The sequence below is a fragment of the Acomys russatus genome, chromosome 3 (genome assembly GCF_903995435.1).
Source record: "Acomys russatus chromosome 3, mAcoRus1.1, whole genome shotgun sequence".
NCBI lineage: Eukaryota > Metazoa > Chordata > Mammalia > Rodentia > Muridae > Acomys > Acomys russatus.
The window spans coordinates 725091-968883 of NC_067139.1; the positions used below are offsets into that span (position 1 = coordinate 725091).

Consider the following 243793-nt stretch of genomic DNA (forward strand, 5'->3'; position numbering starts at 1 on the left):
ATGTTCAAAGGTGAGTCTTTGGGGGAGTGATTGGGCCATGAGAGATCTGACCTCATCAATGGTCAGATTCATAATCTGGTGTACATATGTGTGTGTGTGCTTGGGAGAGAAGCAAAAGTAATATTGAGAGCTTGAGAACAGAGACTTGAAAAAAGCAAAGAGAAGGTCACCAGGTGTCTCCAGAGAGTTGTCATGATTGCCGCTGTGATCAGCATCATGGATGTGTACATGTGAACCATACATACATGAACTCACTAATCACTGCTCTGCTGTCATGCTGAGAACCAGCCTGCAAACACAGGCTGAGACAGGACTCCCTTAAACTAAACACACACATCAGCTCCCCGAGTGTCTTTGAAGTGGTCTTGAAATGGGTTCAGGATCTAGGCAAATGAGAGCTTTCTGAGGGTGGGCTGTGCTGTGTTTGCTATTTCAGACTAAACCAAAGCAATCCCTCAGGTGACTAACAAATTCCCCTCCGGTCTGTCTCCAATTCAGTGCTTAAGGTCAATGGGACATCTCATCTGTAAGGTAAGTTTGCTTCTTAATTTAATGGGTGGCTTTGGTTATGATAGCAATGAGTGAATTGTCTTTTAAATGAGATGCTATAGAGTGAGCAAGATGGCCGCCATGCTTGACAACCTGTGTTTGATCCCTAGGACCTATATTGTGAAACAGGAGCACTGACTCCCAAAAGTGGCCGTTTGACCTCCGCATGTGTGCCATCTCTCTCTCTCTCTCTCTCTCTCTCTCTCTCTCTCTCTCTCTCTCACACACACACACACACACACACACACACACACACACACGTGCGATTTCCACTTCCTATGCCATCAGATCCATGCCACTCCCAATCTGAGATGCTCCTGCAGAGGCAGTGGTTAATGAAGCCATGTTACTTTTCAGAGTTCAGAGAATAAGCAACTCAGCCAAGGATGGGACACTGACATCAAGCCCTGTCCCAATGCTCATGGACCATCGCAGAAGTGGGGGAACAAAAGAATACAAGAGCCAGAGGATGGGAAAGGATGCTGTGAGACGCTGTTCTCTGAACTTGACGTAGCTGTTGCACACTTGAGTTCTAAGGGGCAGTGTTTACATCCTGTGGTGAACGTAATACAATAGATGTGTACTAAACAGCCATTAGTGTGGGTCTGCACAAACCAAATATGACAAGGGAAATATAATGTTGAGGGAGAAGAGAAAGTTGTAGGATGTGTTTAAGGTGCATTTAAATAAATTCAAAATAAGAGTCTGGAAGGTGGCTCAGCAGGTGAAACCACTTACTGCCAAGCCTGAGTTGGAGCCCCAGGACCAGCACAGTGGAAGGAAAGACCCACCCATGTAAGTTGTTCTCTCCCTCCATGTGCACATCATGGCACACAAGTAAAAGTCAAAAAGAAAACCCACAATGGTAGTACATATTTTGAAGAACACCCACAGCTAAGGTATAAAAACACAAATCAGAGGATGCCAAATCTACTGTGGTGAACAATTCTGAGGAAGGGAGAGAAAGGACTAGAACCAAGATAAGGACCAAGGAAGCCCTCATCTGCATCACAGGATCTTGTTCTATTTGTCTTAACAATAAAATATTAAAGTCTGAGTTGGGCATGGTGATGCATGCCTTTAATCCCAGCACTCAGGAGGCAGAGGCAGGTGGATCTCTGTGAGTTTGAGGCCAGCCTGGTCTACAAAGTAGTCTAGGACAGCCAAGGCTACACAGAGAAACCCTGTCTCGAAAACAAAACAAAAAAAAAATTAAAGTCTTCTAGAATAAGCTTTCTATACCTGTGTAGGCCAAGCCTTGGGGTGCTTTTGAGTGACCTGAATCATAGTAGCTCCTCCAATATATGTTTTCCATACATTCACACCTCTTAAGGCCCCACTCCCCACCCCACAGCATGGCAGGCAGTGTGCTTGTCTTCTCTAGGAGACACGCCCATCTCAGTATCTCACTCAGCAGTTACTTCATAAAAGTTCACTGAAGCAAATCTAAGAAAAGAATATTTTAGCAAGATGTTTAACCACTTTGAATATTAAGACATTGTAAAGTCACAATATAATGACTTAGAAAAATATATTCTGTGGGATTGTGTGCGAAAGCTATGTGTTAGCAATTTGTGATGAGTTATTCACCAAAGTGGGTGGTATCCCAAATAATGAAGGGTGGTTTAGCATAATGGGTTCCCAGCTGTGCTTGGGTTAAAAGTACAAAGACAACCAAGGGTAATTAAGTTAATTCTGAGTCATGAATGCACAACCATATCAGGGTTGTACAATATGGCGAGGCTGGTATTGCAGTGAATGCCTATAACCTCAGCAGTCACACATTGGGCTTCTGATATAGTACCAGGCCAGCCAGGGCTACATAGAAAGGCTGTCTCAACACCAACAAAAAGGTTGTACAATAAAGTATAGGTTACCCGGTGTGGTGGTTTGAATAGGTTTCACCCCAATAGACGTGTGTTTGAATGCTTGACCCATGGGGAGTGGCACAATTAGGAGGTGTGGCCTTCTTGGAGTAGGTGAGGTCTTGTTGGAGGAATTATGTCACTGTGGGGGTGAGCTTTGAGGTTTCCTAGTGCTCAAGGTCCCCCTGGCTGCCTGAAGATCAAGATGTAGACCTCTCAGCTCCTTCTCCAGCACCATGTCTGCCAGTATGCTGCCATGATTCTTGCCATGATGATGATGGACTGAACCTCTGAACTGTAAGCCAGCCCCAATTAAATGTTTCCTTTGTAAGAGTTGTGTTGGTCATGGTGTCTCTTCATGACAATGAAACCCTAATTAAGATGCCTGATATCTTACGATGTCACAAATTCTGATCTCTCTCCCTAGCCATCACCACACCCGTCACTCCTTGGCATACTGATAATCCACTTCTCCCTGCTGTGGTTTAAGTCTGTAGTGTTTCCCGAGGCCCGGTCCCCAGATTGTAGCATTAGGAGGTAGGGCGTTCACTAGGGGAAGACTTTTGTCCCTGCTACCTGTGTCATACTATCTGCTTCCTATTCGCCACGATGTGAACAAGCCATGGCTCCACCATCCCGCCTTCCCACTGTGATGGACTTTACCTCCTTTAAGCCATTTCTGGCACATATTTGGTCACAACAGTGAGGAAAGCACCCACATTCATGGGTGTGCTGACCCATGCAAGAGTGAGTGACCTTCCCCTCTTCCCCCTCAACACTGTACCCCCTCCAAAGGGGCCTGGCCTCTACTTCAGGGGCTCATTCTCCTTGCATCATCTCAGAGCTTCCCTTAGAAAGTCAAGGGAGGGGTAGGGAAGACCCTACTATTCTCCACATCCTCCATAAGTGAGACCAATTTGTTCTGCTAGTTCACTGTATTGCTAGATATTCCGACTAAGGAGAGTGGACTTATTCCTAGGAAGCCTGATCAGCAGGATGTAGTTTAAAGTCTACGTCTCCTTTCCCCTCTAATCTTCTTTCTTGCCTACTTAGTGTTGGGGAGTTGGGTTGGATCTGGGTGGAGAAGGATCGAAGATAGAAGAACCCAAATAAAATAGCTTTAAAAAATATGACTATAGAGGCTGGGTTGCAAAGAAATGTTCAAGTTAAAATGGTGAGGTGGGAGATATCAGGCATGAGAAGAAGGAGCGCTTCCAGCTGGGAATGAGGTAGCCCAGCTGACCCCATAAGCAACAGATTGGAGTCATGGGCAAGGCCAGTGTGAGCTGGCCAGCTAACTGGCTGCCATGAGTCTTCTGTCCCAAGAGGAACATAGGCAAGGTGGTACTACCTTCATATACTCTTGTCTCAAATGCAGCTCATGCAGCAGAGTAACTTGTAAGTAAAGATGGCTCCTAAAAATGTTTAAGACTAGCAGCTTATGTCTCCTGATGAAGAAAGACCTAAGCCCAGGGTGGCCCTTAGATCATAAAAGTAAAGATGCTAATACCTTTTAATATTTCAAAGCTTAGGGCTTAGCTGGGCAGACTCTCAACTAGATCATCTAAGTTAACCCATCCACCTTGCCTCATCCAGCCACGTGGCCAGCTATCCGCCCAGGCCCACAATCATACCTGTCTCCTGGAGACAGGACCTTCCTCCCCCTCCTTCCCAGAATACCCCCTCTCTCCCAGGAAGTCCTGCCTTCCATTTTTCTCTCCCTCTACCCAGCTAATTAGCCAATCAGATTTTTATTGACAGCTGGTACATCCATGCAACACACACGATATTCCTCTACAATTTGCCTTTTTAGTCTAATAAAGGGCCCTTTTTATATATAATAAATTACATACAGTAAGAACAATTGTGAAACAACTAGGAAATCCATATATAAAAATTACATTCATAGTGTTTATCTTATTTGTATTTGGCAACCTATCCTAGCTTGGTGAGTCTAAAGTTCTGAACCTAAATCAATCTCTATCATATCTTGTATCTATCAACCTAAAAACATCTATCTAGACCTAAAAACATCTTAACTCCTAACCAGCTAAGCTTAATTGTACAACTATAACCATCAACCCCATCAGAGACTTCAGAAGGAATACAACTTTTACCCGAGTAAGCAGGAAGTGCAGGCAAGCAGCTTCCAAAATAAATAAAAATGACAGAAACCAATCTTTGCCTGAACACTCACCCAATTTCTCTCTATAATGCTGGAGCATCATCTTCAGCCTTCTAGCCCAGTATATCTGACAGACTTAATTATGAAGCAGGAAATATGAAGGACTTGCTTACCTTGTCTTGGCAGAAGTAGGCAGTCAACTTCCTTGCCTCTGGCCAAGTTTTGCCTGTTTTGGACAGCATTCTGCCTGTTGTTGAGTAGGGGAATTTCTTTTCCTAAGGGCTTTGCCATATTTGAAGCCATCTCCTAATGGAGAGTCCTCGATGCCCATCATCTTCTTTGAGGTAGGCTGGGGGTGCTGACAGGAGCTGACTTGTTTCATCAAAGAATCCTTAAAATAACAATTTAAAAAATCATTAACTACCATATTTTGTAGGTCTCTGAGATTTTTGAAGGCCATATACCTTATTTGCATAGTATTTAATCATGTCTGTCTGTCTGTCTGTCTGTAGTAAATCTGAACAGGCAAACGTTGCTTGCTTTAGCTATTTACTACCTATTTAACCTAGAATGCATATTTCTGTGATAAACTAGACTAGTATCCGACAAGACCATGAATCTGATTGGCTAACCATTAACTTGTATTTTTTTAAACTATCCTAAACAGTTTGTAATAGCATCTTTTAAAATTATTAGAAGTTGGGTACCTTGCACTTATAAATGAGTTGCATGGGTACTATACCTCATATGAGTTGAAACATACACATATGTGTATCAGAAGCAACCTTAAATTTGTACCAATATACCAAGATTTATACCAACGAAAACCTTAAATCTGTATAATATACAATAGTCCATAACAATATAAACAAAATAACCTTATTGGAAAATGACAATTAAAGCTCTAAGTTGAAAAGTAAATTCAATAATCTACTTTTTCTCTTATTATTCCTGTAAAATATCCCTATATTCCCCTTTCTTTCTTTTCAACTCTTTTCTCCTTATCTAAGAAGGAAATAACGATAAAGAGAGAAGTCCCTGAGTCTAAGAGTTTAAACCGAGTTTTTTCTCTGATTAAGAAGTTATTAAGACCATTAATAACTTGTAATCAACCACTTTATAATGACAAACATCCAACACCCAATAGAACAATCAAAGCCTACCTGTAGGCTCAATCTTCTTAACCAATATATATTTGGAACACAACAAAACCGTAAGGATGTCAGTTCTGAGAAGCAATTCCCTGACGTAATCAGCAGGATTTCTTCTCCTAGAACCTGGAGTAACCAGAACCCAGAACCTCAGCAGGAGCCGTAGCCCTGAAGCCTTCCCTCGAGCAGTTCTCTCTATGAGCTTCTCGAAGTGCAGCAATGAACAGCCAAAACTATCTCAAGTCTCCCAAAGCCCCGTCTCCAGTTCTGGGCTCATTTATACATCTCCTCCCAGAGTCTGTTCATGGGATCTTTTCAGCTGGCAACAATCAAGCTCCTGCATGTTCGATTAATCTCACCTGTTCTCTCACAAGACCATTCCGATCCCACACTTGAGATCCTAAAAACCAGGTTTATCTCCCTTTCACCTACCCAACCCAACCTATGGGAATGGGACATCATTCTTCTCAAGTTTGCTTCCTGCTGGTATGGGGTGTAGGATTCCTCTTGTGGGGGTGGTGGGAGGGGCAAGTAAAATTGGGAAAATGCTTAAGTAAGCTAGCAGTAACATTTGTTGTCCAGTCTCTAAATGCTGAGAAAATATAGGCTTAAACAAAGTCCTGTTTGGAACAGTCTGTGATTGTGGACCACCTGGGATCAGCAGCTTTCTTTGAAGCTGTCCTGGAAGCAAGCTTTGAGGGTGCAATTGAAGCAGTCTGAGGGGGGACAATGTAGGAAGTGGCAATATCTTGTGTCAGTATCTCAGCATCCTCTAGGATGAATTCTGTCAGGTCCAGTCCAACTTTACTGGTGGTGCCCGGTTCTTTTTTCTGAAAGCATATAATATCTCACAAGTGATATACAGTTCTAAAAATTGTAAATGCATGAGATGCACAGGTTACACAGATATCCTCTGCCTGTTTCAAGAAAGAGACACATTACCCCCAAGACGACTTGCAAACAAGGAGTGAAGTGTGAGGGAGCCAAATCTTGGCTACAAGCTGACAGCATAACTGTGAGAAAAGAAAGCATGATGCCCATAAGGCTGGTGACTCACAGACAACAGCCAGCAACTTGTCAAGGTCAGCAGCTAAGGGGGTGGGGGCACCACCCACCCTGACAGTGTGGGCAGCATGTGAATGTGGCACCATCAACATGCCCTGAGTATGGGTCCTCTGATTGTCCAACTAATCAAAGTACCCCAGTTTTTGTCCAGTTTCTTCTGAGTCTCATAAGGGCCCCTAGACTAGTGGTTCTCAACTTTTTTAATGTTGTGACCCTATAATACAGTTCCTCATGTTGTGATGATTGATCCCCAACCATAAGATTATTTTTGTTGCTACCTCATAACTGTAATTTTGCTACTGCTATGGGTTGTAATATAAATATCTGATATGCAGGATATCTGACATGTGACCCCTGTGAAAAAGTTGTTCAACCCCTCAAGGGGTCACGACCCACAGGCTGAGAACCCCTGCCCTAAACAAAGGTCAAGTGGCTATTTCCACTCTTGGGAATCCCTCCCACTCTCAGGAGTCTGTCTCACTTTCCCTTAATTTCTCACTTTTCCTGAATATCTCTTAACAGAGCTCACATTTACTTTATTCACACCCATGAGTGTCTGCATCTTTAATCTTCACTGGTATGAGATGACAAACTCAGAGCCACTGTCTCGATTGACATTTGGTGGCTGTTGGGTTTCTGGTCAAGCACAGCTGGGCTGAGAAAATTCCTGTCACTCTCAAAACTACATCACCAGTACCACTGGTTTTGTCTGAAAAGGCAGAAGGTACAGTGCTGTGCTGACTGCTGCTGCCCCGTGTGTCTGTGTCAGGCATACTGAATGTGAAACGACAGACACTTTATCAGCACGTTGTCCACCTGAATGAATGCTTCAGCTCACAGGTGCCAGCTCCTTGCATCTGTCAGGCTGACCTAGACTCGACCCAGCCCCTCACTGTGAGGTGCAGGGGTATCATCTGCTTTTCTGAGAGACTGTGTTGCTTCCGTCTTCTCCCCACTCTCTGTCCCCTCCCTTTGCCATCTGGCTTTGCATATACCTCACACAAAAATGAATAGTATTCTGCTAGAGAGATGGGTCTGTGGTAAAGAGCACTTGCTTCTCTTGTGGAGGACCTAGGTTTAGGTCACAGCACCCTTTGGCAGCTCTAAGCCAGTTCCAGGGGATCCAGAGGCCTCTTCTGGCCACTGTGGGAGCCAGGCACACATGCAGTGCCCTTACATGCATGAAGGCAAAATACTCATACACATAAAATAAGAATAAATAAACCTTTTAAAAGATAGAAAAACTCGCCGGGCGTGGTGGCGCATGCCTTTAATCCCAGCACTCGGGAGGCAGAGGCAGGCGGATCGCTGTGAGTTCGAGGCCAGCCTGGACTACAAAGTGAGTCCAGGACAGCCAGGGCTACACAGAGAAACCCTGTCTCAAAAAAAAAAAAAAAAAAAAAAAGATAGAAAAACTCTTAAAGGTCTAGGTAGAGGGAAATATGATCAAAATGCATTGTATTCACATGAACTTCTTATAAATTAAATATATATATGTATATATATATTATGATTTTTTGAAGCTGAGTCTAGTTATGTAGCCTTTGCTGGTCCTAAAACTGGCTATGTAGACCAGGCTGGCCCGAAACTCACAGAGATCTGCTTACCTCTGCCTACTGAGTGCTGGGGTTAAGGGCATTTACTACAACACTAGCAATATAATGCCTTTTATTTATTTATTTTTTAAACAAAGATCAGGTGTGCCACATGAGTATCTATTACTTTCACCTCCACAGATCGTTACAGACTTTGTTCTCCAGTGCCAGTTCATAAGAGGAAGGATCTGTATAACTCACTGGGCATAAGCCATGAGGGAAAACTGACAGCATGCAGTGTGTGTAGCCTGGCCCTGATAGGCCAGTGGAAACTCACCCTAATGTGCAGATAATGAACGCTGTGCATAACCAGCTACTTAGAATTGCCCTTTTATCTTCTAAGATCAAAATATCATCCTGTCCTCTGACTTGGCAAGCTCTGAGAGACATTAATATAATGTCATTTTGAGGACCTAATAACTCTGCTAGCATTGGAAATTAATTTGTTCTGCAACCCAGCGTGAGGCTTCTCTGCATACATTTTGATCTGAAGTCTTTGAAGTGATTTTAATGATGTATCCTGGGTAAATATAAAAATAATGTTGATGTTTAACCTAAACAAAGGACAAGGATATGGGAGAAACTTGATTTTCCCCTTTTTTCTTTGATCTCCTAAAAGCAAGATTCTCAACACGTGTCAGGGTGCAGAAGAGACAAGGAGGAACAAAAATAAAAAAAATCAAAGAGGAGGGGATTTATCTTGAAGTCACTCTGAGTATTCAATACAGAACCTGGTGACTTAGGGACTGTGTGACAGTGAAAAGGTGAGTGTTTTAGAAAGTCCCCAGATAAGCACAAATGGAAAAGTCTAGAACAGTGGTTCCCAATATTTCTAGGTAACTTATGTAGTGGCCCTTTAATACAGTTCCTCGTGTTATGGTGACTCCAAACCATAAAGTCATTTCCTTTGCTAATTCATAACTGTAATTTTGCTACTGTTATGAATTATAATATAAAAATCTGTGCTTTCAAATGGTTGTAGGCGACCCCTGTGAAAAGGTCATATGTCTCCCAAGGGATCATGACCCACAGGTAAAAAAAATGCTAGTCTGAAATCTTGCTTAGAAAAGGGTTTGTTTGTTTTTAGAATTGAACAGTGATATTTGAAGCCAATTAAGTTTGTTTTTGATTTTCATTTCTGTTGTTTTTGTTGTTGGTGTTTTGCAGTCAAGGATGACTTTGAACTTCTGATCTTCGTGCCTCGAAAGTGCCTGGGTTACAGGTATGGCCGCCATAGCATGTTCCAAATATTTGGTCTGTCCTGAAGAAAACTGATGGCTTCCCCCTTTGTTTACCTGAGTGCCTTTCGTACTAGAATAGTGTTCGGTCCTGCTGCAGGGCATCCAGATGATTTATTAAACAATCAAACAGAGCACAAGAACCAACTTTATTTTGTTCTCATCTGCAACTTTACTGGTGACAGGCATTCAGAGACATCTAATAAATATTTGTTGAAAGAATAAAAAAGATGAGAATGGTAGTACACACCTGTAATCTCACCATTCAGGAGTCTGAGATAGATAAAGCTATCCTGGACTACAAGGGGAGTTTCAGGCCAGCCTACAGCACATAGTGAGACTCTGTCTATAAACAAAGTTGGCAAATATTTATGACAGAGTCAACACCCCATTTTATGCCATTCCAGTGGCCTTTTCACCTCCCTTCAGCCTTTTTTCTTATATATCTCTATAATATTTCTGAAATCCACTGCAAACTCTGGTAAGTGAGATGTGTAAGGTCCATAGAACCTACCAGCTCATGAGCAAATGCAGCTATGATACTGACAGAAAGCAAAGAGAACGCTGGCTTGGTGAGGGCATTTGAGGGAACGTTGCAGAGCTGGTGGGCACTTCTCATTTTCTGTCAGATCCATTAGTGACTCTGCCTTTGCCAGTTCCAGCCTGGCAGTAGGCTACTTTGACCCCAGAATGCAGCTACTATGACCCTGTCATAATACAGCTGATCCCTACTGGGGAGGACAGAGACCAAGACCACTGTCACAGACATTTGCCATAGCAGAATGCTGTTGGATTTTCCAGGCTGCTGTTGGGGAGAAGAAGGAAGAACACGCCAGGGCCAGTGAATCAGAGAGATAGATCCTTATTAGGAAAAAGGAGGCAGGAGCCTGAATTCTGGCAGCATCAAACATAGCAAAGAATGTCCTTTGATTCCAAAACCATCCTCCTCAAGTCAGAGTATGTGACAGTCAGGAGCTGAGACGCAGGCCAAAGACATATCCAAGGCATTTTTAGCTTTGTTTTAAGGGAATTGGTAAAAAAAATAATCTTTTCTTAACTTTTTTTTAAAGACAGTTTTATTCTGTAGCTCAGCCTGGCCTTAAGCTCACAATAATTCTCCTGCCTCAGCCTCTTTTAAATTGGGATTATAGGCATGAGGCACCATGAACAGCTAGAATCAGTGTGTTCAGGGTTATAAGCAAAGGAACTTCTTTTTCCTCATCTCTGTGTCTCCAAAGGCTAAGATGGCACACACCAAGCTCTTCTCAGATGAGTCCATATGAAAGTGTGGAAGTAGAGGTACGAGAAGCCTTTGCCTTCTGTTTCTTTACCATTCAAAGCAGCTCTGAGAAGTGTTCCAGAATCTCACTGTACAGCTCTAATGAGGCAACACTCAAAGGAATATATGCAGATCTAGATCTTGAACTCCAAGGGACTCATGGAGCTACAAAGAGTGCTTTGATTCTATTCCTTTTTTTTTTTTCTTTTTCTTTTTTTATACAAAGGTTTCTGAATCTTAATTCTGCATTAATAATGTGTGCTCTTTTTCTTCCAATTCCCCATTTTTTTACACCTGCCTCCCCCCCCCCTCCCCCACGCCCAGTTTTAGACTATCAAGTAACTGGCATTCCAGAAGTGTGTTAGACTTAACTTCATGGCTTTTTTGCTTGTCTTTTGAGACAGAGTGTTTCTGTGTAGCCCTGGCTGTCCTGGAACTCACTCTATAGACCAGGCTAGACTTGAACTCAGAGATCTTCCTGCCTCAGACTCCCTAGTGCAGGGATTAAACACCATCACCACCACTGCTCATCTCCCTTCATGGCTCTTAATTTGTAAAAATTTTAATCTTTGGACATGTTAGAATCAATGTTTTTTTTTTTTTCTATGCCCGCTCTAGCTCTCAAATAATGAGATGGAGACCTACCACATTCATTAACAAGCTTCAGAGCACGAGAGCTGGGCAGACAGTGATCTGTTCTGTCTATACTATCCTGGCTGCTTCCCAGCCATGTGCCCCTGCTACTGGCCATCTAGACCCCAGCAGCTCCTGCTCCATCTTTGTCCTCACTGCCCATTGCCCCTCATGGCCTTGCAAGCTGGAGTTTTGTGGCCTGGTCTTGTTTTTGTTTTACTGAGGGACTAGGAACAACCATTAAAGTAGTCTGGTGGTGGGTGGATGGGCCTGGTCACTCTCTCCATGAGGGGCTTACAGTTATTGTTTTGGTTTTTCAAGGCAGAGTTTCACTGTGTAACAGCCCTGGCAGTTCTGGAACTTGCTTTGTAGACGAGGCTGGCCTGGAACTAAGAGATGCACCTGCTTCTGCCTCTAGAGTGCTAAGATTAAAGGCATTTGCCACCATGCCTGGCTTATCTTATTTATTACTATTAGTTTTAGTTTGTTGAGAGAGAGGCCTGGAACTCATAGATCCTCCCACCTCTGCTTCCCAAGTGCTAGGATTAAAGGTGTGCATAGCATGCCTGTCTAAAAATGTTTTTTTTTTTAAATAGTATAAATTATTAAGATAAAGTCTGGGGCTGTGGTTATAGCCAGGTGTGGTAGTACACACTAGGCCCTGAGTAGGACCCACAGCACTTAAAACAAAATAAACAAAAGCAAAAGAAGAAATGAAGACAGAATTGTATTTTTTAAAGATTTGTGTGTTTGTAGTGCCCATGCAGGCCAGAAGTCAAAAGCATCTGCTGGAGCTGGAATTACGAAGGACCATGGGCTGCCACATGGATACCCTCAACAGAACCTGAAGCAGCTTAACTGTTGAGTCATCTCTCCAGCCCCAGAACTGGATCTTTTTAAAGGCAAAATGCTTGTGTAAAAGTACAATATGCAACCAACTTCTTTTATGTTGTGAAAAATCATTTTCTCTTTGAGAATCAGTAGGCATGTTACTTTACGTAAAAGCCATACGACTTCAGTTTTCTCCTATTTTTGAACTTCCACTTGTAGCTGGCTGACTGGCCTTTTTCAACCTTGGTTGCCTTCTGATTTCTCCACACAGATAAACAAGAGGAAAAGAAAGGGAAGCTCTTTACTGCCACCTAATGTTGGGGGGAAAAACAGCCACTAGAGAGCAAAGTGAGAAACTTGCATGAAAGACTTAAGGTGTACAAGGACAAGATGACAAGAAATCCTGGATTGCAGAAAATCCCTGTTGTCCTGGCATTTGTCTTGCTTAGCATTTGGCCAGCTCCCTTTTTCCTCACAACAGTGATTTGGACAGTAATTTAAATGGCAGTTATTGGCTTCTTCCTGTGTATAAGTATGTGCACATGTGTATGCAGATGAAAGTGCACATGTGTATGTCATGCCGAAGCTAGGACTTGACTTCAGCGCCTTCCTCTATCAATCTCCACCGAGTTTTTTGAGAGATCTGCTGGAGCTGGAATTACAAAGGACTGTGGGCTGCCATGTGGATCAGAACCTGGAGCAGTTAGCACTTTTAACTGTTGAGTCATCTCTCCAGCCCCAGGATTGTATCTTTTTAAAGGCAAAATGCTTGTGTAAAAGTACAATATGCAACCAACCTCTTTTATGCTGTGAAAAATTACTTCACGGCAGTTCAGTGAGTCTCTCACTGAACCTAGAGTTTCCTGGTCCAGCTAGACCAGCTGGCTAATGAGCCATAGGGCTCTTCCAGTCTCTGCTTCCTCAGCCCTGGGGTTGCAGGTGCATGCTAACACATCCTGCTATGTGTGCTCTGCGGGTTGTGCTCAAACCCTCTAACTTGTGTGGCAAGCACTTTACTGACTGAGACATCTCCTCATGTCCCATACTGAAGGGACCCTCATACTGCAAGGTCTTCCCCTCTGGACCTTGGATTAGACAGAGACCACATCCAAACACCAATTTCTGAGCACAAAGCAATGCAGAGAGATCCTTTATTAAGGTGGCTAAATCTGAATCGGGCAGAAGCAGCAGCAAATAGCTCTGTGAGTGTTAATTTTAAGAGGAAAGTGGCGGGGAGGGGGGATGTGTGTTGGAATGAGCCAGGACATGCTGGTAAGTTCTGATTGGGTATTTTAATTAGAGTATCAAAATAATAAATTTTGATTGCTGGACCTTGATGTTTTGACAGCTGGACCTTGGTGATCAGTCTCAGGGGTGAGTCTGTAGACAAATAAAGGACTGACCTTGGTGGCTGGCTTTAGGAATGTAACCTAATGGTTTAGCAAGGGGGGAAAGAAGAGTTACAGGCAAAACCTATCAGTACCCAGTTAGCCGTGCTCAGGCCTGCTAGAGCCCTTCCCATTTAAATGCCCTTTACAGCATTTTAAAAAACAAGTGGAGTATGGCTCTCTCAGATAAGCACACAGAGACTAAGCTTCAGTGCTGCCCAGCTCTCATTCTTCCCTTTCTGAACTTCAGGACCAGGATTCTTTACAAACTAACTTCCACAGCTGTTCTGCTCCCTAACTCACCCCCTCCTCATCTTGAGGCACTGCCTCTTTTGTCCTAATTCTTCTGCTGTGCATCAGTGGACACCCTCTTTTCATCCTGCTCCATGTTTCACAGCCTTGTAGACAGTTGCTTATCCTCCAACCCCATCATGTTCTGGAATCTTCTCAATGCTTTTATCTTTCCTTCTTCCTCACACCTAAATCTTGACATCTCCATTTAGCTCTGCTCCAAAGATTACCACAGCCACTCATACATTTTAAAACGATAACCAATCACTGAGATATCTAAATCCATCCACTCAATAAATATTTATGAAACACCTAGAAAGTACTAGTTGTCACTTCAGGTACTGGGGTGTATCAGTGGACAAAAGATAGAGGGGAGATGTTTCTGCCCTACATAAAAAGTAATCATTAAACCATAATCAAAAGAAATGAGAGATATGAAAGGAAAATCATAGCATTGTGTAGCATAGCATAGAATAGGACTAATAGAGATCGAATGTGGTAGGAGGGCCTGAAAGGAAGAAGGGGAAGGCTAACTGAAAAGTTCATCTTTTAGCTGACTGCAATGGGTTAAAAGCCATCTGAATGAAAAGCCAAAGGAGCAAGAGTGTACTTGTGTGCTTATCACAAGCCAGAAGTGTTGAGAAACACCTGTAATCCCATTTTTCCAGGAAGATGGTGAGTTCAAGGCCAACCTGGGTTATATATGAATTTCAGGCTAGCTCAGGCAACATGGCAAGATCTTATTTAAAAAAAAAAAAAAAAGGAAAACTAAAAAATACACCCAGACAGGCAAAATCAGTGTGGATCTACAGCAGAGTGCATGAGGGCATATTAGCAAAGGTTGGAGCTGGAGGGTGCAGTGTTGTGTATCACAGCCTGCAGGCTACAGGAAGAGCATGAGCCTTCCTGCTAGAACTCTGCAGAGTTTGGCTAAGAACTGTCATCAGATTTGATGCCCTGGATCAGGTTTCCTGGCACACACTCTGATAGAGGAGGTTTATGGGAGACACTTTTGGGGCATATCCTAAGGATGTGGGGTGCTGCAGTAGGCTGTGGAAGAACTTGGACTAAGATTCTGTTGTCACTGAGGCCACGAGATGGCTGTTCAGCGTTGTCCCAAATCTTTCAACTCCTGTTCAACTAGTCACTGAGTGCAGATTGCCTCAGGTGAAGAGGCTGTGTCCCAGGCAAGGCAGCCACCCACTTCCAGTCACAAGCAATTCCCAGACATGGACTCCTTGGCATCAGGCAGGTAACAACACGCCACCCTGGATGGTAGGGTACACTTCAAGGTGTGTGGCAGCTAGTCTCCTGGGCATCAATGCTCCTGCATCTTGAAGCTGGCTGTCACCACTGCCACTTACCTGAACCTCCACTTCCACATTTACTACCACTGGGAGACTGTCATTATCACCACTCAGTTCTTGGCTCAGAAGCCTGAATGATCCTGCTGAAACAGGTTGGATCTTGTTCCTCTCCAAAAAGCCTATTTAGTAGTCTTCTCATTCATTTCAGAAAAGCTAACATCTGCAGTTTATATCCTGTCTTGCTAGATCATGCTACACTTGCCCTCCGCTGTTCTATTGTTCTATTCCCCACTTCTTGTATAGCTTCTTTGCTGGAAGGCCCCTTCTGTGGAGAACTGAAGAATTCCTACTTTCTTTCACTTCCAGGAGAGCCCTGACCCAGTGGCACAGTGAAACTACACAAGAATCTGGAAGCCTTGGTACCCGGCATCTGCTGGGTAAACGGTTGCCTTCTGCTAGTCAGCAAACAGGTGTTTGCTCAGAAGGATTCAACTGTTGGCTGAAAATGCAAAAGCAATTATTTAAGTCAGTGTTTCTCAAACTATGGGTCGCAAGCAACTGGGAGAGGACAGTGTCCTCTAGTGGAGTGTTTTGCCTGCATGTTTGAATGTGTCCAAGCCTGCCTGGTGCCCTCAGTGGTCAGAAGAGGGAGGGGATCAGATCCCCTAGAAGGCTGTTAAGGTGGTTGTGAGCTACCATGTGGGTACTGGAAACCAAACCTGGGTCTCCTGCCAGAGCAACAACAAGTGCTTTTACCCACTGAGCCATCTCTCTAGCCCACATCGTAGGTTTTTTTTTTTTTTTTAGGTTATTAAAACTTTGAATTATTTATATTCTTTTTATTTAATCAATTTATTCAGATTACAACTCAATTGTTATCCCATCCCTTGTATCCTCCCGTTCCTCCCTCCCTCCTACTCCCATCCTCCTTCCCCTCCCCTAGGTCCATGACTGAGGGAGCCCTCCTCCCCCACTATATGGTCACAACCTATCAAGGCTCATCTTGGTAGCCTGCCTATTCTTTCTTTGAGTGTCGCCAGGGCTCCCCACCAAGGGGAGATTGTCAAATATGGGGCACTAGAGTTCATGTGCTCTCCACATAACTGTGGAGAATGTCCTGTCCATTGGGTAGATCAGAGAAGAGGTTCGATGTTTACTACTTGTATTGTCCTTAGTGCAATAGTTTGAGCAGACACCCCTGGGTACTGATCCACCCGTTACGATGTTCTTCTTGTAGGTTTCTAAGATCCTCTGGATCCTTCTATTTCCCCATCTCCTATATTTCTCTTGCCTAGAGTCCCAGTAGGATGTCCTCACATCTATCCCAATATCCTGGTAAGTAAAGACTTTCATGGGACATGCCTTTTGGGCTAGTGCCCAATTATAAATGAGTATATATCATGTAAATCTTTCTGCTTCTGGGTTAACTCACTCAGTATGATCATTTCTAGTTCCATCCATTTGTCCACAAATTTCTAGATTTCCTTGTTGTTTTTTTTTTTTTTGTTTTTTTTTTTTTTTTTTTTATAGCTGAGTAGTATTCCATAGTGTAAATGTACCACAATTGCTTTATCCATTCTTCAACTGAGGGACATTTAGGCTGTTTCCAGGTTCTGGCTATATTATGAATAAGGCTGCTATGAACATGGTTGAGCATATGTCCTAGTTGTGTGATGGAGCATTTTCTGGGTGTATTCCAAGGCCTTAAGGTCAACAATTAACAAATGGGACCTCATGAGGCTGAGAAGCTTCTGTAAGGCAGGAGACACTGTCAACAGAACAAAGCGACAGCCTACATACTGGGAAAAGATCTTCACCAACCCTACATCTGACAAAGGTCTGGTATCCAAAATATATAAAGAACTCAGGAACTTAAACACCACCAAACCAAATAACCCAATTAAGAAATGGGGCTCAGAACTAAACAGAGAATGCTCAGCGTTGTTAGTCATCAGAGAAATGCAAATCAAAACAACTCTGAGATTCCATCTTACACCATCAGAATGGCCAAGATAAAAAAATTCAAGTGACATCACATGCTGGTGAGGATGTGGAGAGAGAGGAACACTCCTTTATTACTGGTGGGAATGCAAACTTGTACAACCACTTTGGAAATCTATCTGGCGCTTTCTCAGAAAACTGGGAATAGGGCTTCCTCAAGACCCATCATAGTTTTTAAACAGAGAAAAATCTACCAAGAAATTTTTAGAGGAGCTGGGGAAATGGCTCAGTAGTTAAGATTCTGTACTGCTCTTGCAGAGGACCTGAGTTCAGGTCCCAGCACCCACACTGGGTAACCTACCACCACCTATATTCCACCCCAGGGAATTAGATGTCCTGGTCTAGCCTTCAAGGGCACTTATACTTACGGATACACACTCTCACACAGACGTGCACAAAATTTAAAAATAAATCTTACAAGAAAGTTGTAGAAATTCTTCCTTATTGCATTATATACACCTATCTGGGAAATAAGTGATACCTGCCAAGCAGCCATATGCTTTATCTTTTAATTCTGTTTCCCTTAAAAAGGAAAAAAGTGAGCCGCTGGGTGGTGGCACACGCCTTTAATGCCAGCACTTGGTAGGCAGAGGCAGGCGGATCTCTGTGAGTTTGAGGCCAGCCTGGTCTACAAAGTGAGTTCCAGGACAGCTAGAGTTGTTACACAAAGAAACCCTGTCTCGAAAAACAAAACAAACAAAAACAACAAGAACAAGGAAAAAAAAAAACAAACAAAAAAAGGAAAACAGTGTTCTTTCCTGTCTTCAGAACTCTTATATGTAGGGGTCCTAAAGTTACCTCAGAGTGTTGAGACAGTAGTGTTCACTCAAGTTTTCAGAGCATGCTTGTGCTAGCCAGCATCTAAGATGATGCCCTATCTGGTAGCCACTCTGGTGAATACCTGAATACTCTGTATGCCAGTATTCAGAAGTGACAGAATTCACGTCGTCATTAAAGTGCCTGCCATCTAAGTAAGCACTGTAGAAAGCAGACTCTTCAACCACTCATCAAGCCTTCAGATGCCTGCACCCTTGTTGACAACATCCATGTAACGTTGAGAACTTGAACCAGAACTTAGCTCCCAAATTCCTGACCTGTAGTAAAGTCTGAGACTGAATGATTACTATTGCTTTGACTACTCTGGATTTGTAATGGATAAGAAATATATGAATTCCTCCCTTTTTTGTACAGTGTTGGGCATCAACCCAAGTCTGTCCACCAGTAGGCAAGTGCTCTACCACTAAGCTTCACCCCCAGCTCAAACCAATTTCTTTTAACAGAAACAAAAATTGACTATGTGAGTTAAATTATTAATATTAATAAAGTAGAATACAGCCTTTACATGATTGAACCAAATAATTTTAAATTTAAAAAACCGGAAACACTGCAAAAATAGCCAAAGAAAAAGTTATCTGAAGGGGCTAAAGAGCTAGCTCAATGGTTAAGAGCTCTTGCCTTTCTTGAGGACCCGATTTCAGTTCCCAGCATCCACATCAAGTGGCTCACAACTACCTGAAACTCCAGCTCCAAGGGATAGGCTAGACCTCACTGGCCTGGCCCCCCATCCCCCCGACGCCCGCCCCCCCCCCCGCGCGCGCGCGCACACACACACACACACACACACACACACACACACACACACACACACACACACGCAAATCAAACAAATCTAAAAAAAGAAAAGTTAATCTTAACATCCTGTGCTGTGGGGCTGAGGAAATGGTTCGGTTGCTGGAGTGCTTGCCTAGTGCGGATTAAGCCCCGGGGGTCCATCCCAAGGCACTGCTTAAAACCACATGTAGGGGCTGGAGAGATGGATCAGAGGTTAAGAGCACTGGCTGCTCTTCCAGAGGTCCTGAGTTCAATTCCCAGCAACCACATGGTGGCTCGCAACCATCTAATGAGATCTGATGCCTTCTTCGGGCATGCAGTCACACATGCAGGCAGAACATTGTATATGTAATAAATAAATCTAAAAAAAAAAAAAAAAAAAACCAACCGGGCATGGTGGCACACGCCTTTAATCCCAGTACTCCGGAGGCAGAGGCAGGCGGATCGCTGTGAGCTCGAGGCCAGCCTGGTCTACAAAGTGAGTCCAGGATGGCCAAGGCTACACAGAGAAACCCTGTCTCGGAAAAAAACAAAAAACAAAAAAACAACCAAACCACATGTAGGGGCTCAGGCTTATTTCTGAGGTGAAGACAGAAGTATCAAGAGTTCCAGATCATCCTCCACTCGTAATTTCAGCCAACTAAATAAGACACTGTGTGTAGAGGGGGTAGGTGTAGATGTGTGTGTCGGGGGTGGGGGTGACGTGGGGGATGTGTAGAAGGGGAGTGTGAAGGACGGCAATTGCGGGACACTAGACCATGGTGCTGAGCCTGAGAGGCGGCTCCAACGAAGCTCGCTCTTTTCCTAACGCTGGCTGAAGGTGGATCTTTTGAAAAAACCAGCCCTCCCACTCATTTGGCCACCTCAACTTGTGAGAACTTTTCAAAGTCATCCGGTAGCCACGGTTCTCGTTCCTGTCATCCTAGTGAGGAGGGCGGGCGCCCAGGACCAGGCAGCAACCTCTGGGTTCTGGGTTCTCCTCCGCCCTCGCTTTCCACAGCGAGGCTCAGGGCTTGCCGTTCACCTCACCCGGAGTTGCTACTGGGGGGAAGCCGGGCACTCCCGCGACCTCACGCTAGAATCCCCACCACAACCTCGTTCAGCGCTGAGGCCCCATGCTGACTTGCCCTGGTTGAGCAATCGCTCTGGAGATCACGCGCCCTGCATCCCTGTCCACCACCAAACTCGGTAGTGCCCGGTAGGCTCTGTGTGCAAAGTACCTGCCTCAACCACTGGGGAGCACCAGCATGAGAACGTCCGCGCATGCTCCGTGCGCCTCTAAGGGACAGCGGCCTGAGGCTGCTCAGTGTGCACTTCGCCTCCGCCAGCGTCGCGTAACAGAGAGCGCACAGCACCACGGGAAATGTAGTTTCTAGGGCTTGGACTAGCAGGCATGCCTCCCTCCTGGGCTCAGCGTGGGACTACCGCTCCCGGCCTTCCGGCACACGCGGGAGCGTGCGAGGACGCGGACTGGAGGGCTGGGCGAGAGCCACGAAGGCGGGGCCAGGGGGAAGGCCGCGCGCGCGGGGGCGGGGCCTCGGCCGTGGAGCCGCTGCCGCTCGCGGTCCGGACCCGAGGCGTGAGCCGAGGGAACGACGCCAGACGCGGGCGCGGACGCTGCCGGTTGGCGCTCGGTGTCCTTAGGTCCCCCTCGCTATCGGCCGGGACGCGGGAGAGCGCGGCGCGCGGCGGGGGCGCGAGGTGGTGCGGGCGGGGGCGGCCAATGCGAAACTGGCTGGTGCTGCTGTGCCCGTGCGTGCTCGGGGCCGCGCTGCACCTCTGGCACCTCTGGCTGCGCTCCCCGCCGCGCCCCCGCGCCTCCGGGCCCGGCGCGGCAGGTGAGGTGAGGGGCGAGCGGCTGCGCGCTTGGGAGGCCGCGGGGATGGCTGGAAGGGCAACAGGGTGGGCGCGGACGTCCCGGGACGGACGGAACAAACGGGTCTTTTCATCGGCGGCGTCGGGCGGACTGGACTGTGCGTTTCTGCTCAGCGTGTGCTCAGTGGCCCACGTCGCGGTCTAGGGTCACAACCTGGGGGAGGGGGCGGCGAGGGGTCTTCTCGCCAAGGGGGTCGTGAGCGCGCCGGTGCTGACAGTGCTGGCTTTGCGTGTCAGAACTCACTTTGCAGTGAGGAGGGACTGAGTGTACTTCGTGTTCTCGGATCGTGAGGTGAGCCAGGGAAACACATCTAGACGTGAGCTAGGGCACAGCTGAGAGTGGAGTCGTCCTTGGCGGTGCTGCTTGGGTGACTTGCTAGTGAAGGAGCCTAGAAATACTGGATTCTTCTTTAACTTTTGTGTTCGTTTGTTCCCTGACTTCATCCCTCGTGGGAGTGAAAGCTTTGTTCTCATTCGCTGTACAGCCTACCGGTGCTTTTGCCCACCGTGGGTATGCAGTGTTGTCCTACCACCCTAAACACTACCTTAATGTCTCTTGTGTGTCTTTTTCAGGTTTTCTCTGAGAGCTTATGTAAGAGAAGTACATAGCTATTTTAAAGAAAGTGTAATGCTTGTTTTATTTATTTATTTTTTAAGTATATCTTACCACTTAATATCCAAACAGCTGTTTTCTTTTCGGAAAGTTTTAGAACAGGTCATCACAGTCATCTCAGGGCTAAGTCTTATACCATATTTAGCAATCCTCAAAACTCTCTGGCTGGGGTTACTTTCATAATGATATTTTTTACTATTAGACAAAGCACCAGGTTTTGGGAAGGCTATTTTTATGTGATGGGAAAGAATTAACCACTTAAACAGTGTAGTGAAAGTACACCATTGTATGTGTATTTAGCTTGCTAAACAGGTGGGGCTTTTACAAACTAAATGGGAAAAGGTTCATATATACAAAATGACCTGCCACCTAACATCTGTTGGGGTTGTGCTTTATTGCCACCTCCCCCAAAATAGATGAGTGAGTTGTTGGCCTCTACTTGCAGAGCCACTGTAGAATATATATGACCTCAACATTAGCAGTCTTTTGGGGTTCAACAGAATTAACCCTGTCGTTGAGCTTAGCTTGTCTTTTAAGTAAGCCTACAAGTAATTTTGGGGTTTGAAACAGATTTTTTTTTCCTGGTGCTTTAGGTTTATCCATTTAGGCTAGACTAGATTAAGGAAGCAAACTGTACGAAGGGTAAGGGTTATATAGGGTCTTACTAGTTGTAAACATTTTTGTGTTGATATGGGAGCTTGGTCAGCTAATCAGTAGGATGTTTTAACATAAAGCCAGACAGGTTCCTGTTCCACTCTCCTCTGTTCTTACTTCAAAACAGGCAGAAGTATTTTGATTGTTTAAAAAAAAAAAAAAAATTCCCACAGGTCTTTTTCCTATTTTGCTGTCAAAATATTTAAAACGTGGGCATTTTTACTTTCTGACCCCATACATTAAGTCCTAACACCCGAGATTTTACTAAGTAGCGTTCTTTTGAATTAACAGTTTAAGATTTTTCTTTGTTCTCTTTTCTGCTCCTCTGTCTGCAGTCCCATTAAGCTGAAGTAATTTTTTTTTCATTTATTTGCGTGCCTGTGAGCGTGTGTGCATGTGTGTGTTTGCAGTGTGTGTGTGTATGTGTTTTTGCATGCATGTGCAAGTGAGAGAGAGGGAGAGAGAGGGAAAGAGAGAGAATATGTGGTTGCGCATGCCACAGAGCTCTTGTAAAAGTCAAACTCTGAACACCAGACCTGGCAAGTCCTTTGTCCTGATGAACCATTTTATTGGCCCAATAATTTTTTGAAAAGGAAATTTAACTTCCCTAAATATTAGAAAAGCTCTCCTAGCTCACAACTGGTTCAGCAAAGAATAGAGAGTTGCCGGGCCATTTTCTCCAGGAGTTTGGAATTATCAAAATTAAAATAATAAAGTGCCTGCCTTCCAGGTGTTACTCATTTGAAAGAAGCTTAAGACTGTAAATGTAAAGAAAAGGAGCGTGCCTGGTGTGGTGGCTTGCCTAGGGATGGATCGCTGTGAGTTCGAGGCCAGCCTGGTCTGCAGAGTGAATCTAGGACAGCCAGGGCTATTACAGAGAGAAACCTTGTCTCCAAAAACAAAAACAAAAAGAAAAGAAAAGGAGCTTATCACTAAGTACATATTTGGAGAGCTCGGTGTAGGCCGGGATACCTGTGTCCAGCATGTTTGGAGACAAACTGGGGAAGCAGTTGAAAGACAAATTGAGCTTGATGTCCAGCTTTTGTCTAGGGCTGGTTCTTAGAAAATTATCCCTCTCTGCTGTATCTCAGGATTTCAGTTCCCACGTTTATAAACTATAAAGATTTGCTCAGCAAAACGCCTGAGTTACTGTAAACATTCCAGGAATTTTGGAGAGTATTGATAGTAGAGGTGGCTAAAGCCTGTGCCAGTATGGTTCGTGGAAGCTGGCAAGCGCACCCTGTGGTGGTGCAGTGGTGTTTCACCAACAGATCTGTAAGGGTCTCCTGTGTTTTCCTCATTTTCAGGATTTCTGCCTGATTGTGATGGTTGTCACCCAAGAGCATGCATTTGAGGGTTCTTGTTTGCTTCTTTGTTAGGCATATTTTGAACAATGCCTCAAGGTCAGCTTCCCTTAGACTTTAATGTCCGCCATGGCCATCGCAAAGCCCAGCAAGTTGTCAGGCTCTCGGGATAGATTACTTCTAAAATAAAGTTATGGCTCTTAGGGCACTTCCTTGAGGTGGTTGAGTTATTTCTGTCATTGTGGAGATCTTGTTCCCTGTGGGCCTGTGCCATTTAGCACAGCACACATAAACGCTCACTTTGAATGAGTGAGTCAAGAGAATAAAACTGAGAAGATACAAATTTTCCACCTGTATTATCTGTTTACATGCCACGAGGAACTTAGGATTTAAATATATTTCTTTCATAAAGGGCAGCAAGTTCTTTAGAGGAAAAGTTGAAATTATTTTTAAATGAAAGGAAAGAAACATAGTCTGTACTTCTGTATTATTTTCAATGTAATATATATTTTGAAAAATGTGTTTTGAAAATATTTTTGATGTATCATCCAGATTCTTTTCAGGCATGTGACTTTACAGGCACAAGCTGAACACTCTCAATCATTTTAATTTTAAAAAGGAAAACTATGGGGTTGGGAAGCTAGCTCAGTTGATAAAATACTTGTCTTATAATAAGCATGAGGGTTTTTTGTTTTGTTTTGTTTGTTTGTTTTGTTTTTTGAGACAAGGTTTCTCTGTAGCCTTGACTATCCTAGACTTGCTTTCTAGACCAGGCTGGCCTCGAACTCACAACGATCCTTCTGCCTCTGCCTCCCAAGTACTGGGATTAAAATTGTGCGCCTCCAGGTTCTAAATTAGATCTAGTATCAGATCTAGCCAGGTGTGGTAGTGCACAGTTGTAATCCCAGCCCTGAGGAAGTGGAGACAGTGGCCACCCAACCTAAATGGATCAGTGAGAGAGCCTGCTTCAAAAAATAAGGTGGACAGCACTTGAGGAATAAAATGTCAACAAAGTTTCTACCTTCCTAAAATGTTGCATATGTATTTGCAGTATGTCTTGTTTTTTGTTTTTTCTAGACAGGTTCCTCCTCTCTTCCCCTCCCCTCCCCTCCCCCCCTCCCCTCTCTCAAATTCATAGCCACCCACCTGCCTCTACCTCCCTAAGTGCTGAGATTATAGATGTGTGCCACCAGGTCTTGCCTTGTAAAAGACTTCCAGATTACAGTCCTACTAGCAATGAGGTAGAGTAGCTATTGTCTTAGGATCATTGTGAGCATTCTCTTGAAGTAATTGTCATTTGGTTATACCTTTGAAGAAGACATTTGACACTTCAAATGTAGAGGAAATGTAGTGTGTTGTTGCTCTAATTCAAACTTGATTTCTAGTGAAGTTGGGCTCCCCCCCCCATGTTGTTGCCTTTTTCCATGACTTGTCATTTAGTGTTTATATGTCTTAGTTGTCTGTTCCCCAACTTCATGTTTCTAAATCCTGGAATCAAGTTAAGTTTCCTATGCTTATAGTATATAACAGTGTGATGCATACATAAGTGAAACTTGTGAGGGGAGCTACAAGCTTGAGTGACTGCCAGGGTACTTAAAGCACCCTCCTCAAACTTGTATCATTTTATATGGGGAGTCTATTGGATGGATTTATATGGGCATGTGTTTTTCTTAATTTGAGTGCAGTGCATTTGCGAATAGAAGTCCTCTAGGAGGCCAAGATACACTCTGAATTCTTTGCAAGAAAGAGATACCCTGCAAAGTAAAGCAGTTGAAGAGAACTGGCTTAGATGGGAGCTGGGTAGGGGGGATTAGAAGCAGGGAAAACTGACATTGAACAGGGGTGTGGGATAAGATCAAAAAGTAGTTTACAGCTGTGATCTTCAGGGTTGTCACATGCTAGTGGTTATCTTTGTATATATTTAGTTGTTTAAAACAAAACCAAACACCTTGTTTGGCAGTAATGGACAATTCATGGAGGAACCAGCCTCAGTAAAAGCTTATAGTTGAGCCAGGTATGGTGGTGCACACCTTCCAGCCCAGGAGGCAGAGGCGCAGGGGCAGGGGCAGAGGCAGAGATCTCTGTGAGTTTGAGACTAGCCTGGTCTACAAAGTAATTCCAGGACAGCAGGGCTGTTATACAGAGAAACCCTGTCTTGAACCTCCCCCCCCCCGCAAAAAAAAAAAGCATATAGTTGAAACAGGGGGCTAGATTTAGTGCCCAGAAAGGAATGGACTTGAGAAATTGTTAATGAAGAATTTTGAGGCATTCGGAGGTTAAATCATGTGCTTGTGCTTCATTTCAAAATGGTATGCTTTGATTAGATACCAGGAATAAGGTACGATTGGCACTCAGGAATATTTGAACTATTCTGAATTTTTGTTTTGTTGTTGTTTCTCATATCAGATTAATGAAGTACAAGCTGAATGTGACTTTTGCCCTTTTGCAGATTTTGTTGTGGTTATTTTTGTTTGTTTGTTTTCCGAGACAGGAATGTAGGGGTGTGTGTGTGTGTGTGTGTGTGTGTGTGTGTGTGTGTGTGTGTGTGTGTGTAAGTTCTGGAACTTAACTGTGGGCTGGCCTCAAACTCATAGAGATCCTCCTGCCTCTGCCTCCCAAGCACTGAGGACTAAAGGTAAAACACAAATTCTCATAGTAAATATGTAAAGGATCCAGGACTCTAACTGTGGCCTAATTGGACTTCTTACTGCCTTCTCTTTGTTTTTATGCCATATTGCCTTTCACAGCTGATTCTTTTTTTAAATATTTATTTATATATTTTATATATACGAGTACTCTGTCTTCATGTACATCTACACACTAGAAGAGGACATCACACCCCATTGTAGATGGTTGTGATGAGACACATGTTGTTGCTGAGAATTGAACTCAGGACCTCTGGAAGAGCAGTCAGTGCTCTTAACTACTAAGCCATTTCTCCAGCCTTACCACAGTTTCTTACCACAAACTTCTTTGTTTTGAAAATCTTTGTTATGCTGGCATAGATACACACATACAAAAAAATACAAAAAGCCTGTATGCCAATATGTTAATTGTATATATTTCTAGATGCTGAGTTCATGGGTTTTCAAATTTTAAAACGAAATTTTATATTTTGTTTCTACTTACTGTATGTTTTATAAGCATAAGCATGTTTTCTTTGCAATAAACTTTTTTATGAAATATGCTGAGTTTGCTGTAGTTGAGATAACATGACTGACTTGCAATTTATGTTAATTTTTATAGATCGATCAGCCTTATTTCCTCAGTGGAAATTTAGTCACTATGATGTGGTAGTTGGTGTGTTATCGGCTCGAAATAACCACGAACTTCGAAATGTAATAAGAAACACCTGGCTGAAGCATTTGCTGCAACATCCTATGTTAAGTCAACGGTAGGTTTTCTGAATTACTACTCCCTTACCTGGTTCAAGAACTGAAAAAATACAAAACAAAAAAACCCCCTTAGTTTTAAAAGTCAGATACAGGGGCTGGATAGATGACTTGGTAGTTAACAGCATTAGGCTATCTTTTTTAGAGAACATAGATTCAATTCCCAGCACCCACATAGTGGCTCACAACTGTCTGTAACTAGCTCCATGGAATCTGATGTTCTTTCTGGCCTCTGTGGGCACTGTACACATGTGCACACACATACATGTAGACAAAACATTCACATATGTAAAATAAAAATAAATATATTTTAAAAAGACTGATTTAGAAACATGGCTCTTTTGTGGAAAATGGTCGTTTCCTTATGAATCTTAGAAGGAAGTTTTATCAAGATTTTAAGCCAAAAGACACTTGAAAGAGTATGCTCTTGGGTTAGCATTTTACAGCATTTTTAATAACCTCACTGTTCAGAATTTTGTAGTATTTTTAGTGGTATATTCCACAGTGTGCATGGCATGCCATATTCTTTCCTGACCACCCTCGGAGAGCTGGGCTTTAGACTGCCTTTCCTGTTGGGTGGTCCAGCTTCTGGTCAGGAATAGTGTCAGTGGTCAGTGTGGGAAATGAAAACAAGATAACACCATGAGTTTAGTCTGAGCGGTCGATGGCAGGTTCTTACTGGGCGTGCAGGGAAGATGACTGGAACTCAAGCTCTGGAGTGGTTCTGAGGCCTTCCCTTGCTGGGTAATAGGGTTTACTATGGCAGTCACGTCCCTTCTCATGGGGGCATCTCTTAAAGCTGCAGTGAGGAGCTGGGGAGAGAGGTATAGGGTGGAGCAACCTAAGGTGGGAAGACACTGGGACTGTAGCAGAGAACATCCTCTTGCAGTTGTATTAAACTGACACTTTCTTGAGTTGTTGTTGAGGTAAATTGCAGTTGGGATTTTCTTGTCACTGATAGTGAACATTTATAGATTTCCTATCTTCCCTGTGGCAGCTTTCGTTCCTCTTCCTGGTAGGTTCCCTTAGTACTTGGCTGCAATAGAAAATCCTATTACCCAGCAAGGGAAGGCCTCAGAACCACTCCAGAGCTTGAGTTCCAGTCGCCTTTCCCTCATGCCCAATAAGAACACGACCCCACTACTCAGACCGAGATCATGGTGTTACCTTTTCCTCGCTCTCACTTCCTGCACCAACCATTCATATCTTCTTGCTGCAGCTTTTAGGTCATACCCAGAATCAGACTTCCCACACGTTTACCACTGCCGTCCTTACCTACACTGCCCTTACCTGTCACTTGGGTTGTTGCAGAAGATCCTCTATGGATTGCTTGCGTTTTCTTAGGCCACATTCTGTTTTCCATATACCTGCCAGATCAGAACGATCCTAAGATTGGTCAAATTTTGTTAACTCACTATTCATACTTTTCCACTGATATGTGTGTGTGTGTGTGTGTGTGTGTGTGTGTGTGTGTGTGTGTCTGTCTGTCTGTTTGTCTGTCTGTCATTCTGTCTGTCTGTCAGTGCATGCACATGCATACATACATGCCTGCATCTGCCTGTACCCATTGTCTTTTCTGGTCTTAGAATAAAATCCTATCAGACATAGGTAGGAGTTTAATGTCATCCCTAGCTGTATAGTGTAATCAGTGTAGGCTACATGACACTTACCGCTTAAATAAATAAATAAAGTAAGTAAGTAAGAAAAAAAATCTCAAATTATTGTAGTCATTAACCTACTCTATTTCTTCTATATAAATCACTTTACTGTGTTTCCCTCACAACCCCAGGATTGATTTTTTTAATGCATACAAAATAATGGTGTTTTTCATTATTATAGCATTTTTTTATAAGTTTGTCATTATACTTTGCTTATATTTACCCTCTCCATCTCATCCTTCCAATGAGTCCCTCCCCCTAAAGAGTCCACCGTTCTGCGTATGCCTGCCCCCCCCCCCCCGCACAAACACATGCACACACACAAAATCTGGATTCTGCACGTGTGAAACATACAGTGTCTTCTTTCCCATACCCCCACCCCCTGTCTCTCCCAGAAGCACAAGCTTGAGCTTCAGAGCCTTTGCTCTTCCTTAGCACACTCTTTCACTCAATGTCTTCATGGTAGCATTCCTGTGATGTTACCCAGCAGACAGTCCCAGAATATACACACTCCACTTCTCTGTCACTGTCTGCCCTGTTGACTCTATTATTATAGATGGGTCAGCAGCTGGCGTGTGTGACACATTGACAGGGCACTCGTCATTCCCTACTAGGAGGTGGGCTCTTTGGTTTTCTTCTACCGAGAGATTCCCCGTATCTGTAACTTAGCCTGTCCAAGAGTGAGATTCTCAACAACTGTTGAATGACTACCTCAGAACAAAAAATACTGAGTATAATTTATACCAGTAACTCATTTGCCTTTATTGCAGTTACTTAAATGTGGTAAACTTGTGGTTTGTTTTCTGAAAATAATGGATTATCTTTTAAAACAGATTCAAGCCCAAAAATAACTTCCTATGACATGGTAGTTATATGAATTTAGTAAGGCTTAAGATAGCTAAAAAAGGATGAGTATATATAATTTAGTTAGCATATTCACTCATGTCTGTCTATACCTTTTTTACAAATGATAATTGTCTACACAAGATGTTCTCCCTAGCTGGCCAGTGATAAATAAAGGATGTTGCATTCTGTGGTTTTGGGGTTCTTTGGTATCTTGGTACCTCTATAACAGGCTGTAATTTGTCACTTTAATATACTAAAGTGTTCTAAGTAGGTACTGCACTGTGTATGTTAAAATGCAAAGGTAGAGTCTAGGGGCCTTGAAGTTTAGTAGGTGTGATAGTGTAGCATGTGCTACAGTGGAGTTAAGTGTGAACTAGCTGGGAGTGGGCTGGAGAGCTGGCGGAGCAGTTAAGAATGCTGCTGCTCTCCAGAGAAACCTGAGTTGTCTTCCATCTTGCAGCCACCTGGGATTCCAGCTCCAGGAAGTCAACTCCCTTTTCTCGCTTTTGCAGGCATACTCCAGGCAGTGCAGGCACATACACACACACACACACACACACACACACACACACACACACACACACGGAGGGAGGGAGGGAGGGAGGGAGGAGATGATAAAAATCAATCTTTTTAAAGAGCCTGGAGTGCTTGAGAAACATCAGCCATATGTAACCTGGGGTTGTTGGAGGTGAGTGTTAGAGCAGAGGGAGAGCCTAGGAAGAAGTAAAATAGAAGACTGTGAAAGTGGGGAGAGGAGGAAAGGCCTGTAGCTATGAGAGGTCAGCAATGAACTGCTTAGCTTGTGGCAAGCACTGTGTAGAAGATGACTTGTTCAGACAAGAACTGCTGAGGAGTGTGACTCCTTAGTGGTGACTCATGAGAAGGTATGTAGAACAGGAGGTATCTCAGTGACTGCTGGCTGTCTGACTTGGAGAGTTGTGAAACCCTTAGACAACCTGCTACGTACTGGATAAGAAGAGACAGCAGCCCAGCTGAGGATGTGTTTGAGCTCAGGCACCCACAGGCTATAATGCACTCTGTAAACGTTTATTGAATGGATCTCTCAAAAACGTGTGCTTGTGTGTACATGGGTTTATCATAATTTTATTGATATAAAGACTTGTAGCACGTAATTGATAGGTAATAACATGCATATACTCTGTAAAATTAGTAAATTCTATTTGGCCAGTTAATTCTCATGGAATGCTTCTGTTTTGCCAGGATATTAGATTTGTAATAAACTTACGGCTGGAATTAGCAAGGCATATAGCTCTGAAGTAAATATTTTAAGTTGAAAAATAAGACTTAAAGCTGGGAGATGGTTCAGCAAACACCTACTTGCTCTTGCAGAGAACCTGGGTTCAATTCACAGCACTCACATAGCAGTTCACAACTGTGTGTAACTCCAGCCCCAGGGGGCCCACTACCCTCTTCTGACCTCCATGGAAACTGCATGCATGTGCCACACAGACTTAGACTTACATGCAGGCAAAACAACCCTACACATAAAAATAATAAATAAAATGTTCAAACTGCTTTCCACTAAGACATGTCAGTGCTTTATTCTTAGTGAAGTCAGTGACTTATTTGTTGAATCATCTAATAGTTTTTGGACATTGAAAAAGTATTCAGATTTTTCTAGTACTATTCAGAAAGTACTGGCTGAAGATCTATTATACCTAGACTTAATCTGTATTAATAGCATTTTCTCATACTTCCAATCTAGACAAACAGTGATACAAAAAATCCAGTCCATATTTATATTGTTTATCAATTTCTGTGTTTAAATATTTTCACCAAAGCCAATTTTAAGCAACTACTGTGACATAATTGGGTACAGAATTGTAAAAAGATATATACCATGAATATTCCATCAAACAGATAAAAATATAAATAACCTTATTAAGAAACCCAGAAAGTGGAGAACTTGAGTGTTTTTTTTTTTTTAAATATATTTAGTTGTTTCTGTAATTTAATAAAGACTGTATTTGGCATTTACAAAATTACTGAAAATTTGACAGCTGGCTCTCAAAGCCAGCATTTTCAGAACTCAGCTCCTTGTGGGTAAGGTGACAATCCCAAAGAACTTAGGGATTGATGACTTAGAAGTCGAGTCTCCACTAGATGTGCTAGTTCAAGAATAGGGAATAAGAAGATTGAGTAGACCAAGAGGTGATGAAGGACAAAGCCCTGGGTAACAGGTCCCAAGGTAACAGTGATGCAAAGTTTGACAGCAGCAGGAACCTCCTCTTACAGAAACACTAGTCCAGCAAGAGAAAATGCAGTTTCTGAGAAGTTGATGTTACTGTGATCTGCTGTTAGCTAGCATGGCCAGGCCAAGCATTTACACTGCCTTTAGTGCTACAGAAGAGGGCTCGTATTAAGCCACTCAACAGTTAGCAGCCCTTGGCTTGCATGTTTCTAGTACTTTTTGTTCAGAAAAATGAAGTTAGAGATCAGCTCTCGTAAGTGTTAGTGTCTGAGGTCTGAAATGAGCATGAGGAAATGGGGGTGTGTGAGGTGAGGATCTGTAATCTGTAACTGACTTTAATGCCAACCCATCTCTCAGTGTGCTTGTGAAGTTCATAATAGGTGCCCGTGGCTGTGAAGTGCCTGTGGAAGACAGGGAAGACCCTTACTCCTGCCGACTGCTCAACATCACCAGTCCAGGTATGCTGTCCACCAAGTTGCCGTCTGTCAGTAGGCTGTCAAGCAAAAGGTGCTGAATTCTATGGGAGAGAGTCTGCTTTTAACCAGCTAAACATTTGTTATCTAAATTTTTGTTCCAGGCTTCTTGATAGACTTACTAGTCACTCAGGGAGTCCCTGGGATTCTTTACTGACACAGAATTTCAAGGCAGACGAGTGTTCTTCAGTGTGACTTTGTACATCTGAAGAATTAGATTACTCCTAGATGCTGAATTTTGAACTTTTGGAAAAGTGCTGATTTTACCAGTTAATTCATAAAAGCCATGATGCACATATTGTGAGGTGACTTCGGTGTTTGAATTACTAAGAACCAGGGGATGTAACACATGCCTAGAATCCCAGCACTGCGGAACCTGAATCAGCTTGGGCAATGTATCAAGAACATGCTAAAAATAGAAGAACAAAAACATATATGAAGTTAAAAGTCATGGACTATTGACTAAGTTTCTGTAAAATAAACAGGTTTGGTATATTAAAAAACATACTCCTTAGAATTAAATTTGTGGGACAGCAGAAGCTGATGCTAATGAGGTTTCTGTGTTGCCAAGGAGGCTGTCACCACTGTAATTAGCATTCCTGTTATGCTCAGCTGCAGTTGTAAAGGAGGTTTTCCAAATCTCTGTTCAGTGTGCTGGGCCTAAATTCTGGTATTTTAAACTTTGTCAGGTCTTCATAGTTGCATATATCTCCCTTTTAGAAGTTTGGTAATATGCAGGGTGTGGGCTGCAAATCTGGCTCTAAAGCCAGCTCTGCCACATTTAGTTCTGTGGCCTTTTGAATCTACGTTTCATCATCTCTAAGCAATGAATAAAAGGCGCATGCCCCTAATTGCAGTCTCTGGGAGACTGAGGCAGGGAGAGTGCCACAAGTTTGAGATCAACCTGGTGGTTCCATAATGAGTTCCAGGGCAGCCTGAGTTACAGTGTGAGATGCTGTTAAAAAGAAGGAAAAAAAAAAAAGCCCCTACCTCATGGAGAATAGTGCAAAAGCGGAGTGAGTGACAAAGCATGTAGCACCAGTCCTGGGACTTAAAGAGCCTGACTTTTATATAAATTGGATTCCAGCCCACTTTTTAAATTAAGTTGAGCATATGTTCTAGTCTGTTACAAAGCAGAGCATTACAGACTAACTTTTACATATAATTGTGTTCTTCTGAAATCCATTAACTTTTAGTAGAGAGCAAAACGTTCATAAACCTCATCAGATATTGTGTTGTTGCTAATGTCGTAGCTTACAGAAAGCTAGAGTTAAAAACTAAATTAAAGCAAACAAGCCAACACAAAAACCTGTCACAGCCCTGGAGGTGTGTTTGGCTTTCTGGGAGAGTGCAGCCCTGGTCTCATCCCAGCACTTGTCATCTGGAACTTACTATCTTAGATGCTGCGCTACTAATGGTGAGGAGTGGATGCTCCGTTAAGAGAAAACTCATCATTTGATACAGAAGCAGTTTTTCAAACTGCACTGTTTAATGTAGGTATGTTCTATTACCCCTGAGCATTGGGGTTATTTCAGTATCTAAGGGTCATGGTGAGCATTAATCATGCTGCTGCATAGTTAATAGCAGTTATCAAAGCAACAAGATTTCCTGCTGCGGGCAGCTTAAGCTTTAGGTACATTTTTTAAGGTAAGATATAGGAATGGCTTGACCCACCATTTTTAATAGACCCGTTTCTACTTTGGATGCCTTTTGTCTTCTGAATATATTAAAGCAAAAACTTGTGTCATCCAGTCAGGATGCTGGCAGTGCTTTCTAGCTCATGGCAGAAGTCTGTCCCTTTTTGTCCCCTCCTGCCCATGTGTATTAATAGGAAAGGGGCAGCATTTCCTGTTAATCTTCATTGTATTGAAAATCTACTATCTTATACTTAGATAGCTTCTAGGGACTGAAGTGGGGCGGAGGGGGGGGCGGCATGGAACCCAAAGTCCTATGTGTACAAGGTTGGGCCATATTCTAGAGTCTCTACTGTAAAGCAGGGCTGTCTTTCCTAGGTTATCAGTGAACTTGGCAAATTCTATCAAAACAGACTTCTGTGTGTAATTGTGTTCTTTTGAGGAAAGGGATCCAGTGGTTTTCTTTCTCTTTTTCAAGGCAGGTTTTTTCTGTATAGCTGCTGTCCTAGAACTAGCTCTGTAGACCATGATGGCCTTGAGTTCACAGAGATCCACATGACTTGTTTTCCAAGTGCTGGGATTAAAAGTATGTGTGCCTGCATCGCCCGGCGATCCAGTGGTTTTCAATGAGAGCTGCAGTGCTAGGAATCAAACCCAGGGCCTAGTGTGTGCTAAGTATGCATTGCTATATCACTGAACTAGACTCATAACCCTGATATGAATGTATAGACTGGCCACAGTCTATGTACTTTATAAATATATGTGTGTGTGGACATATTTGTTTAACTAGTTGGGTCATCAGCAGAGTTTGAAAACCACAGTTGTAAAATCTACAAAGATTATTACCTTTAAAGTAGGTTTTAGGGGCTGGAGAGATGCCTCACCAGTTAAGAGCACTGGCTGCTTTTCCAGAGGTCCTGAGTTCAATTCCCAGCAACCACATAGTGGCTCATAACTGTCTATAATGAAATCTGGTTCCCTCTTGTGATGTGCAGGCATACATGTAGACAGAACACTGTATATGTAATAAGTAAATAAATTTTTAAAGTAGGTTTTATTTTTTTGCCATATTATCTATATCATCTAATCTATCCTAGTTCGTTTATAGTAATTAAAAAAGTTATTTGAAAAATACTATTGGCTGAGGGTATAGCTCTGTGGTAGAGTACTTGCTTAACATGGATGAAGCCCAGGTTTAGTTCTCAACACTGAAGAAAAGGACAGCTCGGGGAACTGATGAACCAGTAAAAAGAGCATTGGCTTTTGAGTCATTAAACCGAGTTCTTATTCCTGGTCTGTCACTTTCTGTGACTTTAGGACGATTACTTAGTGTCCTTTGGGGCACAGTGTCTTTTTTTTTTTTTTTTTTTTAAGATTTATTTATTTATTATGTATACAGTGCATATTAGATCACATTATAGATGGTTGTGAACCACCAGGTGGTTGCTGGGAATTGAACTCAGGATCTCTGAAAGAGCAATCGGTACTCTTTTTTTTTTTTTTTTAAATTTTATTAATTTATTCATATTACATCTCGATTGTTAGCCCTTCCCCTGTTTCCTCCCATTCTTCCCTCCCTCCCACTTTCCCCCTTCTCCCCTCCCCTATGTCTGTGATTGAGGGAGACCTCCTCCCCCTATATATGCTCTTAGATATCAAGTCTCTTCTTGGTAACTTGCTATCCTTCCTCTGAGTGCTACCAGGTCTCCCCATCCAGGGGACATGGTCAGAAAAGGGGCACCAGAGTTTGTGTGAGAGTCAGATCTTACTCTCCACTCAATGGTGGAGAATATCCTGTTCGTCGGCTAGGTCTTGGTAGGGGTTTGAAGCTTACTGCCTATATTCTCCTTGGCTGGTGCCTTAGTTTGAGGAGGACCCCAGGATCCAGATCTGCCTGTCATAAAGTTCTTCTTGTAGGTTTCCAGGACCCTGTGGGTCCTACTATTTCCCCATTCTTCCATGCTACTCTTGCCTAAAGTCTCAATCGGATGTCCTCTCCTCTGACCCACTTTCTTGGTAAGTAAAGACAATCAGTACTCTTAACCGCTGAGCCATCTCTCCAGCGCAGGGCACAGTGTCTTAACTGGCAAGTGACATAATGGTTCTCCCATCCAGGGAAGTGGTAAAGTGGAGATGTGATGAGCAGTGATACAGTAGATGATCAAAATCAGTATTTATCTGCCATAAATACTTTACAATAAGTTTTTCAGTGTTATTTGAAGTGACTTCAGTTACTCCTGTACTACAGTGGTTTCCTTATAGACCTTAAACTTTTAAATTGCTTAATAAGAGGTAGCATTTTTGGAATTTGCAGAACAAGATCAAATTTCCTAATGATTTTTAGTATACTAAGTGCTGTCTTTTATTCTGTTTATCCAGTGTGTCCATGTACGTAGATGGCTTGTAGTTGACTTATATTTAGTATTCACCTATGGGATGTGTCTGTGTGCAGAAGTCTAAATTTTATTTATTTGACCATAGAAACTGTAATCTCATTGTTTGTTTAGTTTTGAATCAGGAAATTGAAGCCTTTAGCTTTCCTGAAGATGCCTCCTCATCCAGACTTTCTGAAGACCGAGTTGTCAGCGTGAGCTTCCGAGTTCTTTACCCAATCGTGATTACAAGTCTTGGAGTGTTCTATGATGCCAGTGACGTTGGCTTTCAGAGGAACATCACTGTCAAGTTGTACCAGACAGAGCAGGAGGTGTGTACTGATATGGACAGCATTTTTCTTCTTTAAAAGCAACTTTTCCTTGTGGCTCTGTGGTTGGGTGGCTTCCATCTTTTTTTCTGCATTGGTTGACGTAATAGTACATTGCATTGCAATGCTGGTTTGGGGATAGATTACTGTAGATACATGAGTTACATGTATGGAAGAAAAAGTTGTACTGTACTAGAAATTTCCCACCTAAATTTTTCATAGCTTCATTAACAAAGATGTCAGAAACATGAGCTGGAGAAAGGACAGTCTTTTCAAAACTGGTGCTGACAAAATTGTATAGCCACTTGCAGAGATATAGAATTAGATCCATGTCTTTTAGCTTGCATAGAAATCAATTTGAATTGGATCAGAAATCTTTTTTTTTAAAGATTTTATTTATTTTATGTGTATGAGTGCTCTATCTGCATGTATACCTGCACACCAGAGGAGGGCATTAGAGGGTATACATGGTTATGAACCATCATGTTGTTGCTGGGAATTAAACTCAGGACCTCTGGAAGAGCAGGCAGTGCTCTTAATCGCTGAGCCATCTCTCTAGCTCAGATCAGAAATCTTAATTTAAACTTATAAATTGCTCTAGGAAAACACTTTAGGACTTGGGTACTGGCAACAAATTTCTGAATAGAATCTTAGTAGCATAAGAATCTACTAGTATAAGAAATAATCTCAAGAATTGATAAATGGGACTATATAAAATTAAAAGGCTTCACAACAAAAGAAATTCATCAGCAGGGAGAGCATACTACAAAATGGGAGAAAAGTTTATTGCAAACTATACTTTAGGGTTAATATTTTCAATATATAAAGAACTTTAAAAATTAAACATTAAAGGATCTGCCAGTGATTTGAAAAGTCCTCAAAAGAAGGAATACAAATGGCCAATAATTTAAATGTTCAACATCTCTTGTCATCAGAGAAATAAAAATTCCATTTCACCCTAATTAGAATGATCAGTATAAAAAATAACAACAAAAAAAATGCTGGTATGAATATGATGGAAGAGCAGCCCATATCCACTGTTAATGCAGCCCTGTGGAAACCAGTATGACCATATGCCACGCCTGTACATGTACACAGAGCACTCAACAATCTACTGTAGGAATATTCTCATATCCATGTTATCACTGCTCATTTTACATAGCAAGGAACAGATAAGTAGATAATGAAAATGGATACATATATACACTAGAATTTTACTCAGTCATAAAGAAAAATGAAATTGCAGGAAAATGGATGGAACAGAACTAGAGAACACTATATTAAGTGAGGTCACCAAAGCTTGAGAGACAAATACCACCATGCCTAGCCTCTCACTGTTAAATATCTGTGTCAAGTTGGGAATAAATATGGCTGAAGGCCAGGACACTAGAAGGCGACTCAGGAAACTTGCTGGGGGTGGACAGAGACAATAGAAAAATGTTGGAGAAGAGTAGTGAGAGAGCAAATGCTGCTGAGGGAGTAGAGTCAAGGAGATAAAAAGGTAGATAATAAACTGAAATGAAAGATGAACCCATAAGTTTGTGAACTGACAGGCCTTTCCTGTTTTGGTAGTATTTTTTGTTGATGTAAGTTTTCTCTTTATGCCTGATTGCTCCAGATACTGTGAATGATCTGCTGTAGGGCCTCTCATTATACCCCTCAAAGAGTATTCCTTTCTTTTTTCTTGCTTCGCTGTAGCAAGCAGTTAAGTTGTCTGGAAGAGATTCTCAACTGTCCTTCAGTGGACAGCAGTTGAAATCCTACTTGGCTCTTTTTGCTCTTAGTTGGGCTGCCTGGATTCTGCTTTAATATGTATTCCAGGAGTCAGCTTCAGATTAGGGCAGCATTTATATGAAGAATTTATTTATTTATTTATTTATTTAGCTCAAAATATTTTTTTGGTTTGTTTTTTAATTTTATTAATTTATTCATATTACATCTCAATGGTTATCCCCTCCCTTGTATCCTCCCATTCCTTTCTCCCATTTTCCCCTTACTCCCCTCCCCTATGACTGTGACTGAGGGGGACCTCCTCCCCCTGTATATGTTCACAGGGTATCAAGTCTCTTCTTGGTTATATGAAGAATTTAAAGTTCACTCTTCCTCCCCCTCTCTTCTCTTTCCTTTTCCCTTCCTCCACCTCTGTGTGTCAGATTTTTTGTTGTCCCTTCAACAAAGCACTAAGGGGAAGACCACATTTCCCTTTTTCCACCATTTGATTCTCTTCCAGGTTTTGCCTGTGTTTGAATTCCAGTCTCTTTCAGATCTTTGTTGTTACTGGTTTGTTTTTATTTTTGAGATGGGACAGCCCAGGCTGAAACCCACCTGTCTTAGCCTCCTGAGGGCTGGACGCAGATGAGTGTCATCACATCTGGCTATGATCATTTGCATGTTTTTCCCAAGTTCACTGTTACCTATAGAATTGGTTTGCTATTACTAGAAGCCTCTTGGTTGGTTGGTTGGTTGGTTGGTTGAAGTTTTTGAAGTTTTTTGTTTGTTTGTTTTTGGTTTTTGGTTTTTGAGACAGGGTTTCTCTCTGTAACTTTCGCCATCCTGAAACTCACTCTGTAGACCAGATCCACCTGTCTCTGCCTTCCAAGGGCTGGGAGTAAAGGTGTCCACCCCACCCACCCACCACTCACCCCCAGTGGTTGGTTAAAGTTTTGTTAAGGTTAGACATGGTCAAACACAGGACTGCTTTTGAGTGTCATGTTGAAGAGGCTGAGGTAGGAGGATTTCTACAAGTTCAAGGCCAACCAGGGCTATATAGCTTAACCTTCTCTCCCTCCCTCCCTCCCTCTTTCCCCCCTCTCTTTCTATGCCCACTGAGTCCAATTAGTGCTGCTTATATAAACTTATATATATAGTGCTGCTCAGTCAACTACTGAGGAACCTGGGGAACCTACCAGTGGTCATACTCAAAAGAAAAGAGAGTCTCTCTCCCCTATAGCCATCAACTGCCAAGAACTCCACAGCTAAGGGCGGGACCTCAGCAGCTCCTCCCCTCTCTCACGCTAGAGTCTTGTGCTTGATCTTGTGCAGGTTTTATATTGGTAACAACTATTGTTGTAAGTTTTGTGTGCAACAGCCATGTCATGTTCAGAGGACAGCATTTCACAGCATTCTTCCTCATCCTCTGGCTCTTCTGTGGTGCCCTGGATTGTTTTCATCCAGGGATGATAGAATGCACCTCAAGTCCCTGCACTAGGGAAGCTGAGCTTGGAGATCACACATGTTTAAGGGCAAGCTGAGCTACATAATCAAATTTTTGTCTTAAAAATAACAAAATTGCTAGTGCTATTAGAATTGTTAATAAAATATTAAATGTATGTTTTGTAGTTTGTTCTATTTTTACTCCACCCAAAGACTGTCTGGTTTGTGGGCTAGAGGAACAGCTCAGCAGTTAAAAGCACTGGCTGTTCTTCCAGAGGTCCTGAGCTCAATTCCCAGCATGGTGGCTTACAGCCATCTATAACTAATAATGTGGCATCCAGTGCCCTCTTCTGGTGTGCAGATATACATACAGACAAACCACTGATATGCATAATGTACATAAATAAATCTTTTTAAAAAGAATATCTAGTTTGTTAATGTGTTAGTAGACATAAATTTAAGAAAAAGGGACCATATAACAGTCATGGGTTCAGTTAATACTGGATGTAGCAATTTATGTATTACTGTGGAACAAGTTAAATTATTTCATGGAAGGGCTGAAGTGTAGCTCAGTGGTAGAGTACTTAGACAGCATTTCCTAAAACAAACAGGAAAGCACAAAGAAAACAGTCATCCCCTGAGGGTCAGTTCTGTTTTCTCTTCTGAAAGTTCTTTTTGAAGAATTCCCATGCACATTTTGTTTTCCAGAGAGATATGTGAACTTTTAGTTTGTTCATGGGTGTGCATGGGGGCGTTCTTACAGTGTGTTGGTTCGATAGTGAAACCTCTCATTTCTTTTAATACATTTCACTCAAGGTAGGCTTTTAGAGGTTATATGAATTACATTTAGCACTTGAGATCTTAGTAGCAACTTGGAGTATCTTAGTAATTTCATTCAGGCCTGTTGGCTTAAGCCCGGAATCCCAGTTTCTTGGAATGCTGAGGCAGGAGGATCAGAAGTATTCTTAGCAGCTTAGCAAACCAGTGACTGAAAAGAGGGGGCTCTGTGGCTGGTGCTGGTAGTAGAGTGCTTACCTAGCATGCAAGGGCCCAGTAGGATTCCCTGCAGCTGTAAAACGACCAATAGGACAATTTAATGACCATTGGCAACAACACTAGAAAATCTGAAAGATGGGGCTGGAAAGGTGGCTTAGCAATTAAAAGCACTTGTTACATAAGATAGGTTTTTTTTTTTTCTTTAATTGAAAAACCTGAAAGTTGTTAAAACCACAATGAGCATGATTGGTGGCATTGTGGATTTGCTGGCAAAGCTGCACATTGCATGAGGGTTGGCCGCATATACAGTGTATAACAGGAAGTATTTGTCTGTTTTTCCATGCCTCCCTACCCACCCTGCAGGAGGCCCTTTTCATCGCTCGATTTAGTCCTCCAAGCTGTGGCATACAAGTGAACAAACTATGGTATAAGCCGGTGGAACAGTTCATCTTACCAGAGGTATGGCTGTAGTAAATGCCAGTGAGATGTTTGTAGGCATGTGTGCTTCGTTGTCCCACGTCAGCTCTACAGAAGTACCAACGAAGAGGGTAGTTACAACAAAGCCTGCAGTTATACCAACAGAATTTCATAGCCATGCTTTTTTTAAAAAAAAGTATTGCCTATTGCCATGATTAACTTGAGAACTCTGTCTTAGTGATTGTCTTCTTAAGGGACAGTAGATCTTTTGGGTAAGTTAAATGTTTTACTTGTCTAAAGAATTAAAAACAAACAAACCAGAAATGCAGCCAGGCACTGTGGTACATGCCTGTGATTTCAGCACTCAGGGAGGTAGAGGCAGGCGGATCTCTAGGAGTTTGAGGCCAACTTGGCCCACATAGTTCTAGGACAACCAGTGCTACATAGTAAGACCTTGTACCAAAAAAAAAAAAAAAAAAGTACAGATGTAGAATAATAGGCAATATTTTCAAGCTAAATAAAACTTTAATAACAGTGAACACTTATGGATGATGTCTGAAAACATGCATGTCACCTCTGAGATGCTCTAGGACAGTCTTAAATCTTACTTGCTGGAGGCCACTTTGGCTGTCAGGTGCCCAGGTGCATCCTGAGGATTTCCCCAGTATAGTCAGGGACTTTGATAGGCAGGAACGAGCATGCCTATCCATGATCCTCAGCCTGTTCATGAAGACCACTTCTGCATTTAGTGCTTTTTTTTTTTTTTTTTTTTTTTTTTTTTTTTTTTTTTGGTTTTTCGAGACAGGGTTTCTCTGTGTAGCCTTGGCCATCCTGGACTCACTTTGTAGACCAGGCTGGCTTCGAACTCACAGCTATCTGGCTGCCTCTGCCTCCCGAGTGCTGGGATTAAAGGCGTGCGCCACCACGCCCGGCCGCATTTAGTGCTTTGAAACCACAGTAGGGGTCAGTAATGGGCGGCTTTGTGGGTTATTGAAAGCTATCTTGAGTTTGTATGCAATCTCAAAGCTGAGTTAAGATGTGAAAGCTAGACCATTGACACTTCCGCACTGGCCACTAGTCTCATGGTATTCCTGTTAGGGCAACAGCAGAGCCTCAGGTTTTTGTGGTGTGATGTACCTTTGGCGTCACATACAAGTCAATTTGACACAAGCTAGAGTCATCAGAGAAGGAGCCTCAGTTGAGGAAATGGTTCTATAAGGTCAGACAGTAGGCAAATCTGTGGGGCATTTTCTTAATTAGTGATTGATGGGGGAGGGCTCAGCCCATTGTGGTTGCCACCCCTAGACTGCCTGATGGTCTTGGGTTCAGTAAGAAAGCAAGCTGGCGGCTGGAGAGATGGCTCAGAGGTTAAGAACACTGACTGCTGTTTTTCCAGAAGTGCTGAGTTCAATTCCTAGCAACCTCATGGTGGCTCACAACCATCTATAATGTGATCTGATGTCCTCTTCTGGCGTGCAGGTGTACCTGCAGGCAGAGCACTGTATACTTAATAATAAATAAATATTTAGAAAGAAAGAAAGAGAAAAAAGAAAAAAAGCTGAGCAAGCCTTGAGGAGCAAGCTAGTAAGCAGCATCCCTCCATGGCTCTGCATCAGCTCCTGCGTCCAGGCTCCTGCCCTGTTTTGAGTTCTTGTAGGTTTGATGATGAACAGTGCTGTGAAAGTGTAAACCATTTCCTCCCCAACTTGCTTTGGTCATGGTGTTTCATCATAGCAATAGTAACCCCAACTAAGGCAGTATGTTAATATTTATTTATTTATTTGAGTTTTTTTCGAGACAGCGTGTCTCTATGTAGCCTTGACTGTCCTGGAGTCCCTTTGTAAACCAGGCTGGCCTCGAACTCACAGCAATCCACCTACCTCTGCCTCCCGAGTGCTGGGATTAAAGGTGTGCTCTAGTCTGTTAATTCTGTATGAATAGAATCTTGTGGGGGAGGTATTTGCCTTCTCTGGCTGTGTCTCCCATGAGGCAGAGATGCTGCATTAGGTAGTCCAGAGGGCTTCTTGGGGATTAACTGTTGGTTTTACATGTGTAGACCACTTAGAATGTGCTGTCACATGGCAGACATTCTATAGATAACTGCACCATCGTTTGTATACACCTAGTTCCCCATGAGTTGTCCTCTTGCCTGACAGAAGACACTTAGCAATGTCTGAGATCTTGGCTTATTACGTAGGGCTGTAGGGGTCCAAAATGATAAGGGTTTGAGGTTGAGAAGCTTCTTGAGGGAGGAGTCTCTGTGGGTAGGGTCAGAGGAGCAAAGCAAGTTTTAACACTTTCATCTAATCACAGGTTTATAGTCAGCCCGCTACTTTTGGTCACCCTTATAGAAACATTTTTGGGCTGGAGAGGTTGCTCTTCCAGAGGTCCTGGGTTCAATTCCCAGCAACCACATGATGCCTCACAACCATCTATAATGAGATCTGATGCCCTCTTCTGGTGTGCAGGTGTGCATGTAGGCAAAATACTGTATACATAATAAATAAATAACTTATTTTTTAAAAAAAGAAACATTTTTTTGGTCCTTAAAGCACCATTGTTTTTGAGAAGCGCCGTGTCGCTGTGTGTCTGCGTTTTCTGTGTAGGACATGGGCGGCAGGGAAGTGTGTGGAGAGGACGTCATGGTGAAGTGTCAGCACTCGGGACGCTAGGCAGTCAGGTGTCAGCACTCGGGACGCTGGGCAGTCAGGTATCAGCACTCGGGACGCTGGGCAGTCAGGTGTCAGCACTCGGGACGCTGGGCAGTCAGGTGTCAGCACTCGGGACGCTGGGCAGTCAGGTGTCAGCACTCGGGACGCTGGGCAGTCAGGTGTCAGCACTCGGGACGCTGGGCAGTCAGGTGTCAGCACTCGGGACGCTGGGCAGTCAGGTGTCAGCACTCGGGACGCTGGGCAGTCAGGTGTCAGCACTCGGGACACTGGGCAGTCAGGTGTCAGCACTCGGGACGCTGGGCAGCCAGGTGTCAGCACTCTGGACACTAGGCAGTCAGGTGTCAGCACTCGGGACGCTGGGCAGTCAGGTGTCAGCACTCGGGACACTAGGCAGTCAGGTGTCAGCACTCGGGACGCTGGGCAGTCAGGTGTCAGCACTCGGGACGCTAGGCAGGCAGGTGGCGACTCGGGCTTCTTCGTAGGCCTGTAGTCTTCCAAACTACAAATTTAGTTAAGGAGTGGGATGCCAATAGCTGGAGTATCTTTGTTGATCTGTTTGTTGTTTCTGTCAAAGAATAATTTTTTAAAAAATATAACAGAAGCCCTGTCTACTCCAGCAGTGCTCTGGCTACATTACATTTTACAATTAAAAAACTTTTTACCAATTCTTAAGAAAGTACTCAACTTATTTTGATCATATTCGCCCCTCCCACAAACTCCTCCAGAATCAACCCTCATCTTCTTATCACCCATATTCAAGCCCCTTTTAAAAATTTTTTAAAAAATAAATTGTCGGGTCCAATTTGTGCAGTCCATATACTCCTGAGTAAGCTCCAGCGGTACTCAGCCTACCAGTGGCCTCAACCTTAAAGAAAACTTCATTTCTCCCTTCCACAAAAACCACTTCAGCTGTTTGGTGGTGGTGGTTGTCTCACTGTGTGGCACTGGCTACCCAGGAACCCACCATGTAGATGAAGGTAGGCTGGCTGCCATCTCATGGAGTTCTGCCTGCCTGGAAGGAACTTTAAATACTGGCATCCCTAAGGTCTTTCTTCTGTTTTAAGCTTTAAGGTAAATATACTAGGTATTTCATTACTTTAGAAAAATACTGAGAAAAGTAGACTTGTTTATTAGTGGGTATTTGGGAGAATGTGGGGTGGTTTTTATTTAATACATTTTCTAAAAGGCTATAATAGATGCATATTAGCTTTATAAAAAAATAATAAGCCTCTAGAAATTAGATTTCATACCGTATGCAGCACCTTGCTGAAATATGTCTGGCATTATGGATTTTTTTTTTTTTTTTTTGGAACCTAGTATTAAGGATTTTTTTTTCAAACCTAATGGAACCTAGTGGCCTTGGTGATGGTTTGCCTGTGTGTTACTAGAGAAGTGAGAATCCCCCTTGGTGTGATCCATCTGTGAGGAGGAGCAGGTGGTCACACTTGTAGAGTAGTTGTGTTCATACTGCGGCCTGCCCACTGAAGTGTAAGCCTTCCTGAGAGCCACAAGTTCAAGTGAAAACTACTATGTGTTTATCTTAAAAGTTATTCATCTAATTGTATACTTTTCTTAATAATGCAGTTGAAACCTAAAACTGCTTTCAGTACAAAACAGACTTGTCATTCAGCTGAGTCACTAGGCACATTACTGTTAGTTTGATGGACACTTACTTACGCTTATATTTTTATGAAAAGTGAGTCTGGAGTCATCTTTCTAGTCCATAAGAAGTTGTTACTGTTCATATGCTTTAGTTCCTGTTTTGTTATAGATAAGAAATTAGAAGTAATACATAAAAGAATTATGTGGAAGGGCTTATAATAACTTTTAATATTTTGTGAGATAACTTATAATTCATTTTCTGACCTATAGCTTTCCCCCCCCAACTGAGTCAGTAGGTTTATGATTTTCAAACAGAGTTGCCAGTTGTGTAGTTGTTTTGGACTGTAAGAATTTCCTAGTTTTATGAAACCTAAAACAGAAAATAGAAAGGTATGTGAGAGGAGGTGCGAGATGTAACTGTCCAGCTGTGACCTGGGTTGGGATGGGGAGCATGCTTGCTGCAGCCCATCTGTATGTGTATACCTCATATACAGCTTCAGAGGAAACCAAGACCTTCTGCTCCAGTGGGTTTACATGGTGATGAACCTTGATGAAAATTATATCATGGTCCAGTTATACACTAAATGGAGTTGGGTACCAGGAAGAGGTACTGGCAAAGAGCACACCAGATGCCAAATGTCACTGAATAGATGGGACAGAGAATGATATGTTTCCTTACTTTCCTGTTTCCTTACTTTCTCTGTTTGTAGGTTCAAGGTAAAGTTTTCACAGCTATCTCCTGTTTTGACTGTTGGCCACCTACCTGCTTTACTTTATTCAGCATACTTGAGCCATTTCATTCCTTACTGCTTAGATGTCCTGAGAACTCCAGATGTGCCAGCTAATCCTGGACATTCAAGTGCTGTGGTCTTCCAGCCTTTCTCATTGCTTGTGTTTTCAGTCTTGGGTCTAGGTTTTTCTTTTTCTTTCTTTCTGTTTTTTTGTTTTGTTTTGTTTTGTTTTTTAAGATTTATTATTTGTCAGTATTCTGCCCATATGTGTACCTGCACTCCAGAGGAGGGCACCAGATCTCATTATAGATTGTTGTGAGCCACCATGTGGTTGCTGAGAATTGAACTCAGGACCTTTGGAAAAACAGCCAGTGCTCTTGACCTCTGAGCCATCTCTTCAGCCCCTAGGATTTTCTTAAACCACCTAAACCAGAATCATGGGATTTGTCCTCGATCTTAGACCCGAGTCCTGTCCATTCTAATTCTAAGGTGTTCTCGCCTCTTCCATGTTTTACTGATGTTTGAGTTCTAGAAGAAAGTACAGCATACAAAGGGCAAAAGACCATTGCCAGAAGATGCGTTCATGACTAACCCAGGCCATCTAGTCTTAACAGGGTCCACTCAGGTTACAGGTCTGACCTAGCACATTGTAGTGATCAGATTCCCTGTGATGACACTATGGGCCATTGTCAGTATTCATCCTTTATGGTGTTGGCTCATAAGAGTGACTTGAATGACAATTTCCTCTGTCCTGGTATGTCAAGATCTCTAAAAACATGACTTGGAATAGTACTTGATTTGGGCATTGAACTTGATCATAGCAATAGAAAATGAGTATTTTGAGGTGATGTTTCATCCAGAAGGGATATGACCAGGCACTTTATACCTAAATACCCTTCATATTGTTGCATTGCCAAGATTCTTCTCTGTGCTCAGTTTTTGTATGGTAGCCAGCGGCAGATTGTTGGGAGGCTATCAAGGTCACTATTTAAGCTTCAACTTCACTCTTGAAAAGGACAGGGTTCATAGCACCATGGTGGACAGAGAAGCATCTGGCCTATCTTAGACCCCGCCTCTTCTTAACCTGGTGCCACAGCCGTGAAAGCTCCTGCTTCTGAAGCTGTTGTGTGCCTCCCACTTTCTGACACAAACTACTTCCAGACTGCTTTGGGGGTAATCAGAAATTCTTTCTGAGCATATCTACCCCAATTCTTGCTAAAATCCTTTTTTTTCTACTAGTGAGCCTGTGGCCAAATGTTAGTAGTATTTAAACATAGTGACTATTCTGTTTTCATTTCTGATATTCAACGTATAACCATGTTTGGTAAATATTAGACAGTCACATGTTAAAAATCTATCACATTTACTTGAACTCTTTATTTTTTCCTGTATTTTATAGAAGAGAATACAGTGAAGTTGGCATTCTCATTCTTTGCTAATAACCTTAATAAATTAATAAATAATAAATCAATAAAAATAACTATTCAAAAGCAGTTTGATAGTATGTGCTGAAATAAACAGATAAACACATCTTTCCCCATAAATGCCACCTCTGGGAATTTATTTTAAATAAAAGTATTGGGGGAAAGAGACATTTAACATTCCTAAGTTACATTAGCCATTTTGTTTCTCTCAAGTGTCTGTCAGCAGACAACAGCTGTAAGTCAGGCATCAGCTAAGTGGCATGTTACTCCCACAGTAGGAAGAGCAGCTGTGACTGTTGTAGCAATGTTAGTAAATTGATACCGCAGAACAGCAAGGTAGCAAGCATCTATGAACTCTGAGTGACTGCTAACAGTGAAATGTTCAAGTTGTGGCTTGAAACTATAACCGATGTGTTTTGGGGGAGGGGGAAATGACATTCTTTCCAAAGTTTTATGTAAGTGCTTTCTGTGAGCCTAAGTAATAAGAATAAACAAATTGATTCACTATCATTTTCCCCCAAAGAGCTTTGAAGGTACAATCGTGTGGGAAAGCCAAGATCTCCATGGCCTCGTGTCCAGAAACCTGCCCAGAGTGACAGTGAACGATGGAGGGGGTGTTCTCAGGGTCATCACAGTAAGCTGCCCTCTGTTTGTTTGGGTTGGTTAGAAACATTAACTATTTTATGTGCATAGAAAGTTCAGAGTTTACTTTTATCCCAGGCAGTTTCAAGCAGTGCTTTCTGAGTACAGTCAGTAGGAAGTGTTGCTGAGTTATTGGAGTGAAGACGAACAGCTTGAGCTGCATGTTCTGGTAGCTCCAATATTAATGAATAATATAGCTTTGCCTTAAGATTGTTACATTTTTAAGTATGATGTTTTATATCTCAAGTTTTTTAGTGAGCAATTTTTAGCAGCATTTGTTCATAGCTTAGTATAGTACTTTATACCTGTGTTCTCAGCACTCAGGAAGCTTAAGCAGCAACATTGCCCTGAACTTGAGTGCAGCTAGCTGCAGAGTAAGAAAGGAAGAGAAGAAACATTTCTTCATAGTTGGCTATCTTGCCTTGCTAGCAAAATGTTAGTTAAAATACTATCTACCTAACGGGTGCGTTGGCACACACCTATAATCCCAGCACTTGGGGCGGCAAAGGCAAGCGGATCTCTGTGAGTTTGAGGCTAGCCTGGTCTACAAAGTAAGTCCAGGACAGCCAAGGCTACACAGAGAAACCCTGTCTCGAAAAATAAAACACTGTCTACCACAATATTAAGCTGAGCACAGTGTCCTGTGCCTATGGCCCCAGCTCGCTGCTCAAGCTAAAGCTGGAAGATTAGTGTTCAGGGCCAGCCTGGGCAACACAGATAGCATCATGCTGTCTTGAGAGAGGCAGGGTGGTGGGGGGCGGTTGGCGAGCTAACTTGCTATTGTTTTATTTTGAAGCAACTCTGGAGTTTCTGAATCATATTTCTCATTCATATTTTCCTCAGGTAAATTTCTCAAGCATAGAGTAGTAACGATACAGATAGACCTATGAAGCAAGAGGCATGTTGTGGTGAAGTTGCAGACAGCTTTGCCATTCCCCTTGGTACTTAGTCTAGTGAATAGGAAGATACTTGGCATTTAAATGTAGAAGTTTAATCTCTTGAATGTTAGCCTGCTCACATGAAATAATTCTTGGTTTTAAAATGAGTGCCATGTGATTTATTATTTAATCAGAAAGCATTTCTTGCACAACCACTGTAAGGCAGGCACAATTAATCCATCACAGGTCCATAGTCCAGGGAGAAAGTAAGGCTGGAGAGATGGCTCAGAGGTTAAGAGCACTGCCTGTTCTTCCAAAAGGACCTGAGTTCAGTTCCCAGCAGCGACATGGTGGCTCACAGCCATGTGTAATGAGACCTGGTGCCCTCTTCTGGTGTGCAGGCACATAGATACGATATAGATAGATAGATAGATAGATAGATAGATAGATAGATAGATAGATAGACAGACAGACAGATAAGTTAGGAGCTGACAGGATGCCTCAGCAGGTGAAGGCTAGGCACACCCATGTATGTACACTCTACAAATAAATAAACGTAATTTTATAATGTTTAAAAGAAAATATATTAAGTAAATGGACCCACAAATTCATATGTAATTATACCCTTAGCCTTGTAAGTATTTTACTATTATTTGTCTAAGATAGAAGAATTTTATGGAATGGAACCATAATTTTTTATTATAAACTATTTCATTACAGGTGCCTTTAATATCATGCTACCTTCTATTTGTGAAACTTAAAAATATCTAGGATACACCCAAATTCCTTAATATTTGAATGTGTTACACTAAGGAAATAAGTTTCCTTCTGAGTTGAAAACTTAAGTTCAGCTGTAGAGACTAATGATCCGCTTTGGAGGAAAGATGGTGGGGGGGGGGGGGGGGGGGTCAGAGACACCTTGAACATTCAGCTACTCGGGGAAGAAGACTCTGAGCAGGAGCAATTCCACCAAGTCTTCTCCCTGCCAGTAAGTGATGATGTCAGGAAAACTTAAAGCTAGGCTGTGACCTTTGAGAAAAGTTAATAAACAAGAGTCCTAGTTAGGTTTATTTATTTTTTTTTAATATTTATTATGCATACAGTGCTGAAAAGGGCATCGGATCACATTATAGATGGTTGTGAGCCACCATGTGGGTGCTGGGAATTGAACTCATGACCTCTGGAAGAGCAATCAGTGCTCTTAACTGCTGAGCCATCTCTCCAGCCCCCCTAGTTAGGTTTAAATGTCATTTTGTACAGCCTAGAGTCATCTTAGAAAGGTGTGGCCTGAGGCCTATGGGCATGTCTATATCTTAACTGTTGATTGATGCACAGCCCAGTCCACTGTGGGTGGCACTATTCTCTGGACAGGTGGTTCTGGGCTGTATAAAAAAGCCACCTAAGAACAGTCTATGAGTGACCCATCCAGCAGTAGTCCTCCCTGATGTCTGCCGAGTTTCCTAGTTAGAGATAATGCTGCATGGAGTAGTTAGCAGGCCTGCCTCTAAGTGCATGCTTTAGTTCCTGCCATGACTTCCCACAGTGATGCATGTGACCTGGAAGTGTAACCCAATAATTAATTTCTTCAAGGAAGTTGCCTTTAGACAGTGTTTATCACAACAACAGAAATCAAACCAGAATATGAGTACTAGAGTATTGTTAAATTTTAAACAAGCCAAAACAAGTAGAACATACTGAAGTTTAAAAAGAAAGTATACAGTTCTGGAACTAAACTTGAAATCTACAACATTCCGCTACAAACTGTATTTTAAATTAAATGCATGTTATTCACAGTGACCTCAGAATACTCTTTAGTGGCCTCAAAATGGTGTTATGTAGAGAGAGTCCTTCTCCACTGAGATCTGCTTAAAAGAAAGAGTAGCCACACAGTATGCCGTCTCACAAAAGGAAATACTGTGAAAGCACTGATGACTACTTTTGACAGTTTCGGCTCTATTCTGGAAGGCAGCCATATTGGAGCACATCATAGAGAAGGCAGCAGTTCAGTGGGTGGGGTGACTTGTGAAGAGGTGACTGATGAAAGTGCCTCTAAGAGGCAAGACTGATGGCTGGTGTCAGTTCAACAGCGGTAGGAAGTCAGTTTGCATCTGATTTGTTGGGAACAGATGATGGTTTAAAGAACCTTTACTCTGCATGGCCCCTGAATTCTCAAGCGCACTAAGATTCGTGTGAATTTGTGGAGAGTGGGAAGGTGATAATTCTTTGTTTTTTAAAGCAATAGAGTTAGATACAAACCAAGTTGGTTTTTGTACTATTGTGGTTGTGGGTATAAGAACATTTATTCAGCTTTAAGTTGGAATTCTGAGCATTGGGTCAGAGCCATCCTGATACTTTAAATCCATGGCATAAGGGCTAGTAAGGTGGCTTAGTGGTTCAGAGCATTGTCTGCGTATATTCCTTATTTTTCTATTGCTGTGGTAAGACAAGACCAAGGCATCTTATAAAAGAAAGTGTTTAATTTGGGGCTCACAGTTCCCAGTGGTTAAAACCCATATTATGGAGCCTGGCAGCAGACAGTCAAGCTTGGTACTGAAACAGTAGTTGAGAGTTTACATCTTGATCCACAAGCTTGAGACAAAGAACTAACTGAGAATGGCTTTTTGAACCCTCAGAAGCCCATCCCACTAACACATCTCCTCCAACAAGGCCACACCTCCTAATCTTTCCCAAACAGTCCTACCACCTAGGGACCAAATATTCAAATATATGAGCCTATAGGGGAGAAGGGGGCATTCTTGCTCAAACCACCACAGTGCGCATCAGAGGACCTGTGTTGGGTACCCAGCACCCACATAGTGGCACCAGCCTTGGAGTATGATGCCCTTCTCTGACCTCCTATGGCACTGCACCGAATGTGGTGGTGAACATACATACATGTATACAAAATATCTGTGCACATAAAGTAAAAATAAAGGAATAAACAAAAATGAAAGGCATCAGTATCTGCTGTAGGGCAGGCACCTTGGGGCATCTGCTGGTTCAGCTCTGCATTTGTAATACATTCACTGTTAGCCATGAAATGCCTGAGCACTTTTGTTTTCATTCCTTTCAGGCTGGGGAAGGGGCACTGCCTCATGAATTCATGGAAGGTGTGGAGGGAGTTGCAGGTGGCTTTATCTATACTGTTCAGGGTAAGTTGGCTAGTGCAAAAGCCTCTGTGCCTGCCCTTGTTTTATAATTTGCTGTAAAAGGTCGTCTTGTCGTGTTAAAAGTTTCTTATTGAGCTAGGTACAATGTTGTATGCCTGAAATGCTGACACTTAAGAGACTGTAGAAAGATGATGACTTCAAAGCCATCCTGGGTGGCAACACCCTGTCTCCAAAACCAAGCCAAAAAAGATGACTTTTTATAAGCAATGCATTCTGCTATGCGAGTAAAGCATAGCCGGACTCTTTCTGTTGGTTCCAGTTTTGCTGTTTCCCCGGCATAACGAAACAGTGGTGCAGAGAACATTGTGGTGCCCACGTAAGATAGTATCTCTAATGTCACATCACAAGGAGGCTTTACTGACTAACCCTGCCCTACCTGAGGACCCTAGTGAACGAGCGCTCTGCTGGCTTCCTTGAGGAAGGGATTCTGGTAACATTTTCAGGTTCTGAGTCTCGAATGTGCCGTAGCATTTTTTTTCTTCAACAGTCAGCTTTTCCTTTTCAGAAGGTGACGCACTGTTACGAAGCCTTCATTCTCGGCCCCAGAGACTTGCAGATCACATACAGGATCTGCTAGTGGAAGATGCCTTACTGCAGGAGGAAAGCAGTGTCTACGATGACATTGTCTTCGTGGATGTCGTGGATACTTACCGGAATGTTCCTGCAAAGTTACTGAATTTCTATAGATGGTAGGTCGTGTAGCTAATGGGTAGCTGTAATTTGCTTTATTTTGTTTTAGAAACATCAAGCCACTGAGATTTCAAAATTCAAAAGACTTATCACCCGGATATGACCTATTGTAACCTGGGTACATACACACACACACACACACACACACACACACACACACACACACAAACACACATTTTTAAATTCATGTATGTGTCTCTTCGCTGTGTGAGTGTGGGTGTCTTCAGAGGCCAAAAGAAGGCATCAGAACCTCTGGAACTAGGCTGCCCTACATGAGTACCAGCAGCCAAATGGGTGGATCCTCTGCAGCACATAGTTCTAACTGCTGACCCAACTCTTCAGCACCTGGCTCCTTTTGAAGTCATCCTCTAACATGCTGTTGCTTTCTCATTTAGATGAACAGATCCATAGAGTGAATGTTAAGTGGTCAAAACAAACAAAACAAAAATTTCCTTTGGTTCATTCCTGTGTACCCTGGGTGTGAGCCTGGAAATGCTTTCTTTTTACTTTTACTACCACCTAACCACCCCAGTTCCCTAGTTATATTCATACCAAGTTACTAATCTGAATTCTGCTCAACTAAATACCCACCTTCCATTTCTGGTCTCTACTCCATCAACTTCCAAACTTGTTGCATTGGGATACATGCAGAGGTGCCTGAGTTTTGTCCCCACTGCATGGAGGCTGAGACAGAAGGTTCCTTTCTGCCTACAAGCTTAAGACCAGCTTTTACAACATAGCAAGGCTCTGAAAGACAACAAATAAAAACCCTGCTTGTCTGGTTTACAAACTTTTGTAGATGCTCAGTAAAATTAACTCTCCTAACTTTCTAGAGCCTCCAGTGGTTCTTAGGTTTGGGCTGTACTTTACATTTGTGACAGTATTTCATTAGAATTTTAACATACAGTTACTTGTGGCTGTACTGATGTGCTGAGAAACACCTTGCTCTCTCACATGGCTGAGGTACTGACTCCCTGGAGTTGTCTGTGCCTGGCTGGAATTTTACACTTTTTCCTTATCTTTTGAAACCTTGACTTATTTCTTGGAAACGCCTACCAGATCTCTTTCTTCACTTCTCTTCTCAGGTGGGAAGTTCAAAGTGCATTCTGGATATGTTTTCTTGTAGACTTGAGTTCTAGATGGTCCAGTTAGTTTGTTGAAGGAATCATTTCCTCACGGGGGCTAATTATTGTTATTTTGGAGTCATCTGTGGGTGGAACGTAGAAGCATCTGGAATATCAGGACTGCATCTAGACAGCAATAGATAAGGAGCCTGTCACAGCCAGGCTGCTGTGGCACACCTTAAATCCCAGCGCTTAGAGTGCCAAGTGTGGATGAGGCCACCATGAGGAGTTTCAGGAACTGGAAGTCAGAACTTAGGTTTGGGTAGTTGTGGGTACACTTGAATTTTTAACAGAGCTCCTTCCCAGGTGTGGGAACTTAGTGTAGAGACTACCTTCAGTATGCTTTCCCCGTCCTGTTCCTTACACATCCCCTGTTTTTTCTGCTTCCTTCCCTCATTTCCTCTGTTGCCAAACCCCAGCAGAACTGTTTTTACATTTGCTCCTCATAGCCCACACAACCATCTACCTTCTGGTTCTTAGCATGCTTTGAGTGGAGGGGGGGAAACCCTGGGGATGGGAAAGAGGACAAATGCTCTACTAGTGGGCGGGTACTAGCGCTACCTTCCACATTTTAATTCAGTGTTTAATTACTTGGCCTTATTTACACAACAGAATCACCAGTGACTTAAATATATGTCAAAAGCTTATTTCTGATTGGCAAATACTGTTACACTGTTAGAAATAACTGAAAAGGCTGAGTTTGGTGGTGCACATTTAGCTCCATCACTCCAGAGGCAGTGGTAGGTAGATTTATGAGGCCAGCTTGGTCTACACAGTAAGTACTGGCTGGTTCCCTGACACGTTTGTACTTACAGACACATGTGCAAGGACCAACAGTGAGGTACAGAATCTGGCTTTACCATTTGATTGGTGTCTAGAGAAATGAAGTAACACACATACACATACACACACATACACACACACTGCCTCCCAACCCCCCCCCCCCCCCCCCCCCCCCCCGGTTCTTCCAGAGGGTTGTTTATGATAATTTAAGTGCTGGAATTGTTTCCAAAGACAAATATGCTTGCATGTTGTAAGTCATGGTTTGTTTTGGTTTTTCGAGACAGGGTTTCTCTGTGTGGCCTGGGCTGACCTGGAGTCACTTTGTAGACCAGGCTGGCCTCAAACTCACAGCTGACTCTGCCTCCTGAGTGCTGGGATTAAAGGCATGTGCCACTATGCCTGGCCTGTAAGTCATGTTTTAATCCATAATGTATCCATTAAAAAAAAGTTTTGAGACTTTCTCACTCAGTATCTCTTGGCTGGCCTAGAACTCAAGAGCCTCTGCTTCCCACCACACCTGGCCCATTTCATAACACACCTTGTTCACAGTGTTCTAAGTGAGAACTTCAGGACTGATACCTGTCCATGATCCTGGGCTTTGTGATTAGGCTCACGTGGGCCAGGGTACAGGTGACAGGTAGGTCTGTCTGCTGTCTGTGGAGAGTGACTGGGAAGCACTTGTTAGAACGGATGTTCTACTTCAGTCAGACTTGTCATTCCTCTGTTATTCCAGTTGGTCAAGTGAGGACCAACTATAGTTGATAGCCACAGTGATAGCTTCTCTGTGTGCAGGATAAGACACCAAGGTGCACAGTGGCTCCTTCCAGGGCTGCACTGACTTGCATATCTCTTTTTCTGTCAACAGGACTGTGGAAACCACCAGCTTTGGTTTGCTGCTCAAGACAGATGATGACTGCTACATAGACTTAGAAGCTGTGTTTAATAGAATTGCTCAGAAGAATCTAGATGGGCCTAATTTTTGGTGGGGAAAGTAAGTGAAACATGGACAGCCATTGGCTTTCAATGTACTTGACTAAGTGTAATTAATTTAGAATTTCCACAAGAAAAATGTTAAGACATTTCTTACTGCTTATACTGTCCTGGACTAGTTAGTATGCTATCACTATAATTAGAGGGATATTTTTTTATTATTATTATTCTACTGAAAAATCTCAGGTTTATTAACTAGGAATCAAAAATGTGGTTTTAGAAGTGCATGATCTTTGGAAGCTGTTGTATGGTTTTGTTTTGGTTTTTGTTTTTTTGTTTTTGTTAGAATCATGTATGACACATCTCCATAGCCATTGTCTGTGGTCCTTAGGAACACTGCAGGATTGGTGATTTGGTGGGTTTGGTTTCATTTAAATATGTACAACACAGGGTGGGCTTCCTTAGCTTCCATTCAGGAGCTGAGAGCTTACCTAACTAATCTATGTAGACGACATAATTTCTAGGGTACATAATTTCTTTCCTTAGGCTGCAAGAATTTTTCCCTGCTCTGTAAGCTCATCCCTTGATAGTGATCAAAGAAATCTAGTAGAAGGATGTGGTTAGCTACTACAAAGAAGCCACCTGTGTAACATCTCAGTTTCAGGTTGAATTGGGCAGTGGACAGAACTGGAAAGTGGCAGGAGCTGGAATACCCCAGCCCAGCTTACCCTGCCTTTGCATGTGGGTCAGGGTACGTGATCTCCAAGGATATCGTTGACTGGCTGGCAGGCAACTCTGGAAGGTTAAAGACCTATCAGGTAACAAGATCACTCATCCAGTCCAGTGTCCTGAGATGTCACTGAAGCAGAGCCAGCTTACCATGGTTGTCCTTTCTTAGGGACACAGTCCTGCCACCTCTCAGACTTTAGCCACGATGACTATTCCTGTATTTTCGGCCTGCTTACACTGTTTTCAGTCTTCATTTGCAAGTGTATTCTCTGGAGGAATGTAAACACTTCTGTTCATAAGAAAGAAGCTACACACCTCTTTAATCCCACCACTTGGGAGGCAGAGGCAGGTGGATCACTGTGAGTTTGAGGCCAGCCTGGTCTACAAAGTGAGTCCAGGACAGCCAAGGATACACAGAAAAATCCTGTCTCGAGAAAGAAAGAAAGAAAGAAAGAAAGAAAGAAAGAAAGAAAGAAAGAAAGAAAGAAAGAAAAGCAAACAAACTAAAGAAGCCCCTTCTTTCTCCTGACCTGGATATAGTGTCCAGGACCAATATGCCCAGTTACTAGATCCATAGCACACTTTATTGTGTTGGTGTAAGGCCCGTGAGGAAAGAGCTTGTGTATTCGCTGTATGCTTCCTGTCTCCCATCTCTAGCTCACTCTTAGACATCTGGGTTGGCATAGTCTACATTTGGCCTTTAGTTACAAAAATATTAAGAGTTTGCTTTTGACCATGAGTAGGGTGAAGATGTCAGCATGGGCATTTGGATGGCAGCCATAGGACCTAAAAGACACCAGGTAAGGAGGTATATGGGGCTGCTGACGTCAGGGCTCTAGTAGGTATGCAAGTGAGCTTACATACTGAACACCCCACTCTGAGCACAGGAAATGAAAGCCTTCTGGCATCCCAGTTGTGCTCTTAAATCATAACACTCTACCTCATTATTCCTCAGAACGTGTGTCTGTGTGTAAACCAAAAGAAAATGCTATGAATCAAAATTCCTTACCTTACCCATAAAAAAGAATTAGGTGTTCAAGTTTGATCAGAAAGTCCTCATAGTTTTACAATTTATAATTTGTTGATTTGAGTTTCTGCCACATGACAGTGAGAAGACTTCTCAATTCTTCTGATGGAAAACCTTACCTAGTATTTTATTTTTAAGGAGCCAAGGTGGGTAAATGTGTGTACAAATAGCTAAATTGGAGGTAGGAACCTTGGAGCTGGGAAGACAAGCTTTTGCCTCATTTGTTGTATTGATTTCTGAATTCTTGCTCCTCCTACTCTGGCTATAGGTGTACAGAACAGTCCACAGTTACTCAGCAGGGACAGGAATACACACCCTGTCAGCTTAGCCTGAGTCCTGCTGCTGCAGCAGACTCTCAGCCTTCTTAACGAATCTGAGCATTGTGGCCTGTAGTTTCATAGGCTGTGGAGCTTGTTGGTGTATCAAGATCCTTTATTAACTATAAACAGTCACACATAGGATAGAGTCACTTTGTCCTGCCCTGTGGAGGCATTGCCATCTTTAAATATTTGATGTTGCCTTCTGGAGCTGAAGAGCCTCTTGGACAGAAAGCTTTGTTCCTTCCATGTACTCAAGGCATGGGGTTCGTGAGTCCCTCATTCTAGGTGTTTGTTAGAAACAGGGATCATGCCGTAAACTTCAAACCCCTACCCAGATCTAGCCAATGGACAGGACATTCTCCACAGTTGAGTGGAGAGTGGGGTATGACTTTCACACGAACTCTGGTGCCTCATATTTGACCCCGTCCCCTGGATGGGGAGACCTGGTGGCACTCAGAGGAAGGATAGCAGGCTACCAAGAAGAGACTTGATACCCTATGAGCATATACAGGGAGAGGAAGTCCCCCTCAGTCACAGTCATAGGGGAGAGTAGTAAGGGGAAAATGGGGAGGGAGGGAGGAATGGGAGAATACAGGGAGGGGATAATCATTGAGATGTAAATTGAATAAATTAATAAAATAAAATTTTAAAAAAAGAAATAAAAGAAAAACAGGGATCATCAGGTGCCCCCAAGGCACATGTCAGTTCTAGCAGCCCCTATGCCCATCAGAATTTGCATGGTTTTAAAAGATTTTGATTTTACCCAGGATTTGTGTTCTTGGAGTCAGTATGTTTCTTCATATAAACATTGTTATTCTGCCAAGGAGTATGGCACTCGGGTCAGGAATCTTGGACATGCCGGCTTTTCTTACAGCATAGTGACAGGAGGAATTCAGTTTCACTCTCATTGCATTTAAGTTAAATGAGATGATTTACAAAGACATGGTACAGTGCAGAGTACCACTTTCTCTAAAAGGGAATAAAGTATTCATTTATGATTCCTGTACTTGTTTTCATAGAATTGCTTGTGCTGACTCTAAGACTCTTAACGTATTTATCTTAGCTGATAATATAGTGACTGCATACATACGGGGTAGTGTGGCGTTTAATGTTCACACTGCAGCCTCAGGACTATGAAGCCATGGTGGATTCCCAAAATCAGGAGCCATCTCCCAGCCCAATTCTCAAGAGTTGTTCAGCTTTGGTAGGGTACATTTAGGTGTCCCATATATATTGTTTCCTGGTTCTGTCTAATATTTTGTTTCTCAACAGGACAGCCTGTGGCTGTGTGAGAAAACCTGTGAGACAGGAATGTTGTCTTCTCCTCAGTACTCACCAGAAGAACTGAGCAGACTGTGGGAACTGAAGGAACTGTGTGGGGATCCTTGTCAGTGTGAAGCAAAAGTGCAGTGATCCTCAAAGACCAGGGACTGTAAGTGAGGAGAGCCCATGGCTGGGAGTGTGCTGTAAGCAGTAGGGTATTACTAGAGTTTGCACAGATCTTAATGACTCAACTGATACTGTGGCTTAAGTTTTTATTTACAAAGTGGAAAATTATTTAAATCCAAATTATTTTATAAAAAATACTGCTAATTCCTGATCACTTACTAATTAGTAATTCATCATTATCATTTTTGTTAAACCTGGCAAAATTCAGAAAATTGTAATAACTCCATTTAAATCTCAACCAGGATTACAAAATAGCTCTGCATAACTTAATTAGGCCAGAAAGAATCTACAAAGATGCTGGCTATGTGATGCAAGGGGGGCCACATATACCAAAGTCTGGGTTGCTGGAAATACCAGTTTGTGGATCTTTGATATGGGCAACCTGGCCTTGAAAAGGAAATACTTGGGATCTTGCTTAAGATGTTTATTTACATATGCGCCACGATTTCTTTCAGCATTTAATGTAAATCCCGAATGTCTCAGCATGTACTGAGACATTTACTCTCACTAAACTGTTTCTGTGAGTGTGAGTAAAAGTAAACACCTCAGGGGTCAGTGTCACAGGGAAGTGGAGAAGGCACTGTGCCTTGCCTCATGTTTACCGCGTAAGACAGGCTCCGTTTAAGGCATAATGTAGGGGGAGTATATTGCACAGAGTAGAAGATATGTTTCCTTAGCTTAAAGGACATTTCTCAGAATAACCAACCAAATCACTATAGTAAGCTTTTTAAAATAGTATGTAGCCCACAGCAGATGTTATCTCTACTCAGATTTAGACTGTTTCTACTTCATATTTACATCTTCACATAAGGGTAAAGCTGTGAAAACAAAGTAGAAAAATCACTAGTAATCAAAGCCTTTATTAATATATAACCAAATGGTCTTTTTCCAACAAAACATACATCCTTTGTGAGGGCAAAGTTTTTGTTTCTGGTGTATATACATGCCAGCCACTAAACTCTTATGGTTGAACTGTTACCATCGTACCAGTAGACAATCTCCATTCTCCACAGAATAAAACTGTAATGACTGTAGGTCATTTTCTAGTTCAATTTCTCTGCCAGGCATCTAAAATTAGAACAAAGTGAGGAGGAATGAGTAAGACAGATTGATGGCACATGTTTGACATGCCACCATCCCGTGGCAGGTGACTTGAGAAGTCAAAAGGCTGCCTCCGTTTAGAATCTGAAGTGTGGCTCATGCTGCTGTGGGGAACTTAAGCTTAGCTTTGTGTTTCTGCTTAGCAACTTACCTTGGGACTTTCATAGGACAACAGAAGTTCTGACACAGGAACTTTGAGAAGACGTGACAGCAGTCCCTTTACCTTTTGAACTGTCATGGAATCTATCAAAGAAAAGAAAAGTCTATTTCTCTCATGAGGACTACATGTAGAGACAGCTCAAGTGAGGCAGCCATGATCTGTCTATATCAGTTTACCTAAGATACTAAGTGACTAAAGGTTTGAGTTGATTTGGGGGGGGGGCGCAAACTGGGAAATGGAGACAATGTTTGACCTAAGTGGTCAGTGAGGTGTCATACCATTTTAGTAGCATTTACTATTCTTCCTCAATCTGAGTAACCAGAAATAATCACCTCACTGAGGGGGAAAAAAAAAGGCCTTTGTGATAACTTCCTAAGGGGTTGCTGAAGATCCCTGGAGTGGGGCCTTGAGGACACCTCTCAGCCTTACTTTCCCTCGAGAAGAGAGCATAGACCTAAAGGGTTGATGAGGTCCCTCCCAGCATGCGTGTCCGGTCACCATTAGGATGTGTGCACACACATGACCACTAGGTATGGGAAGGCAACTCCGAAGGACAAATGCTCTGGTCCATTCAGAACACACTAGGAACTACTTTCCAAAGACAGGCTGTGGTACATAGTGGATATTTTGATTAAGAATTTTAGTTTCTCTGAAGCTTTAGCTGAAAGTACAGCAATAGTGTGGTATCCCACAAAGACCACAATGTAGTCAAATATTTTTCTATAAAAATTGTTTTTATAAATGCTGTGTTTTTATGCAACTTGTGATAATAAATCTCTATTTTAGAATAAAACTGGCCTTTTCCTGTTTGTGACCCACTTTGACAGCCATACTACCCTGAAGGTGCCTGATCAAGTTTACTGTGTCTAGAGAGGAGTGGGCGGGGTCCCAGGCTTAATACGGAAGGGAGAGGGAGAAGACAGGGTTACTGCCAGCATGGCTGTGCTGCCCTAGTGCAGACCTAATGTGACACTGCCATACTCCCAGCAATTCCTTTCCTCCATGGTCAGCATAAACCTTCCTTACATTGCTTGAGTATTTTTTCAGAGCAACAAGAAGTTAGTGCACACTGTGAATTCACTACACTGTTGGGCAAACAAGGAGATGTTTTGACTGGAGTCATTCAGATTCATGTTTCTGTTTCTTCACATGCTCCTAGCTTTAAATCTAGCCCATTAGCATTTAGCCGTGAATGAAGTTAATCTTGAGAATATACAGAACTGTGTCATGCTTAAAAATGGGCTGATTCTTCTCAGTGCAAGTCTAAGGTCAGTTAGGTTGACCCAAAAGCATTTATTTTCCTAATAGTAACTCAGTTCCAGTAGTACAAATATTTTTTTAAAGGATTCTAAATCTCCAAGTTGTTTAAAAGCACTGACTTCTCTCCTGATCAGGGAATAATCTCTAGAGAAGAAAAGGCCCAGAGTATCTATCTGTCTGTGAGCCTAAAGTTGGTTTGGTGACTGATTCCTATCAGGGGCACTCAAGTCCTCACGCCTGTGGTCCAGGTGTGGGCCACATGGCATTTTACCCCAGCACTTGGCAAGCAGAAGCAGGCAGGCATCAGAGTTCAAGATCAGAGTAACACAGTAAGACCCCATTGCCATCATAGGCAGTGCTCACAAATTTAACAAAAGTGTTTTCCAGATCAGCCGATGGCATCCTGGAGCCTGAAACTTTGTTATGTTTTAGATTAAGCACTAATGAAAACATCTTGAGTTCTGAGGTACTATATGAACTAAAAAGTTCACATTCCAGCTAGCTCTACCCACTCAGACAGCAGAGTCAGGTGTGTTCTTACCTGGCAATTGCTTTTCTAATGCTTGCTGTTCAAGTTTGTTTGAGCATTTTATCTTCAATGCTTTAAAGGAAAAAAGGGGGAAAGATTACTTACAATCACTATAGCATGGAATTACAGCATGCATGCACACAGAATTGTGACTGTGTCTCTGAATAGAGCACACAATCTGTTTGATGACTAGCACTAGTAAATAAAAATGTATAGGCAAAGAGATTGCCAGAGAATGCAGCAGTTTAACACAACTCGGCTCAGTCTTCATAAGTGATTTTCAATGATGTTAAAATTTTCTATTATTTCCATAAAGCTGGGCATGGTGGTGCACACCTGTAATTCCAGGCTGTAATCCTATCTTGAAAGGCTGTGGTAGGATTGCCACAAATTGAAAGCCAGACTAGACAACATATGCCAGCTATAAGACCTTCTTTCAAAAAAACCCAAAACCACCACCACCCACCCCACCCACTTTCACGGCCCCTGAACTAGGGGGGCTAAAGGAGGACGATAATGAGTCCATGGCTGCCTGGGTTCATATAACAAGCTCTTGTCTCAGACAGCTGACCCAGCCATTCTATCACGTTCTTTCCCTCCGTACGCCTTCCAGACAGTTTAGCTAAGGTTCTGCATATTACCACCCTGCTCCCTCCTACTCCTGAAAGGCTAGTCAGTGAGTCTGCAGCACGGGAGCTAACAGGATGCCTACACAGACTGAGTGAGCTGGAGATGATTACCACCTAAGACAGTGGCTCTCAACCTTAGGGTCATAACCCTCTTGGGGGTCAAAGGACCCTTTCACAGGAGTCACCTAAGACCAATGGAAGACACAGATACTTATATTACAGTCCACAACCGTACCAAAATTATACTTATGAAGTAGCAATGAAAATAATTTTATGGTTGGAGTCACCACAATATGCAGCATTTAAGAAGGTAGAGAACCGCTGCCCTGAGAGAAACGCACTTCATCCCTATCAAGCAAGCTGTCACCATTTGCTTCACACCCAAGACCCAGTACAAGGCAGCTGTGTGAAAGGATTCTTACTTAGTAGCTGATTTTTGAGCATGAATGGCTGTTGTGTTTTGAGTTCCTCATCTTCAGGTGCACCATATTCTGTTTTGTAAAAGAAGAAATAAGGGGATTAATAAGCCAGAGGCCACAATAAAGAAACAATGTTCGTGTGAACAGAACTTCTCCCAGGACCAAGTCAGCATCACAGATCAATTAGCCTGGGATTACCCTCTTCCTGCACAGCTGCTTGCTGGAAGGTCAGGAGAGAAAAACCGTTACTCCCAAGGAAGATCATCTGCTTTGTGGCTATAGGTTCCACACTTATTCTGACAGTAGCCTAACTACTGAACCTGTTCTTTCAAAACCTTCCAACTTGGTTTCAATTTTCAAAATGCCCTTTCCTTCAGGGTTCTGAGAGAAACTAGGTATGATCTGGACAGAAGTCACAGCACCCCATCAGGTTTAGCCAGACATTTAGTCAGGTGTTTAGTCCTGCTGCAGACCAGTTCCTGTACCTGCAGCACAAGCAGCAGCTTCCCTTATCTGTGGGGACACATCCTAGGACCTCAGTGACTATCTGAACCTGAATAGCATGAGACAGAGTGAGCCTATCTCTATGTCGTTAAGTAGCACATGCCTGTGATCATCAATTAGATACTATAAGGGGCTAACAACTACCCCAATGTGCTGTGACAGAAGTTATGTAAACTAGCTCTTTCAGAACATCTTTCTGTACTTTGAAGCTTCCATAAGTCCATTTCATCGTTCTCTTTTGGAATTTAAGAACCATGGCACTGGCTGGGTGGTAATGCTGCATGCCTTTAACTCCAGCACTCCGGAGACAGGGACAGGTGGAACTGATTTTGAGGCCAGCCTACAGAGCAAGTTCCAGGACATTCAGGGCTACAGAAAAACCCTGTCTCAACACACACACACACCCTCCAAAAAAAAAATGGCACTGTCATTTCCAAGTCAAACACTTGTCGTAGCACTGTGACAGCTTGGTGATCTATGTGCTGATTCACTGAATGACTCAGGGAAGGCAGCACATGCAGCATGGAATACTCAGAGAGGCAGTCTTGTGCTGAGTGAGGCAGACAGAACTGCATGCTTAGAAGGTATGCAATTAAAACAACGAATTTTTGATCTCTGGAATTCTCCATTTCATGTTTGGGCTGAGGTAGACTAAAGGTTGTGAAACTGCAGAAAGGGGGACTACTGTCCTTCCCTGCTCTACTTGTTTCTCTGCGCACACTTGGCAGGAAGAAGCTGAACTGTACGCACCTACAGGCCGCTTTCCCTTCCCCACCAGGAAATTGGTCCAGCTAATGGAATAATTTGAAAGCAATTCCCACAGGCAGTTTGTCTTCCTGCAGTGTTTCAGCTGAAGCATTTACACAGTGAGCTGCTTGCATTAGGAATATGTGAAAAGAAAAATGGCCTCAAAGTGAACCGTGGAATGATAAAGTGATGAAGTCAAAACAGTGGAAACTACATTGGGGCACAATGCCCAATCCTTTGCTTCAAAGCCTGGAGCCCTACTAGAGTGCTGAAGTAACCATTGTCAACACTGCATGCCACTAACAAAGGACAAGCCCTCAGGGACTTAGGAAGAGTGATACAGTTTATGTGTAAACTTGCCACCCTGGGAGCTTGAGATGCCACCAGGGCTTGCGATGACCTGGGTACTTCCAACCTTTGCAAGGGGCTAATCACCCCTAGAAACTGCAGGTCTCTGGGGAGCATATGTTAACACTGCAGTTTGCTGTTTTTAACTCTCCAGTGTGGCCCCAGCCCCTTCAAAAAGGGAACACATAGCCCCAAAGCAGAGAAGACAAAACGGAGGGCCTTCCCGCATTGCCGTGTCAGAGCCCTGTTCCAACTGGAGTCCTCACGGGATACCTGGACGTACTGCAGCAGAGAAGCTGGTATCTAGGATGGGCCAAGAGAAACTCGGCATTTGGTCTGTTTTTGTCTGGATCCAGATGACCACCAGCCTTTTTCCATTCATTCCCAAAGGCTTTTCGGTAATCAAGCTCAGCTCCACGCCTTTCCTCTGGAAGAATCTGTGTTGATGTGAAATAGAAACGTGTCTCTTAAAGCACCCTTTAGTGAAGTGCCCATGCACAGACAGATGGTCATTACACTTTACACCTTTCTTTTTTTCTCTTTTCTGTTCTAAGTTGACTGAACCCAGGGCCTTGCCCTCTTCACTGAGCTAAATTCACAACCCCAATCACACCTTCCTTACAGAGAACTCTGAAGTTTACTGACGAATTCCAAAATGGGTATGGTGGTTTCTACCAGTAATCCTAGCATGTAAAGAGAGCTGATGCAGAACTGCAAGGAATTCAAAGTCAGTCTGGGCTAGAGACTCTAGTTTCAAAAACAGAATTCTAAAAGAATTTTGATTTGATTTTTAAGTATTTTTGGTGGATTTATGTATTGCACCAACATGCCTCTAGTGTCTGAGGAAGCCAGAAGGGCATCAGACCCTTGGAACTGGTGTTGGAGATGCTGTGAATCACTGTGTGGGTCCTCTGCGACAATAAGTGCTCTAAACAACTGAGCCATCTCTCCAGGATTGCAACCCCATTTTGTAATTTTTACCATGTGCACCAGGTGCCTAGAGTCACCTCTCCTTATGTTAGTTAGAACACTGGCTGCTTCTAGGAAACTTCAGAGTGTGCCTAGGCCTCGAAGCCTCACTCTTGGGAGAACAGGGAGAGAAGACATAATCTGGGCTTATGCTTTTTTTCTTTGTTTTGTTTTGGTTTGGTTTGGTTTTGGTTTTTACAAGACAGGGTTTCTCTCTGTATACTTGACTGTCCTGGACTCTCTTTGTAGACCAGGCTGGCCTCAAGCTCACAGCAATCCGTCTGCTTGTGCTTCCTGAGTGCTGGGATTAAAGGCATGCGCTGCCACCGCCTGGTTTGGGCCTATGTTCTTTCTGCCTTCTTTCCAAGGACACAGGATAAAGTGCCTAACACTTGTCCACTGCTCCTTAAAATGACCATTGTTGTTCAGGCAGCAAAGTCAACATTGATTTAGCACTGACGTAAGTATAACCCTCTCCCCTCCAACTACAATGCACCTCGTTACTACTTTATAATATCCAAATATAATTTGCTTTACAGTTTTTATCATTTGTTTTCTATTTTTTGTCTTTTAAAAAAATTCTTTTAAATCTAGTGCCATGGCACAACTGTGGGCCTAGCTGGTGGCTGCAATGGAAAGATTACTGAGGCTGGTAGAGGTAACAGTGAGACTTAATCTCTGGAAAAAAAAAAAACAAGGCATTGTTGGGGTCCTGGTGCTCACCTGACACTTATTGAGGGTCTTCAGCTCACCGATCTTGGCAATGATGATCTCCCTTGCCTTGTTTCCTTCTGTCAACGGGTTTCTAGTGCAGGACAGAGCCTCTAGGCTCTGTAATTTATCCAGCTCATTGATAAATGACCACTGAAGCAACAAAGGAAGCAAGAATGGCAAGCGGCAAGTCACATTTCAGATTACTTGGCTTAGCTCTCATCTAAGGCACAAGATACACCAATTCCACCCAGAAGAGCTTTTGCTACACAGCATGCCATGTAAACTCAATGACATTCCACATCTGTGTAAATAAAAGAACTCTAGCCCTAACATGACTTACTTTTGAAGAGTTTTGCTCTGAGGAAGCATTTTGCTTTTAGTTTTATGTTTTTTGCTTTTTTGTCTTTTGTTGTTTTTCAAGACTGGGTTTCTCTGTGTAGTCCTGACTGTCCTATACTCACTCTGTAGACCAGGCTGGCCTTGAACTCAGAGATCCACCTGCCTCTTCCTCCCAAGTGCTGGGTTAAAGATGTGTGCCACCATGCTCAGCTTCAGTTAATATTTTTTTTTTTAACGATTTGTTTTTATTTTATATGTATGGATGGTTTTTCTGCCTGCATGTACATCTGTGCACATGTGTGTAGTGAGCAAGGAGGCCAGAAGAGGGTGTTGGATCTCCTGGAACTGGAATTACAAACAGTTGTGAATAGCCACCTGGGTGCAGATTACTTGAACCTGAGTCGGCTGCAGGAGCAGCCAGTGCTCTCAACCACCGACAGTCATCTCTCTAGGCCCCTAGTTTAACTTTCTTTTGACATAGGAACCTTCAGACTTCGGGTGTAAGTGGAGATAAGCACTACTTTGCCCTGTACACTGAGGCAGCTCTTACTTCTGATATCTGGTTGTCATTAACTACGAGGTACTGCAAGGACGGGAACATGGAGGTTTTGCACCCTAGAACAATAAAAATAAAACTGTATTGTAAGAGTGAAAGAAACAGTTAGCATAGAAGGGAGGGACATTATTAACCTTACTTACCAAGTCCAGCATCTGGAAAATGTATAGAAGAAAGTCCAGTGTCAGAAAGGAGCAGGTGTTCTAATCTGAAATTGAAATGTTAAATTGGATTACACAGGACACTACAGAGTCTTCTGGGGTATCTACTAGGCTAGACTAGCAAGTCTTTTCCTCCACCTTGGGTTTCCATCCTATTGTGAAACACAAGGTCCAGTAGGGAGGTTTACACAGTGATTTGTGCTCCCACATAGCCTTCTTCTGTAAGGTGCTAAGTGGGTCTCAGAGGAGAGGCATGGTGTCACCTCTCCAAAATTAGCAAGTGGAGATGTAGGATTCGCCACCAGGACCAAGTTCTGCAGCTACAGATTATCTGGTACCTACTACACACAGCACATGAGTGACAAGCACATTCTCCAGGAGAGCTCAAGATAAAATTCCCCAAGGGACTTGCCCAGCTTAGGAACTATATTTTGTATTCAAAAGGTGTACTGGGCCAGGCATGGTGGCGCACACCTCCCAGGAATCTCTTGAGTTAGAGGCCAGCCTGGTCTACAAAGAGTCCAGGATATCCAGGACTACAAGAGAAACCCTGTCTAGAAAAACCAAAACAAAAAAAGGTTCTTCCAAAGGTCCTGAGTTAAATTCCAAACAACCACATGGTGGCTCACAACCACCTATAATGAGATCTGGTGTCCTCTTCTGCCCTGCAGGTGTACTTGGAGGCAAAACACACTGTATACTTAGCTGGGCATGGTGGTGCACGCCTGTAATCCCAGCACTTGGGTGACAGAGGCAGGTGGATCGCTGTGAGTTCAAGGCTAGCCTGGTCCACAAATCGAGTCCAGGGCAGCCAAGATAACACAGAAAAACCCTGTCTTGAAAAACTAAAACAAAACAAACACTGTGTACATAATAAATAAATCTTTTTTTAAAGGTGTATTGACATATGACAATTCATTCACAAAAAAAAAAAAAAAAAGATACTGATTTTTAACAGGCAAATTTTAAAGATTACCTGGGCAAATATGCTATCAGGCACAGCTGGCTTTCATCAATTGATGGATTAGAGGAAAGGTCTAGTAACCTCATCTTCTGCAGGACATTAACTGGCCTGTATGGAAAGTAATAGTTTTTTCAATATAGACTAATCTCTTGTTTTCAAAGATAGGGGCTTAAAATACGTATGTTCCTGGTGTTACAAAGGGTTAGAGAAGAAGGCAAATGGATCTGGTCCCCCCAAAACCCAAGGGTTGCTGTGTTGAAATGATGGCAGTCAGGAACCTTATCCTGCCTTTGATAATGGACGGGAAAATGCCCATACTTGCCTCCACCAATGAAAACATTCTATATAATACAGTCTTTATAGTGTGAACCAACTCAATTAAAAATCTCCCATCCTTTCTTTCACATACTTATTTAATGATACTGTCTAAAAAAGGAGATGATGGGCCAGAAAGATGGCTCAGTAAAGGCACTTCCCAACAAGCCTGCTGGCATGAGTTCCATCCCCAAGACCCACGTGATGGAAGGAGAGAATGGATTCTCAAACTGTTCTGACTTCCACATGCATGCACACACCAAACCAACTACAGTCTAAATAAATTTAAAAGAGAAAGATGACCTAGAAATATGACTCAATATTTAAGCGCATTTGCTGCTCTTGCAAGTTCTGTTCCTAACACTCATGTCAGGCAGCTTACAACTCAACTGCCTGTAACTAGCTCCAGGAAATCTCATACCCACCCACTTTTGGCTTCATCAGGCACCTGATTACACTTAGACAGATATACAATAAATTTAAAAAAGGAAAATCCAACTTTTTGGTTGGTTGGTTTTTTTGTTTTTTGAGACAGGGCTTCAAAACTCATTTTGTAAAGTAGGCTGGCCTAGAACTCGAGATCCACTTGCCTTTGCCTCCTGAGTGCTGGGATGAAAGGCGTGCACCACTCTACCAGGCTAATATTTTTTAAAGGAAGATGAAGCAGCAATATATTTATTTAGGAGAACATGATTACACATACACTGTAGTACAATGGCCTTAAGCAGATATTACCAATTAAAGATCCTTCATTTACTAGACACAGCTACTCACAGCTGTTATCCCAGCATTCAGGAGGTGGAGGCAGATCAGAAGCTGCAGGTCATATTTGACACATAACTAGTTTGAGGCCAACTTGGGCTATAAGAGAGAGACTGTGTCTCAAAACAAGAAAATAGGGCTGGCAGGACAGCTCAGTGAATAAAAGTGTTTGTTGTACAAGCCTGGCAACCTGAATTCAATCTCTGGAGCCCACAGTGGAAAGAGAATCCCAAAGGTGTCTTTTAACCACACACCCATCAATCCACACCTCCCCCTCCCTCTCATAAAAATATTTACTTTAAAATTTTTGTAATATTAAAGAATAACTAGGGGGCTGGTGAGATGGTTCAGTGGTTAAAGAGCACTGGATGCTCTTCCATAGAATCAAAGTTTAATTCCCAAAACGTACATGGTGACTTAAACCTTCACTCCAGTGTTAGAGGTTCAGACACCCTTCTTGGCTTTCTTGAGCACTGTATGAATGTGGCATATACATTCATACACATAAACACTCATACACATAACATAAAAATGAATAATATCTCAAAATTTTTAAATAAGAATGAACCTAGGGCTTTGCACATGCTACACCAGTGCTCTATCACTAAGCTATACCCTGCAGCCCTTGGTTTTTTGAGACAGGGTCTTGCTTGGTTGCCCAGGATGGCTTCCTGCCTCAGCCTTCCAGGTAGCTGAAACTACTAGCATGTACTCTGGCTCTTACTACTAAAAATAAAGGAAACAAAAAATGTATCCAATATATCCTGTCCTCCACTGAGAATCAGAGAAACTAATACATGTGTGCAAAACTAATACATTCTAATATTTAGTTTGGGTGTATCTGAGAATCCAAGATATTTATACAAAACTAGTAAAATTCAAATACTTAATGCAGGCATCTTTGATAGGTTTCTTCTGGTTTGAATAACATTCCATTTGAAAGTCTAATCTGTAATACAGTGACTAAGGAATGAATACTGCTACAATTTATACCTGCAAATTCTCCCAGAAGTTAATGGACCTGAGACTTTATTCAGAATAACTGAATAGCAATAGATTCGCTGAAGCAAAGCCCATTACCTTTCTGAAATGGAAATATTGTTAGACTTGAGGTAAAGTTCCTCGAGGACTGGCCATGAAGGGGCACAACGCAGCACCTGGAAAGAAAACTGAACTCAGTGTCTGGCAGCTTCTGCTGGCCATGCTCAGCAACATCATCACAGGAAGTCCATGCCTTGTGGACAGGTCATCTGGGCTGACTCAGGCACCAAGTGGTGGTGCAGGAGGATGTAGGACCATATTGAAAGGCTATAGGCAGACATTTTTCTGGCACTATTGACCCAGCAGCCGAGTCGGCACCCAGCTTAGGAAATGCTGCCAAAGGAGCAAGGAATGCTGATGGGCACCCCAAATGCTTAGTGGCCTGAGCTGTGGACAGGATGTGGTACTCACCTTAGTCCTGCAGCCACTTGGACATGTTTAGAATATGCTGAAAACACAGATATCTTCTCATTGGTTCTTAAGTTTTTTCCCTTGAGCCACACTGCCATCCTCCCCGCCCCCTTAATTGCTAAGTGCTTTCCTGTCCTCAGGCTCACCCAGAAGAGGGCAGGAGATCAATCCTTCACAATTAGAGGCCCAGGAAAGACAGAAGCAGATATACCAGATGCCTCTGTGCTAAGGAAAGCTGTGGTTCCTCACAAGCCAGTCATACCAGGATGGTAGACAGTGGGGACAAGCTGCATAGAGGGAGAGGGTAAGCCTCTCTGCCACATGCTCTGCCCTAAGAACATCGTCAGGGAACCTGGGAGAGCTAGCATTATGGCTTTTTAAACTCCACAGATTTGACATGTCACTGTGAGCATCCGTGTCCAAGACTCCTGAGCAATACAACCAAACTAAGAGCCAGGGCCAGGCTGAGAAAGAACATGGATTATCAGATGTAAAATCTATTTCACCAAAGGATTAGTCTTCTCTGTAATGGAGTTTACATTCTAATGTTTGGATAAAACGGCAACTGAAATGAAACCAGTTAGGCTTCAATGCCCTTTTAAAGCAAAAATTATAATCACTTATTACTGTGTAATAAAGCAAAAATGATTACCTCAGCCCACGATATTCCCGTTTTGTTTAGGACTAAAGTCTTCAGAGTAGAAAATGTTCTGGTTGTAGCTGGTGAGTCAGAGGGAAACTGCAGTTTATTTTCACTGAGAAGAAAAAGGAGATGTGAAGTACTTACACAGAAGACCCAACGCACTGACATCAACAGTCGGATTTAACCCGAAGATTTGAGAGGGGTTCTCATGGAGGTCGGCAAAGCTTCAAGTTTCCTCATGCATGTGAAGTTGACTTGGGCTCCCATATTTCCAGAAGAGGAAACACTTGGGTCAAAATATACCCAATTGATGTCTGAGGTGCCTTCAAGCCTGTCTGCCTGTCCTACTGCATCTGCTTTAGCCTGGTAAGGCTTACCTGCATGTGCAAAGCACTTAGGAATACAAGGGCTCAGTAGTAGAGGGCCTGTGAAACACAAAAACCTGGGCTTGGAGGAGGGAGGGATGGAAGGACGGACAAATGGACCAGCCTAGGTGAGCCTTTGGAAAGTGAGGTTCTGACATTAAACAAATATTTGGGGAGATCTTCAGAAAATGTGACATGAGTAAACAACGTAGAGAAGTTAAAATCTTTATCAAAACCACAGTAAGCAGTGTCCCAATGAACTTCTTATTCCTAAAGAATTAAATGGATTCCAAATACACAAGCACGTGAATCCTAAGCCCTCTCCTCCTCCACTGAGATCACATGTACCACAGTCCTTTCATGGTCAGGCTTAAAAGCCAAGAAGACCCACGCCTCCACTTGGTCACGACACAGGCATGCTCCTTACTCATGCACCTCAAGGGCCCATTTGAAGACTGCCCTGAGGTAACCCTCAGCAGAGGTCAGTCGGCCAGAGCTTCCCAGGAAGCCAGTTGTTGGGGAAGGCTGTCAGAGTCCATACCTGAGATTGAGAGCTTCCAGGTCTTTGAGCTGCTCTGCAATAAGAACCACTTCATCCCAAGTTGACAACAAGTTTTTGGACAAATCTATAACTCGAATATCTAAAGGCACATTTTTAAGAAAAAGTAATTTCAAAACACTCACAAAAGACAAAGAATTAGTTCTACTTCTAGAATGGAGTTTTTTTTTCTGGGGGAAGATATCGGAGTTGAGACAGGGTTTCTCTGTGTAGCCTTTTTCTGTAGACCAGGCTGGGCTCGAACTCAGAGATCCATCTGCCTCTGCCTCCTAAATGCTGGGATTAAAGGCGTGCACCACCACCACTTGACTGGAATGGGGATATTTTTTTTAAATTTACCTTTATTTTATGTACATTGATGTTTTATATGTGAGAATGTCAGATATTGGAGTTACAGACAGTTGTGAGCTGCAAGGAAAGTATTGAGATTTAAACCCAGGTCCTCAAGAAGGGCAGTCAAAGCTCTTAACCACTGAGCCATCTCTCCAGTCCCTAGAGTGGAGATTTTTAACTTACTCTGCACCCACTAGTCTGAAATTTCTTTCATGAACACAAATGTTTTCATCTTTTAAATTATTAGACTGGCTATAGCTCAGTGGCAGAGTGCTTGTCTAAATGGCCAAAGCCCTGAGTCCCATCCCTAGCATTGCAAAACAAGACAGAGAGACACTATTATCCTGGTTCATTCAAAAGCTAAAATATTCATTTTCATGTGTCAAAGTGAGAGACAAGCATCTAACATATGAGATAAGCATAACCAAAGAAGAACCAAGTGTCATAATGAAACTCCTACTGGACTGTCTGACAAAAAGACAGACAGACAGCAACTGATATGAGCCAACACACACACACACACACACACACACACACACACACACACACACACACAGTGCACACTCATCCTTCTCTCTAGAGCACCAGTCCTAAACCCAACAGATCTTCTAGACAACACCATCCCAGAGAAGAATAAAAGAGTAGTGACAACACAGGCAAGAAAGGGGCTGAGAACTCAAGGTCTGCAATGTGGCTCATCTGTGGTTCAAGACCACAAATTTAGACCAAGGCTCTGGGATCATCACACATGGCTTAAGGATCAACAGCCATGCTCTTTTTTTTTTTTTTTCCGAGACAGGGTTTCTCTGTGTAGCCTTGGCCATCCTGGACTCACTTTGTAGACCAGGCTGGCCTCGAACTCACAGCGATCCGCCTGCCTCTGCCTCCCGAATGCTGGGATTAAAGGCGTGTGCCACCACCCCCGGCTAACAGCCATGCTCTTAAGGAGGTCACAGTGTAATATAGTCCCAGACCAGCTAATGGAAAGCCTCACATTCCCACTTGGTGTGTGTGGGTGTTACTATGGTTACGCTACAAAGAGTTACAATTCTCAGTAGGGAGACAGTTCATACCTAATACCTCCTGTAGGTCTGAAATTGCCTGTCAGAGTTGCAGCAGGCAGGAAGGAAGTGGTTTGGCCATACAGATAAAAGTAAAAGCAAAGCCTATGAGCAACTTGAACAGAAAACTAGGGAAACCGAGGAAATACAACCTGGAGGAGTCCTGTAGCATGCTGGGCACAGCAATGACCACAGTGGAGGTGCTGAGGTCAGAGTGGGAAGAGCCACCTCCAATACACCTGGATAGATGGACAGGTATTCTCAAAATGAGGTGCCTAGGGCGTGGTTCTCAGCCTTCCTAACACTGTGACTCTTTAATACCAGCTCATGTTGTGGTGACCACCAACCATAAAATTATTTTCAGTGCTACTTCAAAACTGTTATTAATGACAATGTAAATATTTTTGGAGATGAAGATTTGGCAAAGGCATCTCAGCCTAGAGGTTGAGAACCACTGCCTTGGAGGCTAGGCCACATCATGAAGGACCTCTAGGCTGCTTCAAAGTCTGCTAGTCAGCCAGAAATGAGAAGTGCTAGAGAGGCTAGAGCAGAGTAACAGGAAATGGCCTGGATCTCTAGAAAGTTACTGCTGCAAAGTTGAGCCAAGGACTATAGGGAGACAAAAGAGTTTTAGTTAGGGTTATTATTGCTACATGACCATGACCAAAAGTGACCTGGGGAGCAAAGGTTCATGAAAACAAGGATCTGTAGCTTACTGTTATGAAAGAAAAATGTTAAAGGTTCCAAAACAGGGATGATTCCATAAACAGTGATCACTGACAGTATGTTAGGAAGCCTGCACACAAGACACTCACAGTTGCTGCCAGGCATCTGACATACATTTGTATTATATTCTGAACCACAGTTCACTGAAGGAAGCTAAAGTGGGAACTGGGTAAGAACCTGGAGGCAGGAACTAATGCAGAGGCCATGGAAAGGTGCTGCTTATTGGCTTGTTCATGTTAGCTTTTTTTTTTTTTTAAGATTTATTTATTACGTATACAATGCTCTGCTTGTATGAATACCTGCAGGCTAGAAGAGGGCATCAAATCACAAAGTAGATGGTTGTGAGCCACCATGTGGTTGCTGGGAATTGAACTCAGGATCTCTGGAAGAGCAGTCAGTGCTCTTAACCTCTGAGCCATCTCTCCAGCCGCTTGTTTAGCCTTTCTTATATCACCCAGAACCACCAGCCCACGGGTGGCATCACTCGAAATGGACTGGGCCCTCCTCAATCAGTCACTAATTAAGAAAATGCCCTACAGGCCTTCCTATAGCCTGATCTTTTGGAGGCATTTTCTCAACTGAGGCTTCATCGTCTCAGATAACGCTAGCCTGTATCAGGTTAACATAAAATTGGCCAGCACATCCTCACAGATTTGGATCCCACTTTAGCATAAGAGCAGGTGGAATTCTCATGCCAAGTATCTCAAGCACAGTCAGCACAATTTGCTAGACAAAGGAAGTGAGGAAGACAGACACAGCTGGCCAGGGACATGGAACTGCTGTTTACTGGGTACAGAGATTATGGTACAAGCAGTCTGGAGGTGACTCAATGTGCCACATGTTTGAAATAAATATTAGACCTGACAAAAATAGGTGTTAAATGAGCAGGGAAAAACAGAAAGCAGTGTGGAAAAAGAGAAGCATTTTGGGGTCCAACTGCTGAAGACACACAACTCCTTACTGAGAGAAGGAATCTTTCACAAGAGTCAGAAAGAGCATCTACCCAAGGAAGAAAAGGCCTAAGGCTGAGAACAGCAGCTGCAGCTGCTGCTTTAGCTATTTTTGAGACAGGCTCTCATTAGCCCAGGCTGGCCTTAGGTTTCCATGAAGCTAAGAATCACCTTAACGTCATAGTTCTCCTGTTTCGATCTGGCACTATGATAACAAGTGTGCACCGCCACACCCAGCTGCTGATTCACCTTTTTCACAGATTAAAATCCAAGGCGCAGCGTAGGCAGCTGTCACCTGTACAGAGCAGCACAAGACAACCAACCTGTCACCTCCATCCTAAGTCCAATTTGATATATCCCACAAGTAGAAACATTAAACACAGATGAAATATAAGATGAGTAATCTCAGCAGTATGAAGAATGAGGTAATCGCAAGGCCACTGTGAGCTACATACTGAGTCCCACGCCTGGCTGGTGTATGTTTTTGAGATAGTGTCTCACACTGTAGCCCAGTTATTCTTCAAGTGTGAAGAAAGATGTCCAGTAAGGCAGAGAGAGCTGACTGGATATGGGCACATGCGGCAGGTTGGCAGGTTTGGATTTGTAGACTGTTTGCCCAACCTTTCTTCCCTGCCTTGTGCACCTTGTCAAGCTCCCCAGCTGGTTCCTCCTGAGATGCACCCCTTTACAGCCAGTGCCCTGGAGTGATAACACAGGTTCTCCATGTTTGTGGGGTTTTTGGTGTCTGTTTTGTTGTTGTTATTTTGTTTTGTTCTTTGGGACAGGTTTCTCTGTGTGTATCCCTGGCTGCCCTGGACTTTCTTTGTAGACCAGGCTGGCCTCAAACTCACAGAAATCTGCCTGCCTCCGCCTCCTGAGTGCTGGACTACAGGCATGCGCCACTGTGCCCAGCTGTGAGACCCTATCTCAAAAAAAAAAAAAAAAAAGTCCCCTACCCAGCAGCAGAAAACTATATTGAAGTGTAATAGAATGTTTTCACTCTCATGGGCCATGCCTGCAGGCAAAGGGGTCTGGGAGTGTACTTAACTGTACTTAACCTAAGGGAAGGCAGTACGTTCAGGAATAAGTTGGCAATGAAAAGGATACTGGGGCAGGCTTCGGCAATTCTTCCTTGTTCACCAGCACAACTCACAGCACACTTCCACAGGGAAATGTCTTGCAGTGCTCTCAGCTGGCTACATGAAAAAGAGTTCACATGTACATATAAGTCACATGGTAGCCACTGGCCCTTTAAACCCTTACACAAAATACCAAAAAATATACAAATGCTACAACCCACCACACGAAGTAAGGAGCAGTGCGTTACAAGAGAGAAGAGAGAAATGAATGACCTGAAATGCTAGAGGCAGCTGGAGTCATCGCCCCTCTCTACAGCACCTGCTTTCCCCACTCCCCAGCTGACTCTCTAGTCACAGCTGCTATGGACTTAATCCTGACTGTAAAGCTCTTGTCTCCAATTACTGTTCACTGTGTACCATAAAAGTGACATTCTGCTATACAGATTCTGCTGTGACTTTTCCCTCTAAAGGATATTGTGAGGCAGCTCAATTCAGCTCTATTGATACTTAGAGCTCTGGAACATTTGTCTTCATAGCTGATAGTGTTTACTGTGTGACGACTAGACCCAAGGAAATGACTTATTTTTTGGCTGACAGTTGGCAGGCCCCCAAAATGCTGAAGTGACACTGAGAGCCTCCTGCCCACTGAGACATGTCCTCATCACTGTACACACACAGCTCTGAGCTGTTTCTATGTATGCAGGATCTGTGTCCTCTGCCTGTCAGAAGAGGCAGTGTCCTGGAACTCAGAATTCAGACCTGGGCTACCTGGCTTCAAGGTCCAATTCCACCATCTCCTTTGTCCCTAGGCAAGTGAATTAAATCTTGGTGCCTCAGACTTCAGTGTTAAAATGCTGTTACATTCACTTTAATTGTAACAGTTTTATACACAATAGCAAAAGGTAGAAACAACGCAGAATGGATGAGCCAATGTGACATCACTGAGCAGCAGTGTTTGGCCTTTAGAGGGAAGAAGTTCTGACAACCCATAAATGGAGACCTTGAAGCTGTCACTCTAAGCAAAATGATCAGACACAGGGACGAATACTGCACAATCCCGCATGATGATCCTAGAACAGACAAAGCCACAGGTAGAAAGCACAATGGCTGCCAGGGGCTAGGAGGAGGAGGTAGGGGTTAGTGCTTGTAAGATGGAGTTCTAGTTTGGAATGATGGGAATGTTCTGGGGACTGCTTACACAATCTTTAGAGTTTATTTTATTAGTTCTAGTCTGCAATAATTTTTAAACATGACAAATGACTTTGAGTTAGTATTTATGAAATTTCAAAATACTGTTACTGTTTCTGGGCCAGGTGTGTGGGTACATTAATGCCAGAGTCAAGTGTTCAAGGTTAGACCATCTGGATGACTTAGTGGATAAAAGCACCTGGATCTGAGTTCAGTCCCTGATACCACTGCCTACAAAAGCAACAGGTGATGGCTCACATCTGTAATCCCAGCACTCTTACAATCAGGTGGAAGGCAGAAAAAAGAGAATCACCAAGCTCCAAGGCCAGTTAACATGGAACACCTGTCTCAACAATAAGGGGAAAAAAAGAACCAGCTCTAAAAAGTTGTCCTGGTCACACTCTGATATGGGAGTGTCTATATATGGGGACACACACATATCATACCAAATAATAGAAGTTAAAAGGAATTCAAGCCAGGTTTGTTGTTGCACACCTTTAATCCCAGCACTTACGAGGCTGATGCAGGTGGATCGCTGAGTTTGAGGCCAGCCTTGTCTATAGAGCCAGTTCTAGGACAGCCAATGAGTGCTACACAGAAAACACTATCTTGAAAACCCAAACCAACCAACCAAAAAAAAAAAAAAAAAAAAAAAAGAGTTCAAGGCTAGTCTGGGTTACATAAAAATCCTTTTTCTAATAAAAAAGATAATCATTAAAGTTGTTTTTTTTTTTTTTTACCAAGTTTCTATTTCCCTCTATAGGTTATAGTGTGTCATGCTGGGATACCTTGGCACCAAGCCTGGGGAGCCAGGTCTCTACACAGGCATCAATCCAAAGCCATCTCCAGAAGAGCCTGGACACATGGACTCTTAGTGGGTTCTGGGCCTCAAACTTAGATCACTAGGCTTACATGGCAAACACGCTCCTTTTTTTCTTATATTTGTTTTTATTTAAGTATATGCATGTTTTAGCTGCATGTATGTATATGTACTGCCTGCATGCCTAGTACCTATGGAGATCAGAAGAGGGCATCAGATCTCCTGGAACTGGACTTATATAGGCTATAAGACTGCTTGGGACTGAAACTGGGTCTTCTGCAAGAGAAGCAAGTGTTCTTAACCATTGAGTCATCACTCCAAAGTCCACCCCCACCCCCACCCCCAATTCCCTGCAATTCCTTTTTTTTAAATTACAGGATTTCATGTAGCCCAGGCTGGCCTGAAACTGGCTACATAACCAAGGATGATCATTGAATTCCTGATCTTCTCACCTCCACTTTCCAAGTTCTAGGGTTATCAGTATGAATGAACCACCACTCAGCAAAACTGAGGGTTTTTAATTCTCCAAATAATCAGTGCTGTATGAAGAAGATGAACCAATGTGGAAGCAAAGTTGCAAGCATCTCTGCACAGTGGAGAACGTTAATCCCAATCTGGTGACTCTGTTGGCCAGGCTGCCAACATCAGCAGCACTTACCTCTGCTTCTTTGTGATATGGTCAAAACCAACAGTTTGCACTTGTTTGCTTCCAAGTTTTAAGGAACATGATTTTCCTTCATCATCAGGTCCATCTTCTAGCACATAACGGTTCTTAAGGGCAGTAAGAAAGTCTACTCCAAAATTAACTTTGTTTGGACGAACAAAGGAACCTCCTGTTGGGTGCCTGGAAAAGGAGAGAAATTAACATACAAATATCATCTGCTACTGAGATGGTGACAGAGGCCTATCAATCCCAGATATTTGGGAGGCTGAGGCAGGTTTCAGACCTGACAAGGCTATAGAGCAAGTTCAAGGCTAGTGAAACAACCTTAAAGTATACAGAGGGCTGCTGTGACTACAGCTCAGCAGTAAGAATGCTTGTCTAGTGTTCACAAAGCTCTAGGTTCTATATCTAGTACTACAATAAAGAGAACAAGCCAGGCGTGGTGGCACATGCTTTTAATCCTAGCACTCGGGAGGCAGAGGCAGGTGGATGGATGTGAGTTCGAGGCCAGCCTGGTCTACAAAGTGAATCCAGAACAGCCAAGGCTACACAGAAAAACCCAGTCTTGAAAAACAAAAACAAAACAAAACAAAAAAAGGGAGAGAGAGAAAGAAAGGCTATCTACCAAGAAACTTCTAAAATACATTGTCTTGGTGACTTTTAATTAGTTCTATATACTAAAATAAATAAAATCACAATATAAACAACAAAAATCTAGGGTCTAAGCTTATACAAGCATGTGAAATTCCTATGGATGAAGAGACAAAAGATATGGACAGAAAATTCACATTAAAGGGAACAAAAGTACTAGATCCATGGGAAAATTATAATATATAAGTATTTTTATAATATATAATTGTAAAATATAATTTTCCCTACATTTGGAGATAGAGGCAGGTGGATCTCTGTGAATTTGAGGGAAGCCTGGACTACAGAATGAGTTCCAGGACAGCCATGGATACACAGAGAAACCTAGTCTTAAAAAACCAAAATAAAGTGGGCATGGTTGCACATGCCTTTAATCCCACCATTCAGGAGGCAGAGGCAGGGAATTGCTGTGAGTTCAAGGCCAGACTAGAGTCCAGGGCAGCCAAAGCTGTTGCACAGAGAAACTCTGCTTGGGGGAACAAAACAAAACAAAACGAGCCAAAATAAGTTGGGCGTGGTGGCACAGGGCTTTAATCCCAGCACTCAGGAGGCAGAGGCCAGCCTGGTCTACAAAAATGAGCTCAGGACAGCCAGGACTACAAGAGAAGCCTTGTCTCAAAAAACCAAAGCAAAAAACAAGCAAACCAGTAATAATAATAATAATAATAATAATAATAATAATAATAATAATAATAATAATAATAATAAAAAAAAGAAGAAGAAGAAGAAAAAGAAAAAGACTAAGCAGAAAATTCCTTTTTTATACATAAATGCTGAAAAGGTTTTGTTTTGTTTGTTTTTTGAGACGGGGTTTCTCTGTGTAGCCTTGGCGGTACTAGACTCACTTTGTAGACTAGGCTGGCCTCGAACTCACAAAGATTCCCCTGCCTCTGAAAAGATTTTTTTCTTTAATGCTGGAGGCAGGGGGATGGAGTAAAGATTTGAAGGAAAGGAAGGAAAGGAGGAGGGAGGAAGGGAGGGGAAGGTGGAAAAGAGGGGAGGGGAGGGAATAGAAGGGAAGGAGAGGAGAGGAGAGAGAGAAAGGACTAATCGTTGGGCTGGCCACATGGCTCAGTGTACCAGTAAAGTGCTTCTTATATAAGCCTGGTGACCTCAGTTCAATCCCAGGAACCCATATGAAGGCAGAAGAAAAGCCAGGTGTGGTGGTGCACTTCTGTAATCTCAGCACTCGAAAGGCAGAGGCAGGAGGATCTCTATGAGTTTGAGGCCATCCTGGTCTACAAAGAGAGTCCAGGACAGACAGGGCTTTTATAACAGAGAAATCCTATCTAAGAAAGCCAAAAATAAAAATAAAAAGTTAGAAGAGAACTGACACCATAAAGTTGTCTTCAACCGCCACACATACACAGAGGTATACATCTTGTAAATACACATTTAAAAAAAAAAAAGCCTGTAATCACTGCATACAGGGAGACAGGCAAGTTTATCTCTGTGAGTTCGAGGCCAGCCAGGTCTACAAAGGGAGTCCAGGACAGCCAAAGCTACACAGAGAAACCCTGTCTCGAAAAACCAAAAACCATAAATAAATAAATAAATAAATAAATAAATAAATAAATATTTTAAAGAATCAAATTAAAATACCAATGTTTATATGTAAAGTATCAGAACTAGAAATAAAATTTTTTCTCTTTTGGTTTTTTGTGACTGGGTTTCTTGACTGGCCTAGACTCAACTCTGTAGACCAGGCTGGCCTCGAACTCAGAGATCTATCTGTCTCTGCTTCTGCCTCCCTGAGTGCTGGGATTAAAGGTATGGACTACCAGGTCCAACTGAAAATCTTAGTTTTCAAACACTGTGATCTAAATTTGAAGAAACTGCAGGCTGGAGAGATGACTTAGCACTTAAGAGTATTGTCCTGGGTTCAATTCCCAGCACCTACATGGCAGCTCTCAGCTGTCTGTAGCTCCAGTAACTGGGAATCCAACACCCCTACACAGACATATACGCAGGCAAAACACCAATACACACAGAATACAAATAAATAAAGGCCATCTTGATCTACATACCAAGTTCTGGGCCAGCCAAAATTTAAGATGATGATAGAGAAGAAAACACTGAAAATCTCAAATAGGGGTCTGAGGAGACACTCAGTCGATGTGCTTGCTGGGTAAGTGAGGAAATGAGTTCAGCTCCCCAGCATCCACATAAAAGCTGGCCACCGATGACTCAATACTAGGAAGTGGAAACAGGAGACTCCCCGGGGCCTACATACCTTCTAGTCTAGCCAGTAAGTTTAGTGACTCTGCCTCAAAAAATAAGGTGGAGAGCAAAAGACAACACTCTTCTCTGGCCTCTAGTCAGGGGCATGTACCTGTACCCACCTGCCTCTACCACCTGAGTGCTGGGATTAAAGACATGCACCACCAAGCCAGGCTGAAGTACCTTTCAGAACTAACTATTCCATAGCCCACTGTTCACAATCCAGCAATGCTGCTTCCTCTCCCCCCTACTAGTCAATGACTAACCTTGCCAATGCGTAAGAAATGTTACCTGCATTTAAAATATATAGTGCCTTCATGGCTCCCATCATGCCTTCCTCTCTCAGGATTGTCCCACTCCACTCCTAACCAGATTCCTAGCAAAACAAAAAGAAAAAAACAAGTGACAAAAGATGACAGAGGGATGCTCTATTCTCCTGCAAGCAAATGCATTTGTAACAGAAGCTGCATCACACATCAGTGGAGGAGAATGTTTCAGGAATCTCCTGGCAATTTCACTTAAACAATGCAATAATACTATGTGTGGGCCAAAAGCCACAAAGACCTGCAGCAGCAGAAGACAAGAACGGCTAAGCTTTATTGGGTGTACTAAGTGCGGATGAGCTTTGAAGACATGGTACCACCTGAAGACACGTACCACAGAGGACCAAATGCGGCCCATGCCCACACACTTCATAAACTGGCTAATGTCACATCGTAATTCATAACTATAAGCTATACATGATTAAAATGGCAAACTCTACCCTAAATACCTGTAACTACAACAATAAAATGTCCAGAGAGGAAAAGTTGGAAATGAAATATAGATACTTTCAGTCCAAAAAACCCAAGAGAAAATCTTCAAAGAAAAAAATTGTCCCAGCTAGAAAGAGGCAGGAGGCTCAGATACCTGGGAAAAACTAAGACAGAATGGGCAGTAGAGCTGCCAGCTCTTTGCCAACAAAAGCCCTCCAGCAACTGATAAAGGATGAGAAAAGAATGTAAGTGTTCAAGTAGGTCTCAGAACTTAAAAACTATTCATTATCAAGCCGGGTGGTGGTAGTGGCACACTCCTTTAATCCCAGTACTTGGGAGGCAGAGGCAGGTGGATCACTGTGAGTTCGAGGCCAGCCTGGTCTACAAAGCAAGTCCAGGATAGCCAAGGCTACACACACACACACACACACACACACACACACTATTCATTATCAGAGCTTTCTAAGTCAGAACAGCAAATTTTTGCCCTAGAGGAACTATTAAGTAATTTTTAAAACCATCTCTAATTAATAGAGAAGGAAAAATAATTCAATGAAATGGTAACAGGGCATTTATAAGGCAAACTGTAGAAGTGACCTTTATTCATATTGTTTTAAGGTGTGTCTGTGTATATTTGATTTTTAATTGCTGAACTGACAGCTAAATGCTAACAGATTCTGGTACTGTCATTCCTACTGAGCAATCTCCTGTCTCAATATTGTGTAAAAATTACTCCCCAATTATCTCTAATTGGCTAATAAAGAAGCTAAGGATCCTATGACTGGGCACAGGAGACAGTAGGCAGGACTTCCATTCCCTGCCTTGGTGGGGAGGGAGGGAGAGAAGGAAAGTCACCATGCCATGAAGAGGAGATAACCATGGGGGAGTCACCACGGGGACATAGATAGAGCAGAGGCGGCAGGGAGAGACTAGAGGACAGGGCACATGGAAGTAGGTCAGGCTAGCATAGTCAAGTTAAGATGGATTGATATCTGCCCAGTTATGGTGCTTAAAGCATATTAAATAATGTAACAGATCTCTATCTCATTGTGTGGAACCTAGAACAGGCATACAAAAAACCCTTTAAAGACTGGAGAAATGGCTCAGAGGTTAAAGAGTACTGGCTGTTCTTCCAAAGGTCCTGAGTTCAATTCCTAGCAACCACATGGTGGTTCATAAACATCTATAATGAGGTATGGTGCCCTCTTCTGGCATGTAGGCTCACATGCAGGCAGAATATTGTATAAATAATAAATAAATAAATCTTTTGAGAGAGAGAGAGAGAGACAGACAGACAGACAGACAGACAGACAGACATTTACATTTAAATTACAACATTTGGCATTCAAGACTTGGCTAACGCCAACCACAGATGTGGAGCTGGTGGGAAAAGCTGAAAAGTCGCCCAAGGTAAGATACTTGAGAAGTCCTTAAAAAAGAATCTACAAGGCATCCAGGACAGTAAAGCTACACAGAAAGGCCCGGTCTCGAAAAACAAAAACAAACAAAAAAAAGTTAAGGCAGTAGTGGCATACGCCTTTAATCCCAATACTCAGGAGGCAGAGGCTGGTGGATGTCTTTGAGTTCGAGGCCAGCCTGGTCTACAGAGTGAGTGAGTTCCAGGACAGCCAAGGCTACACAGAGAAACCCTATCTCGAGGGGGGGGGAGGGTTAAGTAAAATGAAAAGGAACAAGAGAAATAAAAATGTAAAATGTAACGACAGAGGGCAGGTATTTGGTTACCATATAATTTTGTATGCTTATTAGCATACAAATAGTTTTACTTTTAGTAATGATTATAATTTTATATATCATTTTATTAGAAATAAGGATAAAGCAGACTTGGAAAAGAAAAGGGATTTTAAAAAATCATGTTAAGTTACAACACTAGAACAAAAATAAGACAACCCTTTGAATTCTAAAGAAATTTCAAATGAATCCAATCTAAAGCCTACAGGGCCACCCTGTGACATGAGTGCTAAATGGCAGTCTAAATATAAAAAATCCTAAAAATGATTTTCTCAGTTATGATAAGGGAACTTGAACTGAATAAACAATATTCATAAGGTTATCAAGAATTTGAATGTCAGCACATGGAAGCACAAGACTTAAAAGAGATTTAAGGAGGTAGTAACAACCTATGGCTTATATTCACCATATGTAAATATGATAATAACTGGACCATGCAAACTCATTTAATTCCAAAAGATTGGAGGGATTTGATGACAGCCATTTTAGAGCCTGGCCCTCAGCTACAATGGCTAACTAGTAGAAAGACGAGGCTTCAATTATGCAGCAATTACATACGACTAGAGGCATTGGTATTGTCAAAGATCAATCAATAGGTTAAAGTCCATATTCTGAATTAAGAGTTCAGATTACAGCCAGGCATGGTGGCACACGCTTTTAATCCCAGAAGAGGCAGAGGCAGAGGCAGGCTGTGAGTCTGAGGCCAGCCTGGTCTATAAAGCGAGTCCATGACAGCCAAGGCTACACAAGAAACCCTGTCTCAAAAACAACAAGAACAACAAAAGATTAAAGAGTTCAGATTACACTTGATGATGCCATCCTAGACCAATGTTGTATAATAGCCTTAATGCTTGGGACAAGGCTGAAGAACAGGGACAATCTAAATCATTTACAAAGATAACCCAGGGTTCAAATGAATCTTTCACCAACTTTTTACAAAGATTAACTACAGCTCTAAATATAGCAATATTAGATCTAAATGCTAGAGAAATTATAACTGAATCTTAAGCTTTTGAAAATGCCAATGTAAGCCAGTTATGGTGGTGTACATTTTTAATCCCAGCACTCAGGAGGCAGACGCAGGTGGATCTCTGTGAGTTCAAGGCTTAGTTAGCCTGGTCTACTAAGCAAGCCTAGGACAGCCAAGGCTACACAGAGAAACCCTGTCTCAAAACAAACAAACAAACAATAGAAGGCTTTTAGCTGAGCATGGTGGCATACACGTTGAATCCCAGCACTTGGGAGGCAACGGCAGGAGGATCACTGTGAGTTTGAGGCCAGCCTGGTCAACAAAGTGAGTACAGAACAGTCAAGGCTATATAGAGAAACCCTGTCTCAAGAAAAGAAAGAAAGAAAGAAAAGAAAAGAAGAGAAAAGAAACTCATTACTAGAAGAGAGAAGGAAAGAGACAAGACAAGTGGAAAGGAGGAGCAACACAACATAGGGGGCAGTGAGGTGGGGGGGGATATGATCAAAATATACTGTTCACATCTATGAAGACATCACAACGAGCCCATGTTATATGACTAGTACATATTAATAACAAAGATTAAAGAAGAAAAACTCAGGAAAATAATGTCTCAACAGTGGTACACTCATTTAATCCCCATACTCAGGAAGCAGAAACAGGCAGATCTCTGTGAGTGTGAGGCCAGCCTGGCCTATATAGCATGTTCCAGGGCAGCTACGTCTACAAAGTGAAGCCTTCTCTCGATGCTGCTGCTGCTGGTGTATCAGGAACATAGTAAACAAATGAAGAAAGGCAACAAAAGTTCTAAGTCTATCTAAGCCACACTACACTGATGCCCGAGGAACGGTGATGGCCTTCAGAAAGGAAGAGCAGTTTCTCCCAGTCCCTGCCTGTCTTTGAAGGCTTCTAAGAATGAAAAGACTCAAATGCTGAGGTCACCACCAAAGGGATCCAGTTTTATCCTGGACACATTCTTGCTACCTTGGAGATCAGTGGCTTCATCAAAGAAGCTACTAGCTATGGAGGTTGAGAAGAATAGTAAGATCACAGGGCTAGAAGACCCACTGCCTACGTGTGTCCATTCTGGTTAGTAACTAACACCTCCCTACCATGTTTCCCACATAAAGAGAGAACAGTCTTATTTAAGTCCATTACCAGAAATCCTTTCTTTTTTCTTTCTTTTTCTTTTTCTTTCTTTTCCTTTCCTTTTCTTTTTTTGAGACAAGATCTCACATTGCAGCCCAGGCTAGACCAGCACTCATTTGGTAGATGACATTGGCCTTAAAGCTTAGCAATTCTCTTGCTTTAGCCTTCTGAGAACTTGGTCTATCGCCATGAGTGACTGTATGAAATGATATTATCTCACAGATTTCTGAATTTGAGATTTAAAGAGTTAGAACTGGGTTAGTTCCTAACTTTCTCCACTATGTGTTTAGAAGTTAAATGTTTTCAATTCTGCTTAGCTTTTTGCCACTTAAACCTAGTTCTTTTCAGTATTTATAAATTTAATTGTACTTTTTTTCCTGCCCTGGTCTCCTTTGAGGTATAGGATAAGCTTTACGTTTTAGTTGAGGTTTAGGAGACTGTAATTATTAGATATGTACAATCTACCATCTCGATGTACAAGTCATTATTTACTATTCAAAATAGTTTATAACACACATACACACTTATTGTTTCTTTGCAAATCAACAAAAATGAGCAATAGACAAGGTTCTATTTGGACAGAATGCAATTACACTATCTACAGTTATATAACATAAGTATACACCCATGCATATATACACACAGACAAGAGAAACATTCAAATGTCTTTGGTATTTGGATAATACAAGAGACAGATTAATATGAAGACTGTTCGTTGGTTTACCTGAAAAACAATTGTTTCAGGTAATAATTCTTTGAGTCATACACTCAAAAAAGTTTTATGGGGAGCTAGAGAGATGGCTCAGAAGTTAAGGGCACTGACTGCTCTTCCAAAGGTCCTGAGTTCAATTCCCAGGACCATGGTGGCTCACAATTATCTATAAAGTGATCTGATGCCCTCTTCTGGGGGTGTAGATGTACATGCAGGCAGAGCACTATATACATAATTATAAATAAATAAATCAAAAAAAGTTTTACGTATAGCAACATATAATTAAATGTACTGTGTATAGATGAAAGTCAAAGGAGTATCAATAGGGTATTTGATTTTTGAGTTGAGAATTATGAAAATTCAAGACTGTTGGTTGCTGGAAGTTCTGAGGTATTTCAAAGCTGATTTAGTATTAGAAACACTACATAATCAAGTAGCATATAATTTAAAAAGCTGTACATATCACATACATATATATGACCCAAATGAAACTATGTGTCTGTAAGCTGGTTGGCACAGTCCTCAAAACTGATTTATTATTTTATGTATTTCTTTACTGGGGACAGGGTCTCCCTGTGCCACTCCAGCTGGCTTGGAACTTGTCACTTGGACAAGGCTAGCTTGGAACTCAGAAATCCACCTGCCTCTGCCTCAGAGTGCTGAAGTTAAAAGCATGTGCAACCACACCCAGTTCAAAATGGGTATGATAAAGCACCACTAAGATATTTATATAGAAGTGACTGAGAGGCTTACCTGCCACAGGAGGAACAGAACCACAAAAGTGCACTGTTGCATATTCTCCATTAACTTCAACTCTTTTACCAATGACATCTAATGGCAAAATGTCACTCATTATAAGACAGTAGGACTCCAAAATATGAGATCTAGGGAGGAAAACATGTAAAGTTGACAAGAACTTCATTAACCAAAATTGTAGCGTAGGCTGGCCTCCAGCTCTTACATTTACAGCAAATCCTCCTGCCTCAACTGCTCAAGAAATGGGATAACAGATAAGGAGCTACCACACTCGGCCCAAGTCACCCTCCCCCCACCAACCTTGGGGACTGAAGAAACACCTTATTATGTAAGGTGCTTGCTATGCACACATTGAGGACCTGAGTTTAGGTTCCCAGAAAAAGCCAAATGTGACAGTAAGCACCTATAACTCCAGAGTTGGGCAGCGGAGACTAGAGGATCCTTAGGGTTTGCTGGCTAACCAGTTTTGTCAACTGGGAAACTCCATGTTTACGGAACAAACCTGTCTTTTGTTTGTTTGTTTTTTGTTTTTTGAGACAGGGTTTCTCTATGTTATCTTGGCTGTCCTGGACTTGCTTTGTAGACCATGCTGGCCTCAAACTCATAGTGATCCGCCTGCCTCTGCCTCCCAAGTGCTGGGATTACAGGCATGTGGTACCACGCCCGACGGAACACACCTGTCTTAAAAGGCAACATGGAAAGTACTAGAGTAAGACACTGAGCAGACTCTGGCTTCCATGGCTGCACACATGATATTAAAGAGCACTGGGTTGGAGATCCAGCTGAGGTGGTATGTACTTGCCTAGCATTCACAAAGCTGAGTGGCTCATGCCTTTAATCCTACCAGTCAGAGGCCAACCTGGGATACATGAGACCCTATCTCAGGAAAAGAGTAACAACAAAAAATGAATAACTCAGAAATTTAGGTATGATATATTATGGTTAATAGCTCTTTTTCTTCTCCTTCCCTTCCTCCTTCAAGACAGGGTCATGTAACCCAGCACAGGCTGGCCTCAAACTCACTGTGTAGTTAGGGATGGATCTTGAACTCCTGGTTCTCCTGCTCCCAGCTCTCAAGTGCTAGGGTTACAGACATCTGCCACTATGCCTGGCTTATTCTGGAGGCAAGATCTCCTGTATAAGGTAGCCTTGAATGCCTAATCCTCCTGCCCCAGCTTCCAAAATGCTGGAATTACAAACATGTGCTACATTCTCAGCTTGGTTATGACTTCTTTCAAACTGTGATCTTTTGGAAATGAACACTGAAATATTTAGACTTTTAAAAAGCCATGTTTTAGATACACCAGCAGCAGTGCAGGCAATCCACAAGATAAAGAGGGGCAGTGACTAGAAGAGTGTGGATTTTAGTAAGTTAAACACTAGAATCCACATTTACGAGAATAATTACACAGAAATGGTGAAACAGAAAATTAAGATCCTTGTGATAGAGACCGGAAATCCAAATAACCCAACCAGTCACAAGAATCCATCCAGCAAAGCAAGATCTTTAGTGAATTAGCAGCAAAAACTGACTAGTCAGGGAGCTGACTGCATCCTTGAAAGTTCATCTTAGTATTGAAGCAGATGACAAAAATTTACTGTACTCAGGCTGCTACTGATCCATCAGGACCACAAAACAGACTTGGGACATGCACACACACGCACGCATCGCCAGCCAGAATGTCACAAAGTTTTTAAGCCCCAAATCCACAAACATCTGTGCCAAGTTACAGTGCATTTTCCCACCAATCAGTATTTAGGGATAGGGGACTTCCTTAGAACATTTCTTAGGTACACTTATCCTGTTCCCATTGATTAGGTTATTTAACTGTGACAGGGCAACTTGCTTAGCATTCATGTCTCTTTCTGCCAAGCAGGATGCCAGTTACCAGGGAGGTCTTTGGAACTTATTTGATTCCTATTCAAAATGGAGGTTTTATTCAAAATGGCTTCAGTTTGGTTCCTCTTACACTGGCTGGTTTGGCTTTTGTTTGCTGCCTTTTGCCTTGGTACTCTCAAGTATTGCAACTTTTAAGATAAGAGTCCCTGTACTAGCTGGGCGTGGTGGCGCATGCCTTTAATCCCAGCACTTGGGAGGCAGAGGCAGGCAGATCACTGTGAGTTCGAGGCCAGCCTGGTCTACAAAGTGAGTCCAGGACAGCCAAGGCTACATAGAGAAACCCTGTCTCAAAAAAACCAAAACAAGTCCCTGTACTAAGATGGCATCTTCAACAATGAGACACAAAAGAAGTCAGCATGGAGGCCAACACCTGGGGGAATAAAAGCAGCTTAGGCAGTTTGAGGAGAGTGAGCTGCTAGTAGGAACTAGGCGGGGCTACTTATGTTTTAGGAAACAGATAGAGAGACTGTCCTGAAGCAAAGTTCCAGTTCCTGAGTTAGGTGCCAGTAGAACTCCATTCCTAGAATTCCACACACTGGAGGGCAAAGAGTTGTCTTGCCAGAAACTCGCAGGGTCCTACCATCAGCCTGGGATTACTGAGCCAAAGGAAATATGCATTTAAAAATTTGTTAGCTAGTATCAAATGTCCTTTTATAATGGTTGTTCCAACATATAGTCCTATCAGGAGGCTATGAACCATTGTTTTTTTGTTTTGTTTTTGGTTTTTGAGACAGGGTTTCTCTGTGTAGCCTTGGCTGTCCTCAAACTCACAGAGATCCACCTACCTCTGTCTCCCGAGTGCTGGGATTATAGACATGCGCCATTTTACCGCCTGGCTGAGCATGAGCCCTTGTATCCTAACAACTTTGCTTACACAAAATATCTGCAAACTTTTATCAGTCTGTTTTTTTGGTTTTTTGTTTTTGTTTTTTTTTGTTGTTGTTTATGCTAAGAATCCAATCTAGGACCTGAGGCATACTAAGCAAGTGTTCTACTGCTTAGCAAGATCTGTAAAACATATATTTTACTTGTATCCAGTTATAATAAAAGATGAGCATCTCCTCGGATTTCGTTTTCTCTGAACTACCCACTTTCATTTTTACTTCCTTGTTTAAGCAAGATTTTTTGTTTTGTTTTGTGTGTGTGTTGTTTTTCTGGGTCTCTAGGGACAGCTCAGGTTGGCCTTGAATTCGTTTTATAGCTGAGGATGGCCTTGAACTTCTGACCTTTCTCCTATCACCTTCCCAATGCTGGGATGAGACATGTGCAGACAGGGCTTTGTGTATGTTAGGCAAACACTGAACTTACTGAGCTACATCCCTAAGTCCCCTTGTTTGCTTTTCAGATGAGATCTCACTATGTTGCTCAAGCTAGCCTTGAACCCACAACTCTCTTGCTTCCCTCTCCCATGTCACTGAAAACTCTATGTACCACCACTCTCAATTGCTTACTATTGTTCTTGATGATTAAGTGACCATAGTTCCTCAAAACAATTTGCAAAGAATTAAAAGCATGGAGTCAACACATATCTGTAAAAATACGTTTATAACTGGATTATTCACTAACAGCCAAAAGATGGGGGCAGGGGGGATGATCTAAGTGTTCATTAGAATAAGGAATATGGTAAATACACCAAAAAGTGTTACTCAATCTTAAAAAGACAGATACCAAGTGATCCTTCTATGCAGTATCTAGGCCTGTCAAATTCACAAAGACAGCTGGGTGTGGTAGTGAATGCCTCTAATCCTACAATTCAGAGTGGATCTCTGCTAGTTCGAGGTCAGCCTGGTCTACACTGCAAGTTCTAGGCCAGCAATGGCTACATAGTGAGAATTTCTTTCAAAAATTTTGCTTAATATTCTTCCTGGGCCAGGAGGTGGTGGTGCACACTTTTAGTCCTGGCATGTGGGAGGCAGAGGCAGGCAGATCTCTGTGAGTTCGAGGCCAGCCTGGTCTAGAGAGAAAGTTCCAGGACAGCCAAGGCTACACAGAGAAACCCTGTCTCAAAAACAAAACAAAATAAAACAAAAAAATCCCGTGCTGAGATGGCAAATTTTCTGCAATATATATTTTGCAATTTAAAACATAATTTCAGAGACGGGCGTGGTGACACACACCTTTAATCTCAGCACTACGGAGGCAGAGGCAGAGGCTGGTGGATCAATGTGAGTTTGAGGCTAGCCTGGTCTACAAAGCAAGTCTAGGATAAACAAGGCTACACAGAGAAACCCTGTCTCGAAAAACCAAAAACAAAAAAACACCCACATAATTTCAGCCAGGCAGTAGTGGTACATGCCTCTATCCCAGCACTTGAGAGGCAAAGGAAGGAAGATCTCTGTAGAGGCTAGTCTGGTCTACAAAGCTCGTTCCAAAACAGCCAGGACTATACGGAGAAACCATGTCTACAAAAATTGGGGGGGGGGGGGATGAGGGAGGGAACTTCAGGGCCAGTGAGATGCCTCAGCAAATAAAAGCTCTTAACACCAATCCTCAGTTCAATCTCCAAGACCCACACTATAGAGACATCCTACTTCTACAAGTTGTCCCCTGACGTTCACACATAATCCTCAGGATGCCCCTCACTCTTACATATACAGATATATGAAATATTTTAAATAAAAAAGAAGATGGGCTGGTGAATTAGCTCAGTTGGTAAGACTGCTAACATGTTTGAAGCCCTGTGGTTTGCTCCTTAGCACTACATAATCAAGTATGATGGCATATGTTTGTGATTGCAGAAGAATCAGGAATTCAAGGCCTATCTTAACAACATGAGTCTGAGGTTAGCCTGGGCTACAACAGACCATGTCTAAATAAATAAATAAAGTCAAGCTATGATGTTTTCATTTTCTCACAGTCCCTATTTACTCTGTAAATAATACTCACTTCATTTGTCTATCATGTTTTTCTTATTTTGGTTTTGGTTTTTGAGACAGGGTTTCTCTGTGTAACAGCTCTGTCCTGAAACTCGCTCTGTAGAACAGACTGGCCTCAAACTCAGAGATCCACCTGCCTCTGCTAGAATTAAAGGCATGTACCACCACCCCCTACAAATAAGAATACCAAATTCTTAAGGGTACAATCCTTTACTAGACACCACAGAATTCATGTTAGAGAGAAAAATATGATTTTTTTTCACGGCAGGGTTTCTCTGTGTAACAGCTCTGCTTGTCCTGGAACTCACTCTGTAGACCAGGCTGGCCTAGAATTCACAGAGATCTGCCTGCCTCTGCCTCCCAGAGTGCTGAGATCATAGACGTGCACCCTACGCCCTGCGCAGGCAGGTCTTTGAGTTGGGCTCAGGTCTCATATCAAGTTCTAGATAGACAGATAATAAGCATGGCAAATATTTCCTAGGCATTTCTGTCAGTGCCCAGCTTTCTATCATGTTTTTAATTGTACCTCCTCCATGTATTCTGAGCAAAATGCTAAGAAAGTGAAAACGTTACATGAGCCTTAATGTGCTAAATTTAAATATATATTCTATTTAAAAGCATAAGCTGACTTCAATAAATTTCACAGGAAACAGTTCTAACTAATAAGTTTATTGTTAAGACATTCCCATCTTATAAAAAAATAATTAAATGCTGAGATGATCCAGGAAGCTTGCTGAAAATCAGCAACTTAAAGGTTAAAAAATATTAACTAGGTGTGGTGGGGCACACCTTTAATCCCAGCACTAGGGAGGCAGAGGCAGACAGACTGATGTGAGTTTGAGGCCAGCCTGGTCTACAAATCGAGTCCAGGACAGCCAAGGCTACACAGAGAAACCCTGTCTTGAAAAACCAAACCAAACAAACAGAGAGAGAGAAAGGGGGGGGGGGGGGACGGACCCTATTTCAAAAAACAAAAAAACAGAAAAAGAAACCTGGTGGCTCTGTTAAAGATGGAAGAAAGTTGGCCAAGGAAGGTCGTATTCCCAAACACACGGGTAGAGGTAAGGAACTGGACCACATGACCATATGGAAGACCGTTCAGTCAAACAAACAGCAAATCCAAATATCTTAGAAGCTAGGATATGTCTGAGGTCAGATAATGGAGCAACCAGGTAGCAAGTGACAGAACAGGGATGACACAGGGCCAGGTCATTCAGGATTCTGCGCCACTTGAAAGACTCATCTGCAGAGTCAAACAGCAGTGCTTAGTAGTTTTTCGGTTTGTTTGTTCTTTTAAGGAAAGAGATTATCTTACTTTCTTAAAAAGATCCCTCTAGATTTTGTAATGCAAAATGACTAGAAGAAAACACTGTAACTAGTAGTTAGGGAGCAGTAATCCTATGAGATACACTACAGTTTTCAACAGGTGACTGTTGTAGGAAAGGGCTTGAAGATCTGGACATAGGTTGACCATCAGGGAATTAGCTGATAGGAATATAAGAACACTCTGAGTCAGAATGACTCCAAAGGCTTGGGTCTGAATGAATGTCTCAGTAGACAATTACTGTAAATAACAATAAACCTGCAAGTCACAAAGCAAAGTCCTGCCAGACCCACAAGACTATACTCTTATCTACTCTGGAGGCTGAGGTAGGAGAATCAAACATTAAAGGACATCAACATAAGACCCTACAAGGGCTGGGAGGGTAGCCCAGTGGCAGATCATGAACCTAGCTCCAGGAGCAAAAGGAAGAGGAGGAGGAGCAGGAGGAGGAGGAGGAGGAGGAGGAGGAGGAGGACCAGCAGCAGCAGCAGCTAGAAAACTCCCTTTAGGGGAGTAATGGAAAATGTATTAGTTCCAGCACCAAGTTGCTTTCTATGGCCTCCTTTACCAAAAGCAAGTCAAAAACTGTTCTGATGAGATGGTAACCAAATCTGGAGCCTTCGACATGGAAAGAAGCCAACTTCCAGAGAATTCTTTTGCATTAAGACCCAATGATGAACAAATAAAAAGTCCTCTTCATGGAACAATACTACAACACCACATTCCCTCTCAATGATGCAGTGAGAATGAATCTGATTTATAAGTGAGATAAATGAGGTAGGGATACCGATTCAGAAATCCTGCAGCATGTATTAAGGAGAAAACGGCCTGGCATGACTCACTACTGTGATCTGAAGGCCACTGTGAAAGAACCTTCTTCACTTCAGGGAAGATTTGTATCACTAATTTAACCTTCTAAATCTTTTTTATAGACACTATTAAAAATCGTATTTTATAAAACTGCCTGTATTGGAGTGTGGTGGCCCACATCTTGAATCCCAGTTCTCCAGAAGCAGAGGCAGGAGGTTCTCTGTGAATTCCAACTTGGTCTACACATTGAGCTTTAAGACAGGCAGGACTATGGCCAGGCATGGTGGCAAACATCTTTAATCCCAGCACTTGGGAGGCAGAGGCAGGCGGATCACTGTGAGTTTGAGGCCAGCCTGGTCTACAAAGCGAGTCCAGAATAGCCAAGGCTACACAGAGAAACTTTGTCTGGAAAAAACAAAACAACAACAACAAAGACAGCCAGGACTACATGAAGACCAAACCAAAACCAACAAAATTCCAGGTAGTAAGCTGTGTTTACAACATGAGCACATAGAAAAATTAAAGTAGGACTGCAGAGATGGCTCAGTGGTTAAGAGCACTGGCTGCTCTTCCAGAGGACCCAGTTTCAAAGCCCTGCACTCACATACAGCTCACAACTGTCTGTTTCCTTGGAGATAGCTAAATCACACAGTAATTTGGATCCAATTATAATTCACAGAACAATCTCCAAATAGTAGTAAGATCTTTTATTCTAGAGTTTTATTCTAAGGGTGTGGTGACTCATGCATGTAATCCCAGTAATCAAGAGGCAGAGACAGGTGGATCTCTGTGAGTTCAAGGACAACATGGTCTACAAAGTGAGTCCAGGACAGCCAGGGCTCTTACACAGAGAAACCCTGTCTCGAAAAGCCAGGAAAAAAAGGAAAGAAAGAAAGAAAAAAAGTCAATCATTCATTGCAGGGCAGGCTGGCTCGGACTTGTAATTCTTAAAATAGGGAGGCTAAAACCGAGCAAGAGGGCTGATGCTAGTATGAGGCCAGCCACGGATAGTTCCAAGATGGCCTTTGGTTACAGAATGAGACCCTCTCTCCCTCAAAAAATAAAATAAAAATAAAATAAAAAATAATAAAATTAAAATAAAATTGAAAAATCTGAATATTTCCTCCAGCCACTCATAATGACCACTGTCCACCAGAAGCGTCAAAAACGGAAGATGGGACTTTCCTCTACAGTGACAGCCAGTCAGGTCTTAGGGTCCTGGCAGCCTCACCTGAGACCCGCTTACAGACAACAGTGACAGAACAGGGCGCTTGGCGCAGGCGCACTAGCATTTCGCCAGGTCAGACCAAAACGCAGCCCCGCCAACCCGAAGTCTCGGAGCGGAAGGAACACTAAGGCACTTCAGCGTGGAACGGCAACCCCACTGGGCAGCTCGCCACCTCAGCTCCACCACCTTACGAAGCTCACCTGCCCTCAGCCCGTTTGTCTGCGCCGTGGGCCCCTCACTCACCCTCAGCGACGGAGCTTCCGGCTCTAAGCGAAAGCGGCTACAGACCGGAAGTACCACCTCCTTACAGGAAGTGATGGCGGGAAATCAGCTTGGCCCACCCAAACTCCCAACCTATCCTGACTAGATGCTGTTCAAGTGGACCCCAGAGCTGAACCGTGAATGACATCGGGACCAAGGAAACTTGTGTGCTGTAGTTGATCCAGGACAGCCAAAACGAGTGCTAAAAGTTCATAGCTGGGCGTGATGGCTCATGCCTATTACAATCAACACTCGAAAGGCTGAGGCAGGAGGACTGAGGCCAGTTCGGGGTTGGGGTGGGAGCAATCTTGGTTGCCTAACAAGATCCTGTCTTAAAAAAAAAAAAAAGTCTCATGTTTATGGGTAGTCTACCACCTTAGGGAGTTCATAGTTATGGAGAAAAGTATATTGTTGATTCCTCCAGAACTGGAAAGAAAAAGTTAACCAGCTAAAGCAGAATCAGAGTAAAGGTCACCTCTGTAAAGAAGTGTAGTTCCTGTGAATCACTTTGCTTTTTTGTTTGTTTGTTTGGTTGGTTTTAGATATTAAAAGCCAGTAATTATTTCATTGAAAACCAAATAAGCTGCTGTGTATATAAGCACATAATAGTGTGGCCTCTTCACAGGATAAAAACTCATTAAACCTGTGGCTGGAGCCTTTAATCCTAGCACTCGGGAGTCAGAGGCAGGCGGATCACTGTGAATTTGAGGCCAGCCTGGTCTACAAAGTGATTCCAGGACAGCCAAGGCTTCACAGAGTGACCCTGTCTCGAAAAACCAAAAACCAAACCAAAACAAAAACCTGTGGCTGGGAATAAATGTAGTGGAAGAGCTCTGACTTTGCTGGCTCCAAGTTGGTTTGATCATACATCACTACAAAAACAATAATAAAAGAAGGCTGTAACTCAGCCAAAGAGGAACTGTTTAACTCTGCTAGGACATGGTATTCATGACAAATTTTATTTTACTTTATTGCTCAGCAGTGAGAGATACCCAATAGTGAATCTGCTGTCATTGAGTCATGAAAGATAAAATAAGCTTCTGGAAACTTTCCTGTTTGAAATCTTATTAGTAATACTAGAACACCCATTCTTGCCTGGAGCATCTGAGCCACCAGGAATATTTGGGCAATTCTCCAATGGAAATATAGAATTTCAGCAGGCGGTGGTGCACACGTACAATCCCAGCACTTGGAAGGCAGAGCAGGTAGATGTCTGAGTCCAGGCCAGCCTGGTCTACAGAGTTAAGCTCCAGGACAGACAAGGCTACACAGAGAAACCCTATCTCAAAACAAAAACAAAAATAAAAACAAAACAACTGGTTTTTGGGGATAACATTCCACTAAAGTGGTGGTGCTGTTTGAGACGAAGTTTCATGTACCCTAGGCTGGCCTCAAAACTTGTCGTGGTCAAGATTAGCCTTCAACTCCTCATTCTCTGGCTTCTCTCTCCCAAGTGCTAAAAATCTCTGGCGTGCACCACACCAGTATCCCCACATTTGTTTTAACTTCATACTTTGCAAGTAATTATTCATACAGAACATCTTCTAGAAGAAAAAGGGTTATTCTAAATTAAATTCAGGGGACTTTTACCCAGAAACATTTGTTCAGTTTATCCAGAATGACATGTTACTATAGAAGAGATTATTTGAATTTTTATATAGTCTCTCTCTCTCTCTCTCTCTCTCTCTCTCTCTCTCTCTCTCTCTCTCTCACACACACACACACACACACACACACACACACACACACACACACACACTTCATACATAGAACACTTTCAAAATAAGTTAATAAGTTGGTGGGAACACAGAGTAACAGATTATAGCAAAATGGGTCAGTCACTTCAGGTTTCAGATGTTAAGTCAAACTGGCATTAAAATCATGACAATTTCTCTGCCTTTCAACAGCTGTGAACCACCACACCCAGCCAAAATTAGATTTTTAGTTACCCTTTACAAAAATCTTTTTTTTTTTTTTTTTTTTGGTATTTCAAGACAGGGTTTCTCTGTGTAGCTTGGCTGTCTTGGATTCCCTCTGTAGACCAGGCTGGCCTCCAACTCACATTGATATGCCTGCCTCTGCCTCCTGAGTGCTAGGATTAAAGGTGTATGCCACCATACCCGGTTTACAAAAATCTCTTAAAGCCAGGCCTGGTGGTAGCACATGCCTTTAATCCCAGCATTCAGGATGCAGAGACAGGTGGGTCTCTGTGACTTGGAGGCTGGCCTGGTCTACAAAGAGAGTTCCAGGAGTTACAAAGAGAGAATAGCTTGTCTCTAATTTTTGTCAACCTTCTGTTCTCATTTTTTTCTGTCATTGCCTCTTCCCTCTTCTGTGATTATTTTCCCCATTCCTCCTTTCTTCCTCCTTTCTTCTTTTAGACAGCCCAGGCTGCACAAACTAAATATATCACTGAGGGCAACCTTGAATTCCTTGTTCTAGTGCCTCCACCTTCCAGGTGCTGGAGAGCCTAGGTGTGTGCCACCATGCCATATTATGCAGTTCTGGGAATCAAACCCAAGCTAGGCAGGCATCCTGCCAACTGGGCTGTATTCTAGTGAAACTGTTTTTAACTTTTTTTTTTTTTAAAGAAAAAGAAAACATCCGGGCATGGTGGCGCAGGCCTGTAATCCAGAACTCAGGAGGCAGAGGAGGTAGATCTCTGAGTTTGAGGTCAGCCTGGTCAACAAAGAGAGTCCAGGACATCTGGGGGTTGTTACACAGAGAAACTCTGTCTTGAGAAACAAACAAAACAAAAAATAAACAAAACAACAACAACAACAAACAAAAAACCACATTGCTCTCAAATGTTTGAGTTCACAGCAAAAAATCTAAACTGCCAGGAGAGGAGATGAGCTACATCCAGCTTTCTTTTTTATTTTTTCCTTCTTGCACGTCCTTAAATCCATATTGTATTATTAGCAGGACGAGGTGGTGTATGCCTCTAATCCCAGCACTCAGAGGCAGAGGAGGTGGATCTCTATCTACAAAGTAAGTATAGGACAGCCAAGGATACACAGAGAAACCCAATCTCAAAACAAAACAAAACAAAACACAAAAGAAAAAAACCAATGCACTCTAAGGTTTTACCTAATAATAACTAAAATGTTGAGTCAGAGATAGTAAATGGCTATCAAAATGAACAAACAAACAAACAAAAAAAGAAAAGAAAAAACCAATGTACTCTAAGGTTTTACCTAACAGTAACTAAAATGCTCAGTCAGAGATAGTAAATGGCTATCAAAATGAAAATAAAGCCAGAATTCGAGCAGGTTTGTAATCCTGGTATCATAGAAGAGTGATGCTGGAAGATAGAAAGTTCAAGGGCAGCCCAGACAACTTAATAAAACATGTCTCAAAATAAAATGTAGCTGGGCGGGGCTGGAGAGCTGGCTCAATGGTTAAGAGCAATGACTGCTCTTCCAGAGGTCATGAGTTCAATTCCCAGCAAACACATGGTGGCTCATAAACATCGATAATGTGATCTGATGCCCTTCTCTTGTCTGGAGGTGTACATGCAGGCAGAGCACTGTATACATAATAAATAAATTTTTAAAAATGTAGCTGAGTGAGGCGGCACACACCTATAATCCCAGCACTTGAGGAGACAGGGGCAGGTAGATCCCTGTGAGTTTGAGGCCAGCCTGGTCTATAAAGCAATTCTAGCACAGCCAAGGCTACACAGAGAAATCCTGTCTCTTGTCCTCTTAACTCAGCGTAATGCCCTTCACCAAGTAATTAATCTTTAACAACATTTATCCCTTTGTCATATTTTTTTTTCTTTTCTTTTTCTTTTTGGTTTTTCGAGACAGGGTTTCTCTGTGTAGCCTTGGCTGTCCTGGACTCACTTTGTAGACCAGGCTGACCATGAACTCACAGTGATCCACCTGCCTCTGCCTCCTGAGTGCTGGGATTAAAGGCCCCCCTTGTCATATTTTGTCGTTCTATTCTAGTGGCTAAATTTTTCCACCACATTAACTACTGTAACTGTTGAGAAGCTTCTAACACAGCTGACACTAATCCCTTCCAATATTGGGGAATAAGTTTATGCTCCATAGGCCAGTTATTTAACATTTGTTTAACATATGCTAAATGCATCCATATTGTATGATAGCCTCTCTGAAAAGCTTTAAACCTAGCATATCTACTGGATGACATGCCATCTCATCACAATCCTCAGCACCATCATTAGCAGGAATATGTAGCACAAAGACTGGAAATGCTGATGGTGTCTGTGTAGCCCTACAGAATTCCTATTTTGGAGCACTTGTCTCCAATGCCCTTCTGGCCTGTCTGCTTTCTCATTCTTCTAGAATCTTTACAGCCGCTCCAGCTTCCCATTTTTCTCTGCCCCATTCCCCATACTGGTGCTCTGACCACCTGGCTGTAGAGCAGGGTGGGGCAGTAATTGTGGGAAACACAATTGGCTCTCAGTTACCAGGTGTTTTTGTTTTCCAAATGCTTCAACCTCTACCGGCGAATTCTCAAGTTATATAGCCGACTCTGCAATCCTTTCCAGAACAACAGAATTTACTGACTCTTCTGGTTTTTGTATCTTATTGGTCTTTCTTCCAATCTTTTTAAAAATGTTACACAGTAAAAAGACCAAGAATAAACAAAAAATTCCCTCTGTGTATAAAGTAGAAAAGAACTTTGCAAGCACAGCTATGATTTTGCTGACACCCTGAAACGGCTTTGCTACATCTTGAAAACCTGTATCTTCCTCTGCAATAGTAGAAGTTAAGTTACCCATGATGCCCAAAGCACGTTGGGTGCTACCTGTAGGCTTCACCTTTTCCAAACCTACTTTATTTGGGGTTCCTTAAATGTGTATACTTCCCTTTCAACCCACCTAACTAGACAGGAGAGGAAGGAGATTTATTGGAACAGGAGAAATAGACCTTGTTGAATTCAGTTCCTGGGAGCGATTCCCCTGGCACAGTCAGCAGGATTTCAGCAGCCAGCAATTCCATCAAAGTTGCTGCTGGAACCTGGAACAGCAGCCGGAACCCAGAGCCTCGAAGTGTTCTCTGGAGCGGTTCTCTCTTGGAGCATCTTGAAGTGGAGTGATGAACAGTCAAACAATACCAAGACTCAAAAAGCCCTGCCTCCTGTTTTGTATATATATGTCTCCTGTCAAGAGTCTGTACTAGGATGTTTTTCAGATGGCAAAAACCAAGCCCCCACATAAGGTGGTTCAATCATTGACAGTCCAATATGGAACTGGATACTACCCTTCGTAACCTCCCTTCTCTTTTTTTGATCCTACTAATCACCTTTTTCTAGACTTCTTAACAACATATTGAAAAGATTTCTAACCAGACTTTTAATCAGCTGCTATTACAGGATTAACAACTCCTAGGACACAGAGCAACTCCTGATTATGCCCTGAGGTGAAGATTAAGCTTGCCCCAAGGACTTCGATGCTCCCATTCAGCAGGAAGTAGTCTAATGATAACATTGCCCGCCCCTTTCCCCGATCCCTGATTATTTGTTAATAGTAAACAAAAAAGGAGGGATGGAAGCCCCTGGGGGCAGGAGCCCTAGACTTCTCTAATGGCTCTACCAGCAGTTCTTAGTCCCTCAAGGTGGTTTGTGTGGCCAGGCGCCTTCTGACATTAAAAAAGCCCAAGATTTAAAATGATCTTATCCTGTAACCAACTAAACTTGATTGTAAAAGTATACTATCTGGCCTTCAGAGACTTGAGAAGGAATAAAACTTAAATTCCTAAGTGAACCAGCAGTGTGGGTTAGCAGCTTTCAAAATGTGCAAGTTGACTCAGAAGGTTTACTGCCTGAACAGTCACTCAGCAGTTGGTTAGGGGATAAGATCGTTTTAGATCAAGATTAAGAAGTTATTGGAGTTGAGATACGATAGATACTGAATTTCATTCAGAAATTTAGACCCAACAAGACAAACACAAGACAAAATCAAGCTGGACAAATACAAATAGCCAAACCACTGTGAATGCAGCATTTATACAATTCATGATTCTCATGATTGTCACATGGTTCTCCCTGCTGTATGTAGTTTGTTTTATACATATGTAATAAAATGTATCTTTTTTTAAAAAGCTCAAGATTAGGCCACAAAATTCCACCAATCCCTGGCCATCCTGAAAAGCTCCCCTACCCCTCAAGGAACCACATATAAAGCCTGCCTCCTGGTTGATCCTCCCTGCTTCTCTCCTGAGCAGAGGCAGCCACTCTCTTGTGCCTTTCCCAATACATCTCTTGTGTGAGGTTTGTTGTGCAATGTGACTTTGTGGTAATCCTGGGCTCCTGACTGCCAGGATACCTTCCCCTTTAGAGTTATAACACACAAGGCAGGCAAAAACACAATACCGTCTATATTTTTAAAAAAAGTGTGTAGGGAACAATGCATCGATCACATACATAAGATCATTTTAGATTTAGCAAATGGAATAAAATAGTTGGTGACAGGATGGGGAAAGGTAACCGACTTCAGCAAAGTATGGGGATGGGTACTCAAAGGTTGAACTGCTGACTGACATAAGGGAAGGATCCAACTGTGGATGGAAGTATTTGACAAAGGTACATCTGTGCTGGAGACTAGCTAAAACTCTCTGGTGATTGTGCAAAGAAGGACTGTTGCAGATTGAGAGCCAAAATGGCTTGGGCTATCTTCAGATCCACTGATAACCCTCTACTACCAACCTCTGTATGTGGCCTAACATTTTTTGTGACTACGAGATATAACTTGTGGAAGGCATGTTTTCCTTTTGCCTCTTAGAGACAGAGTCTCAGCATATAGCCCAGGCTGACCTTGAGCTTGTAGTCCATGCTAGCCTCAAACTCAAGAGTTGTCTTGCTTTTGTCTTTGAAATACTAGGGTTCTAAGTATGTGTCACTCACCGTACTTGGAATGCGTTGTTGCACTTGCAGGGCAGTGGCCGGGACCAACCCTAAAGCTAAGGAAGTTACAAAGTAGCACCTGAAATCCACAGGAGACACTTCCTCTTGAAGCTGCTGTAACCTACCTGATTGATGTCTCTAAGAACACATTTGGTAAATGGACTGATTGATGACTTTCTTTTGTTCTGTGACTATAAAGGTTTATGGAACTGGGGAGGTGAGGTGGCTTAGCATGTAAAGTTACGCACCACCAATCCTGAGTTCATGCCCAAGAACAAACATGGTAGAAGGAGAGAACTGATTCCCACAAGTTGTATAAGCTGTCCCCTGGCCTCCACATGCATGCCATAACACATAAAAAGTAGATAAAATAAATTTAATAAAAAATGTTTTTACGGAGCCGGGTGTGGTAGCACATGCCTTTAATCCCAGCACTTGGGAGGCAGAGGCAGGCGGATCGCTGTGAGTTCGAGGCCAGCCTGGTCTACAAAGTGAGTCCAGAACAGCCAAGGCTAATACACAGAAACCCTGTCTTGAAAAAAAACAAAACAACAACAACAACGAAAAGTTTTACATTTATGAAAACTCATTCACAGACATGCCATTCAGGGTAACCCGATTTTGTTTTGCTGGGGAATGGACATTCATATTTGGCTCAGAATAGGTTGCTTCTATCCTCTTTGGACCAAGGCTTTTGCATCAGAACAGTGATAAATAAAAATTAGATGGCATAGGGCTGGATCATGGTAAAGAATCTGCCATACAAGCAGGAGGACCAGAGTTCAGATGCCAGCATCCCTGTAAACAGTGAGTGTGTTGACAACCATCTGTAACCCAGTGCTGCAGGGGTAGAGAAGGGCAGGGCCCGAGAGCACTCTGGCTAGGCAGCTGTGTAAAAAAATAAGGCTGGGCTCAGAGGGGTAAAAGCAACTGCTAATGCACCCGATGACTTCAGTCTGATCCTTGGAACTCATAGTGGAAGGAGACAACTGACTTCCAAAAGTTGTCCTCTAACCTCAATATGATTGTTGTTGTTGTTGGCTTTTCAAGACAGGGTTTCTCTGTGTAACCTTGCCTGTCCTGGACTCACTTTGTAGACCAGGCTCTCCTTGAACTCACAGAGATCTACCTGCTTCTGCCTCCTGAGTGCTGGGATTAAAGGGGTGCACCACCACTGCTGGCCTCCTTATATGTTTTGTGGCATGCACACACCAGCACCCACACACACTGTAATGACAAATAAAATAATTAAAAAGAGTAAGTGTGATCAAGGTGGAAGGAAGAGGAAGGTGCATCTCTGTGAGTTTGAGGGCAGCGTAGTCAATACTGAGAGTTCCAGGACAGCCAGGGCTACAAAGAGATTCTGTCTAAAAAACAAGTCATCAAGTCCGGTCATGTCATATTGACCTCTGGCCTTCACATGTCCACATATACTTGTGTACATGTACCTGTCCACACAGGTGTACACACTTGGGTGAACATGTACATATACTACCATACGGTGCTGGGTACTGAACCCAGGTATTCTGCAAGAGCAACAAGAGTTCTTAACTGCTGAGCCACCTCTCCAGTCATTACTGACCACTTATTGAATGTTGTAATTTTATTTATTCATTGTTCACCTTCAATCTTCAGCTTTTCAAATCTTAATTGGAGAAGTTTCAGGCTTCAATAAATTAATAAAATTACTGTACTTTTGAGTGTATACACGTCTATAAGTGTACGCATGTGCATGTGTGAGCATGTGGATCCCAAGGGTCAGGGTCAGGTGCTTGCCTCAGTGGGTTTTCACAGTATTTTTTCAGACAGGGTCTCTAACTGGTTTGGGACTTACAGGTTCAGTTAGAATGGCTTGCCAGAGTATCCAAGATATCCACCTGCCTCACAGGGTGCACACTCTCACATTCTGATTCCATGTGGATTCTGGGGACCAAAAATCAGATTCTCATGTTTATGCAGCAAACACTTGACAAACTGAGCCATCTTTTTGTCCACATTCATACTTTTATCAAACCACAAGTGCATTTTCATAAAACTTATTAAAAAGTCTGAGTCTCTTTGAATTCCTGCTTTGTGTTTCAAATGTGCGTCTCATTTCAATACCTCCCCTGCTTTCAGACAAAGCTCTGTGTATGCAGCTGAGGTCCAACTCCCTATGGAGGTCAGACAGCTCTTGAACTCATGATCCTCTTGCCTCATACTCAGTGGAGGTACTACAGGCTTGTCTCATCTTTTAACTCCATTTTCTATGTCTATTTCCTTATGGTTAAATCTATTTAACCTGTGAGGCTTAATAAACACACAATTACTTTATTAAAAATGCACTGATATCTTAGAATACTCATTAAAGCCAAATCTCTTTAAAATACTCTGGAAATGTTTATAATTTTTACTAAGCAACTGGGCAAGTTTCAGTAAGATTTACACACCATCTAACTGCTTACCATTGATACTAAAGTACCTCAGGGCGGTAGTGTGAGTAACAATGACCCACTAGGCTCATAGATCTGAATACTATCTGAATACTTTGTCACCAGGGAGTAGAATTTGACTGGATTAGAAGGACTTGGAGGTGTGGCCTTGTCGGGGGTGAGGGGGATTGCGCCACCCGGGGTGGCCTTTGAGGTTTCAGAACCTCATGGCAGACCTAGACTCTGCCTGCTGCCTACAAATCAGGATGTAGTTCTCAACGACTGCTCCAGGGCCATGAGTGTTACCATGTTTCCGCCATGTTGAAAAAGGACCAAAGGCAACTATGAGCAAGCCTCCAAATTAAATGCTTTCTTTTATAAGAATTGCCTTGGCCATGATCTCTCTTCACAGCAACAGAACAATGACTAAGACATTCACCCAACAGAAGTCAAACAACCTTGTTTCATGGTCATCTCTTCAGATACAGCTTTAAGTACAATGATAAACAATTCAAAGTCAGTGATTCTTTTAAAGTAGTGCTGTATAAAAAATATCCTTTGCCAGGAGTGATGGTACATGCCTTTGATCCCTCTGCACTCTGGACACAGAGGCACGCAGGGTTTTGTTTTTGTTTTTGAGACAGGGTTTCTCCGTGTAGCCATGGCTGTCCTGGACTCACTTTGTAGACTAGGCTGTCCTCGAACCCACATCGATCCACTTGCTTCTGCCTCCTGAGTGCTGGGATTAAAGGCGTGTGCCACTACACCTGGCACAGGTCTTTGAGTTGGGCTCAGGTCTAAATATCAAGTTCTAGGCCAGCAAGGGCTATCAGATAGACAGAGATAGTAAGTATGGCAAACATTTCCCAGGCATTTCTGTCAGTGCCCATTAGCTGTCAGGAAACACTCTATATAGCTGACTTGAACTAATAGGTTAATGTTGGAATTTCTTTTTTTTAAAGATTTATTTATTTATTTATTATTATCTATACAGTGCTCTGCCTGCATGTACTCCTGCAGGCCAGAAGAGGACATCAGATCTCATTATAGATGGTTGTGAACCACCATGTGGTTGCTGAGAATTGAACTCAGGACCTTTGGAAGAGCAGTCAGTGCCCTTAACCTCCAAGCCATCTCTCCAGGCCCCTAACGTTGGAATTGCTATCACCGATTTTTTGGTATTCATTTTTTAAACCAAGTAGCACATAGTACAGCAATGCATTCACATTACCAATAACTCGCAACATGATCAAATAATATAAATATAAAAAGATTAATTAACTGAGTGTGGTAGCTTACTCCTGTAATTCCAGCACTCAGGAGGTACAGGCAATCGGATTGCTGTGAGTTTGAGGCCAGCCTGGTCTACAAAGTGAGTGCAGAACTGCCCAGACTACAAACAGAAACCCTGTCTTGGGGATAAAAAAAAAAAAAAAAAAAAAAAAAAAAGAATAATAAAGATGAACAGAGTGAGTCTGCAGTTAGCCAGCAGGGTGGTTGGGTTGAGGAAGTAAAATGCCAACTATATTATAGATGAATCACACTACTGTAGGGTCCACTATTTTGAGCCTTTTTCTTTTTTTCTTATCAGTTTTTCAAGACAAGGTTTCTCTTGTAGTCCTGGCTATCCTTGACTAGCTTTGTAGACTAGGCTGGCTTCAGCTCAGAGACCTGGCTGCCTCTGCCTCCCAAGTGCTGGCATTACACATGTGTAAATATGAAAAAGATCAACCAAGGGTCATCAGCAGGGCCTTGTTAGTCCTGGGCTAGGCCCGGTCTAGAAATGGCTTGAATGCTACCTTCTAGTGGTTTACTGCCACTGACCAGATGGAGTCCAGCACCTCAACCAGGAGACGTTTCACCGTGGGTGGTGACTTTGAAGAGGGCATCCTCTGGGCAATGGGAAATTTGGGAATGTGTACCTGGTTCAGATCAAGGAAAACCATTTCTTTGTGGCGGTGAAGATCCTCATCAAGTCTCTGATAGAGGAGGAGGGATTGGAGCACCAGCTTAGCAGGGAGTGAGGCCCAGGAGCACCGAGAACACCTGAACATCCTGCGCCTGTGCAACTGCTTCCACGATGCTCCATGAGGCAAGCTCTGTAAGGAGCTTCAGAGAGCTAGAGTGATGGTCCAGAGGTACTGAGGTCAATACCCAGCAACCACATGGTGGCTCACAACCATCTATGAGATCTGATATTGTCTTCTGGTGTACATGCAGGCAGAACACTGTATACATGATAAATAAAATATCTTAAGGGAAAAAAAAGGTTCAGAGAAACCACCTGCTAGATGAGCAGCACACAGCCGTAATAATGGAGGAGTTGGCTGTGACTTACTGCCATGAGTAGGTGACTCTCAGGGACATCAAGCTAGAGAATCTCCTGCTGGGCCTCATAGGGTAGGTGAGGACCACAGACTTCATTTGGTCTGTGCATACCCCCTCTCAGGAGAAAGACACTGTGCGGGACTCTGGACTACTTGCCCCCAGAAATGACTGATGGGAAAACATATGCTGAAAAGTGGTCTGTGGTGTACCGGGGATGCTCTGCTGTAAGCTGCTGGTGGGAAATCCTTCCTTAAGAGCACACTCACAATGAGACAGAGTCGCATCCTCAAGGTGGATTTGAGGTTTCTTCCATCAGTGCCTGTGGGGGCCCCAGGACACGTTTCCAAGCATGACAGGTACCATCCTTCAGTAGCTGAGCACCCTGGACCTGCAGTACTCTCTTAAGATGCTACCTCTCTGGTCAGATGGTGAGCCCTGTCTGCCTCTATTCCTATGCGTTTATTCAGGGAGTTCTCCAGGATGCTTGGTACCCCATCTGTTTTGCTTATTTTCTCTTTTACTATGCTAATTAAAACTCATTAATTTAATATTTGAAAAAAAGATGTGTAAATATACACTTCTTTCCCCTCTTAGCACAAGGCTTAAAACGATCCATAGGATAATCCCTGAGGTTTACAGCCTGAGACGGGGCAGAGAGTGGGGAAGGAAAGGGCTCTAGAGCGCAAGAGCTTGTCTGGTCTAAGGCTGCAGGGCCAACTCTTAGAAAACCCAGGTTGGTGGGGGGAACCCTATGCTGGGTGCAGTGGCATACACCTGCAATCCCAGCACGTGGGGAGGCAGAGGCAGAGGCAGAGGCAGAGGCAGAGGCAGAGGCAGAGGCAGAGGCAGAGGCAGAGGCAGGCAAGGGCAGCCTGGTCTCCAAAGTGAGTTCAAACAGCCACAGTTACACAGCGAAACCCAGGTTAGTCCCAGCCCACTACGTAGTCAATAAAGACTCTGAACTTTTGATCTCAATTTCCTCTGAAGTGCTAAGATATAGGTATGTGACACCTTATCTGGTTTACAGTTTTGGAAATAAAAGACAGACTACTTGAGGCAAATTTGAAGTAAAAGATCTGGAGACTCCATATCTGATAGGTGGAGAATGGAAAAAGATACTAGAGGCTATTAGATTGCTAGGTGAGGTTACCCTGGAGAGGAGGCTGCTCGCTAAGGCAGTAGTAGCTACAACAGCCAGGAAAACACTCCCTAGCAGCACCGAGTGACACAGGGCAGAAGAATGACCACCCATTCAGAACCGGCAGGAGGAGGTCAGAAGATCTCCCAGGCGGGAAGTGGAAGCCAATTGCAGCGACAGAGCAGAGGAGACAGATCTGGTTCTTGCTAAGGCAGCCAGGTGCTGGACTGGGCTCCCAGCTACTGTGGAGGCTGAGTGAAGACAACAGCTCAACAACAGTTTACACAACAAAGTCAGACCTCTGTCAAGGAAGTCAAAAAGATTTTGCTGAATCAAGCGATTTATGGCAACAAAACCCAACTTTTATTCTTACAGATTTGGCATAAAAATATTGTTTTTTGGAAGCTACATAAATTAGAAAATTACTTACACTGTTTAAAAAGCATGTCTGTGGGGGCTGGAGAGATGGCTCAGGGGCTAAGAGCACTGCCTGCTTTTCCAGAGTTCAATTCCCAGCAAACACATGGTGGCTCACAACCATCTATAATGTGATCTGGTGCCCTCTTCTGGCCTGCAGGTGTACATGCAGGCAGAGCACTGTATATATAATAAAAAATTAAAAAAACAACAACAAAAAGTATGTCTCTGACACAGCGAAATCCAACATCTAAGAGAGTATCTCAAGACTTTCTTAGGCAGGAAAAGCATTACTGTAGCACAAATCTAAGCAGATAAAATCATTTCATTACATGAACTGAGCTACTTATAATCTGGGTCTCTTCCTCGTTATGTGCATTGGTATTTTGCTTACATGTATAACTGTATGAGATAACTGCAGTCACAGACAGTTGTGAGCTGCCATGTGGGTGCTGGGAACTGAATCAGGGTCATCTGGAAGAGCAGCGAGTGCTCTTAACTGAGGAGCTATGTCTCCAGACCCCTGGGTCTCTTCTCAACTAACAGTTGTGACCACAGACCAAGTAAAGAATGGGATTTTGATTACTGGATAGGTAAAATGACTCTTAAAAGTCCTCAATTCACTGTTAGGCATTTCAGCTAGTGACAAAGGCAAAACAAAGATGGGTTAGCTCCAGGCCAAAATTAACTTAATTAGGCAAGGAAATAAACTGACTTACATATTCTTTGCCAGGCATGGTGGGACACACCCTTGATCTAGATCTCAGGAGGCAGAGGGCAGGCTGATGGACCCTCAAGTTCTAGGCCAGCTATAACTGCAAAGTGAAACCTGTCTCAAGAAAAAATATTGTAGTTTATATCTATACCTACTTTTTAGACAAAGCCTCATGTAGCCCAGACTGGCCTCAAACTCTTATAGCTGAGCATAACCTTGTACTTACAACCTTCCTTATTCTACCTCTGGATTGCTGGGATTACTAGTGTGTTCCACAAACAGTTTTCTGCATATTTCCTTCATTCACAGAGAAACACAAAACACACATACTAATCAGTTTAGAGCAGAAAAAAAATGTTACAAGAAAGAACACACAAACAAGCCAGGTGGTGGTAGCGTATGCTTTTAATCCCAGCATTTAGGAGGCAGGCGGATCTCTGAGTTCAAGGCCACGCTGATCTACAGAGTGAGTTCCAGAACAGCCAAGGACACAGAAACCCTGTCTCAAAAAACAAAACACTAACAAAAAACCTACACGAGCAAACAAACAAAAATTGGGACTAGGCTATGAGCTTCACTAAGTGGAGTGTCAAGGATGGAACAAGAAGGCCAGTAGGAGGCTTGCCAGCTTCCAGTTTGTCTTTTCAGACTTTGGTACAGATCTGCAGACACAAAACTGAGGCACTCTTAGCTCTTATCATTTCGGGAAAGAGTAGTTCTTTGGTCTTTAGGCCAGCTAGCTAAAGAGACTTGTCCAACAAGTCCCTGTATTGAAGTGTCATCAATGAACAGGGAACCCTTCATGTCATATAGTTAGGAAGCAGAAGATTTTTTTTTTCTCCAGAAGATAAGTCTCTTTTATTGACAAACCCAGAACATTTGGGTTGGAAGGGAGAGATGGCCATATTTAGTGTCTATGACCTGTGTTGTGTGACTCCTGATACTTTCAATTTTTTGTTTTTAAAAAAAATTAAAAAATAAGTATCTTATGTGTGTGAGTGCTTTGCATACATGTATGCCTGTGTAATAGGTGCGTGTCTGGTGCCTGTAAAAGCCAGAAGGTCACCTGGGACTGGAGTTACATACTGAACTTCTCTATGAGCACTGGAAATTGAACCTGGGTTCCCGGGAAGAGCATCCTTGTAACTACGGAGCCCTCTCTCTAGGCCTCAATTTTATATTTGTATGCAAATGGATTTTAATAAGGAAACATTTTCACACACATCACTCCCATTTACTCAGCTTTTGTAGACTAGTACTTGAAAAGATAAAATAGGAAGAGGCCACTTCTCATTTTCAAATGAAAGAAGCTATTGAGTCTAATCATGAATGGCTAACATTATTCATTTTCTTCTGTGAACATCTTACTTAAATTCTTGACTAATGCCACTAGGGCAGGGTTCCCGCCACAGGCCTCAATTTGTTTGTAGGCTTTAGCTTCAAGCTCTCTCAGAGTATTTCGAGTATATTCAAAAGAGCCTACATCCTCCAGGTACTGCACACAGTATTTTTTAATATCTATATTTTCTGTTCTCTGGCGCAGGATGTTCTGTACCTGGGTGCTTTCTGGCCTTGACCAAATGGCGTGAATAGTGGGGAATGAGAACTTTCCTTCTGTCAGGTCTTCACAGAAACTTTTGTTTTCACTGTATTCTTTGGAGTGTAGATTGGCATAATCATCTCTAATCTGGAAAAAGAGCCCAAGTGTGTCGAGCAGTGGCTTCAGATCTTCTTTGTAACCAGAGAACAGCTGCATGAGACCCACTGCTAGTCCGAACAAGCCACCTGTCTTCTGCAGCACCATGGCTTTATACTCTTCCTCAGTGGGGCAAGTGTAGGTGTCCCTCCAGTGAATATCTAGGCCTTGACCCCGATGCAGTTCCAAAAGCTGGCGTGTGAAAAGCTTCACTGCATCTGGGTGATCAAGTGTTAAGACTTTCTCCAGCCCAAGGAAATAGACATAATTGGAAGAATTAATGACAGATGGGATTCCATAGATGCTGTGCGCTACTGGAAAACCACGTCGGAGCTTCGAATTGTCTTCGATGTCATCAATGAGTAAGCTGGCATTGTGCAACATTTCAGTCACTTCAATGATAATCTAGAGAAAAACAACCAAAAGAGAAAAATTTCACTAAGACACACACAGACACACACACGGATACCAACAAACATGTACATACAGAGACATACAAAGACTATTGTGCACATACATGACTGTGTACATACACAGATGTGCATGTGAGTGCAGGTGCCCTTGCAGGCTAGAGATATCAGATCTCCCTGGATCTAGAGTTACAGGCAGTTGTGAGGCACCTGATGTGGGTTCTGGGAATTGAACTTAGGTCCTCTGCAAAAGCAGTACATGCTCTTTTTTTTTTCTTTTTTCCTGAGACAGGGTCTCTCTGTGTAGCCTTGGTTGTCCTGGACTCACTTTGTAGACCAGGCTAGCCTTGGAACTCACAGTGATTTGCCTGCCTCTGCTTCCTGAGTGCTGGGATTAAAGGCGTGTGCCACACACCTGGCACTGCAGTACATGCTCTTTGTTAACATCAGAGCCGTCTCTCCAGCCCAGGTCCTTTTCTGAGACACAGTCTTCCTGTGCAGCCAGCTCCTAAGGGATTCCACATGAGAATCATTATGCTTGGCCAAAACAGTTTGTACTTGATGATACTATCAAATTATTAACGTTTCAGTTATCTTAAGCTTTTACAACTAATAAATATTTAGCAGGTTTGATATGTAATATTGCATAAGCATTAACAGAATAAGGATCTTGGAGTATTTTTATGGGACACCTACTATTTCCTTGGTGATTAAATGGGGAAGAATGAGATCAGAACTGCCTAAGGGCTGGGGATGTGGCTCAGTGGCAGAGCGTTTGGCTCACATGCTCAAAGTCCAGAATATGATCTCCCACTAGGACAAATCAAAGAAGTAGTCAGAGTGCTTAGATACCTGTAATTTGTCTTCTGGAACTTTCAGCCAGTGATTAAATGCCTGTGAAAGTTTGGTTCTCACCTGTTTACCTGCAATTAAAAGAGAATATGACAAAAAATCTATTTTACTTAAAAAGGAATTAAAAACAAGATTTATTTATTTAATGTACATTGGTGCTTGGCCTCCATGTATGTCTGTGTGAGGATGCCAGATACCCTGGATCTGGAGCTACAGACAGTTCTGCGTTGCCATATGGGTGCTGGGAATTGAACCTGGGTCTTCTGGAAGAGTAGTCAGTGTTCTTAACCACTGAGCCATCTCTCTAGCCCCTAAAAAGTAATTTTCTTTTTCTTTCTCTCTTTTTAAGATTTATTTATTTATTTATTATGTATACAGTGCTCTACCTGCATGTACACCTGCAGGCCAGAAGAGGGTAACATATCACATTACAGATGGCTGTGAGCTACATGTGGTTGCTGGGAATTGAACCTGCGTCTTCTGGAAGAACAGTCAGTGCTCTTAACTTCTGAGCCATCTCTCTACCCACCTCCCCCCCCCCCCCCCCCCGCAAAAAAAGTAATTTTAAAAAACATTTACTTAATTGTGTTTGTGTGTGCATGTGCACTCCATGGTGCACCTGTGTAGGTCAGAAGACAACTTGTAAGAGTATGTGGGTCTGAGGATGGAAATCAGATCTTAGCCTTGGTGTCTTTACCAGCTAAGCCATCTCACGGGCCTCCAAAATGTGATTACAAGAAAAATTGGAAATCTTGCTTCAAAACCTGTATCATTGAATTGAGGTTGGAATGAGAATTTTTAGAAAAATATATCTTATTCTCTTTCTATTTCTGAAAATGAAGAGAGTCTGTTCGGGGACAACTAGCACTATCTGTCACACAAAACTTCAAGTATTTTGCTAATATATCTCCTCATAAATTATCTGTCATTGCTGGGTGGTGGTGAACACCTGTGATCTCAGCACTCTGGGAGGCAGAGGCAGGTGGATCTCTGTGAGTTTGAGGCCAGCCTGGACGACAAGTCAAGATCCAGGACTGTTATACAGAGAAACCCTGTCTCAGAGAACAAACAAACAACAACAATCCTCCAACAAACAAACAAAAAACCACCATCATTCCTTTAGATTAAGGTTTTAGGGATGAGGGCAGCTTCAGTTTCCACGCCTAAGTTTAAAGAAGGGGCAGCCCCTTTGTGTTGACTAGGGTCACTGGCTTTCCAGGGGCATTTCTTTTTCCACATGGAAAGCTTGAGGAAGATCTAAGCAGGGGTAGTTAAAAATCACAACCAGTTCATTTAGAAAAAGTATTGTATGAGTTTGTAATACTGTTTATTTGGAACAGGACTCAAGAAAATAGTTACATAGAAGTTAAGTTTCAGAGGCTAGAGAGATGACTTAGTGGTTACGAGCACTTGCTGCTCTTCCAGAAGTTTCAGGTTTGAGTCTTGGCATACACACGGTGGGTCAGACCTGTAACTGCAGCTCTGGTCCTAGGAGAAATGACCCCTCCTATGGCCTCCTCAGGTACTAGGCTTACACATGTTGTGCACACATATGTACCAGCCAAAACCTCTATATACATAAAATAAAACCTAAAAAGAGAAAAAAAGTTGAGTTTCAATCTGGGTTTAATGGTGCACGCCTTTAATCCCAGCACTAGAGGAAGACAGGGGTAGATGGAGCTCTGTGAGTTTGAGGTCAGCAAGATTCTGACTCAAAAAGTTATGTTGGATAGACTGCTCAGGGATTAAGAATGAGTTAAGATAAAGTCCTGTAGAAGAGCTGGGTTTGGTTGTAGCACACACATCAGGTGGTTTACAACTGGCTGTGATTTTAGCTCCAGAGGTTCTAACACCTTCTGATCACAGGCACTTGCACTCATGCATATGCACCCTCCCACAGAGACATAATTCAACAAAGAAGGAAGGAAAAACTTTTTTTTTTTTTTGAGACAGGGTTTCTCTGTATAGCCTTGGCTGTCCTGGACTCACTTTGTAGACCAGGTTAGCCTGGCACGGATCTGCCTGCCTTTGCCTCCTGAGTGCTGGGACTAAAGGTGTGCGACACCACACCAAGCAAGAAGGAATAACTTTTTAGGACTGATGAGCACTTGGGAAACAATTACAGGAGGTTTGCTAAAATTCCAGGGCAGCCTGGGGTACACAGCTCAGGGCTGTATTAATGAGATCCTGTCTCAAAACCCAGAAACATTTCATTAGACAATTCATTGAATAATCCTCTTATAATGGTATCAAGGTCTCAAGAACCATTTAAGTTTAACTTCTCCTGTTGCTCACATTTAAATGACCACTACTTTCCGAAAACTATGCTATATGAATGGTAATTGAGCTGTTTGTTACCTGGTAATTGAAGTAAGTACGTATAGGGCTCTAGTAGAATTCTTTCAGCTTGATCTTGAGTCTTCTCCATGTTTTATAAATTTCAAAGGTGACCTGTTAAAAAGGAAAAATATAAAAATGATCACATGAATCAAATTATCTTTGAATGTTAGACTGCAAAGGAGTTTTTATCTAGGTGTTCTTTTGGAATGACAGACTTTAACTTTTACTTATATAGCAAAAACAGTACATGTATAAAACCTTGAAAACATTATGTAAAGCTAAAGGAGCCAGCACAAAAGAACAGGCTGTGTGATCCTATTTATAGGAAATGTTCTGAATCAGGCAATCCATACAGATGGGAGCAGGTTAGTGATTTCTGGCTCACAAAAAATAAGGACTGACTGCTACTAATGAATAAGGAAGGTATGCATGTGTGTCTATAGGATCAAAATGTCATTAGGATGTGGTGATGGCTGCACAGTGCAAATATACTAAAATCTACTAAATTGCAATTTTAAAGATTTGTAGCCAGTTAGCCTCAAAATTGTAATTATCTTGCCTCAGGGTCTTCAGTGCTGAAAGTGCAGACATGCACCATAACGTCTAGCTTTGCCCTAAGATGGGGTCTTACTATGGCACCGAAGATGGCCTTGAAATTATAGGTTCAAGCCACCAAAACCACCTCGAACTACACATTTTCCATCGGTGGCATATAAATTATACCTCAAGTTTCTGAAAAGAAAAATTCTTCTTTCCACTGATAAGACTGTTGAATTTTAAGTAGTATTCTAGATGACTTAAAGTAAGCATTCCTAGTTAATTAATCAAAAAAGACTTAAACTGTTGACATCAAATAAATGCCAAAACAGATTCTCCAAACCAGACATTTCTATAATGATTACAAATTAACAAGTACTCTTTCTATGATTAAGATAGGTATGCTTTGTAATTTGTGAAGAACTTTTTTTCTTTTTGACCAAGACAAGGTCTCTCTGTGTAGCCTTGGCTGTACTGGAACTTGCTTTGTAGACCAGGCTGGTCTTGAACTAACAGAGATCCACCTGCCTCTGCCTCCTGAGTGCTGATGTGTGCACCACCACCACCCAGCCATTTTTGTCAAATCAACAAATTTCAGGAATTGTTTTTAAGATGCATACTAATTTGAATGCAATTATTTTATTTAATTTGTGCTTCATTATTTTGAATTTTGTATTTATTTCAATACTTCCTAGAATATAAACTGTGGCATGTATGCGGGTATGTATGTATTTTTTGAAAAAAGAAATATATAGCCTCATTTTCTTTGCCCCATCTACTGTGCAAATGAGAGCATTCTCAGCAAGCAGACTGTCAACAACCTAGAAAATGTCACCATCAGTTTGAAGGGGCGCACTGTCATTGTGAAGGGCCCCAGGGGAACACTGCGGAAGGACTTCAAAGAAGAGGCTCTGGGTTGACAAATGGTGGGTAACAGAAAGGAACCTGCCATTGTCAGAAACCCCTGCAGTCACCTTCAGAACATGCTCAAGGGTGTTACACTGGGCTCCCATTACAAGATGATGTCTGTGTTATGCTCACTTCCCCATCAACGCTGTCATTCAGGAGAATGGGTCTTTGGTTGAAATCCGAAATTTCTTGGGTGAAAAAATACATCCACAGGGTTCAGATGAGGCCAGGTGTTGCTTGTCCTATCTGTCAAGCCCAGGATGAATTAATCCTTGAAGGAAATGATATTGAACGTGTTTCAAAATCAGCGGCTCTGACTCAGCAAGCCACAGCAGTTAAACACAAGAATATCAGAAAGTTTTTGGATGGTATCTGTGTCTGAAAAGAGTACAGTGTAGCAGGCTGATGAGTAAGACCTAAGCCACCTGGCCCCAGAAACAAGCTCCTGAATGATTAGTACAATTTGGGGTGTCTTTGGGAACAATAAGACTTACATTGAAAAAAAGAAAATAGCCTCAGCTAGCCTTGAACTCCTGATTCTTCTGCCTCTACTCTCAAGTACGAGAATTACTGAATAAGTTACTCCGCCCAGCATCAATCACAGTCTTTGCAGGAGCCTCCTTTACTGATGAATCTTGTTTCTTAAATGGTTCTTAAGACCTTGAAACCATTATAAGAGGATTATTCAAAGAACTGTATAATAAAATGTTTCTGGTTTTTTAGACAGGACCTCATTACTATAGCTCTGAGTTGGCATAGAACTCAACGTGTACCGCACGTTGTTCTGGAATTTGTAGTGAACCTCCTGTCTCTGTCTCCCAAGTGCTGGAATTACAGGTGTGCTCTGGCCAATCCTAAAGTTATTCCTTCTTTCTCTTCAGGAACCAGTTTTTCTAGTAACTATGACAGCTCTGGCAAGCTTAGGGGTTATGACTTGTGTCTTCTTTGAGGATCATCATTTGGTTCTTTAGGACTACAAGCCCCTCTTTTAATGGCCTTTCATTGATTCACTGTGTATATGTAAATATAAACCAAATCAATATGGCTACACAAAGACAGTTCATGGTTGTGGTCAAAGAGCTGCGAGTCACAGGTTTTGGAAATGGAAGGCAACTTTGATGGTTAGTGCTGCCAATCTGACAGGCTCTAGACCATGGAATCCGTTCTCTTCCATCACATGAAACAACTCAGGCTGTCAGGCTTGGTGGCAATACCTTGCCATTTGCTGACTTTATATACAAAGTTAAAAGAGAGAGGAGAGAGGGGTGTGTATGAGAGAAGAGCCGAAAGCTATCCTGACCTCCTCACAAGCACTGGGACATGTGGGTGCTCACCCACATACACAATAAATACCTGTGACAAAAATTTTTTATGTGTACATGTATTTATGTTTGCATAGAGGCTATATAACAACCTTGGGTCTTCTTTTTCCACCATATGTTTTTGTATCTGAGACAGAGTCTATCACTGAATCCAGGCCTTGCCAATTTTGCTATATTGGCTAGCCAATGAATTCTTGGAATATGCTTGTTCTAGTGCTGGGGTTAATAACGGGGGGTGGGGGGGAGGAGAGGAGAGGGGAGTCCGTGGGGCAGGGGGGGTTATCTAAACTTGGGTCCTTATGCTTCACAGATGTTTCACTGACTGTGCCATCTCTCCTGTTCCCTCAGTTAGTAGCTCTTTATTGAAGACAGATAATAAATGGAAATCAAGGAACTAAAGGGATATAGTATTTGTTGCTCAGGTTGTTTTTAGGAACGAACACACACACACACACACACACACACACACACACACACACACACACACTTTTTTTTATTGTTTGATTTTTGGGGCAGGATTTTCCTATGCAGTTCAGGCTGGCCTAGAAGGAACAATGCTTTCTAGGCCCCCAAGTGCTGGGATTACATGTGTACCACCATGGCCAGTGAAAAGCATATTAAAAACGAGTATTTACCTATTTAATTTTGTGTGTGTGGTTGGTTGCCTTAGTTACTGCTTTACTGCTGTAAAGAGATAGTATAACCAGTTGGGTGAGGTGGTGCATGCCTTTAACCTCAGGACTTGAGAGGGAGAGGAAGGGGGATCTCTGAGTTCGTAACTAGTGTGGTTCTGAGTTGTAAGATAGGGAGTTCTAAGACAGCTAGGGCTATATAGAGACCCCGTCCAAACAAACAAACAATCCCGAAAACAACAAGAAACCCCCCACCGTCAAAACCCATGATATCATGATTAAGGCAATTCATAATTTTTTTTGGGGGGAGGGGTTGAGACACGGTTTCTTTGAGTAGCCCTGGCTGTCCCGGACTTCCTTTGTAGACCAGGCCGGCCTCCAACTCACAGTGATCTGCCTGCCACTGCCTCCTGAGTGCTGAGATTACAGGCATGAGCCCCAGCTTCGCTAAATGACCTTCTCAGTCCCCTACTTCCTAAAGACAAGCTTTACACTAGCTTTGACTAGCAGTTACATTTAGTGCATCACAAGAAATAGAACGTCCATAAAAATATTTTGAAATAATTCAAATACTAACTTAGTAACATTTTTTTCTTCCCCTAGAGAGGGTTTTGCTATATATTCTAGTTTGGCCTGGAACTCCCTAGGTTGGCCTTGAACTCTTTATCTTCCTGCTTTGGCCTCTGGAGGGGAGGGATTACAGTTGTTAATATTGGACATGTTACTTTGTTCTTAAGAGGCCAACAATAAAGAAGATGCCAAGAAGGAAGGAGACAATGTTGGCAACAGATCATTCCGGAACAGGATCAAACGTATGATAAGAAAATATCTGTTCCTTTTTTTTTGTTTGGTTTTGGGTGAAGTCCAAAGGCTTGCACTTGCTCTTGATCTACTACTAAGCTAAGTCCTCGAGTCCCCAAAACATCTTTTATATAGTTCTTTTTATTATTTATTTATGTTTTTAAAAAATTATTTACTTTTCTTTTAGTGTGCATTGGTGTTTAGCCTGCATGTATGTCTGTGTGAGGGTGTCAGCTGTTGGAGCTACAGACAGTTGTGAGCTGCCATGTGACTGCTGGGAATTGAACTCAGGACCTCTGGAAGAGCAGACAGTGCTCTTAACCACTGAGCCATCTCTCCAGCTCCTATTTATGTTTTTGAGACAAGGTTTTTCTGCATAGCCTTGGCTGTCCTGGACTCACTTTGTAGACCAGGCTGGCCTTGAGCTCACAGAGATTCCCTTGCCTCTGCCTTCCAAGTGCTGGGACTACAGGTGTGCACCAGTATGCCTGGCTCCAGTCCTCTTTTTAAGTCAGCCAGCAGCCATCTCTTCTCAATTAGGGTGGCAGCAAGAAGCATGCTGCTATCTTGTCTGCATCCTGAAAAACACATTTGACCTAACTGAAAATAATGAAGTCACCTTCCAAGAATTTGCCTCTGGGTCAGAAGCAGGTGACCTTTTGCACAGAAATTACGAGGCCTTTAAATTCTCAAGCTTAAACATCTTTAATAATTTTCTACTAGTGATGAATTAAACATATTTCCTTTGCTCACTCATATCTTAACAATACTCATATAAGTCAATTAATTTTCTTTTCCCAGGAAATATTTACATATAATATTCTCAGTGGTGGAGAAATATGAGAACTTCAATGTTTGTGAGTGCTCAGAGTCAGTGTGCTTTGTACTTCTTCTTTAAGTGTAAGGAAGTTTAAGAGTTCTATATACTCTTGATTTTTTTTTTTTAAACTCAGGACTTTTCAGCTTTTCATGTACTAAAATGTAAAGAGGTTATAATGGCCGAATAACATGAACTCAGTTAATCTTATGTGGAATCACTACAGAACGCCCCAGAGTGAATCTGATACCATTTTCCTACTTTCAAAACTGAAAAGCTCTTAGAAATTTGTCAAAGAGTAGACTAGAGAATATTTATGTAAGAAGATTGCTTGCACTGTAGCGATGCGATTGCAGCTGCCCCTCTGATCGTACTGTGTTATTTTTCTTTTTCCTGACACAGGGTCTGTGTGGCCCAGGCTAGCCTGGAACTCATTTTGTAGATGGGGCTGGCCTTAGGATTTGTTAGCACCTTTTCTTTTGGGTAAATTATTTTAGCAATTCAAGTTGGGAATCCAAGATATCCTATTGTTCACCGGACCCTTAGACCAGATGGATAAAAACGGTTTTAATTTATTTTCTGGAGACAGGATTATAACTCACAACATTCCTCCTGCTTCAGTCTCTAGGGCCAAAATTCCCTAATCACCCCTCTTCACCTCTCTGGGCCTCAGTTCTTCATACTGGGAAATCTTTCTTTTGAAATGAGTTTCCAACACATTCCCTCTGGGCTGTCCTTTCCTTTAGGTTCTTCCCTTAGTGAGCTCCCAATGGCTTCTTGAGCCAAGCTCTATCCTCACTCCTTCAGGAAAGCCACTCTCTATCTCCCTGTGCCATAGCTCTAACTCACATCCTCCTCTTACACTTACGTTTGTCTGACCAGTTTTGGATTCAGGAAGTTGCACAAAATCCATATGTCTTTCCACATGAGGATTGAATGAACGCTTCTCGTTAACACCTCAGAGGATGAAATGAGCGCATCAAAAGCGCATACGAATACTGAAAGTATCATGCAAAGCATTTCTGATTTTTTTCTTTAATAGACAGGCTTTAGCTTGAGACTAGCTGAACAGATATGGGCCACCGAGAAGCACAGTTGTGATGCGCACAGCAAGAACCTTCCACTCCGAGCCCAGGGAACGATGGCTCTGGGGGGAAAAGGGCTCCACACTGGGGTTGGTGAAACAACCTCGCAGGCGGGCTTCTCCCCTGCGCAGCATCGGTTCCCCGTCAGCTCCTAGGAGCCCCTCTGCCTCTCCCGCGTCCCAGCACCCGACAGCCAGCCTCCTCGAGCCGGGTCAGCATCCGGGTCCTGTCCCTTCTTTCTTCTTCCTCCTCGGTACTGCCCCCTCCCCGGCTCCCCATCCGGGTTCCCCCCTTCCCCCCCTCCCCCCGGCGCCGCGCCGCTGCTCACGGTTCCACGATGATCTCAGACTTCAAGCCGCCGATCCGAGACTAGCAGTACCCACATCAACTTCTCACTTTATAGTTCAGACCGCGGCTCTTCCAGAGGACTCCGTGAAGCCCTCCCCCTTCTTCACCACAGAAATCTCCGCCCTCTTCAGAGGCCCGCGACGCCGCATTACTCGGTGCAAGAAAATACGCCATCCCTGTCACACTGCGCAGGCGTCGTAGGCCACCTCCCCTCTACCTTATGGCCGCGCCTCCTATTCCTCCCACCTCCCGTCGAACGCAGGCAAGGGGCATTTTGGTCTTGGTAGTTCTAAGGTCCAAGAGTCTGCCTATTGGCCTGGAGGGCTGGACTACAATTTCCAGGAAGCATTGAGGCATAACTTTCTGTTTCCATAGAACTGGTGGGAAAATGGCGTCGTTGTTTGCATCGCTCAAACCAATAGAAACTTGGAAGAGGAGGGCTCCAAAGCATCCTAGCCAATCCTAGGTCGTCTGAGAGCCATCCGGGAAAGAGGTAGGGGAGGGGACAAGAACCGAGGGGAGGGGAAAAAGAAAAGGGGGGGGCCAGGGGTTGGAGGGGGGGGGGAAGCGATGTTTGCCCGTCAGTCGAGTCCGGAGTGAGGAGCTCGGGCGCCGGAGCGGAGGGAGAGTCTCGAGCCGCAGCTTGCCGCCGCGACGGCCACCGCCTGGACCTCTGCCCGGAGGAAGCCGCAGAAGGTCGGCCGCCACGGTCCTCGGGAGGGCAGCGAGACCGGGGCCCGGACCTCCGTCCGGGAGGGATTTTTCTTCGCCCCCTCCCCCCGCGAGGGAGCCGGAGCGGCCGCCAAACAAAGGTACCAGTCGCCGCCACGGGAGGAGGAGGAGCCGGAGCCCGAGCCCGGGCCGCCGGTGGACCCGCAGCTTCCTCGCCATCTCTCCCCTGGGCCTGCTGGTGTTGGGGGTGGCGGGGGGAGGCGGAGAGGGGGGACTCTGGCCTCAGGGCTCAGACCTCGTCTGCGCCGGAGGTAGGGACGTTCTTTTCCGTGGGGGTAAGCCCCGGGCCGGGCCGCGCAGCGGGGCAGATGGCAACCGGGCTGAGTCGGCGCTTGCAGTGGGGCCCCGGCCTCCCGGGACCCCCGCCCCCCGCGGCGCGGAGCCGGAGCCGCCCTTCCCGGGCCGCACCGTGGGCCCGGCGGCCTCGGCCCGCGCCGCTGGGAGCTGGATGTCCTCAGTGCCCGGCCCCGGCTCCCACTTGTGGGCCTTGGCTCGGGCGGGACGCGGACCGGCGACGTGGGGCCGAGCCTCCGCAGCCCGAGGGCCCGCCGGTTCGCTGAGAGCTCTGTGTGTGGCTCCGGCATCGCGGTTCCGTAGGCTTGGACGGCTGCAGCCGCGCTTCAGGCCGCGCCGGACCCTGAGCTTGTTGTGAGTTTTCTTCTGACAGAAATGGCGTCATCGTGGAGGACGGGGGGAAAAAGTCCGTGGAGTCGCGACAATGGGGCGGCAAGCGGCGGGCGGTGGGGGCGGTAGGGGCGCTGGGATGGCGCGTGCATGCTCGGGCTCCGGGCTCCACTCGGGGCCGCCCCCGCCCCTGCGGCGCAGGGAGGGTGCCAGTGGTGCTGACCGGGTGTCTTTGTTTCCCCTTCCAGGTGCCGGTGAAGCTGGTGTCGCCCTGGGGATCGCGGCCCCAGAGTCACCATGAAGGTAAGGCGTCACTCGGCCAGCTTGAGTGGCTTTCGAATTCAGGAAGTGTAGGGGCCTCCGAGTTTTGTAGAGGCAGATGTGTGGAGTGGCTTGGTGCGGAGCTTTCCCCTGGGGACAGAGGGTCAGCTGGTGACCCATCCACGGGCTGTGTGGTGGAGTTGTGGAGTCAGGGGACATCTCGCCAAAGATGTGCGGGTCCGGAGTAGAACAGCGCCTTTTGCATGGACCTTAGGAACAAATAAATGCACGACTTAAAGCTTCCTAAATAGTAAAACTGAAAGCTGAGACGGAAAAGCCTGAGTTTTGAAACAGTAGAGGCTAGGTACATCGACGAAAGAAAATTTCATCTGATTGTGTGAACAAGACTGTGAATTTTAAGCAGAAAGCAAAAATATTTTGAAGATTTTTAAGAACTGTTCGGTGCTCTTTACCTTTAGAGATTTGTATTTTCAGGGACTTAGGGTTGTATGGCTCATTTTTTTCTATGTTGAGGTACTGGGTCTTGGAGTTGTCATGTGCTCTAATACGATATGTTGTGTGAAAAACTAATGGCCAAGTTCTTCTGAAGTAAACGTGTTGACCACAGAATAGCTTCTGAGAGATGTTCAAGAAGTAGCTTGTGTATTGGTGGAATAAATCATAGCAATAAAAATACAGTCCCCCCCCTTTTATTTTAAATCACACTGGTACAAAAAGCTTTAGGTGTCTTAAAAATATCTAGATTTAACTAGTAGAACTTTGATACTAGAATATTGTTTTCTTTAAGCTCTATTACAAGTTCAGATGGGCTTGACAAGTGTAATAGTGTGTGTTGTCAGAATGTAAATGGCATCTACTTTTGACAGTTCTTTTGGAAGTTTTTTCTTTTTAAAATTTATTTCGCTTGTCTCCAGAGTGAGGATTGTTTTTGTAGGAATACGTCCAGGTACAGTTTTGAAAGCTTCTGTTTATGGAAGCATGCAAACAGCTGTTGCCACTGAAGTATCTGTAGTACAGAGCAGTTCAGCCCACTTTTAAAAGTTGTTTTTTCTTCTTTTAGTTTGGGGCTCTGTAGATGGCTTGTGGTTTTTATTTAATAAGTTCCTGTCTGTCTTTCATGTGAATGAAAACATGACCAGTGGTATGTGAGAGATGAAACCCTTTTTTCAGTCACAGATAGCCTGTGTCAAACAGCGAAAAGTGAGTTTATTAGGAAAAGGTGAAGTTTTTAGGAAAAGCATATATCTGTCTGCCTTGCTGTTGGGTGAAAACTTGAGCAGTTTTAAGTTGACTTGGTACATATATAGTACAATCCAAAGCAGAATAAATACTTGAACTAGACGTTGTAGTCTCTCAACAGCTCCCACTGTAGCACCTGACACATTTTAGATTCTCCATAAATGTTTGTTTGAAGGAGATATATAATCTAAAGATGCAGGTCTGGGTTGTTGTTGTTTTTAAAAAATTTTTTTTTCACTTCCTGTTTAAAAGCTTGTCTGTTGAAGGAAGAACCAATGAAAGAAAGAAAGGCCAGGTATGACGGTGCATGCCTGTTAATCCTAGCAGCAAAGTAGGATCCCTAGTTCAAGGACAGCCTGGGTTATACAGTGAGCTAGAGGTTAGCCTGATCTACATATTGGGTTGGAAGCTAGCCAAGGCTACATGGAACTCTCTCTCCAAAAAGCTCTCAAAATAACAATGAAAAGAAAGTATACTGGAAACTTTAGCCTTTAGCTTCATGGTAGCCGAGTGCTGTGGCCTGTACTCCCAGCACTCAGAGAGGCAGAGGCAGGGGATCTCTGTGAGTTCTAGGCCAGCCTGGTCTACAAAGATTCCAGGACAGCCAAGGCCACATAGAGAAGCCCTGTCTCAAAAAACCAGAAAAAGAAAAAGAAAGAAAGAAAATGCAAGTTTTTGTGTGTTTTTTTACTACTTTTAAAATAAAGGTACTTGTTATTAATCATGTTTTAAAAAGTTGTTAAAGCCAGGTGTGATGGCACAGGCCTTTGATCCCAGCGCTCTAGGAGGCAGAGGCAGGCAGAGCTCTGTGAATTGAGTTTAAAGCCAACCTGGTCTACAAAGAGAGTCCAGGACAGCCAAGGCTGCACACAGAGAAACCCTGTCTCGAGAAAAAAAAAGTTGTTAAAACAAATTTCCAACTTTATAAAGAACTCGTTATTTTTAGGTTAGGATGTTTGGTGAATCTGTCTATCTATTACTAATCACTAGTGCTAAAATACTAGATTTTGCAGTTTAACTTCTTATAGATACTCCTCCCGAGGGCTGGAAGATGCTCAGTGGTTAGGCTCCTCCTTCTTTTCCGGGTAGGAGTTGAGTCCCGGCCCCTACTTTTCACGGCCACCTGTAACTCCAGCTTCAAGGGCTCCAACCCTTTTGTCACTTCCATACACATGCAGCATTCTTTCACATAGTCTCATACACACATACATAAGTGAAAATACTAAATATAAATGTTTTTGGTTTTTTGAGACAGGGTTTCTCTGTGTGGCAGCCTTGGCTGTCCTGGAACTTACCAGGAACTCACCAGGCTGGCCTTGAACTCACAAAGATCCGCCTGTCTCTGCCTCCTGAGCGCTGGGATTAAAGGTGTGTGCCACCACTCCCTGCTCTAAACATACATTTAAAAAAAAGATTGAGCTAGGTGTGATGGCGCACACCTTTAATTGCAGCGCTGGTGAGGTAGAAGCTACAGATCTTTGTGAGTTTGAGACCACATTGGGCTACATAGTGGAATTGTCAAACAAAATGAAGAAAAGGGATTTAGTGTGGAGTATGTCAGGCCCAATTTTCTGTGTGAAAAAAAGGTTTCATGTAGCTTGTGTGCATGTGTGTGTGAATGACATTTGATCCACACAGTGATTTTTATGCTGTGTTTGAATTTTCTCAGACAAATTCTACTTTGAAGCAAGCTTTCAAGCTTGAATTATTTGTCTTACTAATAATGACTCTAGTAATTTTATTGTGGCAGTATATTGAGGTAATGATATTCTTTTGTTTTTGTCTTAAAGTCATTAAATGCATTTCAAATGTTAGCTGGCTTTTAGAAGTAGTTTTTCTATGGTACAGTCTTGAAAAATTAATTTACACAAAGTGATAAGTGTGTTCTGTCTGGAGATTATTTTGCAGTTTGTGGGACCTGTGACTGTCACATAAAAGCAGTCTGCTTTAGGATGGATGCTACTGTTGCTGTGGGTCTGCTGTTGGGTAGAGGTTGCTGGTGCCGTGCTTTGTCTTTATTGACAGAAACAATAACATTGATTCACGTTTGTGTGTACCCTTGAATGGGTCAGAGGACAACTTACGGAAGTTGTCTCTTTCCACCAAATGTGCCCTCAGGATTGGACTCAGGTCATAGTGCCCTACAGTGAGGGCCTTTATCTGCTGACCATATTAACAGCCCTCATGTTGTTTTTCATACCTTTCAGCATCAATGGTGATATATTTGAAGATAGGCTATGAAATTCATAAGTGCTTCTTACAGTTAACTATGCCAGGTTGATTCTTACTTTTCTTTAGTAACCAAAACTGTTTCTGCTTTTTATACTGTGCATGTTACCAATGTTCTTCCAGTGCTGTGGAGTTGTGGAGTGAAGTGGGTTAGGTGGCTTAGGTGTTAGAATGCTTAGGGGGTGAGTGATGCAGATGTTGTACTTAGAGTCTGGGCTTCTCATGTCTATTATTGTCTCAGTGAGTACTGTAGGCCTGGATGCCGTGAACACACTGATTGGTTCTAAGTGTCCTCTTTTCAGTTCTGGGTATGCATGGATGGTTTTTCTCTTCCTCTTTTTCCTTTCTTTGCTTCCCTTTCTGCCTTGGCTTTTTTTTTTTTCCCCCTCTTTTAAATTAAACATTTAAGAACTGCTTCTGTGTGTCAGCTGATGTGATGGAATAGCATCGGCAGTTTTGCTCTCACTGTAGTAGAAGACACAGAAAACTCACACACTTTCTAGAGTATTTGCTCCACCTCATGGATACAGGACATGCTGTGGAAGGGCAGCTAAGTGAAAGAGCTACGGGAAGTTGTCTGCTGTGGGTGATATCTATGCTGGATGGTAAAGATTTTGCCAGCCAAAGAGAGGGAAAAGTCTTTCAGATACAAGGGAACAGACACTGGTTGGAAAGGAACAGAATGTGTGGTACATGTGGAAACTAAACTTTGTTGGAGCTGGGTGTGTTACCAGGCTGTCAGCCCACCTGTTTTGTAGACTGGCGGAAGAATGGCAAATTCAAAGCTGCCTAGGTTACAGAGTAAGCTCAAGGGCGACCTGAGTAATTTAGAGATCTTACCTCAAAGTTTAAAAAGTCTGATGTGTTTGGGCGAGTCTAGAAGAACAGTGATAGAAGATGAAGGAGTAAACCCTCCTTCTTCTGAGCTAATGAGATTGAAACCAGGATATTATATATGTGAGTAAGTACTTTACCACTAAGTTACAGTTTCAGTCTGAAAATACTTTCTTTTTTTTTTTTTTTTTTTGACATACAGTTTCTCTGTTTAGTCCTGGCAGTCTGTCCTGGAATCACTTTGTAGACCAAGCTGGCCTCTAATTCACAGTGATCTATCTGCCTGCTTCTGCCTCCCTGGGTGCTGGGATTAAAGGTGTGGGCCACCATGCCCAGCTCTGAAAATATTAAGTGCTGTGTGAGGAGTCCTGGAGACCAGGCTTAGTTCATAAAGGGCTTGCTGCACAAGCATAAGGGATCTGAACTGAATTCCAGCACACATGGAAAGATCTGAGTGTGGTAGTGGTCAGCTGTAGTCCCAGCACCTAGAAAGGGAGAGAGAGGTACCTGGTGTTTGTGGGTTAGCCAGTCCCATCAAAGTGAATTGCTGTGATCCAGGTTCAGAGAGACCCTGTTTGAAAAGAACAAGGTGGAGAGCAGGTGGCAAGATGGCATAGCAGGGAAAGCACTGACTGCCAAGCCTGACAACCTGGCTGTGACCCCAGGAACCCTTCTGGCTTCATATATATGCCCTTCTTCCAAAATAAATAAATGTTTTTTTTTTTTTAAATATAATGATAGAAGAAGGCACCTGACAACAACCTTTGGCACCCATACACATGCACACACTAACACTTATACATGTGTAAGCTACATGAACATTTAAAAATTAATTTTAAGGGGTTAAAAGTACTGCCTGCTCTTCCAGAGGTCCTGAGTTCAATTCCCAGCAACCACATGATGCCTCGTGACCATCTATAATGAAATCTGGTACCCTCTCCGGTGTGCAGGCATATATGCAGCCAGAACACTGTATACATAATAAATAAATCTTTAAAAAAATTAGTCTTAAGAAAATTAAAGTGTGTGTGTGTATGTACCCTTGTGTGCAAAGGTGAACATTGGAGGTCAGAAGACAACTAAGTGTAGTTGCTTCTTTTCTTTTTCCTTTCCATGAGTTCTAATAATTAAACTCACTAGCCTTGGGACTTTGATTTTTCCATCTCTCATTTGGCTGTCACAAATGGCTAAATACATAGGACTGCCTAGTCTTAAAATTTTTAGTCTCCAAAATTATGATAAGTTTACAGTTTTGTATAGTAACTTTATAAGTCATCCATCCTTGTGTATTTTGTTAAAGCAAAAGAAAATGGACTAATATAGCTAGGAAGTCTTGTAAGGGTCTAGAACAAAAGAGTGTGGTGATATGGTACACATTTTAATAATGGAACAGAGTTGATATAAGGAGAATAGGCTAGTGGAGTAAGGTGAAACTGCGCATTCATGTCCTGTTGAGGCATCCAGATGGCCCAGGTAAATATTTATTTTTCAGTCTGTGGACTCCTAGGAGTAGGCCTTTTCCTTTTCAGGGAGTGTGGCTTGTGATAACCTGTTGAGAGCTGTTTATGTTGTGACAGGTGGCTATTAAGATCCTGGACACTTAAAAGATGCACTCAACGTTTACTGAATGCTGTCGCGTGCAGCTGTTTTAGGATGTACCAGTGAATCAAACAGGTGGAGATTCCTGGGTCTGTGGATCCCACATGTGTGTTAGCAAAAAGGAGTCAGTATGCCAAGTCACCTGCTGTGAGGGGTAGAGAGCATAGGGGTAAGCAAAGGGCTGGACCAGGTAAGGGAAGAATTTAGGGACTGGGCTGGGGTGTAAAAGTTCATACTATGTCTAAAAATTTGGCCCTGTGCTCAAGCACTCACTTTTTTTGCCTTGTAGCTGGCTAGGCCTCAAAGCTCTAGAGGTCAGGGTAGCTGGTATGGAACAAGGGAGGAAGGTAGTGGGAAAGGATGGGGTAAAGGGATGTGGTTTGGGGCAGAGCAGAGCAGAACAGGCCTTCCTAGAAACTGGGGGGCACTTGGAGGACTTTGGTTCTCACTGCTGTGGAAATAGGAAACATTACAGGTCTGATGGAGAAGTGGTGAAGTTTATATATATTTTTTGATCATTAACAATAGATCAGTTGGCCAGGTGTGGTTGTGTAAGCCTTTAATCCCAGCACTCAGAGGCAAAGGTAGGCTGATCTCTGTAAGTTCGAGGCCAGCTTGGTCTACAAAGTGAGTCCAGAGCTACACAGAGAAACCTTGTCTCTCGAAACCCCCCTTCCCCCCAAAAAAGAACCATTTGTTCCTGCTTAACTTGGCCACAGTTTCCAATCAGTTCTACACTTAAAGACCAGGATCTTTAAACATATTCTTGTTGACAAGTGTGGTTCACAGAGACACCCATGAAGTACATTTTGTACACGAGGTGATTGTAGTTACAAATTTTCACAAAAGACATGTTCTTGTACCTCTTGGAGATTCTCTTTGTTTGTTTGTTTGTTTGTTTGTTTGTTTGTTTTATTTAACAGGGTTTTACTATGTATAGCCTTGGCTGATGTTGAACTTATTATGTAGACCTGGCTGGCCTTGAACTCATAAAGATGAATTTGTCTGACTGTGCTTCCCAGTGCTGAGATTAAAAGCTGGTGTACCACCATGACCCCAGTCTTATATTTTCATTTTTAAATTTATGTGTATGCTGGAGGCAGAGGCAGGCAGATGGATCTCTGTGAGTTTGAAGTCAGCCTGGTCTACAAAATGAGTTCCAGGACAGCCAGGGTTGATTACAGAGAAACCGCCTTGAAAAAAAGCAATTTTGTGTGTGTGTGTGTGTGTGTGTGTGTGTGTGTGTGTGTGTGTGTTGCTTGCATGTATGTATGTACCACATTGTATGTAGTGCCTGCAAAGATATGAAGAAGGTATAAGGGTTGAGTCACTGGTGGTTGGTTGTGAGTTGCCATGTGGGTGCTGGGAACTGAACCTGCTCTCTTCTGCAAGAGCAGAAAGTACTCCTTCCGCTGAACCATGTTTCCAGCTCATGGCAACTTACTTTGTGGGGATGGTTATCAAATGTAGATACATTAGCATGGCTGTAGGTGTGATTTCAGATGTTTTTTGGGTGACAGCTTTTTTAGGGGGAGGAGGTGGGGTTTTGAGATAGGGTGTTTTTGTGTTTCCCTGCCTATCCTGGAACTCGCTCTGTTGACCATGCTGGCCTCAAACTCACAAGAAATCTACTTGCTCTACCCCTTGAGTGCTGGCTTGTACTGACATCACCACTTAGCTGGTGGCCTTTCTTCTAGCCAGGACTAGTGGCATGTTCTCAACTTTCATTGACATACCTGTTTTTATAGTAGAAAGCAGTAGTTTTTAAGATAGGGCCTCATTTAATCCAGGCTAGCCTAAGTCTAGATATGAAGCCAAGGATGACCTTGAGTTCTGATTTTCCTGCTGCTTCACCTCCCAGGTGCTAGGATTACAACAGCTATGTGCTACTACACCTGACAACAAGAGGACACATACTGTCTTTATGATAGCGTGGAACAGAATAGCAACTCTCTGGACTGCTGTATGTAACTCCACCAGAAGTATGTGCTAGTATTCTAGTATTCTGTGAAAGATGACATCTACATTAAGCAATGGAAACCATAATTCATTCTTTCTTTCTCTTCTTTCTTTCTTCCTTTCTTCCTTTCTTTCTTTCTTCCCTCCCTCCCTCCCCCTCAGCCTCCCACCCCCCCACCAAACATACAGTCTTATTGTGTAGCTCTGGCTGTCCTGGAACCTGATATGTAGACCAGGCTGACTTCATCTTATCTCACAAATGTTGGAATTAAAGGTGTGTGCCACCATTCCCAGTTTTCAGTCTTTTAATAGTTAAATGATCGTAGAATGTGGAATATATTCATTTTGGTAAAAGATAGTTTTGTGATAATTAATTTGAAATTTTTACTACCTAATTGCAAAGTATCAGTTTCAGCTTGAATGAGACAAAGGAAAATATTAGTGAAAATAGGTCAGTACTGCCTCTTTGTTTTAATCTCCTTTAAACCTAATGGTCACTGAACAAAACATAAATTTGAGTTATCTTTTATTCCCAGATGATTGAAATATTTTCATGTAAATGATTTACATTACCTCTTAAATGGTTAAGCATTATAGTCAGCTTGATGTTACTAGTTATTATATTTAACTTAAAGAGTTATTAAACTAATTTCTTTTAAGTGGAAATGACTGTTTTTCCTTTTTTTAAAAAGTAGAAATGATACACTATTTCCTTTGAAAATAGTATGCTTTTAAGAAATTTGAATAGTTAATCCCAGCACTTGGGAGGCAGAGGCAGGCAGATTGCTGTGAGTTTGAGGCTAGCCTGGTCTACAAAGCTAGTCCAAGGACAGCCAAGGCTAACAGACAGAGACCTGTTTCAAAAAACAAAACAACAACAACAACAAACACCAAAAAAAGAGAAATCTGAATAGGGTTGGAGAGACGGCTCAGTGGTTAGAAACACTGGCTGTTCTTCCAGAGAACTTTGGTTCAATTCCCAGCACCCACATGGCAGCTCACAACTGTCTGTAACTCCAGTTCTAGGGGATCTGACACTCTTCACACAGGCAGACATACAGGTAAAACACCAATGATTGTGAAAAAAAAAAATCTTAAAAAAAATCTGAGCATTTTCTTTTTTTTCTTTTTTAATCTGCTCATTTTCATTAGTACAACTGGAGATAGCATTCAGATTTGGGGAAAGTAGGGTGAATAATTTATGCAAGTTGAAGAACAGCTTACTAGAATATAAAAAGCCAGATAAATAAAATGTTGGTTTGCATAGACCAAGCAACCTTATTCATAAATTCAGTCTGCTATGCTGAGGATTATTTTTTCTAATGAATTATAGAAGCAAAAATTGTAATAAAAGATGCAAAAGGGGACATGTACACAGTAATACTTGTCCCATGTATGGTGGAGGACAATTACCGTGAAGCTTGAGGCTAGCCTGGGCTACTGTGAGACCATGCCTCACCCAAAAAAGAAAATAAATACTATTGTTTTCTTAACTTACTTACATACTGTTTACTTAATTCTGGGCAGAGTCCGAGCAGGGGTTTTGCTTATACTTAGAAAATACAAGCATGGATGGGCTTAAGAGGTCTGTAAACATCTCCTCTCCTTATTACACACAATCTCATATTGTCATGTACTTTCCAGAGGAGGGCAGTTAGCATACCTTTGTCTCATCTGCTCATTGTTCAGAAGATTGTCCTTTTTCTCTCACCGATGCAGACAACCAAATGTCACCTGTTCCAGTTGTACTCTGTTCAGATGATTGCCAGTCACAAAATGGCTTATCCCATTGTTTCTAAAACACAATTTACATAAAAATACGTAGCTTAATGTTTACTTTTAGATATGTGTGTATGTGTGTGTGTTACAAATTTAGCGATTATCAATCAATAGAGAAAGGTAATTCTGTGTGTGTGTGTGTGTGTACACATGTGTATAGGATGCCTGCCTGCAAAGGCCAGAAGATGGTGTTGGATCTCCTGGAGCTAGAGTTAACAGCTGACTGTGAGCTTCCTCACATGGGCTGATGTGTGTGCTAGGGACTGGATGCAGTCTTCTGTAAGAGTAGCAAGTGTGTTTAACTTGCATTATGTACTCTTAGAATTCCCCAAATCTGCTTTTTTTTGGCTTTTTTGGGGGTGGTGTTGTTGTTTTCCGGACATGGTTTCTCTGTGTACCCGCTTTGTAGACCAGGCTGGCCTTGAACTCACAGAGATCCCACCTGCCTCTGTCTCCTGAGTGCTGGAATTACAGGAGTGCACCACTACTACTGCCTCCAAATCTATTTTTTACAAGTTAAATTTAATTAAATTAATCTTGGATTTCATGGGAATATTTTATAAAGTGGTTAAAATTTTTATTTTATGTACATGAATATTTTGCATACATGCATACTTGTCTGCCACATACATGCCTGGTGCCCTCAGAGGCTGGAAGAGACTCCTCCCCCCCCCCCCAGAAGAGACTCTTGAATTCCCTAGAACTAGAGTTAAAGAGAGTTGTGAGCCACTGTGTAAGTGCTAGGAATTGAACCTGGATCCTCCACAAGAGCAGTGCTTTTACCTACTGAGTCATATCTCTAGCCCTCATGAAATAAATTTAAAAATCACTGGCAGTTTTCAAGTATACTTTTGAAGCATTTGCATTGCCTATAAGTTAATGTATATTTGCTCTCACACTTGGCACAGTCATTCATTTGCTTTAATGAGTTTATCACAGAATACCACCTATAATTACATGTTGATTTACATTGGGGGGGGCCAGTATGTTTGTAACAAGACATGATTACCTTGGGTGGTGTGGTATTTGTCCAGGTTAACTCTAGTGTTTGTTGGTAAGGGGGTGGAGAAGTGAGATTTTTTTTTTTTCTGGACCATTATTATTGGTTTGTAAAAATCAAAATCTAACAGGAAATGGTTTATATCACCTTTAAGTTACAAATTTAGTGATCATCAATCAAGAGAAAGATAATTCTGTGTGAAGTCTTACCTTATTGTAAGTGCCAGGTTACAGTGTGTCTTGGACACTTGACAGATATTTTAGAATGGGCCCAAGAGTGTCCAGCTTTTGGTGTTGAGACAGTCACCTGTAAAGTTCACTCTTGAGAACCTGCAATCAAATTATAAAAAATAATTACAAAACCTAATTTATGTATTTATTTTATTTTTCTTGTGCGTTTGTGTGTGTGTGTGCGTGCGCGCGCATGCACACGTGCTTGTGTGTATCCATGATGTGTATATTTGTGTGGGGAGTTGAAGAGATCAGAGGGTAACTTGTAAGAATCGGTCCACAATTCCTGTGGGTTCTGGGATGGAACTCAGGTCATCAAGCTTGGCAGCAACTGACTTACTGAGCCATCTTGTCATTTTACCACTTCCGCATTGCACCGTTTAAGATAAGTTTAAGATTTTGTTTTGGACCACTGGTTAGATATATCTTCTAGAGTCCTTTTTTTTTTTTTTTTTTTTTTAAAGGCAGGATTTCTGTGTATAGTCCTGGCTGTTCTGGAACCTGCTCTATAGACCAGAGTAGCCTTGACCAGAGAAATCTGCCTGCTTCTCCTCTGGAATGCTGGATTTAAAAATGTGCACTACCACTGCCTATACCCTCTAGACCAGTGGTTCTCAACCTTCCTAAAGCTGCAACCTTTTAATCCAGTTCTTTATGTTGTGGTGACCCCCAACTATAAGATTACTTTCTCTTTCATAACTTTAATTTTCTACTATTATAAACTGTAATGTAAAAATCTGTATTTTCCAGTGTTCTTAGCAGAACCCTGTGAAAGGTCATTTGACCCCCAAAGGGGCCGATACCCAGCAGTTGACCAGCACTGCTCTATTCGTACTTGGTAGTTGAGGTTCTCTCTTCCGCCTTGCAGTCCAGGTTGACGGCACACTGCAGTTCTCCTGCTTTAGCCCCCTAAGTGCTGCAGGTATGTGCCAGCATTTCTGGACCTGTGCTTTCTTAAATTCTTTGTTTGGGAACTTCGGCAATGTAAGTCTAGGGCATCTGAACTACTGTATAAAGGTTCTCTTTTACTATTTTTTTTAACCATTTTATTTTTTGTGTATAGCTGTTTTACCTGCATGTAATCTGTACATCATGTGTGTGCCTAGTACCAACAGAGGCCAGTACCCATGACCTGCCACATGGGTGCTATGGGACTTGAACCCTGGGGCCTCTGAAAGAGCAGCAGTGCTGTTAGCCACTGAGCCCTCTCTCCAGTCCCCCTGTTACTATTAAAAAACAAAATGAGATGGGTGTGGTGGCACACGTCTTTAATTCCAGCACTCAGGAAGCAGAGGCAGGTGGACTGCTGTGAATTCTAGGTCAGCCTGGTCTACAAATTGAGTCCAGGACAGCCAAGGCTACACAGAGAAACCCTGTCTCCAAAACCAAAACCAAAACCAAAACCAAACAAAAACAAAAAAGTAAAGAAAACAAAAAAACCTTTTTTGTTGAAAAATGTTTATGTGTGGGTAAGTGCACGCCACTGCCTATAGGGAGGTCAGAGGACAACGTCAGGGTGTTCTATCTTGTTGAAGGACATCTATTGTTTCTACCCGTCTTTGCTTCCCATCTTACCACATGAGTGTTGGAATTACAAACGCACTTCCACCTCTACTTGCTATATGGACTATGGGAAATGATCTCAGGTTTCCAGGCTTGAGTGGCTAGTCTTTTTTTTTTAAACCCACTGGGCCATTTTACTGGTCCAGGTCTGTTACTTGTATCCAACACTTTGGTAGTCTACTCTAAGGGGTCAAACCCAAGGTCTTGTCCATACTGTGCAAATACTCTACCACTGAGCACAGTTACTTATGCAGAGCATAGTCATTGATGACTACTTAATAAGATTCATTGAAAATAACACTTTTAGCTGTTGGCAGTACTCAGCTACTCTCTCCAGCTTGCTGCTCTCCTACAGTGTACACAATAAATTCTGCTTTTGAAAAACAAAACAAACATAAAAGAGAAAGTGTAGTCACTTCAGTAATTGAAATGAACACTTGAAACCATTGAAACTTTGAGTAGAAGACATATAGAGAAAAGTTAAGATTAAGATGTATTTATTAAAACTGTTAAAAAATACCCAGTAACTGGTGTTTCTTAGTGATTAAAGGTCTATAGTTAGGACACACAGAGGTCTTTCTGTCCTTTATTGGTTGCTGAAATTTAGCTACAGTTTTTTTGCGATCAAAGTAAATTTTTAATTTCATATTTTTTGCAAAATGGGAAAAAAATCACTGCTGAACAAAGATGTAGATGTACTAAATGAAAAAAAAATTGAAAATACTTTACGGAAAGCTTAGTGAAGTGCTGAGAGACCAGTACACATGATGACCGTCCTAGGCTACTGGGAGCATGAACTGTTTCATAAGTTAGTACAATGAGTTACTAGGAGTTTTTTTCGGATTGAGTTGTAACTTGTGTTTACCATGTTGTAGGCAGTTTCTGAAAAGGCTAGCTAAACTAGCATTCACATGTAAAAATTAGTTATAGTACTCAATCCTAAGGGCTTGTTGGGGGTGACTAAATTTAATAACAATAGTTACTACATATCAGGCTCTTAGTAAATTGTAACTACTATTACTAACTTCAAAATATTGGTAATCACATTTTTACTTATATATCTGTGTGTGCATGCATGCTGTGGTTTGTGTAGAGACCTGAGGACAAGTTATGGTACTCAGTTCTCTCCTTCCGTTGTATGGGTCCCATTGATGAATTCAGGTCCTCAGCCATGGCGACAGGTGGCTTTATCAGCTGAGCATCTCACCAGCCCAGTTGCAAGTTCTGGAAAAGAATATTCAAGTTTTGGGGAATTTAAATTCCTTTTCGGGGTTATGTAGTGACTCTAGTGTTGTTGTTATTGTTGACCACAATTCATTCTGATGTCAATTTTATGGTTAAAAGTTAAAACCCTATTTGTGGTTTTATGTTTTAAAATTTTACAAAACAGTTCAGTGGTGGAAGGTAAAAGCCAGATTTCTTCTTTCCTTTATTTATTTGTTTGTTTGTTTGTTTTTTAAGATAGTGTTTCTCTGTGTAGCCCTGGCTGTCCTGGAACTCAACTCTGTAGACCACGCTGACCTCGAACTCAGAGATCCGTCTGCCTTTTCCTCCTGAGTGCTGGGATTAAAGGCGTGCACCACAGATGTCTTTATTCTGAGGACTGTACTCTAGTCCCCTTGCCTTACCATGAACCGTGGTTTTACTTTAGCCAAGGCAGTCCTGGAACTGTGTGCCCCAAGTTAGAAGGAGGGGACATACATTTACTGGGAAGAGGGGAATAGTTTCTGGCCTCAACAAATTTTCTAGTTGGTTAGTTCTCCTAACCGCTGAGCCATCTCTCCAGCCTGTTCTTGGGATTCTTAAAAGGTTAATTTTGGGACAGACCAGTATAGACAGTGACTGCAGCAGATAGGTGCTTAGGTCCAGGGTATATGGTCAAAGGGATTCCTTTAACACTATGGTTCTGTAATGTTTTAAATGGCACATTGTACTTTGAAAGTTCTATAGTCGTTAGTTATTTCTTAGAATATCCCTCTGAGGCAGGTCAGCAGCATTTTTCTCTTTTTATGGGTGAAGAAGCTAGCAAAGATGTTGAGTGATGTGCCCATAGGCACACATTAAACTGATTGTAGAGCTTTACTCCAGTTAGTGCACTGAGCCCTGCTGCCTAATTGTTACAGGTTATATTGTCGTTAGGTTGCTGCCATTTAGTGATCTTTCAATAGTTTTATTGAGTCGTGACTGTAGTTGAGAACCCTTTGCCTACTTTATTGGAAACAAAATTTGAATCTAGAATTTAACATGGTAGTTTTAAGCATTCCTAAATAAGTTTACTCTGTTCTCTTACAAATTAGAAGACATTTGAAATATATTAAAATGAACTCCAGTGGGTTTAATTTTGGGAACACTTTTCCCTAGCTTCAAAGTTGGGTTTTTTTTTTTTGTTGTTGTTGTTGTTGTTTCTGTTTTCATTTTTTCTTTTTTCGAGACAGGGTTTCTCTGTGTAGCTTTGACTGTTCTGGATTTTGTAGACCAGGCTGTCCTCGAACTTAAAGTGATCTCTAGTGCTGGGATTAAAGACATGTGCCACCATGCCTAGCTCCAAAGTTGGTTTCTTAGAAGAAAGCAAGGGTTTACAGAGCTTGAGGGGCAGGAGAGATGGCTCAGTGGTTAAGAGCCCTTCCTGGTTTTCCAGAGGACCTGAGTTTAATTTTTTTAACTTTAGCTCTGGGAGCTTTTGAAGCCCTTTTCTATCCTCTGCAGGCACACATACATTCATAGCACTTAAACATAAATTAATAATAAAATTTAAAAATTAGTTTATTATGTTTGTATATGGTAGTGTGGGTGCAGGTATTCATACACAAGGGCTGAAGTGTGTGTGAATGTGTGTGTATGTATGTAAGCTAGGGGTTGGAGGAAATGGGCACAAGTGAGAGCTGGAACCAAAAACTTAAGGAAAAAGATACTTTAGAAGACACATGGATTATTGCTTAGTACATTTTACATTCCTTCTTAAAATGCAGATCATGAATTATCAAACTTTAAATATATCTCATTTTTATTTAAGAGGGCAAGGTAAGTAAAAAATATGTAAAAAAGTGTTTTATTAAATTTTCATAAATTAAGTGTTTGTGCTAGAAAATAAACCTGTAAATCAAGACAATCCATAACAATCTGTAATCCTAGCAAGCAGGAGACAGACAGGAAGAATGGGAGTTTGAGACCTTCCTGGGCTACACAGTGAACTTGAGACAGTCCTGGATTACATTGTCAGCTCCTGTTTCCAAAAATAAAAGTCAAGTCAAAGGCATGTTGCTTTCTTGTTTGGTGGTGGACAAATAAATTGTAATGTTTTAAAAGAGTATGAGGTGATTTTTGTTTTTTTATAGGTTTAGAGAGAGAATCTCAAAGCATCTCTAACTGAAAGAGCTTTGGACAGGTTTTGTTTGTTTGTTTTTGTTGTTGTTGTTTTCTTGAGGTAGTGTCTTACTGTGTAGTCTGGCTGGCCTGCAGTTGATGGGCCTCACATTCACAGAGGTCACTTGGTCCTGCTCCTTGAGTGCTGGGATTAAGTAGCAGCATGTACCACCATAACTAACTTCTGATCCTCCTCCCTCTGCCTCCTGAGTGCTGGGATTGTGAGCACTACACCAGTGTATATGGTGCTAGGAATCAAATGCAGGACTTCTTACATATGAGGCAGGCACTTTGCCAAAGAAATGACACCCATCACAGGTACGAGGCTGGAGCGTTTGCTCAGCAGAGGACCTGGGCTCAATTCCTAGCACCAACCACAAGGTGGTTCACACCTCTTTGTGACTCCAGTTCCAGGGTTTCTGATAACTCTCATACAGGCATACATGTAGGCAAAACACCAGTGACCGTAAAATAAAAATAAATTATATATTTTAAAAAGTTTTTAAAAAGGAATAGGAAGACATAGTTATTTGGGCTCAGAGGTTAAGAGCATTGGCTGTTCTTCCAAAGGTCCCAAGTTCAGTACCCAGCAACCACATGGTGGCTTATAGCCATCTATAGTGAGATCTTGTACCCTCTTCCTGCATGTAGATAGAATAAAAATAAATAAATCTTTAAAAAAGAAATAGTTATTAGTTATTTAATATTATTGTATATTGTTTCTTGGCCTTTTGGCTATGATCATGAATATTGGCATATATATATATATATATATATATATTAGTATATATATAATGTGTGTACATGTGTGTTTGTGAGAGACACCACGTGGCATATATGGAAGCCAGAGGATAACTTTGTACAGCAAGTCACTTATTTACTGAGATTTTTCACCAATCCATAATAAGAAATTTTAAATTGAGGATTAATTATGGTTTAATTTTTTTTCAGGAGTGAAGAATTTATGTAAAGTTATATTAGCTAAATTTTGAGGCACAGAATAGGACAGATTTTTATAAGCCTGTCATTGCTAAAATTTAAGTACTTATATATATTCTTTACAAAACCATGAAGCTAATTTCCTTTTTGCACAGTGATGGTAGAGCCGGGCTCTGTCTTCATTTCTTGTTAGCTCAACTTGTCATAAATTTTGTTGCTGTTAAAACAGCATTTGCTTAGATTTCTGGAGGTCAGAAAATCCTGCCTGGCTCTTACTGGACTCCTTTGTGTTCCAGAGACAACTCATGTTCATTGCCTTTTGCAGCTTTAGGGGTTGGACACGATAAAGTTTCTCTATCTCAATCTCAGTTATTAGAAATTTAAAAATTATTTTATTCTGTGTATGGGTTTTTCCCCTGCATGTTCTGGTACATATATGCACCACATGCATGCAGTACCCAAGAAGACCAGAAGAGGGCATCAAAGTTTTGAGCTGCCCTGCAGATTCTGGGAATTGAACCAGGTCCTCTGGAAGAACAGCCCCAACCATCTCTTAATTCCCAACCATCTCTTCATCTCCTGAATACAGTTCCTTTTTCTTGGCATTTACATCTCTGACATGACCTCTCTGTTGCTGTTGTTTTAATTAAAAAGCTTTTTAAACTACACATTGATATCATTACACATATATACAATAAACTACCTACAGCAAGAAGAACCATGAAACAATCAGGGAATTATATAAACGTTACATTCCTAGTGTTTTGGCTATTTGTATTTGGCACCCTTGAATAAAACATCTTTCCTATCTTGGTGCATCTAAAATTCTGAATGTAAAACAATATTATCTCGTCATTATCAATTTAAAACATCTATCTAGACATAAAAACATCTTAATTCCTAAAAAATTAAGCTTAATTGTAAAACTAAACTATCTGGTTTTCAGCCCTATCAGAGACTTGAGAAGGAACAAAGCTAAGTGCCTGAGCATACAGGGGTGCAGGTTAGCAGCTTCCCAAATGAGAAGATGACAGGGACGGTTTGCTGCCTGAGCAGCCACCCAGAACTCTATAATGTTGGAGCATCTTCTTCAGCCTTCTGGCCCAATATATCTGACAGACATATTTGTGAGGCAGGAACTATTGAGGACTTGCTTACTCTGTCTTGGCAGAGTTTGGCTGTCAATTCTGCATCCAGACTTGCCCATTTTTTAAGGCAGAATTCTGTCCATGGTAGAAATGAGGACATTTTGCCCAGTGGCTCATTTAGTTAGATAAGGTCTTCAGAACATCAGAGACATATAGAATATGGCATTTAAAGATATTTTTGTTATCTTAAAGATTCATTGACAAGACAGTTAACTCCTGGCAACACCCAGCCTCCCTCCAAGAAGATGATGAGCATCAAAGAACCTCCTTATGGAGATGGCTTCAAATGACCTCTCTGTTTATCCACTCTCCTCATATGAATAAGAACCTATGTGATAGTATTGTGTCCAGCCTTTTGCTGTTGTGACGCAATGTTGTTATCTACAAAGTTCACGCTTGAGAAACATGCAGCCAGGTTACAAATTTTTAAAAATTACAAAATAATCTCATAATGTTTTAAGTAAGTTTATGATGTTGGGTTGGGTTGTAGTCATCATGATCATTACATAAATCTTCCCAATTCACACTCAGCTGATGAGCAGACTTAGTTCATTCTGCAATTTAAAAATTTCCCTTGATAGGTAACTCAGCATATTCTGTGGATTAATGGGCAGACATTTTGTTGGTAGGTATTGTTCTGTGTACCTCTTTACCACATTGGAATTTGGTGAAGATGGAAGTTGTATGATGGTGCAGACAAGCTACGCATAGACTACACCTTGAATGAACAGGTGCTGTGTGGTTGATCTTAACTGCCTTTTAGGTAATTAGTGGTTGGTAAAGTCTAAGCTGAGTAAGCTAGAGCTCATTAAACTTGGTTGTAGAAAGCAGAACAAGGTGTTTGTGGTCTAGGCATACCTCAGAGAACGAGGCTTTCTAGCTTATGTTCACTTTTCATTTGATTCCTCTAAGTCAGGGTATTGTCTAGAATTGTGTTCTTAAACACTGAGCTATCTCAAAAAGCAGGATCCTATGTAACCTAGTGTCTTAGTTAGGATTTCCATTACTGTGAAAAGAGACACTGTGATCAAGGCAGTTCTTATAAAAGAAAACATGTAATTGGGACTGGCTCATAATTTTAGAGGTTTAGCTTATTATCACGATGGGAAGCATGGCAGCATCCAGGCAGACACATTGCTGGAGAAGGAGCAGAGAGGTCTGTGTCTTGATCTGAAGGCAGCCAGGAGGATGTGTTTCACACTGGGTGTAGCTTGAGCATTTAAGACCTCAAAGCCCTGCATCCACAGTTGCACACTTTAACAAGGTCACACCTCCTAAGATAGGCTGTTCCCTATTACCAAGCATTCAAACACAAAATCTGTGGGGGCCAAACCCATTGAAACCATCATGCCTAGGTTGTCCTTTAACTCACTGTGTAAGCAAGGCTGATCTTGAACCCTTGACTCCTCCTGCCTCTACCTCTGAAGTGCTGGGATTCCCAGGGCCATCCTTTTGCCACACAAAGCTTCAGTTGTGCTTTAGACAATAGACAATCTATTGTCTGTTCACGGCTAGATGGAGTTCTTTCTAATGGAGTCTTCTGTTCTTTGAATGACTTAGGTTAATCCTGTGCATTTCTTGCCCTAGTCCCAGAATCAACTATTTCTTCAAGGATCTCTGATTTCTTGAACTGGAAAATGGGCTTTAGTGAGACCGCAGTCATTATCAATGATGCTTATCGCTGCTCTATTACTTATTGCTTCTAACAAGTTTCAAGAATACAATTTAGAACTTGGCATAGTATTTCATTGTTATAATCCTAGCACTGAGAAGATCACCAGAAGTTTGTGGCCAGCCTGTCGAAACAAACCAGATAAAAATTAGAAACATGTATATGTTGTGACTTCATGCATAAAAGTTGGTTTCTTAGCTAGATATGGTGGTGCACACCTGTCAGGAGGCAGAGGCGGGTGGATCTCTGTGAGTTCGAGGCCAGCCTGGTCAACAAAGTAAGTCCAGGACAGCCAAGGCTACACAGAGAAACCCTGTCGCGAAAAACCAAAAAAAAAAAAAAAAAAAAAAAAAAGTTTTCTTTTTTAAAATTTACGTGTGCATGCACATGAGCACACTTGAGTAGATAGAGAAGGACTTTGGTTCATTCTTCCCCACTGCATGGGTTCTGGGGTTTCAACTTGTAGTCAGGCTCAACAGCAGTCACCTATTTGCTAAGCCATTTTGCTGACTCTACAGTTTTAACTTATTTATAATAAAAATGCATATGTGGACCACCCATGTGCCTTCTCACTGTTAGGCTTGATCGGGGTGTTGATATGTGCCATGTTAATATCACAACTGTTTTTTTTTTTAACCAATTTTGATGACGTTGGCATTGACACTCAACAGTGAAACAGATTTATTATCTTCTATTTACTTCTTGTCTGACTCCTTGGTCAGGAGGAGTTTACTGGTTTTGATGGTGACATAGTGGCCTAGTGTCCAAGAAAACTCTTATAAAAACTTTTAGGTTACCTCTCAACCTGTGGGTCATGACCCAAGGGGTATGTGCAGAACAACCGTATCACAGGGGTTGCATATAAGATATTTTGCATATCAGATATTTATTTAGGATTCATAACAGTAGTAAAATTACAGTTATGAAGTATAAATGAAAATAATTTTATAGTTGGGGATTACCATAACATGAGGAACTGTATTTAAGGGACACAGCATTAGGAAGGTTGGGAGCCACTGGTCTAGATCCCTACTATCTTGGCTGCCTGAAGGTAGGCATGTGCGGCTCTTCCTCTTGTGGCTGTGAATGCCTTTTAGCCTTCCCTGCTTGGTTTCTTCAGTTTAGCGTTTGACTTTGTGTGTTGCTCCATTCCATGCAGGAGCCATCTTGGTGAAAAAAAGCACATTTAGTTTCTGTAATGTACGTATCTTACTCCAGTATTAGTCACTCTTGTTGCTGTGATAAAGTACATGACCAAGACAACTTACAGAGGGAAGAGTTTGTTTTGGCCTATGGTCCCAGGGGTTATAAGATTTCATCCTAGTTAGGGGAGGCATGGCTGCTGGAGCAGGAAAGCTGAGAGCTTTTCTAGCTGTAAGCACAAAGCAGAACAACCTGGCACAGTCAGATTTTTGTAGTAGTCCTCCTGAGCAGGTTAGCAACACTGCTATGCACACACCATTGTTACTGTTCTAGCACCATGTTCTGCAGCTTGGCAGACTTGGCATACACGATCTGCAGCTGATGAGCTGTGCATATTGGGGAAGAGATGGAAGCCAGCAGGTCTGGGTAAGGAGCAGCAGAGAGCTGTGTAGGCATAAGGTTATTGTGTAATTCAAATTCTGGTTTCTGCACCGCCCCCGCCCCCCAATATCTGGTTGCAATCCTTACTCTGAGAATCTCCTATCTCAATGTTATGTAAACTCTGTTCCCCATTTGTCCCCTGATATGCCAGTAAAGCACCTTTCAGCCAATTGCTGAGCAGGGGAGAGAATAGGGCTGGACTTCCTGTCAGCCAGGGGGAGAGGGGTTAGAGTAGGAAGTAAGGAATTCAGCCATAGGCAGGAGCCAGGAGGGGAGCTAGAGCAGGAAAAGCCACAAAGGGCAAGTATCTCGATTTTGGCAAAGAGGAAGCCAGATTAGCCTAGAGGGTTAATAATAGAATAACAATTGCTCAGTTATTGTATTGTGAAGCTTATTTTATATATATATATATATATAAAAATAATAGAATTTCAATCATTTTAATGCTGGCTAAGAGAAACTGAGAAATAGTGTTTTATAAAATAATGTCAACAGAGCTGGTGACAAGAACTTTGCCCTCTACACAGCATGGAGAAAGGATTTAGGGAGGCTTTTATTTGTAAGGTAAGATTTTGAGGACCAGAGGGATCTGTGAGAGAGTGCACTGAAGTCTAGTCTACATAGGTGCATATGAAAGTGAGAGTAGAAAGGGAGTACCTTTTAATGTTGGGGAGAGAGGGTCGCATTGAGCATCTGCATCTAGGCCAGTGGGTCTTTTCTGTATGTAGCCTTCTGGTCACCAGCCACTGAGCATAGGACATGACACAATGCAAGGATGGCCCAGCTGCCAGTGCTAGCCACTCTTTCTGGGGGACCATAGGCCTGAATGAAAAAGAAAGTAGACAGGCCAGGGACCTTGGCCCTATTAGAAGGGATCTAGAGAAAGGATTACCTTACAGCCAGGCTTGCTTGGGGTGGCTACAGATGCCTTGCTAATGGGCTTGCTATCCCCTTTCCAGGCAGTTGGATCATTGTTGTACAGGGCTAACCCTATAGCCTCAAGTGCCATTGCTCCAAGAAGAATGGATAGTTCTGATTTCTAGCAGACATGACTTCGGTTGGGTATATATGCTGACAACACTTGATGCTGTAGTATCAGGACCTACAGAGCTATTGTTGGGCTTAAACAGAGGCTGATGGGACACTAGGACCAGAGATAGCACTGGACTAGAGCCTGGCCCTTTAGCTCCAACTTCTGTGGAATACAAGAGACAGAGTCAAAAAGGCAGTTCTGGGGAAGAGTTGTACCTGGTTCTGTCTCAATGACAAGATGCCTCTCAGGCCCCCTGCCCTTGCATTCACTATTGCCTTTACTGCTACCAACAGGTAGTAAGTAGCCTGCTTGAGCTTTCCTTCTACCCAGGAAAGCCATTGCTTCTGCAGACTGGAGACCACCTGAGCTCTTGCTTTCTACAATTTTTATTTTTATGGAAAATACCAGATTTCAAAATGTTCACTGTATTTTTAAAGGGATGATACTAGTTTGTATATCAGCAAGCCCCCAGAGTCTGTGTATAACTTCAGAAAGTAAGTTTTATTTTGTTATTTTTATTTAAATTTTAATTTATACTTTCATGAACACTTTAAGATTCTGATCTTAAAAGTCTATTGTAAGATTTCCAAATCTCCAGATGGTTACTAGATATTGGCAAATACTTTTTGTCCATATATCACATTTGAGAATTAAAATTTTAACTGGGGTTTAAATGTACTGCATGCCATTAGAAAGCAGATGGAACTGTAATTGCTCAAATTGTAGTATCTATAGTCAATTGCACCTTTGTCCATTATTAAATTGCTCTTCACTGTTAAGCCATTTCTCCAGCTCCCTCTCTAAAATTATTTATCTGTTTTTCATCTGAGACAGGATTGTATGTATGTAGGCTAGTTCGAACACAGGGTCCCGCTTTTGCCTCCCTTATGATAGGATTACAGTTACACATCATCAAATTTAGCAGCTTCAAAATATGTTTTTAGCTTTCATTAGATAGCTTTTATGAAAAACCATGGTGTAATAGGAATTTTAAAAGTTTTACTGCATGGATAGTCTTTGAAAATCATCTAACTGTAGCTTCAGGAACTCCCAGAAACAGTTTTGTGGTTCCAGACTAAAACTCCCTCTATTTATAGCTGGCCATGGTGGCTCACACATTTAATCTCAGAACTCAGAGACAGGTGGATTTCTGTGAGTTCAAGGCCAGCCTGGTCTGCAAACTAAGTTCCAGGACAGCTAGGGCGATACAGAAAACCCTGTCTCAGATAAACAAACAAACAGACAAACAAACAAAAAAAAACCTTCTATAATAAATTTTATTAATTTTGAAACAAGTAGTACATACTTGTTTCCAAAATTTGGCACATTTATACAAACAGTTATTTCATTGACTTTAGTCACATAGACATCCCCTGGTCTATTAAAAGCCCTTGAGTAGACTGTAGCAGAAGGATATTATTTTATCTTCTCTGAGTTATAGTCAGCATTGCCTAAGTGCCATTCTAAAAGTTAAGATCTTGGGTTTGGACTGTTGTGATGGCTCTGGGTGTAAAGGTACTTACTACCAAGCCTGATGCCCTCGAGTTCAGTCTGCAAGACCCACATGTGGAAAGAAAACCAAATTCTACAAGTTGCCCTCTGATACACACACACACACACACACACACACACAAGTGCAGTAAAAACCATCTTGGTTTATTAGGCTAAAACTTTACCTTTTGAGAATATAAGTAAGCAAAGCCAGGGCTGAAACAGTTTACACAGTATTATAGTGCTAAAGATAGTGCAATAAATACTAGGTTACCAGGTCCCATCAACAAGCATTGTTAGGCACCATTACAGAGCTGATTGCTGAATGTATGCCTGCATGCTTGTGTGTGTGTGTGTGGTGTAGTGTATATGTGTATGAAGGCCAGAGGTTCATGTTGGTTGTCTTTGTCACTCGCTTTTCACCTTGTTTTTTGAGACAGTCTTTGACTGAACTAATTCAGCTTGATGAGCTGGCTAGCGGTCTCTAGAAATCACCTGGGCTGGAGTTGCTGGCATGTGCTACTGTGCTTGGCTTTTTACAGAGGTGCTGGAGATTCACAGTCGGGTCTTTACCCACAGAGCCATATAGTCCCAGCCTCCTTTGGAGTATTTTAATCCAAGTAGTTAATTCTAATACTTCATATCACCTTTTTATAAATTATAAGTAGCTCTTGTGTAAACTGGTGTAGTGGTGCACACCTTTAACCCTAACACTTGGGAGACAGAAGCAGGCACATCTCTGAGTTTGAGGCCAGCCTGGTCTACAGAATAAATTCAGGACAGGCAGAGCTACATAGTGAGACTCTTTCTAAAAACACAGCAAAAAAATTATTTCTAGCCTAATGATTTACATGATCTTTAAGGCTGAGAAGCATCGCATCATTAGTAGTACTGTTATTAACAAGCACTACTATTTTATTTTACTTTTTTGGTTTTTCAAGACAGGGTCAACATTTCCTTGGTCTTTTGAGTGGTACAAAGAGTAGGTTTTTTTATTTTTTCAAAGTAAATTTGCTAAACTCCCGTGAGTTTCTTCAGAGTGTCCCTTGCCATAAGAGAGTCAGAGCATAGTGGAGTTTTCACTCCCATTCTTGGCAGCCTGTTTAATAAGGTTGACCTGTTGAGAATCAGCCTGGTGGCAAGCCAGCACTTGGGAGGTGTAGAGTCTGTGACATAATTGAGGGCTTCATTTGAAACCTTATTTTTTCTGTTATTATGTCTTACTATATCAGATAACAGAACTTGGAGTTGTGGGAGATGATGATTTTCTTTGAGATGCATTCCCAATATGTTTAAGTTTTATGTTTTTGAGGTAGCCAGATTTTAGTGGTGTGTCTTCTCTTGTTTGGTCCTGCCTAGAAAGCATGCCTTCATTGGTTACAGCACACCTGGTTCGCCTAATGGCTGGTAAGTTTGCCCTGCTTTTGACTGGCTAAGGATTTTGTATGTGATTGGATTACGTTTACTGGATATGTTGCAAAATAAAATACTTGGAGTAAAATAATAGTAAGATGTTTTAATTAATGGATCGAGTAAGAGTAACGTTAACATGGCTGATTTAATGGTATTGGCAATGTTTTTCCTCATGAATAACGTAAGTAAGAAAATATATTGGAAAAGTCTCAGCATGACTCTCCAGTTGGGTAATTTGCTTGAAGAATACACGGGCCTGACTCTGTGATAATCGTTTTACAACCTTTCATGCCTCATTACAGCAGAAAGATGGGAAGCAGAGTCAGCAGAAGGGAAAAGCGCGTGGGGTGACGTGTGGGGGACCAGATGCAAGCACTCTCCTTGTATAGTTGCACGAGCCACACATAATTCTTCCAGCAAGAAATTGTGATAGTGCAGGAGAAGTGTTCCAAACTGGGGAAGGTAGTTAGTGGCTGCTGAAGGGGTTGGTGATTGTCATACAAATACCCGGTGCCTGACATATACCTATGTTCCAGACTCTGAGACTGAAAGCAGGTGCTGAGCATAGCCATTTTGTTTGCACATGCAGTTTAGCCACAGTGAGCTTTTCTTATCAGTTGATGGTGAGAACTCTTCAGAAATCCAGCTTCCTATTGACTCCAAGTGCCGGCTAAGGCCATCCCTATAAGCAGTCCTTTAGTAGAACAGTCTTGTTTTTTCCTTACAGAGAGAAAGACTAGCTCTTCTCACCTGTGATGATAATTTTATTTGAATTTCTGTTGGTTTTATCTTTTTGTAATCTTCTAAAAGTACCTCCCTTTTAAAACAATTTTACTTTTATTAATTTATTCAGATTACAACTCAATTGTTACCCCACCACTTGTATCCTCTTGTTCCTCCCTCCCTCCCGATTTCATCCTATTCCCCTCCTCTAGGTGTAAGACTGAGGGGATCTCTTCCCCCATTATATGGTCATAGGCTATCAAGTCTCATCCTGGTAGCCTGCTTATTCTTTCTTTGAGTGCTATCAGGCCTCCCCACAAGGGGAGGTGGTCAAATATGGGGCACCAGAGTTCATGTCAGAGTCACTCCCCACTTTCCACATAACTGTGAAGAATGTCCTGTCCATTGGATAGATCAGGTTAGGGGTTCAATGTTTACTACTTTTATTGCCCTTGGTTAGTGCAATAGTTTGAGCAGATACCCCTGGGCCCAGATCCACCTGTCATGATGTTCTTCTTATAGGTTTCTAGGACCTTCTGGGTCCTTCTAGTTCCCCATCTCCTATATTTCTCTTACCTAGAGTCTCAGTAGGATGTCCTCACATCTATCCCAATCTCCTGGTAAGTAAAGACTTTCATGAGACATGCCTTTTGGGCTAGTGCCCAATTACAAGTGAGTGTATACCATGTGAATCTTTCTGCTTCTGGATTAACTCACTCATTATGATCCTTTCTATTTCAATCCATTTGTCCACAATTTTTGGGATTTCCTTGTTTTTAATAGCTGAGAAGTATTCCATAGTGTAAATGTACCACATTTTCTTTATCCAGTCTTCAACTGAGGGACATTTAGGCTGTTTCCCGGTTCTGGATATTATGAATGAGGCTGCTATGAACATGGTTGAACATTTGTTCTTGTTGTGTGGTGGAGCATTTTCTGGGTATATTCCAAGGAGTGGAATATCTGGGTCTTGAGGAAGCCCTATTCCCAGTTTTCTGAGAAAGCACCAGATAGATTTCCAAAGTGGTTGTATAAGTTTCCATTCCCACCAGCAACGAAGGAGTGTTCCCCTTTCTCCATATCCTCGCCAGCATGTGGTGTCACTTGAGTTTTTGATCTTAGCTATTCTGATGGTGTAAAATGGAATCTCAGAGTCGTTTTGATTTGCATTTCTCTGATGACTAACGACGCTGAGCATTTCTTTAAGTGCTTCTCAGCCATTCTGTATTCCTATGTTGAGAATTCTCTGTTTCGTTCTGAGCCCCATTTCTCAATTGGGTTATTTAATTTGGTGGTGTTTAATTTCTTGAGTTCTATATATATTTGGATATTAGACCTTTGTCAGATGTAGGGTTGGTGAAGATCTTTTCCCAGTCTGTGGACAGTTACTTTGTTCTGTTGACAGTGTCTCCGGCCTTACAGAAGCTTCTCAGCTTCATGAGGTCCCATTTATTAATTGTTGACATTAAGGCCTGGGCTGTTGGAGTTCTGTTCAGGAAGTTGTCTCCTGTGCCAGTTGTCCAGGCTCTTCCCCACTTTTCTTCTAACCAATTTAGTGTCTCTGGTTTTATGTTGAGGTCTTTAATCCACTTGGACTTGTTAGAAGTATTTCCCTTAAAAACAAACAAACAAACAAATTACTTTTCTATAATACACTTATGAGCCTTTTCTTTTGTTGTTGAGTTGTTTTTGTTATTTTTGAGGTAGGGTCTCACTATCTAACCTTGGTTGGCCTGGAACTCTTGCCTCAGGTTTATTTGTAAAAACAGCATAGGACACTGATCATCTGTAAACAGTGTGTAGGTGAATGTGTCACAGCAGTCCATCTGTCTTCACATTGGCAGAAGCCTTCTCTATGGGGCCTTCACAGGGGCCTGGGCACCTTTGGGAGCCGAGCTGGGGCTGAAGCCTGGGCCTTAGCTGGAGGTGTGGCCTCTGCCTTGGTTTGAACCTTGGGGCTTTGGTTGGCAGAGCCTATGACCCTTTGCCGTGTAGCTTCAGATCCTCTTCCCAAGCTTGGGGTGAGCGATGGAAGCAAGCCAGCTGAATGTGTGGCTGGGGCCCTTTGCATCTTGGGCTTAGCGGCACCAGGCTTCACAGGGGCCTTAGTGGCCTCTGCAGGGCACTCACTGCCTGTGCGCTGTTTGCCTGAGTCTCCTTCAGGCCTTTCTTGTTGTGCTTCTTGGCAAAGCGCATGTTCCTCAGGACTTTGGGGTCAACCCCCGTCAGAGATTTGTATCTTTGTGACTGGGTTTCTTGGTGCCATTTCTGTGCCATTTGCTGGACTGGTTGTGTGTGGTGTGGTTCTTGGACTTGTCCAGGTCTGCACGGTAATCTGAGGCTCCTGCAGTGCCTGGAAGCTTAGAACTCTTAAGAGATCCACCTGCTTCTGCCTTCAGAGAGCTAGGATTGAAGGCGAGTCCAGCACACCTTACTAAGTGAGTTTTCTTTGTCTTGTGGCGTGCTACTGCATAGTTCTTACAATTTAGAAAGAAATGTTTAGATTATTTTTATTTTGTGTATATGGATACTTTGTCTGTGTGTGTGTGTGTGTGCGCGCGCGCGTGCGCGCGCTCACGTGTGTGTGCCTCAGTGGGTGCTTGGTGCCTATGGAGGTCAGAAGAGAGTTTTGACCTTTCTGGAATTGGGGTTAGGGATGGTTGTGAGCTGCCATGTGGGTGATGAGAACTGAGTACAGGTCCTCTGTAAGAGAAACAAGGACTTTAATTTACTGAACCATTTCTTCAGCCCCAGTTGTGTTACTTTTCATTTTCACTATGCTGGTATCTTTTGGGTGTTTGCAGTTTTTGTGATTTACCAAACTACATATTACATGGTCAAGAAACCAAATGGGAATTCTTTTGCTGAGAACCAATTTAAGTCCTGTTTTTTTCTCTGGGCCTGGGTGAAATTAACAGCCACCTGTGCTTTTTAGTGATATTCTTCCCCTTGTGTTTAGTAACCACGATAGTCATTTTTTGCCTCAGTCAGCCCCAGCAAGTGTACTGACTGCTAGGGCTTGAAAAGGAAGCAAGTCACATGAATATTCTTTACTAGGAAAGGAGTATTTATTAGTAGAGTTTATTTCTGAATCTATTTGTTTGTTTGTTTGTTTTTTCGAGACAGGGTTTCTCTATGTAGCCTTGCCCGCATCTGTCATTAGTTTGGACATAACAATGACTTCTAGTGACTAAGCAGCAGTGTGATCTAGTATAAGGCAGATAGGTATACCTCAAGAGTGGAGAGAGACGAGAAATTCTAATAGTTACACGCAAACCTAACACACAGAGAATGTGGACAAGCATCAAGCAGCACAGCTCTGCTCCTATTGTTGTTTCTTACATCACTGACCATCATATGCTGCAGACCTATAACCCATGACATGACATGATACACAGATGGTGTGATACAGAGATGGAGGTCCAGTTTCAGCCAGAGTGTAAAACAGATTGAGCCTGCACAGATAGCAAAGACCATGTATTTTTCATTCTTCACAGTTGGTCTTTATCCAAGTATCTACTTGGCTTTATAGTCAGACTCAAACTATGGTTTTCAGTATTCAACTCATTGGAAAGCAGAGTAGTTGGTGGTTTAATAGATGGAGAACTTACTTAATTTCGTCCATTAAATTTTAATTTCAGTACAATCTTTTAAAAGTTTAGGGCAACAACTTTGAGATCTTTCCTGTGGAGGCTTTGACAACCTCTTTAGAATCCTTATCTGCCCCTTTAAATCATCAAATAGAAATTTTAAAATGCACATTTTTTTCTTGGCACCTGTCTAGAAACATTGAAGTCCTAATTTGGCTGATGGGTTTATTTGCTCATGAACTTAGTGTCAGAGCAGCTCAATGCTCTTGCATTATTTTTGCTTGTGACTTAACAGAGGGGTTAGCCAGTGGTTCTCTCATACGTGACAGTGCTACTCTTTCTGTGAAGATGAAGACACTGAGAATCAGGGTGCCAGGTAATATGCTTGGATCATACAATGCAGAGGTATTTTGTAGCTGTATCTGCATGTTTCCACATCCTGCTGCTGCCTCTGCACAGCTGTATCAAACTGGACTTCTCAGATATCTCTTCAGGCTAGCCTGCAAATTCTCTGTGGAGATTACTTTATTGGGCAACATATGTAAATAACATTGTATTCCAATGATACAGAAGATAAGGACTTAAGTTGGGTGTGGTGGTGCATGCCTGTGATTGCCTATATTGGGGATTTGAAGCAAGCCTGAACTACAGGAGTCCCTGTCCTCAAAAGCCAAAACAGAAGGGATATACATTTTCTTAGCTGTTTTGAGTTCTTATCATTTCAGTTGACACAGCTAAAAAGATTTAATGTAAACATTTCCTGGGTTATCTTTTCATCTAGATAACAGGATTACCTTTTAGGTTCCTGCAGTTGCATTTTGTGTTTTACAGTCAGAGTTGGCAATACTCACATGTTATGGGTTCGATGAAAGAGCAGAGATAAGGATAGTAGCAAATGGCCTGTTCATGTGTGGTGATGCAGCGCTGAGCTATGTGGCAAAGGGTCTGCAGTCTTTTGAATGGAGGGAATAGTAAGAGGCTACATTCTTATGTATGACACTGTGTTTAGTATCAGAAGCAATCTTTGAAGTAGCCTGTATGTATCAAGTATTTTATTGCAAGTGTAAACTTTTAGCAAAATACCATCCATCATGTTAAATATATACTATTTGAGTTCCACAGATATTAGTAGTTTGAAATTTAGTTCTGCTTTATATATTGTGTAGTCCTTAAGTGTACAGAATTATTATGTTGGCTTGGTGAGATGACTGAGCAAGTAAATGCACTTGTTGCTAAGCCTGGACTTGAATTTGATCCCCAGAGCCCACAGTGGAAGCAGAGAACTAGTTCTAGTAAGTTGTCCTTTAGCCTGTATACCCATACACACACACACACACGCACACGCGCACACGCGCACACACACACTCAATGTAAAATTTTAAAGAATCATCATGTCTCAGATGTGTATGTGATGTAATTTAACATTTCTGAAATCAGGTTCTACCAAGCAACCAATAGATAGTATGTCAGCTAATTATTAGCTTTTCTCCTTTAGTGTAAGTGTGGCTTACAATTAGTTGTGACTAAGTAACATGAAATATGGTAGCTTTATGATTATAAATTCAGTTACATAAAAACAATTTGTTGTCACTCTAAGGAAGAGAAGGACACTTTTAAAAACAACACACTACTTAAAAATGTTAACTTAATTTTGTGTATGTGAATGTTTTGCCTACATCTATTTCTGCATACCATGTGTATGAAGGGCCGGAAGAGGGCGTTGTATTCCTTGGAAGTTATGTTATGCAGAATGTTGTGAGCCACCGTTTGGCTTCTGGGTCCTCTGGAAGACGAGCAGCTAGTGCACTTAACCACTGAGCTGTCTTTTCAGCTTGAGAAGGGCATTTTTAAAAAGTTTAATAATTCTTTTAGGAGGCAGGAAGACCTCATGTTTGACATTTACTCTCAAAATCAAAAGAAAATAAAATCAATCACCTTTTAAAAAACCATACAGCATCTGTTCTGATGGCAAGACCTATGGGTAAATGGAATTGTCAGGAAGCTGGGTAGAAGAGGTGTCCAGAGAACGTTTCCTCTTTGTTTGTATTTGGAAAACCACTGAGTCTGGTTCAACAAAATGGCTGTTTATGTGTTCTCACTAGGGTTGTTGTCCAGTCATTCCCCTTGCTGTCCCATATCCATAAGACTAATAGCGACTCAGGCTTTTCCTTAGCTGCTTCTGTCATTAATTTCTGTGTCATCTAGTGAAGTACAAAATCTTCTCGGAAAAAGTATAATGAGAATGATTAAAGCAGACATTCTTTGAATGCTTAGCACAGGTCAGGCACATTTTTACATGTGACCTTTTTTTCTCCTTTTAACACAGAGTCTTACTATTTAGTTCTGGCTGGCCTGGAATAAACTATGGACCAGGCTGGATTCAAATTCACAGATCCACCTGCTTCTGCTTCCCAACACTTAGGATTAAAGGCATGCACCACATGCCCTTTACGTGTAATGTTCGTGTAATAAATCACAGCTTAATTATATACTTAATATAATTATATTTACATAATGTTGTTCAGTATTAATAGACAGTTTTACTTTTTTCAGCCTACCTTAGAAATGTGACATTAGATGAAGCTAAGTAACTTGTCCCAATGGCATTACATATGTGGGCTTAGCCCAGTACTCCAGAGTTTATGTTTATGTTTTCATCTCCTAATGTAAGGTGCCTCCCAGTAGAAGATCATTTTTGCATATCTTAATCAAACAGTGATTCTAGTCTTTTGTCTGTTTTGTTCTGTTGTTCTTGAGACAGGGTCTCACTCCGTCTCAGATTTTGTGCGACAGGTATTTCCTGAATTCCTTCTGTGTGTAGGTGCTATTGCAATAGCAAGGCACACAAGGATAAATAAGATGATCTTTCCTGCCAGCAGCTCAATCTGAGCAGCAGTTCTCAACCTGTGAGTCTTGACCACCAAAATGGGTCTGATATCAGATATTGTGCAGTCAGATATTTCCAATCATAACAGTAACAGAATTACAGCTATGAAGTATCAACGAAATCTTATGGTTGGAGGTCACCACAACATGAAGTACTGTATTAAAGGGTCACAGCATGAGGAAGGTTGAGAACCACTGCTCTCGAAGATGGTGGGAATCACGGAAACACAGAGTGAAGGACATAGGAGCATAGTTATGCCATCAAATCCATTTGAATCCCTGTGTTCAGTACTTAGCACCACCATAAGCAAAACAAAAAGGTCACACTTACAGAATGTGTGCCGGGATACATGGTAAGTAATGCAGCTTTGGTATCTGATGGCTAGTATTGCCTACTTGACACCTTGGAGGCAAGCCTCTGAGCTGCTTAGTGAGGAATTATCATGATGCTGCTGATTGATACAGGAAAACCTATGGGAGGGACTGTTCCCTGGGCCCAGATTCTGGGCCATGTAAAACATTTGTTGGTGCTTGGGTATTGGATACAGGGCCTCCTGGGCTTGACCACATGAGTATGATCTGAGTGATGTTACTTATAAGCAGACCCTTTTGTGTTTTAATAAAGTGTTAATTTCACTGCAAGATAACAAATAAGATTAATTTCTTTTGAGGTCAAAGTGAATTGGCCACATTTGTGTTGTAGGACAAAGTTTGTTTGCTAGGGGGCACCTAGAAGAATGTCTTTTGTTGTTGTTGGGGTTGGACTCCAACCTACACCTGCAGTGTCTTAATTACAGTAGGCATTTAAGAAAGCCTGTTAAATGTTTTTTTTTTTTTGTTCCACAGCCCCCCCCCCCCCCCCCCCGCCTGTGAAATAAGGTCTCACTGTGTAGCCCTGTGTAGTCTGGAACTTGCTATGTAGACCAGACTGGCCTTATTCACAGAGACCCCCTTTTCTGCTTCCCATTGCTGTGACAGAAACATCTGACAACAGAACTCAAGGAAGGAAGGAAGGGTTCACTTTGGCTCATGGAACGGGAAACATGCAGTCCATCAAGGCAGAGAAGGAGTGAGGTCAGAAGCTTGAGGCAGATGGCTGTAGTATGTCCACAGTAGGAAGTAAGGCCGGAGTATAAAACCGCAAGATGACCCAGCTAGTGAACTCCAACTCCTAAAGGCCTTATGAAACTGTTACTAGCTAGAAACTAGATGGTGGGACATTTCACAAGCACACTGTGACAGTGTTTGTTGCTCAGTTCTGCTGATGAAATGTCCAGTTGTAGTTATTGAGTTACTTGTTTTCAGGAATGTACAGATATTACTTAATGTTTGTGAATATGAAATTTTCCCTCTGGCTAATAGATTTCCTTAGAAGTAGAAGTAGCTTAAGTTTAGGTAGCATCTAAGAGAATTTTTGTGCTTGAGGAAAGTTTTTTTTTTTTTAATATTAAAAAAAAAAAAAAAGGAACACCAGTTTAAGAAAAAAGAAAATCTGGTGGGTGTGGTGGCGCATGCTTTTAATCCCAGCACTCAGGAGGCAGAGGCAGGTGGATCACTGTGAGTTCGAGGCCAGCCTGGTCTACAAAGCAAGTCCAGGACAGCCAAGGCTACACAGAGAGACCCTGTCTCGAGAAACAAAAACAAAACAAAACAAAAGAAAGGAAAAAGCAAAAGAAAAGAAAAGAAAATCCAGAATATAATAGGTAGAGAACCTAAGTGGATAGTTCATAGGGAAATATATTCTAAGTACCTGATATATAAAATATGCTGTCAAACATTGTTATACTTACAGTACTAAGAAGTCATGTGCTCCCTCCACCTGGTCTGCCAATTGGCATCAAGCCTTGTTACCTTTATGTTTCATTTCTTTTTTTTTTCTCTTGTGTGTGATTTTTAACCTGAAGGCACACTCTCCTACATACAGTGCGCTCCACATCAGAGGAGGAAATCAGCAGCCCTACCACTCTGTCTAGGCTCTGCGAGCTCTCCTAATCATGCATTTCCCCTTCTGGCCCATTTCTGTCCAGGAGCATAGGCTCTCTTTCTCCTCAGAATCCTTCTATCTAGAACGTGTTCCCAATTTCCCTCATATTTCATGCTTCTCAGAATTTGAAGGAACATAAACTGTATTCTGTAGGAAGGACAACTTCAGCTTGGGCTAGCATTAGTAGACCCAGCCTTGGCAAGAAGGATGCTTTGTTCCAGTCGCATTATTACCACTGTTTGTTCACTCATTCATACAAATGTGGACACATGGATTCCAGTGCATCCATGTTGAGGGTGTGTGTGGAGATCAGAGGACAGCTTTCAGGAGTTGGTTTAGCACAATCTGGAGATTGAGCTCAGCTTGTCAGACTTGCACAGTAAGGGCTTTTATCAGCTAAGTCATCTTACTGTCTCTGTCCCTCTTCCCCCCATTTTTTGAGACAGGGTCTCTCACTGAATGTAGGGTTTATTTATTGGCTGGACTGGCTGGTTCATGAGTTCGCTCTACCTGTCTCCGCCCCTGTAAAACACATATTTGCACACAAGTGTGTGTGCATGTGCGTGCACATGCGCACGCACACACACAGACACAAATACACACACATTCTTCTCTCTCTTACACACAAAACATACACACTTGCACACATACAAAAACCACATATATAACACACACACAATCACACCCAAACTCACTCACATACATACTCAAACACACATTACAGATGCTCAGTATTTTGTTTCTTGTTTGTTTTAAATATGGGTGCTGGGGATCCAAACTCAGCTCCTCCTCCTTATCCAACACACACTTAGTGACTGAGCCATCTCCCTAACCCCATAGATTCCAGTTTGTTTGAATGCTGAATAGTATCATTTTACTTAAAACTAGATAAAAAACATTTTACAATGGGATATGCAGACCTTCAGTTGATTTGCTTGACTTACATATCTATCCCTAAAAATATGTTGAACAACTTACATTTATGTGATATAGAGTCTCACCTAACTTGGCCTGATCTTAAACTCACTATAAATTTGAGGCTGACCTTGCCTGATTCTCTTGCCTCTGTTTTCCAAGTGCATACACTTTCATAGGCATACACTACCTACCATTCATTATTTACTTTCCTGCTCCGAGTTTGCACCATTTGGCTTTTGTGAGCCTTTCAGGCTGCTTCTTGTGTGTCCCTGAGATGTCCTCATTATTTACTGAGCATCTTCTTTCTAGTACAGAATGTTTCAGACTCTTGTGGCACTCCTGCCCGACACGGACACCAGCCCCGCCTCTAAGGATTCTTGTTCCCCTCTAAGAGAGTGCATGCTTTAGAAGTGGCTGTGGATGGCATGGATAGGTTAAGTTCCCTTCTGCTCTAGCTTATCTGTCACTAGTTCCTGGGCTTTCTTGGTGAACAGAATTAGGAAATACAATAAATAGAATTTATGTATGTACACACACACACATATTCCTTCCCCACATTAGTGTACATTTATATTTCTCTTTGTGTACTTACTATACACTGTGAACACAGACTCTTAGACTGCCAGTTCTAATCCAGTACTTTGCCGCCCTCTTTTTTCCTTCCTCTGTAACCTTTGACTGTCTTCACTGTTGCAAAATTTCCAGCTGTGCTGCTCACCTAGCCTTACTCAGCTGCACCCATATTTTTAGCTGTACAGCCAGGATGTGCCTCTGTGTGTCACTCGTTTCACAGCCTTGTATACTCAGCATTTGTTTGTACCTCCCTGGGCCTTCCTATACTTTACCCTAATTAACCCATGATTTTGTACCACAGAAGAGAGTGGGCATGGCCCAGAGAAGATTTATAAGTTAGATTGTAGTTTTATTTTCTATATATGTTTTCTAAAATAATTGTATATCTTATTTAAACTTTGTTCTTCAGTACTATACCTACAACACACAGATGGATTCTTACTCATATGCCTCCTTGGGATTGCCATATTCAAATAAGTTGTTTTTCACAGATATACTGCCATTTTTGTATGTGTAAGTCTATTTATTACTATGTTTTTAGCATCAAATTTAATATTCTTGTTTTTTTGATTCTACTTGCATCAGCACTGTAACCAATTTAAATGCACCCCCTTCTTTTCCTAAGAAACTACCTTAGTAAAATGTCTTGTAGCATCTTTTGTGTTTTAAATCATTGATCTTACTAACCAAATGTTTTCTAGGCAGTATCAGCATTACCTAGCCGGTTCAAGAGCGGATTGAGCTGTTGTTCTAGCACGTCATGTGGTGAACTGCAGCCTGGAGGCACAGTAGAGAGGCTGGTTCCTTTATGCACTTATGTGGTGGCTTCCCTGACACTTTGAAGGGCTTTAGCCACCATTAGTGAATTTTCAAATTGCTTTTGTTAATGTTCCCATGGAATTGAACTGATTTTTTTTTTTTTTTTTTTTTTTGGGAGGGGGTGGGGGTTGCTAGTTAGGACATTTGGTAGATTGACTAGAAAAACAGTTGTTTAAGCAACATGGAGTAACGGTGAAATAGCTGTTGCCTTAGCAACTGGAAAACTGTTCTGTTTGCTAAACAAAGGGATGGTAATTTAGTGATTTAATTTCCTTTGTGGTGTGGAGGCACTACTCAAAAACATCTTATTTTTAGCCTCTGAGTTGGTCTGTATTATTGACCAAAATCTGAGAAACAGAACACAAAAGGAAGGTAAGAGATTTTTGATTTTCTTTTTGACTATATAGACACATATCTGCATAATTGTCAGTCCTTCTAGTCAGAGGAATCTTGGCTAACCTACTGACATACTTTGTGTGTGTCTGCTTTGGATCAGAGTACATTAGTCTCAGAATAGCTGTGCAGACTTGGTTGACTTCCGCTGCACTAATGGATCATGGTGCACTTCATTAGGCATCAACCTCATGGAGACCTGGCAACTCTTCCTATTAGAACTCTTCTAAAGGAATCATTTACACACATGGGTGGGGGTGGGGTGCGAGAAAGAACTAATGACATCTGCTCTTTATATAATGACCAAACCTCTCCCTTTAAGGATGTACATTGTTTAGTCTGTATTTTGCATTATATATTTGGCATGTTCTACATACTGCAGATATAGTATGTACTTACCATGTCTGTGAGGCAGTGACTATTCCTGAGCCAAAGAGGTCCTAACTCAGTATTTTTTAACTCTAAAGTGGTAGCTATGAACCTAGGCATTTCATTCAGGAATCTGTCTTTTTGGGGGTGGAGGGTGCTGAGTGGATAGAACTAAACAAAACATCAATTTTATCACTGAGTTCTCCCCCCCTCCTGTGCCCCCCCCCCCCGAGAGATTGGTGATCTATTCTTAATTAATATTTTATACTGTCTCACTAATTTAAAAGTGTGCGATATAGGTGTCTTGTGTATGCACTTACCATATGTACATGTATGGAGGACAGATTAGATATTGGGTGGGTTTTTTGGGGGGGCCGTGTTTTCAAGACAGGGTTTCTCTGTTGTAGCCTTGGCTGTTCTGGGCTCGCTTTGTAGACCACACTGGCCTCTAACTCACAGAGATCCTGCGTCTGCGTCCCTGAGTGCTGGGATTAAAGGCGTGTGCTACCATGCCTGGCTGTTGGGTGTATTCTTTAGTAGATTTCACCTTATAAATGCTTTTTAATTAGAAGTGACTTTATATATGTATGTACGGTTCAGGGAGGTATGTGGAGGTCAGAGGATAAGTTCATGGAGTCAGTCCTCTTTCCCGACCAGTGTGACTTCTAAGGATTGAATTCAGGTAGCCAGGCTTGCCAGGTGGGGAAGTGTTTTTACCTACTGAGTCATTTTGCCAGCCCCTCCACTCAACTGTTTTGAGAAACAAGTTTTTCTCTGAACTGGAATTCTGGTCATTGTGACCTGACTGGCTGAGCAATGAGTGAGCCCTGGGGTCTGCATCTCTGCCCCTTCCAGTGTTGGGGGTCACATATACCATATCCAGCTTTGTATGTGTGTGGTGGATCTGAATGCAGATCCTTATGCTTAGTCATGTCTCCAGAACATAATGAGAGAGACCCAGAAAAGAGAATACAGAAAAGATTTTTTTGTTATTAATGCAACACCTGGAATTTTAAAAAAGAAATAATAAGGGCATGGATATAAGTTTGGGAAATGAGGGATGAACGTGATTAACCAAAGCATGTTATATGCATATGTAGAAACATTAAAATGAAATTCATTGTTCAACATAATACATGGTGACAAATGATTTAAAATAGTAAAGGTAAAGAGACAGACAAACCCAATAATGTTTAAGGGAGAATGTTAAGGGAAATAGATGGGACAGTTGTTGGTGGCTTGCTACCAGTTTAAGGTCATGTGCAGGAGATATTGTACTCTCTCTGTCTCTGTCTGTCTCACAGCCCCTCCCCCATGTATGTATGTGTATTTGGAGTGTTCCTTAACAGTTAAAAGGCAGAATATATGCCAATTTAGAGATGAACAAAAAGAAACCTTTCTTTCCTTTTTTGGAGGCAGGGTCTTACTGCATAGCCCTGGCTGGCCTGGAACTCACCCTGTAGACCAGGCTGACCTCAGACCCTGAAGTGTACCTGTCTCTCCCTGTGGAGTGCTGGGATTAAAGATGTGCATTGCCATGCTTAGTGATAGCTTTCCTTTGAAATAGACTTTGATCAATATATTTTCATTCACATACCATTCTATCCTACTCCTTTCCCATAGCTTAACAGTGCCTACTGCCGTTGTTTCATGTGCTGTTCTGTTTATAATATGTCTTTGATTACTTCTCTAGAAGTAATGAAGTAACACTTTAAAGTTACTCATACATATCAATTATATTGAACTTTATCATTACACTTAGTACTAAAAACTACTGACTAGTATTATTGCTAGTTGACCAAGTGAACAAAGTGATTCGGCTTTGAATTTGCACCAATTTATGGTGATCAATCATTTCAAGTGAGGTTTGCTTCTGGAATATTATAAAGTTAAAAAGGAGGCAGCCACATCTGAGTTTGTACTGGGGTGATTTCTGATGTGTCCACATGGAAAGCTTTATAATGATAGTTAGTAGCTAACTACTTTGGGCCTCAGTTCTTTCTGATAATGCCTTTATTTTCTGATATATAAATTAAAGGCTAGGTAGATTTAATAGGACCTTGAATTGGTGCTATTAAGGCCTCTGTGCTTAATCAACTAGTGATAGATCCAGAGATTACTGCCTCTGCTCTGCTAACATTACTTATGACAGTCTGACCATGTCAATTAGAGATGTGACTTGGGTGTCTTCAGAGAATCACATTTATATTTTAGATAATATTTAACAATATTAGTTATATAGTTACGATTAAGTACGTCTTAACGTAGCTCAAAGATTTTGACTGTCTTTATAGCCGTTGTGCCTGTAGAGTTGTTAGACAGATGAACTTAACATTCAAACACTTAAACCAAAGGAGAGTTTAGAAACAGAAAGTACCTTGCCCAGAGTGATGGCAAAGGAAATAGAATTGAGATGGTTGTATTCCACAAGTCTGTAAACTTAGCCCCCAGCAGGGCTGAGGCAGAAGGACCACAAGCTCTAGGCGATGTAGAGAGACCGTGTCTTAAAAAGAAAGAAAATTGGGGAAAATAGAATCAGAATACTAGCAAAACACAAATCATTGCTTTTCCTATGCTTGTGCTTATAGGTCATTGCTGCCTAGCCTGTGTTTTTGTTGAGGGTCTATATTTATTTTTCATTTGCATGTATTATCCTAAGAGTTTTCCTAATGCAGTTTAATTTAACTTTTTATTGCTTTTGTTTTAACTTCTTTTTTTTTATTATAACAATTATGTGTTTTAGCTTGAAGTAAGGAAAATAAAACTTTTCAAGACAAGATTCCTTTTTGATATTTTAAAGAATTAACTCTTTTATGCTGCTAGTGTGGATTCTAACTCATGAGGGTATCATATAGGCTTTGGTGTGGATAAGCCCACACCAATGAATCTCTTGTGGACTGGTTGAAATGGTGCTCGTATTTGATGTGAATGTTAATGAAAATATACCAGCAGTGTTTGACATTCTTACAGCTGTATTCAGAGATCTGTTAAAAATTCAAAAGCCCACCAGAAGAGCATATTTTGCAAAAATGTTGTTCAACTATATCTGTTCCTATATATGGACTCACACATAACACACATGTATAAATTGGATGTGACACCACAAGGCTTGAATTTATCTACTGGCTCTATTCACTTTTCATTTTAGAGACATGGAGTTTGTCACTTTAAAGATTTATTTATTATGTATATGTTTGGCATACCTGTATGCCTAAAAGCCAGAAGAGAGCACCAAGTCTCATTATTCATGGCTATGAGCCACCATGTGGTTGCTGGGAATTGAGCTCAGGACCTCTGGAAGAGCAGCCAGTGCTCTTAATCTCTGAGCCATCTCTACAGCCCCTGAGCTTGCCACTTTAAAGACAATTGCTATGATGTGCAAAATAGAATTGATACTTGTCTTCCCCAACCTATTTTAGTGGGCTGCTATTAAAAAGTAAAATGAAACTAAAAAAAGCATTTTGTTTTCTGAGATAAGGTTTCTCTGTGTAGAGTTGGCTGTCCTGTAACTCTGTAGATCAGGCTGGCCTCAAACTCAGTGATCTACCTGCCTCTGCCTCTGCCTCTGCCTCTGCTTCCCGAGTGCTGGGATTAAAAGTGTATGCCACTACTGTTTGGCTAAAAAAACTTTTAAAGCTTTCCTTCCTTCTTTCTTTCCTTCCTGCCTTCCTTCTTCATGAGAGAGAGAGAGAGAGAGAGAGAGAGAGAGAGAGAGAGAGAGAGAGAGAGAGAGAGAGAGCGAGCACGCACACACATATACTATGATGCTTTTGTGGAAGTCAGAGAATACCTTGTAGACTTGTAGGTGTGTGCTTGTTACACCATGTGGGTCCCGGAATTGAATTTAGGTTATGAGGTTTGGTATAAGCATCTTTACCCACTGAGTCATCTTACCTGCCCCCAAAGCTTGCTTCTTAAATATTTAGTTACTTCTGTGTAGGTACAGATAAGCATTGGTGTGTGTGTGTGTGTGTGTGTGTGTGTGTGTGTGGGCGCGCGCGCGCGTGCGCACGCATGCACTGTGTGCAGTTTGCTTGTGCATGTAGAGAGGTGTGTGGTTGACATCTGCCTTACTAACCCCGAGCACATCAGGGGTTAGTAGCTTTTGGAATGTCTCCATCCTCTTTAAGGCTTGGATTACAGGTGGGCACCTCCTTGTCGGACTTTTCATGTGGATTCTGAGGATCTGTACTTAGGTTGGTTCTTGGGTTGCATTTTCTGGGAATCACCTCCCCAGCTCTAACTGGGTAGCTTTTAATTGACTTATTCTATAGCTTATAACTTGGAGCTTCTCATTAGTTTTTAGTTAGATAATATTTCTCTCTGAAATGAAATGTAACTGGCTAGCACGGTAGGGAGGGTGCATTGCTAATGCAGGTTGTTAGTTGTGATAGAGTCATGAAGACTGTCCTTACTCGGCTTAACCACAAAATGAACTGAAATTTCCTTAAAGATTTTCCTAATTTAAAAATAGTCAACTTATAGAGATTGTGTTCAAGATACACCATGATTTCATATGTGTGTTCTGTAATGATTATTAAAAAGGATACACATACACCACCTCTTTCCTTATTCTTGGTAAAATAAGGCTATTGCGAGATCGTTAAGAATACTAGCTGCTCTTCTGGAGAACCAGGGTTTGAGTACCAAAACCTACATGGTGGCTCACAAATGTCTGTATTCCAGTCTCAGGGGACCTGATGTTCTCATTTGGCCTTTGTGGCCACTGAACACATGCGGTTCACAGACATGGATGCAGTCAAAACACTTAAATATAAACAGTAGGAAAGTGGAAAAAGCAACAGAAAGTTACTAAGTTATAAAACATTAATAGCAATAAAGAAATGGCTCTTTCACTGAGGCCACACTCTTATTACAGCCTAAATGTACAGCTTGACTAATAGACAGTTTCTAATTTAAAAAAGGATATTGGTAAGGATGCTTGCTGCCAAGCCTTATGACTTGGAACCTACATGATTGGTGGGGGAAAAAACAAACAAACAAAATCCCTGACTGTCACAAATGGTCTTTTGATCTTCACACATGTGCAAACTTAGCATGCATGCTAAAAGTTTTTTTTTTTTTAAATTAAAAACGTACACTTTGGCATTAAAGTTTGGCATTAAAAACAAAAACATTTTGCAGTCTGGGCATGGTGGTGCATGTCTTTCATTCCAGCCACTCTGGAGACAGAGACAGGTGAATCTGTCATAGCTAGTTCCAGGCCAGCAGGGGCTATATAGGGAGAGAGCTGTTTCAAAGAACAAACAACAACACTATATATATGTTTGTGTGTGTGTATATGTATATATATATATATGTATATATATGTGTACACACACACACATATTAACAGACACATTAATCTCTGCTTGAAAGGCTGAGAAAAGTGGTTCTTGAATTTAGTGCCTGCCTGAGCTGTGGGATGTTTTGTTTTTGTTTTTCTTTTCTTTTTTAAAAGCCTACAGCACCAGGTATTTTCAGGCAGTCTTTTATCCAAGAACTAACCTTCTTAGCTTCCAGGATTAGACATGATTATTGGATGTGTTCAGGGTGGTGTGGCTGTGGACTGTTTTTTTTTTTTTTTTTTTAAGGTCATGAAATATATTGGTGTCTAACTTTTGATATTTTGATAAGATTCTGTCATCTACAAGTTATGTTGGATTGTCTTCATAGCTGTTCTGGAGCACATGTAGACCTAATTGTAACCAGAAGTGAATGGCATTGTAGAAATCTTAGATGCACTAGCAAATACTTGGTTGTACATAGGAATCTCTGTATTCCCTTGAGATAGATTGCTCCTTATGCCTTAGCTAGGACGAGTTTAGATTAAAGTCTTCATGTAGCAGGTGACCTGAGTGTCTGTGCTTAGGACAGTATTTTGTACTGCATGGTTTTTTGAAGGATGTTAATGATATTAAGAGGAAAACAGTATGGACAAATAGATTGGGATGTGCTGAACATTTTGAATATTTGTCTTTATTGTAGGACTTCTTAGACCTTTTAAGCATATTTATGACTATTTAAAAGAGGAGGCAGAGGGATTATTCAGTAATGGATTTTTTTCCACAAACTTTTGGTGCCTTTTTGGTGAACCTCTTAGGTTATTAGTACTTCTTGTAAAATAGTTTGGGTAAAAGCTTCTTACATAATCTTTCTTTGGTTATGGGATTGATAATGTAAAATTCAGTGCAGAAAGGCAACCTACTATAAAAAAATCAAAGCAGCAAGATAAGAACCAATAAAATTAAAACCACAAGTGAGCAGTGTATTTAAAGCAGAAGAGCGCATATTGAAACACCTTGTTAGTAGTTTAAGGCACAGTGCATGCTGGATTACTTTATGTGGTTTTCAGCAATAGTTGGGTACACATGTACATCTTATATTCTATCATAGAGCCCTGTAGATAAAGAACAGAACTATCCTGAATCTGGATGGCTACAAAGTACAGCCTGTTAGAAGATATTTGCTAGTGCTTTGAGGTTTAAGATCTGCTAGCTAACATTCAGTGGTTGTATAATAACTACATAATATAATAAGTAAAAGAATGAATGAATGGATGAATAAAGTGGCAAGAGCCTTAAATGGAAGGCTGTATCTGCAAATGATCTTAGAGGACATGTGCTTAATATGAGAAAAGTCTTTATTTTATGTGATGTATATTTAATTAATCTAGGAAACACATTACTTTTAATTTATTATATTTTATAGCTGGCTTGTTAAAAGTACACTTTGCTGTTCTGGCTTAAATTACTGTTAGAAGATTAGATGTCTTCTGAAGCCTGATTGCAGGGAAAATATTAAGCAGCTAACTGGGGTTATATCTCTTTGCATTTTCAGGCCCTTGATGACCCTCCCTATTTGACAGTGGGCACTGATGTGAGTGCCAAGTACAGAGGAGCCTTTTGTGAAGCCAAGATCAAGACTGCAAAAAGACTTGTCAAAGTCAAGGTACAGTATTAATTGTAATTTAATAGTCATTAAATATTTGATACATAAAATCTAAAATTATCTTTATGTAAAATGAGTTTTTAAAAATGTTGGCTAAAAAACCATTACTAAACTAAACAATATTTGGTTTTAAAAAATATTTAAATTGGAGTTAAGTTTGCTTATTGCAGCTTATAATTTTAATATAATTTCAGGTGGACTTGATTCTTTGGATTGTTATTTTAGTATTAGAAAGGTCCTTAGAAACCATCTAACTTGATTCTTTAGTTTTTAAAATATGAAAACGATGGCCGATGTGAAGGTACATACCTTCTGTCCCAGTCTTTGGGAGGTAGAGGCCAGCCTGGTCTCCATATCAAGTTTCTAGCCAGCCAGGGCTACATAAGTTTCCCCTGCAGCAAAACATCAGTATTGACACTCTCCTGCCGCCCTTCCTGTGATCCTGAGATGGAATCTTGGACCTTGAGAATACTCAGCAAATATTCTACCTTCTACTTCTATTTCCAGCTTATCCTTTTGTTTTTCTCCCTTCCTCCATTTTTCAAGACAGGTTCTTGCTATGTAGTCCAGGCTGGCCTTGAACTCATAGCTGGCCTTGAATTCATAGTAGTCCTCAAACTGCAACATTCTGAATATTGGAATTGTAGGTGTATACCACCTAATACTTGACCCTCTGCCATTTTTGAAATCTTTCTGAAGTACTTGGGTTTTGGCTCAGTTAATGGAAAAATATAAATTTAATTGCTTTTTTTTTTTTTTTTTTAAAGAAATTAACTATAATACTAGTGAGGTGCACTTCTGGTGCCATTTACAAGGTGGAGGCAGGAAGATCATTTCAGCTTAGGAATTGGAGACCAATGTGGAGAGCATCGTGAGATCCTCCATCTCAAAAACAGCAAAAGGGGCTGGATTTGTAGCCTAGTCGTAGAACATCTGCCTTGAGCAAGGCCCTGGGCTTAATGATAGCAACACGAAGTACGAGTAGATGAGTGAAAGAATGACCATGAGTGCTTAATAGAAGAAACGTGCCTTTATATTTGAAAACCACAGGACAGTAAAAACTGAGGACCAGTGAAACATCTTAGAGTTGTGAGTTCCTACCCACTTGCCAGTAATGCACTGAGTGGCACAACTTGGGGGACCCCATTAGATGGAAGGAGAGTGGAGACAGGAGGATGTACAATGTAGATGAGCAGATAACCATGCAACCATTGATTTGAATAATTAACCAAGTGGAAGAGGTATATTTCCCCTGAGGAGTTCTGTGTGTGTTGTGTGGGTTTCTCTCTTAAGCATGTGCTAAAGCTTCCTGGGTAATTTTGATATCTACCCTGGCTAAAATCTATGCGATAAGGCCTCTGAATTAACTGTGAACCTGAAGGATGCCCATTTTGGACCCACCTTCCCTTTCATTTTCACAGGCTGGTAACTGGAGTTGCTTTGTAATGTGCTTAGGTGGATGTTCTTACATTGACATTTCCTATTCTGGCATTGTACATTTCTGTTTTCTGAGCACAGTGGTACTTGTCAGCATCATTCACGGGATAAATGAAAAACCGTTTATCAATTTTATCGTTTATTTGCTTAGGGCTACTTCTAGGATATATGATACTGAATTTGGCAAACCCCTTTTTCCTCCTGGTGGAGGAGTGATTCCTTAGCTCAGGGATAGCATTCCTATGCCAAAAAGAAGTGTGTTCTTTGGGCAGGAGCATTGTCACTCAGAGCTTATGCCTGGGCTTGAAAAACATAGGCTGGGTGTGATCTCAGATCACCCTTAGCTAGCTGTGTAACAAATGACCCAGGGGATGAGACATAGCTATCCTGTTCTTCTGGATGTGAAAGAAAGACAAGGCTGCCAGTGCTTTGCTTTACTTCCTATGTTGCCAGCGTAGGACATGTTGGCCATATAATAGGCAATGGAACTTCTTTTTGAATTTTTTTAGGAACCCCCAAATTTATAATTCAAAGTTAATGGTTTCCCTAATTTATCTTAAAACATTTAATAATGAGCTAAAAGTGGATATGGGGCAGCAGGATAGGTGGTTGAGTAGATAATGCTTGTTGCTCTTTCAGGGGAACCTGGGTTTGATTCCTAGAACCCAGGTTAGCATCCAGGTTGGGTGGCTCACAACTATCTGTAACTCTTGAAGACAGACAGACAGACAGACAGACAGACAGACACACACACACACACACATATACTCATACACTCAAACATTTACTCACAGATGTATAATTAAAAATATAAAACAAATAAAAAAAATGAATACAAAGGGTCTGAAGAGATGACTCAGAGGTTAAGAGCACTGCTGTTGTAAAACAGGTCCTGAGGTCAATTCCCAGCAATTACATGGTGGCTCATAACCATCTATAATGAGATCTGGTGCCCTCTTCTGGCATAGAGGCAGAATACTCTATAAATAAGTAAATAAATATTCTTTTTAAATGTATATGGCTAGGTAAGGTGGCACATGCCTTTAATCCCAACACTTGGGAGGTAGAGGCAGACAGATCTCGGAGTGTTTAGATAAGCCTGGTCTGTATAGGGAGTTCCAGGACAGTCAGGGCTACATAGAGACACACTGTCTCAAACAAATTAAGTGCATACACTCTACGTAGACTTGGTGATAAATTTCCTTGTTAGCTTTCATCTGTTGGATACTTATCCCACGTGAAGCAGTATCTGTAGATGTTGGGATTCTAGTGTTAACATTTAGTCTTAACCCTGCTTTTGTGTGCCACTAAAACACGTGGGATGCTGTGGGTACAAAACAGTTCTTATAGAATTCTTTTTTATAAAGAACTATGTCAGTATTGAATTGGTACTTTTTATTTGTTTTGAGACAGGGTCTTTGTGTCTAGCTGTCCTAGAACTTCCTGTGCAAACTAGGTTGGGCTTGGACTCACAGAGATCCTCCTACCTCTACCTCCTGAGTGTTAGAATTAAAGGCATGTATTACCAAAGCTGGCCTATGATGCTTTTTACCAGCTATTAAAAATTTCTTGTCTTATTGACTTTAATTTCAGCACTTGGGAGGCAGAGGTAAGCAGATCTTTGATTTCAAGGCCATCCTGGTCTATATAGGGACTTCCAAGGTCAGCTAAGGATACATAGTGAAATCTATCTAAAAAAATTTTTTTTCTTTCTTTTTTTTTTTTTTTGGTTTTTCAATACAGAGTTTCTCTATATAGCCTTGGCTGTCCAGGACTCAACTTTGTAGACCAGGCTGACTCTGAACTAAAAAAGATCCGCCTGTCTCTACCTTACTGAGTGCTGGGATTACTGTGTCACTGTGTCCAACTTAAAAAAAAAAATTTTTTTTTTTACATGGTATTTTTTAAATAGGAAAAAGTATTTTCCTATCCTCTGATTTCCATAGTCCTGATACAAAGTACAGAAAGTTCTGGGAAAGACTACAAGTGCTTGAATCTTTCTATCATGATCTAGTTGTATGATCCTGCAGCATTTACTTACCCTTTATGTGCTTTGACTTTCTTTTCAATAAGAGGGAAAGAGTTTTGGGGGAGTGATCTGTGTCTCTTCTCCATGCTGGGGATTGAATTTGCGTCTGTCTGTCTTTCTTTCTTTCTTTCTTTCTTTCTTTCTTTCTTTCTTTCTCTCTTTCTCTTTCTCTCTCTCTTTCTCTGTCTTTCTTTTCTTTCTTTCCTCTACCTCTGAGCTACTATCCACAACCTTGGAGGTAAAAATTTGAGCCTTGTATCTGTTGCTTAGTTCTGAGTAACTGCTGTGGCCATTGGGTGTGGTGAAATTACACTCCTGTAATTTCAGCACTAAGAAGACTGAGACTGGGCTGAGCTACATAGTGAGGCTTGCTCGAAAATCCAAAACAAAAAGCAGAAAAAGCAAATTTGTGTTCACTGCTTACTATTAAATTAGTCCTTCACAAAATGATTCAATTCCTTGTGGACCATGCTCATTATATCTTCTTTCCCTCAACATTTAAGGACAAGAAGTTGACAGCTAAGTATTAAGTGGTAAAATACAGGATGATGAGTGGAAAATCTAGACTTGTAGGTGTGGTGTCTGTCAGTGGTTATTTTCATTTTTAAAAAGTTTAAACAATTTTTCTATTAATCTGTTTAGTGTTTGGTCTTTTATTTAGATTAAGTGGTCTTTATTTAGTTTGTATTATTTAACCACACATGAGCTAATATTTTTTTGTTTGGTTTTGGTGTGTGATGAATTGGATTCGTATTTTCAGGTGACCTTTAGACATGATTCTTCAACAGTGGAAGTTCAGGATGACCACATAAAAGGCCCACTGAAGGTGAGTCAGCATTATTCTCAGTTTTGATTGGAGACTGATTCTTGATTCTTTTAATTCACTGGCTGTTCTTTATTAACTCAATCTGTAGTTTCCCCCTAAAAGACTAATTGCAATATATTTAGTGTTAAATCATATCTGAAATGAAATCTGTGTTTAAAAATGAAATGAGCATCAAGGAGGCGTTGACTGCTTTCACTCAGGTATTTTCTTTTACTGCGAGAATGTGTCTTCCAGGAAAGAGGAAAGAAAATTAAAACAAAACCCAGAGCTCTTGATTTTGGAGCCACCTGCTGGCAGATTAAATCTTTTGCAGTAACTGAGAGGTTGATCCAACTGTTCTTCATTCAGCTTTACTTTGTTGTATACCAGTCGTCAGTTACAGGGGGTTTGAGAAACTGCTGTGCCTGAAAATGCCCACACTTTGATCTTGAGGAATCTTAGGAAATACTAAAGAAGAGTGAAGAAACATTTTGTAGACCTTTGCAGAAAACATATCTTACTTGGTACTATGGGCTTCTAAAACTCTTGAATTAAAAAAAAGTTTCTTATTACTACCTCTTACCTTGTAAAAACATCCCATCATTTTCTACTTTATGTATCTATTTGTCACTTGCAAGGGCCAGAGGACAAAGGCATGTATGTACAGTTATGATTTTGGCTATCACTTACCTAACACTTAATGTGTGCTAGTGCTGTGCCAAGTCATTTTTCATTTAGTGTTGTAGTTAGTTTTGACAACAGCTCTACAGAAAAGAAAACTGAAATAAGGAAGTAATTTGACTCTAGTTTCACAAGCAGTAATGTCAGTGTCAAGATTCATCTAGGTACCCAGCCTATGGTTGGTTGAGAAAGTGCGTTGTTTGGATTCCTAGTACTCAGTGGTTTCATGTTTCTCTTACGGGAAATCACTAAAAATGGTGGTCATTTAATCTCAAAACTCTTTGAATAACAAATTTACAGGAAAATAGCACATAATGAGACTCTTGATTTAAAAACTGAGTGTGTTTATTGATTCCTCATCGGGCTTGTCAGTTTTCCTTTGTTCCTTACCCTTTGGTCACTCCATGGAGTTAAGGTCTCTTCTCTGAAGGAATTTATCATAATCATCACTATAAGGACCATGCAAGTGTAAATACCAGCATAGCATTTTCGTAATATGATAGAAAGAACTTTAAATGCCTGTCAGCAGTGGGACAGTCTAACCCTTAAGGAGCGTTCAGGAGCGTTTTTTTGATTACTTGTATCCATCCTCAGCTTCCTTGAAAGAAAGGTGGGAGGATGGGAAAGCTCTCCGCGAGCTGCAATGACCCCGTGAGTTCTTAAGACCCTTTACAGGGCTATAGGGACAGAACTGCATTCTTAGTAATACTTAGATGTATTTGCCTTGGACATTTTCACTAATGATAGATAAAAAAATATTGCCAGTTTTATGTTTAATATAAGGCAATGAGATGATAAGATAATAAGGTAATAATAAGGTACCAGATGCCAGATATTATGTTATAGAGGAGTTTACTAAATGAGCATGCGGAGAGAAGGAAATTGGGAAGGGTACCCCAGGTCGGGGGGACACAGGCAGAGGAAGAGAGGGGAGAGGGAGGAAGAGTAAGAGGAAGGGACGAGGTAGGGCTGTCCTGGGCAGGCCATGCCCCTGTGGCAGGTAAGCAGTGACATTACAGGTAGGCAGACTGAAGCAGAACCCTAGCAGTCAGTAAAACTACAGGCATCTTGAACACAAATCAAGCCAGTAATTGTTTCATTTACCACCATGTATGCATTAAAAAAACAAAACAGGGTTTAGTATTATTATATATTCCTTTTGGTTCATTTGTCATTAAAAAGCTTTTCTAATATTTAAATAATATTTTAGGTAGGAGCTATTGTGGAAGTGAAGAATCTTGATGGTGCCTATCAGGAAGCTGTTATCAATAAACTGACAGATGCAAGTTGGTATACTGTGGGTAAGACAGTAATTTTCTATTAAAATTTATTTTCAGTTATATAATATTTGTTATAATAATGCAGTTAGAGCTACATTTCCTGGATTAAATTTTCTTTACTAGTGCCATACTCTTGTATTTATGGTTGTAAGCCTAGTCTTTAACGGCTGAGCCATCTCTCCAGCCCTCTAGTGCCATACTTTTACTGGTTATCTTCCATATCTTAAAAAATACTTCTAAGCTGTTCATATGTACATATAATTTGAAATTTAGTATATAGAGTGTATAGTTGGCTTTCTAGCTATTTCCACTTCAAAGTGTATCTCAACAGAAACTTGCTTATCCATTTCTAATTGTAGTTCAGTAGTGTTAGCTGTCTAGCCTATGACATAACACAATTTCTCTTAGTAGCTGAATATACTCTCTTCAATTTCTGTTCTGCCAATTTTCTTGCTGTTATAGTGGTGAATGAATGTCTAGTGTGTGTACATCATCCTACTGTTTCCCTGTCAACGGAGGAGTAGAGAGAAGTTGAAGGGATATGTCCTTTTCAACTTGAGAGTGAAAATTGCCTTTCTTGACTATTCCCATGGTCAGTGTGCAAGAGTATGTGTTTTCCTAGTCCTTGTCAGACTGATATCATTTATCCTTGGAAGTTTTTGCCAGGTTGCGTGCGTGCATGCATGCGTGCGTGTGTGTCTCACTCACAGGTTGGCCTTAACTTATAAACCTCTTGTCTCAGCTTTCCTAGTGCTGAGGGCCAGTAATGTGGTCCTGTAGATAAAGGTATGGACCACCAAACATGAGACAGAGTTAAATCCATGGTATCTGTATGGTAGAAGGATGGAACTAACTTATGCAAATTGTCCTCTGATTTGTGGTATATGCATACACACTGTGCTACTTAGTTTTATGTCAATCTGACACAGGCTAGAGTCATTGGAGAGGATGAAGCCTCAACTGGGAAAATGCTTTTATAAGATAGAGCTGTAGGCAAGCCTGTAAAGATACATTCTTACTTAGAAATTGATGTGGGAGGAGCCAATCCATTGTGGGTGGGGTCACTTGTGGGCAGTTGGTTCTGGGTTCTGCAAGAAAGCAGGTTGAGCTGGGAAGTAGAGGCAGATAGATCTCTGAGTTTGAGGCCAGCCTGGTCTACAGAGTGAGTTTCAGGATAGTCAAGGCTACACAGAGAAACTCTGTCTCAGAAAACCAAAAAGAAAAAATGGAAAAAGAAAGAAAGTGAGCAGTCTGAACAAGCCAAATGGAGCAGGTGATAACCTCTAGACATCAGCTCCTGCCTCCAGATTCCTGCCCTGCTTCAGTTCCTGTCCCCTTCCTTCAATGATGGACTATGATGTAGATGTGTAAGTCAAATAAACTCTTCCCTTTGACCCCTGCCCCAAAGTTACTTTGGTCATGATGTTTCAGCAACAGTAACCCTAACTAGGGTAGGTGGGTGTGTACACGTGCACACACACACTCACATGTAATTAAAAACTTAAAAATTCAGATCTGGTAACTTTATTAGAAATAGCTATGCTCTGTCAGATTTCTAAGGAGTATAGAGTTTCTTGAAATTCTGTGTATCATAAAATAAACATGTATTCTGTATCTTCAGCAATTTTCAAAGTGTAACATGATTATTACAGTCAAGTGAGTCATTACCTCTATCATTCATAGCAAACCTTGTAGTGCCTTAAATCTGCAAAGTGTAGCTTTACCACCTCAACGAATATTTGCTAGTATCTGGAAATGGTTTATGATTATGACAACTGGGAAAGGAATTTTTCTAGGATGGAGCCCCCGTTGTTGTAAAGGATCATCCTATTACACAGCAGCTTATGTGGTACAGTTTATATATGGGGATATTCAATTGAGGGACCTTACTGTAATGTAGATGCAGGTATTTTTGTTGGGGCCCAGATGATGTATAAATTTGTAAGCGTCCATTATTTTAGGTAATTCTATGGGTGCCTGCCAGCTTTTCTTTCTTTTACCATTTTGAGAGGGACTGATTAGTATTTAAATGGTTTCCTCTTGAAATGCCACCTTTTGTTTTGTTTCCTACTTCAAGAAGGGATTTTGTTATAACGTTTAAAAAATATATGTTTATTATGTATGTAGTGTTCTGTCTACATTGTATACCTACATTCTAGAAGAGGGCATCAGATCACATTATAAATGGTTGTGAGTCACCACGTGGTTGCTGGGAATTGAACTCAGGACCTCTAGAAGAGTAGCCAGGGCTCTTAACCTCTGAGCCATTTCTCCAGGCATCAAGAAGGAATTTTAAGATTGTGTGTGTGTGTGTGTGTGTATGTGAGAAAGAGACAGAGACAGAGAGACACGGAGAGAGAATGTGCGCCATAACATGTGTATGGAGGTCAGAGGACAACTTGCAGGAATCAATTTTCTGTTCTATTGTGAATTTGGGTCTTCAGGTGTGGCATAAGTTCCTTTATCTCCTGAGCCATTTCACTGGCCCAAGAAGGATATATTTATTGAAGATGTGTTCTCCTAGAACCAGCACACTAATAACTATAATTACAGTTATTTGTTAGAAAACATGAAATGTGAATTCCAAATGTAATTCTTAAAAATGGGACTATTTGCACTCAGAAATTGTAATGATTTCTGACATCATGTTACAAAAGCTCCTCACTTGCTTTCATTTTCACTTCCTCAATAGTTTTTGATGATGGAGATGAGAAGACATTGAGAAGATCTTCCTTATGCCTGAAAGGAGAGAGGCATTTTGCTGAAAGTGAAGTAAGTGATCAAGTTGAATGAACACAGCTTTTGCTGTCATTTTTGCTTGTTCAAGACAGTGTCTCCTCTCACTGTATAGCCCTGGCTATCCTGGAACTCACTGTATAGACCAGCTGGCCTCAAACTCACAGAGACCTACCTGCCTCTGCCTCCTGAGTGCTGGGATTAGAGGTTTGTGCCACTATGCCTGGTTTGAATATGTTATTATTTTGAATGGAAGGAATTAAGTTTTGCCTTTTCAATCCAGCCAACAAACTTGTCAATCAGGAAATTGCAATGTGATCTGTGAGCTACATTGAAAGCCCTGAGTCTTTCAGAATTTGCCAGCAATTTAATACTTTTCCATGAAGAAAATATTAGGCTTGTTTAGTTATCTTGAGGCTGCCTTTTAAAAAAAATAAATAGATTACGGAATCTGTGAGTCGTAGTCTGGTCTTGATCTCAGGTTTCTCTTGCTTCTATATCCTGAGTGCTGGGATTATGGACACGTACCACTGTGCCTGTCCTTTTGGGCCATTTCTATATAGCTTTATGCCATTTGTAAGTAATTGTGAGAAAGAAGTATCTGATTTACTATTCCACCCACGTTGTATAAGACTTTAAAAACTTAAGAATTAATAAAAATACTTGAGTTGAAGGCTATAAAGATGACAAGCAATTAGGAACTACATATTGACACTGTAGTTTTGCCTAGCTGCCCTTTCTGAAACCACCTTCTTCATCTTTTAAATTGCTTTCTCTTTCACAATGTTAATCAATTCCCTGATGTTAAAGTATGTATTTTGTTTGTTTGTTTTGGGGGGGGAGCTATGTTCCTAGGTAGCATGTATCATAAGAGTAGGTTTTATCTTCTTCACTGCTTTGATCGTAGTGCCTGGCACAGGAAGAGAATTGAGCATTTGGTTGTTAGCCAGATGTAATGAAGTACATGTCTACCAGAGGCTTTACTAAGTGACTTACGTACATTGTCACATTCTCTGCATTAAGCCTGGTTGCTGTTGTTAATCACTCCTAATAAGTGATTAGCCGTCAACTCCAGAACTTTTAGAATTTTTTTTCAGACTAGCACCAAAGCCAACTCTTTACTTGAAAGCTGGGCCAAGAAAACTGGGCCTGGGAAAGAAAAAAAGAAAAAAGAAAGAAAAAGAAAAAGAAAAAGAAAACTGGGGCCAGGGATCTGAACTCAGGAGCTTGAGTCCACATTACAAAGTAATATGCTATGCATGGTCCAGGGCATTCTGTCAAAAGTGACTGATAAACACTGTGACTGAACTGTCATAGCTTTGTTCTCTTTGTTTAAAAGAATGCTTGTTATGAGACACTTTAGTATTGTTTACTCATACGTTAGACCATAGTTTTGTTTTGAAAATACTTAAGCTTAGCCAGGTATGGTGGCACACACCTTTAATCCCAGCAGAGGCAGGCAGATCTCTGTGAGTTTGAGGGCAACCTGGTCTACAAAGCAAATCTAGGACAGCCAGAAAAGGGGAGGGGGGAAAAAAAAAGAAAAAGAAAATACTTAAACTTTCCTCAATGATTAAAACCCATGATATTTTAAGTTTCTTGTAGTCCACCACTCCCACACTTCATAGTAGAATGCTTGATATTTCCGGATACAGTTTGTACTGTCCTGTCTTGGTTCCTGCTGAGCCCACCAGAAACGCTTTCTCCTGTGTAATGTCTTTCATGGGCTGTTTTCCCAGCTTAGGTGACCCCATCCTTTTCTTTTGCGCTTCCATTGAGTATTCTTTATGGTCTTTTGGTTACTTACTTGCCCTGTGAAATTTAAACTACTTTAGGGGGAATAGCCACATTTCCTTTTCTTGGGGATTCCTTCTTTTCCCAGCAGTGTTTTCTCTACATGAGCCTTCCACAAATAATGATTGGATTGCATTTGAAGGTTTTATTTGCTTTGCTTATTGTTGTTTTGCTGTGAGGTCTCTCAATGCAACACTTGAACAAGCTCATTAGTTGATGTTGATTTCAGAGTCTCTCAAATGCTAGAATTATAAGTATGTGCCATCACAGCTTGCCTTAGTTTTAGAGGTTTGTTCTTTGCTTGTCTTTTTGAAACTGCTCTCTATGTAGGCTAGTCAGATAATGAACCTGTGGCATGTACTTCTTCAACCTTTCTCCCAAGTGCTGGATTACAGCTTTGCTCCAGCACACCCAGTTTTGAAGGTTTGTTTACATGCAAGAAATCAGACTACCTTGGAGCAAATGACCTGGTGAAATAATCTTTCTTCGTTTATGAGGCTTATATGTAACACCATTCCTTTATAATGCACATCCAGTTATTTCTAGTAAGTAAATATAATGGCTGAAACCCTGACTCTTCACCTGATGAAGGCTTGGTTTAAAGAACTATCTAATATAATAGTTTTGCTATTATCACAATTCATAGGGCAGAGAGAGACTGAAATATTATGAAAGAGCTATGTGTTTTTCTGTGGTGCCTTTAAGGAGGATGTTCTTTCTGTGTATACTTTCATATATGTTTTGTGAAGGAGTTAGGATAATAAAGGTGTGATGCATTCATTAATCCCTTCCCATGTGCCAGTGCTGTGCTAAGGACATGTATGAGCTGTGTGGATATGACATTTCTATTTGAGTAGCTCACCCTCTACTAGGGAAAAAAAAAATTAAACAGTCAGAAATACCTTATAATTCTACAGTATTAAGGTTTGGAAAGGAGAGTATATCAAAGGGAAAGCAGTCTACATCTGTGTATACCTTTTCTTTTGTTTGTTTGCCAGGTACTCAGGATCAAACCTAGGTCCTTGTGTATGTTTGGCAAGTGCTCTGCCCTGTTGATAGACTCCTCTCTCTCTCTCTTTTTTTTTTTAAACACTCTAATATCTAACTTTAAGAACTCTTACCTTAAATAGTTCCTCAGTCTTTTTTTCCTCTTGACAATTTCCCCAAGAATACATCATTTCCCCAGTGCTCACAAAATTTTCTCCCAACAGCAAGCATTCTATTGGTAGAAAAGGGAAAAAAAAAGTATCTGTATGTGTTTGTGTGTGTCTTTCAGTGTGTATGTGTCCTTTTGTCCATGTAAGAAGAAAAAAGACACATTGACAACACTGATCTTTAAAGGGTCAAAGTTAATTAGAGTAGTGTCTTTGAAGTGCTTAGGCTTTTGGTATACTTTTCAGGCAATAATACTTTTCAAGAAATAACGGCTGAAAAAAGGAGAAGAAAAACTTGTTAAAATATATTCCTGTGAGATGTGTAGATTATATCAAGGAAGGAATATTCATTTTCATACCAGCATTTATACTGTATGCTGCAAATTAGAAAGGAAAGCCCCTTTCAAGCTACTAGTGCTTATCTTGATCTTATATTGTTTTGGTTACTAATTACAGTTTTTTTGTTTTTTTGTTTTTATGGATTATGATTTGCTGTGGACAAGCAAAGCTTTTGAGCTGTGGTTGGCTTCATCCTAGGAATTAACCTTTATAAGTTAGGTGTGTGTTTGAATAAGTTGTTAGTTTTTTTGTATTTTGGTGATTTTTGGGTGTCTGTGTGGCCTTCTAATAAATAATCAGTTACCTAGATAGGCAGCCAGGGCTTGATTTTTCTTCCTCTCTCCAAGTAATGGCCTCAGTCATGACTATCTTTGAAGCTAGAATTTTCTTTCATTAGGAAAGTTGTATTGTAGCCTTTCTTGGTTGAAAAAAAAAAAATGAAAATATGAGCCGATTATATTGGTTGGTTTAAAATGAAGAAAGCATTTACAAAGTAATAACTTGTGTTGGGTTTGTGTTCCCACCCACAGACACTAGACCAGCTCCCACTCACCAATCCTGAGCATTTTGGCACTCCAGTCATAGGAAAGAAAACAAATAGAGGAAGAAGATCTAACCATATGTAAGTCAATTTTCATAACTGTTAGTGAACATGAATTTCTTATTCTAGTATTGCCTAATAGTTACGATTTTTAAATTGTAATTTGCAAAATGCTAACGAGATCTCCTAGTGATGTCAATTCTAGTAGTGATTTAGACTCCTCAGCATGGGACTGAGCTCCACGCCCTCAGCCTTAACAGCTGTGTTTACCTCCAGCTCTTCCTTTATAGATTTTGATGCTGGTTTTGGAGTTGAACTAGTTGTTCATTTCACCAGTTTTCTGATATCATGCTTTTATTCATGGTGTTTTCTGTGCCTCCCTTCCCTGTTATCACCTTGCTTACTCTATGCCTCCCACCTTTATGTGAACCATTTTATTTTTCGCTGCTTTTTCCTTTGAAACCAGGCATGATTTTTCTTTTATGAATCTCCTAAATTCTTTGCATTTGCCAAAAGTCATAGGGAAAATTTCATCTCTTACTCTTGATATTGGTGGTTTTCTTTTTTAGTATCTATGAGACAAATACCTGAAAGGGTTAAAACACTTCCTTGAAGCAAGAAAAAGAAGTTGGAGTAGATAGGACAACATAACATATTTTTAAATTTTCTCTGAGAAGTTTTCTTTTAAAAATTAATGGCTTGAATTAAAATTTTATATATCAAAAATAAAAAATATAATCATGAAGCAATATTGTTAAACAACTAAAAATAAATACTAAGTTGGATTATTTAAAACCTTAAGTGAATGCTTTCAGTATATAAAGTCAGATATTAAAAGTGATTGCTTGTGAGCCCTCAAGATGTAAGATAGGTCAGCTCACTCACAGTATTTAATTACAGCCTCACAGCCACCTGTGAAGAGAAATAGGCATGATTTGTTTCTGGAGAGGTGGATCGACAGTTAAGAAGGATTGCTTCCCTTGCAGAGGATCAGAGTTTAGTCCTCAGCTCCAGAGGTTCTGATTTATTTCTTTTGGCTTCTATGGGCATCCATTTCCACTCCTATACACACACACTTAACACATACATGCATGCCTGCATACGTACGTACATATATGCATACATACATACATATACACATACATGAGTGAGTAAATAAGTAAATAAAATTTAAGATTAGGGAATTCATTCTGAGGCAGAGGAAGGAGAACTGGGCCTTGAACTCAAAATTGCCCCACAGGCTTTTCCTGTTCAACTGACAAATTTGGTTTACATTACTTTCCAAATTAGTTTTAATAGTAAATAAACTCTTATTTGAGGAAGGAAATTAGAAGACAAATCAATGCATTGAAAAGATATTATTTCCTACCTATTTTCTTTGAGTCTTCTGGAAACAGTTTTCTTTAGGTGCCAGATAATTTCTCTGCCTTGTTTCTTTGCTGGCCACTTGATTAGTTTTAGGATACTTGTGCTGTAGCTTTTTAAAAATTGTTCTATGTATGACATTTTAAAATTAAATGTTTCAGCCACAGAGAAAAATACACTGAAAATAAATGATAGACCCAATGTGGTGGGTCCACACCGTTAATACCAGCAGTCAGGAGGCAGAAGCGTGGAAATCTCTGAATTCCAGACTAGCCAGGGCTATAGTAAGACTCTGTCTCAAAAAGAAAGTAAAAAGAAAATGTATGATAGTATTAGTGTGAATGACCGTCATTGTATATATTAGTTGTAACTCTGATGTGATGCCTTTGATTTTTGATAGAACTATTACATTGCCACAGAGTATTCACTGAAGCTTGTGAATTCTGGGGTGTTTTGATAGCTTTGAAAATTAATGAGTTAATGTTTTATCATTGATAGTTAGTATTCCTGTAATTATGTAGAGTATATTCAAGTTTTAAAAACTGATTAGTGATAACAGAGTAGTAAGTGTGAAAAGTCAGATAATCCATTAGTGGTGATTCCCGTTATTTAGCTTAGAACTTGATGGCCTGGTTTTACATCACTCTGCACACACACACACACACACACACTGCTTATTTAGCAAGAGTAGGCTGAGTTGCCCCACCCCAAGTGCAGAGGTGTTGCAGAATTGGGTGTTCAGGCTTGAGGGTATTTGTATAGACTTCACTAGTGGAGCATTCCTAGTGCAAAGTCTAGAATGTGTGTACTAAATAGAATCATCCTGTATTTACATGAAAACATTGGGATCAAATGTCAGTGTGTAAAGAGATCTTCAATACTTTTACATGTTTGTTCATTTAAACATCTTACTTCAACATCCTCCAGCAGCAAAACTGCATTTTAGCCGCTATTTCAAAGTTTGAAAGATCACCTCCTGGCCGGGCTTGGTGGTGCACACCTGTAATCCCAGCACTTGGGAGGCAGAGGCAGGTGGATCTCTGTGAGGTCGAGGCCAGCCTAGTCTACAAAGGGAGTCCAGGACAGCCAAACTACTCATAGAAAACTGTCTTAAGAAAACAAAACAAGACAACCAGAAAATCACCTTCCTATATCATTGAAAAAATATTTTTAGTATCAAGACTTTTTTTCATTCTGAAAGGAACAGTAATATTTACCATTTTACACATAATCCAGAAATGCAAGAATAAATTTAAAATAAGTTTAATATGGAATATTGTATAGATTTGATCTATCAAAATGACTAAAAGTTATAATCTGTTACAAAGTTTTTAATGTTAAAGAAAAACAAAAATCGTTCTACATTGAACATTGAGAATAAAATAGGTGCTACTTTTTCTTAATGACTAGCCGTGCTAAAGTAGTGACAGATGGGCTTTGGGATTATATTGGACACATGCAGTGTATGAAGGCTGGAGAGCTAGTTATGGAGAGGAAGCGTACTTCTGTTTGTTACCTGCTTCGCTAGCTGTTGCTCACGTTTCACTACTGGGCTTGGTTGGTCTCACTGCTGAGGGTTCTGAGCCTTGATTTATGAGCATCATAAGCAAATATCACAGCTTGAAATACTCTTCTCTTTCTCTGCATTTCCTTAGAGTTCATTCTTCTGTTTCTTATTCTCTACAACAGAGTCTTGGACCTAGATCTTGAGGGTATTTTTGTGACCTTCATTTTTTTTTCAGTTACTCTACTGAAAAATGTCTTCATTGTGGTTCTAACAATGGTTATTTCAAATGTATTTTTAGCCAGGCATGGTGGTGTGCGCCTGTAATCCTAGCAAGTAGATGACAAATTGGCAGCCAACCTAGGATACATAACAAGACCATGTCACAAACAACAAAAACAAGCAATGTCTTTTTGAGCAAGTGTAAGGTTATATTTCCCTAGGTTTCTCAAGACTTTATTGTCTCAATAATGAAGAACTACTTTTATTTATCTTTTCAGCAACTATAAATTTACATACCAGCTAATCTGCCTCCATTTATTCTGAAATTGAGTGTTTTTGATACCTTCCACTTAATTTGTAGCCTGACTTTACTTAATCCTAGTTAAATCTAAGAATTTTTTAAATGACCAACTTCTACCTTATTAATTTAAAGAAAGTTACTAATCTTACTATGTAACGTAACTGAGTTCTACCCTTACTTTGTTTTTACTCAAGACAGAAATTATGATTTGTTCCGCCTGAACAATACAATGTTTAGGATTATGGATCTGTTTCCATGTGCTTTTCCATCTTATTACTGGTTTTCTTTATAATAACCTGTTAAAAGTCCATATAATTGCTAGAGTAGGAAGGCAGCTTTCTGCTATTACTTCTTTATTAGAGGTGAAATAAAGCCTAATAAGATTTGCTTCACCTAACAAAGGTTATTTATGGCCATAAAATTTATCATTTGATAATCCTAACAATTATCTGGAAAATTATATGAAAAATGCATGTTAATTTGCATATTAAAAGCCCTGCTTTAAAAAATTTATTGGTTACAATTTTAATTATGTTCACAAAATTGTGTAACTATTCCTAGTTTGCAACTGTCTGATTCCAAAAGATACCTTTTATTTTATGTACCTTTTTTGATATAAAATATTATGTTTTCCACTTTTAAAAAAATGTAGGGATGGGGATTGAATCTAGGGCTCTTGGACAAGTGATTTATCTCTGATTTGCATTCCTGTTAATACCTGTTAATAGTTTAATTTTTGGTAAAAATTGGAAAACATCCCTTTTATGATTCCATACATGTTCACCTATCCAGTGGCTCAGTCTTTAAGAACCTATGCATTACTATGCATTGTTAGTTTTCTACTAAAATTAATCTTTTTAAAATATACAACAAATATGATATTGGTTCATATTTGTCTGAAATAATTGTTAGAAATCTTTTTTCAGTATTGTGGGTTTTCTTGTCATGACATTCAATATACAGTATCTTTTTGTTTTCTTTATCTTTTTTCCTGTTTTAGAATTATGTTCAACTTTTTTCTAATGTCAAGGAAGTATAGTACCTGATTTCAGATACTATTTCTTCTGTTAGTTGATAGATTCCTAATTTAGTAGCCCAGTGCACTATTCTGTGTTCCTGTAAGGTATTTTACAGCAGCACAAAAGAACCATGTGTGCAGTTTGTGTGTGCTGAGCTAGGTTCATTTGCTGTTAAGGTTTGCAGTGGTCATTTCTTAACTAGATTGTCTACTTGCTCCCTCCCTGTAACTTGCAGTTTAAAAAAATCTGCCCCTTTTTAAGATTTTATTTTATGTGTATTAGTGTTTTGTGGCTATGTCTGTCTGTGCATCATATATGTGCATTGTCCACAGAGGCTAGAAGAGGGCATCAGTTCCCATGGAACTGGTGTTACAGAGGCTTGTGAGTCACCACATGAGTGTTAGGAATATAAGCTCGTCCTCTGGAAGAACAGCCAATGTTCTTAACCTCTGAGCCATCTCTTCAGTCCCTGCCTTCTCCCTTTTTAAGTTTCCTCAGTATTGGGAATGCCTGCAATTTGACCCTGGGCTCTCCTATCTTGTAGTGTAATTCCAAGATGTGTAGTATGGGCCTTCTGCAGTTTTTGAGGATATAACAGAACATAGTTGTTCTGTTCTGCCTTTGTCCTTTAATGTTTGTTTTATCTTTTGGGATATATCTTGCTATGTAACTTATGCTAGCCTCAAACTTCACACCTTCCTGCCTTGGTCTTTTGAATTACAGGTGTGAGCTACTATGCCTATGCCTTCCTTCTCCCTTATTTTTCTAAATAATAAACCCAAAATATTTAGGGGGATATGATGCCTTTTTGTTTGAAGATACACTTGGTGTTACTATTTGGAAATTTAGAGACTGATTAGAAATCTAAGAGTCAATTCTTTAGCTTTTGGGAAATGTGGGAAAGTTCTGAAATAGCCTGCTAACTATTGGTGTGTTTATCTTCATGAAAGTAATTGAGAATGTCTTTTTTTTCCTCTCCTTCTAGACCAGAGGAGGAATCTTCTTCCTCCTCCAGTGACGACGATGAGGATGATAGGAAACAGACTGACGAGCTCCTAGGCAAGGTTGTTTGTGTAGATTATGTTAGTTTGGATAAAAAGAAAGCACTGTGGTTTCCTGCACTGGTGAGTACTTAAGTATGAAAGGATTTAGTTTTTCGTTTTTTAAAAACTACTTTTTTTGGGGGCTGGGGAGGCTGGAGAGATGGCTTAGTGGTTAAGAGTACTAGCGGCTCTTCCAGGGTCCTGAGTTCAAATCCCAGCAACCACATGGTGACTCACAGCCATCTAATGGGATTTCATGCTCTCCCTTGCCACGGCAGCTCTATATGCAGATAGGTCACTCATACATAAAATACATAAAAAATAATTTTTATTTTAAGTGTATAAATATTTGCTTTTATGTATGTATATCCACCCTTGGAGGCCAGAAGAGGGTGTTGGATTCCTTGGATTGGAATTATAAACAGTTGTGAGGCCCTAGGTGGGTGCTGGAGATCGAACCTGGGTCCTGTGCAAGAGCAACAAGTGCTTTTACCTCCCGCATTTACCTTCCAAGTGCTGGTGTTACAGGTATATTCTACCATGCCTGGCTGTAAATGGTTTAGTTTTCTAACCAGGTAAGTTAATAGGGGAAACAGTGGCTTTTCTAACTAATTGTTTTTGTAGGTACAGAATAGGAGAGTGTGTCTGGCATTATTAAATCAGAAAAGGTTACTTTCCAAATTGTTTAAATACAAAGAAATCTTGGTGATAGCTAAGAGAGTCAGGTTTGATAATGAAGAAGTTGCATGTTTTGGTTAGAAAAATTATGATGTGAACTTTTAGAATTACTAATTCCATTATGAAGTCTAAGATGCAAAAAGGGGGTAGACCTTTTGTGAATTGACACTCATTTTCTTCATTACCAGGCCAGATGTTGCTCAGTTGGTAAAGGTTTAGTCAGCGGCAACTCTGATGACCTGAGTTCAAATCCTGAAACTCACATAGTGGAATGAGAGAGCAGACACCTGCAAGCTGGCCTCTAACCTACTCATTCATGCAGTTCTTCCCCTGACCCAAGTAAATAAATGTTTAAAAAAAAAAAAAAAAGTTTTTAAAAAGAGAAGTGCTAGCCAGGCAAAGTGGCACATGTCTTTAATGCCAGCACTCAGGAGGCAGAGGTAGGTGGATCTCTGTGAGCTCAAGGTGAGCCTGGTCTACAAAGTCCAGGACAGCCAGGGCTGTTGAACAGAAAAAAATCTTGTCTCAAAAAACAAACAAACAAAAAAGAAGGGTGCTAAAAAAATAAAGGGAAGTACTTTGACAAAAACTAAATACTGTTCTGTGTAAATAAAGCGTATTTCTATGAAAACTTAGCCACACGTGAACACAAACTCTTGCGTATTGTCACTTCGGTTAGCTGCACTAAGCACCCGCCCACCCAACCCTTCTCCACTCTGCCCTGGGAGTCTAGGGTTGTGCTGCAGCACCTGGCTGTTTGTGTGGTTGCTAGAGATCCTAACTCATGCCCTTTTATTTTTATGATTTATTTATTTATTTATTATGTATACAGTGTTGTGTCTGCATGCACATGGCCCCACCCACAGTGCACATGTGGAAGTCATAGTTCTCTACTGACACTGTGGCTTCTCAAGAACTCACAGAGACCTGCCTCTGCTTCCCAGTTCTAGGATTAAAGGCGTGTGTCCCTATGCTGAGCTATAATCTTTTACAACATTATATAAACTTTTATTTTTATTAAAAGCTTAGTATATAGTATGCAAGCTTCTCAGAACTCTGGGCCTCTCTTCAGCTATATCGTGCTACAATATACCGTCAAAAACATTTAAACAGCAGGTATGTATATATAGCTGTAGTTATACTTATGATAGTTCTACACTTTCTTTTAAAGGTGGTTTGTCCTGACTGTAGTGATGAGATTGCTGTGAAAAAAGACAATATTCTTGTTCGATCATTCAAAGATGGCAAATTGTAAGTATTGTTCATGTGATTTTAAAAATCTGTCCCTCTAAGCCATGCTTTACAAATTAGAGTGTTAAACGATGAGTTCGATATTTGTGGTGAACTTGTGCTTTAATTTTTGAAGAGGAATGTTTCAAAGAGAATGGCTTTCCCGTACTCTGGAAGTCAGTATCTTTCCGTACCCATTAGGTCTGCTACCACAGACTTAGCACCCTCTTTGTCTTGTATATGATAACTGGTGGCTTATTGAGGAAGGTTTGGTATTTAATGGGTCTAAAGAGCTACTAATATATTGTATTTATTTACAGTGATTTATTTACTTATTTGGGGTTGTGTATGTGAGTGGCATAGTGCATAAGTAGAGGACAAAAGACTTGTGGCGTTAGTTCTCTTACCATGTGGGTTTTGAGGACTGAATTCAGGCTGTGAGGCTTGACAGGCAGATACTGTCTTTGCCTCCCGAGTGTTGGGAATAAAGGCATGGGCTACCACCACCCAACATGGAGAAGGTTTTTGTTTTTGTTTTTGTTTTTTAAAGAGAAGAATTCTGAAATTTTAGTTTAACTATTAAGAATTAAATAGATAAACTAGGTATTTCCTTTTCTCCTTCCTTCCTTCTTCTTCAGCCTGTTCTCACATTCATGGGCTTAGCAATTATGATTTTTCAGCCTCCTAGTAGCCAGGATCACAGATTCATAGTATCATGACCAGCTGAAGCCGGATAATTTTCCACTGGGCCTCACTAAGTGTTAGTACCTTTAGTTACCACTTCTTGAGGTTTAGAGTTTAGGTTTTCAAGCCCTGAAAAGTAAAATTTGAAAATAATCTATGGGGGGCTGGAGAGATAACTTAGATTACCTCCTGTTCTTCTAAAAGTCCTGAGTTCAGTTTCTGGCAACCACATGGTGGCTCACAACCATCTATAATGAGATCAGGTGCCCTCTTGTGGCACGCAGGCAGAACACTCTATACATAATAAAGTAAATCTTAAAAAACAAAAACAAAAAAACTCTGAAAACAACTTTAATCAATTTTAGATAATCAGAGAAATTTCAACATCAAGTTTGCGTACTTGTTTCATATTAAATAAAGAAATTATATTTGGGGGTAGAGAGGGAGATGGTAGTCAAGGGGTGTAAGCTTCCTGTGTCATGATGCTTCAGAGTCTCACACATAATGTGACAGTTGTAGTTCTTGACACTGTCTTACATATTTGGTATTTCCCACTCCCTACTCTATTCCCTAAAAAGGTAACTGTGAGGTTAATAATTGTGTTTATTAATTGGACTGTGGCAATCATTTATTACAGTGTGTGTATCAAGTTATATCACATTATATGCTTTAAATATATACAGTTTCACTTGTCAGTTATACCTGGTTAAAACTTTGAAAGGTGATTGCATATTTAATGTTTTTAGATACTTAATAATGTACTTCCATCACAGTGTTTTAAAGACTCATAGTGAAAAATGAATGAAAGTATATATTGTGTGGCAGTGGGAAGGAGGTATATAGAGATATAAATGAAACAGTAACTGAATTTCTGACTGTTGTGGTTGAGGTGTATATGAAATTTGCATACTTCTTACCCACTTTCGCATGTGCTTGATTGAAAATTTTATAATAAAATACTTATTTTTTAAGATTCATTTTTATATGTGTATGTGTGTGGGTGTTTTGCCTGCAAGTATGTTTGTGCATACTTAGGCATGTCTGGTGCTTTTGGAGGCCAGAAGAGGATGTCAGACCTGGAACGGGAGTTGCAGGCAGTGGGTGCTAGGGATTACATTCTGGTCTTCTTGAAGAATGGCCATGCTCTTAACTCTGAACTATCTCTCAAACAACCCCCTCCCCTGCAAAAAAAAAAAATTTAAAGAGGTGGAGCTCTGAAATTTGTATTTGGGGTATCATTTTTTTATTAGCACAAATATGTAGAAGCCAAATTTTGGCTTATTTAGAGAATAAGAAATGATATTTATCATTTAACCTGTCCCAGTTGTTTGTATCTATCTCCTCTTAGGTTTGAAGCATTCCATAAAATGCCCAACTACATTTTAGAAGTTGATTTATAGTTCTAAAATAGTTCTTAAAATGTTGTTGAGAATACCTCCAGAACAAAAACTAGACAGATTTGTCTTATCAGTAGCCATATTTTCTTCCTATCTTAATCTAACCTTGTCATTGGCAAATTTACTGTTAATTTCTTCCTTGTTGGATTCATGCACTCTGTCACTTACATGCATGTTTTCACTATTATGTTGCTATAAAGGTTCAGCATTTGTTTCTAGGCAGAGAACTGTTTGGTACCATTTCCCTCTTTTCCTGAGTCTGGAATTTGAACCCAGATATAAGTGAAACAAATCTTAAGACAGGATCCTTTTATGTGTGAGTTTTGGAACTTAGAGCCCTGTGTACAGTTATTTTTATTGCTTCTGTTAGTGTTCTCATTTTTGTTGTATTTGTCTATGATTTGACCACTGTTGTTTTAATCTCTTTATTTTTCTCATCTTCATATTGGAATCATATAGTACTTCAGTTCCAAGAAAAGATGTTCATGAAATTACTAGTGACAGTGCACCAAAGCCTGATGCTGTATTAAAGCAAGGTAAGGGAATAATCTTGGGAAAATTATAAGTAATTTAGAACCTGTTCAGCTGTTTTTATAAATTAATAGATTCAAATTCTTTTACTTTATTAATAAATTTTTCAGTAGATTTTTATTTTGAGAACTTGCCTGTCTTCTTATATATCTTTTTTTGTAGCTGTTCCAATTAGGGTAATAATTGGAATGACAGTTTAAAAATGCACCTGTTTGAATACTGTACATTTTACCTATGCAGTCACTTTTGGTTTACAGGGACAACAAAAATAAAATCAGGGTAATTTTGATTTGTCAACTTTGCTAATATATATTCCTAATCAAAGGTGATATAATACGTAATATATGTGTACACACACACACACACACACACACACACACACACACACACACACACACACTAGTTATTTGAGAAGTAATGCTGTGGTTGCTTTTGTTTGTTGGTTTGGCTTGTTTTTTTTTTTTTTTTTTTTTGAGACAGGGTTTCTCGGTAGCCTTGGCTGGCCTTGAACTCTGTCTCCTGAGTACTGGGATTAAAGGCTTGTGCTACCATACCTGACTGCTTTTGTTTGTTTTTAGCATTGTAAATTATTCTTTCTTTCTTCCCTTACCTATCACGGGTAGGTAGACTGCCTATACATTTATGATTAATATCAATGTAGTATAAAAGAATAATTGCTTTTAGCTTGTTTTAGTCTGAACTCATTATTCACAGAATTTCAAGTTTGGCTTAGTTAGATTTGCAGAGAACATTTCTGGTTAGTTTTTAACCTTGTGCTTGATATGATATTGTTTAGTAATTATTGAGTAAAACATTGACTCAAAAGGTGGTGGTGATGCATACTTCTAATCCTAGCAATCGAGAGACAGAGGCAGGCAGATCTCTGTGAGATCTAGGCCAGCCTGTTCTATATAGTGAGTTCCAGGACAACCAGAGCTACATAGAGAAACCCTGTTTCGAAAAAGAAAAACAACAATTAGATAGATAGATAGATAGATAGATAGATAGATAGATAGATGTGTGTGTGTGTGTGTGTGTGTGTGTGTGTGTGTGTGTGTGTGTGTGATAGATGTGTGTGTGTGTGTGTATAAACATTGATTCATATCTATGTTAAAATTGTTCTTAGGTTAATTTCTGTTTAAAAAAAAGAAAATTGCTTCTTTTCTTTTGTACTTCTTTGTTTGATTTGGTTTGGTTTGGTCTTTTCGAGACAGGGTTTCTCTGTAGCTTTTGCTGTCCTCTGGAATTGGCTCTGTAGACGAGGCTGGCTTGGAGCTTAGAAATCTTCCTGCCTCTGCCTCCCTGAGTGCTGGATTAAATACATGCACCTGGCTGTTTTTTATTTTTTTCTAAAGATTTGTTTGTCTACTTTATATATATGACATATATGTACTTCATATACAGTATGTACACACATATACTTTATATATATAAAGTACATAAATGAATGTTTTTTTCTGTATTCACATTTGCATACCAGAAGATGATATCATATACCATGAGGCTATAGTTATAGATGGTTGTGAGCCACCATGTGGATGCTGGGAATTTAACTCAGGACCTTTGGAAGAGCAGCCTCTGCTCTTAACCACTGAGCCATCTCTCCAGCCCCAGATCTGTTTAAATCCAAGAACCCTTCTAGTGGTAGCAGTGGTCTTTACTAGCCATAAAGCAGATCCCCTGTGTATAAGATCAAAAGGATTAAGTGAGTTTCTTCATGTATCAGCTCTTAATACAGAGCCAGGACTTTGCACACACCTAACAAATGTCACTGCTGGTGGCACAGCTTTTATTTAATATCATATATAATATTTTTAGATAACTCAGTTGTTAAATCTATTCAGTTTTGTAATGTTGTGGTCTCTTTCTAGCCTTTGATCAGGCACTTGAATTTCACAAAAGTAGAACTATTCCTGCTAACTGGAAGACTGAGTTGAAAGAAGACAGCTCCAGTAGTGAAGCCGAGGAAGAGGAGGAGGAGGAAGATGATGAAAAAGAGAAAGAAGATAATAGCAGCGAAGAAGAGGTAAATAAAAAGTGTTGATGCCCTTTAAAATGTTGCATAATATTTTACTATTAGGGATCTTTTCATCATATCATTGTTTGCTTTTTTTCTGAAAATGGGGACATGGGTTTGGGGAATTAAGAGTAGTTTTGTATACTCATCCTAGGTGATTCAGGGGTGCTTTTTATAAGATGACAAAAGTACCACCTAGTCCTTAACACGGTTGGCATCGTTGTGTGTGCGTGCATGCGTATATGAATGATAGTGAACCACCTCTTGACAGGTGTGCATCTTCATAATTACCAAAACACTAGGAAAAGTATCTAGGATAGTGCCCAGCCAGTATTAACAAAAAGCAAGCACCTCCTGTATTGTATAACAGTTAAAAGTCAAAATGACCAATCCCTTGTTTAGAATCTCTGAATAGCTTAAAGTATAAAAGTCCAGCTCCACGTGTAAAGCCTCCTGATGGCCTAGCACCCTGCCTCTTCCTCATGTTTGTCTCTGTGCCTTTTCCTTTGCCCTCTGAGTTGTAGCTGTGTCACCCTGCCTACCTTGCTGCTTCTCATCTCTAACACGGTTGCACACTGCTTCTTCCTCCTCCGTTCTCCACCCTGCTTGTGTATGTGCTCTTAGTGGAGTTGGGACTGCCTGGCGCACTTCTGGTCGGTTTCCAAAACTCCAGCTGAGTCAGCTCTATGAAGGGAACCCCCTGAACCATAACATCTCTTATATAAGAAACGTCGTCTTTCCAGTCTCTGAAGTATTTTTATAAAAGCAAGTCTGGGTTGGGGGTAGGAGTGGAAGCAAATCTCATCACTAGTTAAACATTTTAAGTTTGTATTTGTTTATTGCCTGTTTTTCTCTCTTACTAATTTATTTGTAAGCTCCTCAAAGAGAGGGACCTTATCTTATTAGTATACTTATATTCTTATAATTTATCATACTGAATAAACAATAACAGATGGTCAATAAATATCAGTTACCAAACATGTTGCTTAGATGTATTACAAGTATTTTTATAAAAGCAAATCTGGGTTGCGGGTGGAGATGGAAGCAAACCTCATTACTAGTTAAACATTTTAAGTTAAATCCAAACTTACATGTGTATGGGGTAGAAACAAAATTAATATGGCTTAAGTCATAGTGACATTTAAGATAATGTCTTTTTAAAAAATATATATTTTATTAATTCATATTAATTCATATCTTAATTGTTATCCCATCCCTTGTATCCTCACATTCCTCCCTCCCTCCCTCCCCATTTTCCCCTTACTCCCCTCCCCTATGACTGTGACTGGGGGACCACCTCCCCCTGTATATGCTCATAGGGTATCAAGTCTCTTCTTGGTAGCCTGCTCTTCTTCCTCTGAGTGCCATCAGGCTAAGATAGTGTCTTAACTCCCCCATATTTGTATTTTTCTGCCTTACCAAAACCTGACATATGTGGGCTGTTTAAATTGAGAAATGTAGTTTATCATAAGGAAGTTAATAGTTGTCATTTATTCTCTGTCTTAAGTACCAATTTATAAATTTATTCATTTTACTGTACTTTGCTCCACAAAAATTTTCCCTTAAAACAATGGGGAACTTTTCCAAATTAAAAAATACATGTAGCTTTGTTTAGTGCATTAGCTAGATCTCCTATGTCTATAGAACTTCTCTTTTAGTTAAAGTAACTGCGTAGCTTGCATATGTGTGCCAAGTCAGTTTATTTGCAGTTACTTCTGACCATGTTTTGTGACAGCAGGCTCCATAGCTTTTCCTTTCATTTTATTCAGCACCTAGCATAGTGCCTACACTTATAGGTGCTTTTTGTTTGTTGAATGGATGAAAGTCAATGAATTGGTGAGTTCCTCAATCTTACCTACTACCCTGCTCCTTGCAGGTTGCTTCAGGACCAGCTCCCTACTGCCACAGCCCTTGGCCACAGCAGCAAGAAGCTAGTCCCTCCCTTGTAATTGATAATTCGGGGAACTATTTTATTACTTGAAGATTTCCCTAAGTCTGAATCTTCAGGTATTGTAGATCAAGTTTGTTCCCCACTTCACTGATTATGTAAGCTTGAAGTACTCTGCAGTGGGGCTGCCTGTAGTGACGGATACTGAGCACATGGGGCCTGTGCTGACCCAGTTCCTTGAGGAGCAGTAACAAAATGAGCTTTGATGTTAAGCTCTAGCCCAGTTTTAATATAAGTGAGAATAGATGCTCTTGAGCCTGTCACCCTGATTGAAAGACTAGATCTCTGGCAACAGTGCAGAGTTCAGCAGTCTCATTAGTGTCTTTTCTCATACAAAGGTTGGCGTTAGAATTTTGTTGCAATACCTTTTAGGATGTATTCTTCTATATGCTGCAAAATGTCTAGACTTAGGTGGTTTTGAACAGCTTAGTGATTAAAAAATACTTTGCAAATTACCTTTGAAATACTTGATTATTAGTTTTTTGCTTTGGCAAGAAATACTGTTTTCATTAATAAAATTCTGAATTGAAGAAAACAATATCTTTTCTTCTGTGATTAAAATTAGGAAGAAATAGAACCATTTCCAGAGGAAAGGGAGAACTTTCTTCAGCAGCTGTATAAATTCATGGAAGACAGAGGTGAGTATGTCGATCTTACTGGATGAGTTCATGGAAGATGGGGGTGACCGCGTTTATTCTTACTGTTGTAAGCTCATGGAAGATGTGGGTAAGTGTTCACTCTTACTGTATAAGTTCATTGAATGTAGAAATATTCACTCATAGCCATTTGTAAGATAGAGAGCAAAAGATCATACCTGTTTGGGCATTGAGTCTTATATGACCCAACCGTAGACCAAGAGAATATAACCAAGTAGAGATACAGAAATAAAGACATGTAGGCTGGACGTGATGATTCTTGTTTTCAGTCCAAACAGTAGTGAGGTTAGTGCAGGGAGATTGTGAGCTTGAAGTTAGCTTGGGCTATATAGTGAAATCGTATATCAAAAAGCTCCCTCTCACAAAAAACAAAAACAAAAACAAGCAAACAAACAAACAAAAAAAGACAAGGTTTCCAGCTGTGTCAGCTTTCTGAATTTGCTTAATGTTATAAGAGAAATGTAAAGAATAAGGCTGGTGATGTGGCCTTGTTGGTAACAGTGCTTGCCTGGTATACATGAAGCCAAGTTCAATTTCTGCCACATAATCTGAGAGTGGTGGCAAATGCTTGTAGTTCTAGCACTCTCCCATTGAAGCAGGATTAGAAATTCAAGGCTATCCTCAGCTATATAGCAAGTTTGAAGCTAGCTTTGGATATATGAAACCCTTCCTTAAAATACACTGTCCCTCAAAAGCGTACAAGGACTAAACCTGGTGGCATAAACCTGTAATTTCAGTTACCCAGAAGGCTGAATCAAAAAGGATTCAGGCTAACCTGGGTAACTTTGTGAGACCTTGTCCCAAAAAGTAAAAAGAAAGCTAAGGTATATATCTGGCTTTTGGCTACTTTGTGGATTTTTCCCCCCACTCTTTGTTTCCCCAGTTTCACCCCCTATCACTAGATAGGAGAGGAAGAAGGATGAGGGGAGAACGAGAGAGAGAGAGAGGGAGAGGGAGAGAGAGAGAGAGCGCGCGCGCCTTGAATCTAATTTATTCTTGTTTCTTCTTTGAATACCACTACTAACAAACTATAACCATCAACCCTGCTGTCAGGGGCCTGGCATTTATGTTCCCTCTGAAGAGTTCCCAGAGTTCCAATCACACAACCACAGAAACTGTTTGCAGCTGCCAAAACCATGCCTCTGCTAGAGCATGAGGCAAATCATAGTCAGCTGCTGCAAACAGTCTAAAGCAACCCCACATTTCTGTACCTGGGATTAAACGAAAGCATATTTTTATAATATTTGTGTGTTTTTAAAGAAACCAGAAATTCTAGAATTCTTACTGCAGAGTGGTGGCTTAGTTGGTACTGTGCTTGACCTGTAAGCATACGTATATGAGTTCACTCCACAATACCTATATTGTAAAATGCCAGATATGGTTACATGTATGTGGAATCCTAGTGCTATTAAGGCAGAGACAATAAGTATCTTTGAGGTCTGCTCGCCAGCCAATTTAGCCAAATTGAAAAGAAAAGGGGAAAAAAAGCCTCTGGCCTTTACATGTGTGTAAACATGTACATAAACACAAACAATATAAAAAGTACAAAGTGGACCTAGAGAGATGGTTCAGTGAACGACAGTATTGACTGTTCCTCCAGAGGACTTGTACCCACATGGCAGGCAACAGCTGTCTGTAATTCCTGCTCCAGGGGACATGAGGCCCTCTATAGGCTTCATGGGCATCAGATATATATGTGGTACAAAGGCATACATACATGCAAAGCACCCATTCACATAAAATAAAAATCTAAAACAAAAATGAAAAAAGGTAGGCCAAGTTCGTAGTTCAGTGGTAGAATATTTGCCTAGGCACGTTCAATCCCACTTTGCACCTCCCCCGCCAATGTGGGCATGTGAAGAAGTACAGCAAGGTAGAGGGTGTATTCTAACCTAAGATTTACTATGCTAACCTAGACCTTCAGGAACTTGTGTTGGGTGTCTTTTTATTTTATTTTATTTTTGTATTCATGAATAGTAATGGCTGTTGGAGACTTGGCCTAAGAAGTGTGGTCGTCCTTATAGTTTTGTGTAAGATACAGGAAAAAAGTGTAGAGAATAATTAAAACCTGTTAGAGAGGAATGGTAATGATAAGCTAATCCACTCACCCACATGGGTTTGGGAAAGCATGTGTGGCAGCTCGGCTCTGTCCCATTACTTCTTCTACCACTGTTTAAGTCTCGGCAGTTTTCTTTAGTGTCTCCTAGTGATTGCCTCTCAGAGTGAAACAAAAGGATAGCTTTACTGCAGAATCATGTCGAGCGCTAGTGAGTAAAGCACAAAGAAACCACATGTCTCAGTACTCCTCAGCTCTGTCTCCCTAACGTTTGAATGAGTTAGTTTGTTATGCTTCTCTCGGCGTTTACCCTCCGTATCACTAGAGGGACCATGCTACAAAGAAACATAAGACTGTACAAGTCTGGTGTGCAAAAACTTAAAAGAAAATGGTGACCTTGGGTTTAGATAAGAAAGTTTTGGTTTGTTTTGGCCCTGTATGTGGTAATCATTGTTATTATATGATTCCTTTGAGATTAAAGTATGTAACATGCTGCTTATATATATTTGTGTTTTAATAGGTACACCTATTAACAAACGGCCTGTGCTTGGGTATCGAAATTTGAATCTTTTTAAGTTATTCAGACTTGTACACAAACTTGGAGGATTTGATAATGTAAGTATTATAATAAGATGTGAAATGTGTTTTTCATACACTATATTTTCTTAGGTATCTATCTCTAAAATTACTGTTTATTAATACGAATGTAAGGAAAAGATGGAAATGCAGTATAGAATCATAGCACGCTGATGAATTTTTATTGGCATGTCTGATGTCCTATTAGTGAGTCAGACCTTGAGGACATCCTGACTGAGTTAAGGCACAGCGCAAAGGTGGAAACACTTTCCTCCCCTTTAAAAAAAAAAATGGATCTAAGTGTATAATCTTCTCAGCCTGGAACTCACAGAGATCTGCTTGCTTATGCCTCCCCAGTGTAGATGTAAAAGGTGTGTGCCACCACACCAAGCACACCATGCCTGTCAGTCTGCCCTCCCTCCTGCCCTCTTTTCTTTCACTAAAACTATGTTGAGCTGCTCTAAGATGGTATTTTATAGTTAAGATGAATCATCAAACTCAGAATGTGCTCTATATTAAAATGCTTTGCTAAGCTGATAGAGTAATTTTGACTTACCAGCTTATGAGTTTGATGGGAAGAATGGTCCAATATTTCAATACTTAGAACAGTGTCACATTTGTTACAGTACTAAAGCTTTTTATTTGGTAATCACATTTACAATTTATCATTGGTATTTTTCATGCTTTTGAGCCTAGAACCAATATATGTAAGCTCCTCATATTTGTATGTAAAAATGTATTACTACCTTTCCACTTATAATTTGAAAATTGTTATTTTCCTTTGTCCATTAGATCGAAAGTGGAGCTGTTTGGAAGCAAGTCTACCAAGATCTTGGGATCCCTGTCTTAAATTCAGCTGCAGGATACAATGTTAAATGTGCTTATAAAAAGTAAGTCACTGTACTTGATGTGTGACTGTCTTTGATAGCTTACCTAGAAAACAGCATGGAGTATACCATTTAATGTAAGCTAATTTAGAAGAAATTGAAAAGTTTTACTGTTTAGTCTATAGAAATATTTTTAGACATTAGATATATAAGAATCTGTAAAGAAATTACTGGATGCCATGACCACTGGAAGAGTATAAAAAAGAAATTAAAAAGCTAATGTTCCAGAGCCAAAGCGATCCTATTATTAGCTGTTGATGTTCTTTGACCCTGTATGGTTTTCCTAAGTCTTAGCTTATTTATAAAGTGGGTAACAGTAATTTGCCCCTTAGGAGTCCTCTGCTGATTGAAGGAAGTTTACTAAAGTGGCTGATGTCTTGATATTAGAAATACTGAGCAGTAGATTTTTACCATCAATAATTTCATAGCTTCCACTGGTAGCTATGGCTGTTACTTACTAGATATTAATCTTTTACTCAAATACTATATTTTTTGAGTTCTTTAAGAGCTTCGTCTGTGTTTTGACTATATTCATCCCCCAAACTCTTCCCCAGTTCACTCTCCTTTCTCCACCCACCCAACTTTGTCTTCTCCTCTCCTTCCCTTTTCTCCGTTTTTGTTTTTCTTTTTCAGTTCCTTCCCTTTCCTCCCTCCCTCCCTCCCTTCTTCTTTCTTTCTTTCTTTCTTTCTTTCTTTCTTTCTTTCTTTCTGTCTGTCTGTCTTTCTAGAACAATTTGTACAGCCCAAATACTTTTAGATATATTGTCTTTTACTTGGAGAGTAGTTAATTTACCAGAGGCTACAGTTTTAGAGAAAACTGTTTGTTTCTCCTTCACCTGGTAGCTAACCATTGCCAATAGCGACACAACTTGGATGGGATTGAGTGCCCAGCTCTTCTGTCCTTACTGAGATTTGCCCTGGCTCTGTCTTGCATGGGTTTTATACATTGTGTCACAACTACTGTGGGTTTATATGTGTAGCTGCTCTGATGTGTGTAGAAGACACTGCTTATTTGTAGTCATCCATCACCTCAGGCCCTTATACTCCTTCCATTCTCTCTTCCACAGTGGTCTCTGAGTCTTGGGAGGAGAAATGCCATATATATTCTTTTTAGCGTTGAGCAGTCTGTTAATCTCTTATTCTCTGTACCTTAGCTACTAGCTAGTTGTGGGTCACTGTCTACTGCAAATAGAAGTTTCTCAGGTGATCTGTGGGTATAATGGTAAATCATTAGTTAGTTTAATACTATATGCCATTCAGGCTCTGCTTCCCTCCCATCATGGCTCAAGATCCCTTTCGGTAGATCCTGAGAGGGGAAGCAAACCAGGAAAGGCTGGGAGTGGGAGAGACCTCAGGTGCCTGTAAATGAGATAAGGAGAAAGGCTTCTGTGAGACAGCTTGTTTAATGGGGGGTGGGGGAGAACAAATGGTACTTAAACCTTTGGGGGGGGTGGGTAGGGGCTTTCAGGGTGTGTGCACATCATTGGCTGTGGCCAGGGCACTGAGGATGCCTCATTTGCATAAGGAGGAATTTCAATTCCACAAGCCAGTCCCCTCCTAGCCACCAGATGATTTTTTTTCATACTCATACAGGTTTATTACAGGAGTGCCAAAACCTTGGAGGGAAGAGTTAGTGCAGGGACTGATGATGTTATTGCACCAGAAAAAAGGGAGGAGGGGTTGCTAACACATTATTGGCTTAGTGACAGTGGTGTTATGGGAACATGCAGGATGGAACCTGGGAGAGGGCCCTATATGGCAAAGGGAAAAGGAGCCATTAAAAAGAGGAGTAAGGGCCTGTGGGGTTGGTGAAATGGGGGTAAAGCAGCACAGAAAAAGCACTGGGAGGAGCTGGGGTGAGTTGTTGGGGGAGGGGGGAAGCCAGCGCTGTACTGCATATATTGTAAAGGGTGGCTTGGACCTCCTTTGTGACTGGTTTCCTGGTCCACAATGTGTTGATAGACTAGGACTTGTTGTGGAGCAGGAACAAATTGTTGAGAAATGTGAAAGTCAGAGTCAGGGTTTTGAACAAACCAGTGGGGATAAAGCCCCCCAACTAGTCCTTCAATGTTTGTTCCAGGGGTCTGGGATAGGTTTGAAGGTCTTGGAGATAGGATTTATCCCTGTTTGCTTGTCAATATGGGAAGCAGGCAAAGGGACCATCAAAGCCAAGAGAGTCTGAATATATTGGGATTTTTTTTTTCAAAGGTTCCTGTCACTCTTTTGGAGGACAGTCCTTTGTTTTTATAACTTTGTTGTGTTCGTAATAGGTTTCTCTAACAAAAAATTTACACTGGTGGGTATTGAGAGGATTAGGAAGGGGCTGGGCTGTAGTGGAGTTAGAATGGGGAAAAACAAGGACAGCCATAAGAATGGAGGAGAGAGAACTGTACGTGGTGGTGCATACTTTTAATCCCAGCACGCAGAGAGGCAGAGGCTCTACAAAACAAGTCCAGGATAGCCAAGGCTACCCAGAGAAACCCTGTCCTGAATCCCCCTCCTACCCCCTCCCCAACCAAAACACACATGGGAGGGGGAGTGGAAAATGGAGGAGAGCCTGGGAAGTGGCCATCAGGTCATGAGTGTCCTTTCAGGAGATCTTGTTGTCCTGTTGGAGATGGCATGTCTCGCCTCCTCAGTCCTTGACCTATCAGGAAGAGACAGACCATCTTTTTAGTTGATGGGGAGCTATCAGACATTTCTGGCTTAGACCCAAATAGGCCTGGGCAGGTCCTGTGGAAAGACAGAAAACATACTCTTTACTGTTGTGAGGAGAGGGTGGGATATCCATATTCCATGTAAGGGATCACGCCATCTTACCAGGGTAGGAGGAGTGACTACTGGTGTGTCCCAAGTGGAGTTAGGAGGATGTTTGGAGCTTTTGTAAATATTAAATATATTTAGAGTGGCTAGGGCCATTGCTAATTAGAGAGGTAGGTGATTTTTGTTTGTTTGTTTTTTAAGTTGGACTTTTAAAGTTTGATCTTTTTTTATGATTACTTGTCTCTGGGAATTGTAAGGAATCCTGGTGTGATCATCAGTCTCCCATTGTAAGCAGAAGGAAGATTTTGCATTTGGAGCTAGTAAAAGTAGGGTCATTATCAGTTTTTTGGTTTGTTTGTTTGTTTTTTGTTTACTGTTGAGGAATGCCCATGATGGCAAAGGTGGAGAGCATGTGGTGAATTAATCCTTTTGAGTTTTCTCCTGTTTTGGCTGTAGCCCACATAAAATGCAAGTATGTGTTGTCAGTATCAAAGACATATTTTTGGTGGCTGAATTGAGGAATGTGGGTGACATCAATTGGCCAGAGGGCATTTGAGACCTCTAGTGCCCATGGTTTGTAAAGCTGGGTTAGTAATAAAGGATGCACAAAGGGAGCATGTTTTATTGTCCTCTATAGTTGAACAAGAGGGATGTGAGGAAAAGGCGTGAAACTCTTTATGTTTGTGTGGCTGTGAAGGCTCTGTAGAGGTGGTCCAGTCAGTGGGGGTGTCTCCTCCAGATGTCTCTCCAGGCAGGGGATTGTGAGGCCTGACTTGCTGGATGTAGAGGGGAGTGGTTTGTCTTTGTAAGAGGGTGGAGACTTGGAAAGCAGAGGGGATAGTAGATTGGTGTGTAGTTTGACAAAGGATCTTGATAACCAAGGAAGCAAATGAGCAGCATATACACTGAAAAAAGATTAAAGGGCCCATTGACTTTTTTGAGGGCTAAATAAGTAATAGCATACAGTTCCTTATATTGGCGGAGAGTGACAACTCTGAATCGATTCAGGGGATTTGTCCCTGGGGAATAGTATATTGTTGTTTCGGCTACCCTCTTTCCTCCAGTAAATACTTGGTGATGGGCTTCTTTGCAAAGATTTCAGGGAGCCACTACAACGAGGTAGGGTAGACAGGTTTCAGTGAGACAACTTGTTTAATGGGGGGAACAAAGGCTACCTAAGCTCTGGGGAGTGAGTAGGGGCTTTCGGGGTGTTTATATCTTAGGCTGTGGCCAGGTCTCTGGGGATGCCTCTTTGTATAAGGAATTCCAGGTGCTTCTGGACATGGCCTTATAAGGAAGTCTGACCTGGCTACCAGGCTACAAGACCTCCTGGGGGGAGGGAGTTGCAAATGTTGGGGCTATATGTGCTGGGTCAGGGACAGTGGGAGAGCAGTCCTAATCCTGCCAATCTCAGGACAAGATTTCTGGATTTGGACACACCTTGACCCCACTCTTGGTTCCAGTTCCACGGCTCCCTAATCCCACAACTCTGTTCATTTAGCCACATAGTAATAGTAAGTAGTTTCTCCCCCAGGGCCTGTGACCAATCTAGCCACAGGTTCTTGATCTGATAATGGTGCCTAGATACAGGTTTCATTCTGTGAAGTGGAACTTACAGAAAGTAGTTGCTTACTTCCATGTTTGTGCATGTTTTTTCAGACCAGCCATTGGGGTGTAGTTGAGGGTTACTTTCCAGTGATATAAAAGAGCGCATGTAGGGATGAAGCATCCAGGTTTGTAATTGCTTGATTTCACTGTGTCCTATGACTTGAGCATGTGGTGTCTTCAGCAATAGTGTCTTACTGTCCAATTCTGGAAGGCAACCAAGAGCAGTGGCAATAGCCTGAAATGTTTGGGGCGCTATATAGAGCATCAGGCCTATACTTGAAGGAAGTAACCCATACCCCTATTGAACTTTTTGTTATCCTCCTGTGTCTAGTGGGGGCATTGTTGCCTGTTACAGGGTAATATTTCAAAAAGTCTGTGGTATTTATCTATTCCCCATTCCTTCTTATAACATAGCCTTCACTCCTTCACCCCAACTTAATCCTTTCTGCTCCATCATTCCCTTTTAACTTTTTATACAAGTGTACTCTACCTCCTCCCTTAAAAGTCACTTTCTGTGATACCTTAGTAGTTCCTGGACCTTTGTGGTTATTCGAAATGAAGTACACATATTCTGAAGATTGAACAGTAACATCCACAGACAAAAGAAAATATATGATGTTTATATTTTTGGGTCTGGGTTACCTCACTCAGAATGATTGTTTCTAGCTCACTCATTTACCAGTGACTTTAAAACATTGATTTATTTTATTTGATAAAATGTTTTGTGTTTATAAAAGAAAAAAACAATCTGAGCATAGTGGCCCATGTTCCAGAATTTGGGAGGCTGAGGTAGGAGGGTCAATAATTTTAGGGTTAATAACTATACTTTTTCTCAATAAAAAACAGGAGAACTAATTAGAATTCATTAAAGTGATTATATAACTAAGATACTCATTCATATTAAATAACAGCTCTGTAACTTGGGCATTGGAATGCATACCTGTGAATGCCCCCCTCCCCCCAGGCGGGTTCAGCATGGCACCTCCAAAGATAAAACAAAAAGAAGAAAAACCAAAGCAACCCCACACACTGCTGAGTAGTAGTGGATTGGAATGTTTCTAACCAAATGTATTGTCTCTGCATGTTTCCAGGTACTTATATGGCTTTGAAGAATACTGCAGGTCAGCTAATATTGACTTTCAGATGGCATTGCCAGAGAAAGTTCTTAACAAGCCATGTAAGGATTGTGAAAATAAAGAAATAAAAGTTAAGGAAGAAAGTGAGACAGAGATCAAAGAAGTAAATGTGGAAGATAGTAAGAACAGGATACCAAAAGAGGAGACACCTGCTGAGGATGAGAGTGAAAGAAAAGAAAACATCAAACCCTCTCTGGTAACCTCATACTGCTGTCTCTGTTGTCTTGATATATTTTCTACATCCTTTGTAAAGTTCCCCCAAACTGATTTACTAGCTTATTATGCAGCATTATACTTCACTGTATCATCTGTTAAAGGCATTTGGTTTTGGTTTGCTAAGGTTAAACCCAGATCCCAAACTCTTCTACTGAATTATATCCCCAGCCTGCAAATGTTACTTTAGAATAGTTTTTATAGAAACTATTCAAACTGAGTTTTAGCTATTTTTGTATAGTATGTTCTTTAAAATGTAGCCAAGGGTGGTGGCTCACACTTTTAATCCCAGTACTCGGAGGCAGAAGCAGGCAGATTTCTGTGAGTTCGAGGCCAGCATGGTCTACAAAGCCAAGTCTAGGATATCCAAGGGTACACAGAGTAACCATGTCTTGAGGGGATGAAACAAGAAACAAAAAATAAGTAAAATGCAAGAGTTTCTTAAAGAATATGCTGGCTTTATCAGTAGCAGTAGCTGTATCATATTGGTTGCCACCTCCTGTTGCTAATAGCCAGGGTCATTATTTAGGCTCAGTTTTTACTGTTGTTGTTTTAGTTCTTCTGATCTTTCTTTAGGGAAGTAAAAAAAACTTATTAGAATCTATACCTGCACAGTCTGATCAAGAAAAAGAAGCTAACATTAAAAAAATAGAAGAAAAGGAAAACTTGGAAGATGGTGACACAGCCAGGGCTGAGGAATCCCACAGCACGGAGGTAGATGCTGAAGAAGAGCAAGCCCGATCTGGGTAAGACACTTGCTTTGCTTATGATGCTTTTGGCTGGATACAGTCTTATTATTTACTCTTGTGAACGTCTGAATTGAAATTGATTTGATTGATGAAGAACAGAACAATCATTTGCATTTGTTAAGAAAATTTGATTCCTTCAGAGACCCTCATTAATGTGAATTGTGGAAAAGATCACATTTTTTTTGATCTATTCTTGCTCTCATCATGGAAACTTGTAAACAATTTTCTGGCGTGAACAGTTGTCTTTACTGCATTAAGATCTGCTGCTGACTGGGCAATAAGACTCATAAAGATGGCATACTGGCCGCGGGCTGAGGTGTATGTGTATCTTAAGCAGACAGTGTGTGGGTCATTTTGGCTGTGTGAGAACTAGTACTAACTTGATTTGCCTACTTGGGAATGTTGACTTAAATGTCTTTTGGTGGCTTTTTTGCTTTGTAGGTATTTTGGTTTTCATCTCTGAGATTTAAAAAAACATAGACCTCTATAGTGCTGATAGCTCTTCTAAAAAATACAACTTTGTTTTGTTTTCATTTTAGTATTTTAAAAATTTACAAATAGGGAAGGAAAAACACTAAATATGTGCGGGTAAATATAGTAAGTAGTGTTTTTAACTTTTGTTATATTTCTCTGTGTATATATACATATTTGAAGGATACCTTACTGCTGCTAAAGATTACTCCAGTTAAGAAACTTAGTAAAATTGAGATTTCTACCTGAAACAAGTCAATCAGTTCAGTTTCCTGAAATACAGAGAAAAACATTACAAAGGTATAGTTTTCATACTCCTGGCAAGAACAAACAGGGCAGTGCAAGGTGCAGATGAGTATAGTAGCAATGTGTGCTGTCTGGCTTCGTGTTGTGTAGAGAATATTAGAACCATAGACTTCCACCTCAGGAGAAAATTCATATGCAGCTTTCAGCTAAACGTCTAAGAGGTGCAGTATCTCTGGAGCGTTTCCTGGTGGTCACAGATACTTGTAGTCATTCTTTCTTCTCTGTTCTTAGTAAGCTTCTAAGTTGGTCCTTGTACTAATAAATAGTGAGTAAATTCTATTTAATGTTTTTATTAGTCTCATTAACTTCTCGGTTGTATGAGTTCTCTATGTACTTGGAATATTTATGTGTACAGTTGTGGCATGCACATGGATGATAAAGCCAGCACTGGTCATGAGAAGATTATGTCATAGCCTAGGCATATAGAAAAACTAGCCTCTAGATTATATAAGTACACTTTATATTTGTGCAATGATGCATTTCTAAGAATGTATGTATCCCTTTTATTAAGTAATAAATGACTATTCATACCACAAACTGAAATTCCCCTTTTGTGAGTACCCACATTTGATACTATTTTAATACACAAAGAAAATGACTATTAAAAGTGCAGTCGTGCTGCCTAAATATAAGTATATTCTGAGAAACTTTTTCTAGGCAATTTCATTGTTGTATGTAGCATGAAAAAATGTTCTTACACAGATTAAAGAGGCTATGACATCACTAGGCAGCATAATCTTAGGGGGGCACTTATTGCATGTGCATGTCAACGTGACTGCTATGTATTTTTTATATGCCTTGCTATACCACTAGAGCTCATCTGCCCTTCCATTCTCCAGTCTCGTTGCCTCCTTCTGAGCAGCGCTGCACTCACATGGCTGCCGAAGAGGGCTCGTGTCTGGCAGGTGAAACAGGGCAGGGCAAGCCTTTGTCATGCTGCTTATAATGGCACATGACTTAAAACTTATGAGTTGTTAGTTTCTGGAATTTTTATTCGTTTTTTTTAACTGATAGTGATGGTGAGTAACTTAAACTGGGGAAAGCAAACTGCAGATAAAGGCAGACAGACACTATAATTGATTTCTTAGTTTTATCAGAATATTTACAATTATAAAAAAAACCACATTGGGATATGAGGTGTTGGTTTTGTTTGTTGCTTTTTGGTGTATTAACTTTCCCTGATTGGCCACCACCAAGAATGTTCTGTGTTCTAACTCCATAGCCTGGGAATAGGAGGTTAAAAAGGGTGATCCTTGTAAGTTGTCGGCTTGGTGCTTGCTCTTCAGTGTGTATTTATTATACTGTGGCTTCTTTTCCCTCATGCATTGTAAGTAGAGTAGTGATATCAAACTAGGAAGATCTGATCCAGGTGGAAAATTATTCTGACATAGTGTGTTATCCAAACATTGTTCTTCAGAAGGTAGGTCACTTCAGGGCTGCCAGGCTTGCTCAGTGGGTAAAAGAACCTGTACTGCAAGTTTGACTACCTACGGTGGAGCCCCAGAACTCAGTGGGAAGAGAGCCAGCTCCCCCAAACTGCCCTCTGACCTTCATACTTGCCCTGTGGCTCAGTGATTTTTAAAAGATTAATACATAGGTGTGTGTGTGTGCGCGCGCTTTTGTGTAATATGTACATCAGCTTTGACTTTTCTGGTGCTGTCTTTGAAAAAACAGCAGTTTTCTTTGGCTAATTGCCAGTATTTATGTTATTTGTTTCTTTGAACTTCAGTGTGTAGTTTAATAAAATTTTATTTAGTTTATGGTTAAGAGTGACTGTAAGTGCAAATTTCTAAATTTTTGATTGGTCTATTTTACAATTTTCAGTGTTCTGTTTCCTCAAACATTTCCAGGACTGCCTTTGTGTCTGGTGATAGTGGCTTGTACCCAGTGGGCTCAGTGCATTATCTGATGTATGAGTTGGGTGTTTTCACTGATTGGTTTTGGAGCTCTCCTTCCTATATACCATGCTCTTCATCACTCACTTTCTCTCAGATGTTTAGGATATAATCCTAAAACATGAACGAATAGTATTTTTTTCAGACAGCTCTCCAAGCAGTTTCAGTGTATTATATAAATAACACATTCATTTAATGTTATTCTTGGTAGTTATGTCATCTCTGATTTTGTAGTTATCTTGGCTAACTAAAATACTTCTTCATGATAGAAATGCTAATGCTTGTTGAATAACAGTTCATATTCTTCATTTCAGATGAAAACTGTTGTCATTTAGGCCCAGATTTCTAAGTACTGATTGACTTGACTGTGCATGAGTCTTTACGCATTTCTAAGAACAGGATCTTGCTGTCTTGCCTTTGATCTGCAGATCCTGCTGGCTCAGCATCCTGAGCACTAGGATTACAGGCTTGAGCTGCCACTTCAGATTTAATATATTTGGTACTTTTCTGAACTCATTTTTTCATCCCGTGTAACCGTTAGGTTTTTCATTACATGTATTAAAAATGATAGCTAAGGCACATTTTTTATAAAAGAGTGTAAAGATGAAGTTAGTACTGCCGGGCTGTTCTGTATTTATTTTTTTATAAGTCCACATTTCCAGCTATGAAGTAATAGATCCTTTGTTAGAGAGACTTGTTCATAGTGTACTTATATTGCAAAGCAGACAACCTGCCTAAATATAACACCAAATTTCACATTGAAATTTATTTTATGTAAAACTGGTAATTGGAAAGATTCAGAACTGGAGATTTTCTTCAATCTTTTCAGTACAGATTTATGGATAATGTAAGAAGACCATGAGTGTTGGCATGGTGATGAACTCTAGAGCTGGGGCAGGAACATCACAAGTTTGAGACCAGGCTTGCCTATATAATAAGACTGTTTCAGAATTGCAATTTTATAAAAGAAAAAAAAATGGAGCGGGGGCGAGGGATACAAATGCCCAGTTTCAGAAGCTATGTGGTATTGAGATAATAAAAATAGCTCCTCCTTCTAGGATAATTTGTTTCAGTTTTCTATATTTGGAGTTGGCCTCTAAATTTTGAGGTTAAAGTAATCTATGGCAGATAAGTTCAGTAAATGTCTGGTAAAGAGCAGAAATTGTGATATTTGCATAGCTAGATGTGATACTCATGTGACCATAGTGGGAAACTCCTGTGAAAAGTTAAAATTATATTTCAGTGAAAGTTAAAATTATATTTCATTTACTTCAACATTTGAGGATATGGTTGGACCATGTCTTACTAGGAGTTGCCAGCAGTTAGTAATATTTTTTGCTTTAAACATACTTCGGTTGGAAATAGTGGTTTTGGAATAAGATAGTTAGAAAACAGCAATGAAGCGTGTGTGTGTGTGTGTGTGTGTGTGTGTGTGTGTGTGTGTGTGTGTGTGCACGTAACCTGAGTTGTAAAACACTTCCATAGTAAAACATGAGAGAATGATTAGTCAGCCATACACATTTCCTGTCGTTCAAAACAGCTTTCAGTCTGGTGGAAATCAGTCAATCTTAATATCTCTCTGTCTCTGTCTCTGTCTCTGTGTGTGTGTCTGTTGTTGGAGCGGGGTCCTTCTGTGTAGTCTGGATTGGCCTCTGAGTTCACACTGATCCTTCTGCATCATTTCCCCAGGACTGGGATTGCAGTACAGGAAGTGTTCTTTTAATGGACTTATTTTTGCTTCTTCATTTTCTTCTAAATATATCTTTCTGACACTTGTCCACTCATACAGGTTTTAGTTTTTAATGCTAAATTGAAATTCAGAGCACTTTATACTCATGGAACCTGCTGTTCTGGAACAATCACAGCCACGATTTTTATCAGTATATTGGTTTGGAACTGAAACTCATATGAAGTAACTTTTATTAACTCTGCAATTTTTTAAACCTTTCAAGAGATGAAACCAATAAAGAAGAAGATGAAGATGATGAAGAAATAGAAGAGGAGGAAGAAGATGAGGAAGAAGACGAGGATGAAGATGACGATGACAACAATGAGGAAGAGGAGTTTGAGTGCTATCCACCAGGCATGAAAGTCCAAGTGCGGTATGGACGAGGGAAAAATCAAAAAATGTATGAAGCTAGTATAAAAGATTCTGATGTCGAAGGTGGAGAGGTCCTTTACTTGGTGCATTACTGCGGATGGAATGTGAGGTAACTTGAGTTTCAGCTAGTGATTATTACAAACACTTCTAAAATACTTTTCTATTTAAAAACTTACATAAGGAATTACAGACTTACTAGTATTCTAACGGAAATCACATTAACATTAAGCCTATCAAGCTTTTAGCATGTAAATGCCTCACTTAATGGCACCCTACCACCCTACTTCATGTCTTCAGCACTTCACAGACATCTGAAGAAAGTAGGTCTAGACATACAGATTACTAGAGCATATGCTGGAAGGAAATGATAGAAAACCCGCACACAGGTAATGGGGTCACATCTTGGCTTCATCATATCATTACCAGGCTGCGTGCTTTCTACACGTCAGATCCCCACACTTTCCTGTGTGGTCTTCCTGAGCCATCACACCACCCTTCAGTAGGCAAGGATTGCAGAGTTGGAATTCCTTCAGAAACATCACCGATTCTTAAAAGACCTTACTATCAGCAGCTGCATTACTACCTTTTCAGAAGTCTTAGGGACTCATTTGTATCTTTGAAACCATAGCTGGCAACAGCAGCAAGTGTGCTAAGAGAGAGAGAGAGAGAGAGAGCATCTGCCCACTGTTCCTGAGTCCAGGCAACGAGAGACAAAGCAGAGGTCTGGATATGGGTATGGTCAGTGACTTGAGATTTTTATCTTGCATAATTTTGAGGACTTTATCTGAAAAGGCTGTTTTAGTTTTATCCACAACTGAGAAGGAAGTTTTTAAGACAGGAACTTCATTAACTTTGGAATGTTTATTGTTACGTATGAGATTATATATATGAATCTAGCCTGTAATAGTTAGAACTTGAAATTAGGCTTAGTTGTTTTCATTGATGGTTTTATGAAGGGAATCCTTGTATTTTTGAGGAAAAATTACGGTTTCAGGTTTTATAGTTAAATTTATTTTGGGGTAAGAGGTGTGGCTTGTGGGTAGAGTCCCCACCAAACACTTTCCCTGCTGTCATATATGTACACAAACACAGTATTTAATGGTTGGGGAAGTTTTAAGAAAACATTTCAAATTCTCCATTTCTTAGTAGCACACTTTTTGTTCTGTTGTAACGGCAGGAAGTTCTGTAAGTGTGACTTAGCTTGACCCTCTTTCTAAGTTGAGGAAAATGTAAATTTATACTTATATAAATGTGTATATGTGTGACTTTTATAACACTAGAGAGAATATAGCAACTTAAGTCAGGAAGGAGTTCAGAGACTGCATTTCTGGTCAATAAGATAGTAACGGTATGGATTTAAGAATGTCTTCTTACCAGTGTTTTGAAGTGTAGCGGTCCTGAAGCATAGAATAGACTCTGCCAGATGGTCCATGGTATCCCTGTGCGCAGTCTATCCTCACAGCTATTGGTTCTTCTGCCTTTATTGTATGGCACTTCTCTCATTGACAGGCTGGCTGATACTAGAAACCTTAGATTCTCCCAAGAGAATGTTTTGTTCAGTGTTTTAATCTTGGGCAATTTTTATCTTCCTGAATAAAGGTGTTAAGGTGGTCTTGCTTCCTCCCTCGGGACCTAAGTGTAGACTATGGAGCCTGAAAGCTGAGCCAGCCTAGGTTCAGGAGCACCGCAGGGTAGAGAGGTCTGCTTGTCAATTTTAGCTGTTCTTTCTGTTCTTCATCCCTAGTTACTTTGCTGATTTCCACATAGAAGTGATTTTTTCCTCTTGGCTTATATTGAATGCTTGAAATTTCTAGACTGATTATTAGAATCTAGGCGTTGTTCAGATTTCACAACAGGCAGGTCTTGATTATCTTTACCAATTGGCTTCCTAAGTAAAAGCATAAGAAATAAGACACAAAGGAAATTATTTCATAATTTAAATGCATTAAAAAAAAATAAAACCAGTAAAACCGTTACGATTTTCTGATTTTTAAGAAAAGATTGACCAAAGAAAGGCATACCTCTGTTAGTGCTTGGGTTGCAGAAGGTAGAAAGACTATCCATCCAGTGTCTCAGTGTTGAAACTGATAGAAGGAAGATTTTAAGTGGAGGCATTCAGATTTGTAATGACACAGGAAGGCGAGACCTGATCCAGCAAGTCCTGCTTATATTATTAAGATGGATGCTGTCCTCACCTCAAGCAGTTCTATGCTAAGAACTTTGCAAGAAGAACCTAACGCTCTCAATGAAGACCTCTGGGGTGGATCTGCATCCTTCTGCAGCATAGAGGACAGGCCTGTACTTCAGCACGTTAACAGTCACTCTCCTTTTAGTGAGCATAACACTGTCCCTGTTGTTCTCTGCAGTAATTACCAAAGAGTATCTTACTGATAAACCAGCAAAAACTTTTATTATTATTGTTGTTTCTTCATGTCTGAAATTAACCTAAAGGACTACAGCAAATCATTCTCAGCTCTTCAGTTATTTCTTCGACTTTAGGGGTCTCCAGCGTTATCTACATTACCATTAGAAAATGTCAGGCATGAAGTTTATGTGCAGAGGTTCATGAAAACAGCTTTATTGGCAGTCGCACTGTTTCATGATGAGAATGTTTTAGGAAATTTTGTATGGAGCCATTTATGTGTATATTTTATCTGAAAGTTCCTGTAAGGAGAATTTTCTTTGAAGGAAATAAGAATATCTTAGTATACAAAAGTTTTATTGTTGATTCCTATATTTTTCCTTTTTCTGAGATGCATAAATTTAAATATTGTTCATATCTCATTTTATAGTTGCAAAACATTTTAAACAAAGATAATGTTTAATATTTAATAGTTTTTGTTTTTGTTTCTTTTTTGTTACAAGGAAGAGTAAGAACTATTTTATTTAAATTTATTTCAACTAAATGTAGAGCTCTTGAACTTAAATCCCAAGTGACATAATACTAGTATTGGCTTTCTGGTATACTGATTATGTATTAAGTTATTGCCAAATGGTTTAGAATCACCAGGCACAGGATACTTGGAGTGTTCTAAATCATTGTAGGGATAATTCTCAACCCTTCCAAAAATAGCTTTCAATCTAGAAAAGTAAATAAAAATAAAATAAATGGATTAAAATAATTTAAACTAACAGTGTTTTTGAAAACACATCTTTATAAAGTCTTGAAAAATTATATTCCTATGAGTGGCTGTAGCTTAGTGGTAGAGCGCTTGTTAAGCAATGTGAGGCCCTAGCTTTAACCCCTATCAGCACTGCCATAAGAAACTATCATACTTTAACTTTTTTTTAATTGGGAGAGAAAAATCAATTTAAGAAAATACATAAAAGAGTTTCGCCTGCATTTATGTTTGTGTGGTGCCTACAGAAGCCAGAAGTTCTTACTGGATCCCCTGGGACTGGAGTTACAGATAGTTGTGAATCACCACATGGGTGCAGGAAAGAGAACTCTGGTCTGCCAGAAGAGCAGCCAGTGCTCTCAACTACTGTGCCATCTCTTTAGCTTCTACTTTAACTAGTTTTAGAGAGAGAGAGAGAGAGAGAGAGAGAGAGAGAGAGAGAGAGAGAGAGAGAGAGAGAGAGACAGACTGTGTGTGTGTGTTTCTCTGTGTGTGTGTTAGTGATGCTAATATTTTGTAGAACTTCTTAGCATAGTTATCTTAATTGTCCTTGTCATAATAAATATAGGCTTTATTTTAGAAAATATGGCTATGCATATATGCTACATATGTAATCCTAGTACTCAGTGTGTGAAGCAGAAAAATTGTGAATTTGATGCCAGCCTGGATTATATAATACAGCCTTTTTATTTTACCCCCTAAAAAATATACAATAAATGTCATTGAACATGGGCATATATTTTTTTTAATTTTTTTATTAATTTATTCTTGTTACATCTCAATGTTTATCCCATCCCTTGTATCCTCCCATTCTTCCCTTCCCCCCAAGGGCATATATTTTTATAACTGGGTATATTAGAGCTGTCTAGGTTACTTGGTTTAAAAAAAGAATTTATTTTATGTATGTATGTATGTATGTATGTATGTATGTATGTATGTATGTATGTATGTATGTTTGTGTGAGTGTATGCTGCTTGTGTGCAGGTATCCATGGAGGCCAAAAGAGGGCATTGGATCTTCTAGAACTGGAGTTACAGGGGGTTGTGAGTTGCCGGACATCTGTCCTGGAACCTGAGCTGGGATTCTCTGGAGGGAGTTGTGTGCACTCTTAACTGAGCTGCTTTGGCTTGTGGTGTATAATAAATGAATACGTGATTGCAGCACACTGACACTGGTTCATTAGAGGGACTGGGAAGAGGTTCTTAACTGTAAAACTTTAAATTTTTTTTCTTTTTCTTTGATTTCTGAGACAGGATCTGGCGAGATAGCCATGGAATTGGCTTCATTCTCTTGTTTTTGCTTCCCTACTGTTGGGATTACTGATATGCAGCTCCATGCCTGGCTACCTATAACCTCTTAAATACTTAAAAATAAGTCTATATTAGAGATTAGAGAAATCTGAAAATAACATTATACTTAATACTATTTCTATAGGTATATAGATTTTTTCCTTGGAGAGAGGGAAATATAGAAAGAAAAACTGCATGTAGGGGCAGATTATGAAGTATCGTATGAAGGGATTACTTGTCATTGCTTTGTACAGTAACTTGAAAAAGTTTTTTAAAAGATGGTGACAAATTCAGCCTTACTTTCTGAGCACATTTAATTGCTGTCATCAAGCTTTATTTGGCAAACAGACATTGAATGCTGACTGCATGCCAAACACTGTGGTCAGCACTGGATAATAAGATGATCTCTATGAAAAGAATTCTAGGCCAGTTAAGAAAACTGTTCTAGTGAGATTTATAATCCATAGATTTCATCCCCCTCAGCCCTCAGTTTCCTCTGTATTTTATGCCTTTCTTGGCCACTTCTCATCACTTTATCTGAGCTGCAGCTCTTCTTTTACTTTTCTGTTGTTGATAACAGTGCTCTGATAGAAACAATAGAACCCAAACACCCTGTCCCCCTTCCTTGAGCCCTTGTTTGAACAGTTGATCCTGTCTGAAGTAAAATTAAGTGTGCCACTCTGCTAGTATCTGAAATTAATGGTTGTGAATCTCAAGTGAGCCCTTATTCCTTTTTTTTTCCTGTTCACTCTCTTATTTTCTTAGAAGACTGTTTTACATTGTTTATACTTTTCCCCCACTGCCCAAAACTCTTCCCTTTTTTCACTTTCAGCAAGTAACTTTGATTTTTAGTGTCTTGGAGAAATTAAAACAAGAAAAATTTTAAGGCTTATACTAACTCCCTGCTTTCAGCTACAATCATGCTTTGTATTTGTCACCTCTAGCCACAAGTTCATGTCATGCTTGTCTAGATGTTGTGTTGTAAAAGACACGGCCCATTTTCTTGATCTGTTCAAATCCCACTACTTGTAAGACTTACACTTAACATCTTTCTCAAAACAAACACAACTCCCCACCCCCCATCCCCCGCCCACAAAACCCCAATCCTGTCTTGAGCCTGCCTGCACAGATGTGCCACGAACTGACATGTTGTTTGCATCTGTCCTGTTTTCTCATTTCTGGGTAAGTCCACTCGGGTGGCCCACATCCCATGCCTCTAGACTAGAACTTAGCAGGATTACTATGTTTGGCGCGCTTATCTTGCTTTAAAAGAGGTGTCACAACACATCGTGCTAGTTACTCCTTCCATGACACTCTTTGCTTGTCTGCAGCAGCTACACATGTCTTTAATTACTTTCCTTTAATGATTTTGTGTTTTATTTCTTATTGGTATTTGAAGTTTTCTCTTTTAATTTGCTGTATTTTTTTCTTCTGGTACCTCTTGCAGTTTATTACTTTATGTTCCTGTTTTCCTAATCATATTAACATGATTCAAATAATCAACTCTTCTGAGCTCAGGAATATAACTTCTGAGAACACTGAGCTGGTCTCTTGGTTGGTAACTGAGAGATGGATTAAATTTCACCGGGAACCCGCATTTCTTAGAACATTCCTCTTTTTTTTTTTCCTTTCAAAATTACTGAAGTGCTACTTTCCAGTGTAGTTTTCTCTAGTCTACCTTTGTTTTGATGTCTTCCATGGTGTATTGCATTTAGTGGTTTTTAGTGTGCTGATGAAGCCATCGTCCTCCTGCTTTGAGATAGATGATGGTGGAAGTGACACAAAGACAGCAGGTACTCTGGAAGCCATCTGTTGTTCTTTAAAGTTAAAGGCCCTTTAGGTAATAGCTGTAAACTTGCTTTAGAAGACACTGACTTTTGAATTAACCATCATCGTTCAGGAATACAAGTGAAAATCATCATCAACTTCATGACAAATACCAACAATTCCATTATTAGTTATAACCAGAGAGCCTTAATCCTTGTATTTTCAGCTCAGACTATTGACTAAATCTGGGTCTGTCCCATTGAGTAGTTTTATAGATTGGCAGGTGTTTAAAAAACACCCACTCAGCCGGGCATGGTGGTGCATGCCTTTAATCCCAGCACTCAGGAGGCAGAGGCAGGTGGATCTCTGTAAGTTAGAGGCCAGCCTGGCCTACAAAAGTGAGTCCAGGACAGCCAAGGCTAAACAGGGAAACCCTGTCTTGAAAAACAAAACAAAACAAAAAACAAAAACAAAAACACTCGGACATGTTCCATATGATAATTTATAAATGAACAAGTACATCTGTTTTCGTTTGTTTAAATATGCACAAATACAATTTCCTAAACTTAACCAGTTGTTAGAAAAACTCAACTTTTGGGGGATGTTTTTAAAATTAGTATCTACATTACAATGTTCAATTAGTGCCACAGCTCTTAACCATTTGCAGTGGTCTAATGTTGGTTCACACTCCTTGCTGTTTTCTTGCCATTTACCTGTTACCTCTGCCTGTGCACTTAACTAACATTAGAATGCTTAGGAAATGTTATTGTTAGAATGACTATACTGTTCTTGTTAGGCTTCTTGTGACAAATTTTAAATATAAGAATGCTGTAATATTCGTGTTTTTGTCGTTCTGCAGTTAATGTTCTTGGGGGGGGGGTGAAGATAAGGTCTTATGTAGCCTAGGCTGACCTTGAACTTCCTGTTTAGGAGGTGACCACCTGTACTCCTCCTGCTCCATCTCCTAAGTGCTGGTCTTAGCAGTGTGTACCACCATGCCTGGCTCTGCTGTTTTATTCTTACTTACGAAGAATAGCGTGCATGTCACTGTGTGGATTTACTAGTATTGGGGAAGGGTTAATAATATGTTGTCAACAAATTTTAAATAATTACTGAGTTCTATTTTAGAATTATGATATTTAACTAAATAGCTTATCATTTGTTTTTGTTTATTTTTTCTTTGTAATACCTTTACATTTATTTCAGGTAGTTTTTAAGAATTGTGTCAACTTGGTTTTGCTCTGAATGTATGTTTTTGCTTTGCTTTGCTTTGTTTGTTTTAAGACAGGATCTCATTCTGTAGTTCTGGCTGTCCTGGAACTCTCTGTGTGTACCAAGCTGGCCTTGAACTATAGAGATCTTGTCTATTTTGCCTCCTATGTGCTGGAATTAAAGGCATGCACCACTATGTTCAGCTGCTCTGAAAGTGTTTTTAAAACATCAGTTTCTGCATATAATTTGTTTTTTTAAAAAATAAAGGTATGGCTGAGTGTATATTATGCGTACACAGTATTTCTTTGAAAGTTGGGTTTTAGAAGATCTGTGGAGGTGAGCATAATAACCGTTTTATAGACTAACATTCTGATGCTTTTATTATTGCCAAATGATTACGTAGATGATTTGCCAACACAGCCAAACAAAAGTCATAAAGCTTTTTAGAACTTGTTTTCTCTGGTGAGAGCAAGTACTCAGTGGTCTCTGAATGGTTTTCTTTAGCTATGTGTCAGTATTTAGGAAGACATTTAAAAGACCAAATCCAACATGGCTTCTTGCAGAAGGTTTGTATCGTTACTTTAAAACTACTGTCTTGTATTATCTTCTAGGCTAAATTATGTTTCTTGCGGATATGAGCTTTGTTGTGACTTCATGCTGAATATACTGATATGTGTTGAATAAATGCATTTGTTTATGTAAATTTTGATCTTTTTTATATAGGCTACACAACATCTTGAGTCCTTTGTGTTAGGTAATTTCAGTAGATGTCTTCTCGGATTTGGCATGTGTACTTTGCCTGGCAGTTTAGATGTATTTCAGATGCTTATGTAGGTTCTATGTGTAAGATTGTTATGTAATGGAATTTAAAAACTGAGGCTAAGCACTCTCCTTTCCCTTTTTTTTGGCAGTACTAAGAACTCAAACCTAGAGCCTTGCTCATGGTGAGGAAGTGCTTAGCCACTGAACTGCACCCCTTAATTAAAATAATCAGACCTATTTTGTTTAATATTTATTTTCATTTCTTTAATATTTGCTTTTGAATGAAAAAAAAAACCCACAAAATACGACAATAATAGCCTTCTTCCTTTACGCCCTGTCAAGGTGAGTTTTTTCTTCTCACTGTTCCTTGGTACTTGTAGTGAAAGCTGAGTTACAGGAGCACAGGTGCGTGTCCCCCTGCTTCCTCACACCGTCATCCTTAGTAGTGAAAGCTGAGGTACAGGAGCACAGGTGCGTGTCCCCCTGCTTCCTCACACCGTCATCTACTCAGAGTCTGTGCTTGACCCTCAACAAGACTGCTGTGTGAGGCCGTGGGTCAGGTGGTACTCCTGCCATAGCGTTTCACCAGTCTCTTTATCGTGAAGCATGCTGACTGATGAGGAGGAATGTAATTACTTAGCACTGAAGGATTCATTTGCAAACCTATTGCCCAGAGTTGCTGGTACAATCCTAGTGCTGTGTCTGGTCAGTGGAGATCCACATTGGGATGCATACCCTTGATTCCCTGTACTGTGCTTCTCTTTTCTAAAGTCATTGTGATGTTTTCACCCATACTTTGTTCTTATTGGTATTTGTCTTCCATTCACTCCCTTGTCTCCCTTGGCCCTTCCTGTTAGGTTCCTTTCCTTTCTCACATGGCTCTCCTTTCATGTCACGTGTGTTCTGTTGTCCTCTTCTCCCCATTAATTTATCTCTTTGTGATTCTGATTCTAGTTTCATAATCCACATTCATACCCCAGCATACATACATGTAAAACTGAAAGTCTAGAATCTGCATATTTGGGAAACCATGAAGTGGTTTTTCTGAGCCTGGTCTATTTCACTTAGTGTAATGATTTCTGGTTATCCATTTTTCTGAATATGTAATGTTTTTATTTTTATTTATAGCTCGATAAAATTTTACTGTATATGTATATGTGCCACATTTTCATTAACTATTCATTTGTTAATGGATAATTAGATTGTTCCTATTTCCTAACTGTTGTGAATGGTTAGTATCCTATGTAATTCCTTTATATTTTTAAAATAATTTTTAAAATCTTTACTGTCTTTATGTGTCTCTGTGTGGGTATATATATGTGAATGTAGATCCCCTCAGACTCTGTCTGTGTACCTCTTATTTGCTGAGCTGTCTTCTAGCTGCCTCCTGTTGACTCTTAAAGCAGTACTTAACTTTGGGCGGTGAGGGGGGCTTGTACAGGGATGATCATAATAGTCAAGAGGGCAAAGCTGTTCATGTTTGCTCTTTTTTGTTAATATTTGTTTGGTTTGGTGTTTTTTGAGACAAGAGTCTCTCTCTCTCTCTCTGAATCCAGGTTAGCCTAGAGTCTCTCCATCCTCCTGTTTTGGCCTCCTGGGTGATAGATAATAGCTGTTCATTAATGCATCCAGCTCCAACATTCAGGTATTTCTTGTTTTTGAGACAAGGTTTCACTATGTAGCTTCAAGCAGTCCTAGAACTCTGTGGACCAGAGTGAACTCAAATTCACAGAGATCTTCCTACCTTTGCCTCCTTCCCTATGTTGGGATTAAAGGCATGCACTACAATACCCAGAAATTCTAGTATTCTTTAAAATTGTATTTTGAGGGATAAAGAAATGTCCTATTTGATAAAGTATCCCAGTGAAAAAAATTAAAAATATTTTGCTTTTCTATTTCTTAATTTTTCTCATTTTTGCCACTTCCTTTAAAAACACTGAACTTTACATTTTTGTAGTGTTTTAAGATACTTTAATTTCCTAGAATCCTAACACCCAAGTCAAAAGCAGGAGCATCAGCATTCAAGGTCAGTCTCAACTACACAGCAAATTCTGGCCAGTCCACACTACATGAAACACTGTCTCAAAGCAAAACAAGAGACCAGCCTGATTTACAGAGCAAGTTCCTGGACAACCAGGGCTACACAGAGAAATGCTGTCTTGGGGGTTGTGGGGAGGCAAAACAAAAGGTATTTGAACTTGGACTAAAATTTCCATTTTCTGTCTGTACCAAATACTCACTCCTATTATCTCTAAAATAAGTGCATTACTGTCTTTTCAAATCACATATTAACAATAGTGTGTGTGTGTGTGTGTGTGTGTGTGTGTGTGTGTATAGGGTGAACTGCAGCTTTATGTTGCAGTTCTGAGTAACTTTCATTTAGTCAGGTCTTCTTGTTGGCATCTGGAAGGAATCAATCAGCATTAGTAACTGTGAAGGTTTACACATGTAGGACCTTATGTGTCATCATTGTTGGCTTGAAATTGGTTCTGCTTTTAAATATTTATTATTTGTGGGGTATATGTATGTGCAATATATGTATCTATGCATGCCATAGTGTGCATGTAGAAGTTGGTGGACAACATTTTGGAGTCAGTTCTCTCTTCCCACATTTTCTGGGTTCTGGGTCAGGATGCATGGCAAGTGTTTTTACTTGCTGAGCCACCTTGCTGGCCCTTGTGTCAGGTTCTTGCTGTGTTGCCCAGACTGGCCTTGAACTCAAGTGATTCTCCTATTTTATCCTCGCAGGTAGTTAAAACTCCAGGTCCACCGCTGCCCTGTTGATTCTTATAAAACTTTAGTATCTCTAGTGTCTGAACGTTAGGTTTGGGGAGCCAACATTCTATCATTCAGGTATCCTTTGTCCCTAACTGCCTTTCTTAAGCATGATACAGTTTTTGATACTGCTGTGGAAGGCAAAATGTACTGTAAATGCTAGGTGTCTACTTGTTTGCAGCTTTCTCAAGTAATATATATGTGAGCCTCAGAACCCATATCCAGCAAACACTCTTGGTTTTTATTTGCTAATATCTTACATTAGGCTGCTGGTGTTACACATGGTTCAGTCTGGGCCACGTAACTAGTAAGAGAAACATTGATGTGTTTCCAGAATGCATCCTATAACTCCCCATTCTCTCTTTTATGGGCACCATCAAGTTTAGCCAATAGGAAGCACAGGGCAATCCTATGTGGAGCTGAGTCAGCAGTTTCATTGTAGCCTGTGTAACACTTACCCAAGGGTTGTTTTAGATAATTTCTAGGCCTTCTGTTTGTCATAAAATGAAAACATGTTTACTCAAATAATGTCCTGTATAATTTAACTATTTTTTTTTTTCTCAAGGGGTGGTTGCTTTTTGAGATAGGGCCTCACTTTGTAACCCAGGCTAGCTTGGAATTCACTGTAGCCAAGCTGGCCGGAAGCTCATGACACTCTTCCCTTAGCCTCCCAAGGCTTGATTCATCACATTTTGCTAATTTAGGGCTGGCTTTAGGACCTTTGTTACTTTACTATGAATGTTTGTAATAATGAAGACATTTTAAATGTAACATTTTCAGGTTTTCCTATTCCAGAGTTTAAAATGTTATTGAAGGCTGGAGTCATAGCTTAGTGTGTGCAAGGCTATAATTTTTAATATTTTATTATTGCACATAAACAAATAGAAATACCATTAGAATACAAAAAGAGAGTGACAATTTTTAGTGTTTCTTTTTTTTCTAGCTTATTTTTGTGGAAAATTATTCTTTGGTATATATAGCTTAGTGTAGTCAGTATTTTACACCTTGCAAAATTTTGAAGACTTTGAACATTGGATTCAGAAGTCATCATAGCTCTTTTGACCCTTTAATGTCTGAAAATATATGAAAGAGGCTCTTTAGAACACAGAAAAGTTAGCAGAATAATGTTTTTCTAGCATTTTATGAGCAGCTACCCCATACTTTAACTTTCATTCTCTAAATTGCAAGAGGAGTCTTTTCAACCAGAGTGTTGCTTAACTACAGCATGCTTTCTTGGCTGGTCTAGAGGTGGGGAAATGCCTATCTGCGGTTTAAGAGCAAAACAGATGTGTAGAAAACATTATAATTTCTCAATATTGTATAGGTTCAGTTGAGAGGAGCCAGTAGTGAACCTGGAGGATTTATGGGGGTTAGCTGTGGTGACTTTGGGATAGTCAGTTTGACTCTGTTTGGTGTCTTGATTGCATACTCGTCAGAGCCTCAAAAGCCTTTAAGACTGTAAAATGTTAGAACTCAGTATTTGAATTTCTATTTGAATATAGTATAGTTTCTTCTGTGGCATATAGCTTACATATTGATACTCATTTCTTTTAATTTTAGATATGATGAATGGATTAAGGCAGATAAAATAGTAAGACCTGCTGATAAAAATGTACCAAAGATAAAACACCGGAAGAAAATAAAGGTAAGTCTTGATTTTGCTGTACACCATTAGCTGTTAGATAAATACATTTGCAATTCCCCCCAAAAAAGTAATTAAATATACATGTATTATCTATATGAGAGCATCTGCTACACCCGATGCTATCTTTTCTTGAAATAGCACTTTACAAAATATTAGATTTTGGTCTAATTAATTTTGTTACCTTGTGGAAAGGTTTTAGGAACAGTGCTAAATGATCTTTAAGGCCTTTTCAGCCTCAACAGTGTATAAAGCCTTATGACCAATTTTGCATTTATCCATTTAAACCTTTCCTGTCTCTTGTAGTTCCCAACTAGGAGCCATCAAGCATTGCAGGTAGGGAATGTAAGTAGATTTAAGGTGAAGAAGAGGAGATGTCTGAAGACAGAGGAGAGTCTGTCTCTTCATCTTTATCTGACTGGATACTGGCCCAGAGTGTTTTCAATACCCTTTTCATCACACACTCAATAGTTGCTATAGGATCTGTGTCTTCACGTGCAAAATTGTCCTGTTATGCATGATAGAATTACTGTCAATAATTGTGAGACAAATATTTCTAAATATTTTATTAGAAGCCAGATTATTAACATGGTTTCTAAATTTTTTTTAAAAAAGCTTTAAAAATAGCCTTTTACTGTGTGTAGTTCACGTGCTTAGTAGTACTGACACTCAGCCTTCTTATTCTAGTGAAGAGCTGTCATGGTGCTTTAGGGACTTGGATGTTGACTGCTTTATCACTCTTAAACTTGAGTCTGTTTTCAGTTTGTAGTACAGAAATCCAGTACCTAAAACTCAGGAATTCTTAAGCCCTTTACATACTCAATGTTGGACCGTATTGGAAAGTATGTAAATCACCCTGTATTCAGCATTGTTTTTAGTAACGGAAGAACATTTGTTAAAATGTTTCTTTAAAAAACCAGTGTCTTTGTACAAAGCAAACTTAAGAGTAGATGAGTGGGAGAAGCAGTGTTTGGGTTCTACACAAGAAATGTTCTCTAAACAGCTGTTTCTGTTCACTTTTTTGTACTAACCCATGCATGTTAAAATTCTTTGTCATAAGAAAAGAAGCTTGTGAACTGGAAATCTGCAGATTTTTTAAGGTTTCTTTTATATTGCTTTTTGGTATTGCACACACCTCCTTCCCTCTTCCACTCAAGTTTTCTCTGAAAAGCCATTGTTGTAGACTCTTTTGACTGCTACTAAAAATGTATTTGAACTTGACTGAAGTGAATTGTTTCAGCCTTCAATGTGTATCGTACACTATGATTTCTGAGATTAAGTCATAAAGTGCTAAAAAGATCACATAACAGTAGCCATTGCAAGCATTCCACCTGCCTTCTTAGGATGTTCTGAAAGTTAGAACTAGTCTTTGGAGCTAACTATTGAAATATTTACCAGAGGCCGGATGTGGTGGCGCATGCCTGTAGTCCTAGCACTTGCGAGGCAGAGGCAGGCGGATCTCTGTGAGTTCAAGGCCATCCTGGTCTACAAAGTCAGCTCAGGACAGCCAAACCCTGTCTTGGGGAAAAAAAAAAAGTGTGCCAGAGTCACCTGGAGAACACATTCAGACATTCCATCCACAGCACCTTGACTCATCTTGTTTCTAGGGGCCTGCTTTTCTAGCAAGTTCTCAGAAATTGCTGGGTTAATGACCCCCCACTTGGAGAATAGCTCCTATCTGAATGTTAACAGTTACATGTAAGGGAGTAGTTGTCCCCTTGCATGTTATGTGATATTAGGTATGCACTGTTCTTTGTGAAAATAATCACTTACATATTTCAGGACTTTAGAATTGTTGTTAAGTCACACTTTGGAGAGCCTAAATTACAAAACAAAAATCCATCTCTTATAGGAAATAGTATAGTCTTTCTAGTTTTTTGTTTGTTTGTTTGTTTGTTTTTTAATTGAGTTTGAAAAAAACATCAGCCTTTGAGTGAAGTAGGAAGGCTGCCTCAGGGGTCACTTCACAGCATGTAATTCCTCCTGTAAATTTTAAAGTGCAGAACACAGTCATTCCCAGCCTGTATTTTAGTGTGAGAACATTCAATATAAGAATGTTGAAATTGAGTTTCTTTTTGTAAATATTAAATTTGGATCTATGATTTAATTTTAATTTATAACAACAGTTATTAGCAATACTTATTCATTAGTCCTAATTACCTGTCTGATTTGATTCCTACTATTAGATTATAAATACAAAACAGTTTTTCTGTCTCACAGTGTTTTTGTTAATAATCTTAAAAAGAATCAAACCTGCTTATTTTGAAGTTTTTTGTACTTTTTTCCCCTTTTTTCTGGGATCCTTTCTTTGTTAAATATTTGATAACATATAATTTGATGTTGCTTTATAATATAGTTAATATTGTTACTAATAAGTTGTCCATAATAAATTAAAGCTAATATCCATTGTTTTATTTTTTTAATCTAGAATAAATTAGACAAAGAAAAAGACAAAGATGAAAAATATTCTCCTAAGAACTGTAAACTCCGACGCTTGTCAAAACCACCATTTCAGTCAAATCCATCTCCTGAGATGGTTTCCAAACTAGATCTTGCTGATGCCAAAAACTCTGATACAGCTCATATTAAATCTATAGAAATTACTTCCATTCTTAACGGACTACAAGGTAAACAACTGTTTTATGCAAATATTTTAATTTCTATAAATATGTAAATGAATTGGGGTGTGGTGGTGCATGACTGTAATTCTAGTACTCTGAAAGCTGAGGCAGGAGGATTGAGAGTTGAGGCTAGCCTGAGCAATATATTGAGTCTGTCTCAAAAAATAAAATAAAATGAAACCACTGCCCACTCTCCCTCCCTCCACCCCCTAAGAAATCCCAAAGTTAAAGTCTATAAATATAGTTCTGCAATTTCAGGTGGTTTTTTTGACCAGAATTTGCTTGGCTTGTTAGCACCTCCTGGGCTATATATCTCTGGTTCGTGTAAACACTGTCCTTTGTGTTGCTGTATAAAGCATAGGTTGTGTTATGTATTAAAATGATAAACAAATTCTGAAAGTTGTTTGTAAAGAACTCGTCTGTTTTCCATCTCATTCATTTTGATTCTTTTATGATGCTTTATGGTTAATAAGAAAAGCAGAAAATTGGGCTGGAGAGATGGCTTTGTGGTTAAGAGCACTTGTTCTTAAAGACCTGACTTCGATTGCCAACACCCACATGGTGGCTCACAACCATTTAACTCCATATTGAAGGGGATCTGATACCCTCTCCTGAGCTCTGTGGGCAGCAGGCGCACATTGGTGCATGCAGGCTAAACATTCATACAAAATAATAAAAATAAATAAATTCTACTTAAAAAGCAAGTGAGAACTAGAGATTATGAAATCTGTAATGAAAATGAATTGGAATGAGGATCTGAGCTACAAAATAATTTAAATTAATGTTTTTCCCTAAAAATAGTTTAAATAGCTCATAACTTGAATGTTTTGCTTTTTATTTATTTTGAGTATAATAGAATTGGATTTTTCTCTTCTATTTCAGAAGACTGTATATGAATTCATAATATAAGCCTACTGCTATATAATATTCTAAAGTTTGTTTCAAAAGTTTTTTTTAACGTACCTGACATTTAGAGTACTATATGAAAAAATATATGTAGTTTAAAGAATAGAAATTGGATTTCAGTCATGAGCAGGTAGTAGTTTATTAGGGTTGTCTTTTCAGGGATTCTTACCTTAACTTTATGCAATCATTCCTTTTCTTTAAAGAGGATTTAATTGCTTATGGATATACTCCTAAATAAGATATTGTTTAGTTTCAAAAAATTATACCCAACATTTAATGTAAGCCTCAGTTGTGAGAGAGTATAGGTAGAGGCTGTCTTCAATGCTGTTTGGGCCAAGTGTGGTGCATACCTTCCATCTCAGTACTGAGGAGACAAAGGCAGGTAGATCTCTTGAGCGAACAAAGCCAGATTGGTCTACATAGTGAGTTCCTGGCCTGTCAGCGCTACATAGAGAAGCCTGTCTGAGTAGACGCTATAAGTTGTATTCTGGTTTCAGAGCCTGCTTATTGAAAGCTTAATCCATGGTTGAGGTCATAAGTGAGTTGCTGGGGGTGACCAGGGGAGATATGTGCAGTGGGACTAGTAGACTACTGTCTATGTATATAATGCTCTATCTGCATGTACACCTGCCTGCCCGAAGAGGGCACCTGATCTCATTAAAGATGGTTGTGAGCCACCATGTGGGTGCAGGGAATTTAACTCAGGACCTCTGGAAGAGCAGACACTGCTCTTAACCACTGAGCTATCTCTCCAGCCCTATTACTGTCATTTTTACTCTACATAGTTTATCTTTAGTGCTTATCCTAAGTAGATCAGAATGTTTTTGCTAAATATTGCCACTTGATACAGGAAGCAGCAACACAAAAACATGGAACGAAGAGCTGGAGTTTCATCTGTATAGTCAAAACAAAACATAAAGTGTAAACGACTTATTTAGGCTAATTTGGGCCTTCAAGGAATATGCATTCAATAGGCAGTATAGAGATAGTCTACAGTGTGACTTCTGTTGGAAGCATCAATACTAGTCTGTTTTCTCTACACCTGATGCATAGTAACCTTCCTGTGAAAGATAGGCTCAGTGGGTAGATGGATTGATGGATGGATGGTAGGTAGGAGGTGGAGAGGTGGGTGGAAAGATTCATTATAATAATACCTTTTGGAGGTTAGTAGGTCATTCTAAAATGGTTATCTGGAGTGGTTGGCTAGATGTCTCCGTAGAAAGATTTATAGGAATTCTTCTACTACTGTAGGTTTTGGACATATTTTACACTGACATATTTTATTTATTTTATGTATATGTGTGTTTTGCCTGCATGTATGTATGTGCACCATGTGCCTGGTGCCTGCGCAGTTCAGAATGTGGGTTAGATCCCTTGGAAGTGGAGTTAGAGATGGTTGGGAGCCACCATGTCAGTGCTGGCAGCCTGAGCCCTCTGCAAGAGCAACAGATACTTAATTGCTAAGCCATCTCTGCAGCTCTCCCTATTCTCATTTTGATGACTGTTTTTCTAGTGCCTTAAGAACAGGCATAGGAAAGGGGTACATTTCTTTAGAAAACCTCTGCAGATTAGTTTTCGTCGCTTGAAAAACTATAATTTTTGTTTTCTAGTGGTTTAACAGTGCCACAGCCTGGCTACAACTCATCAAGGAAAGAATTTTTATTTCTTGCAGTTAGGCATTGAGCATCTCTGTGGTGTAGACATCACAACAATCATGTGATAGCTAACCCACTGCAGTGAGAAGTTCTGGCGGTCATAGTGCCATTCAGTTGCAGTTTTGAAGAAAATATTTAAACCTCAGCACCTAGCGTGGAAGTTTTTCTTCCCATTTTGTTATGCGTGTTTGAGGCAGATATACACAACAGTCTTACTAGGCTTGTTGCCCCACCCTTCTTATTTTTTAGCTTCTGAAAGTTCTGCCGAGGACAGTGAGCAGGAAGAGGAGAGGTGTGCTCAGGATGTAGACAACAGTGGCAAAGATGAATCAAAGGTGGAACATTCGACCCACACCAAAAACGAACTTATTTCAAAAGAGGAGCGGAGTAGTCCATCTTTGCCAGAAGAAAACAAAGTCCACACAGATTTGGTATCAGCCAAGACAGTGTCAAAATCTCCAGAAAGACTAAGAAAAGATGTGGAAGGAATATCAGAAGATACTGATTTTGAAGAAGATGAAGAAATCACAAAAAAGAGAAAGGATGTTAAAAAGGACACAATGGAAAAATCTTTAAAGCCACAGACAAAACGTGGGAAAAGACGTTATTGCAGTACAGAGGAGTGTTTACAGACTGGATCCCCTGGCAAGAAGGAAGACAGAACTAAGAGCAAAGAGCCACTTTGCACAGAAAACAGTAGTAACAGCTCCTCAGATGAAGAAGAAGAGGAGGAGGAGGAGGAGGAAGAAGAAAAGTCCAAAGCAAAGGTGACACCAACCAAGAAATATAATGGCTTAGAAGAAAAGAGAAAATCTCTACGGACAACTAGTTTCTATTCAGGCTTCTCAGAAGTAGCAGAAAAAAGGATAAAACTTTTAAATAACCCTGATGAAAGACTTCAGAACAGCAGGGCTAAAGACAGAAAAGACGTTTGGTCAAGTATTCAGGGACAGTGGCCCAAGAAAACACTAAAGGAGCTTTTCTCTGACTCTGACACTGAGGCTGCAGCTTCCCCACCTCATCCTGCCCCAGATGAGGGGACAGTAGAGGAGTCACTGCAGACTGTGGCGGAAGAGGAGAGTTGCTCACCCATTATAGAGCTAGAGAAGCCACTACCAGCCAGTGTTGACAATAAGCCAGTTGAAGAAAAACCCTTAGAAGTTAGTGACAGAAAAACAGAATTTCCAAGCAGTGGCAGTAATTCAGTGCTCAATACCCCCCCTACTACACCCGAGTCGCCTTCTTCAGTCACTGTAACAGAAACCAGTCAGCAGCAGTCTTCTGTCACAGTGTCAGAGTCCCTGGCTCCAAACCAGGAAGAGGTTCGAAGCATCAAGAGTGAAACTGACAGCACAATTGAGGTGGACAGTGTTATGGGGGAGCTCCAGGACCTCCAGTCGGAGGGGAATAGCTCCCCAGCAGGCTTTGATGCAAGTGTGAGCTCCAGCAGTAGTAATCAGCCAGAACCAGAACACCCAGAAAAAGGTGAGGTGGAAAAGGTCATGGTGACCACGTGTAGGAGATCCTCTCTCTGTTTGTAATGAAACAGCCAAGGCTGTCCTGGAACTCACTCTTCTGACTAGGCTGGCCTCCAGCTCACAAAAATCCGCCTGTCTGTGCTCTTAGTGCTGGGACTAAAGGCCAGTGCCACCACCGGCCCAGCTGGATTTCTTCTTTTAGCACTTTGAATAGTTTCACGGTGTCTTAACGGGGGTGATTGGGTGGTGTGCTTGTATGAAGACAAGTGAAGATGGACAGTAGGAAGATAACTTAAATAATGATGATGGGGTACATTTGAGAGCCTTTAATGTCCTTTTCTTGAACTGTCTATGACATTTCAAGTGGATATTAGACCACATGCTACAGCTTGCACCTAGGCACAGAGCTTAAAAGCTTAAAAGCACTTCATTCTATGCGTTGGTTGATTATGTGATGTGAGCCACATAACCTGTGTTTGCAGTTGTAACATGCAATCTCTCACACACATTTTGATTTGTTGACAGGCTCCTCTCCCTTAACCAAATACTGTTAATAGGGGTTTGGAGCAATCAACTGTCCAGGCACTGCTTCCCCAGACATCCGTGTCAAACTGATTTGCAAGCCTGATTTCCTTGTGTGAGTTTGTAAAGGAATTCAGTACTTTATTAGATGTATAGCTTCCAAATTGAAGGACAGATGTAAACATTAACACTACTCTACACAGATTTTCTGCACAGTTGTTCAAAGTAGAGAATCAAATTAATAATTTGAAAGTATTAGTTGCTCTCTGCCATCATTTTTCTTATAAACCACTTATCAGATGTCTTAAATCATTGTACTCTAGGCTGACACTTAGTTTTGAAACGTACACACTCACTGTAAAGATAAGAGTACTGGAGGGTGTGTGTTTTGAGAATCAGAGGGTACTGCAATAGTTTGAGGGTCTTAGTTGACCATAAAGAGATGGTAACCTATGCATGCTGTAATCCCAGTACTTGGGAGGCAGAGGGAGGAGGCTCCAGAGTTCAGGGCTAACCTTGGCTACAAAATGAGTTCCCGCCCAAGGATGCTGCATAGAAATAAAAGATACTCAGTAAACAATTAATAAAAACAGAAGTTGTAGTCATTGGGGATTTACAGGTACAGCTGCAAGTGCAATTATAGCTATGTGTCATGCTATGTCATGGAGTTGCATTACATAGCCATGAAGAAAGTCATCTTCAAAGGGAAAGAATGCCAGTTGGGCTTTCAACAGTGTTGCACAAGAATTCTAGCTCTTGAGAGATTATATCCTCTTCATTGTCCTCATCTCTTAAGACAAATTAAAATAATCCAGAAAGAGTTTGATATCTTCTCTACTGAGACACAGTGTGAGCTGCTCTTTTGAATATTAATCTTGTTTAGATTAATCAAGGCTGGCAAGGTGGTGTCATGGGTAAAGGCATTTGTCACCAAGCCTAATGACTTGGATTTGATGCCTAGAACCCATTTGGTTGAAAGAGTGAACCAAATCACAGACGTTGTCCTCTTAAATGCACATGGACGCACACATGCAAGCACACATGCATGTACTTGTGCACACACAAATACATTTTTCTTTTTTAATTGCTGTAGCTGGAGTGATGGCTTAGTGGTTAAGAGCACATACCACTTTTACAGAGGACCAGAGTTCAGTTCCCAGTACTCAGAATCAGGTGGTTCACACCATCCTGTAACTCCAGGTCTGTGGATTTGACACCATCTTCTGGCCTCCATCAGCACCTATAGTCACACAGTTAGAACCACACATATAAATAAAAATAAAGCAAGTTTTCTTTTTAAAAGACATGGTGCTTGAGGCCATCTGCATTATCAAATCAAAGGACTATTGAATTGTTTTATTAGTTATGATTCAATAGACTCTTAGATACCTATCATACAACCTCATTTTAATAAACTTATTTAGTAAAAAATACAAATTTCATACAGCAAACAGCTATTTTTCAACCAAAGAAGCCATATTTTTAAACTGCAGCTTAATTTCACTATTGGTAACAGGAGTAGCAAGAAACACTTTTGGTGCTAAGCATGGCATACTTTTATATGATGTGTTATAGTGTTAGAAATTGGAAGCAATCTCTGAATTTCTGTTTTTGTTTTTAAACACTTATTTTGGGTAGTTTAAGAGATTGTGTATAATTCAAAAGATACAGAAGCTTGCTTAACAAGAACTAAAGATAACACAGTAGTGCACAGAAATGCTACAGTTTGGAGTATTGATGAATTTGTGAATCTGCAGCATGAGGGAAGTTCTCATTGAAAACGAACACTTGAGCTGGGCATTGATGGCACATGGCTTCAATTTTAGCCCTCAGGAGGCAATGGCAGGCTGATCTCTGTGAGTTCGAGACTAGCCTGGCCAATAGAGAGAGTTCCCAAGCAACCAGGGCTACAGAGAGAAACCTTGTTATGAAGAAGAAAGAAAACACTCGAGCACTTGAGCTAGTTTAAGAAAGGATGATGTTGGTTTATAATACTCCTTGCAGGTCATTTCACACCAAAATCATGAGGTGGATCTTAGATCATGTTCTAAGTTTGTACATTGTATGCATGTTAGTTAGCCAGTGCACATAAAACAAGTATGAATTATGCCAAACTGTGTCCAGTTACTGTATTATAAAGCGCCATATTTTAGGCCTGTAAACTGCACTGGGGAGGTGGAGACATAAACCAGGAGTTGTCAAGGTAATTTTCAGCTACATAGGAAGCTGGAGACCATGCTAAGCTACACGACATCCTGCCTTAATTGCCTCCATAGCATATCATTCAAAATTACATCACTTTTTAAACATTTCAACTTGTAACAAAACCATAATACCTGAGTTTTATTGAGTCTTAACAAGTTTCAGCATATTCCTATATTGAGTTACTAGACCCATAAGCTGAAGCACTATGCTGACAGCGTTTTCAATCTTGATTTTCCTAAGAAGAATGTACCTTACCTTTCTGAAAGTCGCCCTTAATTTTTAAGGGCTAACTCAGCTTCATTAATGACAGTTAATTAAAAGTTTGGAATATCTTCTGTGATAATTTATATTAATCTCATAGAAATGTATTGTTTGAGGATTTTTTTTTTTTTTTTAAATATTTAAGTAGTCAACTAGGGAATGTCTGATTCTGATTGGGTTACTGGAGTGGATGTGTAGGACAATGCTTGAGCATTTGCCTAGTACTGTGAAGCCCCAGACTCAGTCCTCAGTCCCACCAATATAAAAGCAAGTTTCTGTTTTGTATTACTACTTAATTTATTTCTCATCACAGCCTGTACAGGTCAGAAAAGAGTGAGAGATTCTCAGGGAGGAGGAAGTTCGTCAAAAAAGCAGAAGAGAAGCCATAAAGCCACCGTGGTGAACAACAAAAAGAAGGGGAAAGGCAGTAAGTGTCAAGATACAAAAATAATAGTTGAACACCTCTCCCTCTCATTAAAACGTCATTTGGTTATGGGACAATTCTAAATACTGATTTTTTTTTTTTTTCTCATAACCTTAAGAAAAAGTCAATCTGAACAGGTGGAACATACCTGTAATGCTAGTGTTTGGGAGGCAGAGGAATGAGGAGTTGACAACCATTCTGGGTTATGTAGCCAATGCAAAGTTGGCCTGGACTATGTGTGACCACGCCTCAGGAGTTTTCTAACCGTGGGTAAAGTCTAGGATTAAACCCATATTGGTATTGATTGCTGGAGAGTGATGGAACAGACATCATGGCTCAGTTACCTTCATGCTCACAGTGCCTACATGTATTATGTGTACTTCTGTTACAGTGAAGTGGATTGTTTATAATTCTTCAGAACAGCCGCAGAGATAAATAATGTCATAGGCACAGTTCCAGTCTGTGAAATTACACTTTGGTTCCCAAACCGTGCTACATGAGTGCAATCACAAGCAGTACTTCTACAAAGAGTGCTCTGTCTTAAGACTGGCAGGCACAATTCATTTGCCTGCAGAGACCATAATGCTTTGCTTCTCCTGAGGGCTGCGCATTTGATCTTTTGTTTACTTATTTATTATTTTTTGTAGACAAAATAAGAAGTGGAAAATATGTAAAGAATTTTTTTTCAGGTGCCCCACACTGACCCCTGCTGCTCTTCTGAGACTCCTGCCACCTCCACTGCCTGACCTTTGCTAGCAGCGGCCTTGGCTGCACTGCAGTGCAGAAAAGGGTTACGCGGTCAGCTCCTCGAGCTTCTGCTGAGCCCATATGACTTCCAGGCGGTGAATATGGCATCCTTCGGGGCCCCGGGTGGCTGTGCTCAGCAAGGCCGCGTCAGGCAGGCTGAGGCAGGCCACAGCACATAAAGGGGCCAAGCCTTGGGTGGCTTAGTTAGGAGTTGCTATGGTTCCAGAGCGGCAGTGGGGACTGGGGAAAGAGTCATTGAGATGTGTGTATAGGAGTGTCATTGGTTGTTTACTCTCAGGGGAGGAGGTGCATCTTTACAGTTTTGAGCACTTTCAACACCTTCAAGCCCCTACTTGGGTGCTGCTAAAGAGTAATCCATTAATATATGCCAAATTGATTCTAGATCACTTGATATAAATAATAGAATAGTTACAATACGTTTTTATTACACTGTAATATTTCTGTCCTCAGTGTTACCATTTGAATGCCATTTTCAGAAAGGATCATTTTCAAAGAGTCAATAAGTAAGTTTGTCTAGAGCAGTTGATGGTAGTGTCCTCACTGATTACCTGACTTCAGTCCTGGTCAATCGGGTGCATTAACTGTTCTCTGAGCATTTCTGAGTGTAATCACTGTAAGGGAAACTAACATAGTACTTGGTATCCAGGAAAAGGACATGTATAGCTGAACAAGCCCTATCCAGCCGCATGGCAAGTGCTCAGGGATAAGTTCATCTGCTCTAGCACTGAAGTCTAATTAGCAAATTCCTGATAAACTCCAGGGTACGTTGACCACAGAGAGAGTGTGGTGATGAGTTCTAGGAAACAAGCTTAAGGAAGTCATTACCTGTGTCAGTGTAGTTTCCCAAAAAATTCTCCAGTGACAGTGATGACATACCACTGTGGCAGTGGAATTGGAACATTTGCTATGTACAAATAGATTACTAAAGTGAAAAATTTGCTGCAAGAAATGTTATATTCCAGCAGAGTAAAAAGCTCTTTAACTAGGGAAGAGACTGTGTCTGAGTGAACATCGTGGTTTGGATATGTGGGGACATCCACATGTGGACTTACTGTATTTCATAGTGGAGCTAGCCAAAGGGGAGGTTAGTGCAACAAGTTCATACCTATTGGCAATGTACTGGGAAGACTTTGGCTTTTGTTTTCCTTGGCTGAGACATGTCTGCATTTCCATGTGACTTTACTAGGTTTTATTTTTCCAGTGCTGGGGGCTGAACCCAGGGCTTGCTAGGCAAGCATTATATGACTGAACTAAATTAAATCTTCAACATTGATTTTCTAGGTTATCTAGGTAGATTGTTTTCTATAGTAGAAAATGCAAGTGGTCAATTGCCTTGACCAACTTTTGTTTATTGATGGTTTATTTCTCTTTCAGCGAACAGTAGTGACAGTGAAGAACTTTCAGCTGGTGAAAGTGTGACTAAGACTCAGGCAGTGAAATCAGTCCCCAGTGGAATGAGATCCCACAGTAGTAGGTCTCCTGCAAGGGTACAGTCTCCTGGAAAGTGTGGCGGCAAGAACGGGGATAAAGACCCTGATGTCAAGGAACCCAGTAGCCGGCTTCCCAAAGCTTACAAGTGGAGCTTTCAGATGGGTAAGTGCATATGTGGTTTAGGGTGTAGGCATTGTGTCTTCATTACTCCTGATGCCAGTGCTTGAAAAAAGAAGCTACACTGAGCCCAAGAGACGTGACAGTGGTGTAGGAAAGAGCTTACTAGGTTCCTGACTGGAATGAACAGATTGCTGGAAGAAAATATTAAGACACATTCTGACCAGCACTGAGAGTGTGTGAGGTTGAGAATCTGCTTGGAAACAGTCTAGAGGTACAGGAGGAATGACTTACTGGCTAAGAACAGTTTTTCCCAAGGATGGCACTTCAATTCCCATCCCCGGTGACGGGCCGCTTACACATGCCTGGTATTCAGTGGGGGCTCTTCAGGCATCTGCACTCAGAAACATAGACCTCACCTACAGAATTAAAAATCATAAAAATAATTTTTTCTTACTGTTTTTTTAAAGAAAGAAATAGTATGGGAGCTGGGCATAAGGGCACACACCTATAATCCCAGAGCTCAGGAGCCTGAGACTGGAAGATTGAGAGTTTAAGACTCCTTAGGTTACAAAGTGAGACCCTGTCTCCCTTCCATTTCTCTCCAAAATTCAATTTTAAACTTTTGGTGTCTTTGCATTTTTGTAAATATAAATTTGCTTTTTGAGAGAAGATCTTACTATATATAGCCTTTCTGGCCTGGTACTCAATGTGTAGATCAGGTTGCTTTCAAACTGGAGGCAATTTCCCCTGCCTTAGTTGCTTGAGGGCTGGAGTCTCAAGCCTTTGCTCCCATAACTGTTTTTTGTTTTTTGTTTTTTTGTTGTTGTTGTTTGTTTGTTTGTTTTGAGACAGGGGTCTGTCTGGAATTGACTTTGTAAACAGACTGACCTCTAATTAATAGATATCCTCCTGCCTCTTCCTCCCAAGTGTTGGGATTAAAGGTGTGCTCCACCATGCCCTACACCATATATAGCCAGGCTACATTGACTATTTTTAACTGATATGCTATGGTGTTGCTGTGTATGACCTAAAAACGGAGCAGAGCCTGGCAGTAGGGGCAAATGAGTATAGTCCTAGCATTCAGAAGCCAGAGACAAGAGACAGCAAGAATGGGAGGCCATGTCAGCTACATAGAAAGATCCTGTTTGCCCAAAAGAATTTTAGCATAAAGCATAGATCATAAGGTCTTTGGTTTGTATGTGCTCAATCAACAAATCCTATGTTGTGCATTTCATTTGTGTCTGGCTATTATTGTAGTCAGAGGGCAGGAAATAGGGGAATTTAGAAATCAAATATTCTGATGTCTTTTTTTTTTTTTTTTTTGTGGTTTATTTGATATAACTGGTGTGCACCATCACACCTGAAAGATTGTTTCTTGTAGTTTATTTATCTTAGATGGTATTCTAAAACCATATTGGTTTTTTTTTTGGTTGTTGTTGTTTGTATTAAATTTTTTTCCCAAAATACATATTAACGAATCTTTTAAATTGACAGCGGACTTGGAAAATATGACAAGTGCTGAACGTATCTCAATTCTTCAAGAAAAATTGCAAGAAATCAGAAAGCATTATCTGTCATTAAAATCTGAAGTAGCTTCTATTGATAGGAGGAGAAAACGTTTAAAGAAGAAAGAGAGAGAAAGTAAGTACTTCTTCCTTAATCCTGTCAGTTTACACTGTGGGTGTGTAAGGACTATGTCTATATTTCTTTAGGCAAATTCTTTACTGTCAGCCTCATCTGATATGACGTCACAGTGCTCATTCACATGGGTCTCACAGTACACCTTCAGTCTGAAGGAAGATGGGGATAGTAGGGCCTTCACTGCGTGGCAAATGGCTATAGTGCTAGCATTAAGGAAGTAGAGTCAGCAAGTGCAGGAGACCAGGTCAGTTTGGGCTACATAGCTAGACTCTGTCTTCCCAAAAAGAAGTTGTTTAGCATAACGCATAGATCATAAGAACTTTTGATTTGTGCATGCTCATTCAACAAATGTTTGTGCCAGATATTATTGTAATGACTTTGTTTTAAAGGATACTTTGACAAATAATCACACATCTAATGGGCACAGTATGGTATTTTAGTACACCCATACTTACAGAGTGATTCCTTCATAGTAATTTAGGTTGTCTATCTTCTTTTTGTTACAAAAACATTCAAAATCCTATCTCGGATGTGTTCTGAATCATTGTAGTATTATTGACTGTCACTGTGTGAGTAACTAAAATGTATTGCTTCCATCTGGTCCTGATGTTGTACCATGAACTAATCTCCTTGCCTCTCTGTTTTCCTAGGCACTGTACTTTCCTGCCTTCTGCATAATGTGATAGTTTTGTTTGTAATTTTTTAAGGTCTGCTATGTTGTTTTCTATAGTGGTAGTAGTTGACATTCCCTTCAACAGTGTAATAGCTTTCTTTTTTCCTTTTGGGTTACTTTAGAATGTGTATGGCCAGGACATTTCTGTTGAGACCTAAATGACAAGAAATGATGTGAGATGTCAAACTCACAAATGATGTGAGATTTATTTGTTATGTATACAGTGCTCTGCCAGCATGTGCACCTGCAGGACAGAAAGAGGGCATTAGATCAGATTACAGATGGTTGTGAGCCACCATGTGGTTGAACTCAGGAACTTTGGATGAAAAGACAGTCCTCTTAACCTCTGAGCCATCTTTCCAGTCCTGATGTCAGACTCTTGCTTGGCTGACATAACAAATACCATGACAGAGTAGATGGCCTGAACAATAGAAACTTACTTTCTCACAGTACTAGGAGTTTGAAGTTCAAAGTCAACACTTATATTTTGTTGTTGTTGTTGTTGTTTTTTGTTTTTTGTTTTTTTGGAGGCCTACCGTGGGGGTGGGGGGACAGAGTGTGTAGGCTGCCTTTGCTACGTTCTTACCCTATGGAAACATCTATGGTGGATGTAGAAAGGTCTCTTGAGTCTCCTTTACATAAGGATATCCATTGGATTGTACTAGTGCCCTACAGTTATGAGTTTTACTTATTTTTACATTGGCAGTTTTGGCTATAACATGGAGTTTGGGTAGTGCATGACTCAGTTCGTACCAGAAGTCCTTAGCAGGTGTCCTTGAGACAGGATTGCTTAAATGTGCACTGTTGGCATTTGAGCCTGATCATTTTTCCTATAGTTGTCCTCTACATCATAGGATGTTTAGCAGCATCTCTAGCAGCCATCCCACATGCCAATGGCATAACACAGTAAATGCTTCTAGACAGATATCTACAGGATGATGAGGTGGTAGGAGAACCCCAAGTTAGGTGAGAAAATACTTGGTTCCTTTCCACACCAGAATGAAAACCACTGTGGTTTGAAAGTGGTAGAGATTCTAGTCAGGCAAGTAGAGGGCAAGTCATGTAGGGCCACATGGGCTAGAGTGAGGGGCTGCAGTACTATTCCAAGCAGAGTACAAAGCTGTTAGAAACATTCAGACAGGGAAATGACATGCTGGGTGGAAAATAAACTCTAGGAGCAACAGTGGAGACTGTTTTGTAGTTCAGGTCGTAGCTTAGAGTGACTTGAAGCTGTATGCAATCAAGATGTAAATCAATTAATGTTGAATTAGTAACATTGCTGATGGAAAATACTAACTGTATGTTCATGCCAATGAATGAAGTAGACATTCAATTTTTTATTAGTAGCTGGGTGTGGTGGCACATACAACACTTGGTAAAATAAAATCCGGAGGATCTTGAGCTCAAGGCCGTCCTTGGCTACTTAGTGGGTTTAGGCTCAGTCTTAATAAAATAAAATAAAATTGTATTTGTAATGCACAAAATACTATAGTGTTGGTAACAACAAAAGCTTATTAATTAAAGAAGTTATTATAGGTAGAGTGTAGTAGTATTTAACTTTGAAAAGAAAAAGAAATAGAGCTGATCTGGATGGAACATGATCTTTCACTATGTTGTCTGACACATACTGCCCCCTAGCACTTGAGAGGCAGGGGTGTGGTGTTTCCAAGGTCTAGGTCAGATTGCTGTACATAGTAAAGTCTAGGTTATTCAGTACTATGTAGTAAGCCTCTCATTCTTTTTAAACTTTCATGTGAGTGCATGTGGAGGTCAAGAGGACACATCATGGTATCATTTCTCCACTTCCACCTTGTAGGTTCTGGGTGGTCAAGTCAGGTAGTTGTGCTACATAGTCAGATGCCAAGGTATCTCTGAGGTCTCAGCCTCCCTATTCTTAGCACCATGTGAATTTATAGGAAAACTTGAATGGCGGAAAGATGCAGAAACGGCAGGCACTTTCCCTGTTTCATTCAAAATTGTTTGGGTATTTAGTGAGTAAAGTTATTCTACAGTGTGAATGCACAACTCCTTTCCTCCCTCTTCCCCTGGCTTTTCTTTTTCCATGTCAGGGCTAGGGATAGACACAGTGGCCTTGTAATCCAGGCAGGTACTTTGCCACTGAGCTATACCACTATACCACCTGTGCTCTACACAAAACGGGCAGTGGCTTGCTGCCTGAGACACACTGGCTTTCCCTTTCTTTATATTGAGCAGGGATAGCTCTTACAAGGTGAATTTGGAGAACACAAGATAACTTTAGGCTGAAGACTAGCAGTTGCTTGTTCCCGTTGTATCCCGCTGTGTAGCCTCACATGTACTCTTCCTTTTCCTCAGGTGCTGCTACATCTTCCTCCTCCTCCTCTCCCTCATCCAGCTCCATAACAGCTGCTGTTATGTTGACACTAGCTGAACCGTCTATGTCCAGTGCATCACAGAATGGAGTGTCAGTTGAGTGCAGGTGACAGCAGGACTTGCTAGAGCACTTTGCACTTAATGGCTGTTGTTGGCCACGTCTTTTTTTATACTGCACAGTGGCACACATACCCATACACACAAAATCAGACAAGCACTATTTTATATTTAAAAATTGTTTCTTGACAAGCTGACTTGGCACTTAAGTGCACTTTTTTATGAAGAAAAAGTACAACGAACTGCTTTTCCTCAAGCAATAATTGTTTCCAACTTGTCTGGGAATTGCGTGTCTGGTAACTTGAAGGCCTTCCACTGTGGCAGAGGAGGCTTTTCCCTGCCTGTTAAGACAACACAGTGAGCAGAGACAGGTGGGCAGAACACGTGAGGTGACTCACTGTATATGTATTCCCTTGTATTTTGTTAAAGCTGGAACATTTGATATTTTTCCATTCATTTATTAAAAAATATGAACCTATTTTCATTTGTACAAGCTAATTGTTTTTTAAAGCAAGTCACCTTAGGGTGACTTTAATTGTATAAGTCAAGCACATGTAACAAATTCAAAACCTGCAGTTAACAGGATATTATTAGACATCATCCTGTAACCAAATATTAAAGATTCTCTTTAAAAATGACTGAACATGTTTACAGGTTTGAATTAGGCTAAAAGGTCTGTAGTGGCTTTTCATGCCCCTTCAAATTGAAACGGGACTACTGTACTTTGCCATTTTTCTATAAATCAGTATTTTTTTTTAATTTTGATATAATACATTGTGTGAAAAAAGAAAATGGCTAATAAACTGTATTAAATCTTAAACAATGTATAAAGATTGTACTTAGCCAGTTCAAAGTGTATATTTATTCATAATGAATTATAACAGTTATATTTTTGTGTTTTCTTGTAAATGTTTCTTTTCCCTTAAATACAGATAATTCATTTGTATTGCTTATTTTATTATGAGCTTACAACAAAAAGACTTCAGGAACAAACTGTTAAAATGGTTCATGGTTGTTTATATGACCTATCTCACAAAGATGGTTGTTATTTTAAGTATAAATAGTTAATTGGGTAGTAGGCCTATACAGTTAAATGCCTTGTATAAACTGCAAAATGAACGCCAAGTTGTTTTCACTTGTATTGACTTTATGTTGTATGATTCCAATCTCTGTTTGGCACTTGTATTTAATTCCCCACCTTTGTAAGACATTTGTATATTGCGATGTGTTCATTGAAGCTATTTAAAACCTGGAGCTGTTAATACACAGTACTTTACTGTACAGACTGTTTTACTGTTTTAATTGTGGTTCTGTGTGCTTTTTTTTTTGAATGGGGCTGGCATGTTTTATTTGTTTTCTGGCAATACATGTGAGAATCTCGAAGCGTTTTGTTGTAGATGCTAATGTGTCAGAATCCTTAATCCTTTACATTCAACCTTTCTAAGAAAAGCATTTTCAGTCTTGTAGTGTGTGCTTACAGTAACTAATTTTGTTGAAAAATGGTTTCAAATTACTCAGATTTGTACAGACTGTAAAGATTTGTTGACAGCAAAATGTTGGAGAAAAAAACTTATAGAATAAAATTATAAAGTATATATTAGGATCTGCAAACATGATGAATTATGTAATATATTGTACAAATGTAAGCAAAGGCTCTGAAATAAAATGCCATAGTTTGTGAATCCTTGATTTTGTTTGTAGAAGGTTAAGTAACTTTAGTTCATCTTGTATGTGATGACTGTTGAGAATATGTACACGCAGCCTGTATTATGACAAGGGCTCATATTGATACCCCAAAAGGGAGCGCTTTCCTTTTAAAAACTGAAAGTCCCTTAATGGTGATGAGGTGCAACATATGCTTTAGTATGCTCAAGACTTGGTTTCAATCCTCAGTACTGTGCCAAACCGAGCCTTAAATCCAAAAAAGAAAGCCTTAAGCAGAGTGATGATTTTAGGTTGTTATATTTCTATATACTATTTAAGGAATCCAATAGGCATTGTTAAACCAGCCAGTTTGCCAGTTGCCATACCGAAGGTGCCCTAATTCACCTGGGGTAGTATTGTATATTATCTTTTAAAAAAATACTACTGTGATTTTAATCTGTAACCTTTTCTTTCTGCTTTAGAGAGGCTCTGTCTGTGTAGCCCCAGCTTATATAGAAGCTGGCCTTCAGCTCAGTTCCACCTCCCTCTGCCTCCTCAGTGTTGGCATTAAAGGTGTGAACGCCACACCTGGCCCTCATATGCAACTTCAAGAGCCACTTCCTTGCTCCCACATGTTCACTGCGGCATGTAAGGAGGAAGAAGGTGGAAGAGCTGGGTTCATAATCTATAGAGGCCTTGGAAGCTATCTAACAAATCTGCACTCTACCAATCACTGCAGCCAGTGAGGTAGTTGGATAACAAATGTGATGTCACTTGAGAGGAAGTGGGTGATGGCACAGATTCACAGCTTTTGTAATCAGAGTCCAGGAATGTTCAAGACTATAGCTCACCTTATGTTATACAGGTAAGAAAACAAGGACCCACAAAGAGGAGTTTCATCTGCATACTGTGTGGCCCTTGTCATTCCTCTTCAGTACTCCTTGTCCTATCTGCACGGAATCCTGGTGGCTGACAGCAGAGCTGGGGTCCTGGCCAGAAATAAATGGCCCTTGCTTTTGAAGACAGCCCCCACTTCCCGAAGAGTTAGGCAGAAAACTTGCACCTGATTCAGCCTTTCTGCTACATCAGCTGAGCCCCATACCTAATATTCTTGAGCTTTATCACATCTAAATCATGAATGTGAGATAAGAGAGTCCGTGTGAACAGGCTGTGAGAAGTGCATACACTCTGGCGCACAGTTTGGTTAGTGTGTACATGGGTCAATTCAAGTTTGCCTACAGCTTACCCACAAGCAGATGGCCACGTGCTGGCTCCACCAGCTGTTCAGACGTCTTGCACTCCCAAGATTGCACTCCAGGTTTCCCCAATAGGCTCAGGGCAAACTAGTGTGTAATGCAAGTTTGAGTTTCGTTGTAAACTCAGTTGTGTTATGTAAATACGGTTTTGTTCTAATCCCAAGTGTGGGATTTTAGTTTGAGCTTTAGCTTCTCCACACCAGCAGGGTGTGACTTTTGCCAGCTGGTAAGACCTTCCTCTGGCAGCACAGAGAGGGGCATAGTCTAGGGTCTGAGGATATAAATCAGCACAGAGAGGGTGTGGCGGCATGCAGTATTAGCCTGTGATGAGACCAGAGACAGCGCGGAGCAGACAGGCTTCGAGGAGCAGTGGCCTGGGGGAGACTTGGCTGGTGCTGTTGGCTGAGACAGGTATTGCTCAAAAGAACCCAAGTGACCCTAAACAGCTGAGAGAAGTAAAGGGACCCCCTTGCTCCCTACTAACCATCTCTGCTATGTAAGGTTGGGTGGGGCGGTTGGAAGGGAGGTTGAGGTGGAGTTTAAAAGACAGAGTGCTGTAGGTCTTGGAAATGGCATCAATAGTGGCCTTGGCAAAGTTGCCCAGGGTGCCAAGTCTCCTTATCAGGAATTCACTGATCATCTTGTGAAAACCCACGCCAGAGTGTCTGTTCAGAGGATCCAGGCTCCAGCTCTGGCTACCACATAAGGGTTTTTACAAGAAAAATAAAGTGAATTGATTCTGTTAAAAATAAATAAATAAAAGACAGAGCGCTACACTAGTGTCCTAAACTGTCAGTTCCTGAGCTCC

General features: G+C 41.0%; 4 protein-coding genes and 2 pseudogenes across 8 annotated transcripts; 4 read left to right on the plus strand and 2 right to left on the minus strand.

Moving 5' to 3' along the window:
- Positions 1-20475: 20475 nt before the first annotated feature.
- B3galnt2 (beta-1,3-N-acetylgalactosaminyltransferase 2) lies at positions 20476-59870 on the plus strand. Of its 4 annotated transcripts, none has more exons than XM_051167864.1 (12): positions 20479-20767; positions 26622-26769; positions 31841-31941; positions 36098-36294; positions 40804-40899; positions 47810-47920; positions 51880-51958; positions 52464-52665; positions 55439-55564; positions 56162-56321; positions 56976-57032; positions 58852-59870. In XM_051167864.1, exons 1-12 carry the CDS (start codon positions 20653-20655, stop codon positions 58990-58992), a joined length of 1533 nt encoding a protein of 510 aa, XP_051023821.1. In that variant the 5' UTR covers positions 20479-20652; the 3' UTR covers positions 58993-59870. The 4 variants fall into 4 exon arrangements, with proteins under 4 accessions (XP_051023838.1, XP_051023821.1, XP_051023829.1 ...); XM_051167872.1 differs by having other exon boundaries at positions 20482-20767; positions 52482-52665; XM_051167890.1 differs by having other exon boundaries at positions 20755-20772.
- On the minus strand, positions 59870-96739 carry Tbce (tubulin folding cofactor E). Of its 2 annotated transcripts, XM_051167849.1 has the most exons (17): positions 96683-96739; positions 88299-88429; positions 82505-82589; positions 79340-79525; positions 76702-76790; positions 72507-72606; positions 71610-71712; positions 70586-70662; positions 68441-68536; positions 67447-67511; positions 67298-67362; positions 66418-66558; positions 65009-65162; positions 63130-63198; positions 62091-62150; positions 60281-60372; positions 59870-60096 (listed from the first exon to the last, which is right to left on the minus strand). In XM_051167849.1, exons 2-17 carry the CDS (start codon positions 88396-88398, stop codon positions 60004-60006), a joined length of 1575 nt encoding a protein of 524 aa, XP_051023806.1. In that variant the 5' UTR covers positions 88399-88429; positions 96683-96739; the 3' UTR covers positions 59870-60003. The 2 variants fall into 2 exon arrangements, 1 of the variants encoding a protein (XP_051023806.1); XR_007833095.1 differs by lacking the exon at positions 59870-60096 and having other exon boundaries at positions 60284-60372; positions 64999-65162.
- An 11075-nt stretch (positions 96740-107814) lies between these two features.
- Positions 107815-108693, plus strand: LOC127186897 (aurora kinase C-like; annotated as a pseudogene).
- Positions 108694-111814: 3121 nt separating this feature from the next.
- On the minus strand, positions 111815-122543 carry Ggps1 (geranylgeranyl diphosphate synthase 1). Its single transcript, XM_051167901.1, has 4 exons — positions 122315-122543; positions 115902-115994; positions 113544-113614; positions 111815-112686 (listed from the first exon to the last, which is right to left on the minus strand). The coding sequence occupies exons 2-4, from the start codon at positions 115969-115971 to the stop codon at positions 111925-111927; spliced, it is 903 nt and encodes a 300-aa protein (XP_051023858.1). The 5' UTR covers positions 115972-115994; positions 122315-122543; the 3' UTR covers positions 111815-111924.
- Positions 117135-117742, plus strand: LOC127186898 (60S ribosomal protein L9-like; annotated as a pseudogene).
- A 352-nt stretch (positions 122544-122895) lies between the features above and the next one.
- On the plus strand, positions 122896-241767 carry Arid4b (AT-rich interaction domain 4B). Its single transcript, XM_051167913.1, has 24 exons — positions 122896-123146; positions 123939-123993; positions 168143-168253; positions 172480-172545; positions 174416-174506; positions 177178-177257; positions 181039-181130; positions 186446-186584; positions 188353-188432; positions 190952-191028; positions 192895-193049; positions 195554-195626; positions 198221-198315; positions 199069-199166; positions 204626-204866; positions 205460-205629; positions 210257-210514; positions 222890-222974; positions 225400-225598; positions 228403-229638; positions 232933-233046; positions 235186-235404; positions 236857-237003; positions 240011-241767. The coding sequence occupies exons 2-24, from the start codon at positions 123988-123990 to the stop codon at positions 240136-240138; spliced, it is 3960 nt and encodes a 1319-aa protein (XP_051023870.1). The 5' UTR covers positions 122896-123146; positions 123939-123987; the 3' UTR covers positions 240139-241767.
- The last annotated feature ends 2026 nt before the right edge of the window (positions 241768-243793 follow it).

Coding starts and splice junctions, on each gene's coding strand:
- Ggps1 (XM_051167901.1), bottom strand. CDS start 115,971: ATGGAGAAGACTCAAGATCAAGCTGAAAGAATTCTACTAGAGCCCTAT. Junction 113,615..115,901: donor GTACTTACTTCAATTACCAG/GTAACAAACAGC, acceptor TTTTAATTGCAG/GTAAACAGGTGAGAACCAAA. Junction 112,687..113,543: donor TTCCAGAAGACAAATTACAG/GTATCTAAGCAC, acceptor GTTTTTCTCTAG/ATTATCATTGAAGTGACTGA.
- B3galnt2 (XM_051167864.1), top strand. CDS start 20,653: ATGCGAAACTGGCTGGTGCTGCTGTGCCCGTGCGTGCTCGGGGCCGCG. Junction 31,942..36,097: donor GCTCAACATCACCAGTCCAG/GTATGCTGTCCA, acceptor TTGTTTGTTTAG/TTTTGAATCAGGAAATTGAA. Junction 51,959..52,463: donor CTTTATCTATACTGTTCAGG/GTAAGTTGGCTA, acceptor TTTCTTCAACAG/TCAGCTTTTCCTTTTCAGAA.
- Arid4b (XM_051167913.1), top strand. Junction 210,515..222,889: donor TACTGCGGATGGAATGTGAG/GTAACTTGAGTT, acceptor TTTTAATTTTAG/ATATGATGAATGGATTAAGG. Junction 235,405..236,856: donor CAAGTGGAGCTTTCAGATGG/GTAAGTGCATAT, acceptor TTAAATTGACAG/CGGACTTGGAAAATATGACA.
- Tbce (XM_051167849.1), bottom strand. CDS start 88,398: ATGAGTGACATTTTGCCATTAGATGTCATTGGTAAAAGAGTTGAAGTT. Junction 68,537..70,585: donor AATATTTCCATTTCAGAAAG/GTAATGGGCTTT, acceptor CTTTCCATACAG/GCCAGTTAATGTCCTGCAGA. Junction 63,199..65,008: donor ATACCAGCTTCTCTGCTGCA/GTACGTCCAGGT, acceptor TTTACAAAACAG/AATATGGTGCACCTGAAGAT.